General features: G+C 53.3%; 1 protein-coding gene across 1 annotated transcript; it reads left to right on the forward strand.

Moving 5' to 3' along the window:
* The first annotated feature begins 6,749 nt into the window (after positions 1–6,749).
* Positions 6,750–214,704, forward strand: CMIP (c-Maf inducing protein). Its single transcript, XM_036993750.2, has 21 exons — positions 6,750–7,446; positions 134,171–134,296; positions 145,733–145,783; positions 166,984–167,145; positions 171,638–171,679; positions 177,451–177,513; positions 179,875–179,955; positions 182,654–182,757; positions 184,309–184,413; positions 189,166–189,519; positions 197,520–197,585; positions 198,856–198,882; positions 199,187–199,235; positions 201,626–201,733; positions 204,116–204,232; positions 205,630–205,770; positions 206,508–206,555; positions 207,591–207,737; positions 208,823–208,928; positions 210,253–210,323; positions 212,766–214,704. The coding sequence occupies exons 1-21, from the start codon at positions 7,150–7,152 to the stop codon at positions 212,817–212,819; spliced, it is 2,319 nt and encodes a 772-aa protein (XP_036849645.1). The 5' UTR covers positions 6,750–7,149; the 3' UTR covers positions 212,820–214,704.
* The last annotated feature ends 6,941 nt before the right edge of the window (positions 214,705–221,645 follow it).

Below are 221,645 nucleotides of genomic sequence, written 5' to 3' on the forward strand. Positions count from 1 at the left end.
AGGGTCTTCAGTCCTCTGTGTAGGTTTGCCAGGCACCCATTTCCACAAGTCAGCAGCCGCCTGGCATTCGGGCTCTTTATAAAGTCCTGGTGATTTTTAAAAAAATGAACGGCATGTTATCATTTTAAAAACGAAAACAAATCAACACATGCCCATTGTAGAAAATTTGGTGGGGGCAGGAGAGGCTTAAAGAAGAGAACAAAATTTACCTGTAAGTGTTATATCCACGTGATAGATACATTAGCAGGAACAGACTGTGATACAGGCAGTGACATGGATGAATCTCAAAAACTGACACACTGAGTCACAAGAGGTCAGACCCAAAGGAGTAGGTATCTTGCGATTGATTGACATGAAGATCAAGAAGGGGTGAAACTATCTGTAGTGACAGAAGGCGGATCAGGGAGTGCCTGGGGCCAAAGTGGGTGGCAGGCATCATCTGCAAAGGAGCCCAGACGAACCTTTCTGGGGCCGTGCGAGGGTTCTGTCTTGATAGGTTGGTTGAGGTGGTGGTTACATGGGTGTTTACATTCCTCAGACACTTATCAACCTGTTCTTTTAAAATGGGTACATTGCATGTAAATTATACTTCAGTAACATTGATTTAAAGGAGTGGGGGAATGACCTGTAATACCACGCCACCAGGGACAGCTGCTTTTGAGGTTTTTGTGTGTGTGTGTGTGTGTGCTTGTCAATCAATCAATTGATTGTGTGTAAGAAATTATCAGTTCAGATAAATGCTCAATCTTCTGTAATACTTTCTAAAATTAACCTCAGACTTTGATCAAAGTGAGAAGGAAAGGGGGAGAGGATGGTGCTTCATGTCCCTTGGATGCCCAACTTTGTCCGCCAAAACCAGAGAAGTTGGGGGAGTGGCACAGTAATCATGCCGCTAAGCAGGAAACAAGCGCCCACCCTCTCAGCGCCTCCACCCCCGCTGATGAGCCTAGAAAATGGGCTGACTTCACATCAGCTCAGAAGAGGGAGGGAGATGTTTGCTGACTCCAGGACAAACCCCCAATTCCTCTCTGCATACCAGAACAAGCACGTTTTATTGTTTAACTGGTACATTAACTGCCATCAGTACGGAGGGTATGTTCTTTATGCTGGTGTCTCATGCCTGTTAAAAATGAGGTTCAGGCATGCTCTTCCTGGCTGATGTAATTTGGAGACAGTTTTTTTGATGGAGCTTCCGGAGAGTTCCCCAAAAGCAATGATGCTGTGGGTGGTGATGAAATTGGGATCGCTTAAGAACAAACATTGTGTTGGTGCTTTTGGTGCTTGACAGTGTATCACAGGTGTGACCTCATGCCATTCAATAGGCTCCAAAATCATGACTTAAGACAGGTTGCACCTTATTCCATCCTGTGGGTCCCTGTGCCCCTTGGGAGTATGATGAAGCCAGCTGCGTTTGCTCCAGCCCCCGGGGAAGCGGCATCTGAGCAGGAAAGTGCCATTGCATGAGTGTGGACAATACCATCTCCCCCAGACTGTGACCCACAGAATGGTTGGGGAGCAGCCTGTACTGCTGAGAGAGCAGGAAAACATCTTCCTTAAGCCAGGGCTTCTCAATCAGGGGTGATTTTTGCCTCCCAGGTGACATGTGGCAACGTCTAGAGACGTTGGTTGTCGTAGATTGGGGATGCCACTGGCACCTACGGGCAGAGGCCGGGGACACTGCTGAGCAACCTGCAGTGCCCAGTACAGCTGCCTGCCCCCAGGAATGGCCCCGCCCTGAATGTTAATAGCGCCACGTTTGGAAACCTGCAGGAGATGTTGCACGGAGAGTGTCTGTACTCTGGTTGTTGGGCAAATGGGGCAGTTTCGGAGGACTGGACAGATGGAGGGTCTGTGGTCAGGGCAGAGTAAACATGGGCTCTGAAGTGACAGTGGCAACGTGAAATAGCTGACGCTTATTCAAATGCATGCTCTGTGCCAGGCTGTGAGCTCCATGTCGATTATTTCATTCAATTTCTGAGACTCTGGAGAAAGGTATCATAACCACCTCATTTTACTGTAAATCAACCAAAGATACACACAGCTGGTAAAGGGAAGGACAAGGCGTTTTTCTTCTTGGCATACTTTTTTGTGGGGGGTGGGGATGGGGGCAGAGGGGTATCTGGTTTCCCTCCTACTTGAGTGTGTGGGCAGCATCTTGTGCGAGATGGATCTCTAGAACAGCAGTCCCCGCTGACCCGCTGTTTCACCTTCCGTATTTTCAGTTACCCACAGTTGATATTGGCATTGCAGTTTGATTTCCAGCCATTTAACCAATAACCATTGTCCACCTGCTCTGGGCCAGACCCTGGAGAAGCAGCAGCAGCCTGGGGAGCTCCCCTATAGTGGCTCACGAGAGCTGCTCGTCAGTTTCCCAGGAATTTTGCAAGGTGGTTGTCAAATAGCCACTCAACAAGATTAAATCATATGAAGTTACAATTAAATAAATTATATTTTTTAAAAGGCAATAAAACTCATCCCTTCCTAATCATTTTACTACATTCTACTAGTATCTCTGTTCTGGAGGTTATTTATGTCTATTGTGGGGATCACCAAACCAGACTTTGTCTGTAAAAATGCCATATAGTAAATATTTAAGGCTTTGCAAGCCAGGAGCTGAATTCGGCCCCTCTGCCATTGCTCACCACCCACTGGTATGCTGTGTCTGTAGGGTGGAAATACTCTATAAAGGGGCACATCTCTTCCCAGCTCCATGTTCGGTGATGGGTGTTGGTAGCAAAGGGCCGTGGTGGGGATATTTACACCAGGGCAATTGTCAAACCCTATAAATCAGGGCTTTTCTTTTCTCAGCAAGCTGGATTGCTAAACATTTACCAGCATACCACCCGACACGATGGTGGGCAAAACTGGAATGAACCCTGGCCTCTGCAGGGCACAGTGTGGTGGGGTGGGGCACGGAGGAGCTGTGCCGAGGCTGGTGAGGCTTTCCACGGAAGACCGCTTGGAGGAGGAGGACCCCCTCAAGGGTGTGTCTGCTGGAAGGGGCAGGGCTGCTGGGCAGGGGTGTGGAGAAGAGCTGTCCTGGACTGGCCATCAGCTCTGTCACTCTCCTTCCCCTGGGGAATTTACCACTTCATCAAATTATTTTGGGGGCAGCCAGGGCAACAGGTCTGTCTTTCCCATCTCAGCTCAAAGGGAGACTTCAGGGACCTGGGAGTTGAGATGTGACCTCATGGGGGCGGTTTGCTGCCTGGTCTCCACAAACCTTGCTCCTAGGGCTGTGCTTCATGCGCAGCAGTTTCTCCACCGATGTGGCGCAGGGGTGAGCCCCTAGTGGGTCGCAAACTGAAGTGGAAGAGGTACATCCAGTGAACAGGTGAGAGGGAAACGTTATCCTTTGGCTCTGGCTCGAACAAGGAGGGGCTGCCAGCAAAGAATGAAGAAAATGATAGGTTTGTCTGGTGGCTTTTGGTGAGTGAACTCCTCTGGGAGCCCAAGGTAAGTGAAGGGTTTGTGAACTTCCATGCCTTTCCTGCTGCTCCATAAACTCTCAAGTTTAGGGCCAGGAGAGTGAGCTCTAAGGGGCCATTAGACTGTTGTCTGGGGAGTCTGGGTTCCCGTGCATCAAGGATGACCGGGGTGCATGATCCAGCCACCGAAACTCCATAGACTGCTGTCTCCTGCAGAGGTTAGGGGCTGATGGAATCTGGCCGCTGCATTCATTCACTTCTAGGTCAGGAACCCGGGAGAGTGGGAGGCAAGGGGCTCTGCGTACTGAGGACTGAGTACCAATGCCGTCCATCTCACGGCTCACCTACTGGCCCAGTCCTACTGCTTGCATGTTCCTAAGCACCAGGGAGTAAGTGAGTCTGACCATTGATCATTGCATTTTTTGAGCCCCATGCAGGCACTGAGCCAGCTCTGCAGTCAGCCAGGAATTCTGGGTTCTGCCCTCAAGGAACTTTTCTTCTTGCAGCGTCCTGGGGACTCCATGCCATTGATTTCAAACTAAAATCAAGAAATACCATTATTTAAAGATGACACCGATTGAATTCAACAGTTTCTTCCTGAGTGCTGGCTCAGGAGAATATTACAATTTCACGTCAAACAGAATTTCGGGTTCAAATCTTGGCTGCGTTCTCACAGCTGTCTGCCTCTCTGAGCCTCAACTTCCTCACTTTTAAGATGAGAATGATAATAACGATTGATTTCTGGTCTGGTTGGGAGGAAGAAAGGGGAAAAAAATATATAAAATCCCTCGCATAGTACCTGAGGCTTGGGTGCTGGTCATTTTGATCATGATAATCCTGTTTATTATTTACAAATCAGTGGTCCTTATCAAGCAACAATCGGAAAGTCTGGGTGGTCCCAAGAACTCAGAGATCCTTTGCCTCCTGGTCAATCTTGTTCTGCTGGAATTTTGGCCCCTGAGGGTCTAGGGATGTCCCTGAAGGCTGCTCTGCCTGCCACTGAGCTGCCCCGTCGTGACTTCATGCTGAACCCCATCACGTCCCTGCTAGGTACCCTCAACAGCCTCGTCAGGCAGCCTACGGCCTACAGGCTGCTTCTCTACAAACCTCCTCCGTGTCATGCTGTGGCCAACGACCTTATAAAGGTGACGTCTACAAGCCACTCCGTGGCATGGCCCATGTGTTGGCTTCCCACTGTTCACAGTAGAAGGTCTGGTCCCTGGACCTGCACTTTAGGGCACTGCCTGCTCAGCTCTTTGGCCTCTGCCCTGCATGCCTGGGGCAACCTACATGCCTTGGCAATTGTGTGCAGTTTCCCCGACAGGCTGAGTGGCCTCTCACCTCTGTGTTAGCATGTGCCATTCCCTCTTCCAGGAGTACGTTTTCCCTTCTTTACCTGGTTCCTAAAGATCTCTTTGGAGTCAGGACATGTCCCCCAGCGCCATGGCCCCACTGGGCTAAGCATCCCCTCTCTGGTTCTGTAGCCCCAAGTACAGCATAGTCATTATATTTACGTTGTCCTAGACACTAATGCTCCATTCCAGGCCCAGTCCTGACAAGCTAAAGGACCTGGCAGCTTCCCTGAACCCTCATCTGCAAGGGGGTATGGTGAAGGCATCTCTGTCATAGGGTTGCTATGAGAAGGAAGAGCTGCCTGGTGCCCTACACTGGAATTCCTCTAGCAACTGCTCAATAAAGGTTTGAACAACTGGCCTAACCCCACCCCTTAACGCCTGGGGGTCTTGGCCACAACCCTCCCCACATCCACATCTATATCACCACTTGGGGGCTCAGGCTTGATCCTTTCTTGCTTGATGGTTTTTTTAAGGCTGTTGAAGTTCAGAACTTGAAGAACAGGATTTGCCAGCAAATTGTGGGGAGCTGACTGAATTCCCCATTTTCTGACCTGACTGTGCCTCCTCCAGGGACCAGGAGGAGAGAACAGCTCTGCCCATTTCCTCGGCAGGTTGGATGTGAGTCTTGTTTGGTGAGGGACACACGCTGGGCCCTGCCTTCCACCCCCTGCCCCAGCTCAGGTGAGAGATTTTTCCGGAGACCCTCCATCCTGTCTGTTCTTGAGAGGCAGTGGGGAGGGGATAATCCCCCTGCAGGGATGAGGGGGACAAAGTGCCCCATTTACAGTGCAGTTCCACACACATGCACACACTCATGTGTCCACCACAGAGGCACCTTCACTTGACAAAAAGGGAACACTCTGGGGTTTTTAATAGTATTACTTGCAGAAGTGCGTGGATGTGAGGATGCCTGGCTGAGGAGCTGAGCGTTTCCCGGGTGGCTTCAGGTGCCGTTCCTGATGGCAGAAAGGGAACATTTTTGTTTCAAAGCTGGTGTTCTGGAGTGATACTGTAGTTCATTCCGGAAAGGGGCTTCCAGTGTAGTTCTCTCTCAGCCTTGTGCTGGGCCTGGAGACACAGAGACGAATGCCCAGGTCCTGGTCTGACGGGAGAGGTAAAGTAGCTGAAGCTGCTGGGGTACAGGCAGAGGAGGGGATGGCCCAGTAACTTAGGGGTACTTTGTTGTCTAGGTTCCTAGAAGGGATCAGATGCCATAGGAAGGAGTTGGGCAGGGAAGCCTGTCTCCTCGCTGCAGACAGCTGGAGGATGCCAAGGGCCAAAGCTGGTGGACTTTTGTCAAAGGTCAGGGGGCCTACTGAGTTCAGACAGTGTGGGTTCATTATCCGGATAATGAGGGGGCATTTTCTATTCGAGGAAACACTCCTGTCTTATGGCCCCTTCTGGCCTGCCAGATGGGCAGCCTGAGCCATGAGGGGGTGTCAGAGGCCAGGTGGTCCTTCCCCTGCCCTCCAGCCAAGCCTGGCCCAGTCCTGGTCCGTCGGGTGCACCTGGCCGCACCTGGCCGTCGGCGATGACGTCTCGGGCGATGACGATTCTGATCTGGGTGCCGGTGTGGGGAGGGTGGGGTGCGGGACCCGCGAAGGGCCCCCAGGACGTCAGGTCCCGCGGCTCCGCGCAGGCCTGGGCACCCGGGGGGCGCGGCTGGCGTGACGTCACGCGCCCAGCCCCCGAGCCCCCCGCCCACTCCTCACATCCCGGAGGAGCGCGGGCCGAGGCCTGGAGGGGGCGCGCCCGCCGCAGCACGCCCCTCCCAAGGGCCGCCCCCTCCCGTCGGGCCGCGCCTCGGGCCCCAGCGTCCCCGCCCGGCGGCCGACTCAGCCTGCGAGAGGCCGAAGCCGCGGCGGCCGCCGCCGTTGCCGCCATTGACGTCAGAGGGCGGGCACATGACCCCGCGGGAACCAATCGCGCGGGCGCCGAGCGGCTTCTGCAATCTCTCAACTGAGCCGGCCCCCGCGGCCCCCGCCGCACACTCGCCCGCGGACGGCCGCACAGACACACGTACTGTACACACGAGCGGGCGGCGGGGCCGAGACACGCCCGCCCGCGCGGCCCCGCTCGCCGCCGGCCCCGTCCCCGCCGCTCCCGCGTCCCGCCCGCCGAGCCGCCCGGCGCCGCGAGCATGCACCCGACGAGCTAGGAGGACGCCGGAGCCCCGCGGGAGCCCCAAGCGCCGCCGCGCCAGCCGCCCGCCTGCCCGGGCCCCTCCCCTGCAGGCGCCCCCAGCCCCACACCCCCCCACCTTCCTGGGGGGTGGGGGGGGCGGGCCGCCGACCGGGGGCCCCGCCACCCGGCAGCCCCGGACAGCCCCCTTTCCCCGCCCCGGCCCCCTCCCGGCCCGGCCGGCCATGGATCTGACCAGCAGCTCGGGCGGCGGCGACCCCCGGCAGATCGAGGAGACCAAGCCGCTGCTGGGGGGCGACGTGCCGGGCCCCGAGGGCACGAAGATGGGCGCCGTGCCCTGCCGCCGGGCCCTTCTACTGTGCAACGGGATGAGGTACAAACTGCTGCAGGAGGGCGACATCCAGGTCTGTGTCATCCGGCACCCGCGGACCTTTCTCAGCAAGATCCTCACCTCGAAATTCCTGAGGCGCTGGGAGCCGCACCACCTAACGCTGGCCGACAACAGCCTGGCGTCCGCCACGGTGAGTCGCTCTGCGCCGCTGCCGCCCTCACCCCCGCGCCGCCCCTCCGGCCCGAGGCGCCCCCACCCGCCGCCCGCCGCCGCCGCACCTGGAGCCCAGGGCCTGCCGGCGCCGGGGGCCGGGGTCCCAGAGCCTGGGAGGCTTGGCGCCCAGTCTTGGCCTGGGCTCCGGGCGAGGTTGTGGGATCCAGAGCTCTGTGCGGACGCCGGGCTCGGGGAGACCCCTAGAATTCTGGAGGAGGTCTGGCCCACCCCAGGCTGAGCGTTTGGGGACATCCCGGGCACAGCGCTTGTGTTTTGTACCGATGGGGCCGTGGGATCGACCCGGGGCTGGGCCCTGATGGTGGGGGTTTCCTAGCTTAAGGCCTGCGGCCCATCTGGATCTGCGCTGCAGGGGAAAACAAAACAACCAGAAAAAAAAAAAAACAAGACAACAAAAAACGCCCCCAATAACCTCAAAACCCCCAAACCCAAAGAATTTCCAGAAGCCAATTCCTTTCTTTGCACTACCCATCTTTTTCCTGCCCGGCCTGACTGGCAAACTGGGTGCTTCTCCGTCTGAAAAAATCTCTTTCGCACATTGGGAGGTTGAAAGTGGAGGGAGAGGGGGCAGGGGTCCTGCACTATCTCCTCCCCACCTAGGGGCGGCCAAGTTCTAGTATGGAAGCTGGCTTGTAGGGCCCTGGTCTGGCATTGTCTGGAAGTGTGTATACGTATGTTTTGTTGCTGGAGGTTTAATTTTGTTAATTGTTATTGTTTTAAATATGTGGCTGGGACAGAGTCAGCTGGATGGGAGGGAGGAGAGTCATCGATCTGTTTCTAAAATCAGATCTGAAAGGTGGAGAAAGACAGCTGTGGCGGGGTCGCAGTGGGGCGTGGGGGTGGCGGGCAGGGGCCTGAACAGGATGCTTTGTGTTTTGAAACAAGGACAGTTAAAAGCACTGCTTGGGCCTGAGCCTTCCTGAGGGGAGCCCGTCCTCTATGGAGGGGTGGCAGGTCTTTCCCAGAATGTACACTACCCCCTGGGGCAACCATCCTCCTGTTTACTAAGCACATGATGGGGGTTGGGGGGCAGAATCCAAAGCCTGCCCACACCTGTGCCAAGAAAACCCGGTCAGGAAGCAGGGTGTCGCTTACATAGCATGTCACAAACGTGTAGCGTGTGTAGACATTTCCCCGGCATCCATGTTCCCTTGGCAGTGTGTCACAGGCTGTGACACATGCTCCAAGGAATGGGGAGGGGGAAAAGTTAGCAGGAGACCATACTCCTCGAAACAGCCCCCCTCCCCCAGGGCATTGAAGCACAGGAGGACTTTTATTCTGAATTTTGGGTCTGATGTGCTTAGAACACCTATTTTTTTTTCCTGTGGGCTCGTTGGTGCAGTATCTGCAAAGATTGCCTTCTCGGGGAGGAGCGCCGGTTGGCGTGAAGCAGCCCAATCCCAGTTTCAGGCTGGTGCATGTTCCTAAACCTGTCCTGAGCCACAGGCCTCAGCATTTATCTTGGCTTCTGGTTCGACGGAGGAAGAGCCTCCCAAGATTCGCCAGCGCACAGTGTGTCCGAGATCGGGAGGAACCAGCGTCCTCCGTAGTGCCCTGCCTGGAATCAGGAGCCCCACATCCAGCTTCACTGTTTTCCATGGGGGGCGGTTTTTTTTTTTCCTGCCAGCCTTCGAAGTGAAGGAGGATGGTGGAGAAAATGGTTGAAAGGCACAGTGACCCTCCGTGGGGAGGGGGCAGGCCAGGCCCAGCCTGGTGGAGAATGACAGCTGTGGTGGGGTCGCAGCGGGCCGTGGGGGCTCCCCTGGGAGAAGCCAGGAGCGTGTGGTCGCTGCTGCTGGCCGAGGTCTGGGGGAAGCCAGCTTTGGACGCTCAACCTTCCCACCCCCCCGCTTACCTCTGGTTGCTCAAGAGGTATCTATGACACATAGAGGGAAGGAAGGAAGACAGAAGCCGTACATTGGTTTCTTAAGCAGCCAGAGGCCGGGCACCACCTTCACCAGCTGAGGTGGGTGGCACCTTTGTAGGCTGGAGCTTCTCTGGAGAAGAGCTGTGATTTTCAGGACTGGGGACTGAGGGCCATCTGTGCAATAAGATTTGTCTCAGCAGAGCCTTGCTGCAGGGTTGGGAAACATGAGGACGAACTGGAGCAAGCGCCAAGTGCCCAGTGGGCTGGTATAATCCCCCTTCCTCTGCCTGTTTCCCCAAGCTCTTCATGCTGGAGTTGGGGGGTGTCCATCAACCTTGCCATGTAGGCTCCATGGGGGCATGGCTCTCTGTGCCAGGGTATGTGGGTGTGGAAGTGGGCTGCTGAGGGCAGACCCAGCCTGGCTGTGGCCTTCAAAGCAGAGGTGGGGTTGGGACGGCTACCTGGGACCTTGTCCATTCTGAGCTACCTAGTTGGTGGCCGTACCCTGGGGAAGCAGAGCATCGCCAGAGGGGTTTCCCTGAGGCTGGAGCATTATGTAATCTGTCTGCGTTTTATGGCTTGGCCCAAACTCTATTGAGAAATATCAGCTCAAATGAAACAAAGGTGAATTTGAGTGAGTTCACTACAGCGAAAGCTCTGTGCAGCCCTGTGGCTTTGCAGGGTCCCTGGCCTACCTTGAGCGGCTGATGTATGAAGTATGTATCCTATCGGGCTATATCCTTCCATGAAATGTGTATCATCCATATGTTAAACAATCTAAAGAGCCCAACTCAGAACCATCTGGTAATTATCTGGTTAATTGCGTGGGCTTCAGAAACAAGACAGAGTGATTGATCTGGATTCAAACCAATAAACAAACCAAACACACTCTTCTGCCCAAATCTGTCTTCAGAGTCTGTCTACACTGAGCCAATTAACTGGATCATTGTCAGAGGTAAAGACCAGGCTTCCAGGACCACAGCTACACTGGGCCAGGGTGGAAGCATAGAGGGGCTCTCCATTCCACATGTCGGGGGCTCCAGCTGGGCACAACCGTCAGGCAGACCTTTCTTGATTCCCTGCTTGGGAATTGGGCTCACCCTGGGCTGGCAGCCTCAGCCTGGCTGTAAGCTTTGCTGCCGTGGGGTCAGGTTGGAGCTTGCCCCGTGCCTGTCTCCTGAGCGGGTTACTGATTAAATCCTTGCAGAGCCAACAGTGTGCCTGGCATGGCCTGTGGCAGTGCCGCGTCTGATGCACTCCGTGCTGGACACTTCGGATCCGGAACACTCATAAACAGAGGCAGAAATGCAAAGGGACTGACCTGGTGGCTCAATTGAGGGGTGATGGGGAAGCGCCTGCCCCTCCCTGTGGTACACGGGACCACACCTTACCAGGGAGGGCCCATCTGCTCTGGCTGTGGCCTGGATGGGGTGCCTCATCCCCCTTTGCATCCACACTTCCCAGTCCCCACCTTCCCAGGGCTTTAATGGTGTTGGTGCGAGTGGTGGCCAGGAGTTCTGCAGAAGCAGCCGGGGCTGTGAGACCAGAATCCATTTTGCGGTTCTCATGTCTGAGTTGAATTTGATCACCTGCTAGACATGTTTGTCTGCTGGAAGAGGGCTTTGTTTGCATGCTTTGTTTCCTCTGCACTGAAGAAGTACAAATGTGCTGCTTACCTTCTGTTTGCCCCTATTTTTTTTACATGCAGCACATGGCATCTCAGAGTGGTGGTTCCAGTCCAAAAAGTCTTTAATTCATTGACTGAATAGGGGTTGGAGCCCAGGTGACAGTAGCCTTTTTTATACTCAAGGCTTAATTCAACAATGACTTATTTTTAAATTTGCACCACTTGGCTTCTCTGATTGAAATATTTCTGGACTTTTTGTCATGGAAAGGAAAAGAGAAGTAAGTCACTTTGTAATTCCCATCGCTTTGTTTAGTCTGGTGTTTTCTTGGACAGCAACCTTCTGAACTTGGACTTACACTTACTAAGCACCTACTGGGTGTCAAGTGCTGAGTGAAGAATTCATCCCAAGGGTGTGGTTCCCACTTGACAATTAAAATCCGTGTCCTCCAGGGCAGCCACAGGTCCATGGGAACAACTTGTCTGCCTGTGTGTGCACACACATTGGCATTTTTTTTACTTTTGTCGCTTGCCTGGCTCCTTTTTGTGTCCGCCTTCCCACCTTTGACTTCTTTGATTTTTTGATTTTTTTTTTGTGGCCATGAGTAAACACAAATAATTTTTTTTCTTTCAGTGCCGTTGGTCATAAGATCTTGGAGTCATAAGATCAGATTTGTTTCCCAGATAACTTGTCTGATTGGAGGTGGTGTAGGGGAGGGGCAGAGACAGAAGAGGAGAAAAATAGTCTTAAGTTCTCACTAAATAGCAAGCGCGGTCTGCCTTCCCCAGGCTGTAATAAATAAGTGCATTTTAAGGAGGGAGTAAGTTTTGATGCTGCCATTTGCCCAGTGCAATCTAAGATGCCCCTTTTGGTCACTGGCAAAACTATGCCAGTTCAGGTAGAAGGTGTCTCACTGTGCATGGCTGGGCTTTGCTGCCCAGCTGCAGATGGAGGTAGGCATGTGCCATGGCTTGAGCTCCGTGGCCCACAAGTGGCTTCGGCCTGCATTGTCTGCTCCTTAGTACTGGCCACACGCTTGTTAACTCACCTGGCAGTGGGAGAGGACATTTCTGAGGTCCTGTGTCCCATCAGACTCGGGGAGCCTGGCAGCCTCGTCCTCCTGAGAACTAAAGCTGCCAGCCTTGGGGCATTGGGTGGCCTCTTGGCCTTTTCTCCAGGCAGTCCAGGCTTAGCCCGTGTGGGTGGTACTTCCTCGGTGTTCTGGCAGAATGGACGTTTGAGATGGCTGAGTTCTGCCTTTGATTAAAGGGTTAAGTGAGGTAACGTGATGGTTTAGGCCGTCCTGCTGGCGGGGCAGAACGGTCTGGGGGTCTGCTGTCACAGTCTTGAGGTCTGGATTCTGAGGCGGCGACTGCCTGGCTGTGTGATCTTCTGCATGTTACTTTCCCTCGCTGGGCCTGTTTTTTTCTCCATCAGGAGGGTGGGATAATCCTACCTGGTTTATAGGGTTGCTCTAAGAATTGGAGATAATTCAGATTAGCACCCAGTAGGACAGCCGGCACAGAGTAGGGTGTGATAAGGGGCCAGTATTCCAATTCGTGTTTTCCTGATTACCCTGAGAGAACATCATGAAATTCTGTACACATGGAAGGGATTATTGCTGTTTAAACACGAGCAGTTCTCCAGAGAAGAGAAGTGTGAGGCGAGCAGTGCGTGTGGGAAAGTTCGGGGTGGTTAGCAGATCTGGTATGTACGAAGGCAATGGAATTGTTGAAAGCAGTTAAGAAAAATTCCTCAGGGAGCACAGTCTAGTTGCTTAAAAACAAAACTCAAGCTCATTTTTTTTTCTTTTAAATTAAAGCAGTAATTCACACATCAGATACATTCAGATAGTATAAGGCACGTAAGGAAAAAGGAGGCTCCTCTGTCATTCCAGGCCCCTGTAGGGCCTCGGTCTCCTCCTTGGCAGCAGGCCCTGTTACCCATTTCTCATGTATCCTTGATGACCAGTCTAGGCATTGACGCACAGGTCTGTGCTGTGGCTGCTGATGGACGGTGTATTTTGGAGATCATTCTAGAGCTGGGCAAAAATAGCTGGTTCGTTCTCTTTTGTTGCTGCGTAGTGCTCCACTGTAGATGCACACCGTAGTAATGCAGGTGGGCTATCCTGCATTGCTGGGTATTTAGGTTATGTCTTTTGCTATTTCCAACAAGACATTTTCCGTTTTTATATAGTGGAGTTGTTCCTGTTTTGATGATTTGAATGTTTTTTTGCTTACGTCTTTGGTGGATGTTAAGGTATTTTGTCCCAGACAGCTTTGCAAGGGACACCTGACCATCCCTCAGAAGGGAAGGGCAGTGTTGCCCGGGGTCTTTCCTGCCCAGAGTCATGCTTCCATCTGGTTGAATGCCACCAGCCAGGGTGCCCCTTGGAGGGGCTGGCCCCTGCCCCCCCAGGAGTTGAACACAGGTGAGCATGAGGCTTGGACCAGTCAACGCTGGCTTGTGCCCCAAGGACAAGGGTCTGTGTGGCCCAGGATGGTTATTTCCTGCTTCACCTGAGAGCGTCGGTCTTGCCCTTAGACTTCCTGCCTGCTCAGGATGGGAGCCAGGCCACCCAGCTCCGTGGTGGAGAGAGGGAGGAAGTGAGGATGTCTCTTCCTCACCCCTGGTTCTGGGGACAAGTCGCCCAGTGTGTTCCTTGGGGCTGAGGGAGCCTGTGCATTTGAAAGGAAGCTTTGCTGACATCAGCAGAGCCATAACCAAAGGGTGACGAGGCGTGCGCGTGCATGGGGAGGTGTCTGTGTGTACTGAGGCAGAGGGGTTTGCAGAAAAAACATTTCTGGTGCTGAAATTGGTCTCTGTGTTTAGAAGCCTGCTACATGCAAAGAGCTTTACACCTGCCACGTGCAAAGCATGTAGACCAGCTCTGGGGTGTTGCGACAAGGTGGGTGGAGGCAGCCAGACCCAGCAGAGTGGTCAGACAGGCGAGCTTGAATGATGCCCCTGCGACTTCCGAGCTGGTGGGTGACCTTGGGCAGGTCACCTAACCTCTGTCATTATCTGTACAATTTGAATTTTGGGGACTTCTTCAAGTCAGGGTTAAGTAAGGTGAAGCATGGCAGTACACTCATGCATTCATTCAACAGATAAATATCACTGTTCTGGGCACTTTGAAGAAAACAAGTGCCTGCCCTCCTGGTGGTGGGTTGGGTGAGACAAGAAGCCACTAAGCAAGGAAATATATAATCTGGTGGTTAGAGGGGCCCTGGAGAAAACAAAGCAAGCCGATGGGTGGGGTGTTTGGGGCTTGGAAACTGGGAGCCTTGTTGCTTTGCACATGGTGTTCAGGGAAAGGTGTGAGCTCTGTGAGGAGAGCATTCTAGGCAGAGAGAATGGCAAGTGCAAAGGCCCTGGGGCTGGATCACATTTTGAAATGGACTTGTAATGTGGCTTGCACTTAGTAAATGCTCTGCCATTGTTATTACCCCTGCCTTCCAGGAGCTCTTGTTGTCTATTAAAACATACTTATGAGCACCCAGAATGTGCTAGGTACTGGGCATACAGGCAGCTCCCTACCCCATGGAGCTTCCATTCTAGGGTTTCTGTTGTGTGTGTGTTTTATTTAACTTGCTCCCAGTAAGTAGTGAAGAATAGCTTTGGAATAGTGCTTTAAGAGATTCTTAAATTACAAAGCTCGGAAAAACTTTAAAAAACCATCAATGTTAAAGTGCCCTATTATCTACAACACACTAATCATCGAATTCGCCTCTATTGTTTTGTTGGTGGGAAAGTGAGGAGGGGAGCTATGCTGCCCAAAGACCCTTACAAATGACTCAGCAGCAGGGCTGGGATTCACACCTAGGACACCTGCCTCCCAGCACCTTCCAGTACCTTCTAGAGCCTTCTGGTGCCTTCCTTTGTCATTGGCTCTCCTGCTCTCAAGCTGCTGTCAGAAATGATATGATCAAGAAAGTATATAAACAGATCAGGCTGAGTAAACTCACTTTGGAGGGAAGCAGAAAGGCTGGATTCTCCAGTCCTGGGGTAGGTGGACGTGTGGGACTCAAGGGGCAACAGATGCTTCCCTAGGGATGGGCTGGCTGGGTCCAGCTCTGGTGGGGTTATTAGGTGAGGGAAGATAACACTGGAACTCGTGGTGGTTTCCTGGGTGTCTGGGGCCAGTCCTAAGCCTTTGGAGGCTCAGGAAAGCTGCAGATAGGAGCACAGTCTGGAGAACCCATGCCCAGCCTCCTTGCTGCCCATTTCGGCTCATTGTCCAGCCCAGGTGAATCGGATCACCAGCACGTGCTGGAGTGAGGCACACAGAGGCCATGGAGCCATCCACGTGGATGACGCCAGGCATTAGTCAGGGTAGGTTAAGTGCTCTAACAACCAGTCCCCAAATCTCATGGCTTCATGCAACACGGTTTACTTCTTGCTCACAGTACAGCAGGGATCTGCCCCACTGGACCGTGCAGGCACTCGGCTCCTTCCCCCTCCTTTCTCCAGGGCCTCATTGAGTGGGGGGAAGGGGGTGTGCAGGAAGCAGAGCCGGTGGTTGGCCTGGCCTTTGGCTCTGTCTGGCACAGCTCAGTTGTGTGTCTGCTACTCCCAGTTGCAGGGGAGGCTGGGGACAGGGCTTAGTTGTGTCCAGGAGAAAGGAGACTGTGAAATGGTGATGACTCGCACCCAGGATCCTCGAGACACCGTGGAAGTTGGGAGGTTTCCAGGGTACCAATGGCAGGACTGCTTCCCTGGAAAGGAAGTTCGGGCAGCATGGTCTCCTCTCACTTTGGGTTGCCAGCTTGGTGGTAGGTCAGGAAAGGGCAGATTTCTCTCTGGTGGGGAGTAAAATAGGATAAGTGAACTTACTGAAAGGGACAGAGCAATGCACGCATGACAGTGGTGATCTTTACTGTCTACCTACTGTGTGCAGCAGCGGGGTTGGGGGGCCAGAGGAAGGGCTGCCCCCACGCTTGAGTGTGTGTCTATGAATATATGTGCATCTGTGGATATACATAAAGTCATTTGAGCTTCTTGCAGTTGCAGAAACATCTTAGTTGGGAATCAGTGGGCTTATCAGTTTGGTGTTTGCCAGTGTTTGGCTGACATTTCTTTGTGAATGTCAAGTGAGTTCAGGGAACCTGCGTTAGAAAGTTAATGCTGAGTATTTGTTAAGGGCAAGCACCAGGTACTAAGTTTGTGAATTGAGTACCAGATACTATGTATGCAAAGGGAGTTTCCGAGGCACTGCGTTTGCGGAGGGAGTTTCCCAGGCACTGGACTGAGTGGGAACTCCCAGGCAGTGGACTTGGAGTGAGTGCCCCCAGGCACTGGGCGGAGGGAGTGCCCCTGGGTACTGGATTTGCAACTGCAGTGTGCCCAGATGCAGCGCGTAGAAAGGGGGTGCGCCCAGGTACCTCACTTGCCAAGTCAGGCACAATCTTCCCCTGCAAAGGCTCACAGTTAAATTGGGGTCCACTACCAATCATGATAGACTACAGAAAAAAGTATATATCCTCAGAGAAGTTTATGCTTTGTCCTCCACCCATGAGGCAGGGAGTTTCAGGAGAGTTTTGTAGGAGAGACCCCATCTGGACAGACAGAGCTAGGGTTGCGACTGGCAGAGATGGGGCAGGGGCCTGGGGGTGGGAGTGGGCAGAGGGAGCAGTGAGAAAAGGGAGAGAGGCCAGAGCGGCTGGGACACGTTCTGGGTGGTCTGCGGCCTTCTCCCCAAGTGCTGGGCTCCATTAGAGCGTGTAGGAGATAAAGATGGAGGCTGGGTCACTTCCCGCAGCAGCCCCGAGCCGGGTTGTGGTTAGTGCTGACTGACTAGGGCATGTTCTGGCTGGCAGGGCCCTGATCACCGCACAGACATGGGGGACTGGCCGCCAGCTGGGAGCCCGGGATGCCCCTGAATTGGAGCTTCAGAAGTGCAGGGATTGGAGTTACCAGGGCTGGGCATCAGTCACAGTGGTGACCACTGCAGCGGCCTTTGCCAGGAGCTGTGCTGGCCAGTCACACTGGAGATCCCCATAGCCACCCAGCGAGATGCTGCTGATCTCCCCATTTTACAAGGGGGGACACCGAGGCTCTGCCTTTCTGCAGACGTTCTTTGCCAGAACGAGTGGATGAATGAGAGGGGGAGTGAACGAATGGGGCTGCTATAGTCGGCTGTCGGGTGGTACCTCCTGTTGAAAGGAGAGGGAAGGCCACGTTTGGACTGCTGCCCTTCACTTCATGTGACCCCACATTGTCTGGCCTCCGCGTGACGGGCGTGTCAGCTGCCTCCCCTGCCGGGGCTGCTGAGGCTGATGGAGGGAGTGCCACAGACCTATGTGTTGCCCAGCACAGGGTTCCTGGCTCACCACTGTGCCCGTGAGGCTGCTGTGCCAGGCCTGCTGTCCCTGGAGTGCCCGCCAGGCTTCCACCATACTTCCTGAATCCTGGGCCTGAAACCTCTGCTGTGAGCTTTGGCTCACACGGCTTCCCTTCTGGAACCTTCCTTCCTGGAGACCTGGTGGGAAGGCTCAGCCTGGCTCTGGGGCCCTTGGGAAGGTGGCCCCATGGGCCGAAGCCCAAGATAGGAGTGGCGCTCTGCTTTGTGTCTGCGGTGGAGTCCCAGGCCAGGGGCTGTGGGGTAGGGGGGCAGGGCTGCTCCGGTGGAAAGGGGAACAGTGACTTGTTGATGTCCATCTGCTGCTCTGGTTGGTTCATGTTTCATGACCCTGTGGCTGAGGCTTGCACTGGGGGTGGGAAAATGAAAGAGCTGCAACTGTCCCAGCAGCCTGATGGCTCCCGGGCTTGGGGATCCAGGCAGGGTTGGGCTGCGGGGTCAGATGGATCAGGACAGGGTGGGGGCAACTGCAGGACAATAGTGAGAATGTCCTCTAACCGTGCTGTGGTCCCTGGACACATTTGTACGTTGAATCCTCAGAGCAGCCCCTGAGGCTGCAGGTTGCGTATGGGAGACCTGGAGCGCAGATGACCTGGCTGCAGGGCCAAAGGCCTTCTCCACCATGACCCTCATGCCATGATGCCTCCTTGCTGGGGTCTGAGGGCAGGAGCCGGGGCCGCAGGACTGATGACCAGCCACGCACCTGTAACAACAGCTGATGCCTGCACCACACTTCCCGTTCTGAGCCCATCGTGTGAGGGCCCTGTGAGGCGGTGCTGTCATCTCCATTCTACGGATGAGCAAACTGAGGTCCAGAGAGGAGAGGTCACTACCTGGCCAGTAATGGTGGAACTGGGGTCTGAACCTAGGCCATCTAGTTCCAGAATGTAACTTTAAGAACCGAGCAGAGTGTCCAGGGCTGGCTGCCTGCTGAGAAGGGGGCCTTGTGGAAGCTGTAGGGTGGACGGAGCAGTGTTTCACCCTGGGTGATTGGCCGGCTTCCGGCAGGCGTGTCTGGAAGGGCCGTGGTGGCAGCTTGCTTTTTGCCTGCGCCTTGTCTTGGGACAGTGAGCTCTTGGAGCCTCAGTTTCCTTGCCTGAGGTGGCCTGACCCTGGCTTGACCCCAAGGAACTGCTGTCAGAGCCGGCTGTGATGTCTTGACTTCCATGAGCCTGAAGTCCCGGGCCTCCGGGGAGCGGGTGCCTCACCCTGCCCTGCCCTGCCTGCCGTCTGGCTTGGCATCTTCAGCCCCGGAGCTTTGGCACAGCACCTCTGCCTTCTGCCTCTGTGAAGGCTACCGATCCCTGGAGTTCTCCCAGCCCCCGTTGGGGTGCGGGCTCCCTGGCCTGCAGCACTGCACACCCGGCCTGGTGGCAGTGCCTCTGCGTGCCTGTCTTCTCTACTAGCTGCTTGCCTCCGCACTTGTAAAATAAAACAAAAATAATCACACAGGGATGATGACCTTACAATAAAGAAGGGAAAAATTCTTCCATAATGCCACTACCCCAAAGTCACCCATGGGAGCATACTGGGGTCTAGCCATCTATACTTTGGGGATTGTTTGCCCGGCGAGTGGGGATTAGGTCTTATTCATAAGTGCTGAAGTATTTCTTACGTTATCTCATAGTGTTTCAAGTTTGTTCCTGTTGGTATTGGGGCCCAGATCACTCTCTGTGGTGGGGGTCAGCCTGGACATTGTAGGAGCCCTGGCCTTGGCCCCGTGGATGCGGGTACGCTGTTCCCCACAGTTTAACAGCAGAGATGCCCGCAGACATTGCCGCCTGTGCCCTGGGGGCAGCGTCGCAGGTTGAGACCCTGAGGCCACATGCTTACTAGTCCACCTGCCAAGAGGTCCCTTTGACTGAGGTGGCCCAGTTGGCCCAGGTGGCCCAGGTGGCAGCCAGCCTGTGGCAGAGCTGGAGCTCCTGCCCCTGCCTCTCCGGGAACCTGGCTCGGGGTGGTGACCAGGAACTCCATGGGGGCTGCAGGGGCCCCAGCTCCCTGTCTGGCACCATGTGTGGGGCTGAGAGCCAGCAGAGCCCCTGGAAGGAAATCCCGCTGGCCAGGGAGTTCGAAAGTGCCCCGCACCTTTGATCCCTCAGATAGGCCCCCTGCTGTCCCGGATGACTCAGGGCTTCACATCTGGGTTGTTGAAAGGGTAATTGCAACATGTCAATAAAAAAAGAGAGAAAAATCAGCATTAGCAAGTTTTGGTGTGAGGAAGGTGACTTTGAAGTCCACATCTCACATCCTGTCTGCATTAAAGCATTTTGAGGATCCCCCCCTCATTGTTCAAGGATCAGCTGTGTAGCTGCTTGAGGCCCCTGGCATCGCAGGCTCTGAAGGGGCACAAAAGCATCTCAAGTTTTCTTGGAAACCCTGACTGTCCTGCAGAACCTCAGGGTGTGCCCGTGACCCTGCGCCATGACCCTGCGCCATGACCTCAAGCACCAGGGCCTGGAATGGGCCGTCCACCCTGGCCCCAACCCCAGCTATTACGTCCCTGGCTTGGGCCAGATAGACGCCGGCAGGTGGTAGGATTAAGACATTACTGGTGGCTTTCACCTTAGCCTTCAGCAGTGGTGCTTGGGAAATAAGATTTTGATCTTGGAAAATGTGATTTAAACACAGAATTGAAAGTCACTTTTATTTCCTCAACGATATTGCCCCTGACACATGTGCAGGGCCTGAATTGTGGCATCCAGTGTGAGCAGGCCCGGGGAGAGCACCCTGGGCGTATTTCACGGCGCCTCCTGAGCGGGCTTCCGCTGTTGACCCCCCACTCAGGTGGCGGTGACCTCATGCCTGCCCTGTTTGGGAGCCCCTCTTCTTTTGGGGTGGCATACTGTGTTGTCTTGGCCCCACTCATCCCATGGGCGGTGACCCTGCCAGGGAAGGGATTTCACAGAGCCCAGCTGTGCCTACATTCGATGCTGATGATCAAACCCGTGGTGGGGCTTCAGGGGCCCTGAGTCTGGCTGTTCCGCCCCCTGTTCCCATCCCAAGGGGAGGAGGCCCTCTCCTCTCCAATACCCGGACTAGGACTGGAGGCCCTGAGCTCCCACCAGACCCCCCTGTGGAGCCTTGCCCAAGGTGGGCTCTGGCCCCCTGGTCATGCAGGATTAATGCTCCGTTCTCGTCCGCCCTTCTCTGTGCCTGGGCTGGGCATGTCGCCTTTGTCCGCTGGCACCTGTGCTCTCTGGCTCCCAGGGCTTTGGCCAGTGGGGACACTGGAGGAAGGTGGATACTCTAAGCTCTTCCTTAAGGATTCCCGCGGGCAGGCAGTGCCCCTTGGCCACAGCTCCTGTCTTGTGACCCCCAACCCACGCTTCTGAAACCGCTCCTTTTTCCCTTGTCCATTCAGGCCCTGGGATAGGAACACGTGGGGTAGAAATAGAGTGACCGACCATCCTGGTTTGCCTGGGACCGTCCTTGGTGTTTGCACGCAAGTCCTGTGGCCCCAGAAACCCCATGGTCCCAGGAGCCCCGGGACAGGGGTCACCTTGAGATAGAAAGCCACCTCACAGGCTTCCACACCAACAGGACATGTCGTTCTTTTGTTACACTTTCCTCAAAGTGCACCGTTTTGTGTCGCCATCTACTTCTTCCTGGGGTCCTGGCTGGCACACAAGGAGCTCGAGGAGGATGGAATTGGTTTTAGAGCCGCTTTCTTCCCTCTTGGAGTTAGTGACCAAAGGTGCCGTAAAGCTAAAAATGGGAGAAAGAAATTAAACTCTTGCACTTGCACTGTTTTCCTGAAAACATGCCCCCTTCAGAGACAAGTGGTCATGGCGATGGGGGTGACAGCAGTGGTGATGGCAGTGGGGCCCTTTATTTGCCCACTTACTGCATGCAAGCTTGTTGCTGTGTTAAGAACTCCAATGCCCCGGTTTGTCTGATCATATGACAGTCCTGTGAGGATTTCCCGGGATAAGGAAACTGAGACGCAGCGTGGGAAAGTAACTTGCCCAAAGCGCAGCATGGGCAGGAGGCCAGGCCAGGGTATGAGTGCTGATGGAGCTCCTGGAGAGGTTGCTGTGCTTACTGAGGAGGTGTTTTACAGCCCAGGCCGAGGCAGACAAAACCCACACTTCTGCTGCTTCTGGCTTGGATGCATGTCTGTTTGGGTGTGAGGCAGCAGATCTGATGTTCACCACTTCCTCCCATGCGGCAGGGCTGTGTGCACGAAGCATGCAGGGCTGGCTGGGCAGCCAGTTTTGGCCTTGCTGAATTCAGCTATGGCCAGTGTTGGAAAATGTTAGTCTCTTCTTTCCTTTTCCATCCCCTTTTTCCCCTTTGTAAATTTTTATAATTAGAATTGTAGGAAGCCAACGTTGGGAGAGAACCTGCAGGTCATCTGGTTCTGGGATGGCAAATAATGACACACTTGCAGCCACTCATTGCCTCACCCCTGGTAGACATTGCGAATCAACGCCGGCATTATCAATCCTTCCCAGTGAGCTGGGAGATAGCCACAACGAATCAATTGTTGTTGGCATGCCACGTGTCTCCCGCTGTATACATCGGGAATGTGAGGCCCAGAGAAGTTAAATGACCTTCACAGCGCTGTGGAGCCTGCTCCACACCAGGGGGCTCCCCGTTGAGGGATGACTTTGGGTTAAAAGTCTGACGTCTAAACAGAGTGCGGTGTAGGGATAAGGACCTGCATGTTGCGCAGTGGTAAACGGATCTGGGTTTCCATCCCATTTCTGCCTCTTACTGGTCGTGACTTCTTTGTGACTGGTTATGTCTGTGAAAGGGGACATTGTAATCTGTACATCCTAGAGTTGTGAGGAATAAATGACATGGCATGTCTGTGCAGCACCCAGCAGACGCCGATCCAGGGCCTGGTGTGTGCCGCACCCCACTTTAGGCCCCGCCGGGTGGTGAGCCTCTGGGTGGGCCCCCCACCAGGAAGCCCAGCTGCCCTCACGCAGACGAGGCCTGATCCGAGGATCTCTGGCTTTCTCCCTCTTTCCTTCTTGGAGGCCTGTGACACTGTATAGCTATTATTGGTTTTTTAATCACTCTTCTGTCTGATCCACGTAAATTTTGGCCCATTTATCTCTGCATGACTTGCTTTGGGAAGTGATTTATTTTTTTCTTTAATACCTGTTGCGTTTCTGTTCTTATCTTGGGGGCGAATGGTCTTTGAGACTGTCACACCACCAAAATGACAGAACCTTGCCTAGCAAACGGATGTGCCAGCTCACTGAGTCTTAGGTTTTTTTGAGTGACACACTCCTTTTGAAAATTTGGCGAAAGCTGTGGACCCTTCTGCTGGCAGAATGGTAAGATGACAAGCTCATAAAATTTAGCATTTATACTATAGGCATTCTTGGGGATTGATTCATAGACACTCCCCCACCCCAGATTATAAACCAGTCTAGGGGGCCTGTGACACTTCACTAGCAGGAAATGGAACTTTGCATGGAAAAAAAAACATGTAAATGATTTTAAAAAATGTTAATTAAGTAGGGAAGATCAAGGTTTTTATTCAGAGCTCTGCTCCTTCGGCTCGTCCGCATAGCATTTTCTGTGCTTGTTGATCTGTGTTTAGTCTTCTTGGTTACGGCGAAGTATTTTTTCTTTTATCCTAGTCTGGAGTTTCAAGGTTGGTGTTTCTTGCCCCTAAAAATGTTTACTTTAAGATTGAGAACAGTTCTTCACTTTCTGATAAAGCAGAGCCCATCACTGAAGCCACGCTGTGGCTGAGCACAGAGGGACTCCGCTGGTGCTGCGGGTGGTGGCTCAGCACTCAGCCCTGCCCGGCCCACAGAGTGGCCCTGGGCCACTTCACCTCTCCGACCTGTAAAGCTGGGGCACAGAATGGCCACAAACCGCCAGTGGCTAAGGATTACAGAGTAGTAAGCATGAAAAGAGGCCCGGAGAATGTCCAGGTAGGCCATGCTGGATTTAGTATTTGAGCTCCTCAAATTTGACTCTGAAGTGTGGATCCTTCGTGCTGTGAAGGTTGGCATTTTAATTGAGTCTGTATTATGGGGCTGCCTGGCAAAGCAGCTGAATGAACCGCGTTCCTCTGTGAACTGCAGGTCCCTACGATTCTAAGGCGGTTCTTGCTCCTGGAGACAGAAGACTTCAAGGGGGCGGACCAGCAGAGTTAAAGGAAACCAAGGGTCTCCTCCTTGTTTGGTGACACATAAAAGGACCCCAATAAAATGAGTTCCCTCGTTTCCTGTCTTTGACTCTTTGGACATTAGCCAGGTGCTCATCCTCAGCCATGCCTTGCAGGGAAACATGGTTCAGATGACTAGAGAGAAGGTTCCACGGGACCATTTCAAATTTGGACATGGCATTTTGCCAGGACGATTTCTTTATCCACTGAATTTTGCATTTGCATGTTCTTAAGCCAAAAAAAGGAGTTGAACTTACCTTTTGGTTTGCTTCGTTACTCCTACCACATTTGGCGGTTTGGCAGGATGCGTTAGTGTTTTTTTATGACTCTCTAGTCCGTTATCCATTTTATAAAGTGTGCTGTCTGTGCGGAGACCTCTCCTGTCCCTGAAGGTTTTGTGGGAGGTCTGAGCTAGCTTTCGGTCCAGCTGGTAGTGGTTGCCAACGGCTAGGCTGGGTGAAATAGTGGATTCTGCCATTTCTTGAGCACCTACTGTGTACCAGGTGCTTGTGCATCTCATCTCACCCTCACAGCAGTCCCCTGAGGTGTGTGCCTCTGTTACAGGATTGGGGACAGCCCGTCGCCGCCAGTGTCACACAGTTGTAGTTTGTGGCACTGTGATCACATCCAGGTCAGGCCGACTGGAGCCTATGGGCTCTTTGCTAAGCCCCATGCTTCCCCTGTGACCTCAAGGGACTCCCTGGGTGTTCTTTGTGTCTACACCCTTGTAAGGTTCCACTTAAGGAAAAGCAAGCAGGTGTTAGTTGGACAGGGAGAAGGCTGAGAGTTCTTGCTCCAGCTTGGCAGCCTCCTGCTGAGCTCAGATGCTGCCAGGACCGTCCCAGCTCTCAGTCCCAGCCTCACCCACATGACCTTCTGGGGCAGAGGGAGAGGATGTACAGAGGTCTCTTTCTCATCAGGCTCCCTGTTTACAGGTGAGAAACTGAGGCCCCAGAGGGAGGATGGTGTGGGCATAGCCACGCAGGTAGAGAGAGGGGTGGCTGGGTTGAGCCTGAGCTGCTCTAGTCAGTATTTACCGCCTGTTTGCCGGCTGAGGTGCGTCTTGGGGGCTGGCCTCATGACCTTGAGGCATACACCTGCCAGCATCTTCCAAGACTCAGCTCCATGTCAGAGATGGAGGAACAGGTGTGGACACTGAGTCCATGTTTGGTCTGGTGGGGCCCTTCAAGACCCTCTAGGTTGACTGATGCTTTGATTTTACAGCTGGGCAAATCGAGGAGAGAGACTACCCCCAGGCACCATCCCTCCCCTGTACCGCTTCTGGTTTCCTCACCATAACTAGCATATGGTACCATGGTCTTTCTGATTTATTTAGGCATTTGAGGTCTGGGTGTTAGTTTTTTTTTTTTTTTGATTGTTGTGATAAAGTATAACATTTATCATTTGTAAGTATATAATTCAATGATGTTAAACAGCATTGTGTTGCCACCACTAATACCTTACCCAAGACTTTTCATCATCCCAATATAAACTCTGTACCCATTAAGCAACAATTTCCCCTCCCTACTGCCCCCAGACCCTCGCAAGCTCTCCTCTCCTTTCTGCCTCTTCAGGTGTGTAAGTGGAAGCATACAATACTAGTCCTGTGTCTGGCTTATGTCACTTAGCATAATGTTTTTAAGGTCTATTCATGTTGTAGCATGTAGCAAAATTTCATTCCTCTTTATGGCTGAATAATATTCCACGGTATGGCCAGTCCACCATTTGCTTATCCACCCATCTGTTGATGGACACTTGGGGGCTGTTTCCATGGAACTTTTGGCTCTGTGATGAGTGCTGCTGTGAAAATAGGGGCAGATATCCGTTAAGGTTCTTGCTTTCCGTTCTTCTGCTTGTATACCTTAGAGTGGACATTTGTTATTTAAAGATCTTCTCTCTCACCTTAGTTACATAGGGAACTTGGGTTTATTGTAGAATAATTAGACAATACAAATAAACAAAAGAAGGAAAAAAAACTCAGCCCAGAATGCTAACTTGGGGATAGCATTTTTGTAGGGACACTGATTTGAGTGTGTTTTTTTCTCCGTCCTGATAGGATTCTGCTGTACACGCTCGGTCTTTGGTAGTGTGGGATGGATGGGTCACCATTTGGAAATATCAAAACCTTTGTGCAAGGAACTAGGATGGAGGGAGGAGGCGCTGCTTGGTCTGGCTTTGATGACCCGTGTGAATGTTTACCACTTCCAGGAAGCATCCCTCATGGGTGCGGGACATGTCCCCCTGCCTTTGACTCCTGGGTCCTGCTTTGCCAGTTCCCTCTCTTGTCATCTGCTCCCTAACTAGACCATCTGAGTCCTGGAAATGCTGCCCAGCACAGTAGCTGGTGGTCATTCCCATGCAGTAAATATCTATCTAATGAGTGAAGAGAAGAATGATTGAATGAAAGAGTAAGTGAGTGAGTGAAATTTACAAGTGAGCCAATTGTCGCTGGAGGTAGATGTAGCACGGAGTCCTTCCAGGCCTTCTTGGCCCCTGCCCCCTGCAGCCGGTGGCAGGCATGTTGGGCAGAGTAGAACTGAGCACGTAGGTTGTCCCTTTTCCAAGTCCTTGCCCCTGTCTGTGGGACAGGCAGAGGCTGGGCCCATGTGGCCAGGGTCACCCCCAGCAGTGAGGCTGTGCGGAGTCCTTCATAGAGGCTTCTGCGGAGGGTCTCCTGGGCGTTGGGCACTGGGCAAGGCTACGGGGTGGCCCAAACGGGGTCCTTACATTCCAAGGGGGAGATGCCCTTGCACAAAAGAACATGATAATTTCAGATATAATAAGTGTGATGAAGAAAAATACATCTTTTTCCCTCTTCTTCTGTCTTTATCTTTTTAAAACAATTTATCTAATTGGCTGTTTCTTGGTTGATTGGAGGCCAGGGATGTAGGTACAGTCACTGGGTTCGAACCCCACCTCTGCCGCTTGCTAGCAGTGATCTTGGTGATGACCTTAGGCATTGTGAGCCTCAGTGTCTTTGTATAACAGAAGAGAGTGGTGAGTCTGGTTCCCCAGGTTATGATGAGGCTCCATGGCAACACGCTCGTGGAGCACTGACTTAGCACGGTGCCTGGCAGGTCGTGAGTTCTCAACGCGGCAGCCACTGTTGCCACAGTGAGCAGGTGACCATTGACTAATGAGGCTGAGGCACCATGATTTTAAAAAGACTAATCTGAGCCCGTCCCGTTGATGGTTAGTGGGAGTGGGGCTGGAAGGGCGTTGAGCATGGTGGAGGCCACACAGCATCACTTCCCTGGATCTTTGGCTGAACTGGATTTGTTCAGCACCCCCTCCCTGCGTCAGACCGTCTCCTCCCCGGGAACGGGAACAAAAGGACTCAGCCCTGAAAGAGGGCCTTGTTCCTCCCCCAGGTTTGGGAAAGCCAAAGGCGAGTTTCTGCCGCCAGTTGCCGGAGCTCTGTGGCACGGCTTCGTCCCCGCTTCGTCTAGGTCCAGAGCCTAATGATTAGATCATCTGGATGCCCAGCACATGCAGGAAAATAAACAGAGACCCCTGAGCTGTCTTTGGAAGCGCACTTCTCACAGGGCATCTTCTTGGCTCCAGAGGGGTTTTTTAGTTGAACAGTTTCCAGTTTGTTAGGCAAAGGGCTTGATGAGGTAGCATGGTGCCACCCAGCCCTGTGTGGGTCCAGCCCGAGTGTGGGCTCTGCGTTTGCCATCTGTACCCTCGCTGTGTGGCCTGGGCGAGTCCCTCCATGTCGCCGAGTGCCCTGTCTGCACAGAGCGCCCAGCAACCCGGCTGCATCAGGGAGGTGGGGAGCCGAGCCCGTGCAAACAGGGCCAGGCTTACCACAGCTGCCAGGGCTGCCCTGCCCCACTGCCATGCTCTCTCCGCCTCTCAGCAAGGCTGCCCCTCCGCCGTCTCTGCTCCCCTCCACGAGAAGGCCAGAGGATTTGAACGGGGTCCCCTCAAAAGTGCCCACCCAAGTCTGAGCTTGGGAAGAACAGGAGCTCAGTGTTTACTCTCCCTGGGCCTCCCTCATTTGTTCCTGTGGCCTAGGTCCTTTGTTCACTCGGTGAGCAAGACTGAAGTGCGCGACTGGGGTACTCCGTGGCCCTCTGCGTCCAGACGACGCTGAGGAGAGAGCCTCAAGGCCCTGGCTGGTGGGGACTGGGATGGGAGGGAGCAGCTGCCATAGCTCCCGCTTTCCCTAGGCCAGCCCGGCTGTGGCCTCTGACATAAGCTAAGGTGGCCTCATTCCTCCCCCCCACCCCCGACTCGGGCCAGGTGTCTGTGTCCTAGAAGGAAAGAGTCCTGGATTCCAGGCCGAGCCCTGCTCCTGCCGTTCCCTACACGATGGGCCTTCTGCAGAAGGCTTGGGGGGAATGAGGTGAGAAAATGCACCCAGCACCCCTCACTCGGTGTTCAGGCATCTGTGCCTGAAGCGTGCACTTGTGGAGTGCCTGCTAGATACTGGGCATTGTGCCAAGGGTGGGAGTATAGGGATAGCTCGAGGAGAGAGAGCTGTGGGCAGTCGGATCTAAGGCCCTGTGTGACTCTGACCTAAACAAGGGTGATGGGGCTCATAGAAAGCAGCAGGGTTCCCCGGGAGAAGGCTGCTGACTGGAGAAGGGGTCGACCCAGGCCAAGTGGAAGGTGCAGGGAGGAGCTCGGGTAGAGCCTGGGGTGTGGCAGGGCTGGCACATCTCGGGGAGGAAGTGCTCCTTGGCCAGGAGTGTGTTGAGCCGGGTGGGTCTGGGTGAGCTGTCCTGTGTACTGGGCTCAGGACTTTGGACTTGAACATGGAAGCCGAGTTTCTGGAATGCTGGTGAACACCTTGTTCTTCCTGTTCAGCCAACGAAGGACAGCATTTTTTGTCCTGACTTGGTCATCCTTAGGCCTGAGAACCCAGGGGTGCGGGGGGTGGGGGGATGGTTGCGCTGGTGGTGAGGATGGGACTCACTTCATTGCCAATAAGGAAATGACCTCTCTCCCTCAATCTTTGGTGTTGGTGGAACGACTCAAATGCCAGACCTTGAGGTCATTCTGGACTGGAAGCCTCTAGACCCAAGATAATGGAGAGAACTGTCTGGTATTGGAGATGCTGGGGTCAGTCTTCCACAGCGAAAGGAACCCCTTGGCCAGGGATCAGAGCAGCAAGCCAGGAGTTCTACCCTAGGCTCTGCCACTTGCCAACTGTGTGACCCTGGGCAAGTGGCTTAACCTCTCTGAGCTTTTGTTTCTCACTGGTACAGTAGAGTGGATAGTGGTACCAATCCCCTGGGCTTCTGAGAGGATCGGTGAGATGATTAATGTATGTACAGTGTGAGCAGTGTGAAAGTGCAGAGATAGTGCATGAGAAGAAGAGAGAGCTCCTATTCTAGGGTTACCAAGATCACAGAGGAGGGGGCCTGATGAGCGGCCAGAGAGGGCTTCCTGGGACAGGTGACATGGAGCCTGCGAGTCAGACATTCCTAAGTTCAGGCTCGGCCTGTCTCTGACTGTGTGTGACATCGGGCGAGTTATTGAGATTAAATTGGGTATGTTATTTACATTCTGACAGTCTCAGGTGACCCTCCTGGAAAATGGGGTAATAACTTCCAACTCCCAGGTTGCTGTGGGGGTGTAAGAGCTCCCAGGTCAGGGCTTCTGTCTGAATCAAGCTTCCTGCAAGTCTCCAGGGTGGGAGGTGGGGGTGAGGGTGCTGTCTTTGGGCCCCCCTGCCCTGTGAGGCCCCCGCCAGTGGCTGTTGGGCAGGGAACTGGGGGAGCCCATCCTGTGACCTCCTTCAGAGCATTACCCCTCGCCTGACAGTCCACCCAGAGCTGTGCGTTATCTTTTGCAGAAGTCATGAGCAGGGGAAGGACAAACCACTTCCTCTACAGTTGTCAGATTTATCAGGCACAACTTTTTTGAGTTTCAGTTTGAAGAGAATTTAAAAAAAAGAAAGCTGTTGAAAGGTGTTAGATAAATGAAGTGGCCTCACACGTCTGCTCTCTGCTACGTCCACGGTTGGGACAGGGCTCCTACGGGTCACATGGGGGCCCCTGGGGCGCTAGGGGGGCCTGGCGGGTGCAGGGGCAGGTTTGAGAGGGTTTCTTTGCCCGGGCAGGCAGCTGGCTGAGCAGGTTCCAGGCCTCCCTCTGCCTGGTGTTTCCTGTCCTTGGGGGAGTGGCATGCAGGCCAGGCCAGAGAGACAGATGTCTCAGAAAGCTGGCCTCAAAGCAACTTTCTGTCCCCTCTGTGTCTAGAGAAAGTGCCCAAGAAAAGGCTGGGCTTGATCTGAAGTCACAGAGGCCACCCCAGATTCTGTCTGGGTGGCTCCCCTCACCCCTGCCTGCCTGTTGAGACTCCACACAGAGGGGGGACTTGGATTAGACTGAGGGCGAGCATGGGGAACTGTGACTGTGTAAGTCAAATGATTAAATATCAGTTTCCCTTAGTTCCACCTACCAGCTTATAAGTAAACACAGTCCCTGACTTCCTGGTATCATCTCTTTGCTTCCTCCCCAAGAGTCCTAAGAAACCCTTTCTTAACGTATGGTATACATGTACAGATATGCACACGGATGGTACACATATGCACACACATGTACATGCATGCAAGGTGCGTGACACTCATACATGTACAGGCACACACTGTTACATGTACACACAATGCACACATATGCACGCATGCATGTAACACTACGTACAGACATGGACATATACTCTGTACATTTACATACATCTTCAAAGATGGCATTTCACTTCCTGCATTCCAGTTTACTAGGTATATGTGTGACTCTGGGCAAGTTGTATACCCTCTGCCTCAGTTTCCTCATCTCTAAGGTAAGATCAGTAGAGTATTTATGACCTGGGATTGCGGTCAGGACGCAATGAAAGAATGCATGAAACATACCTAGGACGAGACCCTGGACCGCAAGCTGTTCTCATTTCCGGTGTTTTGTGTTGTGTCATCAGGTTGGCCCTCTGCTGTTCCTGTGGCACTTGCTTTGCTCATGGGTGGAGGATTTGGCCCGTCTGGCACATGGTTCTCCTGGTTATGAGTAGATAGTGAGCTCTGCCCCCCATTCCACGCTGCTGAATGTCAGCTCTGTGCAGCACACTGTTCTAGGGCATTCTGGCACCCCCTATGCTTGTCGAGTTCATGGGGGCTGGGAAGGGGATGGCAGCAAGCAGACAAGTCAGCAGTCACCAAGGCCCCTTCAGAGGTGGCCAGTGCAAGTGGGAATGGGTGGGGCACGGTGAAGCTGCAGAGAGACAGGGCGAGGGCATGCTTTTGATATTGCTTTAGTCAAGGAGGGCCTCTCAGAGGGGGTGGCAGTGATGGGGGAGTCAGTTTTGTGGGGAAGGGGAGAAGAACATTTCAGGAGTGGGCACAGCAAGTGCAAAGGCCCTCAGGTAGAAGGCTGGAGGGGCAGGCAGGGGCCCCGTCATGGCTGCTTCTGCGGCCTCAACAAGGGGCTTAGATTATATTCCAAGCGCCTTGGTAAACAAGGGCATGAAGAGATCTGATGACCTTTTAAAAAGGTTGGTGTGAGAGGGGTCAAGGGCAGACGCTGTGTGCTGTTTTTCTCTTGTCCCTTTGGGCCTGCCGTGGGCTCAGGCTGCCCAGCCAACTGCTCATCCCTAGAGGGGGACAGGACCGCTGTTCCCTTGCATGCAATGGGCCAGGCTTGCAGCCTGTCTCCTCGTGTGCCCTCAGCATCCTGCTCTGTACAACGGGCACGGGCATGGATTTTGGAGCCCTCATGGCCCACTGCCCGGCTTGGTGGCCCTGCCTCCCGCTTGTCCTTCCCGAGGTCAGTGCCTCTCAGCTCCGCGAGCACCAGCCGCTGACGTTCCCCTGTCTTGTTTGCCGTGGGGGAGGGGGCCTTTACTCGCACTCCTCCTGAGTGAGTGACACAGAGAGGGCAGGGGTATATGTCAGCCACGCTGCTCTGTAACTTCCGTGTCTGGGACAGGTTTCAGCACTGAGCTGTTTTCCTCTGAGTGGCTGCGGCTCTTGCCCAAGTCAGCAGTGGTGCGTGTTCGACTTGGCCTATGTTGGTTTTCTTTTTTCTTTCTCCTTCTCTTTTAATAGGTTTTTTTTTCTTCCTATGACATAAAACTGGCGACTTGGATGTGGTGGGTAAGAATTAGTAGTTCCTGTCCTTTTGGTGTGGGAGTTGGGTGGGGTTGATTTAAACATTTATTTCCCATTAAGAGATTCATGGGCTGGGAAGCTGGCGTTAGGAGTGGAGTGAGCTCCGGGCCCAGCTGGTGACTGGCCGTGCCTGCGGGGCTTGGGCCTGCCTGCGAGGGAGGCAGGGGACGTGCAGGCAGAGGCCACAAGCCGGTGAACCCCGGGCCAAGTCCAGTCTGCCGATCTATTTTCCTTGGCCCACGCCATGTTTTTGAAAAAAATTCTTCAGTAAGTTGTCCGCATTTAAAAATCAGGAGAGTTCCCCTAAAAAAAACTGGATTTCCATTTTCTAATAATAACAACAAAAGCAAACACTTCTGTGTCACTTATTACATGCCTGACCCTCTTCTAAATGGCGTATCTGTTCTCTCCTCTGACTCTCGGAGCAGAGGTGTGGTGCAAGTTATCTATTATTGTCCCCATTCTACAGATGGGGAAACTGAGGCAGACAGAGAACAAGTTTGCTCCTGGCTCTGCCCACGTTCCTGTGAGGAGGCCATGGGCTGGAGCCGGTGGTGGCCACGCACTCCAGGTTGGGCACGTGATCTCCATTCCACCCAGCCTTGTCTGGCCCACTGTGCTCAGGTTCAGTACCTGCCTGGGTCTGGGGAGGGGCATCAGACTTCATACCCTTTTGAGCTTGGAGAAGCCAGGATGTGGGGACAGGAACAAAGTTGCTGTTCTTTGGTTGAGTCACCCACCTCTGATATTCCCTCCGCACCTCCCAGGCACTGCCTTCACCCAGGGCCCCCCTGGGCTGGGCATGCCCCACACCCCTTCTGCTCTCTGTGAGCATTTGTACAGGCTCCTTGTTTCAGTCCAGACCTCCAGTGGGGTGAACTGAGTCAGGCTGCAGGAGGAGGGGCCCCAGCCTCCTCTCCTGTTTCAGCCACACTTCCATGGAAGGGGAGCAGTGTGGGGGTGGGGTTGGGGACCCTATGGCCTGGTCATGGAAGGAGCTGCATAGGGAGCTGTGCCTGAGCGCCCCCTCCTTGTGGTCCACCTGGTCCTTCCCTGGCCCCACTCCTCTGGCCCGTGCCTGCCTCTGGGCCTGGGAGCAGGTCCAGGTTAGTGTCCGTCCTGAGGCCCTGGCAGCCTGGCCGCCCTGTGTCCCACCATGGGGGGAGCCGTGAGGGGCGTATAGCCACTGCTTGTTTTCGTCAAAACTGCTAGTGGGCGGAATGTGGTTCTGGGGTGGTCAGGCTTGAAGGTGACTCATTTTGGAGGCTTTGAGACGTCATTTCACCTAAGGAGCTTCAGCAGCATGGAGATGAAGTAGCCCTTTTCACAGAGCGTGGCCGGCCCCATGGCAGAGAGCAGCAGGGCTGATGAGGAGCCACCTTAACCCTTCCCTCCTTCCACCCCACCTCCTCCCAACCCCCTGCCTTTCTCTCGTTTAGGGTGCATTAAAAAAAAACACCTCTTTATTGAGGTGTGACTGACATATAATAAGCTGTAGAGTCTCCCTTTCTTTTTTAAAAATGTGAACGATTTCAGCCATCCAAAAAAATATATAAAATAATATGCAAATATAACCACCCAGGGTAAGAGGTAAACCATTCCAGCTGCAATTCCTAATGTTCCCGTGCGCCCCTCTCTGAGTACAGCCTCTGCCTGCCTCTCGGCTCTGAATCCTTTACCAACATCTCCCTTTGCAGGAGTTCGAGAGTTTCTCCTGCATCTGCCTTTGTCTTCTCTACCCTCTTCTCATCCCCCTGCCCCCACACTGTTGTCCTCACTTCCCAGGGGCAGCCAAGTTCATCCCCATTGGGCCTTCTGAGAATCTTCAGAGGACAGTGAAGAATAATGGAAAGACCCCCAGGCTGGAGGTCTGAGTCCTGGCTTTTAGCCGCAGGGTGCTGGATGTCTTCGGACTTTTTCTGAATAGGGCTGTTAACATCTTGTGGGGCTAAGATGATTCATGCAGAATTGAGCTGAGCACCTGGGGCAAATATTAGGTGCTGTATAAATAGTGTCTTGTATCATCATCCACTGATTTTGTAGAAACACATCAACCTTGGAAATGTTGACCCTGAATTCTTAAAGAACAGGTATTAGGGCATGGTGTGGGCTGTATGTTGAAATCACCAGGGCCTAGCCACTGGGGTTTCCTCCTTTCCCATAGAAGATGGCAGGGTCCTCTTTTTTTTGTGAAAGCAGCCAGGCCCTCACATCTGCAGTCAGACTTGATTTAGCCTGCATTTAGGTTCAGAGCTCATATATTATTAAAAAACCCAGCAATTTAAACACAATAGAAGTTTGTTCTCTCATATAAAAGAAGTCTAGGGTATAGGCTATCACATTAGGACAGTATAGGTGTTGGTCCATGTTCTTCAAGGATCCAAGCTGCTTCTATCTTGCTGTTCCACTATTCTTAGCACCTTGCCTCATAGTCCAAGTAGCTGCTCAAGTTCCTGCCATTGCATCTATATTCCAATTAGTGGAAATGGGCCCTTGCAGTCACATTGACATTCCAGTTAGCAGGAAGTAGGAGTGGTGGGGGAGAGTGGAGAAGGACTGCTACCCTTTTAAAGGAGAACTTCTGCTTTCACCTTATTGGCCAGACTGAGTCACATGGCAACTCCTAGCTGCAAAGGAGTCTGAGAAATGTACTGAGGAGACACACTGTGAGCAAAGCACAGACTTACCCATTTGTCTTTCCAGCAGGGTGTCTTTTGGGAGCCTGCTCACATGTAGAATGGTGGAAGGAACTAAGACTTTTAATAGGAGTCAGGATAAGGAGTAAGTTTTCTTCAGCAAGAGTAGGAAGTAGAACAAAGAACTTATTCTTTGTGGAGCAGAGATTGGAACTGTGGTCTCTGGGAAAAGGTTGAGGGCAGAGATTTTGGCTTCCTGGAGGAATAGGCTGTTGGGGGAGTGGGAAGCTCCCTGAGGAAGGAAGTGTGTGAGCAGAGCTTGACGTGTGTCAGTCCGGAGGCCACTGAGTGCTCCAGATCTAGAAGGAAGGTGTGGGACATCATGAAGCAGTCACTCAAACAGAGCCCCTCCAGAGATGCCAAACACACGGCCTGCAGCTGCCACCTCCCTCCCACATCCCACTGACGGCAGGTAACGCTGTTCATCCTGGTGTCCCACTGAGCCCTCGTGCCACCCAAGAAATCTCCCCAGAGCCTCCCTGGTGAGAGAAGTTAGCTCACAAGATAAATCCATTTGCCTTTCCTGTACGAATCCACTTGTGTCTTTTCTAGCAGTGAGGATATTAAGGGCCAGACAGGGAAGTGATGTGCCCAGAGGTGCACAGTGCTGCCCAGCAGGGGACCCAGGGCTCCAAGGTTCAGGTCCCTGTCAGCCCTGCCGGGGCCTTTCCCGTGAGGAGAGGAGGAAGCCTGGAGCTGCAGGAACTGCCTGCTGCATCCAGCGTGTCCGTGTCCTGCTTACCAGGGTGCAGGGCAGACAAGCCCTCCTCGGAGCAGGCCGAGAGGGTGGCCTGTGCCACCCCGTGTTTGGGCTTTGCCGGACACCCTGCAGGAGCTGGCAGGAAGTGAAAGTGCGCCAGCCCTTTTAGTTCTGCTATTGACCCGGCAGAGCTTTTCCTGGGGGGAGGCAGAGGGATCCGCTTGTTTTCTTTACTTAATCTGGCCTTGCCCCATAGAGAAAACAAATGCACAGTCTCCATCCTGTTTGTAAAGAGGGCGTTCGGTTACTCGAAGTTGCTTGCCTGGAAAAACTGGGACGGTGTCCGCCTCTGACAGAAACGCGGTGTGTGTCAGGACAGCTCAGGTGGGAACCTGCAGCTCTGTCTATTGTGATGATGATGTCTTTGGACTCTAAGCATGGGACTTTTTTATTGTGGCAAAATACACATAATTTATCATTTTAGCCATTTTTAAGTACAGTTCTAAGTACATTCAGTTGTTGTGCAACCCTCACCACCGTCCCTCTCCAGAACTCTCTCATCTTCCCGCATTGAAATTCTGCACCCAATTAGACGTGAACTCCCCACACCCCACCCCTGGCAGCCACCATTCCGCTTTCTGTCTCTGAATTTGGCTGCTCTAGGGACCTCGTAAAAATGGAATCATACAGTATTTATTCTTTTGTGTCTGCATTATGATTTTTTAGGAGGTGAGATTAACATAAAATTGACCATTTTAAAGTGAATGGTGCAGCGGCATTTAGCACATTCACAGTGTTGTGCAGCCACCACCTCTCTGCAGCCAGCATATGGTTTTAAACCTGTGAATTTGCATATTCCAGGCCCTCTACAAATGTATGTTGAATGAATGAAAGAAAATCCTTGCCAGTTGATGAAGTAATGATGAAAGCTTTGATTTCCTGAGCACCTGCTATATGCCAGGTCTGTACAGGCGTCCATGTTTCTCCACTCTGGCTGTACTATGGAATCACCCTGGGTGGTCTTCGTAACTCTCGATGCCCAGACCCCAGCCTGGAGATGCTGAATGCATTGGTCTGGGGGAGACCTGAATACTCGTCTTCTTCTAACAGCTCCTAGAGTGATTGCGATGTGAGAATAACTGAAATGTATTATTTCGTCAGTTGTAGCAGTCCTCTGGGGCAGGTTTTTTATAGATAAGGAAACAGGTTCAGAGGTTTAGGTTTAGCAAGCTTGCACAGCTTCAAACCTTTGAGTCCAGAGCCCTAATCTGACCCTTTCTGCTGCTTAGTCTTCCTGCAATTAGTTCTATTGTATGAGATTTTGAAAAGGGGACCTTCAGCTACTCATGTGTGCTATGGGATCATTTAAAACTACCTCACTGGCATTTATTGCTATGTATGCCAGACACTATACACTTCATTCACCTTCTTGCATTTTACCTCTGCAGGAACTCTGGGCAGGGGGACTATCATAGTGACATGAAGGGGACAAGATTTGCTCAGACATTACTGGGGAAGGACTAGGGCTCCCTCAGGCATTATGCAGGCATCTCCCCATAGCCACTGTGGTGGGGAGGTCACCCAAAGCAGAAAGGGAGGGGGTTTGGTTGACATGGTGTCGGTCTGAGAGCCAGACTTGAAGCTGGCCTCGGTGTATTTATGGGAAGTCCTTGGCAGCCGTCCGTACTCCCTCTGCCCAGTTTGAACTATTTAGGGCCACTGGGGGCCACTGGGGTGTACCCAGGAGAAGCTATCTGTCAGGGCCTTGGCGTGCCTGTCAAGTCTTCCTTCGGGAACATTATGTCACGTGTTTTGTCCCTTCCGGTTTGCTTGAGATCCTTTGATCCTTTGAGATCCTTTGATGTCCATTCATTCATTTACTCATTCGTTCATGCAAGTATTACTCAGAGCTCACAGCCTGGCACTGTCTGTGGACGTGTTGGGGGAAGACAGGCACCGTCTCCATTTCTCCACAGTCCTGAGCCTTGTACAGAACACAGACTCTGGTGGCGAACCCTTGTTCGAGCTTGCCAGGCCCTGTCTCTGAGTGGGTTTTTTCATTCTAGCCTCATGGCAGTGGTAGGAAGTAGACCCTCTGGGTGGCCCTGTGTTAAGAGGTGAAGAAGAGGCAGCACAGAGAGGTCGGGAAACGTTTCCAAGGTTGCACAGCTTATAAGAGGTGTGGGCAGATGTTGAATGGGCTGTCTGGCTTCAGAGCGAGAACTGCTAAGCGCCGACAGATAATTATGAAAGAGGAAGTCCTGGGAGCATCTGTGTGGGGTCAGACCACGCTGGGGCCAGGGCAGGCCCCCTTGAGCTAAGGGCACAGGAGTGTGTTAGTTTTCTGTGGCTTTTACAGCAGATTACCACAAACTTGGTGGCTTAAAACAAAACGTATGCATCATTTCACACTGCTGGAGGGCAGAAATTATAAAACGGGTCTCATGGGGCTAAAATGAAGGTGTTGCATTCTTCTTGGAAACTCTGGGGAAGGCCTGTTTTCTGCCTTTCCCCGTGTCTGGAGACTCTGCTCTGATTCCCGGCTCGTGGCGGTATCACTCTGACCCCCGCCTCCCTGTGAGGACCCTTGTGAGCACGTGGGGCCCCCAGGTGACCCAGGACAGTCCCTGCATCTCAAGACCCTTGACCGCATCTGCAGAGTGTGTGTTATCAGGTAAGGTCACACATTCACAGGTTCCAGGGATCAGGACAGGGACACCTTTGGGGGCCATTATTGTGCCACCCAAAGCAGAGAGTGGGGCTGGCTGGGGCCTGGAGGCCAGAGAGCTTAGCTGTGCGAGGGGTTGCTGGCACCTGAGGGCCTGGTATAAGGACTGGGTGGGCTGGGCAGCGACTGGGAGAGGCCAGCGGGGTGTGTGGTGAGAGCTTCAGAGCCCGTACGGACTGGGTCTTTGGCACCTGTGGCTTCTGAAGAAAGCGCCTCTGCTCCCACCTGGTGGGGAGACCCCGTATCCCAGGAGGACACAGCCTGATGGAACCCCTGCCCCCGCACTCCCACAGGAAGGCAGAGCTGGGAGCACCAGTGTCCTTCAGATGCCCCCAATCTGAGATGGACGGTTGTTGGGCACCGTGGGATCAGGCAGTCCCCCACTGTTGTGGGAGGTGACACACTGGGACTTTGGAGTCACAGGAGCTGGCTGGATCCAGGCTCCACCACATTCTCAACCTAAACTGGGGGTGAGACGGTGTAAGAGTCACAGGGGCACCTGTGAGGAGGCACCGAGGGAGGCTGATCACGGGATGTGCCTGAGGCCTAGCGGGTTCACTCGCCTTCTCCTCCAGCAGGCGTGGTGGAGCATCTGCTATGTGCCAGGAGCTGTGCAGGCACAGAGCAGAGCAGATGAGGCCTTGGCCTGACCAGAGCCCCCATTCCACTGTGGGAAGAGCATGAACAAGGAATAGAGAATCTTGTCAGCTGCTGATAAATGCTCTGGAGAAAAATATAGCAGGGTAAGGAGGATAGGAGAATTGTTGGTATGAGTGGCGAGGGGTATGGTGTCACTTTAAATAAAGTGGTCAACGAAGATCTGGATGAGAAGGTGACATTAGAACAGAGATAGGGGAAGGACAAGGGGAACAAGCCAGGCACTTATCTCTGCCTGTGCAAAGGCCCTGGGGCAGGAGTTTGGTGTTTCCTAGGAATGCAAGAGATGAATGGTGTCAGAGCAGAGCAGTTGACTCTAGGAGGGTGGTAGGAGTTGAGGACAGTTAGTGAGGGAGCAAATGGCACAGGGCCTCACAGGGACTTTGGCTTTGACCGAGGGAGATGGGAGATGTGCAAGAGTGGACATTCAAAAAAATGGCAGATGCAGAAACCCTGACTGCCTCCCTCTCCGCTTCCTCCCTTCTCCCTCCCTTCCCTTTGCTGCCCACTCTGTCTTGTGGGAGTGGCTAGCCCAGCAAGGCCTTCTGCAGGAGCCTAGAGTCTAGCCTCAGGTGCAGTCCATCCAGGAACTTTACTCACCCGACACCCCCGCCCCCAGCAGCCATATTGCCAGTCAGATATGCTTTTACTGTTTATACAACACACTGGTTTACAAACTCTGCCTCTAGAATTTTGCAATCTCTCATGCCGCACATTATCTCCAGGCAAATAATGGTGATCTTTATCCAAATCAAAGGACAGAAATTAAGGCTGTAGATAGAATTGTCTGCATCTCATGTTTTCCACCCATTGCATTTTTCCTTAAACATTTGACTCCCACTGGAATCTTGTGTACGTTTGCATCCAGTTTAGCTCAATTCTGTATCTGATCACTTTAAGGTTACTGAATTAGTATTTGCTGAGCACCTACCGCATGCAGGTTTTCTGCTAGATGTGAGATGAGGTGGTGAACAAAACTGGTTCCTTTTCTGCCTCTTGTGTAGTTTTACAGAAAGCAAGAAAACAAGTCATACTGATTTCAGACTTGTTCCGACATTATCCTTTTCCACAAACCACCCCAGGTCACAGTGGGGGTTCCTCTGGTAGAAGCTGTCCTTCCCCCATGGACACTGCCCATTCCCTTCCTTCTGGCAAAGCCGGGTTTGGTGAAGAAGCCCTGGCAGCTGTGGAATTTCGCTTGCCAGCCTGAGGGAGCCCTTGGAGGGGCAAGAAGCAAAACCTGCCTGGGGGCCCTCAGCCGGCTCCTGCTGGGCTAAGGCTCTGGGGGTGTCTTGCCACAGCTACCTGCCTCTCTGAGGGGCCTGAATGGGGCGCAGGTCCATCTTGACGCTAATGGAGAAAGATTACCAGGTTATAAAGCCTCTCAGTAGAAAGCACCTCCCCTTCCCCTTGGCCCAGGCTGGGGGATCTAGGGGCAGCAGCTTGGCTGCAGGGCTTGTGCACAGACCACCAGCACAGACCATGAAGTGATGGGAATATTGGGCAGATCAACCCTCGGGGGCTCTGCGCAGGGCTGGAGGGTGCCAGGTGGCCTCTGGAACAAGTGTGCATGCGAATCTCCCTTCAGCTCTTCAGCCCACTGGGCTGCCCTGGGTCCACTCGGCTTCCTTATTGCTCTTTCCCCTCCTGGGAATGCGCTGTGCTCAGATTCACCTCTTCCCTTGAGGCAGCCCCTTTTTCCTCCCAAGGCCTGTTTGGTGGGTTTTCAGCAGCAGTTCTCATTCTGGGCTGCACATCAGAATCACCTGGGAGCTTAGAAGAACATCCTGATGCCCGGCTCCACCTGCAGAAATGGGCATTCATTCGCTGTGTGGTAGAGCCCAGGCACCTTTCTTTATTATGCCACCATCCATTGTAATAGTTGCAGAGTATTCTCTTCTATGTGTTTATCAGAATTGTTTCCTATGACAGACATCTAAGTTGTTTCCAAATTTTCCCACTGTAGTACATTGTACAGCTATCTTTTTGTGAGATCTTGTCATTCAAGAAATACTGTAAATGACTTTGAAATGGGTGGGAATAGATTCTTGGGTGTCTCGTCTAGCTCACCTATCTGAGCTATTTCTGTCTTTCATTGTCTTGAGCTGTTTTTTAAGTTTAATTGTAGGAGGCTGATAACGTAAATGATTCTTGCCCATAGAAATGCCAACTAGTTGTGCCAGTGGAATGCAAATGATTACTGCTGAACACCACAGTTTATAAACCCTCCCCAGGTGATTCTAATGTGCAGCCAGCTGGAGATCTTGGCTTAGAAGATTCAAAGTGATTTCTGACCATAGTCTTTTGTCATCCCTCTGAACTCAATGGGATGCTTATTTATTTAGCTGTATGTTTAGATAACCAGTGAAAATAATAATAATAAGAGCCAACATTTTGCCAAATACTTATAATACACCAGGTGATTTTTGAGGGTTTTCAGTATTGTCTAGTTGTATGGGTGCCACCTTCACAGATAAGATGCAACCCCATGAATAAGATACTCTGATTATTCCCTGAGCAGATGGAGAAGCTGAGGCAGGAGAAGTTGCCAGAGGTAATATTGCTAATGAATGACAGAGCTGGGCCAGGCCTGCCCGTGCCACTCCACAGAGGCGGGAGCCCTGCATTCTCGTGTGGATCTGCCACTTCCTTCCTGAGTCACTTAGCTTCTCTGGGCTTATGTTGAATGAATGACCCTGAGCCCCCTGGTGTGCTGCTGAGAGGTGAGGTGTTGGGCCTGGCAGGCTGAGAGGGGCTCAGCAGAGGCCGCATTCTGGGCCACCGCCCTGTGTCCTGTGCACGTCGGTGCGAGCGCTCACCACCGGCTTGGTCAGGTGAGCGTGTGCGTCAGACTTTGTGCTTAGCGGAGGGAAGCGAGGCAGTCTTACCTTAGTGGGGCTCTCTCAAGGATGTTCAGGTTGCCTAGGCCTGGCTGTGAGGTTTGTAATTGACAGACTTAAAAACTGAGGGACAAGTGTGTGCACACTCTGTGCCAGGACCTTCCGTCTGTCCTACCAGCTGGTCCTCAGATCAACCCTGGGAGGTAGATGCCCCCTTTGGCAGCTGAGGAAGCTGAGGCTCCTTCATTCTTTCTCAGGCCCCTTCACTCACTGACTTCATGTGGGCCGGGTACCCACCAGGCCTTGGGACCCAGGGGCCGGTCAGGGCACTGTATTTTGGGTCCTCGCTGGAGGTCACCCTCCTCCAGGAAAGGTGAAACGATTTGCCCAGCAGCCAAGAGGTGTTGGGTGAGGTGCCTAAGGCCGCCCAGCCAGAAAGTACCAGGGCTGGGCCTGCGTGCCCTCCCCTCCTTTTGCACTTGAGTTCACGAGGTGACTCTCCAGGTAGACCTAGAAGCCCCCCATCCATGGTCAGACGGTTCCCAGGTGTCCTTAGCCCACGGGGGCCCCTTGCCCAGTCCCCAGAGAGACCCTGGCTTCCCAGGAACTAATTTCTTAAGAGAACTTTATGGCTCTTAACTCCCTAAGCGGACCCAGATGTGCCTTGTGGCCGGCACTGCAGATGTCCAGGCCAAAGCCAGCTTGGTTTGGAAGCCCAGCCCCGGCAGCCGCCAAGTCTGGAAATGAAGTAAATGAGCGAGTTGTTCTTGGCATTTTCCCCTCATCTCAACCCAACTCAAATCAAACTTGGGCTCTGACCTCAGGCATGGCACATTCCAGTACTCCTCCGGCCTCCTGGGGCTCCGGGGCACGAGGCAGGAGATGGCCATACCGGGGGCATGGGACAGGACAAGGGGAGCTTCTGGAGGGAGTGTGGGGCGTTGGGGTGGGGGCCACTGAAGCAGTGCCTTCCTCCAGACACCAGTCCTTGGAGAAACAGAAGGGGACGCCTGCTGGGCCCGACTGGCCTCCAGCCCAAGGGGGTCTAGGGAGAGCATCCAGGCCCTGCTGGGACCGGAGAAGCAAGACTGGCTGAGCAGCTGGGGGCAAGGCCGACTTGGGGCACCCCTCTGTCCACCCAGCATCTCTGCTCTGCCCAGGAGCGCCAACCCGACTTCCTGCATGCGGGCGGCCTGCCGCCGGGGAGGGCTGCTCCTGCTGGGCGGTCGCCCAGAGCTGCACCTGGATTCCTGAGGTCCTGGGGAACCCGGTTCAAACCTGGGTGGTCATGGGCGAGCATGGTGCTGACTCCTCCACCCCCAGGCCAGACCAAACCACACAGCCCTCGAGGATGAATCACTTTGAAGTGATGGGGTTCCGAGGCTGTGGCAGGCTGAGGGAGCCGACTTGGCGGGAATGGGCAGGCCATGCAGGCTTGTCCCACTTGGCTTCCGGGCAGCTCCTCCCCTCCGAAGGTGAAGGAAGCCAGAGCCCCAGAGGGCAAGGGTATGGACTTGGAGGTCAGAGAGAGGCTGGGTTCAAATGTCCTTTTCTAGCTGTGTGACCTTGGTCAAGTCACTTCACCTCTCTGAGCCTCAGCCTGTTTTATCTGCAAACGTACTGCGCTCAAAGGGTCCGCGTGAGGATCAAAGGAGAAAATCCTCGTGAGATGATTAGCCTGCGGACTGGCTCCAGAGTTGTAGTACCAAATGGCAGCTTTGGGGGCCCGAGCCCCAGCATCATGGCAGAGCCTCCCGCATTGACAAGGGAAGTGAAAGCAGTGGGCTCCTTCTGCCAGCAGTCGTTAGACAGTCTGCCAGTCCCCCTTGTCATTGAACTGTTGGCCCAGCCCCCTCTGTACACATTCTGGAAGGGCCTTCCGATGCCCTGTTATTATTACTGCTGCCAACTACATGATCTTCGTGTATTGAAGCTGACTGTATTATTTTTATTCTTGGGTAAATGACCAAGGCACACTGAGACTGAGATACATTAACCATAGCGGTTGAGAGTTCAGATTCCAGAGCCGGTCCACATGGGTTTTAAATTCCTCTCCCTCCACTTACTAGCTATGTGACCTTGGGCCACCTACTGAGAGTCTGTGCCTCAGTTTCCCAACCTCTGAAATACTCTTCTAAGTCATGGGTTTGTCCTGAACATTAAACGAGGTGATAAGTGTGAAGTGCCTGTGACAGGGCCCGTGCACACGGGGTGGGGGTGGGCTGTGCCAGCTCTCAGCCCTGTGACCACTCCTTTATTCTTCGGCATGACTGGATGGCGTGTCTGGCTCTTCCCAGGAGAACAGTGGGGAAACGCCGGGCTCTCTGGACTGCTGTAAGCGCGACATGCGCAGTTCCTTCCCTTTCTGCTCTCGGTGGGCTCCTTCCCCTCAGCGGCCCCCCTGGGTGCCACCCACTCCCCCCACTTTGTGTGCGGCTCCCGGGGCCTCCAGACTCTGTGCCGAGAATTCTCACCCTGGCTCTGGACTCACTCTATTGCCTTACAACCCAGTGTGATCTCAGTGGCATGAGGGCTAAGGACTAATGACCGGTGTGGAGATGATGTCGGGACTCTGAAGTCAGGTGCGTGCTACTGCCCTTTGTCCTTCCACTTTGACCCCTGACTCTGAGCAGCCACTGGGGGAGAGACAGCCTCTCCGTCATTCCTGCGTGGTCCGTTCACGCTTCATCACTTTTATTTATTCTTGTTCCAAGAGCCCAGGGAGATCGGGTCTAGGTGGCCTGGTGTGGGGCTGGCGCTTCCCTCCCAGAGTGCCTGGCGGGAGGCCCATCTCTTCCACCACGGGGCTGAGTGGCCCTGAGGCGGTCACCCCTTCCTGATGCCTCATTTTCATCTTGATAGAAATGGGGTCAGTGAAACTCCTGCCCTGCCTCCCTCCTGGAGCTTCTGCAAGGATCAAGTAAGATCGCAGCCGAGAAAGCCCTTCGCCAGCTGCAAGCCCTCACCGTGGGAGTCCTGAGTTTTCCTTCTTTAATTGCATTAAAAGTATCAAAGCAACATTAAAGAGACTTTAAAAAGGAAAGGAAAGAAAAATCTTTCACTTCGAGTTTTCGCGCCTTAACCACGGATCTCTTGTCCTACCCAAACATGCACCAGCGAAATAGATTTGGCTGTGTTTTCAGACAAATTCTGCACTTTTTGAATTTGTGCTATTTGCTATCCCAAATCCCAGAGTCCCAGAAATTGAGATCATCTGTCACCCTTCACTGCCTGGACTCAGGAGCTGAAAGGATTTGGCCACCAGACTTACTTGTGCTGGTTTTGCATTTGCGCCTCTTGCTTTTTGTCCATATGTGCAGGTGTTTTTATGTCCTTTCCAGGGCGAGCATGTGGGTTATTTTCCACTTTTCGTCCACTACCGACAGCATAGATCATGTTTTGTGGTCTTCACGGTTTATTTTTGCTGGCTCTGCGGCAGTCGTTGTGCCCTGTCGTATGCGGCTGTCCCCCTTTGGTTAGATACTAAGGCCATTTCCAGAGGATGCCACAGTGAGCGTCTGTGCCGGTAGCTTTTCCCTGCTCTCCTTTTGGTGGTGAATAATTGTCTGGAAAAATTCCCAGGAGGGAGACGAGTTGGCCAAGGGGTTGACTGTCCTGAAGACTCTGGTGCTGGGGAGGCGGTGGTGCTCTCCAAGAGCCGATCCGTCTGCAGCGCCGCTGGCAGCGTGTGAACAGCCCCGGGTTAACATGGCCGAGTCAGCTTTGGGTGTCACTGCTTCTCTTCTCTTTTCTTAAATTAACTCTGTGGGTTGAAAATGGTGCCGTGTTGAGCGTTGTTCATCCCTGCTTTGCTTTGAGACGCCCACCCTGGTGTCTCCAGTGGAGCTGTGTCCTTCCTCCCGTCCCTTGTCACTCAGCTGTTAGCACCACTGTCAGCAGCAAAGATTTTACAGTGTCCCCTCCAACCAGGACACCCCTTCCTCTCTGACTGCAGAGCAAGGAGGGGCCCCAGCAGGGGTCCTGGCAGGGAGAGGGCCTGGGGAGGGAAGGAGGGCACGGGAGAGAAACGGGAGGACAGACAGAGACAAAGACGCAAAAACGGAGCCTGGAAGTGGCCATGAGGAAAGGAGGAAGGCAGGATGTGGGAGGTGTTGCAGGGGTGGGAGGAGAGACAGGGCATGGGGCACACAAGGGTTCCAGGGGAGGGCCCGGCCTGGGGGACATGAGAGACAGCCTGAGAGACAGGCCGACCTGGAAGGGAAGGTGAAGAAGAGAGAAAAAGGAACCAGGAGGAGAGGCTCAGAGCGAATGCAGTGGGCGGAGGCGCGCTGAGCGGAGCGATTAATAAATCCTTACTTTGTGTGAAGTCTTTACTCTGCGCCGGGAAGGCCGCTGAGCCTGGCGGGCCTGGGGTGAGCAGCGAGGGAAGGGGGTAAGTGAGCCTGCGTTGTTTGCTGGAAATCCAATGGGGAGTACAGCACCAGGCATTGTAGCTAGGGGTCCAGGTTTCCACCCAAGTGCCACCCCTCTAGCCATGTGACGCTGGTACTGCCTCTGGTGATGGCACTGTCCCCACAGAGTGACAGTGGTTGTAAGATGCCCTGCTGCACAGGGAGACACCTGTTTCACAGGAGAGAAGCCATCCCACCAGGCCCTGCCTGGAGGCCCCAGCCAGTACTTGGAACCAGTTGAATGGGGCTGAGGGTGCCTGGGCACAGCCGTCGGGTGGTGCCACAGCTGGCTGCCACCCGGGGGCTGGTAGGCCCTGGGAGTCCTCAGCCTCTCCTGTACCTGCTGCGTGGCAGCATTACAGTCGCCAATGTGCTGTGAGCCCCAACCGAGGGCCTTGTTCTTGTTCCCTGAGCAGTGTGGCTAATTAGGTCTGATTGTTCCCACTTCACACACAGGGAAACTGAGGTCCAGAGAGTTAGTGTAGTAATAAAATAGTACCAAACTGTCTCTGAGGGCCTCGTGTGCACTTACAAAAGGCATGTGCCCTTTGTAATCCTCCCCGCAGTAGCTGACAGTGAAGAAACTGAACTCGGGGCGAAGGGAGCTGCTGAGGCCCCGCAGCCACAAAGCGGCAGTACCGGGCTTCATGGAGACCCACCACGCCAGAGCCCAGACCTGGCCCACAGTGCGTTTAGAAGTCGGAAAGATTTACTTATTAACTGTTTTTTTAATCTCTTGATTTAAAAAAATACCTGTGCGAGTATCTGGAAATGTGACTCCGTATGTGAGCCAAGCTCCAAGTCAGAGTCCTGGCTCAAAGGTGGCAGCCGCAAGCGCCTGGGGGCGCATGTTCCCAGAGCTTGCCACCAGGCGCCCTCCTTGCCCACCCACCATTGCTGGGGAGACAGGCAGGGCTGGGTTGGCATCAGGCCGTGGAGCTGCCTCTCCCTGGGTCCTCGGCCTATGGCAGGCCCCCTGATTTCACACATGCCCTTGCTACAGGGCAGCCTTGTGCCAGCTGCGACCTCTGCCCTGCAGCTGTGCACACACCTGCCAGCTGATCACTGTGTCCTTCCTAGCTCTGTTCCACCAGGCCGTGGACACCCAGAGCAGGTCCCAGTCAGCCAAGAGTGTTTATAGACATGGCCGGGAGTGAAGCAGATGCTGGGATAGAAGGCTCCCCAGAATCTTCATAGACACCCAGGTGGAAAAAGAGCCGTAGGGCTGCAGTGGGAGAGGATGGCCTCCTTGCACCCTGGAACTGGGCTGGGCCGGGCCTTCTTCGGAACTTTCCAAGGGAAGGCCAAACAACCCTCCCTTCACCGCAGGAGGAAGTGGAGCGGACACGCTTCCCACAGGAAGCTGACATCAAAAGAGGGTTAGAGAGAAGCGCTGGCACGTTGCTTTCCCTGGACTGCTTCCGGGCAGCTCCTCGTGCCAAGCGCTGCATACGTTTCCCTGCATAGTTCCGGTCAGGGTGTGACCAGAGGGGCTGCCCTCCTTACCTTGCCAGCCACGCCTAAAGCCACACAGTCAGAAGTGTTGTGGCTGGATTCAGACTCAGCAGGCTGGCTCCATATCCTGGGTTCCTTTGACTCCATAATGCTGCCCAAGTGCCTCTCAGCATCTGGTATTCTTGTCCCCTAAAGCATAGAATTGCTTTTTTATTATGAGTATTTTTAACAAGAATAAGTGAAAATAAATGCCATTGGTTGAGAGCCTCTAGGTGCCAGGTACTCTTCCTGCATTATCTCGTTTAGCCTGCTAAAGCAGCCCATGATGTGGGCACCACTGTCCCCACTTTACAGATAAAGAAACTGAGGCACAGAGCAGCTATGTAACTAGCTGTAGATTGTAGAGCTGACATCAGAGGTGGGACTTCTACCTGGTTCTGGTGACTAAAGCTGTTATACCTGCGCATTCTGAGGCTTTGGGCAATTTAGGTGGCTTCTCTGAACCTCAGTTTCCTCTTCTATACATGGGCCTAATAATTCTGTGCCCTATGACAGAGGTTTGAGTTATGTGAATTAATAACTATAAAGTGCCTGCCACAATGTGAGCTGTCGTCACTGTCATCCTTATTATTACCGTAACACGGGATCACAAGGAACAGACACCCATGGTCAGAGTAGAACCTGGCCTAGGGGACATGGAGGAGGAACCCCCAGGGGCAGCACCCCAGGGGGTTTGGGAACCAGGCAGACCCAAAGAGCGAGGCTTCTCCTGGGCCCAGGCATAGGCTGGGACAGTAAAGGCACGGACCTGTGGGTGGCAGAGGGACCCGGAGGAGAACAGACCACCCAGCCTGGCTGCTGCTGCATTTGAGAGGAGGGAAGCTGCAGATTTCCACCCACCTCCAGGGGGGATGGGACCGCTGCTCGGGGTGTGGTCTGTATGAGGAGGACCCTGTTCTCCACTGCAGGAGTGACTGTGCCCTGCTCAGGGACTGCATCAGTCACGGACCCACTTAGGGGAGGGTGGGCAGCTGTGTCCCTTAATCTGAGATATCCTGCACCCTTCCCCCTTTGATTTTTCTGGGAGGAGTGGGTGGGACCCCAGTGCTTTTGGCCGCTGCTGTTTGGGCGCCTTGACACATGGAGCTACTCTGGTGGAGGAGACGCAGCCCCAACCTGGCATCTTTGAGAACTGTCATCTCTTCCTGGAAGCCCTCCTTGATGCTCAGTGGCAGGCAGCCATCTCTCCTAGGATGTCGGTTAGCCCCATTCAGCTACTTCACTGTTGGCTCCCTCCTAACCCCCACTTCATTCCCCCTCCTAGACAGAAGTTCTTAGTTCTCCATCTCATCTGTGAAAGGTGCGTGTTTGTGAAATAATGGCCCAGCTCTTCCAAGCTCTGAGAGTTGCAGGAGCAGAGACAGAGTGACCATATGGGGAGGAATGAAGGTGCGGGAAGCCGGAGAGCCAGGGAGCAAGGGCGGGCCTTGAAGACTGTCATTCTTTGGGGTTGGCTTTGCCTCAGTTTTCTCATCAGCAAAATGGGGATAGTAATAGGGCTCACGTCAGGGTTCATATGAGCAGAGGGTGAGTTAGCACATATGTCACATATGAGTGAAGCCTGGCCCGTAGCAATACTATAGTGATGGATGTTAACGACTGCATGTAGTTAATTAAAAAATAAATCTCAAATCAGTATTTGTTGTGCCCTCCTGTTGTGCTGAGGGTACAGCAGTGAGCAAAGCAAACCCCCGCCTTCGTGGGCCTTATTAGCTAACTTCACCAAAGAGGGAGGAGGTCAGAACACAGACAAGGAGGTAAAACCTGTGTGCAAAGATGGAGAGCCTCCGGAGGGGAATTAAACAGCACAGCAGGTCAGGGGGTCCCGGGAAAGGGTTTTGGGGTATCACATTGGGTGACTTTCTGGGCACACACTTTCATGGCTTTGGTACCACAGCTGTGCTCAGGTACCATCGTGAAGAGAAGGTTCGTGAAGGCGTGCTGTCTAGTTCGAGGTGGACCCATTCCCATGGGACCCCTGGGGCCCATTTGTGGGGCCTCGAGGAGCACAGTTTGAACATCGACTCTCTGTCTTAGGCCTCTTCCCAACTAAAATGATCTAGGTCTGAGAAGAACATTCTTCGAACAGAATGGAGGGAAAGGAGCAAAGGGCAGGTTAGAGGGAGAGCCTGGCGCCAACTGTAAGGCCAGGCTGGGGATGCCCACGTGTGCCCTGTAGCAGTAGGTGAGCTCAGCAGATGGGAGAGGCCAGGAAGGTGGATTGCAGAGGTATGCCAGGTGCTGGGCCTCTTAATGGGGGTTCTGGGGCCAGGTCTCAGTGTGGAGGGAGGGGAGGACACGACCTCATAGACACAGCCAAGGGTAGGCAGACAGACTGTTGGCCCATGCTGAGGCCCCTCCCAGCCCCATAGCAGCTGTGTGCAGCCATGGGGGTCCTGCAGTGTGGGGCTCCTGTCTGCCCAGCTAGCTCCAGGGCCCTGATAGCTGCCATTTATAAGAACAGCCATCATGTGGGGAATAATACCTACTACGTATCTCATGAGACATGTTTTCAGCCTTTTGCAGGTCCTTCCACCCATTATTACTCCTTGTAGGGGATCGCTCTCTGCCCTGGGGGAAGAGCTCAGGGCTTGGCCACCCGGAGCTGCTGAGGTGGGAGTTGGGCCTCATAAGTACAGCAAGCTGGGGACTCTGGGAACCATTTCCAAAGAGACCCTGGAGCCTGCTGGTGCTTCCAGAAGAGTGGGCGTTGGGGGAAGGGGATTTTTCTCTCACTGTCATTAGCCTGAGCCCTGCAGGGCCTTATGACACAGCCTACTTACCACACAGCCAGTGATAACTCATCCTGCTGGTGACGCCCGGCCTTAGCAGGCCAGCTCTCTGAGAGTCCGGGGGGTGGGTTGGGGGAATCTAGCTAGTATAAAATCCCGTGGGACGTGACTACAGCTCGGAATGCCAATTTTCAGAATGTACCCTGAAAGCCAGCCCCACTGTGAAGAGGCCACAGCCCGCACCCATGTGCCTCCTCTGCCTCGGCAGCCCCGGGCTGTGCAGAAGGCGCCTTCTGCCTGCGCAGTGTGTGTCCTGGCGCCTCCTCAGGCCCCCGTGATTGCTGCTCACACTTTGCGGAGTTGGCCCGGTCCCCCTCCTCGAGCTTCTCAAATGCAGCGTGCCCACACCACGCCAGCTCTTTCCTTGCTTGATTCCTTTTCTGGGAACCAAGTTTCTGTTTCCTTTTCATTGTTCTTCCGTTTGTTCGTTCACTCATGCATGCGTGCGTGCGTTCATTCACGCATTCATTCATTCATTCTCAGAAGAGCGCCGTCACTGAGAGGATGGTCATAAAGGCAGACGAGCTGTCTTGGAGTCCTCACCCCCAGTTTTGGGTCTTTGGGCAGATTATGTAACCTGTCAGTTTCCTTGTCTGAAAAAATGGGGCTGCTCTTAAGCCTGCTGAGCTGGTTAAATGAAATAATGCCTGTGTAGCCCCCAGCATAGGTGTGCCCAGAGGATGACTCTGGAATGTCCTGTGATGTCCCTCCCTCCCCACCTCACGTGCTCTCTCTCTCTCCGTCCTATAAAACTTGCTGAGGCACACGGTTGAGTCAGATGTGGCCTGTGTCCCTGGCCTTTCCGGCCTGGGATCACTCCCCCACCTTTCTCCACTTGAATCTGCCTGAAGCTCCTAGCTGCTCTGAGGGGTCCTGCTGGGCATTGGGCCACTGATTCCCCAAGCTGCCCAGCTGCCTGTCCCACTGGTTAGTTGGGCCCATGTTCACCACGATTTGCTTCCCAAGTCCCAGGAACTGGGTACATGGATGTTGCACTGGACTGGGGATGTGGCCACATCCCAGCAGAAGTGACTGGTCCAAAGGCTTCCCCTGAGTTGGTGGCAGGAAGCTCATGTTTCCTGTTTCTAGTCCTTCATTTCCTGGCAGTGCTCCCGGCCCCTGCCACTGCCCCCTGTTCCGCCCCTCGCCCCCCCAGGGCTTCAGGATCTGACCAGGGCCTACAGTTGCTGCTCTGACTTTCAGATTCGAGTCCGGGCTTGTCGGCCAGGGTGAGACGCTCTCCCATTTTGGCCTCATTGGAAGCATCCAGACTTCCGCACCATGTCCCCCAGTGACCTCAGCCCTCACCCTCTGGGCTCTCTAGTGTGTTCTGGCCCTTCCCTGCCTGCACGCCTCCTGGCTGCCCCTCTGGAGGCCCCTGCTCTCCCTCTCCTCAGCATGCCCAGCCTCCAGGGGGAAGTGTTCCTCCCTTTGCACCAGGCCATTCCCTGTCTCCACCCCTCCTGCCCCCTCTGTGTGTTCTGTCAGCTCTAGCCCCTGGCCTCCCTCAGAGCTGATGGTCAGGGCCCTCTGAGCACCTCTGGGTGGGAAGTCATGGGCTTTGATCCAGCTTTTGGGGATTTTGATCCGTCATCAAGACGCTTGCCTGCCCACCCTCCTCTGTCCCTTCCCTTCCTTTTCTCCTTTCTTTCTGCGGGCCAAGCCCTGGGTCAAGCCCTGGCCACCTGCTTCTTTGAAGCCCCACAAATTGAGCTACAGCAGAAGAAAACCCCAAGGAGGTGAGGAAGCACTTGATTGCACAGGTGCCCTCTGCCAATTGGTTAAAAAGGTTTTACGAGCAAATCTGGTGGTTATCCTTCGGAAAATAAGCAAAGGCCAACCACTTCCTGCCACTTCCAGGAACAGCTGAAGCGCCTGAGCTTTCTAAGACCTACCAAGAATCTGAAACTTTAGGCAAGCTTCCTCCGTTTTCCTGGAGAACACGGCAATTTGTGTTGGTGGAATTCCACTGGGCCCCGTGGGCTTGGAGATTGCATTTCAGTCTTGCAAAGGAATTTGTGAGCTCGAGTAATTTGGCGAAGGAGGTAAAGTGGAGCTGTGACTGGTGCCCTGCGGCAGTGCCCTTCCTCTGGGGCTGGAGCGTCTTGGCTTTGCAGAGGCCCTGCAGCGTCATGGCGCCTAGACCCCTCCTCTGGGTCAGCCAGCCCTCAGGGCCGTGCCCTGGGCCACTTCTTGCACTTCTTTCTTGTCCTGAATTCCTGAATGGGAGGAGATACTGTAGCTCTCACCCTTCTGAGCAGTCTGCATTCTGAGGGTGGGGGCAGGGACTGCAGGGAAGTTAAGACACAGGCCTAAGATTCAGTCTGAATCCAGTTCTGCCACTAACTAGCATGTTGCATAATCCCCCTGTGCCTTAGTTTCCTTATTTGTAAAACAATGATCATTCTGGTGCTCCCAGGGGGATGGCAAGAGGACTTTTTTATTCAATAAACACACAAATAATGTGTCTACCCCATGCTAGGCCCTGTAATAAGACTTTGCAAATGTTAACTAGTGTAACCTTTACAAAAGCCCTGTGAGACAGCTACTACCAAAGCCTCATTGTACAAATGGGGAAGCCAAGACCCAGAGAGGGTAAGTAACTTACCGAGCTGGCAGGTGGCAGGGCTGGGCTTTAACACTTAGGGCATCTGGCCCCAGAGCCCAGGCTTATCCCCACTGAGCCTGCCTGCCTAGAGAGGATGAGATGAGATGCTGTACCTCAGCAGGTCGCCTCTTGTCCCACTTGGCTTGGGACCATCCCACTGGGGGTCCCAATTACACTTCTAGTCCTGGTATAATTACCACTTGTGCCCCGTTGCATTCCATTCTCTAAAAGCCTCTGGTTTGGAGGATAGATGACACAGCTTATGTATGGTGCAGCTGGGACAGTCCCAGGAGCACTGTGGACCCTGGGTCCATGGGGACAGTCGGCAGGCCCACAGAGGATCCAGCGTGGGTATTCTCAGGTGCCGAAGTTACTGCCGAACAACAATGTCCTCCGGCATCAACCCATTCCCGGACAGTGCGCTGGGCATTCACACGCCGGGGGTTGGGTGTCACTTGGCAGGTTGGTGAGGAGGGAGATGCGAAGGAGGAAGCAGCCAGCAGCTCTGGGAAATGAGGTCACACCCAAGACCCGCCCTTCTAAGAAATGCAAAGTATTACCGTTAGGATCATATTCCCATTGCTTTGTTTGGCAAATTGTGGTAATATGTCTCTGACCCAGCGCATTCTTATTACCTATTCTTTGAATAAAAAAAAGAAGAAGAAGCGGCAGCAACAGTCAGGAAAAGGCTCAGGTTATGTGACTGGTGTTTAGAAGTTTCCATTCCTGAGCAGGCCTCAGGGCAGGTCCTGTCCTGTAGGCTGCGTGCTGCCGTCGCTGTCCCAAAGATGCCAGGTCATTGGTTTATCTTGAGTGCACATCCATTAAGCCCTGTGTGTCTGTTCTTGGATATGTCTACAGAATGTCAGGGGTTGTGGCCTTCCCAGGCATACTGCTAAGCAGCCACAGCTCTGCTCTGGCTTCCAGGTTGCTGTTTTATTGAAGACCTGCCCTAGTTCAGCGTGTACTAACATGGTGGCTAATACAGGCTCTGGAGTAGTATGACCAACTTGTCCCTGTTTAAACTGTCCCCATTTTAAAAGTCCCGGGTCCCAGGAAAATCAAACAGTGGTCACCCTACTCTGGACTGAAGCCAGCCCTGGGTCACCATACCCAGCTCTGCTGTGTGACACAGTCTAATTACTTAGCCACACTGAGCCTCCGCCTGCTCTCCTGCAAAATAGATTTAGGGGTGTCTTTCTCCCAGGGTCATGGTGAAGCGTAAATAATGTATGAGGAGAGTCCAACACAGAGGTGCCTTGCAGGTGGCAGGGAACATCAGTTTCAGAATGGTTATGAATTATCTCAAGATTTTCCTCATGGTACTAAGGCAGTAGATGTTATCCTCTGATCTCAGTGGACCACCAGGCAGCCTGCCAAGTCCTGCTTTCAGTGCCAGCCTGGTCACCTTATCTCAGGGTAGGTGTCTGGAAGTGAATTCCGAATCTCAACCCATTGCCTTGTTCTCTGAGCTTGCTTGAAGCCTGTGGCCCCAGTCCAGATCCCTGAGCTGTGACGTAGACATTGTCACCTGGGAACAGGATGGGATGTGGGCAAGTAGCCGACACCGAGTCCCTTCCTCATCCCTGGCATCATGGTCTATGTGCTTTGCATTTAAATCCTCCTGGGAAAATCCTCACTTTACAAATGGCAAGTTGAGGCTTGGAGAGGTCATATCATTCCACCAGTGTCAGGGAAGGTGGGGCTGGGCCTTGAGCCCCTTGTCGCCCTCCGCAGACTGTGTGCCTCTGCAGATGTGTTTGGGGATCTCCACCTGCCTGTACAGAGAGCGAGAATCAGACTATCGAAAGTTTCCTGGCTAATTTTAATGTTACAGTGATATTTTTAATGTATTTTCCAAAAGTCTACAATTGTCCTGTAATGGATTGAAAATTAAAAGTAGAAACTGGTCTCTCACCACAGAGAGGCTGAGAAGCGCTGGCACAGACTGTGCTCTTTAACTCCTCGAATCAGCCAGTCAGTCCAGGTTATGCTGCAGTGACAAATAGCCCCACCCACCAGTGGCTTTATAGAACTGAAGTTGGTTTCTCCTTCATGCGGAATGTCTGGGACACTTCAGCAGGGGCCTCGCTCAGCTCCAGAGCACTCAGGACCCAGGTGGATGGAGTCCCATCTAATGGGCTTCCACTGCCACGAGGGCAGGACCAGAAGTGTGGTTGGACACAGGCCTGCTGGTGACACTTACCACTTTTTTCACATTTCACTGGCTAAAGCAGGGCTCACAGCCCCACCTCTAACTGGAGGGGCTGTGTGGGGAGGGAGGAGAAGTGGAATCAGGCCCTGTGCCCGCCTGCTGAGGGGGGGAGACTGCGCCTGTGTGGGGGACGGCCCGCCCGTTCTTGCCCTAGGGCCTTAGGGCTGCCAACTTTGGTCCCTGTTGGAGGACAACATTAGTGCTTTCTTGGTTCAGGGACTGAAAGTCTTGTCTGCATACATCAGGCTGTGCAAAGAAAGAAATTATGAGCGAGCGGTGTCAGGAAACTGGGAACTTTGGCCAAAATAATGCCCCACCCCCACCCCCACCCTCAGGTCTCTCCTTTGTGAAATAGTGGCTGCTTCAACTGTGCTAAGTCAGGAATAATGTGAACTACTGTTCATTGGGCGCTTACTATGTGTTGGGTGCCCTGCTGTGCAGTTTACACACATTATCTCACTTCATCCTCCTACAACCCTAACAGGTGGGACTCTTTGGAGCCTCATTTCATGAATCAGGAAGCCAAGGCTCAGAGAGGTTAAGGAACTTCCTCCATGTCACACAGCTGGACACTGGCTGAACTGGGTTCAGTTCCAGGCCTGTGTGATTCTGAGCTTGCTCTCTGAACTGTTTTAATGAAGAAGGGTCCCTGGAGAAATTGTCAGCTCTTCGAAAAGCTCAGTGAAATCTTGACATTTATTCTTGAGACATGGATGTTGGCTAAGTTAAGTTCAGCCATGTTATTACACGGGGAAATCTGATCCTTCCGTTATTGCTATTTACTGTCTTTAAAAAACTGCCTTGCATTATGGAAATAACACTGGAAAGCAGAAATAAAAATTAGTAACAGCTCAAGAACACTATTTGGGGGGGAGGGAATGTTTTCCAAATATAAAGAAGAAAATCAAGTGGGTCCTCAAAGCTGAAATGGTTTAAAGCCAGTTGCCTAATTGTACCCCAAGGCCATTTGCCCAGCCCTAGCTCTCTGGGGGTCTTAGGCACCTGCCCCCTGCAGATACCTAGGATGGGCGTTAGACTGGCCCTCGCAGACAGGGTACATGCAGCCCATAGAGGAGTCAGGAGTTCCAGGAACCTGAGGCTAATGCAGCTTATCTTCTTGTCATGTGTCCACAGGACTTCTCGCTTCAGAGGGAAAGGTGTTAAGGCATTTAGCTCAGACATGATTTTTAAACATGGTTCATCCTATTGGACTGAGCATCTTGTTTGAGGGGCAGACAGGTTAAGTAAGTTGACTGGTGTGCAATTTATAACATGGTGTCCCTTTCTGGAAGCATCCATTTTAGAAGGTCTGGTGAGTGGGGAAGCTTTGAAAAGTCTAAGTAGGGAGCCATTTAAAATATTATTTTGCTATGGGAGCAGGTGCAGATGCGGAGGCAAATGAAAAATTCACAAGGCTGATTAAACACAAGAGTGAATTTCCTGATGGGTAGATGTGGGTACTGAGAGTTTTCCCTTCTTTTTATTTGGGGTTCTTCTAGGAGCAGGAGGTCTGGGTGCTTGGGAGAGTTTGAGGACAGTGCCATCTGTTCTGTGAGCACATGTCCCTTGCTGCCTGGACACAAGGTCCACCTTGTGCGTCTTTGAAGGACAAAGTTGTTTCATTTCCAGAGATAGTCTCGGTACAGGCAAGCAAATGCATGCACAGTTTTATTTCCATTTTTGTTTGTTTAAACAAATGAGAGACTCTGACACACACATTCCTGTCTTACTTTTCTCACTAGATAATAAGGGATTGTTCAAATCTGTATAGCTTCCTCATTCTCTCTTTGTGGCTGCAGTGTCTTCCACTGTGTGGATTATGTAAATATTCCCTTATATGCATTTCCAGCTTTTTGCTCTTTCAAGTAATCTGTGGCCATCAGCCATGTACATTGATCTATGAGACCTGCAGGGGTGTCTCAGGGATAAATTCCTCCAAGTGGACTGGCTGGGCCAGGGGTTTTGTGCCTTCAGAATATTGACAACTATTTCCAAACTGCATTACCCCTAGAGGGATCCTCCTGAGAAAGGTCTCGGGGCAGCTCTGGAGGCCTGGGGCAGCGCACAGAATGGGCAGACACAAGGGTGGGGTCACCACCATGTCCTGGGGCCTTCTGTGACATGTGCCATGTCAGCTACGCACCATAGGCTGGGAAATGCTTAGGAGAACAGCCATCACAGCCCAGAGTCAGCTTCCTCAGCCCTGCCGGCCAGTCGCTTGCACAATTAAGCACACGATGCATTCATTAGGAAGAACTGGAATTTGGTTGTTGAGGATGCCAAAGCCCCTTCTCGCTTAGTGTGAAGTCCTGGGCCCCTCTCCAGGAATTCGTTCCTCAATAAGGCTCAGGTTCCTTTTCACTTTGCCTCAAGAGTGGCAGCTTTCCTGATGTGGGAGGGTGTCATTCATTTCTTGTTTTTCAAATAAAGGTGGAAAATCCAGCAAGGCCTGATGAAGAGCAGGTTCATACAAGTCTGTGAAGGTGGTGTGCGCTGCCCGCGTGGCAGGCCCTCCTCCTGCTTCCCGGTCAGCATCGTCACTGCAGTGGCTCTCGTCAGCCCCATCCTGCAGGTGAGCTGGGGCGGCCCAGAGCGGAGCAGCCAGGCGCCCCGGCTGTGGGCCTCCCCTTTCGAGGTTACTGCCTTCCCCAGATGCCCAGCAGCATGCCACTGAGGGGGCGTGGCTCTGGGGACAGTCACTGGGCTTGAAATAGAGGCTCCTGTGCTTCCGCCTGGGTCTCCCCTGGCGCCTCTCTGAACTTGAATTTTTCAGAGCTGAGAATGGGAATGACCTTCATGATAGGGTGGCGTCCAGGTAGCCCTGTCTGTCTTTCCCTCCGGCCTTGATCATCCCTCTCCCTCTGGTCATCCTGAGTGGGTTGGGCTGCTGTGGCCTCAACACAGAGCTCCTCCCTTGTGTTGGGGTGCGCGCAGCTTTCAGGATGGCCCCAGAACACCACCTGGGCCACCCAGCTGCCTCCTGCGCCCACCTGGGCCTGCCCCGGCACCCAGAACCTCCGGACTGCTATTGTCTTGTCTCCCCTGACCAGCTGGTGGCAACAGCTGGCCCTCCGGTGGGCTGCAGCCTGGAGGTGTGATGGAAGGGATGGACTGGAATGGCCTCCCCCACCTCTCTGGGATGGGGGGCCCTGTGTCTGGAGGCCCAGGCGTCCGTCTTTCCACCGAAGTCCTGCCCCGGAGGAACTGTGCCTAAATCAGATCTGGCCGGCAAATGGAATCCCATTTTCTAATCAATTTACATTACGCTGCTACCTGCCGTGCTGGGCCTTCGGCTGAGTGTTTAGCTGGGGTTATTGATCCCTTACAACAGTTTTGTGAGGAAGCCATTGTGATTAGCTCCACTTAGCAGAGGAGAAAACTGAGGTTCAGCAGCTGGAGGGCCAGCTTGGCCATGTAACTAGTTGGCTGGCCACAGTGCTCAGATTTAAGTCCTGGGGGCACGACTGCAGAGCTAGCTCCCTTCAGACAGCACCCCACCTACCACCTCCCTGGTACTGCCTCAGGCCAGTCGGACACCATGTTTTTTTCTGTAGTTAAAAAGAATCGTACCTTTATTTTGGGAAATATGAAAACGTCCTAACAGAGAGAGTGAAATGCGCCCCTGCATCCTGGCCCCTTCGCCGGCAGCTCTGGGCTTTCTTCTCCAATGTAGCTCCCCACCCAGCACAGTTGTGCTTCTTCTTGGTGTTCAGATTGTCCCATCTCTGGCTGGCAGTAGCCTTTTACTTTGGTATGGATGCCTTGCCTAAACTCTGCCCGTCTCCCAAGTCTCCTCCTCTTTTTCACTGGCTGGAAGACTCACCTTCTGGAGGAGACTTCCCAGATAGGGGCTGCTGCTCACCAGGCCTGGGAGGTGGGGGCTTCCTGCCAATGGCCTGTTCATAGGTGCCACCTTCCTCTCTGACCTCATTGCCAAGGTCCCAGCTGGGAAGGAGCAGACGGGCCAGCAGGCTGGCTCGGGCCCCACGCGTAGTAGGTGTTCCGGAAGCGGCTGTCGGGTGAATGAAGGGACCGAAAGCTGATCTGTCACACCACCTGGCTGGATTGGGTTCCTCTCCACCCCGGGATTCTCCAGGGAGGCCAACTCATAAATAGAGCTGGCCTTTGATTCTCCGCAGTGTCAGGACACATTTCCAGGGCCGAGCATGCATGGGGCTGGATTAAAGCTCCAGGGTCACGCTTCCGGGTCTGGCTGCAGTGTGGCGCAGCAGCGGGGTGAGCGGGCATCTGGACCTTTCCCGCAGCAGAACCAAACTGTGCCGCCAGCAGGCATAGCTTAAGCCCAGCCCCTGACTCTTACCTGATGTGAGTTTTAAAAATTCCAGCTCTCGGAACCTCTGGGCTTGACTTTCAGTCCACTGACTTGCGGCCTTTGCACTGTTGTCTTGGCTCCAACGTTTGCTTTGCTCCCCTTAGTCCCGGCTGGACTTTCTTGTCCCCACAGCCCAGCATCATCATGGACTAAAGGAAGGCTTTGTGATTTGTCCCCAGAAATGGACCACAGGCCTCTGTTCTGGTTGCTGCTGCTAGTTAAAAAAAAAATCATGGCCAGCTTTGTTGATGTCCAGAGATCTTCATCCCCCCAAATAATGTGTTTGTTTATGGAGAATGATTTCAAATATTTACTATATAAGAGGCTAGAACCCAGTGACACTCCTGATTTTTTTGAGGGGTGGATTTGTGTCTGGATTTGTTTCGAGGAGGGAAGGTGCCCTGGCCATGCAGTTGGGGAGAAGAGTGACCGAGAAAGCTTCCCCTTTGGGAGCATTTGCCCACCCCCGGGGGATCAGGGTGGGAGGAGTTTCCAGAAATGGCTCGAGGAAGGGGAGCCCACCTTGACCTTAAGACCCTGGGGTGTGGTTCTGGAATGCGACCACCTAGGTTGTAACCCTAGTGGCCAGTTGTTAATCTGTGGCCTTGGGAAAGTGCTTGACCTCACTGAGCCTCCATTTCTTCATCCACAAGCTGGGGGATATTGTGCAGATTAAATGGGAAACTCAGTTCCCGGCACATAGTAGGCATGCCATCATAGATAGTGCTCCAGTGTGGGCAGTTGCCTGGGCTGTGGAGCCGGAGTGCTGGGGGGTGAGCTCTGGCTCCAGCCTCATAAACTAACTGTGTCTGGGGGTTATTTCCGAACTTCACTGTGTCTCAGTCTCCTCTGTAAAATGAGCATAATAATATTTCCTGCCTCCCAGGGTGGTGAGGATTAAGTGACTTAATGGATATGAGATCCTTAGGACGATGCCTGGCAGGTGTATGTGTATGTCAGTGGTAGGCATTATCCCTCTGGTTAATATTGATACGGTATCTGTCAGATAAGGCTGCGTGAACCCAGAATGGGGCCCTTTGCTACACGGACCCAGACAGAAGACGAATGAACAGACCAGGCAATATCTCAGTAAATCTCCCAACAGCCCTGGAGGGAGGTCATATCCTACATTTCCCAGAGCTGGAGCCTGAGGCCAGAGGCTGTTGATGCCATGTGGCCAGTTACCAGTTACGGGCGCAGAGCCAGACAGCCCCAAAGCCCTTAGCCGCCACGTCCCTCTGCTTTCTCCCAGCTGAAGAATGACTGTAGCAGAGAGAAACATGCTGGCAACCAGCCTTTATTCTGTGCCAGGACATGCCAAAGAGCCTGACTAGGATCTCAGGCCTGATCGGGCAGGTGAGGCTGAACACTGTCGCCTGTGTTTGGAGGCCTCAGAATGACTCATAGCTGAACAGAGCACCTGGCCTCCTGGCTCTTTGGAGGTCCTTCCCTCTTTAAAACGTGGAAATCAGTTCCCCTGGGTGGTGCTAATGTGTGTGGGGACGTGAGGGGCAGGGCATGTCCGGTCCTGGCTTTGAGGGCTGGGCAGACAGGCACCACTTGGCTGCTGTTTCAGACAGCTCGCTATCGATTTGCTATTGAGTGCTTGGGAGTGGAGGGCCAGGATCGGGGATAATGAGAGGCGTAGGTCTTCAGTCGGAGAGCAAGCAGCCTGACGAGCTATCAGGAAATCAAGTGGCGGCCTTGGGGCTGGGGGAGCCCTGAAGCCACCCCTGGCTTCTTTGATTCTTTCAGCAAATGTATCTCCTTGACACGTGCCCAGGTACCTGAAGTTCAGCTGTGCTGGTCTGGGCCTGCTTCCCCACCTGGTCCATTGCTTGCCCTTCCTCTGCTCTGAGGGGTGTGGGGTAAAGGAAGGTGACCCCTCAGCAGCCAGTTGCTGGGTTCGGCCAGTGGGAGGAGCCTGTGGGAAGCTGGAGGAACCCCCCACCCCCTCATCCCAGGAAGTCCTCGGCAACTCCCCCATGGCTCCAGCTCCCGCTGGGTGGCCCCCTGTTTCTGTCTCCAGCCTCTGGGATGCAGGACCACCGCCTTCTCCCTCTGTTCCTCCTGGCTAGGGGCGGTGGCAGCTTCCTGCGGGTGCTGACGTCTGGGTCAGCTCCTTGTCCCCTGTTTGGCTTCTCAGCTCTTTCGTCCCCATGCACCCATTTCTCTGTGTTATCGTCCCTCAGTCCAAACACCCTAGGGGCTTTTGCCTCTGGTCGGACCCCCCACTGCTCCAGCGGGTGGAGAGCCTGTGTCCTGGCTTCTGAGCAGGTTGCAGTTTGCATGCCCGAGTGTCCGGCTTCAGGCCTCAGCCGGGAACTCCCCTTCCCCTCGCAGCTCCCTGTGCGCGGTGGCCCCCCTCACGCTTCAGCCTGCTGGCAGCTCCCAGAGGCCTGGCTGTCACTCCTGGGTCCCCTGGGCACTTGCTGAAGTACAGGTGGAACTTGCTTCTCTGCCTTGAGCCGCTCCTTGCTCTGTGCCGCCCTCTCAGTACGATCCCCGCCATGCCTGACAGCTTTTTCCTCCAGAATGCCACTCTGGCTCACTCTTGCTGTTGGCAGGCGTGTACTCTTATGGGGCTTGGAATCTCTTCCCAGTGCCCCTCCCTGGACACCCTGACATCTCTCTCTCTCTTGGCCAGCTCCACCTCACGCCCAGCTCAGGTGTCCCCACTAGGGGAAGCCGGCCCTGCCTCCGCAGTCTGGGGGTTTCCCCCGACAGCCAAGCATCCTGTGCTCACTCTGGGTTCATGGCTCTGTGGGCTGGGACAGGGCCTGGCTGTGCAATGCTGAGTTCAGGGGCCTGGCGATAGATGCCAAAGCACCTAGGTGTGTGTTCTAAAGAAATGCTCCCTCGTGTGCCTAGAGACTTGCCCAAGGATGTGTAGGGAGCAGAGTGAAAAGCCAGAGATGGCACCCAAGTTCATCAGTGAAGGGTCAGGTCAATAATTTCAGTGCATTTATTCCATGAAATACGATGTAGCAATGAAGAAGAATGAGGTAAATCTAAAACACACTGCCATGAAAAGATGTCTGAGACATGTCATTGTTCAAGACCCATTGCTACACAAAAGCATAAACCAAAATTTTCTTACATGTACACAAATGCCTAGAAAAATGACTCCAGGCAAACACCTCAAATTGGCAAGAGGGATTATCTGTGCAGAAACGAGTAGAATTGAATCCAAGTGAAGGGACTTTGTTGCTTTTTGCTTTTCATGTTTCTGTATTGTTTGAATTTTTATGATAAGACCCTATTCGTGTGTTCGCTGTGTAATTGCAAAATAAATAACGGGCTATCAAGGGAAAGACCGCCTCCCACAGTTAAGCCACTGTGTCCTAGGAATCTCCCCTCAAAACACCAGGGAAGCTGGAAACGCTTTTTCCAGAAACATGGAGCAGCGGCAGCCCTCCTGGGAATATGTCGGAAATGATCCCATCCTTTGGGAATGCCATTTTTAGGAGTTAGATATTCTCTGGAGACCTGGAAGATAGAGCCATGGCACAAAGCTGGCAGTGGCTTAAAACATCTGTTTTCAGTGTTGACCTCCCTCCATACAATGGGAACCTTTTTATAATTCTTGGGTTTTCTAGGGAAATGGACACCAGTGGATTTGTGGAATTTCTTCACAGGCAAAGTAAATGAAAGGGGTCCTTTTGAGCATACCCCACCCCCACCCACCACTGCAGAGTGTGTGTCTACGTGCGCTTGTGTGTGCTTGTGGGCGTGGAGGAGAGAGTGGGTAATGCCCCTATTTGAGGCCCCCCTCCCCGCCTTCTTTGGAAGGCCTGAGGCAGTGGGATGCTATTTCCTGAGTCACCTTGGAACCCGCCCCCCCCCCCCACCCATGGCTAAAGCCTATGGATTATCTCATCCCTCCAATTCCTGTTTGGTTCTTCCTTCCGTCCAAAGACAGCTGAGCACAGAAAATCTGTCACGAACTTGAAAGTGTGACCTGTCATATGCCAAGGGTCAGCTCACCTGGCCCACTGGCTGTCCTCTGGGCTTGCTGTGATGTCCTGAGTTGGCAAGTGGAGATAGGTGTCAGGGTCATGACTGGAAACAATGGCCTTCTCGTGGTGGATGGAATACAGGAAACGCTCAGACCTGTGGGAAAGGGGAGGACACAGGCATGGGAGCGGCTTTCTGTTGAAGTTCCCAAAAGGACCAGCCTGGGCAGCAGCCTCCAGCTTGGCGAGAGGTCCAGAGACCAGCCATGGATGAGACAAGTAGCGTATTCTGCACACCACCTGTGCACCAGGCAGGTGCTGGCACCTTGGCTGTCACGACAGCCCTGGGCAGTAGATGTCAGCATCCTACGCTGCACACAAGCCAGCTGGGCCCAGACCCATTAGGGAACTGTCTACCTGCTTCCTGTGTTCTGTTGGTGTTGATTAAAAATTATAAAACATAACTGTTGTGAACCTGGTTTCACCATTGCCCCAGACCTACTCCTCTTGGAGAGCAGAGCGTGGGTCCCAGAGAAAGTCCTACCCGCCTGGCCCCCAACTCAGATTTTTTCCAGCCCAGGAAGTGGTTTCTTTGGTGTGTTTTCCCGCCCAGTCATACCGCCACTGGGCTTCCCAGCCCCCAAGACAGTGGGGGAAACAGCATCGCTTGGTGGAGGGGAAGGACTCTGCCTTTGAAGCCAGACAGGGCTGGCTGCAGTCCTGTGGCTCCAGCTTCCCGACCCAGTGACCTTCAGCAGCCATTTAACTTCTCTGCAGTTCAGTTTCCTCATCTGTAGAGTTGTCATGAGGCACAGACCTTAGAATAAAGCGTATGAAATTGCCAGCCTTTGACCACTTTTAGCCTACAAAATGGTCACTTCACATGGCCCTGTGAAATCTATATACCATGAAAATGCTTTTGTGAGGTGTGGGAACATGCTGGACTCTTGTCTCCTCCTCACAAGCCCTCCGTGTTGAGGGCTCTGTCTTCCTAGACTGAGGTAAATGGGAAATGTGTTCTGAAATCAGTGCCTTGGTATGAACAGGGAGCACGGAAATCATGGCTCCCTGGAAGGTCCCATGTGCACTGAAGGGACTGTTAACCAAAGCCGCCAGTATGCCGGATGTGTGGCAGGAGCTGTAGGCACACAGCTGTGGGTGCTGACGCAGACGCTCCTGTGTGGCTAAGCAGGGTGGTTTCAAACAGTGTCACGGGGTGACAGGCACAGCCCAGAGGGGTGGGAGGCCTTGAGAGGCTGTGCTGTGCAGCTGGGGCAGTAATTGAACTGCTCCAGGCTTGAGGGGAACATGACACTGTTTGTGTTTCCGCTGCCCGTGTGGTCGAGAAGCAGTGTAGCAGGTGGCTGAGCCCAAGCTCTGGAGTCCAGCTGGCCGAGTTTAAACCCTAGGTCTGCCTCTGGCCTGCTATGTGCCCTCAGTCAAGTCGCGTCACCTCCATGTGCTTTCGTTTCCTCATCTGTAGTAATTTGCTCCTCACAGGCTCTGGGGGACACAGATAAGTCCCATGTGAAGTGTCTAGTACAAAATAAGCAATCTGTGGAGTGGCTATGAATGTTTATTTAAAATAATGCTTATTAAAAATCAACATTGCCGTTATTGATAAGTAGACCTGATTTGCGGGACACTGCACTGGGGATGAAGGTGACCAGAATTTCTCAGGGCCTGTGAGTCAGAGATTCAGACAGCCCTGCCCAGTGTGCTGTGTGACCTTAGGCAGGTAACCTAATCTCTCTGAGCCCCGTTCCCCTGTGAAATATGTGTAGGAAGTGGGAAGTTAGATTTATGAGCAGGGTTGTGAGGACGAAATCGGGTGGTGCTGCTGGAAGGGCCTTACCTAGTGTCTGGCCAGCCACAGGGGCTGCTGTTGTGAGCCTGTGGCTTTTGTGAGAGCCTCTTGGCGTCCCACCCTGCCCTATCCTTTCAATCTATGCCTGTGTATTGAAGGAAGTACCAAAGAACTCTTATCTAATGTATTTTGTGCAAGAGATTTTTGCAGCCCAGGAGTAGGAACACACTTTACAAAGGGTTTAATTTTGGGGTAAAGTAATTCTTCAGGAGCAGAAGAAAGGCCTTTAAACCAAACAAACTAATTGCTTTGGAAAGCTTTTGTCTGTGACTTCTGAGTCCCCGTGGCTGCAGAACTCAGGACCCTGTGAACTCCAAGGCTGTGCAGAAAGCCTTCCTGAGTGGCCTCCACATCCCTGCTTACTGAGCGGATGGTACTGTGTGGTTGCCATGGTAGCACCAGGATGTGGTTCCTATGGTGATGGTCGGCAGCGGCAGGAAGACAGTAGAGCAGCAGAGGTCTGAGTTATCTGGTGGCTCCACATTCGCTGCCCGCCCCCAGTAGCACAACATGAGCTGCCCCTCTGCTGCTCTGGTGTGTAAAATGGTGAGTGCTGAGGTCACCACCTCCTGGAAATGCTCCTGTGCTTCTTGGAAGGATTGGTCTGTACGGGGGTGTTTTTGCTTCCCGAAGAGGAGGGCCCTGAGTGTCTGTAGGGGCACCGCAGCTGGTGAGGGGCCTCCAGGTGGGCGCTGCATCCAGCAGGCAGGGGATGTGTGGAAGCTTCTTCAAAAAGCCCCTCTTGCTGACTCCCTGGAGTGAAATTTTTTTCCCAACCAAAGCCATCTTTTTTTGTACATTGATGTGGGATGGTAGACCGACATGAGAAACCAAATGATTTTTAAAACTCCTGTCATACTTTGCACCCAGGTTTCAAAATGGCCACAGTTTGGGGGTTCACTTGGGTTTTCAAACGTGGGATATTTTTCCTCAGTTGGGAGTTGGCTGAGATCAGGGAAAGGAGAAAAGTATCCTAAATGTTTCTTTTCCTTTCTGGCATCTGCAATCTGGTAGACAGAACTTGTCCATAGAAAGAAAGGCAGGTGTATGACGCAGTGAAATGTAGCCTGCAGGATGTTGTTTCTCTTTTATCTAGAAAAGAGGGAGGGAAAGTGTGGAAGCAGGATTCGAGGGGCACTGTTACAATTCAAGAGTAACTCTGAAATTCGGGAGCTAAGTGTACATGTACATGGGGCTGTTGGCTGGTTCGGTGTTGGACAACTTTGTACATAAATTGTACATGTACACTTGGTGAGGCTTCCAGAGGAAGGAACAGGCAAGTTCCCAGCATGACAACATGATTTGCCCATGCTGGGCAGGCACTCCGGTTGGTGGTCGGTGACGTCACTGGGTTTCCTGGAGAGTGATTGGTCGATCGGGCCCTGCCGTCAGCCCCCTGCAGGTGGCTATCCCTGGATTGAAACGAAGGCCATGGAGTCAGCCCTTGGGATGCTTACTTAGTGTTAGTGCCTCCACTGCAGGACACCCAGACCTCCTCAAGTCCTGGGGATGCGGGTCAGTGGCAGGGCCAGGGCCAGGGCCAGGGCCAGACAGCCCTTTCTGTCACCTGAAATAGCCAGAGGTCAGAGGAGTGCCTTCTAGCAGTGCCGTGGTGGGACTCCGCATTCTTCTTGGAAGGAATGAAATTATTTAAGCACATAGAGTAAAGACTGCATACTTTGAGAGACTTTTCCTTTTTGAATATTGAGAATTTAAAACAAAACACAATTTAGGATACATTCACAAGCAGTAGGATTTGTTGTTTGACCGCATACAGATGTCAAGATGACTTTCAGGTTAGTCAGTTGACAAACAGCAACAAAGACTAGTATTTAAAAAAAAAAAAACATTCTCCCACCCAGACTGGACAATATATTGTTATTATTTTGTTTTCTTTGTTTGGCTTTTTTTAAGTAAAAGGAATGAAACATTACTGGGAAAGTTACCATTACCTTGACATTCACCTCTAGTTCTCCATGTGCCTCTAGGTACCCTTTATTATAAATTTGGTGTGGCTCTTTCTATTAGACTTTAAATACTTCCACACACACACATAACCATAATAGTATGTATGTTTTTAAAATGTGCCAACAGCTTGGCTTTTCCGCTCTGTGCTGTTTGCTTCTGTTCTTGAGATCTGCCTCTGCTGATTTGTACAGACCTCCTCACTTCTGCAGAGTAACTGTGTTTGCCCTCTTGTTCCCCCTGGGTTGTGGCTGGAGCCTCTGGTCACTCAGCTGCAGGGGGGGTGGGGCTCTGTAACCACCTCACCCTGTCCCCATTTTGGTGGGACCCCAAAGGCAGAATATCCCTCATGGTACCTCGAGCCTCCCTGGTCCCTGGCCAAGCAGCTGACTAATCCAGTCTGGTGAATTCAGGTTCCCGAGCCGGCCAGCCCAGCCCAGCCGTGTTTGCCTGATTTAGGTCACTGCCAACCACCCCTCCCTGCAAACAGCCCTAGAACGCTGGACTAGAACACTGTCTGAAAGGGGAACCTGATGACAGCACTTTTATTTGGAGAGCGCTGTGCCCATTTCCCTGACTGCCCCCAGCTTTGGTTGGAGCCCTGGGAGGGTGATCATGAAAGAAGTCTTGGGTGCCAGTGCCACCCAGCCGGGAGCACCCTGAGTTGTCCCCTGAGCTGAGTCACCAGCAGGTAACTCTGGACTGGTGCTCGGGTACAGCTTTCTCACCCAGGGAGCGTGGGTGTAAGGCTGACCTCATCCCTTGGCCCTCCCAGCATTAGGGCCTGTTGAACCAAAAGCGAACCCCTCACTCGCTGGCAGAAACTTGCAGCAGCTACTGGTTCCTGAGTCACTGACGTTTCTGCCAGCTTGTGTGCGTACGTGTGACAGCATGTGGGCGTCCACTGGGGTAGGTTTATCTTCCTGTGCTTCTGACTGTGTACCCCCGGCCCCGTGGAGAACACTGACCTGTGACATGTGGTCACAGCATCCACATGGGTACCTGAAAGACCAGACCCTGTAAATGCTACCATTCCTTGCTTATGGGGGCAACCAGTTTTGGGGTCAGACAGCTGGTTCTTTCAGTTGCTCAGCAAGGATTTGTTGAGCCTCCTTTGCATGGCGCTGGGGCTAGTGTGGCAGACGAAACAGACCGGGTTTGTGGTGTGGGAGCCTGCAGCTTAGCAGGAGAGACAGTGAACAGGTAGCAGCAGACACGCACAGAGCTGTAGTTGGAGCCCCTCTGCTGCCCGACCTGCCAGCCCAAGCCGGGTGACCTTGGGAGGCTAACTAAGTCATCTGTAAAGAGCGGTCACAGCACTGCTACCTCATGGGGTTGTTGGAAGGCTTGGCGACACAGCTGCCCATCTCCGCACTGGACATGGCGTCAGTGCCCTGAGCAGTGTGACCACAGCCCTGGGCTCCAAAGGGGGATGTTGAGGCCAGAACCATGGGGGCACAGCAGCTCACGAGCCCAGGTCTGTTAGTGGCCCAGCCGGGCTCACAGCCACCAGGAGACTGTCCTCAGCTTCTTCCATGTTCTTCAGGAAGTGGTTTTATCTATCTGTCTGTCTGTCTGTCTGTCTGTCTATCTATCTATCTATCTATCTATCTATCTATCTATGTCTGTCTGTCTGTCTGTCTGTCTGTCTGTCTGTCTATCTATCTATCTATCTATGTATCTATCTATCTATCTATCTATCTATCTATCTATCTATGTCTGTCTGTCTGTCTGTCTGTCTGTCTATCTATCTATCTATCTATCTATCTATGTCTGTCTGTCTGTCTGTCTGTCTGTCTGTCTGTCTGTCTATCTATCTATCTATCTATCTAAATATACATAACATAACGGTTACCGTTCTAGCCTTTTTTAAGTGTACAGGTCAGTGGCATTAAGTACTGTTGTGTAAACATTACCACTATTGTCTCCAGAACTTCGTCATCTTCCCAAATGGAAACTCTGTCCCCATTAAACACTAACTCCACCCCCCCACCCCTGGTCTCCACCCACTTTCTGTCTCTCGGAATCTGATGCTCTAGGTCCTCCTGTAAGTGGACTCGTGCACTAATTGTCTTTCTATGATTGGCTTATTTCACTTAGCATGAGGTCCTCTAGGTTCATCCATGTAGCATGTGTCAGATTTTCCTTCCTTTGTGGGATTGAATAATACTCCGTGCATGTGTGTGTATGTGTACATTTTGTCCATCCATTCACCCACTGATGGACGTTTGGGTTGATTGCACCTGTTAATGTCTAGGGCTGCTCTGCATATTGGTGTCCAATATCTCTTTGAATCCCTGCTTTCAACTTTCAGTTCATTTGGGTGTGTACCTAGGTGCAGGGAGCATTTTATCATTGGGAGTAAAATAAAGGGAACAGAAAGAAAGCTCCTGACTTCCAGGACATCTCATCCTCAGGTGTGCAGGTGGACCTCAGGGGATCAGTGAACTTACTTGAATGTAGCAAAACAGTGGCATCTTTATGGTCACCCACCTATGACTGCAGTGCAGCAGGCACTAAAGCACCTGTGGGCAGTGCCCACCAGTAGAAGTCACAGGTCTTCATATCTCATTCCCATTGTTGTGGGAACGTTCATCCCTGCTCCAAAGTTGTGGTAGCTCTCCGACCCATAGCTGGGTCTTGTCATTTAATGCAGGAAAGAAGCCATCTTCTTGCTTTATCGCAAATTTTAAGAAATACTTTAATATCTGTTCAGTATGATTGGTTTCCTTTGTAATTCTTAGAATTTATTTTATACAATTTAAAGATTTTTTCTAAGAAGGGATTCAGATTCTTCACCACTCAGCCAAGGGCTCCAAGGCATAAACAAGTCAGAACTTGCTCTCCTTCCCTGCTCCTTGAGTGCGCGCAGGTCCCCCTGTCTTCTCTAGGGGCCCGCCTTGCAGGAACCAGCCCCCCCGCCAGAGCAGGCTTGTGTTCTTCCTTCCAGGAGGCTCCACGGAGGATAATCCGTTTTTCCCGAGGTTTTTTCAGCCTTTCGCCACCCCCGCAAAGATGAGAAGAGATACTTCACTTCACAATTATTGGAAACTTCTCTGTTTCTGAAATGACTGGGGTTGGGTCTTGAGTATAGGCTCCCAGGTGTGAGCACAGGGCAGGAGCTTGCGGATCTGGGGCTGGACCCCTGGAGGATGCACCATGCAGCCTGGCCAGACAGGTCTGAACCCTGAGGGGCTGTGCTTCCTTGGTTTTCACCCATTTCAGTACATTTCCACTCTCCAGCTTATCCGCCCAAAGTGCGACAGGGAGGGGCACGTGCCGGGGGACAAGGTGACTGGGGAGAGGTGGGTTTGCTGGAGACCCTGGCTTGGTAAAGAGTCGTCATGGGGAGTTCAGGCTGAGTTATTTGAGAAACTTTAGCTTCCTGACCTGCATATCAAAGTATCATTTATCATCATCAGTAATGGTAATAATTTAGCCTGATGGATGGCTAAAGGGACAGATAGATACCTGAAAAAGCAAGAACAGTAAAATGTTCATTGTAGTCTAGTGATGAATGTATGGGTCCCACCGTAAGATCCTTTCAACTTTCTTCTTTCTCTTTTTTACGTATTACCTTGTAAATACGTACACAGGCAAGATGAACAGATTAGTGAATCATCACATCTCATGTATCTACGGCCCAGGCCATCAGTTAAAGCCCCAGAAGCCACCCTCGCGCCCCCACCCCCACCCCCAGAGCTGACTTTGCTGACCACTTGGTGTTGCCGTTGAGCATTTCTTAGGTCAGAGCTTTATGGAGAGCAAATTGCACAGTGTACTTTTCATTCATGTCTGGCTTCTTTGGCTCAATATTATGTTTATGAGATTCATCCATATTGTGTATAGCTGAAGATCATTCGTTTTTGAGGCTAGATAATATTTTATCCTAAGAATATACCATTCTCCTGATGGTGTGCATTCGGATTGTATGCAGTCCTTGGTGTCTGTGAACCACGCTGTGGGGAACAGCCCTGCATACAGCTTTTGGGGAATATGTGCGTGAATTCTGTTAGCTCAGAGGAGTAAGCTGGTAGTCACAGGCTGCATGCATAGAGTCAACTTTCATAGATGATGCCAGTTTTCCAAAGTGGTTGTACCAGCTTCCGCTCTCAGAAGCAGGATATGAAGTTTCTGTTTGCTTCACATCCATGCCAGTATTCGTTTTTCTCAGTCTTTTAAATTTTAGCTATTTTGGTGGGTGTATAAAAGTATTTGGTTTTTCTTCATGTTTGAAAATTCTCATTATAGTGGAAGAATATCATTCACACCCATGTAACAATTTCATAGAAAAATGGTATTTTTTAAGGAAAATGGTTGAGTCTGGCACTTGCCTGGCCTTGGGGCTGTCTAGGGCTTCCCTCTCTGTCAGACGGGGCCCACATTTTGAGCTTCTTCCTCAGGCTGATCATGACTTAGCCGAGTTCTCCAAACATGGACGGTGGCCCTGTTTCATGCTTTTTTCCTCCCTCTATCCTTTCCTGCCATCTCTCTGCCCATCCACCCCCCTACCCCACCACGCACGCACCCACCCTGCACTTGCTGGGTCCCCCGTAAGTCAGGCGTTGGGCTGGCCGCAGAGGAACACACTGTGGCCCTTGCCTTTGAGATGCCCCCCAGAGCCCCAGTTGGAGAGGACAAACGAGGAAATGGACATCTGCGGTACAGTGTGACGCTCATGGTGGGGAACGTAAGGGGAAAGGGAGGTGTCTAGGCCAGGTTTGGAAGGTCAGGAGAAGTCCTGGGGCCAGGACGTTGAGCGATGTCATAGAATGTCCCGGCCAGGCCCAGGGAGGGGGGGTGATGGGGGAGCTGGTGCGTGGCCCCCCTCATGCAGGGAAACCTGGCAGGTGAGCAGTGCTTGCGCTTGGGACACTAGTGGACCTCAAGTCACCAAGTGTGGGTGCTTGGAATGTGAGGGTTCCGGTGGGCACATGGCTCTGGAGAGGTTAGCAGGGCAGCCTAGGCAGGGCCCCTAGGCCTTCCAAGGTGGTTAGGCTGTGGGACACTGGGGTGGCTTCTATGCGGCGTGGTAGAAAGACTGACAGCCCCCAAGGATGCCCGTGTCCTAATCCCACAGCCTGTGGGTATGTGACCTGATGTGGCAGAAAGGAACCTGCAGGTGTGACCTTGAGGTGGGTGATGATCCTGGGTTATCCAGGGGGGTCCCATGTAGTCACAGGGGTCCTCAGACAAGAAAGAGGAAAGCAGGAGAGCTAGGAGGAGAGGGTGGGTGGGAGCAGGGCTGGACGGATGCTTTTGCCAGCTTGGATGGTGGAGGAGGGGCTGCAAGGCCCATGGGCGCTTTTAGAAGCTGAAAAAGGCATGGAAACATCCCCCCACAGCACCTCCAGAAGGAAGGCAGCCCTGCCGACACCTTGATTTGGGCCCAGCGAGACCCATTTTGGACTTGAGACCTCCAAGACTGTAGGAGAAGAAAGTCGAGTTATTTTAAGCCACTAAGTTACTGTCCTCTGTCACACTGTTGCATGTTCCATGGTTACAGCAGCCCGAGGAAGCTGGCGTGCTGGGTAAGTGTGGGGTCATCTGAAAACCTCTGTACCAGGGGTCTGGGTTAAGGGTCGGGGTGTGTGGGTGAGAGACTTTCTGGCCAGGATGGTGAGACTGTCACCATTACCTGAAAACCTTTGCGCTTACTTAGTCTTCCATTCAGGCAGCCATTTATGGTTTTCTTTGAAGATAAATTGTTGTTGTAGGTAAGGCCTGAGGAAAATTAACCTCATTTAGGGTCCAGGAGACTCACTGATTCTGACCCATTCTCACCTGGACCCCACACGTTATGACGTTTGAACCTTCTTATGAGGGGATTCTGAAAATACGTCATCCCAGGCAAATCCAATATGAAGAGGGCCCCGTGTTGTAGGGGGAGGAAAACCTCAGCAGAAGTGGCAGATCCCTCAGGGACCTTGATGGCTTCCTCATTACTCATTTCTCTTCCTTAGAGCAGGAAGGTGGGGTGTTTAGTGAGTATCACTGTAACCTGTACTTTTCTCAAGTCAAACAGATTTCTCTTGGTGGGAGGATTCATCTTTTGTGGGATGGGTGCAGCCCGTCTGACTCAGCGACTCACCCAGCACCCCATGCAGCTGACACCCCTGACAGTTCCCTTAAATCTCCTGCCACCCGCTCACAGAAGCCAGCTCCGTTATTCAGCTCCTCTCCCTCCCAGGGAAGCAGAGCGCAGCCTCTCCCGCCCCCCCTCCCACGTCTCCCTTTTAGCCGGCAGCCTGTGTGACTACAGCTCCAAGACTTCTGTGTCCGGGAGAATGGAAATACCACCGGGTGATGGGACTGGGAGCCTCCTCCAGACACGTCCGCAGTGGCATCACCACTTGGAGGCATTGTGGGCCAGCACTGGGCTCCCCTCCACATGTTATCTTATTTGATCATTACAACCCTTGCATTGAGTTTTGTTTTCTCCTAACAACCCAGGGTTAATAATTGGAAAAGCTGAAACTGGCACCCACTTATTTACCCACTCCCTTCCCTCGTACTCCTGGACTTGGGGCATTAGGCAGCATTTGCTTGTTCTAATACCAGCTGAAATGGTCACCATTATGGGTTGAATTGTGTCCCCCTCAAAAGACATGTTCAAGTCCCAACCTCCAGAACCTGCGACTGTGCAGGTTTATTTGGAAATAGGGTCTTTGCAGATATGTGATCAAGCCCAGATCTGTTGTCTGACCTTTGCTTAGAGAACTGAGTTCACTGGGTTTAAGAAGCATTCCCTTTCCTTCCAAGTTAACTGATTTTAAGAGGTCAATCATAAATCTGTGTTGTGTCCCAGACTGGCTCATTCAAACCACACCAGAGCCAGGAAAGGAAGAAAAAAAAGATTATTCACTAAGAAACATTCATTTCTGTTGCAAATTGCTAGTTGGGGCTAGTTGTTGATTATCTCACCTCCACTGCCATTTCTATTTAGAAATGGCTCATAAATTTGCTTACGTGGGTCTGGTTTGTCCTGTAAAGTGAAGCGATCGCACTGCAAATAGTTCTAAAACCACGTCTTAATTCGACAGCCTCCTGTTCAGGAAGCTTTGACCGTCTGTCTGTCAGGCACGAGCTGGGTGCTTTACTTACATTAGCTGTAGTTTTCACAGTAATAGGGTGAGCTCCATTTTACAGATGAGGAAACTGAGGCTGAGGACAGCTAAGGCAGCTAGGTGTCCATGGTCATACGGCTTAGGCAAGTGGGAGCTGTCTTTCAGATTGTGTTCTTTGGACTCACAATCCTGTTCTGCCCTGCTTGTCTCTGTGCAAACTGCATACAACTTCATAGTTAGATGGTAGAGAAAAACAAATACGGAGTGTTCACATGTAGATATGTGTTTGGTAGAAGTTTGTGTGTGGTGTGTGTGTGTGTGTTATGTGTGCAGGAGCCATGTACATATATATAACTGTCAAGAACGTTGACCATCACTTAATACTGAAAACTTTCCTGAACGACGACCTCCCCTGCCAGGCTAGTAAGTTGCGTCCGACAGATAAATCACTGGTCTTATTCACAGTCTCTTCCAAGTGCCTTTTAAATCCTGCAGGTAGCTCTGTGCTTCCCCAGGGCCTGGGGCTGGTTGTCCTCAGCTCCATGCTGCAGGCTCCAGGAGGCTCCCGCGGCTGAGGCAGGAGAAGCCTCCCCAGGGCTGGAGGAGGCCAGAAGTGATGCTCTGGGACACATGCGGCACTGCAGGTCAGCGCAGCCCAGGCCTCGTCTCCACCAACTGGCCTTGGAAGGAAGGCGAGACGAGGCCTCCACCTTGGGTCCTTCCCAGAGTGCCATCGATGCTGGCTGGTCCCTTAGATGATTAACCGTCTGACCTTGGGCGCACTGTGTCACCTCCCAGGTTGGCTCAGAGGCGGTGTGGCCTGGGCCTCCTGCTCAGACACACCAGAGATGTGCCCGGAGGCCTTTGCCCTGCCTGGTCCCTCCACCTGTCTTGGCACAAATAGCCACATGGCTTCCTTCTTTTTGACCTTCATTCAAAAGTTACCTGCATAGGTTTTCTTGGCTATCTCATCTAAAAGGCTGACACTCCACCCATATTTTATTTTATTTCTCTGCCTTACTTCTTCTCTTTAGCACCTACCATAATCTAAAGGATTGTTTTCCTTTTTTATGGTGTTTGCTGTGTCCTCCTGCTAGAAAAGGAGGAGTTTTGTTTGGTTTCTTTCCCCACATTGTGTCCCCCTCCAACATTTAGAACAGGGCCTGGTACCTGTCACGCTTCATGGATCCCTTTGGAGTGAGGGAATGAATGATACACAAATCGTTTTAGTTTGGCAGAGCCCTGCTTTGCTCACTGAAGTTAATGTGCCTTCTAAGTAGGAGCAGGCACTCACTATATGGCTTGTAGTCACTGAATGACTCTGTGATTATTTATGTTATTATCACATGCTTTATCTTTGAAATCAAGGGGCTGCATGAAGCTTCCCAGAGCGTTGAGCAGGGGCTGGGGCTGGGTCAGGGCAGGTCTGCAAGGAAGCCTAGTCTGGTCTCCCTGCCTGTTGCCCTGGAGCATCCTCTAGACAGCCTAGGAGGCCCCTCTGGGGCCAGAGGATTCTGGAGACTAGCATTTTCTTTTTCCTGCTGTTTTGATTCCGGTCAGGGCAGGAGAGGGGCCCCTTTGGGACCCTGCTCACAGCTCCGCTGCCATCCTGGTGAGCGGCTGTGTGTCTCCACCATGCTGGGCTGGAACGCTGGGCTCTGTTGGGGTTCCTGCACCCGGGCACGTCCCAGGCAGCCTGTGGTCAGACTGTGTCTCGTGGCCTGGACTTTCAGGAATGCAGCCTTTGACCACACAGGCAGGGCCACACATGCCCTAGCGTAGTGAACTCTGAACTCTACAGGAGCTCAGCCCTCCCACAGCACACTCAGTGAGGATTTGTCCCCTTAAATCTCACTTACTCCCCTCACTTTGTGGGCTCATTAGCTATTTCTGTTTCTTTTGCACATTGTTTAGATTCTTTGTATGTTTTCTAAATTGGGATATATGTGCCTTTTCAAAAAAGTTTGTGAGCATTTCCTTTTTAATGTAGAAAAATTGTTAATCCTTTCCCAAGTTGTGGTATGTAGTGATTGCTACCCTTTCCCACTTATTTTTTCACCAGCCTCTTCATTTGTGTGAAGTTTTTATATATATATAGAAGTTTTACTTTTTTCTGTAGTCAGGTCTGAGTATCTTAATTAGTGGCTTCTTAATGAATTGTCTTAGAAGTTTAAAAAGTTCTTCCAAATTTCAAGGTCAAGCAAACATTCCCCATTGTTTCTTTTCCTTTTTCTTTTTAAACTATAAATGTAAAAGTAACCTAAAACTAGATTTTTCTAATCTAGATTAATCTAGAATTAATTTTTGGTACAAGGGGTGAGGTGAGGTATAATGCTGTTGTTTCCCTCTGAAAAGTCAAGTAATTGTCTAGTATTATGTACTGAATAATGCTTTTTTCTACTGCTTTAAAATACCACTATTAGCATATATTAAAATTTTCAAATGTGTGTCAAAGTCTCTTTTAGGCTTTCTGTTAGTTACTGCTGATTTACCATCCTTGCTCCATCATCATGCTGTTTTAGTTGTTCATTCTAGATTTGTAGTATTTTTAAATTGAACCCCTTCACTTTAAAGATGAAGGAACTGTGGCACAGAGAAGTCAGGTAACTTGCCCAAACTCACACAGTGGGACAGGTTCTCCAAATCTCATATGCATAGAATCTGTGGCGTATTTGACCTTTTCATAGGTCACATCTCATCCCACCTCCCTGTGCTTCTTATATTATTATGACTTTTGCTCACAGCATGTCACTGGGATGCTTTTCTTAAACAGCCATAGTAAGTGCTGTCTCTAAGGGGAGCTAGTCATAAATATCTGTCACATAAACTTATCAGCAGGAATAAGGTCAGACAAGTGAATTTCGTAGTATGATGTCTGGGACTTAAATGCCCTTAATCTATTAATAATGATGTAACTATTATTATTTTTATTACTGTTCTTGACTTTCTGTTAAGGTATGTCCTCACTTCATGCCTTTCACCTTGGAGTAAAATCATAGTAACTACACTGTAGTCATATGTCCTTGAATTTTCAGGATATTTCCCGTGGCAGATACTCAGTTCTATTGTCCATCTCCCCATCTACCCAATAAATTATTGAAATAGCTCCAGACTCTAAAGGGGTTGACAAGCTATTACAGTAGTTAAGTCATACGCTGGAACATTCCCACGAGCTGCAAGGACTCTAGGTCAGTGTCAGGCCTTTGGAGAAACTTGTTCATTCTGACTTCAAGGCAAGAACATCTTGGATCTTCCCCCTGAGAGTCTTGTCACTCGAGGGCCCAGAGGACCTCTGTGGTGAGGGGCCCCACGTCTGCAGCGTCTTGTGATGTGCTCCACTGGGTCAGGGTGATCCCTGTCCGCAGGATAAGGCTGCAAGCAGGGACCCAAAGCACTCCCAAGCCTGGCAAGGTCTGACAAGTAGGCGTAACCAGCCAACGAAGAGACTTAAGTTCCCTGTAAGAACTTTGAAATCCTGTGAGTGTTAGTCACTTCAGCATGACACGAAGAGAGGCCTGGCTGCTGTGGAAGCTGACGGCTGGGTCCTCGGACCCACTGGGAGAGCGATGTCCAAGGCACTTGGGAGTGCTTCCTATCCTCGCCGCAGATATCGGAAATGGCGACCCTACCTCAGGCACTTGGGCAGAGGTGGGTCCCCCCTGCATGCCTGGGATCTTGAGTGTGGGGCGTGGGCCCAGGTTGTGCTCAAATTACCCATCAGGTTGAAACCGTCTTTCACCATCCTCCATAGGAACCTATGCCTGGTGATGGCTTGATATGGAAACAAGTGGTCTTGAAAGTCAGGAGCAAACTTTCAGCTGCAGGGAAAGGTGCTGTGTTATCTGAGAACGTGGTCAGTCACAGTGTGCCTGTCAGTGTCATCACTTCCGCTTAGAACTAAGAGGGCGAGAACATGGATAAATAGCAGCTCCACTGCCCCAGAATCCTACCTTTGGATTTGGGAATTAGGACGCACTCTGGGAAACAATCAAGAGAAAAAGAGAGGGAACAAGTGTAATTAGTCAGGGCTGATGTGTTTCACTGGGTGGTGCTGCCTGGAGCAATGTGTTGAGAAGGACTCTGAGGCTGAATTTGAGCTCAGCAGGGAAGAGGGTGACATCTGTTTTCAGGAGGAGAAGGGGGGCAGTGGTGTCTTTAAGAGATTCGAGAGTCCACAGAAACACGGAGTGAACCTGGGCTAAAAGGACACTTTACAAAGGGGAGGAGCCAGACCGTGAAGCAGGGGTAAAAGTTACTTATTTTCATTTAGTCTTATTAAAAGATAAGAATGTGTGAAATGGTCAACACTTTTATAAAGTGTACAAAAGTAGAACAAAGAAAGTCATCAGGAATTCTGCTATCAGAACAATAAACGCTGTTACTTGTTACCATTTTTCTTAATAGACTTTGTCTAAATCCCTGTGTGCCTTAATATATTTTTAAAAACACATGAGATTTTGTATCCCCTCTCTCTTTTAACAGCTATTTCTATTTATTCATCTTTCCATGCCTTAAAGCAAGATTTTTGAAAATATAAGCCCAAGGTACAACTTCTCATCTTTCTCACCAGTCATTAACTTTAGGGCAATTCATCTTTATGATTAGAAAATTCACTTATGGTTCTTTTTTCCCCCACACTGTCATAAAACAGACATAACAAAATGTACTATCTTAACCATGTCTAAGTGTATAGTTCAGTGGTGTCAAGTATATCCGCATTATTGTGCTGCCAGCCTCCCAAGCTTTATTGTTCATCTTGAGTGAAGTCCAGGAGCCAACCCCAGGACCTAGGTGATGACGTTTAGACGAGGGCAGGAGGCCGCGGCAGAGACCTTTGCAGTAGATGTGATTACCTCCCATTTTACAGATGATGTAAAATGTAAAACGACCACAGATGGTCGTTGCCCTTTTCTTTTTTTCTGTAAATGTTACTGAAACATAACAGACATCCAGAAATGTGCACAGATACTGTACAGCTCAGTGAACTTTTGCCAGCTAAACAAACATGTATAACCAGCACCCAAATCAAGAAACAATATGATGAAGAGCCGCCCCCAGCCCAGGGGCGACTGCTGTGCTGACTTGTTAGCGCCCACTGGGCCTGCCCATCTCTGAACCTCACCAGTGTGTAGTCTTCCAGGAAGGATGATTTTGTCTGGGGCCTGTTGCATATGTGGTGTTGGTGCGACTTAACACAAGTAATTTGCTGGAGTCCTCGCTGCCGGTTAAGGGTAGGCCTGCTCCGTCTGCCCACCATCCTGCCTTTTACGGGGCACATGGTAGTGCCAGCCAGCCAGGGCCATGGGGGAATCCAGGGAAATACAGTGGGATAGAAATGGCAGGATTGGGAACCTGCGGCGGAGGGGTTAGACACAGGTGTTCCAGGAGCCACTCCTCTTGTTGAGCATGGCAGTGGCCTGGGGTGTGCTCGGTGACAGTGAGGTGTTGGGGTGTGGAGAGACGCCTGGGAGGAATGCAGGGCAACGGTCAGCCAGAGGAGTGAGCTAGGATTTGCAGAGGGATTTGCAAAACCCTGGGTGCAGAGTCTCGGGCAAGTGGACGCATAGTGTGAGTGTGGGATCGGGTGAGCCAGGGAAGAGACCAGGTGTCTGGATAGAGCAGCACAGTAATAATAGACATCTGCCGGGGCTGTGCCAAGCCTCACAGCTCTCATTGCATCCCTGCCACAACTCTATGGGGTCAGTGCTACCACCGAACCCGTTTTTAGATGGGAGAACGGAGGCTTGGGCAGGTGGAATGCCTTGCCCTGGATTTGGTATCTAGCAAGGAGGAGGGGTGGGGTTGGGCAACCTCATTCTGGAACTTCACCCATGACCACCACAGTCTGTGGCGTAATGATAACAAGAAACAGGGAGCCAGCAATGAGGTCCCCTACCTCCAGGAGCCTTAGTAACATCAACACTGAGAAAAAGCTCCATGCCCAACTGCAAGGAGTTGTTGGAACAATGTGCAAACAGCAAGCCAGTTTCATCCTCATTAGTGAGTGTGCTGTGGGTTAGCGGGAGTTTTTTCAGTGGATTTGCCTGATTCCCACATGGATCTCTATATTCTTACTTCATAAGCTGAGTAAGTTGATATCTGCAATTTAACAAGAGCCTGATTTGGGTAGGAAGTTGATTCAATTACCGTTTTATAAGATTTTCTTGGTCTGGTCTTGATCCTGTGGATTTTTCTTGGTTTCAGTAATTTCTGGGTGGTGCTCTGTCTCCTGCCGTTTAAGCCAAGTCCCACCAATGTTCAGTACCTCCAGGAGAACGTGTTCGGATAGCCTCATTCCAAGAAAATAGTGAAAAGGCATCAAGGTGGAAATAGTACGCGACATCTCAAACTAAAACTGTGTTATGATCTTGGGGTAATGATATGATTATCTGATTTTCCTTCACAGGCAAGTTGGTTCCCTTCTAAGGTCATTCATTTTTATCTGTATCCCCTGGAAATTGTGCTCATTTTAAGTTAAAATAAAAGTAACAGTGTCCATTTGGTTTTGGAAAACCTAATCTATTAAAGCTGATATAATCAGTCTGTTTACAAGTTCATCATGGGTCAGAACAACAGTATTTATATTCATACATGCAGGAAATTCGATTAGATAACGCAGAGGCCAAACACACACTGAGGGAATGTGATTGCCCTGAATTCCGGCGGCCCAGATTCTCCAGTTTGTTTGAATGTCATATTAGCTGGGGAGATCCCTTTTGTGACGCACAATCTTGCAGCCAGACAGTTGGGTGTAGCTGCCTGGGAGGAAGAAATGCCTGCAGCAGGGATTTTCCAAGCAAGTGTCTCAATTGCACAGAAAAACATTTTGGGAATGTTTCCATAAGCCCAGCAGTCTGAGGGTTTGTGCAGCACCGTGAAAGGGTTCTAACCAGTGCATCCTTGGGGGCTGATAATGATGGGCAGGGACAGCTGCAAAGCGTCTGGCTGTTGTAGGGGGCCTCACACAAGTGTTTGCAGGGGGAAACGAGGGCTGTTTGGGAAGCACAGGCTGCAGAATCGGTATTTTCAGCTGGGCACGTGCATGATAAAATTTCACTCTGCTCAAGCATCCTGTAATGGTTCCCCATTGCTTTTAGGAAGCATTTGTGATTTTTGACCTGGGCCTCAGCATTGGGTCTGATTCCGCCTGGACCCCTCTCTCCGCCCCTTTATGCACCAGTGGATTCACTTCCCAGCTCCAACCGGGGGTCCATCTCCTTTGCTCAGCCAGGCCAACCTCTGCCCACCACAGAGTGCACGCTGCCCTCTTTGCACAGACCCGTCTTCTCTCCCACATCCACCCCTGCCCTTCTATATACCCTTCTGGTTTTTAGCTTCAGTGCTACCTCCACAGGGGTTTTTCCTGGCCCTCCCTGAGGCCTTCTCCCAACATGGGATGGAACAGGTAATTCTCTTTATGGGCTTTACAGCACCAACACAGTTCACATAAAATAAGGGCCAGTCCACTCGTGTTTTGTGTCCCTCTTTCTGGGGTGGGGGCCCGAGCTCCTAGTTCACAGCTCTCAGCACCATGCCAGCAGGTACTTGGGACCCTCTACGTCACTGGGGGATGAATGGTGGAAACAGATGCTGGCAGTGAAAGAGGCTGAAAATAATTGGTTTGCAGAATGATCTCAGCCACCTTGAGAGGTCCCTTTCTTTGAGTGCAACTTCTTGGTGAGTTTGTCACATGTACAGCATCTCCATTCTAAGCAGAGAAACAAATCAAGGGTCAAAAGCTATTGGTCACCGCGGCAGCTCAGTGCGCGCATTGACTTTAGTGCTGTGCACGTTGGCCTTGGTGTCTGAGCAGAACACGCTGGTTTGATGGATCCACTGTTTTTAGTCCTGCCTGTTGAAGATTTCCGGCCTGTGAATGCCCCGACCAAGCCCTTTGCTTGCTCACCCTGGCTGACAGGCAGACCCCAGTTTCTTTGAAGCCCGTTAAATGTGTCTTATTTTGAGTGTTATTTTGATTTTTTTTTAAAGCTGTATACTTATCAGGTTCTGGGCATATTCGTTTTAAGTAGTGAATGCTCTTATTAAATTTGTTGATTAAAAAAATAAAACTCAATTATATACTTAACATATGCATACATTCTTAATGAAAAACGATGCCTTAAAGAAAAGTGTAAAGTTCCTCTCCCTCCACCAACCAGTCTTATTCCTGCCCTACATCCATCCTTCCAGTCTTTTTTCTAGGTATTTACAGATGGGTCTATAGAAAGTATGTAGTATAATTTAATTAAGAGTTTCTTTATTTAAACATAAAAGGAATCATATCATGTATCTTTCTGCAATTTGCCTTTTCATGAAAGAAGACTTTTCGGAGGTATGTCCAAGCTGGTTCAGGAGAATGGTATAAATTGTGCCAGCTGGACTTTCCTCTAAATGGCAGAAGGCATACTGACCAGACTGGCAAGGATGATCGTGCCCCGCTGTGCCCTCCACGCCCTCTGCGCGTCCTGCTGGCTGGGGCGCAGGCTGACGGGGTGCTCCAGGACACCCGGGCTCCTCTCTCCCGGTGACGCGTCCTGTGTGTTACCAAGAGCCAGTTGTGTTTGTTCCAAGCCTGATTACGCTGGTTATAGGTGTTACTGTAATTACAACCATGTACTTTGAAGATTACATAAACTTAATGAAATATGAGCATGAAAAGAGAGTAGTCAGGAAAACTAAGCGGAATGCTGCAGTAAGTCTCAGAGGAGAGTGTCGCTAAAAAACACTGTTGTGGGAGAGAGTGGGGAAAAGCCATATCACCAGACGGCCTTTAAAGAAACAGGAATCACTGGTTGTCAGGTGCACATTGCAGCTTTTATGTGAGAAAGACAGTGGGGGCTTCAGACGTGGCATGGTGCTGACTCATTGAGCGCCCCGTGAGTCCATCACCCAGCCACTGGTTCTGATAGCTGTAAACCCCCTGTATTCACTTTAGCCGCTCTATTAAATTCCATAAAATGAAGACAGAATGGCCCTGAGATGGCACAACGTGGCACTCGTGGCCAAGCTTGGTGGCCGTCTTTGCCCTGGGCAACGTGATGCCCTCCCCACCCCTGTGCCATCGTAGCCACGGCCCACAGCAGCAGAGAGCCTTCTTTGTTAGCTCCATGAGAACACTTGGAAATAATCACACACCCCCCCATAGATGGCTGTTTATTGCTAAGACATTGTACTGGCCAGCCACCCCCACATTAAAGGTCAGAGCTGCGGGACTCTGCCCTTTCCTCCTGGGCCCTGCCAACTGTGCATATGGCCCTGCCTGCTCCCAGCAGAGCAGCTGGGCTGAATGTGCCGAGAGAGGTCAGGGTCGTGGGCAAGAGTCAGACCCTTGCAGCCAGATGGCCTGAGTTCAAATCCTAGCTTTTGCTCTGTGACCTTAGGCAAGTCACTTACCCCCTCTGTGCCTCAGTTCCCCCATCTAAAGTTATGGTGAGGAAAAAACAAGGTACTGTCTTAGAACAGTGTGTGGCTAGCTAGAGTTTAATTTTTCAGGACAAAGACAAATCCTTATGTAGCTCAGGCAGTCGCTCTATCCAAGAAAGTACCTAAATTTGAATTCATTGTTTAAAAATTGACTCCCTCCAATCCAGCTCTGATCCCTGAAGTCCCTTCCATTTTGACTTCTGCTTTCTCTCTAAAGAAAAGGGCTTACCGAGCTAATTGCTGGTGTGAACCATATTGCAGGGAAAAGGTTTATCATACTTGGGAGAATGCTACTATTTTAAGGAACTTTAGCACATTTTTATTTGCATCCACCTGCCGCGAGCTTCTTCATAGTGAATGAGCCTCTCTGGGGTAAGTGTCCTCAGAAAACAGACGTCAGCTCAGGAGAGGGGGGACAGGAGCACGCAGCGTGTGCGGGCGCTGACTCATTGAGCACCCCATGATTCCGTCCCTCGCGGGGTTCCCTGATCATGTCCACCTCCTGCACCACGGCACTGGCCTCTGGATCTGTGGAGGCAGACCATGCTTCCCTTTGAAATGTGGGTAAGGGAGGGGGAGGTTTCATTTTAACACACACCCAAGCTGGAAAGTTGTGCAAGTGGGAAATACTGCTTATTATGGTAATGTCTCTTTGGTGCTGCGTTAGGTGGACTTAACCCTCAAAGGCATGATTGTGAATTACCTACTGAGCCATCCTGTCCTCAGGAGACAAGGGCTGGTGTGTGTGCTTGTGTGTGCACACTCGGGAGACCCCGGTCATAAAAAGTCCTCCTCCAAGTGGCCTGACACTGGCCTCTGGGGCCTCTACCCGGCTCTCAGAACACATCCCCCTCATTGTATCTTGGAGTGTGGAATGAGCCAGGCCTGCGTGTGTTTGTGTGTGCAGGGGGTGTGTTCCCCATCCCCAGAGTTAAGTGACTTTATGAGTGGTGCTTAAGAACCTTCTGTCATCCATGGGACAAAGTTCAACCCCGTATTTCCTGGCAGAGAAGGCGAATTTGGCCCAAACCCCACCTTTCATTTTCATCCCCTGCCAGCTCCTTACCAGGTACCCTGTGCCCCAGCCACAAACAAGCTTTTTCTGTTGTCCAAAGAGCCCAGGCTGTTGTGTATGACTAGCCCTTAGGAGATGCCAGGGACATTCCTTCCTCTTTCCCAGCCCCTCACCGGGGTGAAACCTCCCAGGTCTGCCCAGATGGTGTCCTTCCAATGCTGGGCTCCTTGGCCTTCCACTTCCTGATGAGACAGCGCTTGCCATGGGCACAACTGTGTTTGAGTTAACGTGTCCATCATCCCAGCAAATGTCTTGCAACCTGAGAACAGGTGCAGAGTCGGGCCTATCACCAGCACCTAACAGTGCCTGGCAGGGGGTCCATGCTTGGTGCTTATCAGAAAGAATGAAGCAAAGCTTAGGCTCTGTCATGAGATGCTTATGAGATGTTGTGTGGCTAAAAGAGACTCTTGGAATGTGGGGCCCTGTGCTAAACACTTTGCCTTTATGAATGCCTTTAATCCACACCACTCTGTGAGGCAGGTGCTGGCACTGTCCCCCACTTACAGATGGAAAAATGAGGCTCGGAGAAGAAATGACTTGCTCCAGCTCAAGTTAGTGTGTAGTAGGCCCATGATGCTCACCATAAAGTGGGGCCAGTTCCTGCTTGCTTGATCTGCTTCTAGTCTGGAAACCAGACCCCCCTTGGCATGTGGCAATGGCTTTTGAGCTCTAGCCACCCAACTTCCTTGGGCAGAAGAACCACCCTGCCTGCCTGCCCTCCCACATGCCCCAGGCTCTTTGCACAGGATTTCCACATGTGGTTGCAAGTCTAGGTCTCAGATGAATGAGAGAGCACAGGGTCCCTACATGACCATAAGAGAATTTCTAAATTTGCTTCAAGCAGCACCCCCCTGCTCCCTGGAGGCATACTTAGTGAATGAAGGGAGAATCCTCCTTGGCCTACAGTAGAAGGAAGGGGGGCAGGGAGTGTTGGGGGAGAAACAGCACCAGTATCATGGATGAAAGGCATTTGATTTATAGTAGAATCTTGCATTCATCCTCATTCTTACCCTTTTTCCTGAAGCCTCCCCGGGGGGCTCTGCTGCTTGAGCAGGGAGGCCAGGAACAGCAGGCCCGGGGAAAGGAGCACACAGACCTGCCCTGCTTCCTCCATGCCAGCTTGAGAAGGGAGGCCTCACTCGCTGGCAGCAGAAGCTCACTGTTGACACGAGGCGAGACAGCCCAGGATGTAGGGGGCAGACAGTCACTTTAGTGAGAAAGAAATTGGGCTGGAGAGGCATCCAGAAGCCCGCCTGGTGACTGCTTTCCTTTTCATCACAGCTTTCCTTAGGCTTAGTGAGGGAGGGAAAGAGGATCCGAGTTACAGGCGATTCATCCGTGCATGCATGCATTTATTGGATTAATATTTATTGAGGTCCTGCATCCCAGGAGCCATACAAAACACTGCAAGTATAGTGGTAAGCAAAAACTAACTGTATCCTCGGGAAACAAAAACTTTCCTCGGGAAGCTCTCAGACGACTGGAGAAGGCTTCTCTCAGCGAATTAAAATGTGGGGTAATAAAATAAAGTAGGATGGTGGACATGATTCCAGTGGATACCTAACACTTACTATGTGCTACGCATTGCTCTAGACCTGTGTTGTCCAGTACAGCAGCCACTAGCCACATACGGCTCTTCAAGTTTAAGTAAACAAAATTAAAAGTTCAGTTCTTCAAATGTAACATTTCATATGCCCCAGAGCCACATGTGGGCAGCAGCTCCCATCTTGGACAGCACAGATACAGACCGTTCCGTCGTCGTGGCCGACGGCTGTGTCGGGCAGCGCTGCTCTAGACACCAGCTTGTAAAGGTAAGGTGCCCAGAAGGGCTCGCTGCCCTTTGAGTTCAAGGTCTTGCAGTGTTGGATAAAGACCAGCATGTATTCCATTACAACACAAGGTGATAGGTGCTGAGATGGGGGTGCTCAGGAGTGGGGCGGCCAAGCCAAGCCTGGCCTCCAGACACAGGGATGTTCCAGGGAAGTCAAAGTCATGTGAGGAGGGCATGGGGCAAAGGAGGAGGGGCTCTGTGTACTTGAAAGGGAGGAGCATGTGTCAAGGGCTGGTTTCTGGAAGGAGGCTGGAGCGAGAGAAGTTGTTCAGTGTGGCTGGTTGTAGGCCCTGTTTGTGTTGATGTGGCTCTGAGTGTGGTGTGTGTGCAATGAAGGATCAGCTGGAGATGGACAGAGACTAGGCCGTATAGGCTCTTGTAGGACCTCCTGCCACCTCTGGAGACCCACCCCTCCCTGGGCATGTGCACAGAAGGCCCCACAGCCAGAGACAGCCAGCTTGGAGGAGGGTCTGGTGTGCAGGGCCAGGGACGGACATCTTGCTTAGAGGAGCTAGCTGGGCCTTGGAGACAGTCTGGCCTCTTGGGCAAAAGCTGGGGGTGGCAGGTGGGGGATGGGGAGGGGCAGAACTAAGAGGAAGGAAGCGTCTGCTCTGAACTGTCTGCAGGATCCGGACATGGGTATCCGTCCATTCTGCACCCAAGAAAACAGTTCAGGAAACCTCCTCCCTTCCCCTTGTGGAACTGTAGGAGGGAGGGGAATGCAGAGGCCGACCTGTGATTCTGTAGCAGCGGGGGACAGGGGCAGGGTGTTTGACATCGCCTGGGGTGGTGGGGTCCTAGGCCTGGGACCAGCACGTGCCCCAGCCCCATGTGCCCCAGCGCCATGTGCCCTTGGGGAAAGGAATGCAGGTAGAATTGGGTGTCCATTTAACTCTGCTCTACCCTGTCACCCAAGCAAGCACAGCTCCCTTCTCTGTAGACGGGCTATGATAATGTCAGGCTGTCGGGTTGCTGGGACAATTCTGATAATAATAACAGCTAACATTTCTCGAGGGTTTACCTCAGGCTGGGCACTGTTTTACATTTTTTACATCAGGGTCTTACCTCTGCACTATTGATGCATGGGGCTGGATCACTCCCTGGCGGGGCTGTCCTGTGGGTGGTGGGTGTCAGCAGCATCCTTGGCCTACCAGTAGCACCTGCCCGTGTAACACGTCTCATTCATTCATTCAGCCCGGTTACAGATGAGGAGCCCCCTGGTGTCAGAGCTGAACTCTCAACAATGGGATTTGAACCCACGTCTGTCTACTTGGGCCAAGGCACTCGGCCAGTTACTGCTTTACGTGGCCTAGATGGAAAGGGCACAGCCCAAGGCTTGGCCCATGGCAGGGAGTCAAAGAAGAGGGCTTTTTCGGTGATTGACCATTGGCTTATTCAGTCTGCAAACCAGACCCTCCATGCTGGAAATACAGGACGGGCAGGGCAGGGTCTCTGACCCCCAGCTGGTCCTGACTTGCTGGACCTGCAGTAGCACCAGGGGCCCCAGCTTGAGGGTTGAGGGAGCCGTTTATACTTCTAGGCAATGATTAACCTGGCTGAGCTGGAAAATCATTTGATAGTCAGAACTTTACCCTGGAAAATGCCAGCCTTGCAAACGCAGGCCATTGGCTGCACATCTGCTCTTTCTTCATCAGACTTTTATTACCCACAAGGTCAGGAGTGGTGTAGAGGGACTTTTCCCATTGGGAAATCCTTCTCAAGTGGATTCCCCTCTTTTCCTTGGCTGTCTCGTGCCCCTAGGAAACTATCCTACCTGGGGGACTTTCAGAGCTGGGTTTTGTGGTGTGTGTATGTGTGGTGTTGAAGCAGTGGTCCTGGGAGGCAGGTCTGAGGTTTCTTTATCTATTTATTGTCTTTGGAAGTCACCGTCAGTGACGAAATCATCCCCAAAGGGCAGAGGTGGCCAGGCTGGCCTTTGCAAAACCCTGGCTGTCTGGGCCTCCAGAGCCCGAAGCAGGGCCTGTGCCCAGTAGGACAGGATGCCAGCTGGCTTCCTCATGGGTGCCTCGTGCACTCTTCCCCCTCTGTGGTGAGAAACCATGTGTGTGCATATGTGTGAGTGTGTGTGCACACACATCTATTAGTAGGAACACATGTGAACATACATGCATGAGCATTTACATGTATGCGTGTGTCCATATGACATGCTTGTTCTTAAATGTATACTGGAGTGTGTGCATATACACATGTCTGCATATTTACATGTGTACATGCATGTTGCACAATTGTGTGTGCTATGACCTCACACCAGGCACCTGGTGCAGCTGATGTTAGCCCTTCTTCCCGTTATCCTCACACAGTGAATACAGAGGCACCTGGATTTGACATCCAGCTTTGTCATCTCCCTGTTGCATGACCCGAATCTAGTCATGTATGATGTCTGAGTCTCAGCGTTCCTCTCTGTGAAATGGAGAATAAGACAGCAACTGTGAGAAGTCGCAGTGAGGATCACAGGTGGTCGGTGCATGCGTGCTGGAGCCCTGGTTGGGGGAGCGCATCGGTAAATGGCGTGTCCTCACAGCGGTGGGGAGGCCGGCACTTCATTTATCTCTCCTGCTCTCGGCTCTGAAACCTTGGCAGCTCTGGGTAGGCGTGTGGGTAGGTCTTTAACCCTGTGTTCTGAGCATGGCCCAGTCACATGACCTCAGGTGCCAGGAGAGAGAGGTCAGAACTCAGTGGGGCTGTTTGTGTTTCCATAGCTTGCCTGGTCAGTGTTAGAAATCACTGGAAGGCTGAGCTCTGGAGTCCCTGGCTTTGCCTGCTGGTGACAACACTGTCATGCTTATGTGCAGCTGCTGCTCCTTTCCCTGGTGACAGCCCCCAAGGTTCTCCTTGTGTGCTCAGGAGAGGCCAGAACAAACCCCACTCCATTTTGTCCCACTGTCCCTGCCCCCCAGCTCCATCAAATACCCTCGGAGGGTTCTCAATAACCCTTGACCGTCGAGAGCCAAGAAAATGGCTCTGCCTTACCACTGTTTGTTGATCAGTCACTCCCAGCGAATTAGCAAGTGACAAAGGGGACAGGACTGTAAAGCTCTGAAAGCACCCATCGACTTCCTAGAATCCCAGCCACAGACATGGCAGCAGGCCTGGCCGAGAAGCTATGAAATGAAGAGATGTGTTGTGGGTCCTAAGGAAGGAAGCACCGGGGACCAAGTACCGAGTGTGTTGGCAGGTGGCCGCGGGGATGCACCTCAGAGACACACGTGGGACATGTCGGGGAGGTGCAGGAGCTGCTCTGTCTTCCCCTTTCTCTCCACACCATCTGGAAGCAGTGAGTTCAGTTCATGGTCATTCAGTGACTAAGGCTGACTTGCCCCATCCAACGTGGAAATTGTCAAGGGCACTTGGGGGCAGGGCAGGGGTCTGTGCCAAGGGGGCATCTGCTTCCAGGGGCAGCTGAGACCCCCTGAGTAGACAGTTCAGCAAGGTGTGTGTGCCTGCTTCCTCACACGGTCCCCACGAGCCTTATCGGGATGGGGGTGGTCTTACTGCTATGGTAAGACCCCCAGTCCCAGAGCTGGAGGCATGGACTGTGTGCAGGGCCTGGGCTGGCGGAGGTTCTCCTGCCTGGTGACGCTGTCACCTCCACACGAAGCTGCAGGGTCTCTGGGGTGCACAGGGAGGACTGGGGCATTCAGTACTGGCGGTGTGGCCCCTTAGCCTCGGAAGTGACTCACGTCACTTCCCCCACAACCTGTCATATTGCTATGACTTGTCTTCATGGAGGCAGGAGTCTTCCACCTTCACATGCCAGAAGTAGGAGGAAACTAGGACTCGGGCCATTAGTAATGTCCGCATGTCACGAATGTGGGCTCTGCGGAGTCGATACTCACTGGCTGGGGGTCCCAAGAGCGTCCAGCATCGGCGTGTTAGTTGCCTGTGGATGCTCTGAGAAATTCCCACCTGCTTTGTAACTTAAAATCACACACATTTATCATCTTAACAGTTCTGGGGTCAAAAGTCCAAAATGGGTCCCCTAGACTAAACCAGGGAGGCAGCAGGACTGGATCCTTCCAGAGGCTCCAGGGAGAATCCATCCCCAGGCCTCTTCCAGCGTCTCCAGGGCACCTGCCCTCGTTGGCTCACGGTGGCATCGCTCCCGCCTCTGCTTCCGCCCTCGCGCCTCCATCTCTGCCTCTGACCTCCCGCCTCCCTCTTACAAGGATGCTGTGACGACCTGGGGCCCACCCGGATAGCCCAGGATCACCCCCCACCTCAAGGTCCTTCGCTGTATCCCACTGGCAGTCCCTTGCGCCGTGTGAGGGTGCCCAGTCCCAGGTCTGGGGACCCGGATGCGGGCAGCGTGGGGGCCGCCACTGCTGACCACGGCCAGCCAGCCCTGTGGGAGAAACCACGCTCTCTTGCTTGCTGCTTTGTTCCTTCTTTGCTCTTGTTTCTGCCTGACCTTGTGGAGGATGGGGCTGCGGACGGTGAAGCCCCTGCCCTCACAGGGCTGCCAGTCTCTTCCAGAGGGGAGACTGATGTCAACGGGCATGTCCGCTGGTGGCCTGGTCACCTCATCGGAGGACAGGAAGTGGCTTGTCCGTTGTGGTCTGAGCAACGAGGAGGGTGGGCAGTGAGCCGGGGAATAGTTGTCAAGGCAGGTCCTTGACCCGCCCAGGGCCCAGGGCCCAGGGCCGGATCGCCTGTTTCTGGAAGTTGCTTCTCATGTTCGTCCTCCCTGGTCATGCCCGCCCCTTCCCATCCCCTCTGCCTGCTGCTTTTCTGGAAGGCGGGAGGGGACAGCTTCCTCGTCCTGGTCCCTGGCCCTGGAGCGGGCCATGCCTCCTGGGGGTTGACTAGGCTTGGCTGCAGGGATGTGGGAAATAGGATGCAGGACGGGCCAGGCAGGCTGGGTTGAGCTGTTTGCACTGGGGGAAGCGCTGGCCTCAGAGGTGCCTGCCTTCTCCTCGGGCCAGAAAGGGAGATTGTCTAGGACGCCTCTGATGAAGAACATATATTCCAAACAAACCCTGCTGCTGGTCCTGCTGCCAACCTCAAACAGGAGAGGTGACTGTGACACGTTGCGGCCCCCCTCACGGCGGTGGGTGGGGCTGCTCAGGCCAAGGGGAGCGTGAGACCTCTAAGTACAGCTTAGAGATAAAAGCTGGGTGCGCTCCGCCACCTTCAACCACACCGGCCCTCTCGGCCCTGGAGATGCCACTGCGTCTTCACTTCCCGTGCCCTTGCCCCTCGGCAAAAGCTGTAGGCAGCATGGCCGAGATTCCTCTTTAGGGTAGAAAAGTCAGAGAACGAGGCATGGGCTTCTAATTAGCAAAGACAGACAAATTTCCAGCAGGGGGACCACCCTGGGCTTCATGTGCTGCAGCCTCCCAAGGCCCCCTTTCTGTTGCATGCCCATGTTCCAGCACCCTCTGGGTGCCAGAGCCAATGTGCAAGTGTTTCCAGTGGGCTTGGCACAGAAAGGTGATTTTCCATGTTAGAATCAACTGCTTGACAGGCAGACAGAGGATGCCCCACCAGTAGGCCTGACGGGCCCTGTACTTTCCACTTGAAGCCTTTAGAGCAACTGTACTAATAAATGTTAAGTTGGTTGTTTTTCCTTGCTAAGCTCAGTGAGGGCAGAGAACCCTACCTAGTACACAGTCAGTGCCTAGTAAGTATGTTGAATGGAAGCCACTTTTCATATAGGTCTTGAATTTTACCTCTGAATTAATAAATGCCAGGTGTGTAATTTAACATTCAGAGAAAATATCCTCCTTTTCAAGAGGTATTTCTGCGCACTATTCTGTATCTGAGCTCATTTAATGCAAGGGGAAGCTAAGGAGAGGAAGGTTCAGAGAAATGCCCTGCGTGCGGCAGGAGGATATACAGTAGATGAGTGATGATAAATGTGGTACCTATTCTACCACTTGCCACAATTTTGCCCAGGACAGACATCAATAATCAATCACCACTGTTCCCTGTTGAGCCCAGATGCAGCTGCAGAATCCTTCAGAACATACTTCCAGAAAGCCACTACCAGGCACTTGAGAGCTTGGCAAAATCCGAAATTGCCAAATATCTCCATATAATCTAATTCATCTTGTGCCTTAACATCCAAGCTTCCACTTTCTGACTCAAGGACAGTCACGGCACTTTCTCATTTTCTTTGGTCACCAGCTGTCTTTTGCAGCCACCCTACTTGCTGTGTGACCCTGGTTGAATGACTTTATTCTTCCTTGGGCCTCGGTTCGTTGTCTGTAGATGGAGGTAACTGTTAGGTCTGGTGAGACTCTGTGGGACCCAACCGAAGCAAAGACCACTTAGCACAGCGCCTGCTAGCACCTGGGGGACACTCGAAATGGTAGTGATTTTAAAATAACGTTTGTCTTTCCCCTAAATCCTCAGCAGATTGAAGACCGGCCGCAGGCAACTTTGCGCTGGAAGCTCCCAGACCTTCCCAGGGTCTGGCGTTGGGGGTGAGGGACTGGGAGGGCCTTGGATACCCCTCCAAGAGCTTGCTGTCCATTCTCTTGGGTATATACCTAGGAATGGAATTGCTGGGTCGTGTGGTAATTCTCTTTAATTTTTGAGGAATTGCCAAATTGTTTTCCACAGTGGCTGCGCCATTTTATGTTTGTACCAGCAGTGCACAGGGCTCCAGGTCCTCGTGTCCTCACATCCTCGCCAGCCATCGTTTTCTGTTGTTTTGATAATGGCCATCCTAGTGGATGTGAAGGGGCATCTCCTTGTGGTTTTGATTTGTATTCATAGAGACAGGAGGTGGAATAGTGGTAATCCCAGGGCCCGGCAGTGGTAAATGGGGAGTTCGTGTGTCATGGGGATGGATATTCAGTTTGGGAAGATGAAAAAGTTATAAAAATGGAGGTGGTGATGTTTGCACAACAGTATGGATGCATTTACTGCTACTGAGCTGGACACTTAAAAGTGGCTAAAATCTTAAATTTCATGTTAGATACATTTTACCATAATTTTTTAAAGAAAGAGTTGCCGCCTTGGAGAAACCCAAATTGAAGGATAGTCTTGTGAAACACCTGAGCAAGTACTCCTCAAACTGTCAAGATCTGCAAGGACGAGGAACGTATGAGAAACTGTCCTAGGCCAGAGTAGGCTAGGGTGATGCAACAGGGGGCCTGGCTGGGATCCCGGGACAGGAAAAGGACATTGTGGGGAAGCAGTGAAGTCCAAATGAAGGGTCAAGGGCAGCTTGCTGTCATGCATAAATGCTGGTTTCTTGTTTGTGACCAGTGTTGCATGGTTATGAAGATGTGAACATGAGGGGCACTTGGGAGAGAGGTATACCAGAATTCACTGGCATGCCCTGTGTTATCTTTGCAACTTCTGTAAGTCCAGAACAGTGTTAAAATAAGAAAGTTTTACAAAGGGGGGAAGCATCTGGTCTGTGTGGGGGTGGCCAGGGAAAGCTTCCAGGAGGAAATGATAGTTAATGTGAGGCTTGAAGGATGTCAGAGGCCTGTTGGGTAGAGCATGGAGGCAAGAGTGTGTGGGCAGACCGAGCGGCACCCGAGAGGACTCAAAGTCCGGGACAGCCTTCGTAAGTTCACGATCCTGAAAGCATGAAATCACTCTGCCTCCGTGGTTGCTCCACCTGAGAGAATACTCTTGGTGCCTGGAGCTGGTCTTTTCCAAGCGTCAACACCCTGTTAGTTCATTAGGTTTTTAACAGTATACCCTGAATATTGACTTTTTTCTTTGTGAGTAAAATGCTTTGTTTTCTAAAGATTTAACTTTTATAGCAAACAAACAAACAAACACACAAGATACCTGTTTATAGAAGAGAAAGCACAACAAAGTAAATAGGAATTACTTGGAATCCCACAACCCAGAGATAGTACTGATAATATTTTGGGGCAGATTCTTTCAGACTTTCTTCATCTTTAACCTTTCTTTTTATTCTCTGGAAAATCCTAGTTTTCTTCCTGAATAATTCTCATTGTGCTAAAATCCAGGGAGCTTTGTAGGGGGCTGTGGGTTCTGTGGACCCTGTGTTGCACCGTGGGGTGGAGAGGCCCCCAGGAAGTTACTTCTGAGTCGGGGTGTGATGGTGGGCTGAGGCCCACTTTGTACGGAGGGGAGTGGGCGAGCAAGGGCAGAGGCACCTGGCCCGGCCTCCTGGGGGGAGTGTTCCTCAGTAACCCCTAATCTACTTTCTGTCGCTATGAACTTGACTACTTTAGATACCTCATGTAAGTGGAATAATACAGTATTTGTATTTGTGTAACTGGCTGATTTCATTTAGCCTGATATACTCGAGGTTCATTCATGTTGCAGCCTGTGTCAGAATTTCCTTTCTTTTTAAGGCTGAATAATATTCCATTGGATATAGAGGCAACATATTTCCTTTTCATCTGTTGATGGACACTTGGGTTGCACCCACCTTTTAGTCTTTGGGAGTAAAGCTGCTGCTAACATAGGTCTGCAAATATCTTCTCAAGACCTCCCTTTCAGTTCTTTCAGATATATACCCAGGAGTGGAATTGCTAGGATCTTCTGGTAATTGCATTTTTAATTTTTTGAGGATCCCCCATATTGTTTTCCACAGTGGCCAGATCATTTTATATTCCCACCAGCCAGACACAAGGGCTTCATTTTCTCTACATCCATGTCAATGCTTGTATTTTCTTTTCTTCTGTAATGGCTATCCAAACTGGTGTGAGGGGGTATCACATTGTGGCTTTGATTTGCATTTCCCTGGTGGTTAGTGATGTTGAGTATCTTTGCATATGCTTGTTGGCCATTGGTAAGTCTTTGGAGAAATGTATATTCAGCTCCTTTGCCCTTTTTTTAATCAAGTTTTTTTATTTTTTTCTACTGAGTTGTAGTGTTCTTTATATATTTTGAATATTAACCCCTTATCAGATATATGGTTTACAAATAGTCTGTCTCATTCTGTAGGTTGCCTTTTTACTCCGTTGTTTCCTTTGCTGTATAGAAGTTTCTGAGTCTGCTGTAATCGTACTTGTCCATATTTACTTTTGTTGCCTGTGCTTTTGGTATCGTATCCAAGAAATCATTGCCCGACAGTGTCGTGTTGCTCCTTTATCTGTGTTTTCTTTTAGGAGTTTTATTGTTTCAGATCTTACATTTAGGTCTAGGTCTTTAATCCGTTTGGAGCTGATTTTTGTTATGTGGTATAAGATAAGGCTACAACTTCTTTCTTTTGAAGGTGGATATCCACTTTTCCCAGCACCATCTGTTGAAAAGACAGTCCTTTCCCTATTATGTAATTCTTGGCACCCTTGTTAAAGGTCAGTTGACTGGATATGCATGGGTTTATTACTTCTGGCTCTCTGTTCCTCGATAGGTATATATCTGCCTATGCTGGTTCCATACTGTTTTGATTACTGTGGTTTTGTAATATATTTTGAAATCAGGAAGCATGAGGCCTCCAGCTTTGCTCTTCTCTCTGGGGATTGCCTTAACTACTTGACGTCTTTTGAGATTCCATATGAATTTTAGAATTTTCTTTTTTACTTCTGCAAACAATGGCATTGGGATTTTGATAAGGATTGCATTCAATTTGTAGACTGCTTTGAGTAATATGGACATTTTAGCAATATTAAGTCTTCCAATTGAGGAACACAGATTTTCCTTTGTAACACTGAATAATATTCTATTGTGTGGGGGGTGGGGGTGGGGGGAGGTGCACAGACATATGCACACACCACAGTTTCTTCACCCACTAATCTGTCAGTGGACACATGAGTTGCTTCCACCTTTTGGTTATTGTGAATATATAAATGCTTATATAATGTAGATGTGCAGATACTTCTTTGAGATCTTGCTTTTAATTCTCTGGGGTATACACCAAGGACTGGAATTGCTAGGTCCTGTGGTAGTTCTATTCTTAATTTTTTGAGAACTCTCCATACTGTCTTCCACAGTGGCTGTACCATTTTACATTCCCACCGACAGCGGGTCAAGGCCAAGGGACACTGCTCAACACCATACAGTGTGCAGAACAGCCCCCACCACGGGGAGCGATCTGGCCCCAGATGTCAACAGTGTTGAGGTGGAGAAACCCTGGATTTGAATGAGTGAGATGCAGAAGAGAGACACGGAATGAGGTTGTAGTCGGGGAGTCAGGCCTGGCCAGGCAGGCTGCCCTGCAGATTGTGAGGTGCATAGTGAGAAGAAGAGAAGTAATAACCACAGCAGCAGTTAATATTTACCGAGTGCCTCCTGGCATAGCGGGTGCCCCCGGAGCACCCTTCTTACATTGTCTCATTTAAACCCACCCCACCACAAGGGTGTTGAAAGGGGGCTACTCAGAGTAGGTCCCCACGCTCTCCCTCCCCTCTGTAGACACCGGCCTGCAGGTCGTGACGCCGATCCCCTTCAGCATTTGCTCCCTCCTGTGCTCTGTCCTTTTGAAAGTGAAGCGCCAACACTGGTGGTCAGGCGAGCAGATAAGACAGCCGTGTACACACACAGCCCCTCCTGGAGGGACAAGTGCCGCCGTGTTTGTGAGGGGTGGGGCGGATTACCCGGCACCCGGGCCCGTGAATCCCGCCTGCTGCCCTGCCGCCGCCAGAACTTCTTTCCTGTGTGGGGCTTCCAGCTCCGTGGCACCCACAGGCAGGGCACCCTGGGCAGAGGGGAGAGTGGCCTTTCTTTGTTGTTTTCATTTAAAGAGGACCCAAGCGAAGTGACATCAGGCCCTGAACTTGGACTGGCTGGGTTTGAGGCAGTAATGATCAACATTTATTATCACAGTAGCAACAGCAATCACTTGTTGGACACCTGCTGTGTGCCAGGTGCCTTACTGATGCTTTTGATCATCTTTATTGAGGGCCTGCAGTGCACTTGGCCAGGACTGTTCCAGGCATAGGAGATAGAGCAGTAAGTGTGACAGGCAGAGTTGTGGTTCCCATGAGTCCTACATTCTGGTAAAGATAATAATAATTCCAGGTGGTCACAGGTGTTTTGAAGAAACAAGGCAGGGGTTTGTGAGGCACAGGGGACCCTGGGTGTAATTTCCTGGGGTTAGGGAGGACATGTGAACAGAGCCTGGAATTAAGGCAGCCAACTGTGAAGGTATTTGGGGGTTTTCTTCTGAGTGAGAAGGGGCTATTGGGGGGGTTTGGAGCAGCAGAGGGTCATAATCTGACTTGGGCTTTAAAAAGCTTCCCTGGGTTGCCAGATGGGGACTAGTCTAAGCCTCCCATCCGATGGTCGCTAGCCACCTGTGGCTGTTTAAATTTAATGGAAAAGAGAGAAAGTTGAAAATGCACTTCCTGGGTCACAACAGCCGCATCTCAGCACTGCCAGCCAGCGCAGGCGATATGTCAGACAGTGAGGTCTAAGGGGTCAGCTGCGCACTGGGCGCCTGATGATCCGGGTGAGAGGCGGGGCGGGTCCTTGGCCACTTGGTGGCACTGGTGGGGCCTGTGATAAGTAGTCGGGCTCAGAACCCACTTGAATGGAAAAAGGACACGACTTGCTCACAGGTGGGATGTAAATGTGTGAGGGAGGGAAGCTGAGGGCACCTCAGTGCTTGTGGGTGGGAGAGGCTGATTAGACGCTGAGGACACAGCGTGTGGCTATAGTAACGCACCCCAGTGAGCACATGATCTGTGCTGGCATGGACCAAGCTCCGTTCAGGGGTCTCCCAGGAGCCTCACCACAGCCATATTTTATGGAGCAGGTGAGGCTCCACGGAGGGTGTGGCCTGCCAGCCTCCTCCAGTCCACAGTCCAAAGCACCAGGATTCAAACCTGGTCTTCTCGGCTCTGACACTGTTCACAGGAAACACCTCACTGCAGTTCTTTCCTCCCAGAAACCACCTGCGAGGTGCCAGACCCTCCTGAACCCAGGCAAATTCATATGGGGCCAAGTTCGAGGGCTGGCCATGCTTGGGCAGATGCCCAGCCTCTGGCCTTTTGGGCCAGGGCAGTACTCACAGGGCTGTGGCTGGCAATGGTGGGGCATGAGGCAAGGCAAGGCTGTCGAGATGTCCTCCCCCCCTGCCCAGCCACGCCCTCCCCCGTCACGGGCAGACTGACCCACTGGGCTCCTGAGCACCCGGCCTGGCTCACTCCTCTATCCATTACTGACTCTGCTGGCATCAAAGGACTCCAGGTTCATATTTCACAACAGTTCTCCATTTTCCCAAATGTGAAAACTGAGGCTCAGAGAGATGCAGTCACTTGCTCAAAGTCACACAGTGGCTAAGTGGTGGATGCAGAATTTGAACTCAGGGCTGAGATCCAAAGCCTGTGCTCTTCACCACCAGGATCCACCACCTCAGGCTGATGCACTGTTGAGCAGAGCCTCTGGCGGAGCATTGTGCAACTTTAATTTTAGACCTCGTCACAGCCAAGGGTTGAATGGGCTGGAATGCCATGCGCCCTAGCAAGGCGCTGACCTAGCCGGAGAAAAGAGCATCTTGTTCTTTGCACAAAGGCTCCCCCAGCTCACCAGGCTATGACCTGTGTTGGCTAAGAGGGGGTTTCATTTACTAATTCCCACAGCCTCACTGGCTGTGCATTCAGGATGGCAGACACAGAGAAATAGTGAGGATGTAGCAAAGCCTGGAATGTGGCCAGGTGTCTCGGCGCCAGGACGCTCATGCCCTGGAGCCCACAGGCCTGAGTTCAGACCTCAGCACTGCCTGCCTCTTCTGCCCTGTGACTCCAAGCAGGTCATGAATTCTGTAAGCTGCTGTTTCCTTTTCGTTGTTAAAATGGAATTGATGATAATAATAACTCATTCTGTCTGGTAGGGTAGCCCCTTTCCATCCAAGGGGTGGTCCACGGACCAGCAGCATCAGCCTCACCTGGAAGATTGTTAGAAATGCAGCCTCAGACTCTACCTGAACCCCCTCCATTATAACCTGGATCTTCATAAAATACCCCAGGTGGTCCATGTGCACATTAAAAGTGATAAGCTCTGGTGTGGACCAAACGAGGTAATTCAGGTGCCACCCAGCACAGGCAGCATGCTGCTGCAGTAGGCATGTTCTCCTCGCTTATTGGCTGTGTAGTCTTTGGCCGCTGCTCTTTCACGGGGGTTCCTGGTACGAAGGTGAGATACCCTGGATCAGTACCTAGAAGAGCTTCTGCCTTTGGCCCTGCTCCTGCTGGAGGTCATTGCTCCCCAGCCATTCACCGCACCCGGAAGAGCCAGACTTCCATTGCAAGCCACGAGCTGGAGACCAGCTCCGCTGCCACGCCACTGGCTCCAGCTGGCCGTGTCTGGCACCAGGCTTCAGAGCAGGGCCTGGATGCGTGCGGCCGGGGGAGCTGCAGAGCCGGAGTCCACAGCTTGTAGGCCAGCCACTTAGCCATCCCTTCTCTCTTCTCCCTTGCCTCTTTAGGAGAGATCACTATGTGCGGTCTGAGAGGGTCCTGGATGGGCAAGAGAGAAGCAGGAGTCAATTACATCTTGGTGGAGACACGGTTTAATAAATCTCCCAGGGGAGAAAAGAGTGCAGCCCTCACAATGGCAGAGGAGTCGGACAGCCCAGACGGGCCGTGAATGGAGACTCGTTTGCACCAGGGCCTTCGTCAGCATCGCCCTCTGCACCCCCACCTGAGTTGCCTTTCTTGGGGGAGCTTCCCGAGGACATGTTTATGAAGACCTCCCGAGACTTGATTTAAAAGCATTTATATTTATCTTTGTGCATGTGTGTTACATATTTAATGCTCTTAGAGCAGAAATAGAACCCCAGAGCTGTCAGAGGGGCATCGAGTCTCCATGTAACATGGTTCTGAGCCCCTTCCTGGAATCCGCGTGGGTCAGTGCGGGGCTGTGAGTAAAGAGGATGAGGAGGAGCGGAGCTGGCCTTCATCAGCGCTCAGGCCCGCAGGTCTCAGACGCGAGTGTGGAGGGCAGCACAGAGCCCGGCGCAGGAGTGCAGTTCCTGGGTGATGGGAGCAGTGTGCCGGGCTGCTCTGCATTTTGAACAAGCAAGTCTGGATGATTCGGATGGTGGTCACTCTGCAGGTCGCACTTTTAGAAATGGGGGACTGGGGAGAGAATCAGAAGCGAGGCAATAACTGTTTGATGAGCGGAGGCATGTGTACAGGAATGAACAGAACTTGCACAAGCCAGTGGAAGACTGCGCAGAGAATGAGTTTGCAGGGAACGTGCCGAAGGAGAGCATCCGGGAAGCAGTGAATTCATGTGTGCCGGGGTTGGGGTCTGTGAGTTGGGTTTCCAGGACAGCAGGGCCTCCAAACTGGGCTCAATGAAGGGGGTGCTCCTGTGTGCCTACAGGAGGGAGCTCCAGGCATTCTGGCTGATGACAGGCTCAGTTGTGGGAGTGAGGCAGAGATGGGCAGTTACCATGAAATCTGCAGAAAGTCCCTGCTTGCACCACGGTTGGGGCAGTACTGCGCACTTGAGCCCTGAGTCTGCGCCCGAGCCGGGCATGGAGGGACACCTTCGGCTACATGGCCAACCTTCCAAAGGGAGGTTTTGCCTTCCCATGCCGGTGGACCTGCTCAGAGAAGAGCCTGTCCCCTAGTCTCTACTGTATAAACTGCTACACATACTCTGAGACCCCCGGGAACGTGAACCTCCCGGTTCCAGGTGCACGTCACAGCAGTCCAACCTGAGGGCGTGGGGAAGCAGTCGGGGCAGGGCCCGAAGCCCCTGGCGCCTTCTGCTCTCTTCTCCACCTGTCTGTGTCCTCCCTCTGCAGCTCCGCTTTGGAAAGGAGACTCTGCTCCTTCTCACTCCCAGGCTCCCGAGTTCCCAGCACCCCCTGCGACCAGGCTTAGAACGGAGACTGGCCTCTGGACCGATCACCATGGCTACCAGGCAGGGCCCACATGGCAGCCTCCAATGGTAACTGTGGCAACCCCACAGCCGGTGGGACATTCAGAGGGGAGATGTAGCATTTCCCAAAGTGGGGGAGTGACCCAGAGATGGTACTGGGCCTGGGGCACAGGAGGAGCTCAGTGCCTAAGCTCAGAAGCTAGTTTCTCGGACTCCTTGGCTCTTCCTCTCTGCGGGAAGCAGCGCTCAGCAGGCCTCTAGCTGTTGTTCCGTTTCTCTTCCTTGGAGACCTCGTCCGGGACAAGCCGGCCCCATCAGTCTGTTCCCGCCCCGTGTCAGGGCTGGCACACAGTGAGTGGGCACAAACGTCACCTTGCCCCCTCCTCCTGGTTTCAGGACTAGGGCCAGAATGTGTCCTCTCTGGGCACTCAGGCCAGGCGAGAGACTCAAGAAACCAGGGGAAATAGTTAGTCTTTTGAGGCTGAAATCGGGCAGTGGGGGGCTTGGGGTGACCATTGACTGTCATTTGTTTGGACAAGCGAGGCTTCTGCCACTCTGTCTTAGACACTCTCGGGGAGACAAAGGCGCTTCACATCGGAGGCTGCCCTCTCCTAAAGGAGGAGGGCGCGTCGGGGCGGCTGGATGCGTTTGCTTCCAGATGAAATTATGTGCTTGGGGTTTGGGTGGACTTAGGCCTCATTCATGCGTCTCTGTTTGCTCAGCTTGCCAGGCCCACGTACCTAGTCTCTGAGCCTCCTGGGGACAGATTGGGGCTTTGCTGTTCTTCCAAGGAGTTAAGGAGCATCCTCCTCCTCCATGCCTCTTTATCCGGCAGTAACCATTCAGGGCACATGCCCATGCAAGGCTGGGAGGGAAGGCAAGGAGCTGGAGCCATGCATTGCTGGGCTCGAGTCCCAGCTCAGCCCTCCATCTGTGTGACTCTGGGCATGCTACTTGACTTCTCTGTTTCCTCAGCTATCCAGTAAGGCTCATACTGCCTGCCTGCCGGGTCTTGCAAAGGTCTTAGGCATTTGTTCTTGCTTCACCTAGGACCCAGCAGTCCTACTCCCTGTTGTGCTCCCAATGGAATTCTGTCCTCTCTCCACCAAAAGATATGAACAAATATGTTCAGAGCAGCCATAGTAATAGCCTAAAACTGGGAACAACCCAAGTATCCATCGACAGTAGGATAGGCAAACAAAGTGTGGCATAATCACACGGTGGGTTACTGCACAGCAATGAAAATTAGCAAACACCACAGATGCATCTCATGGACATTATGGTGAGCAAAATAAGCCAGACACAGAGGAGAGCATACTGCATGGTTCCATTTATATGACGTTCAAGAGCAGACAAAACTAGCCTATAGCGATAAAGGTCACAAGAGTGGTGACTTCTGGGAGATGTTGACCGGGAAGGGGCATCAGGGAGTCTCTGGGTGTCAGGTGGTCGTCCCGTGTGTACATACATGAACACCCGTCATCTTGCACATATCATCAGTGCACGTGACCATATGTAAGTAACCCCTTGGGCCTCCCGCGAGGGAAGGCCCTGCTGCCATACCATTTGGTAGATGCTCACTCGGAGGAATCCAGAGTCAACAACTACATATTAAGCACCTACTATGTGCCAGGGGCTGGGGATACAGTAGTGAACAAAATAGACAGACATCCCTGCCTTAGGGAGCAGACGCAGAAGCAGTGAGTGAACAGACGGCGATGGCTCTGTGGAGAAAACAAAGCAGGGAAGGGAAGGCGTGTGGAGATGGAGAGAAGGATGGTCCTGGTGGCCAAGTGGCACTGGAGCAAGAACAGGGATTTCAGCTTTGCTCCAGGCAGGCACGGGGTCAGCCCTGCACACATGGTACCTCTTGGGCAATCTTCACACATCTCACCAGGGTCTCACAGAAGAGGACACTGAGGTCCAGAGAGGGGACATCCTGTGTCCAAAGTTGCATAGCAAGATGATTTCTGATGCAAGTCTCTGTCCCCAACCACAGGGCTAGGAATCCACGGTGAGTCAATGTTCTCGAGGCCATGCTGCTTTCCCAAGGCCCCAGTGCGTCTGCCGGGGATGCGATGCACAGGATGCAAAAAAAGGGGGGTCCTGCAACAGTGCCCCACGCTAGGCACTATGTGCTTTGAGGACGAGCAAGCACAGCACAGCCACCACAGGCCTTTGGGCAGGTGCTCCCACCAGGCAGCAAAGCCCCGGGACCGGGCCGCTGTTTGCTGAATGACTGACTTGTTCAGTATTAGATTTAATTTTTTTAAAGCTCAAACTATGTAGAGGAGAGGCCCTTTTTGCAGATCAGGAGACTGAGGCCCAGAAGGGCCAGGCCTCGCCTTCTAGGGCAGCTTTGATGAATAGGGAGGGAGAGGGAACCTCTGTGCTCGCCCCTTGGCGTTGACTCTGGGCCATGGCATGCTCAGTCATGTCTGCCTTTCCCTCTGACTTCTGGCTCCTTCTGCCCCAGTGCTCGGGCCACATGCCTGCCCTCAGCCGCTGGGGGTACGGGCATCAGAAGGGAGCTGTGCCTCCCATCCTCAGGGGAGGGGCTGCTTGGTGAAAACCCTGCAGCCTGTGGGCCACGTGTCTCCTGTCTCGGCATGGCTGGGGCCCTGGGCAAGAGTACCATGCCTGGAGAGTGAGTCTCTCTCTCTCTCTCCATGCCAGTCAGGAGCTTCAGGGTACAGGGGAGTAACCCCACAGGGTGAAGGCCCCGTGGGGAGGAGACCAGGCATGACCTTTGCCTTGAGGGGAGGAGGGAGGGAAGCAGAAGCATTTGGTTCTTGTTTTCAAGCCACTTAGTGGGGATCAGCCTCAGCACAGATCAGCAGTAGCCGTGGACCTTGGCTCTTTCTGTTCAAGAAACCACAAGGAAAGGAGAACTAGATTTGGCTGAGTAAAAAAGTGACCCTTGAGCGTGGAAAAACAGACAAGCAAATCAGCCTCACCATAATCCAATTTGGAAGGCAAATGATACACTGGGAAAGTGCGGTCGCAGCATATTTGACAAAGGGCTGCATAACCTTAACATGCAAAAAGTGCTCGTAAATCAATAAGAAACTGTGACCATGTCATGGGGAAAATGTGCAAAGAGCAAAAGGAGAAATGCAGTGGCCAATACCTATGAGAAAGCACCAAGCTCCCGATAATCAAAGATGAGAATCAGAAAGAAAATGTGATGCAGTGTTCACCTGGAAACTAGCAGGGAGTTAAATGTGAAAATGCACGTCCCAAGGAAGAGAGGTACCTGCGGCACTGCTGTGGACCCTGGGCCTCCTGGGCCTGTAATCCTCCTCGAAATCAATTACTCCTTGGGTGCCCTCAGCCCGTTCTCTCTCGCCCTTGCTCTGAATGCCCTGAGAACGTCAGTAGTACTGCTTACGCACACCTACTGTGCGACTGAGCCAAGGCAGCCATTTTCTCACCTCACTAGAAATCTCCATCTGTGTGGCTGCCTGACTGTGGCTGCCGAGGGTCCAGAGGGCCCATGCTCAGTGACAGGAGTGTGACCAGCTCCATACGTTCTGATGACTGAGCGTAGCGCCCCACATTGTCAGTTCAGAGGACGTGACCTGGCCCTGAAGTGGGACCATCATCCGGGCAGGTGTGGTGAGAGATCCCAGCCTTGAACCTGACTTGGCCGCTTCCTGGTAATGCCTTGTTCTAAGCCTCAGTTTCCTCATCTGTAAAATGTGCTGGCAGTGGCTTCCTCGGAGGTGGCGGCGGGGCATGGGGGAATGTTGGAGAGGCCAAGGCCGCAAGGTGCTTTCTGCGGCTCATTGCATTCTCGGTGAGTCAGCCAGACTGCTGCGTCAGGCCTGGGCTGGCTGGCCCTCGGCGGGGGACTCTGAGAGTCTCCAGGCTGACCCCCTTCTTCCTTCAAGCCCCAGCAGGGCCTGGAGGGAGCAGTGAAGAGGGATGGGGAAAAGGGCTTTCACTGGTGACACTGTCCTGTGGGGACCAGTCCTCTGAATGTGGTGCTGGAGGGCCACTCATCTCTTCCTCCAGTCCCCTTTCCACCCCACCTCCAGGCCTCCTGGTCATCAGCCCCCACCACAGCCACCAGTGGCACAGACCGTGCTTCTTGAGCCCTGCCGGGCGTCAGGTGCTCTGTGGGTGAGTCTTCTGGGTGGACTTGGATTGGAAGCCTGATTTGTCTTCCTCCAGATGCTGAGCTCCCCAACCCCAGCCTGTAACAGCCTCGGAGCCATTTGGCTGGGGAACGAGGTAGGTAGGCCTGGTGTTGGCCATGCCCTAAGAGGCGCTGACTGTGATTGCCTTCCAAGGAGCGCAGTGTGGGAAAGGGAAAGGAGTGCCTCACAGAGGAGGAATGCACCCCACGTTCCTCGGCCAGGTGATCCGGGTGCATAGCAGCAGTGAGAAGCCACGGTGATGCCTGCGCCCCTGCTGGGATGTGAGGACGGGGGCGCTGTGCTCTGGGTCTTCCTCCCAAAAACCCACAAGCCCAGTCTGCTCACGGGAAAAACGTGAGACGCTCCCAACTGAGGGATGGTCTACAGAACACCTGACTGCGCCCCTCATAGCTGCCCAGGGTCTCAAGGACAAGGGAGGTGTGGGAAGCGGTCACAGCCCAGAGGACCCAAGGAAATGGGACAACCAAATGTAACGTGGGATCCTGGATGGGATCCTGGGGCAGAAAAGGAACACCGGGTAAAAGCTAAGGAAACCAGGATAAAGTGTGAACTTTAGTTATTGTTATATGTCAGTACTTGTAACAAAGCACCACACCAGTGTGAATAGGAGAAACTGAGCGTGGGCATATGGGAACTCTGTGCTATATTCCCTGTTTTTCTGTAAATATGAAACTATTCTAAAAAAAATAAAATCCATTAAAGAAAAAAAAAGTCCTTCCAGAGAGTTGGGGCTCACAGGGCCCCCTCCCTGGTGAACCACAGTGAGAGTTTAGCAAGTGCAGTGTGGGCTGGTGTGCGCCCCATTCGTCATCCTGGCTGCTCACACCCTGCCCTATTGGGTGGCCATGCGTGGCGGCCCTGCCCGAGCCTTGCCCTTGATGCCCACCCTCTTGCACTGGCAGGTGGACTTGAGCTGAAATGACTGCTTTTCTGGTTCTCCCTTGTCCCTGCCCCCCGAAGCCTTCATCTTGAGGGAAGAAGGGTGCTGGGAAGAGAGTTCCACCATTAGACCCTTGGTGGCCTCATTCACCAGGAAGGCCTTGGCCCTGACCCTGGGCGCAAGCCCAGGACACTTGGATGCAGTGCTCTTGCTGGTCCTTGGGCCAGTGCCCGCCTTCTCTGCCCACGGCTCTGCACATGTTCTTCCCAAGGCTTTGAAGACCTTGAGCTCACCATCCGAAGCGGCCATTTCTTTCTTGGGTCTCCAGAGTGGTGATTTCTTGTGGCCACCTCAGACTCGACTTCCCGTGTCTGCCCATTACGTCAGCCTCCCTCTTGGTCATAGTGTGCACCCTGAGCCTGCTCCGAGCAGCATGTGGCCCCCGTCAACCCCTTAGTGGACAGCAGACCATGGGAGGAGCCCTCCCATTCACAGGTGGGACTTGGGGCCAGTCTTGGAAAGAGGCCTGGCTTCCCCCCCTTCCAAATTTCATGGGGTGGAGAAGGGTGTTGGAATGTTAATTAGAGGAGATGTTTTGAGTTCTTTGGTGCAATTATTCAGAAGAGTTCCTTGTTCCTCTTCGGGGCCTTAAGAATGGCAACAAAGAGGGGCCATGAGCCAGTGTTCTTTGAGCACCTACTATGTACAGGCACTTGTATGTCTTTCTTCTTCTCACAACAAGCCTGGGAGGGGTCTTAACTAAACTTACCTGCAGACCCGGGACTGAGGCTCCAAGAAGCACACGCTCAGCTCAGTGCCAGCTTGAAGAGCTGCACTGGGATCTCAAACACGATCCAGGCTGATTTTTAAGTCCAGGCTGCTTCCCGGCGGCCTTCACCGGCCTGGTGGCAGCAGCCCCCAAGTTGGAGGTGGCCGAGGGCCCCGGTGGTGGCTGTGAAGTCAACCCCACGCTTCTTGTGGAAGGCGGCATGCTGCTGGGAGTCCACCCCTCGCGACCTGGTCAGGGGCACTCATCCGCTTAGCCAGGGACACCCCTGTCCCAGTGCAGAGGTCCTCCTTCCTGGACCCCCCGGGACTGAGCCGACCAGCCCGGTTGGTCTCCCTACCCCACATCCCAGTTTCTTCAAGTATCAGCGAGGTTCAGGTTGAGAGAGAAATATAAACACAAAAGAGTGAAGTGACCTCTTGTGCCTTTATCAAAGCCACGACAGAGAAACAAAAACAAGTCTTCTCACCCCATAGGAGAGCCAGGGTTTAAGCCAAGCTATAGAGTGAGAACTTCCTTTTAAAAAGAAAGCTGTACCCCACCGTTTCACCCTCAAAGTTAGGGGAGAAGCAATGGGGACCTTGGCTGTTGACCTGGGGAGAGATCCATCACCCCAAGACTCAAATTTCATGATTGAAAACGTGGTCTTTGTTTTTTGTTTTTTTTAAGTAAGCACAATATATTTGTTAATTTTATTGACAATAGCTTTGTGGGTTGGGGGTCCCAGAGGTAGGAGGAGGGAGGTGAGGAGGTTCAGGCAGGGGCAGCCCCAGGAAGTCAGAGAAAAGCAGATACACATCCCACCCCCATGAGAGGCCTTCTCCCAAGCAGAAGCCAGGAGTTTGAGGGTGCGTGAAGGCTCAGAAAGTTACTTTCTTTAGCTAGAAGAAGGGAGTTGTTGATTGAATTATCATTTTCTTCATTGTTTTGTCAAAGCCTTCCATTTCTGGTGGCTGCTGGGCTGAGAGGAACTGTGGACACCCCGCAGGCCTTCACCACCAAGGCCCCCCACCAGTTGCTCTGCATGCCCATTTTCCAGATGCACAAACTGGCCAACAACCCTCCACACCCAGCTGCAGGATGCAGGCAGGCTGGCAGCCCCACCGTGCCGGTGAGGGGGCAGGGCATGGGGCAGAGAAGGGGGCGTGTAGGGTGGTGGTGGGGAGCTCTGGATTACTCAGGCCTGCGTTCAAAATCTGTGTCCCTGAAGCAACATAAAACTTCAGGCTTTCTGAACCTCAGGCTCCTCTCCTGCAAAATGGGCATCGTAATCATGCCCCCCTCCATGGGTGGGTGTGCCAGTTAAGTGAGTTAATGTCAGTAAGTGCTTAACGCAGTGCTTGGCCCAGGGCTTGGCTCTGTGAATGCGAGCTGTTTGTATTCTGAGCCCTCTTGTGCAGAGAGGAGACTGAGAGCAGGCAGCTGGCGTGCTTTGCTCCACCTGTCCTCCATTCTCTGCTGATTCCCCGGGGTGCACCTTAACTTCTGAACCCTAGGTCTGACCCCTGGAGTCTCCTCTGCCTGTGCTGTCCACTGCAGTAGCTACTAGACATATGTGACTGTCTTGCATTAAAATTAAGTAAACAAGAATTCAGTTCTATAGTCACATTAGCCACATCTCGTGCTCAGGAGCCACAGGTGGAAACTGTATTGGATGGCACAGGTGGAGAATGTTTCTATCATCACAGAAACTCAGACGGCCCTGGTCTAGAGGTTGGCGCTGCCAGGGCTGCCCAGCCAAGCCAGGAGCCCACCTGCCTGCCTTCCCCGTGCTCGGCGCCCTGCTCCTGCTGTCAGTCTCCCTTCATCTGCGGGTCTCCTGGTAACCCCACAGCCCCATTGTCCAGACTGCACCCCTTGCTGCCCCACCTCTTGGCCCGTCCTGGGGCTGCCTGTCATCTGTTCTTGACAGCCTTCCCAGCCCGAGGGGTGCCAGGCTTGGCATCTGGGGCTGTTGGCTTAGCTGGACTGTGGCTCATGGTGTCCTGTCCTAGCCTCATGCTGTCATGTAGTCCATCAGGAAAAGCTGGTTGTTTGGGGAAACCTGGAAGCTGCTGGAGGCCTTCATATTGGACAAACCAGGAAACTGCCAGTCACTAAAAAGCCGCGGAGGGAAAAACCGTGAGTGATTCTGTAAGAAAGAGGCTTTGATTTTGACCTGAAATCGTCCCTCACCTTTGCTCATTTTCTTCACCCATCTGCCAACTGGTGTGATGTGCCAGGCACTGTGCTTGGGGCTGGGAATACATGGGTGCCCTCTGGGGACAGGTTACCACCCTTGCTCTCAGGCTCTCAGACCTGGGGGAGCGACAGACACACGAATAAATAGTCACACTGCAGCTCGATTGGTGCTTTTACTGTTTGTTCTGAGAGTTAGAGTGGACCAAATGTAAGGCCCCTGGTGAAGGACTGTGTTGTCCCTGGGCATCCCCAGAGCCTGGCACACAGTACGTGCTCATTAAGTGGTTGCTGAAGGAACATTTGTATACGGCATTGTTACTGACTGAGATCTTCCACATTTTGTCCTCTGCGAGGAGATGTTCATTTCTCCCATTGTGTGGAGTTCAAAGAGGCATGCCCTGCTGCTTCCAGGATGGACTCAAGGGGAGTTGCCTTCCTATATGCCAGGCATATCCTAAACACATTACCCCCACTTATCTTCACAATAGATGTACACTTGGCCCTTGAACCATGCAGGGGTTAGGGACCTTGACCACACATAGTCAAAAATCCATGTAGAACTTTGATTCCCCCAAAACTAACCACTAACAGCCTACTATTGATGGGAAACCTTAACCAATAACACAGTCAATTAATGCTTCTGTATGTTATATGAATTATCTACTGTATTCTTAACAATAAAGTAAGCTAGAGAAAAAATGTTTTTCAAATTGTCATAAATCTCCAAAAATTTTCTGATATACTTGTTGAAAACATCCACATATAAGTGGACCCACAGTTCAAATCCGTGTTGTTTAAGGGATATTTTATCACCATCCTCATTTTCCAGAGGAGGAAACTGAGGCAGCTGAGCCCGAGTCATGCTGTGCGGTGGTGGGGCAGGGCCCCTGGAGCCTCCCCTCAGGCTTTGCCGGGCTCAGAGCACTCCTGAGAAGCCAGCTGGGACTGAGTTGCCCCTGGCCCTGACCCCCTTGACCTCACCTTCTATGCTACCAGCTGTAGCAGTTGCAGAGCTGTGGCTGGCCCGGCTTTTTGAGGAGCCTCACCGCAGGGACAGCGCAGGGCTGCAGGGAATGGAAACTTTTTCCCGAGACAAGTCCGTGGGTCTCCAGAGCGATGAGCTGGGCCCCAGGAAGGAAGGTCCCACGCGGGGGCTGACGTCACCCATCAGTGTGGAGTAAACACGACGAGGGACCCTGGAGGCTAGAGCCGGGGCCTGGGGGCATGCCGCCCTGCTCCCCTCCTTTACTTCCCTGGTTCCCCCAGGGATGCTTGAATTGCTGCCAGTGTGACAGCAGTAAGCCCCGGACCAGACTGCTTTGAGCTCTGTGTGGGCAGTTAGGAGTTAGGTGTTCGAGTCCTACCTCTGGCCCTTCCTGGCCCTGTGAGCCTGGGGTCTCACAGAGATGTGTGGGCAGGGGGTCTGTGATGGTCCCTCAGAGGAGGAGCATGTTTCTGGCACAGGGTCTGGCTCTGACCATTTTGATCCCTTAATTGAATAAATTTTGTAGGCTTGGCTAAACTTTAAAATATTTCAAAATTAGAGCACATGCTTATAAATGCTTATTTGTGCCTGGTTCTAAGCGCTCAGGATATATTATCTCACTTAGTCCCCAGAACAACCCTATGGGTAGGTACTGCCACCCCCATCCTGATGCCTACCTCCATCCCTCCCTCACCACACTTCCTCTTTCTTGTACCACTTTTGGGAAATATGTCCATTTTCCTACCTCTGAAAGCTTTCCCCTGCCAGGTGAGCCTGGGTGACTGTTACCAGGACTTTTCCTGGTGGGATGTCATGAGAGGCATGGTGGATTCTGAGCACAGATGCCAAGACAGCCGTCTGGTGAGAGGCGAGCAGCAGGAGGCGAGACGGGAGGGAGACCAGCACCTGGGTGCCCAGGGCCTTGAATGCCACCATCAGGGATCTGGACTTTCGCCAAGAGTGAGGGCAGCGCCATCAGAGCCCCTTAAGAAGGGCAGCGTTGTTTTCCTTGCAGTTGGGAAGGACTTCCCAACTAAAGAAACTGCTATCTTTGTCTCCAAACTTCCTGGGGTCCCAGGAATGTCTTAGCATAGCATTTCCTAAAATGAGTTTTGCCTTACAATGTTACAGATGTGCTAGTAGCAACAGACCTCACCACAGTAAAACAAACACACACCGAAGATTTGGTGGTGTAGACGTAGAAGCGGTGTAGGCAGGTTTCCCTTGGTGGCAGGACTTCTCAGTGCCTTTACTGTCATTGTGAATTGGAAACCTCAGTGAAGGGAATAACAGACAATTCTGCAAATGTATCTGTCTGTGGCCCCCTCCCTCCTTCCTTCCTCTTTCATCTGAAAACAAAACCCCATCTTGGAGTCCACAGTAGAGCCATCCCTATGAATTTCCCCATCCATTTCTCTGGTCCTATTAGCCCAGAAAGTATCAATCTTTGTGGATGGGTTGATGCGCAGGGTGTTTTTCCTGACTAGGTGGATAAGGACTCCTTGGGGTTTCCACATGGGAGACGTCACAGAAGGCAGTGTGCAGGCACTCTCTGTGGTCCTCCTGGGGACTATGACCTGGAAGCGGCACCACCTGCTCCCCACCCGTGCTGGCTGCAGGGAGGTGCCATGGCAGATAAGCCAGACTGCCTGCCACACGTCCTCAGGGAAGGAGTGGCAGCGGGGAAACATAGCCACCTGTGCCACTCTCAGCCTGGCCCATGAGGTCCGCTGCGTCACTCGGCGCCAGCTGGCCCCTCGAGCCGCGGCTTTCCTCTCTGTGCCGGCCGCTGGGGCGGGAGAAGGAGCCCTCGGCTGAGTCAGGACACAGTGTTCCATGGCCGGCTCAGCTCTGTAAGCCCACAAAAGCGACCTCCCTCTCCTGAGCCTCTGCGTTTCGGTTCAGATGTGACCTCTCTGTGCCTCTGTTTCCTCAGCCGGGAAATAGGGGCGGCACTGCCTGCCTTACAGGGCTGGTCCAGGGGTGATAAGGGGTCATCTCATAGCAACAAGGAGGAAATTGAGGATGAGGGTCTAGTGGTGGTCAGCTGAGATGGGCAGCGGCTGGGCCCCCTGGGGGCTCCTCGCTGTGGGGACAGCGTTTGGGGCCAGAGGCCTTCACACCCACTCCTGCCTTGCACACTTTGCCCCGCTGTCTGCCCTGGAGGCTCCCCTTCTCCTGGCCCCACGACTGCTCTGCAGACTTCGGAAGGCAGTTTATGGCCTGAAAGCGAGTCTGTCCTTTGGAGAAAACGGCTCACCATGAGCCTCCTCCTTGGAGGGTCAGCAGAAACCTGCCCGGCCAGTTCTTAGCCTTCTCACAGGATGATGGGAGGAGATGTGGGCTTGGAGAGGTCGTCCCTGAACAGGGCAGGTCGGGAGAGGCTTCCCTGAGCCCCGCTTCCCTGAGCGGCACCCACCTTTCATTTTACCTGTGCAGGACTCTGGGCAGGGACCTGAAGAAAGTGGTCTGCATGGTGCGGCGTGTGTCAGTACTGCGTTCCTTTTTGTGGCGGAATGCTAGACCATCTTTGCTGTAGCCATTCATCCACTGATGGACACTTGGGCGGTTCCCACCTTTTGGCTACTATGAATGGTGCTGCTGGGAGCATTCATGTAAAAGTATTTGAGTCCCGCTTTCAATTGTTTTGGCTGCATACCTAGGAGGAGAGTTGGCATTTTTAGAAACAGTGTCTTCTTTAATGCTCACAATAACACCCTGAAGTAGATGCAGATGGGGAAACTGAGGCACGGAGTGATGGAACCACTTGCGTCACATCAAACAGTTTCAAAGCTGGAATTTGAACTCAGGGAGTCTGATCCCTGGAGCCCAGGGCCATCAGCTCTTATTATCTGCCTCCTCTCTGTAGAGTCTGGAAACTGAGGGGCTGTTCCCCACATATAGGAATGCCCAAGGGCTCTGGGAATTCCTCCCTGAACTGTGTATTTGCTAATTGGCAAGTTCAGCCCCCATTTATCTGACTGAGCCTGATGGGGCCAAAGCAGTGCTTTTAAAAGTCACTCGTCAGAGGGGGCTTGAGAAGGGCAGGCGGGGCTGGAGGGGTGGGAAATGGGAAGAGTTCCTCTCAGAATCACAGGCCTGCCCTAAAGGGCACAAGTGGCTTTTAATTACTCCTTGGTATTCAGCAGAAGTGATTTTCAGTTGCTGGGAACTCTGCCCTTTTGAGTCAGTGTGGACCTTGGTGCCAATAAACAGAGAAACACCCCACTTATTTCAGGGCCACTTTCTAATAGACTCATTGATGCCGAACAGTCCAGAACCCCAGGAAGAAGCATCCTAAGAAGCAGTAGCTGCTGTGCACTGAGCTCACGGGTTTCATTCATTTGCACCCTGGACACAGCCAACAAGTGTATTGCTTGGGTTTCCAAGACCAAGGAAGTAGAAGCAGCTAATGAATTAGGAGGTGGGAGGGAGACTTTGATAGATAGACATTCTGTCCTCAGAGATCAGGGACACCTAACAGCCTGAAGTCTGGGGGGAAAGAGTGGGAAATGATAGAAAGAAGTTAAAGTGCACAGCAGTTGAGGACCATTAATGCAGCGGCCAGCAGCTCGCCACTGCTTCAAGACCTCCTGACGGTGGCAGTGTGCAGTAACAGATGCTCTGATGACGATTATGTCATCAAGAAAAGGGCAAAGGATATTCTGAATGGTCTGTTTAAAGCAATGAAAGAGGAGACATTTCTATCTAAAATTATTGAAATTTTTCTAAAGGGCCTTGGCACTCAGAAGGTAAGCTCTGGCTGGTGTTGCCTCTGACCTTGGCTGCCTGACCGGGTGGTGAAAGACCGAATTGTTCCTGGGGCTGCAAATGGGATCCTGCCAGCATCTGGGCTGCCTGGCCCCTTTGTCTCCCCATTGATGGCGGGCAGCGTTGGGAGAGCCCTGGGCCTCACGTCTGTGTGAACGTTCCCCCATGTCATGAGCACTGCCCCCGAGGTCGGGGCCGTGGGCCTCTCTTACAGCTGTGGTCCCAGACGGCAGCAAAGGAGGCTCTGTTCTGTGACCTGACTGTGATCGGCCACCAGTCTGTTCTTGCTATTTGTTGAGCAATTGTCCTGGGCTAAATCTGATTCTTCCTCATTCAGCACTCAGTTTTGCTTTTTAAAAATAAATCATTGGGAATATTTTTCCCTGGGCAGAGAGAGGGAAAGGCACTCAATGAAAGTTGTTTGTAGAGCTTCCTACAGTCAGGTCCAAGATATGGAGGGGAGCAGGCGTGCCCCCAGAGCGGCCCGTGGCCTCAGCATCCCTTCTTTTCGCTGTTCTTTTCAGTCGCGGCTTATCGGGGACACATTTTCTTTTCTCTGGATTCATGCTCCTCCCTCCTCCCTATCCTAGCACGGGCATCCCAGCGTACAGCCTCCTTACGGGGCTCTGGGGAAAAGCATCTAAAAGCCTCATGGAAGGCCCTAAATACAGGGCCAGAGGGGCTGGGTTTTTCTCTGAAGGCCAAGTGGGGCTCTCCAGAGTCGTGTGGCAGGGAAACTAGACAAGTGAGGTGTGTCTCAGGAAGAAACCTCTGGTGGCAGGGTTTTAGTTTGAGAGAGGAGAAGAGAATAAGGCCGGGAGCAGGCAATCCAGACAGGAAGCCTTTGCTTTATTCTAACAGAAAAATGAGAGGAGTCAGAAGTAGAACAGAGGGCTCAGAAAAGCGTGGGTGAAATGAAGGGGCAAGTAGCAGCTGGATCTGACCCTGGTGACTAAATTCAGAGGTGAAGGCTGTTGAATACGACTCAGCAGTTGGGTTGTCCATGGGGCCAACTAGTAGGTGTGGTGGCCTCACCAGGCTTGGGGAGACAGCAGGGAGATCCCGTAGAGTAGGTTCAGCTCAGGTGGGGGTCTGGAGGAGCCTGGAGGGCATCAGGGTGCTGGTGCCCAGCAGGCAATAACTAAAGTGTAAGCCCTCCACAAAGACAGGAATGTTGTTTTGTCTGATGACGTGTCGCCAACACCCAGAACATACTGGAAGCACTTTCGTGGCACACAGGAAGCACTCAATAAATATTTGATGAATGAATAAACCGTGAGTCTGAAGCTCAGGAAACAGACTCTTAATCTAGGTTTCAGATTATTTATTTCAAGTTGAAAGCTGAGTACAAGGCGCTCTGTGAGAGTGTGTGTTTGTGTAAAGTCATCTTTCTCTCTGCCAGAAGAATGACCTGTTTTCACCTACAGTGGTCATAGAGTTTCCCATGGAAATTGATGAGGCCATTGATGTCGTGTTAAGAATGTGTGGACATCAACTGATTGCAGTAACGCACAATGGCTTGGTTCGTCCTACAAGGAGGCTGATGTTCTTGGAAATAAACTCCATTCCATCCTGTACAGACCAGCCTGGCGTCATCCATCATCTGAATTATTAACACATGATTACATGCCAGGAGATGATTTTCTGCTCTTGAAATGGCCTCTGAAGGAGTCCCCTGAGATCCTGGTTCCCTGTCTCTATCCCGTGGAGGGATGTTACTGTTTGCTGGCTGTGGGTGGGGTCTTTGGGGCCTGGGCACCCTCACGTGAGTCTTTTGCTGGTCCAGGCCCCTGTTCAGGGAAGAACAGAAGCTTCAGGCCCACCACTCCTCCACCATCCTTGAGTCTGTAAAATTCGTAGAATTCATGACACCGATTTTGAAAAATGAGGTGAAATTCACTTAAAGTAAAATTAGCCATTCTCAAGTGTACGATTCAGTGGCTTTTTGTATCTTAGAAGGTCATACAACCACCACCTCTGTGCAGCTCCAGAATGCCCCCCTCACCTCCAGACGTGCCCCCGTGGCACTGCTCCCCCAGCCCTGACAACCAGTAATCTGCTTTCTGTCTCCACAGATTTATCTGTTCTGGATGTTTCATGTAAATGGAATCGTACGCTGTGAGTCCTTTTCTGTCTGGCTTCTTTGATTTAACATAATGTTGTCAAGGTTCATCCATGTTGTAGCACGTGTCAGTATGAATTCATTCCATTTTGCAGAGAAGTTTATGTCAAACCACAGAACCGGCGGACTGCCTATGACACAGCAGCTCTTGGCCCTCCTCCCTAGGACTTGGCAGTTCCTGTGCATGGCCCAGGCTGGAGAAGAGCTCCACACGTCCTACTGTGCCCATATCTCCAGCTTGCCCCTCGGCTTGGCTCAGCCCCAGGACAAGGCCCACACCTGTAGCCTGGCCTTCCCAGCCCTTCCCAGCCCGGTCCAGCTCTCTGACCTCATTGACCAACCCTCTCCCTGCAGCAGCCATGCCCTTTTCTCACCGTACCCCAAATATTTTTTCCTCTTGCCCTGGATGTCAGTCCATCTCCCTGGCCCAACAAACTCCTTACTCACTTCTCAAGTTTGAGCAGAATCAGTGGTTATCTTGTTCTTTATCCCCACGGGAGAGTCAGAAGCCCCTCTTGTAGGATTTTGTTTTGTCCCATGTTAACCACGTCCCCTGTTCTCCATGAGCTCCTGGAGGACAGCTCAGGGCTCTGCCAGGGAGTGTTTGTTGAGTGAATGAATGATCCAACAAGTAAACAAATGGCATTCTCACACTCAGACTGTTGTTTCCTCTTGCTAGCTTTTGTGATTTGTCATGTTGTCATTTATTCATGCTTCTTTCTTTTTCCAGAAAGGCTTGGGGTTTGTCTGGGTCTAAATAACTACTCGTAAATGGCATCACCCCATATCCAGCCTTCCACCTTCAGGATCTACCTCATCCAGGCTTGTTCAGGGAAGGGATTTAGAATCTACTGGGTAAATTGGGTGGTAAAATGGAGAAAGTAACTTTTATTCCACTGTTATGATAATATAAGTTTAGAAATGCTGCTTATGGACAAGGCAAAATCACACAGGCCTGTGACCTGAGAGGAAAGACTTAATAGAATGGTGGGACAGCCCTTCCTTTGTTCAAGTGATGGCTTGTGGTGACTGTTATGATAGCAACACTGATAACTGACAGATGGTTGTTCAAGGCTCAGCTCATTGCAGAGACATGTAGCAACAGTGATCGGTGGGGGCAGTCTGGTGAGTCACTCTTTACAAGGCCTGTGCACATGCATTAGCTTGCTTGACATCTGGGGAATTGAGTCCCTGCAGGCTCCCACCATCCTGTTACCAGTGGGAATCCGGGTGTCAGCCTGACATTTGAGCTCTCCGTGGTCTGGCTCTTTGCAGTTTTTCTGACTCATCTCCCTCAACTTCTATCTCTCTGCCTGATAAACTCCTATTCACCCTTCAAAACCCAACTCAAACATCACATGCTCTATGAAGGCATCTTCGAATGACCCCACAGTAGAGTTAGCCAGCTCCACCATAGTTCCTGGGCCTCTGTATCTGCAGGTATCTACTCAGGGAATCTGATAATCCATAGTCTTGTCTGACTCCCCTGCTCAACTGAAAGGTCCTTAAGGGAAGGGATTCTGAACTGTTTTTTTCTTGGAGCAAATGGTCGACAAGTGAATGAGTAGGTAGGTGTGTAAAGCTGGGTAAAGGAGGCAAGCAGGTAGAGAACTCTAAGAGATTTCTGGATTAAAATCTAGGGTTTTAAATGAATCTCTTGGGACCTCGGCTGTTTTCCTAAGTTTGAAAGTATAAAGAACAAGGCTGCATGACACAAGATCTGTGGGGTGGGTTGGTTTTGTTTTTCGATATGATGTAAACCAGTTAACATGGTTTGGTCCGGAATGCTGCTGGACAGGGATAGCGGTCTGCGTTCATGCAGTGGGGTCATGCGCAACTCATGACCGTGACCGGGGGGCCTGCAGAACATACCTGGATGGCTGGACCAGCTGTTCACAACTGGCATCCATTCTCATCTCTTTGTCGTACCAGATAGGAAGTGTTTTTACTTTCACCTCTGCTTATTATGTCATAAGTAGCTTTTGTTTGGTAGGCAGAATTTTAAAAGGTGGAATGCCTGTGGGTAGGATCGATGAAGGGTTAATCTGTGTCGCGAACGCACACATGGGGACCTGGACTTGCAGGCTCACTTCCCCTCTGCACACCCAGAGCCACCACTTAGAAAGTCCTTGGCCCCCCAGGTTTCCCCTCAGACGGTCACAGCCATCACAGTTATCATCTTATTGTACCAGTGGTAAAACCAAGGTGTGCAGAGGTGAGGTGGCTGCCCAAGGCTGCTTCAAGAGTGCGCTGAAGAGCAGGGACGGGGATCCAGGCAGTCCACATTCCAGAACTTTCCTCTACCCCACCTGGCTTCCTGAAGTGACCATGCCTATCTCCCTCCTCTCCTGCCTTGGGAGAGCAGATTTTCTGTAGACTTCCATTTTTAGAGAAGTTTTAGGTTCACAGCAAAACTGAATGGAAGGCACGGATTTCCATGTACCCTGTGCCCCACACATGCATAGCCTCCTCCATATCAACATCCCCACCAGAGGGATATGGGTGTTACAGTCGATGAACCTGCATTTGACACATCACTGTCACCCAAAGTCCATAGCGTACATTGGGGTTCACTCTTGGTAGTGTACATTCTCTGGGTTTGATAAATGTATAATGTCATGTGCCCACCACTTACATACAGTATATACAGACATGTTGGCTGCTTCCAGGCTTGGGCAGTTATAGATAAAGCTGGTATGAACTGCACACAGGTTTTTGTGTGGATGTAAGTTTTCAGGAGCAGATTTTTAGTGATGATTCTAGAGATCCCCACCTCTAGGTGTTGAGCCGGAGCTTACCCGGGTCGGCAGCCCAGCTTACTTGGAGAAAGATCAGCAGGTGTGTGCATCAGCAGCGGGCGTGGAAGAATTCCCTTGTCACACCTCCTGGAACCCTCAGAGGGAAGCCTCAGTCCTGCAGGCCCCCAGGCCAGATCTGAGCCGAGAACAATCAGATTTCCCACTCCTTATTTGAAAGGCCCGGGAGATGGCTTCTGGCACTTGCTCTCCCCAAGAACAATTGTGTTTATTTGTCTAAGATTATACCCAGCCTCCGAGAGGACTGTGGCTTCCCTGAGCTCAGACACCGTGCGAAATGAGGCGATTAGGATCTCCCAGAAGGAGCCCCTCCAGATCCCCAGAGACAGGCCGATTACCCCAGGCCCTGTTTGGCTGCTAGGAACTTGCTGTTCAGGCTGCCAAAGGGAAATGTCGTTTACAGTATTTTTGTTTTCTGGCCAGGAAGAGCCCACAGATCCACCTCTCAGGGTAGATTCTCCCCCCACCCCCCCCTCCGCCCTCCCGCCTTTCTTCTCCTTTTCCCCACTCACGGACTTAACTTCTTCAAGAGATTTTAGGTAGACCTGTCTGTCAATCACAGTTGCCCCCATGAAGGAGAAGGTTGTCCCTTTAAATTCTGGCTCTTGCTATGATGGGCTTGTTAGCTTGGTCCCCTTTTGTCACATTCTGGTGGCCTCATTTCAGGCCACGGGTGGTTTACCTTGGGAAATACCGAGCACTGTTTTCCCCCTACATCTCCCGTATCATCTCTGGGTGATGGTTAAATTACACTCCACTTTCCTGTGAACTTAAATGGCCATGTGAAAAACCAACATCCCTTTTGCTCTGTCTGCTTTATTTATTTGACTTCAGCTTGCCATTTGACATCCTATGGATTTTGTTTATTTATCTTGTTTTCTGTCTGTCTCGCCAACTACAAGAGAAATTCCATGAGCGTAGGGAAATTGTTTATTCACGACACACAGTAGGCCTTCAATGCTGCATGTACTGATATTTGTGTGCTAGACACTGGGCTGTGTGAGTGACATGCCTCCCCTCTTTCATACCTCATAATTACCCTTTCAGCTGGACTGTTACCATCCCCACTTTATAGAGGATGAAGCTGAGGTTAGAGGAGACTGACCTGTTCTCCAGTCTGGCACCCATGCCTCTGTGAAGTCAGGGTTTCTACTCCCGTGCCTGGGTTCTTCACCATTACAATTTCAGAAATAAATTTCTTTTCAACGAATTTATGTTCACAGCAACAGCATCTATGTGCATCTGAGATGCAGCGTACCAGTGCATGCAGACATACTGGTTTTTCAGTCTCCAAGCCGTGCTTGTGGGCAGGGACAGGCCTCACTCACCTTGGCCTCCCCACAGCCTGGCATGTGCCTGGCACACATGGGCTCTCCCTGCTGCATGATGCAGGCATGCCTGGTGAAAAAAAAACACACAGAGTAATTCTGTGAGCCTCCACCACAGTCTGTATCCATAGGTCAGCAAATATTGATCCAGAGGAATATAGTCTTTTCAAAGGACACTTTTTGTTGAATTGTATAAAACACCTGCAGAAAAGCATGCAAATCCTACGTGTGCGCATTGGTGAATTTGCACAATTTGAACGTGTCCTTGTAACCATGCCCAGATTAAGACACAGAGTATGACCACCTCTGTGACCTCCTCGGCCCCCTTCCAGCCACCACTCCCCCAAAAGTGACCACACCCTGACCTTTGAAGTGTCTGTACTTTATGTAAATGAACTCACGCACAGGTAGTGCTGTTCGTGAAACTCACCCTGCAGTGTAGACTTGGCGTTTGCTCTTTCCTCTGCTGCCTCGTTTTCCACTGGGTGGGTGTGCCATGATTTATTTATGCGTTTTATTATCTGTAAGGCATCTGTGAGGTGTTGCTGGGAGTCTCGGGATGTGGTGGCCACAGCACATTCCTGTGGGGGGCTGGCAGTGGTGATCCGGGGAGCAGGGGGGAAGGACAGAGTGAGCGTTAGCATGCTGTCCAGAGCTGCACCAAGCCCACCCCTCCGGCAGCCTACGAGCGTCAGGTCCCTCCACATCTCAGCTACCACTGGGTACTGACATCTTTCTGCCAAGTTTTTTTTTTACTGGGCAAAACACATGTAAAAGTTACCATTTCAACCATTTTTAAGTGTACAATTCAGTGGAATTAAGTACATTCACATCTTTGTGCAGCCATCACCACCGTCTGTCTCTGGCACTCTTCTCATCGCCTCAAACTGAGACCAACTCCCTGTCCCCTCTCCGAGCCCCCAGCCCCACCTTCTGCTTTCTGTCTCTAGGAATCCGATGCTCTAGGGCCTCCTGTAAGTGGACTCGCACAGTATTCATCTTTTTGTAACTGGCTTATTTCACTTAGCATGACATCCTCTAGGTTCATCCACGTTGTGGCATGCGTCAGAATTTCCTTTTTTCGGTTGAATAATATTCCATGGTCAGTATGGACCCTATTTTGCCTTCCGTTCATCCATCTTTGGACACTTGGGTTGCTTCCACCTTTTGGCTGCTGTGAGTAATGCCGCTATGAGCACAGATGTGCAGATACCCATTTGAGTCCCTACTTGCATTTCTTTTGGGTATGACCCTGAAGTGGAATTGCTGGGCAAAATAAGATATTTCTATCTCTACTTTTTTGAGGAAACTCCGTGCTGTTTTCCTTAGTGGCTGTAACATTTTGTGTTCCCGCTGGCAGTGCACAGGCGCTGCAGTTTCTCTGTATTCTCACCAACTGCTGTCATTTCTGGTTTTGTATTTAGTTTTGATAGTGGCCATTCTAGTGTGTGTAAGGTATTGATAGTATCTTTTTCTTTTTAAAGCTTTCTAGTAGGTATGTAGTGATTACATGCTGGTTTTAATTTGGATTAAATGAGAAGAATGAAGTTTTTGATGAGTTTGTGTAGATGTCTGCCTTAAATATTGCTCATTCTAGGTTGTTGTGGGAGAGGCTGGATCATGGCCTATGTGTCTCCTAGTAGTTGTGGTGCTGCTGGTACACAGTAGACACTCAATACATGCTTGTCGAGCTGGATTAAGTTGCTGGTGAACTGGGATTCTAGAGGCTGGAGAGCAAAGCCATCCTTGGACTGTGGAAATTTGGGGGCTGCATTGGCCCCAGCAGAGGCTGGTGTACTGCAGCCCCAGGCCTGCATGGTCTCCAGTATTTCTCTTTCATTGCAGGAAAATGACCTGTTAGCCTTCCCAGATTCCCATGCCAGCATATGCCTGCAACTTCCAGGTCTGTGTCTTACAGGGCAGACAAGATGGCAGTAGCCTGAAAAACACTGAGAGCAGAAACAGCTGCTTGCCATGACCTCCACGTCCCCCCGCCACCCTGCCCTGTACCCCAGCCCTGAAATGACATCATGCCTCCTAAGTGGCATATGAAAGACCAGGCTTGAAGCTCTGAACAAATACAGCCACACCGTTTTGGTGTAATTAGTGCAGGGCAGCACCTTCTGGAAATACTGAATCAGCGGGGCTGAGGGCTCAATGCCGTGGGACTTGCATGTGGTCTCAGCCAGGCCCGTGCCCAGAGGGCACATGCTACCCATGCAAGGCATGGTCTGCAGCCATTTTGGCCTTGCATTGCACTGTTGGCTGGCAGCCTGCCACACATTCTCACTGTGGACCATTTTGTTTTATCATTGGAGGTTTCTTGCCTTAGTCTAATTTGTTCATAGTGCTGACAGACCCAGACCTTGGGTGGCTTCAGCAGGTTCCCAAGTGGGCTCTGGACTGGTCTGTCCAGTGCGGGAGACTGGTTTCCAGACTGGCAAACCTCGTGACTCTGGTGCCCTGCACCCCTGGGGCCTCTTCCTTCCCTTCTTCCTTCCTCTTCTGCAGCTGAGTGGCCACTTACGCTGTTCACTGCTGCCAGCATTATTCTCATCGCCACAGGGCTTAACAGCAATTACAGGAGGGGCAAGTCTGCCTTAAGTCTCAGCGCCATTGCTGCTTTAGAAGTGGCTGCCTTTCGGTCCTTGTTGGCTCACCTGTGAAATGGGGAGAAGAGCGCTACAGACCTCAGAGCTATGGAGGGTGAGCTGGCGCTCGAAGAGCCCCTCACAGTGAGGCTCCGTGAGAAGAAGCCCCGCTGCCCCGCCACCCACTCTCAGCCTGGCATGGAGGGTGGGTGGCCTCCGGCGCTGTGCTCATCTGTTCAGGGAGAACTGCCAGTAAAACGCTGGTCCTGACCCATGATGGCGCTGGCCGGCCTCTGTGCAGGGTCTTCATGATCTCAGAGAAGTGGTGTCTGAGGCGTTTGGGGTGGGGGCAGGTGGGGGTCAGTGAAGGGGGACAGCAGTGACCCAAGGCTGGATGCCCGAGAACCCACTGCAGAGAGCAGCCTGGAGGTGCAGGACACGGCAAGCAGTCACCCCAGAACTCTCGTCCACTCACCACCAACCACACTCAGCCACCCTGAGGTCCAGCTCAGGGGCATCAAGAAGGACAATGGCGGGACTCATGACAGGCAGATGCTAACTCAGAGAGCCCAGGGGTCCCATCTGGGCTCTGCCGCTCTCAGCGGAGTGACCCTGGGGACCCACCGCACCTCTCTGGGCCTCTTTCCTTGTGTGCATCGGACCAGACATCATTCCTGTTTTTTCCCCTCGCTCTCCCATTCCTTCCTCTTGCCCTGTCTTCTCCCGGCATTTTCTAGAAGACTGTGTTGGTGGGAGGGACTGTCCCCTGCTTCCTGTACACTGTCGGAGGAGACTTCTCTTTCTCACTTGGGGAGGATCAGGACTGAGACGTGGGTCACCGCGCCAGGGCTCTGGAGCTAACTTCTGGTCCCTGGTGGTGGCAGTAGCTTTTGGGGAGATACCCCCCACGCCTCCTGGCCCCTGGGCCATTTGCTTTCATGGGCCCGAGGGGCTTTTCCCCAGACTGGTCCCCTGGGAAGTTTTTGCCTAACTTATCTGATACATCTGCAGAATCCAGGGTTAGGGCTAAGGCCAGTCCTTAGAGGGGACATCACCGGGGACGATCTCAGGATGTCTCTGCAGGACCCAGCCCTGGTGGATACAATTAATAGTAAATTCTTCTATTCATCTACCGACCCACTAAAGTCACCTTAGAAAGCAAGCAAGGGGAGAAGACATTCCGCTCACATTCTCCCATCCATCCATCCTTCCATCCATCCATCCATCCATCCATCCATCCATCCATCCATCCATCCATCCATCCATCCATCATGAATGTATATTCCTCTTGAATGATTTAAATCAGCAGTTGGCAAGCTGTGGCCTCCAGGCCAAACCCAGCCCTCCACCTGTGTGTAAATAAAGTTTTATTGGAACACAGCTGTGTTCGTTTGTGTTATGTCTGTGGCTGTCTGCACACTGGAGCACTGGTGAATGGCTGTGACAGACACCATGTGACTCACAAAGTGTGAAGAATTTCCTACCTGGCCCTTTGATGAAAATGTTTGCTGACCTCTGGTTTAGATCGAAAGGCTAGAGTTACAATTCCGGCTGCATTAATAACTGGGAGCATGCTTAGGGCAAATCCTCTTCTCTGGACCTCAGGCTTCTCTGCTGTGAAGTGGGGTCCTGGTAGCACCTACCTCATGCATCCTTCTAAGGAGTCAGTGGGAAGATGGATGTGAGCAGTTGACCCACACTGGAGACACATAGATGGTCCTTGGTCAAGACAGTTCCTCTGGACATGGGCCAGTCCCCAGATCTCATGGCACATCAGCAGCTGTGCCCAGGGAGGAACAGGGTGAGGCCTGCCCTGGTCTAGGAGAACCCCAAGGCTGGTGCCCTGTTCCCAGGCTGTCACAGGCCACAGTTTCTCCCAGGCTGAATCACACGACACAAACAACGTATGTTTTTGAAGATCTGAAAATTTCCCATCTGGTTTCCTTGCTGGTATCCTTATGGCCGGAACACCAAGTGGATACAGGCCTGCATGACATTGGCATGTGATCTTGGAATCAAATTAATACTAACAAAAGGATATGGTTGCTGTTCCCATCCAACTTGGGGCTCTAATTTTGGGTAAAAATGCCCTTTCCCTTGACAGAAGTGTTCCTGTAGAGTGTGGGGAGGAGCCTGAACATGCAGGGAAGCAGAAATGTCTCTTTCTGCCATGTTAGCACAAAAATAATTTCCATTGTGCCACTCCCTTCTCTGTGACCGTGAGTCCAGTTTTGAGAAGGGCACTGCCTCCCCCATGGGCCTCACACATCCCCTTTGCGAAGGGGTGCTCCACCTTTTGAGGACATTGAGCTCCATCGCTGACCTGATTCCACCCCCACAAGTCTGGAGTCCTTGTCCCCCACAAGGCCCAACCAAGTGCCTCTGAAAGAGCAGGTCCCACAAGGAGGTCGTTTTCATGTGAAACTTCCCCAGAATTGCCTGGAAATGTGTATCTGCTGGGCTTAAATATAAGCATTTTACCCTATGGCCTGGGAATCCTGCTCCTGAATATTTACTACAAGAGGGCTTTGGTCATCCTCCCCACCGAAAAGAAGTACAAAATGCATACAGCAGTTGTATCCACGAGAGCTCCAACGGGAAGCAACTGCAGATCCCTAAACAACGGTGGTCCGCAGGAAGGACCGGCGCTCTGCAGCCAGAAAGGAGGGTGAGGTGCAGGCATTATGCTGAGGAAAAGAAGCCAGACACAAAGCATGCCTACTGTGTGCTTCCATTTGTAAGGAGCTCAGGAACTGATCTGTGGCAGTGGATATCAGAAGAGCGGACACCTCCGGGCCGCGTGAAGGGCAAGGGGCACGAGGGAGCCCTCGGGGTGCCGGCGACGTCCGTGCCTTGACCCGGGTGGTGGTTGGTTACCCAGCGCTGTGCTCTGCAGGGGTAAATCCAGCTGAACACCCGAGACTTGTGCACTTCCGTACTTCAACTGTGTTATTTACTGTTCATGTATTTGTTATTTTCTGTTTATATGTTATTATTATATTCTGTCTACATATTATATAAAAGGTAATTTTATATGTTTACTGTTTATATATATTATTATTTACCATATATATATTTTTTAAAAAGAAAGGAAGGGAGAGAGAGAGAATCCACGAATCTGAGATGGGAGTCAAGGGCTGCATGCCAGCCAGGGCCTGTCTCGGGCCTGAAGGACCCTTGCTTCCCCACCTCCTTTGACAATTTCCTATTCCCAGACCAGAGTCCCGCACATGTGGGGCTCCTGGGACTTTCTGTTCCCTCTGCTGGGAGTGCCTGGCCCACCCCTACCTACCTGACCATCCAGCTCAAAGGTCACATCTGGGCCAACTTCCTCCATGTCCCGGAGTGTTCTGCCCGGCTCCCTGCCCTTTGTACCTTCCACCCCCCAGTTAGGGTGCTTATCACATGCGTTGTCCTTGCCTTTGTACACCTCTGCCCACCTCCGTCAGGAGGCCCGCTCTGGCACACCCTCGTCATCTCGGGGCTCCCAGGCCGGGGTCTGCAGAGTGGGCAGGGGCCGTGGCACAGTGGACAAGGACCTGGCCTTCGAGTCAACGATGCAGCCTCTCTGCTGACCAGCTGTGACCTGGTTTAACTGCTCCACGCCTCCATCTCCTCCTCCACAAGGTGGGGGTCCTAGCAGCACCTGTTCCCCAGGTCCTTGTGAAGACCCATGAGATGGTGCCCGTGGGCTTCCCTGAGGGCCTGGCACCTGGGATGCACTCATCCAGGTGGCCGCCATGGTCCTTAAACATATTTGCAACTTGGTGGCTGGAAACCTGCTGACTTTGTGTCCTGGTGCTCGGGAACCTTGAAACTGCTCTGGTGGCAAAGGTGCCTATGGCCCAGAGGCCGAGTGCCACATGCTGGGGACACAGAGTGCTGTCAGTCTCCCACGCCCGCCATGGTGACCGTGGTAGGAAGGGTCTGACATGGAAATGTCAGTCCTCCGCTCTGTTATTAAACCTCTTGAACCATCTGGCCTTAAAAGGGGACAGCTGCCATGGCTGGACTCGTGATTAATGAGCCAGGACATGCCTCCTGACCGTCTCTGTGGAGTGCGGTCCATAGAGAGCGGCCTCGGCCCCCGCCTCCAGCCCTGCCCTTCCGGCCCTGCCTCGGGCGCTGCTCTGCCAAGGTCTGGGCAACAGGGAGGATGGCCAGCAGCTTTTCTCGCTGTGCCCGAGAGCCCATGGCCCCCCGTGCACCCCTCCCAGGCCCTTAGGAGGCAGGTGTGGGGCTTGTTAGGATGGGGCAAGGGGAGGCGGGAGCCTGGGGGAGGCAGGGTCTGAGTGCTGGGTGGCCGGAGCTCCCGAGATGCGCTCTGGGGGCTGACCCCTGGCAGTCTGGAACAGAGCTGGTTGGTCACCCACTGTGCACAGGCCAACTCCAACCAGTGCGCTCCTCTCCACCCCGTTTTTTTGGAGGGATCTGGGGTGGTGGGGGGCTGGAGGAACTTAGTGTTGGAGCAAAGCCCCATCTTCCTTCTCCTTGAAAATAACCACCTGGGTATAATGTGCTCCCACTTAGCACCTGGTATGGTGCTGTGAATTTAACCCATAGAACTCAAATGAACACCACCTCATGGTGCCCCTGCCTGCAGCCCCCTCTGGCCTTCTCAGGCCACCCTGTGCGACTGTCTCAGGGCACCTGCATGGGAGTAGTTACCTGGCATGTTTAGCACACTGTGCACACTTAATTACTCTCCACAGACATCCTTAGGATAGGTATACTGTTACCTTTCTTTTTTGGGAAAGAACTCACATAGTTAAAGAACTGTTAACTTTCTCTTTTGGGATTAAACTCCCCGTAGGGGTAACACGGACACTCGGTTTCGCTCTTTGAAGAGCTGCCAGGCTGTTTTCCCAAGTGGCTGTTCCAGCTTACATTCCCACCAGCCGTGAATGAGTGCTAACTTCTCCTCATCTTCTCCTGTCTTCTTTTCTTAATAGCCATCCGAATATGTGGGAATACTATCGCACTTTCCTAAGGGAGAAAATGGAGGCTCAAAGAGAGGCCAAGTGACTTGCTTAAGGCCCCACAGCCTGCAATGGTAGAGCCTGGATTCGACTCCAAAACTTGTGATTTTTCAAAAAGTATTTTTAATGAAGCATTCCATACACACAGAAAAGTGTGGCCACTTCATGAATACAGGGTCTCCTTTTGGGGTGATGGAAATGTCTCAGAAGGAGATTGATGGGAGGTGGCACAACATCCTGAGTGTGTTAAGTGCCGCTGAGTTACACATTTAAAAATGGTCAGTGTTTAATTTCATGTCATGTAAATTTTACCTCAATTTATTTAAAAGCAGCAGGGATTGATGAGGGCTGATGCCTGCCACTCCCCCCCAGCCCCGATCCAAGCCACTTGGTGGTACCACCACCAAAATAGTGGCGTCATCATTATTATTATTGCTGTTGTTGGCGTTGTTAACTCTCCAGGGGGTGCTGCCCTTCAGTTTGACACCTCCCCTTTGAGACCAGAGTTTAGGGGGCGGGGACCAGGCTCGAATCCTTCCTCATGCCGATGGGGTGGTGTCATGTGGAATCAGGCTGTGCAGCGAGGGTCCCCCTGTGTAATGACTCGGGCCACTTCCACATGTGGGGAGGAGAGACATGTCTGCAGCGTGGCACACCTAGCAGGTTGCCAGGGCGGCCACCCTGCCGGGACAAACGGCCTGCTGTTCTCAGCCTGGGTCCCCAGCTGGGCAAGGTTTCCCAGCCTCCCACGGCCTCTGGCCCTGGGAGCGAGCTCACAGAGGGAGTTTCCAGACCAGCCTCTCCTTTTGGGGTCCAGGAGCCTCCTCCCCACTCCTCTCCCCGGGAACGGTGCCAGGCGCCTCCCCAACATGTGCCTTGAGTCAGCCTGGAGCCTCGTCTTGGGGGTCACAGACGTCATGATGCATATTCACTTTCAGAGGAGTCCCCATGGAAACCAGGCTGGTTTGGGTGGGAGGGAGCTGGTTCCCCAGAAAGCCAGGGGGAGGCGGAGACTGGGGACCTTGGTGGGGGGCCATCTCAGGGACCTTTGGTTTCCCCCTTCCCTGCCCGCTCTGACATGTGGGAAGTCTGGGAAGGTGCCCAATTCGGAATGTCAGCCCTGAAGGCCCTTGGGGTCAGTGGGGGCCATGATGTGCACACCCCAGCCAGGCCCTGCTTCCTTGCCCTGATCCAGGCATTGAGAGGACACCAGGGATGAAGCTCATCTCAGAAACAAGCAGAGGAAGGAGACCCTTTCTTGGTCTGGCAGACCCCAAGGCCCCCAAACCAGGCCTTCAGCAGCCCCTGAGAACAAAGGACATAGGCACCCGACCTGTCCCCGGCTCTCCCAGGAAGGTGGCATCTGCAGGAGCCAGGAGTCCAGCTTGCAGACCTCAGCGATTCCAGTACTCATACAGTGCGGGCACCTCGCATCCTCTCGGCTGCCAGGTGGCCACACTGAACTCACCCGGTCAGAGCGCAGCTGTCAGCAGGACCCAGCCGAGCTGGGGCCCAGGACAAAGGCCCCCAAATCCTAGCCACGGCTCCCTAGTTGCCTTTTAATATCTCTTTAATGAGAGCAATTTGGCACCGATGTAAAATATGCTCTTACCCTTTGTCCTAGTAATTCCATTTCTGGGAATCTGGCCTAAGGAAATAATCCTAAATATAGGGTAGAAAAACACGTTTCACAAGGATGTTCATTGGGGAGTTGTTTATACTACCATAAAATAAAACAGCTCTGCTGTGCATAGGGGAGGGAGGAGGGGTGGGGATGAAATAAATGGTGGCCGAATATTTTATAGCCACTAAAATGATAGTTCTGGCGATTATTGTTCCAAATATGGGATGTGCGTATGATGTAACATTGTGTGAAAAAAGGCAGGTTACAAAATTCTTTGCACTGTATGATATGGACTCTGTAAAAAATTACGTGTAAAAAATAATCAGGAAGGTAATATACCAAAGTGCTAATGAGGTGGTCTTGATAGGATTTGATCTGAAAGATTTCACACTATTCACCGTCTTCCAAATTACCTGGAATATTCATGCACTGCCTTCCTTAGTCAGGTTTAAGTTGCAGTTTACGTTCAATAGAATCCATCCTTCTAGTGTGCAGATCTGTGTGTTTTGACAAACATATACAGCAAGTAACCACCAACACAATTGAGATATGGAATATTTCCATCACCCCAAAACGTTTACCCACACCCCTTGGTCACCAGTTGCCTCGCCAGCCCCAGCCGCTAGTGACGCTGGTCTGATTTCAATCCTACAGTTTTGCTTATTGCAGGATGTCGTAAAAGCAGAGTCACAGAACATCTTGCACTGCTTTTCCATGTAGAATGACTCTTAATCTGTGTATTGTTCTCTTAAGTATACCTCTTAGAGCTGCATTTCCTAGCCTCCTTCAAGTGGAGGAGAATTTAATTTTTCTTTATTAATTTTTCTTTATTATCTAACAGCCTTTACCACATGCAGGAATCTCCTCCACACAGTTCTGATCATTGCGTTCAAGTTGCCAGGGAATTATCAGTTATTTGTAAAATTGTCACAGCGGTGTGAAAGTACCTGGGATGAAGGGGGTTTCACGAGTTTACACCTGACTCCAAAGAGCAGCGTCCAGGGGCTCTTGATCCCAGTCTGTCCCATTGCCCTTGCAAGCCTCCCGGGCTTCTGTCTCAGCTCTGTTGGTGACAGTGATAATAGTAATGCCAAGAGTGGTAGTGGCTGCAATTATTCTTAATGAACATTTTGTTTGAGAACAGTTTGAGGTGTATAGAAAATTTACAAAGATAGTACAGAGTTCCCATATGCCCCACACCTGCTTCCCCAACAGTCAGCATCTTTTAGTGGCATGATACATTTGTCACAACTAATGCACCCATATTGATAGGGTAAGTCCATACGTTACTCGATTTCCTTAGTTTTTACCTAATGTCCTTTTTTGGCCTGGGGTGACCCAGGATCCCCCAGAACTTGAAGTTGTCATGTCTCTGTAGACTTCTGGGGGCTGGGACAGTTGCTCAGATTTGCCTTGTTGTTGACAAGTACTGGTCAGGTGTTTTGAGGTGTGACCTTCAGTTGGGGTTTCTCTGATGTTTTTCTCACAAGGAATTATGGGTTTGGGGGAGGAGGACCCCAGAGAGAAAGTTTAGCCTTTCTCCCAATAGTTCATTTCATTGAGCTTTTCAGAATATTCCAAATGGTCTACTAATTCTAGGCAAGGTGGGTGTCATTCAAGTCTCCTAACGATTCTGCTATTAGAGGAACAGACTGAGAGAGGTGCAGTGACGCATACACACAGTAGGTGGCTCAAACAAAGGTCTTGTTGATTCTACAGATTCTGCGTTTAGCCGATATTGCTTCTAACAGGGGGAAAGCAGTACCTCTGCTATTAAAAAATAGTATGTATTTATTTATACCCAGACTTTCCTCCAAAAGCCTGTGTTGTAACTTCTAATGAAGGCCACACTGAGACAGCCAAGCAGGGTCATGAGAAAGAGGCAGGCACAGGAGTCCATGAGCCCTGTCCCACCTACAGGTCAGTAGTGACCATCCTGGTGTGGGCACTGGGCAGTGTAGAGCCTTGTCAAGGCCTAGGGCCTCTGAGGAGGCCATGGAGGGCAATAGAGGCCTCGAGGTCTCTGCTTATGTGCCCAGGCAGGATTCTAGGGAAACAGGACTGGCCGTCTGTTTGTTTTGGGTAACCAAGTCCAAGCCGGTGTGGTCACTCTGTTCTTCTGTTAGGATTTTTCAGAGTAGGTTTTTTTTTTTTTTACATTTCTGCATTGCTCAGTGTGGTCTGGTGATTTTCCAGACGCACTAGCGGCCACATCTTAGCCCATGTCCTCTGACCTCTCTGCTCATCGAGGGGTCAGCGGGCTGAGGCTTGGAGACTGACCAGACCTTGAAAAGAGAAAGAGATGGGTGAATGTGGGCCACAGAGGAAAGACCTTGGCACATCTGGGCACCCAGGTACTGTTCCTAAAGGAGATTTTTAAAAATTTTATTAATTTATTTTTAATTTCTTAATTTAATTTTTAAAATAATAACCAAAAAGATAATCTTCCAAAGAATATTATGCATAGTGAGTCTTAGTACTTTTTTATTTAGGAAAGTATTTCTTCAGTTATTAGGAAAATAACCATCACCTCCTGAATGCCAGGCACTGTCTGGGCACTTGGAACAGAACAGGTGAAAATTCCTGCTTTCGTGGTTCTGAGACACTAGCGGGAGACAGACAATCTGCAGTAAGCACAATAAATATTTGAACACAGGCTTGGAAAATAGGCATATAACCAATCCCCCAAGCCCATTTTCACTGACATTCTTAGGACAAGACGTGCTGTGAGGGCTGAGTCATTTATTGCAGAATATTGAGAACATAATAGTTACAAGGGATGTGAGACTAGAGCAGAGCACGGAGGGAGCCCCACGTTTGCCTTTGGGATAACGCTGGTGTAACCATCTTGGCCACACACAGTGGCTGCCTTGCTTGGTGCCCAGGGGTGGGCCGTGTGTCGGTGAACTGGGCTGCCTCACCCCCTCTCTGCTGGGCTCCCAACAGCCTCACTGCACACCTGAATCTGTGCGGGAGCCTCGGGTTGTTGCCCCCTCTGCGCACTCCTCCCAAGTCTGTTCTCTGTGCAGCTGGCCCAGTGGTGCTGTGACACTTGCCTGAAGTCCCTGGAGTGGTCCACCCTGCGGGAGGCCCCTCTGGGAGTGGCCTGCCCAACTCTCCAAGGCTCTGCTCACCTAGCCTCCAGCCTCTGCCCTCCGGCTCCTCCCTGAACTCTCCCTGGATTGTTCCCACCCCTGGGCCTTTGCACTGGCCAAGGGCTCTGGGACACTTTCCCTCTGTCTTTCCATGGCACTCAGCTCCCAGCCACCTATCCCCACACCCTGTTTTGGTTCTGGTGCAGCACTTGTTCCTCACCAATAATTTGTGTATTTGGGTATTTTGTTTGTTTGCTGTGTCTTTGCCCCACTGGGCTCCTGCCTTATTCTCTGTTGTATCCCCAGCACCCAGTATGGGGCCTGGCACCTAATAGGTACTCAGTAAACATCTATCAAGTGAATGAGTGAACAAATGAATGAACAAATCAAAATCAACTGTTACTTCCTGAGCGTGCCAACTGATCCTATCAGGGGGATTGGAGGCAGCTTAAACCCTCAGCCTTCTCTGCCTCCACCACTACCACCATATCTCATATCTCAACTTTGGCAGACAGCAGTTGAAATTAAAACACCTTACAGAGGGTGCAAGCCCTTAGGGTAAGACTGCCCTGGGCCATGGAGTTTGAATTGCATCTGCCTCTTGCTCACAGCGCAGTGCAGTGGTCAGGGTGCCGAGTCCCAAGTCGGACAGCCCTGGCACCTGCTCCATGGGACCATTGTGAGGATTAAAGGAGACAGTGCCTGCCTTCTGCCGGGGGCAGAGCTCAGCATACCTCAGGGCTGGGCAGGCACAGTTCTTCTCAGTGGTGCTGCACTTGTCTCAGAATCCGCCGGTGTCTGGCTTCCTGGGGCCAAAGTGACACGGACACTGCTGGCACCTGGTGGCCATTGCCCCCCGCCATTGCCTTTTCTCTGTGACAGCAGAACTCGCTCACAGCGCAGTGAGTGGCAGTGGGTTTCTCTTGCTCCCTGCCTCATACTTGCACTGACTGCTGATAGCTCATGTCCTTCTTTCCTTTGGCACGTGTTGTTGAGCCCATACCACATGTCAGGCACTAGGAGAGAGACAGACGTGGGCCTGACCTCATGCAGCTGTAGCCTGGCCAGGAAGCAGACATCAAAGAGATAGCACGAGTATATGCCCACAATAATTAAACCCCGGGTATGGTGAGCCCAGAGGGTACAGGGCTAGGGTGATCAGGTGGTTACGGGGTCTGGCGGGTCACAGGGCTCCCCAGAAGTCCTGTCAGGCTGACCTGGAAGTAGAACAGGAGATGCTGCTGTGGGGCCATGGCCTTTTGGGACAAGGAGCAGGCTGTTTGTGGCACTGTCAGTGGCCCATGTGGGGTAGAATGGAAAGAGGGAGCAGATGCGGGGTAGGGTGGAGGAGGAAGCCAGACCTGTCGGTGGTGGATGGGAGCATGGATTTCGTGGTTGCGCCCCTGGAGTCACTGAAGGATGCTGAGTGGGGGAGCAGGTGGTCGAGTTTGCGCACTTGGAACGTAGCCCTGGGTGTCGAGTGAGAACGCACATCTGGGGAGGCAGGCGGGAAGGCCAGCAGGGGCTGTGACTACTCTGTGGGCTGGAGAAGGTGCTGACTGGGACACGGTGGGGGACGGGGAGGGATCCAGGTTCCCCCTTTCCCTCAAAGTGCCCCCAGTCTAGTCCCGACTATGTACCTCCAGACACATGGCCCCTCTCCTCCTGCTGGGTGCTGCCAGCTCAGAAGGACAGAGTTCCTTTGGTCCCCAGAGTTGGCAGTTTTCTGTACCAGCTCAGTTGGCTTGTTGCAAGAGTTAGGATGTTTTCTGGAACGTTCTTCCAGTGGATGTTGTGCCTGATCTTCTAACCAATGCATGTCTTCTTTTTATTTTTTTTTCCACTGCAGCCGACTGGGTACATGGAAAACTCAGTCTCCTACAGCGCCATTGAAGACGTTCAGTTGCTGTCCTGGGAGAACGCCCCGAAGTACTGTTTACAGCTCACAATTCCTGGGGGGACTGTCCTGCTGCAGGTAAGATAAATAAACATGAGCAAGCAGTTTCTTCTCCCGTCCCCACTCACCCACTCACCCACCCTCCTCCTTTCCCTTGGTGGGAGAAGGCCAACTATCAGGAGGAAAAGATGTTTAACTTAGGGCATTTTTTCCTCCAAGTACAAGAAAAGTGTAAACTGGGGCTCATTGGCAGAAAGGAAGAGAGAATGCACATGAGTTGAGTTCCTACTGCATGCCTGCCACAGTCTGGGACTTTATATGTTGTGTTTTTATTTCTCTTAACAAACCTGAGGGATAGGTTTTCTGATCTTCGTTTTATAGATGAGAAAACTGAAGCACAAAGGCACATTGTTAGGCCTTAAAAGGCTGTAAAAAGCAAGTAAGCAACAGGGGGTCACCTTTTGTTCTACTTTGAGTGAGGAGGTTTCTTATTTCTCATTGATCCAAGTCTTCTGAGACTCTGATGGAAGTATGAGCTGTCTCCTTGGAAAAGTGCACATTTTTGTATCGGTCAGGACTATTGATTGGAAGTGATGCAAACATTATTTTAACTATATGGAGCAAAATTTCATGCTGTAACCATATTAAAGTAACCGGGATGTCTGAGAGGACTTCAGGCATTGCTGGATCCAGGAGTCAAATGCTATCATTAATATCTGGTCTCTTTCTTCCATTAATATCTGGTTTCTTTCTTCCATTAATATCTGGTCTCTTTCTTCCCCTGGCTTTGCTCCTATGTGTTGGCTTCATTGTCAGACACTGTCTCTCCATGTGGTGGGAAAGATGAACTTCTGGCCGCTTCAAGCTATATTCTTGGAGTTTATAATCCTGAAAAACATAAGAACCCACTGTCCTTCTAGTATAGTATCTTTCTATAAAATCTCATGGAAGATTCTTATTGGCTCTGCCGTAGTCCCATGCACCCAGAGAATGTTTGTCCCTGGGTTACATGCCCACACTTGACCATAGGTGGCCATGCATTGTGACGGCCCTACCAGGACCTCATCAGCAGGGAAAGGTGGGTTCACCAACAAAGGAATTGTGGCTGCTACAGTACCTACATGTGACATGGTCAATGTGTCATTTCAGGGAGAGCCACCCCAATTTCCAGCAGGGACCCCAGGTCAGAAATTCCTCATCTAGAGAGAATGTACGCTCTCATCATTTGGAGAATGGTCTGCCCTGCCTTTTCTTTTAGGAGCATTTTCCCTCTGAGTCCACCACTCCAGGGAGACCCGCCCTGAGCCCAAAGAGATGCTCTCTAAAACCTGTTCAAAAGTGGCCACTGTACAGTGTACAAGCATTGGACCAAGAGGCCGCTGAGGAAGGCTGAGCTCAGTAAGCTGCGGAACAGCTAAACATCCTTTAGAACAATCCTGTTCTTTACTGTTCACTCTTGGAGAATGTGCCTGCCCATCTATTTTCTCCCTGAATCCTTCACACTCTACTTGACAGCTTTCTGTTGCCCATGCTCGCCTCCAGCCAGCAAAGCTTTCCTCTCTGCCCCTGCTGCCCACCCAGTGGCCCAGCACAGAGTCCATGAAGGGGGTGATCAGTTCCTGCCCCTTAGGCTGGGGGAGGAGCAGTGGGGGGAGGTTGGGGACCATAACAGGATCCCATGGAAAGCTGAGACAACGGGTGCTGAGAAAATCCCATTTGAATCACAGAGCACTGAGCTGGCCTATCCCCTGAGCTGGGGGAGGGAGATGAATAAGCCCCTCAACCCCATCCTGGAAGAGCCCCTGGGCCTCTGGGGAGACAGAGCCATAAACAAATGACTACAGAGACAACAGCTAAAATAGAGGCATGTCCCGGAGGACTGGGAGCCTGGAGCCAGGAGTGACTCACGCAGCCGGGGGTGTCAGAGCAGGTTCCCCCAGGGATGGCGACAGCAGAGCTGGGCGTAGAGGGATGAGTAGGAGTGTGCCGGGATGGGGGCACACACTCTGGGCAGAGGGAACAAGGGCGCAAGGTGTGAGTGTGGGGGAGAGGCTATTTCCTGCCCTGAGGAGAGGGGGAGGTGGGCTCAGGGCCCTGAGAACTTGTCCAGAGCTCTTGAGTCACAGCCAGACCATACACGGCTTGTTTGCTGAGTGAAGAAGCTGCAGCTATATTCTGAGGGCAGTAGGGAGCCATAAGCTCTTCAGGGGTGGGTGACAATAGAGGCCCCAGACTGGTCGGAGGGCAGAGGGGGTGGGTATGTGAATGCCAGAGGAGGGAGGGAAGCCTCGAACTAGTCCATCCAGAGGAAGGAGGGTGCCGAGCTCCCATCCCCCTGGGTCCACCAGCAGGAGCAGCAGAGGGGCAACAGGTCCCTAAGGCAGGCCTGAGCATCACGCAGCCCAGGGACCCGGGCAGTGAGGCTCAGAGGGATGCAGGTCCCTGGGCAGCGTCAGGAGTGTCCCTTTAACCCAGGCCATGGCCCCGGGCCGGCTGTGATGACTCGCCTGGCCGGGGCTGCATCCGGTGGTGGCCCACGTCAGAGCTCCCCCTGCTGTGCCGACTGGCGGGCCTGCAGCCGCTCCAGCATCCCCCTAGCTCACAGCCCACACGGCCCAGGCGCCAGAGGCTGCAGCCCGACAGCCGGAGGAGGAGGAGGCCAGCAGCTCCCGGGATCCCCAGCAGGCTCAGAGCTAGGGCGGGAGGCAGGCAGCCCTCCGCCCCACACCCAGGGCAGCCCAGGTGGGTGCAGCCCTGTCCCTGCCCCCAGTCTCTCCCTGGCTCTCACTCCCATTGGCCCCTACCGTGCTTCCCTCCCGTCATCACGCTCCCTGCCCTTCCTCCCGTGATTCATGGGTGGTGTGTGGCCCTCGGTTATGTAAATGGGTCCGAGTCATTGTGGAGATGGGCGCCGGGAGGCGGGGAGGTCTTGCAGTGTGAGTGGCTGAGGAGCCCCTGTCGTGGTGCCCTGAGGTGCGGGGCAGGGTGCTCCTCACATGCTGCTGTGACAGTCAGTGGGGTCCTTGCTGTGGGCTCGTCCCAGTCCATGTGACCTGCTGCAGAGCCCTGGTGACAGAGCAGTCCCTCCCGCTCAGGGCGGGAGGAAGGACTGAGAAGCAGGCAGGTGTGCTCCGAGGGTCAGGACGGCTGTTGGTGGCTGGGAAGGGATGAAAATGCCTTGATGTGTGCTGTCCCTACAGCAGCCACTAGCCACACAGGGTTGTTTGTATTTAATTTATTAAAATATTTTGTAATTATTTAAAATACTAAAAATAATGCCGGTCCTCGGTCCCTGAGCCACATTTCGAGTGCTCAGTAGCCACGTTTATCTAGTGGCTACCGTACGGGATGGTGCAGGTGGAGAACACTGCCATCGTTGGGCAAAGTGGCCCTAGACGGGGCTGGACCCTGGAACTCTTCATTTTGAGCCCGCGTCCCATGTACCGCCTTCCCCCGGGAGAGAGCTCAGCCTGCAGGGGATCTGTGCACCGCGGCACCCCTCCCTGGGCAGGGTCCCGTCCTGCTGCCTGACGTGCAGCTCGTCTCTGCTCAGGGGTGGTGGGGGGTGCCGCAGGGCTCCCTACCGTGGCGCGCCAGCCTCTGCCTTTCCCCGTCTCTCGCTCTGCCTCTCTGCAGGGTCTCCATAGCCACGCGTGTCCGTTTCCCTCTGTCTCTGACACTCTGTCTCTGGCTGTATTTCACTCTCAGCTTTTCTTGCACTTTCGTTTCCTCTGGTGTCTTTCTCCAGGCCTCTCTCTCCACCCCGGCCTTTCTCTCTGTGCATCTCGGCTTGTTTCCCTTTGTCTCTGCTTCTCCCTCCATTCCTCCCTGTCCTCTGTCCCTCATCCTGGGACCTCCTTACAGAGCTGCTTTGTTGGAACTCGAATTGGTGCCTTGCTCAGACCTGTGGGGCTGCCCTGTCTGCATTCAGGGAAGGCAGAGAGACGCCCAAGGCGAACACGCTTTGCCCCAGCCTGGAGACGCCCAGCACCCTGCCGGCCTCCAGCCTGCATCCATCCTGCTGGTGTGCTTCAGGAGACATTGTGTTTTCCAGCGGGAGCTCCCTAATGCCATGTTATTAGCCTCCCTGGGTGCAGAAAGGATCCGTTTATCGTCTTTTCCCTTCCTGCCCTTTCTGCGGGTGTTGTATCGTGAGGAGGTGACCGCATAAGCACACAAGCGGTGCTCTGAAAGCATCCTGGGGCGCTCCTCGTCGCATGGGGTTGGGCAGCGGGTAGTGAAGAGCTGTGGCGACATCATCTAGGGACCCCGGCCTCGCAGCTGAGTTCCCTCCCACCCCTGAGAAGTGCGCAGAGCCCACTGCTCCCTAAACAGGGTTTTGGGTGGGACAAGAGCAAGGGGACAGTCCTTTCCCCGGTGTCTGCTGCTTTCTGGGACAGTTCCCGAGACCCGCTCTTCTCACTGACTTTCCCAAAAGTCCCTCAGGAGGCCGGGCAACTGTTTACCCCAAACACTGGCAGCAGGGGCAGGGGCAGGGGGCAGGGGCAGGGCGGGTTCCCTTCTTACTGGAAGCTGAAGAGAAAGACCTTTCCGGACTGAAAAGCACGTGCTGTTTTTTCCCTAAGAAGCTGGGCTGGAGAACTTGGGAACAGCCCCCCACAGTGCACCCTTGGCCGTTTTTCTCACCTCTCAAGACAATACAACAATGAGAGAGAACTTGGCAACTTTCAAAGAGGAAATTAGGCAGGATTTGCCTGGAACGAGGCCCTTTCTGTATTCGAAAGATTTATCGCCAGGAGAAGCCAGCGCCAGCCAAGCAAGCCTGCCTGCTCCAGGGGCACTTCCCCAGGCCCCAGTCGAGTCTCCTTGGGATGACCCTCAGGACTCCAGGCTGTGCTGCCCCGAGGGGCCAGGTCGTCCTAGCTCGGCCACCCCCACGGTAGCTTGGGGACTCTGTGCAGAAACAGTCCCCCGCACTGCAGCCCCGTCCACTCCCCCTCTCCTTGGAAGGCACTTCATGGATGCCCACACTGGGACCATGGGCATCTTCAGTGCCCTCTGTGCTTCCAAGCCAGGTGAGCTGAAGGAAGGAGCAGGTCGCTGCCCGCCTTTGTTGCCATCTCTCTGGCTCCATCAGCAAGAGGGGACTCCGCTGTGGGTGTGCCATGGTCATACCACAGCCCTCCTCTCCCGGAGGAAACTTCTGGCCCACGCTCTTGTCTGCAGGGCGGGCCTCCTGCTGATTGGAACAGGCGCCGACTCTTTTGTTCTCCCCTCATCCTTCATCAGCACAAGGCTTTCCAATTTTCCAGCCAGTTCCAGGGAGCCCAGGCATATGGCCTCATGTTCGGGTGGATGGTAGCAGGAGCAGGCTTTGGGCGCCCTGCTCTGCCTGGATAACCTGGGGCAGCCCAAGTAATCTTCAGGCCCTCTGGTTTGTCTGCAAACTGGACCATAAGACCTGTCTCCTTGGCTATTGTGAGGATCAGCAATGTTACGAGTTAAGTACTTAGCACTGTGCCTGATAGATAGCAGGTACTGAGAAAAAGACCGCCATGGTCACTTCTAGAGCGTCAGTCCAGTACAGCTTGGGGAAGAGAGTTGTTTTGAAGTTTTGCTATGCATGACATTTTCTTCAATAAGCAGAATGGACATCCTTGTATCCACCCTCCATGTATCCATCTGTCTGTGTATCCACCCATCCATCCATTTGTCCATTCGTCCATGTACCCATCCATCCATTTATCCATTCATTCATGTATCTGTCTAGTCATCCATTCATTCAACAAGTCAGCCAATTTTTCATTTAACAAACCTTTTTCCAGGTTTTGTGGAAACAGTGGCGAATGAGTCAGACATGATCCCTGACCCCACAGCCTGGAAAGGAAGAAGAGCAATGAGACAAGCGGTTACAGGACAGTGTGATCTTTTAGATGAGGCATCATCACTTGATGTGGTCAGGGGTGGAGAGGGGCATCCTAGAGAACTGGCACCTCAGGTGAGACCTGAAGTGTAGGTAGTTGAGCAGGCAGTGAGGGAGGGGGTGAAGGCAGAGCGTTCCTGGTGGGATGTGCACTCTGCCAAAGCCAGATGAAAAACGAGGTGAGCCAGCATATGCTCGATTCTGCTACAGTGACAAGTAGCCCCAAGGTCTAAGTGACTTGGAACAGCAAGGGCTTTCTCTTGCTCAGCACTGTGGATCCACTGCGGGTCAGCTGCAGGCGCATCCAGAACGCTTCTGCTTAACAGGGTGGCGTAACTGAACCTGCCAAGTAGCTCAGTGGCTCCTAAAGGCTTCCACCAGCAGGGACAGAGGCCACACCAACTCATTTCCATTGGCAAAATGCACACCTACCATGCTCAGGAAGGAGAGCTGGAAACCTCAGGGCAGGATGATGATGGGCTCCCAGCAAGTTGGGCCTGAGTCTCCTTGTCAGAAGCGCAGCAGAGAGAAAAGGCTGGGCTAGCACCAGGTCCTCGACCCTCTGGGGAAAGGAGTGTCCCCCCGCTCTTGTCCCACCCAGAACCTTGACGGTGCTCCTTGACTGCCTGCACTCTTGTGTCTGTGTGTGTGGTGTACAGATATGAGCTCGAAGGGTTCAGGTTCCCACGAATCCCCAGAGACTGAGAACACCTGGTCTGGGTGGTCGTTGAGCCCCTTCTAGTTACCATGGACAGCCACAGCCGAGGCCCTGCCTTCCCCCCGCATGCAGCCAGCCCAGAGGGGAGGCAGAGGGCTGCAGCTGTCTCTGCCTCCCAGGAAGGGGACATGGGAGCAGGACAGCGTGACCAGTTCTTGGCCAGCATCTCTGTGCTTTGCCTCATGTAATTAATTCATCCTGTGAACTTTTTGACACCAGCGTCACTGGAAAGGCAGCAGTGAATCCTACTGGATCCTGCGCCCTTTCCCAATCCTGTGAGCAAGGGAGAAGGCGGATCCTTCTCAGCACTCAGGATCCTCTGAGTGGCAGGAAGAAGTGCAGGGAAGTTGGAGGATGGTCCTAACACGTGCGTTGGAGAAGACGAGAGGTTTCCTACCAGAAAGGAGTGGGCATGTGCCAAGCCAGGAACTGTGGACAGTGAGGTTGATGGGGTGGTTGGGGCAGGGCTGACCCTGGGTGGGCAGTGGGACCTGCCCCCTGCTCTGAGCCTCAGTTTCCTCATCTGTGAGATGGGAGTATGTATGTCATCACCCAAAGTGATACGTGTAAAGCATTTTGCACGGTGCCTGCTAAGTGACCACAGGCTGTTGTTACAAACTTGCAGGATGTCAGTGAATCTGTGTGCCTCGGAGAGGCAGGTTCCCTGGGCCTGTGTTTCAGATGGGGAGGTTCAGAGTCACACAGCTGTTTTCAGCTGCGCTCCACAACTGCTCTGCTGGACCCAATCCTGCCTTCTCTCCAGAACGCTGTGCTATCCCCCCAGGGTTGAGGTGCCCACAGGGAGGACAGGAATGGCCGGGAACTTGGAGTGGCTGGGCAAGGGGTTCACACTCCCCGCGTGAGGAAAGGTTGGGAAAGTCAGGTTGTTCTGCCTGGAAGCTTAGGCTGAGAGGGGAGGTGCCGACGGGCAGGTGAGGTGGTGGCCGATGTCACTGAGGAACCTTTCCTCCCTTTCTCGACGGCTGAGCGGCTGCAAAAGGCAGGACCCAGAGGACCCAACCGAGGCCTGGGGATGAGGCCGGACCCTGCATGGGACGGGAGTGGGATCTGTGGAGCCGCCTCTGCTCGGCCGCAGGCCGGGCGAATTGACTGGGGTCTGGGCAGGGCCAAGCCACCTGGTGTGTGAGCGCTGGGCTAGGAGGCCAGAGGGCTGGGGGTCCACCTGGGAGAGGCTGCGGCTCCAGGAGCTGGCTGGCTCCTCCTGGAGAAACGGCCGCAGGGGAAAGACATCAGAACATCCCATCCCTCTGTGCGGAGGAGGAAGGGCCCGGTGGGGCTGTGCAGATCCACCAGGTCTCTTGGATGCAAGCAGCTGAGATGGCCCCAGGCTATCTCTGTCAGAAAAGGAATGTCCTAGAAGGAGTGATGGGAGTCTGGAGGGCAGGCTTGGGAATGGGTTGGATCTGAGGCATCTGGGGGCCCCCTCCCAGCCCAGTAACCGTCTTTACAGGAAGACGCAGCCCCCACCTCGTAATGAATCTCACCCCTCTCTTGATACCACTTAGCTCCAGATGCACATTCCTGGGAAGAGCTGCTGACTGATCCCGTGCACCTGCTCACACTTGACGGAGGAAGGGGCTGGGAGACCCCCTTACCTATCCCTCATGGGTGCTTACACGTGGGGAGGCCCCCAGAATGGAAGGCCTGGGCCTGCTGCTGGGGAAGGCAGGTCTGTGCTGGATTTGGTGGCTGGGCAGAGGAGGGGACTCACTGTCCGGCACTTAACCCACCCGCACTGCTTCCCCGTTTCTTGCTTTTTTTGTGTGTTCATTCCTTTTTGTGTAGCCAGCCGGGGAGCTGGGGAGACTCTGCCCTCGAGGAGCTCATGGTCCACTCATCAATCCATCCTTTCCTTCATCAGATGTTGCTCGGTCCCCTGCTGTCCCAGTGGGGACCACACACGGGCGCATGCTTCTGGAGAGCATAGCGGGGCCTGCGGCCGCAGGAGGAAGAGGGATTTGGGTCCCCTCCTCTCCTTCCCTCTCTCCTCACTGTCTGTTTGTCTTCTCTTGGTCATTCAGTCCAGCCAGCGAACCTCACAGGAACAGCCCAGGTCTGCTGCGGACCTTCAGAACCAGCAAACTGACCCACATCAGCACCAAGCCATCCGGCAGTACTTCCCATACCCATTTCCTGCCACTGTTCTGACAAATGGCTGCAACCCGAGTGGTTAAAACACATTTACTGTCTTACAGTTCTGGAGGCTGGAAGTCCAGCCCGGGTCCCTGGGCTAAAACCAAGGTGTCAGCAGGGCTGGTTCCTTCTGGAAGCTCTAGGGAAGAGTATATTTCCTTGCCGTTCCCAGCTTCTAGTGGCCACCTCCATCCTTTGGCTCATGTCCATACCAGCCAACCTCTGCTTCCATCTCTGACTGTCTTACCTCTGGCAGGATGCTTGTGATTACATTGGCCCACCCAGATAATCTGGAATAACCTTCCCATCTAAGAGCCTTCACCTAATCACACCTGCAAAGCCCCTTTGCCACCAAAGATAACATATTCACAGTGATTAGGAAGTAACAATCATTGGGGGTCCTTTATTTGGCCTGTACCCCTCCCCCTTTCTCTGGCCATCTTGGTGTTTAAAAAGCGTAGGAATGGTTGTGGACCAGGCGCACGCTGCAGCCGGCTCATACCACCTTGCATACCAGCTCCCAAGAGCCCGTCATACACATATGTACCCTACTGTGGTCCAAGGATGCCCCCCTGGTAGCACAGAATCAGCCAAGGGGGATCACTCTTGCACAGAGGTTGACACATGCCGTGATCAAGGCTTCTTCATGCCGGAGAGCCTGTTCTCGCACCTTTATTGGCACACCTTTGGCTGTGGTGGCCGTGGTCGCCGGTCCTTGCTGTTGTGAGTGTTAGCTCGTGCTAGGCCCTGTGCTAAGTAAGCATTTTACACGGATTATCTCATTGTTTGGGATCTCTGCACTGCTCTTCCTGAGCACGGGATGTATTTTGTCATCCTAACGAGCAAGAACTGTCACGAGACCACAGAGCTGGGTCAGCACTGACCAGAGATGACCCCACCACAGGCCCTCCCTCCACGGTGCTGCTGGTCCCTGTGGGAGACTGCCCTTCGGCCTCCACCTCCCAGCCCGGTGTCACAGGCTGTGTTCTATCAGGGGACTTGCTCTGGTCACACTGCTAGGCCCTGGCAGAGCCAGCACTTGAACCCAAGTCTTTTGGAGACTCAGCCACTGCAGAAGTCCCTGTATCACTCAGATGGTGTCCCTGAGCCCTGCTTCCCGCTCAGGTGGACACAGACGCACCTTGCTTCCCCGTACTTGTGTGCATCTGTTTAGGGTTTGGAATGAGTCTTTTATCAGCCCATGGGAGCCTGATCCCCCGCTGCGCTGGCCACTGAACTGGTTCATTTATTCAAGCCCAGAGACTTGCCCAAACTCTGCCCTGGGAGAGCAGCTGATGTCTTGTCAGTGATTTGGGTTGAGGAGACCTGGATCTCCCTGACTGAGGGGGACCTGAGGTTGGACGTGCTGTGCATGCTTGGGTGTGCGTGTGTGTCTGTGTGGGTTTGGGGCTGCGGGTGGACTTCCGTGCTTGGAGTGAGGCTCTGGTCTTTGCAGAGTGCCTCCACAATCAAAGTCTGAAGGAGAGGGTTGTGGAGTCCAGCAGCAACCAAGGCTGCATTTCTACCCTTGGGGGTGGTCATTGGAAAACTTGGAACACCGTAACATTGTTTATGGTTTGCAACATGAGTCAGCCTACCTGTGTTCAAGTCCTGGGCCCACACCTACTGCCTGTGAGCCTGTGGGAAAGGCCTTAACCTCTGTAAGCCTCAGTTCCCTCCTCTGCACCGTGAGGATGGCGATGCTAGCAGTACCAGCTTCCCACTATAGACGTGCTAGGACTAAATGAGCCAATCCACGCTTAGAGCTTAGCATTGCATCTGGCATGCATTAGACGTGCCATAAACACTGCTATTGCCATCAATAAATCTGCTAGAATCCCGGGGTGAGTAGCGGAGATGTGCATCAGAGTCAGAAGGGCCTGCCTCGGGCCACTTTCATTTGAGAGGAGTCAAGGATGATGGTGACGACGGTAACAGTGATGCTGCTTGCTCTTTGACCACCTACTATGTGTGAAGCTCGGTTCTTTGTGCTTTACAGGAATCATTCCCAATCCTCATGACATTCTTGCAAGATCAGGGATATTGTTCCAACAGAGGAGAAAACTGAGGCTGAGTTGCCCAAGGTCTCTGAATTAGGTTGTGATGCTCAGTGAAGGTCTTGCTCCCTGCACAGGTATTTTTACCATAGGTCGTCCTGAGTTCAAGGCTGGGTGCTTTCTACCATGACTGCAGTTGGCAGGAGGTGGAGTGGTGAATCCCACAGGCCAGGAAGCCAGGCTTCCTGGGTTCAAATGCCCTTAGTTAACTTGAGAGCTCAGGGTCTCGGTTTTTCCATCTGTGAAATGGGTATGTTACCCACCCCACAGGGCTGTTGTGAGGGCTGCTGACAGGTACCTAGAGCAGAGCTTGGTACAAAAGAGGCACCCAAACAGCTCCCCATGAGCACCCCACCCCCATGCCCCTTCCCCATTGATCCTGGCCCTTCTTATGAGCCTAAGCAAGTGGACATGTGTATGCAGATAAAGCTTTTCCAGCCAACAGAGCCTGCAGTCAATCATACCCAGCAAAATAAGCCCACAATAGCAGTAATGTCTTATTTCAGAAAAGTCCCCAGGTCACCATCTCTCTTTTGGTTTTGTATCCAGAGAGTTCAGCTTAGTGAATCCCTCAGGCTTGTTAGGGGCACAGGGCCAGACCCTGGACACAGTGGGCTGGGACCTGTGTGCTGGCCTGTAAAATGCTCTGAAATGCTGCAAGCTGGTGACCCGACCCTGCTGTCCTGTTCTTGTCGTTGCAGGCTGCCAACAGCTACCTGCGAGACCAGTGGTTCCATTCTCTGCAGTGGAAGGTAAGTCCTGACTCAGTTGCTCATTTGTGGGGGCCGCCTCTGTCTTGGGCAGCTGTGTGCTGGCTCGAAGCCGGTCTCTTCTCCAGAGGCATGGAGGCAGAGAGCTCTTGGTCCCCTAGATGGCTCGGTTGAGGAGCCTTGCTCAGTGTATGACAGCCTCTCCCCTCATAATCCCCCAAGTCTAATACCCTGATCCCTGCAGTGCCCAGTGGCATTCCTACCACCTAGGCCTATGCTCACGAGCCCATCACGTTTTGCCTGCTTCTGGAAGGTTCGTAGAACCGCTTACTCTCAGAACAGGGACTTACCTGAGGGGCTGGATGAGGTAGGACTTCAGAGGTTCAAGATGCTGAATGGAAAGTACCATCTGAAGGTGGCACCAGAGGTAATTTACCAGAGACTCAAAAACCCAGTTGTATTTCCATAATCTTCACTACCCTTCAGTTACCTAGTTCTTTGGCCTGATTTCCCAGTCCTAGCTTCATACGCAATGGTCCAGAGCCATCCAGCACATAAGGAAAATTAGTCCTCTGCTGGTTACTTTCAAGACCCAGGGGCCAGATCCGCCGAGAAGGGTCCTCCCAGCCCACGGGGAGTCCACGTTCTGCTCCGCAGCTCAGGACCGGTGTGGAATGTGCAGCCGCTTCCCCTTGCGTCCCGCCTCCCTGTCTGTCCTGCCTCCTGGTCTTTTAGTTTAGAACGAGCTGTGACAGGCCTGTGGCCTCACAGAGCCAGCAGGGCACAGTTGCAATGACCGGGGCACGTCCTGAGCTGTCGTCATCACTGTGAGCTGGAGTGTCGTGGAGGGTGAGCAGCTGGCCCTGGGTGGGGTCCGCGGCCGTGTGCCATGTTGGGGTGACTGAGGGAGCGCTCAGAATTCCTCTTGTGCATCTGGAGGGGCTCTCATCACAAGCAGGCGATGGACAGAAACACAACCCTGGAAAATTACATTCCTGCTCCCAGCCAGGGCCACTCCTCTTCTCCCCGAGGAGCTGTGGGACCTCTTGCTTTGTGCCTGTGCAGCAGTCTTAGAGGCTAAGCCTAAATCTCCACACTGGGGCAGCAAAGGGTAATAAGACTAGCATTTACTGAGCACCTACTGTGTGCAAAGAATATGAGTTGAGGCTCATCACGTCCATTTCACCCTTGCCATAGCCTTGTAAGGCTGATCGGGAAAGGCGAGGCTGGGCTGAAGCCCAGCCCCCATAGCTGGTCAGGGCTGGAGGCTGAAGGGAAGCCTAGGCCTCCCTTACCTGTCAGTTTCTGAATGTAGGTGGAAGGCGGCTAAGAAGGCAGAGTGGCACCTACCTGCTCACAGAGTGAGTCAGGAGGTGCTGCTGAGAGCTTGCTTTCCACAGGGAGGTGGGCCCTCGTCCCAAGGCCTGGCTCTCTGAGGCCAGGTGTGTCCCAGGATGCATGTCAGGACCCACTGGGGGCCATCTGGGAGTTAAGTACCAGAGCGCAGTGTAGAGGGAAGGTAACGGGGATGGTGGTGGTTGGGGGCTGCCTGAAGAAGTCATTTCAGTGCCCCTGACAGGGGCTGCTTAGCATCTGCCTCACTTCTGTTCTTCTGTGTGTTTTCCATGTGAGCCTCCGTAAGTATTGCCTGGATTTTTCTTAGCTTAGGATGGGGCAGGAAGTACTTGGGGATACACTGCCCACCCAGCAGGTTGGGAAAACACCTCTTGGAAAGGTGGCCAAGAGTGACGTCAGGGGAACCATAGGGCTCTGCTTTCTGCCTTGCCCTGGTTGATATTTTCTTCAACCATGTCTGTGACCTCTGGGAACACCTGAAAGGCAGTGTTGGGAAGTTGGTAAAATATCATGCAGCTACAGAGATGGCAAAAATGGTGGGCATAGAAAGGTGCGTTTCGCTGGAAAGATGATTCGAAAGTGGCAAGCTTGAAACATACAAATTCAGATGTCAAGGATTGCATGTGGAGTTCAGACAATTGATTGAGCAGGTACAGACCTGGGGTTCTCAGAGCTTCTAGCAGTTTTCATGAAGACCTGGATGTCTGCGCTCAGTTTTGGTAGTGTTTGGTTTGTTTATTAACCAGTTAATTTTTTTTAAAAAAGAAAGCATTCAAGAAACAGTCTTGATGTCAAGGTGTCATCAAGAACAGGCAAGGAACAGGCAAATGCCTGGCAATGTGTGGCCCTTTTGCCAGATGGTGGATGGTGACCTTTGTTCTTACTGTATACGCATGCGCTTGTGCCTTAAGCATGTGTAAGCCACCGGCAGTTTTCCCTTTGACGATTGCCACCCTCCCCGATAATTTAGGTATGTTACCACCAGGTGGCAGTGGTAGCTCAATGTTGGCAACTTGGTATGTTCCCATGGCTCTTGGCCACCCAGTTTTGATGAGATTGGAAGAGGCATCCTCTCCTTCCTTTTAAAATGGCAAAGGAGTTTACGGTGTTTTGGAGGCACTGCTGGCTAGTGAAATGAGCTGGGAGGGCTGGGTTCGAATCCCATGTCTGTAGCTTACTCATCTTGTGGTCTGCATAGCTTCAGGCAAGTGCTCATTAATTCAGATGTAGTTGCTGAGTCCCTACAATGTGTCAGATGTACCAGGCGTGGCAAGGTGCTTTCCTGTTTGCTGTCATTCAGCAAATGAGGGCACAGAGGCTCAGAGAGGTCTAGTGACGTGTCCATAGTCATACAGCAGATTTCAACACAGACCTGTTGGGCTGTCCTGCCTCCTGCTTGATGCAGCTGTGCCTGGTTCTGAGCTTTGTACTTTCCAACCCTCTCAGGACGCGACCTTGTGCTTCTCCTATACAGCCGCTCTCTTCTCTGTTTACACCAACCTTTGTAGGGTTTCCTTTTCTTTCCTTTTTTCTATCTTTAAAAAATGAATAGAACATCAAAATTAAGAACTTTAGAAATCCTGTAACCTTGGCTTCAGTGTTTTAATTTTCTAAATATCGTTTGTGTTATGTTTTTCCCTTCGCCATTATATTTTTGCATGTTGTGGCTACAGTGCACATAGAGAGCATGTTACTCCATTTGCATTCACCTCTTAAAATACCCTCTTCCCGGTGATGTACTGGTATCTCTTAGGGCATTCTCAGCAGGGGCACTATCACCCCCAGGAGGGCCAAAGTAGGTTCTTCAGGGCTTAAAAAAATCTTAAGTTATTGCAATAGTATGTGGCCCTCCAAAATTCAACCCTACTGAACAAAATCTTATGTTTTAGTATTTAATTTCAAAGCAAGAAGGACATATGGGGAGATATATCTAAGAAAAGCTCCTTGGGAGGAGCGATAATGAAAAAAAGTTGATAAGCTCAGCCATAGAGTCTACCTCAGATCGTGCTGTGGACAAGGCAGAGTGCGTATGTGACATCTATGCCACCGTGCCAGTTGCCACCCCACCCTGGCAATGCCATTGTTTAAATGGCCACCACTCTAAATTTCAGCACATTCACCTGTCTTCACAGCCCATTTGGGGCATCCCCTCAGTGCTGGGCACTGTTTTGGGCATCATTTCATCTCACCGAATAGTCTGCTGTTATCAACATATGCACTTGACAAAATGTGAGTGACTTGCGCAGGGTCCCAAGGCCACCCAGAGGGGACGTGGGGTCTGCCCCACAGCATCCCCGGCCTGCCTCTCTCTCCCTGGGCAGCCCTGCTCTTCCTCTTGGCCTCCCACCCTTGACCAGCACTGGCCAGGAAGCCCCAGAGGAGGCCTGCAGCCCATCCCGGGTACAGGGTGGGATGGGTTACTCTGGTGGTGGGCTGGCAGCTCCGCCCCCACAGTCGGCTGGAGCAGAACGGGCTGTCCTGAGGGCTCCCTGGGGAGACAGTCCTGTTTGGTTTGGGTGGTTCAGCCCCTGAGGCCAATTCCTAGGGGCACGTAAGCATAAACAGTTGTGCTGAGTTAATGAGGCCTCTTTCTCACTCAGAGATGCACCTTGGAGGCCAGGTCCTGTGGAGACAGGCCCCTATGCCTGTGCAAAGCCATGAGGGGACAGGCCTGTCCCTGTGTGCAAGGCCGTGAGGGGGGTGGCCTGGTTTGTGTGACAAGGCCAAGAGTGTGTTTACAAAGCAGTGAGAAGACTGGCCTGTTCCTATGTCCAGAGCTGGAGGCGAGAGGCCCAGGCGTGCATAGCTGCAAGAGACAGGCCTGTCTGGCGCCCAGGCCCTGTGCTCTGGTGGGAGCAGGTGCACACCAGGCCCACAAAGGAGCTCCAGGAAGCAAGTGCACGTGCTCTGCATAGCTGCTGCCTCTGGCGCCTCCAGCTCCGAAACACAGCCCTTCCAGTTGCTGAGAGGGGTCACGCTGCAGGCTGGTCTGCGGAAGTCTTGAAACCCGGGATGATTTTATCCCTGGGTGAAGCTGCTCTGTGAAATGGGTGTGACATCAGCACCTTGCTCATTGGGTCGCCGTGAGGATGGGATGCTCTGCTGTTTGTGTTGCCCAGCAGGAGTGGGCGCAGTAAGGGTGTGCGTGCATCCTTGTCAGCGCCGCTCATCCCCCTCCCAGCCCCTTTGCTGCCCCCACGTAGCATGTCTGAGGCATCCTCAGGAGGGCCCTGCCCGGTGCACGCCGTGGGCCGCTTCTCCCAGGTCGTTTGCTCCTTGTCCTCATCCGATTATGCAGGGTCTTCACCAGCCTGCCTCCTGTGAGGGGACTGAAGCCTGAGGGGATGAAGGACATTGCTGAGGACAGTGGGCTCCTACTGATGCCGCAGCATGGCTTCTGCAGCAGGCCACGGGCTGAGCCTACACCGCAGAGCCCATCCTGTGCTCACCCGCTGCTGAGGCACTGCTGCCATCAGGGTCACCAGGGGGCAAGTTAAGAACTGGAGGCACCGAGGCGAAGACCATGGGCGTTGGAAGCCCAGGCGCCTCTCCCATCAGCTGCCCCCTCGAGAAGGCTGGACCCTTCACTGCCCTTCCCACACACAGAGAGAGGCCCCAGGTGCTGCCAGGATTCGCAGGGAACTGGGTCGGCAGGACAAAAAGCCCTTGAGCTGATGCCCCTCCGCAGTGGGGGAGCTCCTGCAGGAAGGGGACCCTCCCAGTGGGCGCCATCTCCCCCAGGCCTGACCTTCCTCCTGGATGCGCCCTCACGCCTCTTGGGCATGGGAGCCTGAGGCCTTTTCTCCTGGGGAGGGGCAAGAGTCACTCTAGTCCCACAGCGGCGGCCCCTTCTCCCCTGTCTCTGTCCAGCTCCCCGGGGAAGGAGCCAGCACACGTGCCCCCGGCCTTACCCGGGCCCCTCTCAGCACAGAGCAGTGCCAGCGCCCTGCTCCAGCACCCCGCTGAGTCCTCCAACCCTCAAGCGGACCTAATCTGTCTCACATTTCACAGATGGGGAACACTGAGGCTGAGAGGGTGAACCATGCACTCCGGACCAGATGAATATTAAGTGGCAGAGCTGGGGTTTGAACAGAAGGGCCTTGGTATTTTTGTTTTGTGAGGAATTTCACAAGAGCATTACGTTTTTCTCTAAGGCTCACAGACGTCACCGTGAGGACTGTGAGCATCAACCTCTCACCTGGCGATCCCCTTTCCCATGGGTGAGGGCTGACTGTCCTACCCTGACCTGTGTGCTGTGCTCCCCACCATCAAACCACCTGTCCCTGGGCCTGGAAGGTCAACCTCAGGAACAACACACCGCGTCACGTGTGTCCCCAGATTTTAACAGCAAGGCTCTGTGTGCCCAGACCTGGCCTTGCTCTTGACTCCCCTTTGCTTGGGGCTGCTTGCCCACCCGTGGCTCCTGGTTGGGCCTTCCCTTTGTGTGGAGGAGAGACGATGACAGGCCCCCCTGTGGTGTCCTCAACCCTCTGGCCTCACCGCCTGCCTCTCTGCCTCTCTCCACCTCTCTTTCTCTGCCTTTTTACAACCATTGTGCAAACACCTTTACAACCACATCAGGGGCCACAGGCACTGCTTCTGCCCGTCCCCCGCCCCCAGTGGCTGATTCCACTGCAGCTTGAACATGTCAACATGTGTCCAGGCCCACATGAAAGAGGGTTTCTAGTGGCCACATACCGTCTTTGAAGAGGTTGTGGCCAAATTTACCAAAGGACTCGCTGGGATCGGGTGTTTGGGATGTTCCCGTTTTCCTCACCTACGGATAATGCACTCGTGACTGTCCCTGTAGCTAAGCTTCTGCTTCTTTGGAGCTGCTTTTGAGGATAGATTTCTACAGCAGTGGTAACTGGGCAGAAGGGGGGTATTTCTTCATGTGTGGCTCTTATCATATAGTGCCGTTTCGCTCCTAAAAGACTAATTTCTGCAATGCCTTAGAGTGAGGGCTCTGGGCCAGACAGCATGGGTTCAGGTCCTGGCTGCACCACCCACTGGCTCTGTGACCCTAGACTAGTTACTTTCCTCTCTGGGCCTCCTTCTCCTCCATAATAAGGCCAAGCTCATTAGGTTCCTGGGAGGATAAATGGGTTAATAGTGGTGAAGAATTTAGAACGGCCCTGCCCCATAAATGAGTGCTGGGTCAGTGTTAATGTTACTCTCTTTAATGACCAAGGATCCCATTGCCCTCTGTGCAGAAGGGTCCTAGAAGAAGAAAGGCACGTGCTTAGCATGCATGCCAGCACCCTTGGTGAGCCCGGGACACGCATCACTGATCAGCCACCACACTTGATCCCCCCAAAGCGGAACTTTCCCGGCACGGCCCCTGCCGGTCCACCTGAGCTGTCAGAGGGAGTGGGGGTCCCACCACCCTGCGTGAGTGACCTCAGGCGCTGAGAATCCACCTCCAGTCCCCGTGGCTCCGTTCTGTGCCTCTTTGGGGCATATTCCTGGGACACGGGAAGCTGTGTCGAGAGTCCACACAGACACTCGGGGTCCAGTTCTCCGCCTGGGTGTCCATGAGTATCAGCTGTTGCCCTCTAGAAGGAAAGTAAACCAGGGAAGCCCAGGGAGGGTGGGCGTCGGCCGCTGTGCTCCCGGGAGCCCAGCCCCAGGTCTGCTGCACGCAGGTCAGAGGGGCAGAGATTCTATCTGGATTAGTTTCTGGCCCTTGGCCAAAGAGGGCTTTGTGACTTCCTGAGAGAGGATCAAAGGGATTCCACGGAGAACTGTAAGGGGGCGATTTCCCCGCGAGGCAGGGGGCCCCCCCGCACAGTCCAGGACTTCAGGAGGGGCAGTGTTGGCCCCAGAGAGCGGAGGCCCTTACAGGGAGAGGCCGGCCAGGCTGCTGCCGCACTACCCATGCTTGATGGAACCGAGGGGGGCCCCTCCGGGGCAGGGTCGGCTCCCCAAGAGGGCCACAGCTCAGGCCCAGACGACCCTGTGACTACTAACAAGGGTGGCCTGGGGGATCGAGACTAACAAGTGGCAGAGGGCCGGGCTGCCCCGGGGAGGAGCTCTCCGGTCCTCAGGGGCTTCTTCCCCGGAGACGGAGAGAACAGTCTTGAAGTACCTGCTGAGGTCAGGAACTGTGCTCCCAAGATCACCTCGGTGTTTGGTTAGCCCTGTGTGGAAGGAGGAGCTGAAGGCAAGGGCCTGGCCACGACTGCGCAGCCAGAGCCCGGCAGAGCGGCAATTTGAGCCCTCGTGCTGGGCGTCCGAGCCCAGCCTCCTCCTTCCAGCCGTGGCCCTGCCATGGGCGTGAGCGTGGCTGGGCCGCCCCGTCTCTGTGCCCGGCGAGGCAGGGGCCCTGGCAGCTGCTGCTGAGCCCTGGCTCTGCACCTCCGTTTCCTCCAGCCACCACTCACTTTAACACAGAACAGGACATTTTGGTCTGTTTTTAAAGTTAATCTTTCATTGAGAGAGGATGTATGTGTAGAAAAGTGCACAGATCAAGACAGTGCTGGATGAATTCTCACAGAACTGACTGTGTAACCAGCACCCAGATAAAGAGACAAAGGGCAAGGGAGTCCCCTCAGCGCCCCCTACCGCCCGGTCCCTATGTCCCCCAAGGCGCTCCATCCCTGAAACCACTCTCCTACCTTCTAGCCGCGTAGATGAGTTTGCGTACATCTGAACTTCGTACAAATGGAGTGATACGTGTGGATTCTTTTGTGACTGCTTCCTTTGGCTCAAAATTATCTGTGAAAGATTTCTCTCTGTGTTGTGTGTGGGGGTCATTCATTCATTCACTGTGCTAGATGCTGTTCAGTTGAATGAATAGACTGTTAGTTTGTTTGCTCTGTTATGGGCAGATGTTTCCAGTTTGGGGCTACTGCAAATGGAGCGAGTATAAACATGCCCCCCTGCCTGTTGAGCACAGGCCATGGGCGGGGCGGACACAGGGTCTCCTGTCATCGGTGCTGCCAAGTGGTTTTCCAAATGGTCATCCCAGTTTATATACCCACCAGCAGGGTATGACAGTCCTAAGGCACGGGACACTTAAAAACCGCATTTCTTAAGGCTTTTTCTTAATACAAAAAGGATAAAAAAGAACTAAAAAAAATTCCCACTGTCCATAAACCTGTTAACGCTTTCTAAGTTTAAAAAAAATCAAGCCATAATGCACATGTAACAAAACGCACACATCTGGACTGCTGGGTGTGGTGAGTTTTGACTGTTGTATTCCCCTGAAGAGCACCACGGAAATTCCTACCACCCCGGGTGACTCCCTCCTGCCCCCTCTCCTGTCAACCCCCCAGATAGCCTCTTAACATTTAAGAAAAAATGGAAGGCTTGCATGTCTCTGGCAATCCTAAGAAGAGTGGAAGGCGCGTGAACAGTCGCCTGCCCAGGCCTTCTCCCGGTAGGCAGGTCTTTCAGAAGGTCTTTCTGACTATTCCTCTCTCCACACCACAGATTTTATTGCCCACACTGTTTCATTCCTTGCTCCTTTACCCTTTAATTACGTATCATGGCAACCTCTCCATAGAGCACGTACACATACACCTCACTGCTCTTGACATTTTTGTGTTATCCCATTCAGACGAGGGTCCAGCTCGATGGGACTTCAGATGGTCCCATGAACACAAGGGGAAGCTGAGTTCCCAGGAGAAAGGACTGGGTTGTGCAGGTACTTGGTAAGCACCTACCATCCACAGGCCAGAGGCGACAGGGGGGGCTCTGCTGCCCCATCCCCCTGCGTTCAGGCCCCTCTGACCATCCCTGCTCGATGGGTCAGGAGCCCGGGGGCTGTGGAGTGGAAAATGGAGGACCTCTGGGTTTGCACCGCATCTCTGGGACCCCTCGTCTTTCCCTGCACCCTCCTGCCCCAACTCAGGGCTTCCCCAGCCCCCAGGGGGTCAGCTGTGGACTTGGGGACATCCCAGGTGCCCCTACCCCTCCCTGCGAAGGTCTTCCCTGAGCCTCAAGGATGGTGCATGACAACCCACTCCAAAAGACCAAGAGAGAAGCATGTTTGTGGGTCGTTTTTTCTCCCAGACAAGGAAGGGTGACTGGAGCGTTCGTGTGTCATCCCACGCATGCTTTATGGGCACCGGTGAGTCACTGAACCATACAAGGAGGTTTCTTCACGTAAATGGTTTGCGGGTGGAGTAGCTTTCTGCCCTTTAAGGCAGAATTTTTTTTCTCTTTCTCTTGCTTTAAATAAGAATTGTTAAAATATAAGTGTGAGGCAGTATCTTGGCTAGCAAGACTGTTTGTTCTGCAGGAGTCTGCAGTGGGTCCCTTTCGCAGCTGGGCAGTGGGTGAGCAGCGTCCCCTGAGGTGGGGATGTGCATCAGCTCGCAGGTGGGTCCTGTGGTCCGACCTCAGGGGAAGGTGGCCTTGAGGCTCCTACCCGCCTGTTGACTCAGAGACAGAGGCCAAACAGACTCGAAAAAGAGCAGTGCCTGTCCCTAAAGAGGAGTCAGGGCTTCGCTTCACCTGGGGATCCGGAAATACCCACTGGGGCAGCCAGCTCAACTCGCTGGATGGAAAGGTGTTTGGGAGAGAGTCTAATTGACCGGGATGGGAGGGCAGAGCGCCTCTGCAGCCCTGGTAGCCGTTGCCTACCCTGTGCCCCATAGGACCCTGGTGCCCTCTTAGAGCCAGTAGACAGTTTTACAGGAAGCACTGAAGTGGACTGACAGCCGCCCCTTGCGAGGGACTTGAAGTCACCTGACAGCACCTGTGTCATGACCTTGGCTGGGGGCCAGGGTGGTTTGCTGCTGGGTGAGGGCTAGAGAAACAACAGCGGCCAGGCAGATGCTTGGCAGAGTGGGCCAAATCTGACGTCCAGGCTGGAATAGATGTCTGGCGGGTGTGGACTCCCAAAACCATCCACGAGATCAGGGGCCAGCTCAGCACTGGCCAGTTAGCCCATTGCTGTGTTGGCACTTGAAGCCTCTGCTAACGTCCTTATCCTCCCCCAAGGCCTCCCGGGGCCACAGTAGACCCAGGGTTCTGGAGCCAGCAGCCCAGTGGTTCCCAAACCAGCAACATCTGCTTCATCTGCAAGTCTGCCTGTGCCCTAGAATGTCCACCAGGTGATCTGATACCCACCAGAGTGTGAGAAGTGCTGCAGTAGCTTGAAGAAAAGGGAACAAGCAACCAACATTGATTGAGTGCCTTCTCTCTTCCATCCCCTTCGTCTGTGTTATATCCTGTTTAAGCCATATAGTGTCCCTGGGAGGTGGGGAGTAAATCCCCATTTCACAGACAAGAAAACTGACTCTTAGATTAAATAGTATTTGCCCATGTGTCCGAGTCAGAATTCAGACTTAGGTCTGAGCTTCCTTCTTGTCCCGTAAGCAGCCCCGGTTCTGGGTCCCTCGTGGCCTGAGAGCCTGCGTAAGTAGCTGACGGTATCCATAGCTTCTGGATTACTCTGCCAGTGCCTCCTCGTTTGTGCTGGTGATTAGGATTCACCACAGTGAACACCCTCCAGGTCCTGCTCCTGGGCTCACCTGGGACTTTGCCTGGGCAGGTAGAGTTCTCAGCACGCCTGTCTGCGGGGCCTTCCTCTGCAAGGAAGGAACAGCCCCCAGGGAAACACTGCCTCTCCTAAGGCAGGAAGGAGTATGCCTTACCTTGGATTCAAGTGTGCCATCATCACCTGCCCGGACATGCAGTTAGGGATCAACCAGAAGTAAGGAGCTGGATCCTCTTCCAGAATGCTTATGAATTCGGGCCCTGTGTGGAAGGAGCGTGGCTCCAGCCCAGGGGAGGCAGCCTGACAAGGAACGGAGGTTTTCCGAACGAAGGGATGACTGGATCAGGCGCCTTTGAAGTACTGCAAGCTCTAGATAAAGTTCTTAGCCAAATAAACAACGGAGGCCCCCACTGAGATGCTACTGTCTTGAGGACAAGCAGGGAAACTCCTTATTTGGGACAGAGCTGTCCCTTTATCAGGCCCAGAGGAAACAGGGCCCTGTGCTGTCCACTGTGTTCCAGGGGAGCAAGACTCAGTAGGGGCACAGCAGAGGAAGAGCGGCCTCGGGTACAGTATTTATATTTGTAAATTTATTTGGTGGGTTGCTATTAATTAGGGCTGTTTCATCAGAAAATGACTGTTTCTGTTTATGATTAACAAAAGGTTACCACTGAAGTCTTCACTATTATTATGCTCAGGTGCTATGCAGGACCAGTAACCCCATTGGAAAAGTCACTGCAAAACAATAGGATCTTCTTAAGCAGAATGTTTTAAAGGTGGCAGTCTCACCCTTGCCTTGGGTGGGAGGAGACTGTCGCGTCTATGACTAAGGACCAGATATCGGAAGCCCTGAGGAAGGTGGGTGGGCTATGTCGGTGGGGACAGGGGAGGGACGTGTGCGGTGAGGTGGCTGCTTAGGCAGGCGGCCACCCCTGAGGAGGAGCTCTTTATCACTGAGTGGCCTTGGAAGGGACTGGCCACCTGGCGGGGGGAGTGCCAGTCACTGAGGTGTGGCAAGCACAGTGGCTGGGGCTGCTTCCAGAAAGACCACCAGGATTTGCACAAAGGCCTGAGGTCAGGTGAGAGGACTTTTGTTTGCTTCTTTTTAACTTTCTAAATGTATAGGCTTCCTTTGCCTGGTGGTATTTGAGGTGGCTTACAGAAACACACAGCATGGGAAAATCCATGTGGATTGATTTGGAGTGACTCACACAGGCGTTAGGAGAGAAAAGGCCGGCTGCCGAGACCTGTGTATAATATGATGCCCTTTGTGTAAAATGAAACAGAGAACAAAACACCAGAAACCGAGGACCAAACAGATCTCTGCATTTGTGCCTGATTCTGTGCGGCTGTGCTGAGAGGCCAGAGCTGAAGCATGCCAGGGTGCCACAGACTGGGTGTGAGACCCCGTGGTCGCTGTGACAGAGGGCCACAGACTGGGTGTGAGTCCTCGTGGCCACTATGACAGAGGGCCACAAACTGGGTTGAGTCCCCATGGCTGCTACAACAGAGGGCCACAGACTGGGTGTGAGACCCTGTGGTCGCTGTGACAGAGGGCCACAGACTGGGTGTGAGTCCCTGTGGCCACTGTGACAGAGGGCCACAGACTGGGTGTGAGACCCCGTGGTCGCTGTGACAGGGCCACAGACTGGGTGTGAGACCCCGTGGTCGCTCTGACAGAGGGCCACAGACTGGGTGTGAGACCCTGTGGTCGCTGTGACAGAGGGCCACAGACTGGGTGTGAGTCCCCATGGCTGCTACGACAGAGGGCCACAGACTGGATGTGAGACCCTGTGGTCGCTGTGACAGAGGGCCACAGACTGGGTGTGAGTCCCCATGGCTGCTACGACAGAGGGCCACAGACTGGATGTAAGACCCTGTGGTCGCTGTGACAGAGGGCCACAGACTGGGTGTGAGTCCCTGTGGCCACTGTGACAGAGGGCCACAGACTGGGGTCCCTGTGGCCGCTGTGACAGGGCCACAGACTGGGTGTGAGTCCCCGTGGCAGGTACGACAGAGGGCCACAGACTGGGTATGAGTCCCCGTGGCCACTGTGACAGAGGGCCACAGACTAGGTGTGAGTCCCCATGGCTGTGGTGGTAGGTGCCACAGACTGGGTGTGAGTCCCCGTGGCTGCTGTGACAAAGGGCCACAGACTAGGTGTGAGTCCAGTTGCCACTGTGATAGAGGGACACAGACTGGAGGGCTTAAAACATCAGACATTTTCCTCCCACAGTTCTGGGGTCAGAAGTCCAAATGAAGGTGTCGGCCGGGCCGTGCTCCCCCCGGAGCCTCAAGGAAAGCCCTTCCTTGCCTCTTTGGTGTTCCTTGGCTTGTAGACACATCAGTCCAGTCCCAGCCTCCATCTCACATGGCCCTCTCTCCCCGTGTGTGTCCATGTGACCTTTTTACAAGGACACTTGTCGAACTCAGGGCCACCCTAATGCTGTGTGACCCATCTTCACTTGGTGGCACCTGCATAGGCCCATTTCCACACAGCCACATTCACAGGGACCAGGTCTTAGGGCTTGGGGTATCATCTGGGGGACTTGACTCAACCACAACAGCAGCTGTGCCCCCAGGCAATGTGCTCCCTCGGCGCCCCCTCCTTCCGTGTGTGATGGGGACGGACTAATCACGTCCGCTTCGTGAGGAGTGCCGAGTGAGGCATCCGGCCTAGGGTTTGGGAGCGTCAGGGTTACTGGAAAGCCGCCCAGATGTGCAGACTCCCAGGCCCCTCCCGGCTCCGCTGAGCAGGCATCTGCCTTCTAACAAGTCCCGGGTGCCTGTGCGTATCCACTCCCCCTGGGTGGGTTTTCAAGGACTAGACTCAGTGCCCCGCTTATTGGAGACCTTCATACGTGTCAGCCAGTATTTCTGGGTTTTGTTTAACTGCCTTTTACAAAACACTGAGAGTGCCTTCCATGTGCCCCAAGCAGTTCCAGTCACCCCACGAAACACTGAAGAAACGCGAGGCATACTCCTAGCCCCCAAGTAGCTCAGAGCTCAGTGAAGAAAAAAGCCACATGGCAGTTCTATAAATGTGGTCAAACAGATCTGTGTGATGATTGGGTTTTGCCAACGGTGCAGCAGACTCTGAAGTGCCAGGTAGGATGTGGTACCCAGCTAGGAGTCTGGCACCAAGGCCAGTTCACTCCTAGCCAGCCAGATGCATAGTTGCCCAGGCAACCAGCTGATGCCTCAGAGATGCCTAGTGGGACACTGCACTTGAGTTCCTGCTGTTTCCTTGGAAGCAGTAATGACAGCGGGGAGACCACCTCCAGTGGGCATGCAGGGGGCTGAGTGTCCAGGCGCTTTCCCCTCTTTCCAACGAATTGCCTATCTCCCCAGGACCTGGCTTTCCAGGCAGATGCCAGCTGGATGCCCAGCTACAGTCAGTCTGGAACTGTCCTGGCAGCCCAGGAGGCGAGGCCCCACTCCCCAGGGGAAAGGCTTCTCCTGTGTTTCCGCAGGAGGCGCAGCATCGCGCCAGGCGAAGAAAGCACTAAGGAGCCACAGCTAGACCTGGATCCCCGCTCCAGCTCTGGCTCGTACTTGCTACAAGATTTAACTGCTCTAGCCTCAGTTTCCTCATCTGTAAAATGGGGCTAATTATACCACTCACCACCTTGTTGAGTGGTTGTAAGGATTAAAAGTTATTTATGTACAGTGCTTAGCACAGGGCCTGGCCATGGAGAGCCCTCCAGAAGGGGTGACGGTTATGTTCTCGTGTTGCTTGTCACAGCCCATTATGCAGGGCGGTTGTTCCTGGAATGTGGTCGCACTGGGTGGGTGATAGCCGGCATTACTATAATGAGCTTTGTTGGGGTGATTTGAGCCATGCCTGAGCCTCCAGCTGCCAGCGAAGTCCTGGGGCTGGACTTGTGTCTCATCTAGTGTCATTCCCTGCACTCCCTGCCACTCTGTAGAACCAGAGTAGATGACCCTCGCTCGTCTGGAAGACCTGAGGCCCTGGAGGGTAATCACTGATGAACCCATCAGGCAGTTAGTTGGACCAGCAGGTAACCCCTCGGTGATTGCATTGGCTAGTTAGGGTCTCTGCAGAGTCCACAGTGGGGTGAGAGACTGCAACACACAGGGGCCTGTCCCCAGGCCTGGGTTGTGTCAAAGGCAAATGATAGTCTTTGGTGCTGAAAGGATTTAAGGGAAGCTGTTCTGGAGGACTAAAGAGAAGGCCCAAATTGCCCCCTGCCCAAGTGTCAGGGCCCCCAGGAGCACCCAGGCATGGCAGGATGGTGAGTTACCCGGCACAGTGCAGCCCCCACACTCCCAGGGAGTCTTAGAGGAATGAGAAGGTCAGAGGCCCCTGTTAGAAATCAGGGAAGCCAGAGGAGTCACCCAGCCAGTCATTCTTCCTGGGTGTGTAACAGACATCTGGGGACACCACTGTGTAGAACTTGGAGGGGGGGTTGGAGGAGGTGGGCAGCGTGCCACTCACATACTGGCTCCTGCAAATAAGCATTGCTGAGTGATGGGGAGAGGCAGTGAGCACCCTGCTGGTCCTCTGGGAGTGTGGCGACAGAGGGGACCACAAGACCTTTGGACAGAACTGCATAGAACTTTCTGCAGTGATGAACTGTTCTCTCTCTGCGCCACCCAGGATGGTGGCCACTAGCCATGTGTGGCTATCGAGCAGCGGAAATGTGGCTAATGGGACCAAAGCACTGAATTTTTAGTTGTATTTCGTTTTAACTAAGTTAAGCCTAAGTAGCTCCACGGGGCTGATGGTGTTTGGACGGGGAGCCCAGCTCTGGGACCTTCCCTGGAGGAAGCTCTGAAAACCAGCTCGGTTCCTCCCAGCTTGTTTGGGTCCACGACTCCGAGAGCACCTGTGCCGCTTTCCTCTAACGATAGGTGGTGGGGAGCATGCGTGCCTGTGTGAGCCTGAGCCTTGGAGGCTGCGGCAAGCAGCAGAGCAGCAGCCCCCGCGGAGGGAGGTGTGTTTCCAGCACATTCGGAGTCACGCCTCTCCTGGCGAGGGGCACATTCCCCGCGACAGCTCGTCTTCAGTGGAGAAGCCAACAGGCTTCTCTTTCCCAGGCCATAGAACTCGGGCATCTGTGCTTGCCTCTGTCGTGGGAGCAGTTGCCGGAGCGATGGCGGATGTTGCCCAGGTAACGCCCCCTCCCTGACAAGCAGAGGACGAGGACTGCAATGGAGTGACTGGCTCTCCTGCAGGAGGCTCTTGCTGCTGGCTCTGTTGTTTCAGGAGCTGGTGGGGTTTACTCACGCATGCCGGGAGCCCTCCTAAGTCCTGCCTGCTTTGGACTGCTCACTCCCAGGACTTGGTAGGTGATAAGAATGAGAGCTGCTAGTTAGCCAGGAAGAGGGCTAGGTGTTTTGTGTATTGTTTCATGGAATAGCCACAGCAAGCCTTTGACAATAACTCTCATCCCACATTGCAGATGAGAAACTAGGGTGCAAATAATGGGCTGTAAATTCCATGAGCACCGTGCCTGTCTGTTCTGCTCACCATGGGGATCCTGAATACTTAACACAGTGCTTGGCACGTCATAGGAGTTGGTTCTCAGTAATTTTTGTTGGATGGATAGACGGATAAATGGATGATGAATGGGTGGGTGGATGGATGGATGGATGGTGGATGGATGGATGGTGGATGGATGGATGGATGGATGGTGGATGGATGGATGGTGGATGGATGGATGGTGGATGGATGGATTGTAGATTGTGGATGGATGGATGGATGGGTAAAGCAGAGCTAAGATTGGAACTGAGGTCTGCTGATTGCAAAACCTGCACTCTTAACCACTAAGCCAAACACATCACTGGCCAAAAACAACTGCCTCTGGCTCTGTCTGACACCCTCCTATGCCTGCCTAGGTTGGAATTTTTTTTTAAAACACATTAATTGAGGTATAATTTACATAAAATTCATGTGTTGGAAGTGTATGATTTTCGTAAATTTAAAGCATTGTGCACCCATCACCATCCAGTTTTAGAGTGTTTCCTGCATCCCAAAAGCTGCCCTCAGGTCTGCTTATACTGTCACCCCTGTTGCCACCCCTCAGCCCAGGCCATGACTGTGGACTGTACCATTTTCTGTCTCTATAAATTTGCCACGTCAAAACATTTCGTATAAAAGGAATCACACATGTCTTTTGCATCTGGCTTCTTTGACTTAGCATAACGTTTGTGAGGTTCGTCCATGCCAGAGCATGTATGAGTAGTTCCATCCTTTTCCCTGCCAAATACGATTCCTTTGTCTGGATACACCACGTCTTGCTTATCTCTTCATCAGGTGATGGACATTTGGGTTGTTTCCAGTTTGAGGTTATATGAATAATGCTGCCATGGATACCCGTGGACGTGTTTTCACGTTGCGACTGTTTTTATTTCTCCTGGGTAGACTGCTAGGAACAGAATTGCTGGGTCATATGATAAATCTATGTTTAATGTTGTGAGAAACTGTCACACTGTTTTCTAGCGGTGCTGTGCTCATTTACATTCCTGCCAGCAATGCACGGGATCTTCGTTGCTCTATGTCCTCGCCAGCACTTGCTATCGTTTGTCTTTTTGGTGACAGCCAGTAGTGGGTGTGAGATGGCATCTCCTTACAGTTTGAACCTACATTCCCTGATGGCTCATGATGTTGAGCAGCTCTCTGGGCCGTAGCTCCCAGGCTGGAGTTGACCTTTTCAGCCAGGGGTTGGAAAAAATTTTCCCTCCAGGGTCAGATAGCAAATATTTGCGGCTTTGTGGGCCACATTTGATTTCTGTTGTATATTCTTGTGTCATTTTTTTTCCTCACAGCCCTTAAAAATGTAAGCCTGTTCGTGGCTTCCTTACACAAAAGAAGCAGAGGGCGGGATTTGGCTGTAGTTTGCTGATTCCTGCTTTAAGCCCCTCACAGAGAGTTCCAAGGTCCCGAGCAAAGGGATCCAGACGCCTGTGGAGTCTGTGCTGGGCATGGCGAGAGGCCCCCCAGCCCTCCGCGTGAAGTGGGCTCAGTGGGAGGACCGAACCGCAGATCCGACAGCCAGGCTCTGGAGCCCGGAAGTCAGGCTTCCCGAGTTGTCCCCATCCCAGCACCACCGTGATTCATCACCAGATGAGACCTGCTGACTTGTCACCCAAGGTGGAGTGGCTGGGCCCCTGTGGGTCCTGGACAGGCCTTCCTCTGCCCTGAGCCTGCCCACCCCTGTGACTGGAGTGTCACAGCCCCATCGGCCCTCTGCTGCTCCCAGCGCCCCTCCCACGGCTCCTTCGCCCCCTGGTCAGCTGGCCTCTGGCTCTCTCGCCCTGATGGACCTGCTGTGGCTCTCACCTGCTGCCACCAAACATTCTTAACCCCCTCCTCCAGTGCCTCTTGACGCATCTGTTCCCTTCTCTCCACCATCTGCACTATCCCTGACGATGTGATATAAGGAGGGAGAGCTTTGGAGTCAGCCAGAGTTGCTTTCAGCATCTCACATGTCCCTTTCCAGCGGCATGACCCTGGGCCAGCCATGACCCCTCTCTGGCTGTGATATCCTACATGTAAAACAGGATGTAGTCCTGTAGCAGAAGTTGCAGGCGCCCCGACCCCCAGCCGCTGTTGGGCTCTGAGGACTGCCCACTGAGATTCTGTGTGACTACCTGGAGCACAGTTTTCCTAGCTCTGGGAGTATTTTGGCCTGGGCTCAGGGCAGCCAGAAGCACAGAGTCTGGGAGTGGGTAGATAAATGCCGGTGCAGCTTCTCACTGCTGGGATGGGTCAGCTCTGCGGTGCCCCACAGGATTCAGCACCTGTTCCCACAGTGGCCCAATCATAATGCTTGGTGATGCCCCATTAATTGACTGCCTTCTCTTCCCTGTCTCTCCTCCCCAGCCCACATGGATGTGTCCTGCATCACCATGCAAATAAATAAGCTCTGCCCTCAGGCCCTCGTCTTGGGGTCTGCTCCCGGGGTTGCTTAGCCTGCAGCAGGTCCCCAGCTCCCAGGGTTACCAGGAGGATGGAATGAGGTGATGCCCGGAAGTGCTCCACAGCAGTGCCTGGTACATGCTCATTAAACAATTAAACATTAGCCCTCATACCCCTGGGGTGTCTGGCTTTGAATGCAGCCTCTGTGACCACTGTCCTGGGGACACTCCATAAGCAAGGGCTCAGGCACTTGCAAGAGGGCTCTTGTCCCTGTCCCCCAAGCTGGGGGCTGTGCGGGTGAGGCTGGGTGCGCCACAGAGGGGCTCATCAGAAGCTGCAGGGCTGGCATCGCCAGGGGGCCCGTCCGCCTGGCCCGTGCTGCATTGGCGTCTCTGTGATGTCTGAGTGTGGACAGCTGGGGACAGTTCTCACGGCCACCCACCCCCATGGCTGGCTGGATTTGGCGAAGTTCAAGTGCGGGTTGGGTGGAACAGTGTTCACCAGGGATTAATGACGGCTATTTGTAGGCTGTGCGATTTTTTTTTAGGCCTTTGTGTGTTTATCCTCTTTGTGTTTTCAGCATGGTTTCAGTTTCTTACAGTGAGCAGGGCATCATTTTCACAAAAAAATGAAGTCATTATTCCTTCAAAAATAAGTAACTTGCAGCTGATCAGAAGATAAGGCCGCTTAAAACTCAGCCGTATTCAAATCCAGCATGTGCTGTGGGAAGACCCGGGCATGCATTCTTGTGGTTTTCTTTGCGGCTTAATACACGGCGAGTTTCTGTGACTGTGTCATGGTCATTTAAAAATTAAGGAATCCTCTGGGTATGGAGCAAAACCACAGTGCTCAGGACTCAAAGGAGCATCGTCCTCAGAGACAGACCGGGTTCTGGCCTGGGAAGTGTCTCCACTGCAGTGGGCTTGGGGCACTTTGTGTTTGCATAGGCTTGGCAGTGCCACAATGATCATGCTCCTGGGTCCTGGTTTGGCGACGGGCAGGGAGGCCCTGGCAGATGGTCACTGACGGTCACTAGGATCCATGCTGGTTACAGCTGCAGGGAAGCCTCAGGGAACTGGGTGTGTCTTGTCATTAAAGTCCTGGGGGTCCGCACGTAATTCATTGTGACCGTCATCCCCTTCAACAGCATATTTACCACCTGTTAGGCCCCCTGACAGAACTCACGTGCCTCTCTTGCAGGCCTTAGGGCATCTGAGTGACCAAGAGTGAGGCTGGTACTTCCTCTCCCCCTCCTGATGAAAACCGACAGGGCATAGCTGTTTTGAGAAAGAAAATAGAATACTATTTGTATTGCTGTGGGTTGTACATTTCATCCTTTTAAAGTTTTTTAAGAGACAGGTATCCCTTCCCCTTTCTGTTTCTGGTGGCCGTTCTATCTGGACTCTGCTTTTGGGAGTAAGTCCTTAGGAGAGTGGGTCCCGGATGTATTAACAAGCGGCCCCAAGGTACCTTCATCCCTGATTTAAAGGGGAAACAGGCTCAATAGGTGAAACACTTTATGGGAAGAATGAGGTCTGTCAGTACCAAAGTTATTTCACCACATGCCTAACTCAGCACAATTAACCCCTGGGCTTGCTGTGGAGTCTGCCCCCCAGATACTGCCTCTAAGGCACTGGGGTCCCAGACCACTTCGTTAATCTTAACTCAGAAACTCAGTGGTCAGTGAGACCCTGGCAGCCTCAGGGGCCAGTGCAGGACCTTAACCGCCTCTTTCCTTCTTCCCTCATTCAGACTTCACCTTAGACAGTGACATGTCACCCCAGCTGGCTGCTGGCACAGTGACACTAAACTGAGGTTTTCCCCAAGGAGCAGAGCACTTAATGAAGGAGTCCATCCCGTTAGAGGCTCCCAAGCAGGCCGGGGCAGCATGGGGCAGGCAGCTGCAGAGCCTGGAGGGAGCAGTTGGCTGGGACCTCCGCCTTCCGGGGGCTGCTGTTTCCGTGATGTCAGGGAGGCGGGACCCACTCGGCCTCCGGCCGCAGAGGCATCAGCCTTGCCCCAGCTGCTCTCGAGCTTCGGAGGGTGCCTGAGCAAAAGTGAGAATGTTCCTGTCTCACTCCCCGGCTGGGGGCTGAGGGCCATCTTACATATCCCCGGGCCACTGCGGGCTCGCTCCCCACCTGGCTGGAATTTGATTCCTGGCCCCAACCCATCTGCCGTATTTCTTAGGTGAACCCCACTCAGGGGGACCTCTTAGGATCAGGATTAAAGAAAGTCCCTTTGTGGACCTGTGGATGCTTCCACTGTTTGCATTTGATTAGTTGGGGAATATGTTGAACAGAAGATATGATCTAAAAGAGAAATTTCCACTCTTTTTCTAAGTCACTGGAAACAGTGTGGGAATTGTTCCGCCAGTGTTCAGGAGGCCTGGCTGTCTGCAAACGCAGTGACTCCGAGCAGGTCTTTGGGGGAGGGGACCACACTCCCCCTCCCAGCCTTTTATGTCCAGCGCAGCTCATTCTTTGATCACCTTCTACCTTCTGCCAGTGCAATGATGATACACATTTGTGTCTCTTTCTTTCTCTCAACCAGAAAAAGATTTACAAATATAAGAAAGTTCTGAGCAACCCCAGCCGTTGGGAAGTCGTCTTGAAGGAGATCCGAACCCTGGTGGACATGGCCCTGACGTCCCCTCTGCAGGACGACTCCATCGGCCAGGCCCCTCTGGAGATCGTCTCGAAGCTGCTCTCGGAGGTAGGACGCTGGCCCCTGCGGGCCTTGGCACTGCCCCCTCCCCTTACTGCTCTCCTGCTCCACTGAGCACTGGCCCAGGGCCATGCAGCAGACCTGGGTCAAGCTTGTGTCCGCTCCCTGTTGCCTCAGGAGCAGCCCCCTAGCAGTTTGAGGGTGTTGAGAAGGAGGTTTGCCCCTGGTGGGCAGGGAGGAAGGGAGTGTTGTTTGGGGTCGTGGTCTTGGGCCAGAGGCTGGGCTGCTGGGGGTGGTGATGGCAGCTGATGGCAGCACTCTCTAGTTCATTCCCGAGGGGGAGCACATCACAGGGGTGGAGCCCCAGACTCCCTTTCCTCTTGCCCCGTGCTGCCTGGGCAGGTAGGCATCTCCACCTTCCCCTGCACCAGGTCTAGAGGCCCAGGCAGATATATAGCTTTCTGCCCTGGTCACCCCTGCAGCCTGCAGCTGTACTGCACTCGCACAGAATTTTAAAAATTGGGTGATTTCACAACAAAATAGGATTTTCCAGGTTCTCTTTCAAAGCGGTTGGAAAATCCGGCAGCAGTTTGCAGCTGGCACTGTTCCATGCCGCCATCTGAGCCATCTGCTCTGCCAGGCAGCCCCACAGTTTAAGTTTGCTATGTGCCAGGCACTGTTCTGGGCATTTGAATGAAGGCAAGCCCCTGTCGTCTTGGATGTTACATTCTGGCAGGGGGACAGAAGGAGCCTTAATCAGTAAGTCAGTTGTGCTGTGCTTAGGTAGAAGGCAAGTGGCCCTCGGAAACGTACCTCTGTTTACTGTGTTCAGGCTCTATTCTCCGCACCTTACAAATATCAGTACTTCTCTAGTTTATGTTCCTGCCTGGCCACACTGACTTGATGACTCCTGATTTGAACTCTGCTTGGCCACCAGAGTGATGCTTCTGTCCCCTCCCCTGGTTCCCTGGGTGGCTTCTACTTACCCCTTCTGGCGCTGCAGAAATTCCTTGCTGCCTGGAACCACCCCTCCCTCTGCAGATCCAGGCTGCTTGCTGCCCACCAATCTAGGGAACTGGCCCAGGCCTTCTGGGCCTCCTACACAGCGGGTCCCTTGCCCTGGGAGGCGGTGGGAGGAGAGGTAGAAGGCAGGCGGCAGAGATGGTCATGGCAGAGGAGCAGAGGCTGTGTCTTCAGTTGGAGACCAGCCTTGTTTCAGAGAAGAGCCAAGACTCAAGCTCCGAAACCAGTCACGGTCCACATCTAGAATGTGAGGCTGGGTATGGCATGCCCAACCTGAAATCTAGTCTTCCCTCCCTGAGCAGGGGAAGGCGCCCAGTAGGCAGGCCAGGGGCTGGCCACTCACCTCCAGTTGAGCCCCTGCCATGGACCCTACACACAGCATGTCATTTAATATATTCTCCCTGCAAGATGGGCCTTGCCGTCTTCATTTCATAAGGAAGAAACCACGGCTGCCAGGCTGCCAGGTTACCTGCCAAGCAAGCAGTGGGGCTGGGCATTCCTTCTGAGGGCGGCCGAACTCTCACTGCAAGCCCACATTGCCCCACCTTAGCCACTGTCACACTGTTGGTAAATCAGGCTAGTTGTTGGGACGATGGCAGAAGAGGCAGATGGGCACTGCTGCCAACCTCTGGTAGGATTTCTTTCCCATTACAGGTATGTTTGATGCGACCCCATGCCTGTGGGGCTTTTCATCACTTCTTGGGCTTTCAATCAAGGATCCCAGAGTCAGCTGACCCCCAAGCGCTAGGGCGGAAGAGATAAAAGCATGTAAAGAAGAAAAATGGAAGAAGCTTGCATTTGCTGTGCACCTACTATGTGTTGGGCAAGGGGTTGGTCTGACTGATCAGAGCTCCCATTTGGTTAGGGACAGAGCTGGGATGCAGCCAGGCAGGCCCTCGATCAACGCCTCTCTGAATAACACTAACGTTTTTTAAGCACACACTCTGTGATGATCACTTTGGCCAGCATGTAGCGCTCATCTTGTACATTTCTCCAGGGACCCTGCAAGGCAAGTATTAAAATGTACAGAAGAGCAAACAGGCTCTGAGAGGTTAAGTTGCCTACCTAGGGTCACTTGGCTAAGTGGCGGGCTAGGATCCACGCTCAGGGCTGCCCAGTAATGAAGCTTATGTCTTGTGTGTAGATGTGACATACACCTGAATCGGCAGGCTTTTTAGTGAGTGGGGAGACCCAGCTGTGTAGAACAGTGGTTAGGGGAAGGTCTTGTGGAGTCAGAAAGACCTGGTTCTTCCCTCCAGGGCTAACTAGCTTCAGACAAGTGACTGGACCTCTCTGTGCCCAGCTGACATCTGTGCACTGGAGCCAAGATTAGCACCCATTTCATAGAATTGAGGACTGGATGCTCTAATACATATTCAGTGCCTAGCTCTGTGCTTGATACATGGGAGCATTTGATATAATGGTCACGTTTTTATTGCCGCAGGTGACAGATGTGATCTTGACCTTCAGCACCCTCAACTAGATATCTAAAGGGAATGGGTGGGAACACACAAGTCTGTCCTCCTCCTTGACATGCTGTGTTGGAAATATATGGGCTAGATTTTATGTCCTCTTTATTCAGGTTATTCCCAAAGCCTCCTCCTAAGAGGCTTCACATGTCACCAAACCCCCCAGACGGTGGACAGGATCCTGAGGGGGGAAGGGAGTGGGGAGAGGAGGCTGCTAGGTGGCAAAACAGTTCTGAGAAGAGCCATGTGTCTGCTGGCCGAAGCCGGCTTCCCCGGCCCCCCGGGCCTTTGTTACGTGTTGAGTTGAATGTGTGGAGTGGCCACTCAGCTCGGGGCTTAAGTGTCCCCTCTAAATGCAGGGGCTCCTAGTGGGCGCTCTCCACCCCCGGGGGTCACACCTGGATGGGTGGAGAGAGGTCTCCCTGCAGAGCGGCGTGGCCTGCCACCAGCATCTGGGGCAGTGGAAGCAGCATCTGGGCTCAGCAAAGCCTCTGCCTGGAAATGCGCACAGGTGTGTGCGGACCGGCTGGAGCACAGAAGCCTGAAAGACGGGTCTGCCCCTTGCCTAGGTGAGCACCGAAGCTCACTGGTGAGAGGCATCTGCTTCGGAACTAGGTTAAATCCTACTCTGCCACCTTTATCACCTATGCTCCCGGGAGAGTGCGCCTCAGAGTCTCATGTAACTCCTCTGTCCAAGGGAAAGTAGGGGAACCGTCATGAGAAAGAGAAATGGGTGGATGAGCATTACTGAGCTCTGACACATGCCTGAGGCATGGTGAGCTCATTTCCGTGATAAGGGGGGACCAAAGGCAGGTTTTCATCTACCCTGGGCTGAAAAATGACTGATGTTCAGTAATCGGCCATAAATGGGCTGTTCCAACTCCACCGACATTTGCATAAAGAAAAAGGTGTTGGAATTAAAATAACCTTCCACGTGTTTCTGGATTCTAAGCTCATGGGTCGGGCTGTCTCCACGGGGACCTAGAGACTCTGGAGCCCAGAGGCCAGCCCTGGTTTGCGGGCACTGTCACCCCTCACACAGTTGATTAAAATCAAATCCACCGCTCACCAGCTAGTCTGCGCTCTAGCTCCTGCGATGCATCAGATGCCCTCATACTCCTTAAGCCTGCCCTCGGTGGTGGGCACCGTGAGTTTCTTCCTAGGCCTCGGGGACGGTCATGGCCAGAGAAGAGGTGTGCTATGAGCCGCAGACACTGCTCTGCTAGGAAATATCAATCGACACCGATGTGCTGTGTCCACGAAGACAGACAGACCAAACAAAACACACCACAAAACTAGCAAAAAAGACCATAGTGGCCGTTCTGACTTTTCCCATGATTTTATCCCTTTCCTTATTCACGTTCTCAGAGGATGGCAGTAATGGGTACCCACTGTGTAAGAAAATTGCGGTTTGGGGGTTAGGGAGTATATCTAAAAATTAAAGAAGTTTGATCCATTCAACTTATTTTTGCAAGTTAATTGCTTGGATTTGAATTTAGCTAAAACATCTTGAGCCAACTCATGGACATCAGTGTTCCCTAGGAACCTACTTTGAGAACCACTGAAATAATGTATGTGCTGCTCCTAAAAGACTATCTGGCACAGAGTCAAGACTCAGAAGGCTGTTTCCTTGCCTGTCTGTGGTGAAGCTACCTTCTGGCCGCCAAGCGACATCACTGTGACCCAGGCTAAGCGTGGGTCTCAGCCATGCCCACATTTCTTATCACCAAAGCCTAAGAGGATCCCCACTTACGGAAGAAGAAACCGAGTCCACCAAGGAGAAGTGCCTCGCCCAGCGTGCTGTAGCCCACACGTGGTGAAACAGCATGGGACTCAGTTCCCTGCCCCGAGCCGTCCCTTAGTTCCTTCCCGACCAAGCCTCTGAGGGTCTTCTGATCTGTTTAATTAAGGAAAAGTGACAGCTGTGCTCTGCCTGAGAGGCTGAAAGCTTTTGAAACTCTTTGGACTTTTGAGATACAAATGCTTCCATTAATTAATACTGGATTTTTGTTTTACTTTCCCCCTGCTCTCTGCGCTCCAATCTTCAGAACACAAACTTGACTACCCAGGAGCATGAAAACATCATTGTGGTAAGTGTCTCACTGATCCCCCTCCCGGTGCCCGCCTCCCAGTGCCCGCTTCCTGGTGCCCACAATCCTTCCCCTGGTTTGAGTTACTTCTGGAAGCGCCAGTGTAATCCATTAGCATGGCAGCCTTGCTCAGCTTTGTCTTTTCTGTCAAGCCAGACAGACTCCCTCCTGCCTTTGCACATTTCAGGGCTCCAGCTGATGGGGGTTGGCGGCGGCAGTAATTATCAGTCTTTGAGGTTTGTAGTAAGTCCGCCTTTATCACCTCCTCCTTCCTGAGTGTGCCACAGGGAGTTGAAGGCAAGAGATGGCAGAGACCCCTATAGTTCATTCAGAGGCATAACCCTCTTAGCTGAAAGATAAACATTCTCTTTCTTGCCCCAGGACCTATCCTAATTAACCCACAAATAAAACTTTAATTCCCTCTGATATGCAAAGTGAGATGTTACTTTCTAGGACTTGTCTATAATGTAAGCATCTTCTGGATAAAATGTCTTCCAGGGTGATTTTAAGCTACAAAACTAGAGAGAAGAAAAAAATGAAGTTGCACGCACTGGGTACCAAGCACTGTGCTATATGTATTTGAATCCATAGATAATTAAGACAGCCCCTGCTCCCAAGGGGTGCAACATTATTATAGGAAGACAAATGAGATCACTGCGAAAATGCAGTCTTGTCGTGTAGAGAGTGGAGTGATCAACTTACTTGGGAGAGAAGCTAGAGAGTCTCCTGGAGGCAGTGACGTCTGAGCTAGGTTTTGAAGTATCAGTAGGAGTCTGCCAGACGGCAAAAGAATAAAAGGCGTTTCAGAGAGGAAATCAAACATGCACAGCATGTTGTATTCTGAAAGCTTCAATGTTTCTGGAACATGAAGCTTAAGAAAATGGGAAGCAGCGAGGCAGAATCTGGCATCGCATTAAGTTGAGGCAGAGCCTGTAGGCCCAAGAAAGGACCTGGACCACTCACCTTTGAAACAAGGGCAGTATCCCAGCCACTGTGCCCTCTGAGTGAACCCACCCACTGGGCCCTGGCAAGCCCAGCCTGGAGAGCCACCCACAGCTCCAGCTGGGTCCTGTGGGTGCCAGAGGAGGTGAGCCTTCGACCTTTCATCATGGAGAGTAGATGCAGCAGCTCACGTGGAGCCCCACCCCCAGGGTCTGGCCCACAGAAAGTGCTCCACGGGCGTCTGCTAAAAATCCAGGGCTTTTAGCCCTGCTCTGCCCTTCTCTTGCCAGAACTGGGGAAACCTCAGCCTGGGCATCCCCCAGTCACCCACCACCACTTCTGTCTGGTGTACTATTAATTAATAAATTAATTGAACACACATTTGTTGACGGGTGAATACAAGTGTGTGCCAGACACTAATGTCTGCTCCACGGACAGGGAGCTGCCATTGAGCGGTTTCCCGTGTGCTGGGGAGCCTAACAGGTCACCAGACAACCGAGAAATAACACGGTCAGGGACTGAGATCTGTTTGGGGCAGACACACAACCTCCTCCATCAGGGAGGGTGCTGTGCTGGGAGGAAGGTGACAGAGGGCTTCCAGGACACGGTGAGCAAATTGCATCTTCAAGGTGGGATAGGGGTGCTTTAGGGAAGGAGGTCCAGGCAGGGGGCCCAGCAAGGGCAGAGCGCTGAGACTGGGGCTGGTGGAGAAGCAGGAGGGAAGGTGGGTGCCAGGGAAGGGTTTGGCTTCTTCCTCTCCCAGATGGCGACACCTTTGGGTCCAACCGTGCACTTCGGCTTTGGAAGAGGGTGAGGGCTTTGGACTTGGGATGAGCCCAGGAAAGGAATTTTGATCTGAGAATTCAGGCTGCGTGTATCCAGCTAATTGGGCTGGGCTGACCCCTTAGATGGGCTGGGCTGAGCCCCGCTGCTCAGCGGGGATGCCTGAGAACAGGGGGAGAATTTAATCTGAGGGCCCACCCTCCATGTCTCTCATTCCTGTGAAGCCCTCTGTAGTCCCCTTTCTTTCCAACAATTACTTTACCTGATTTGACCTGTTGGCAATTAGTCTTCTCCCCACAGGACCTAGTATTTTTTTATGTACTTACTTTTCAAAAAAACTTTCACAAATAACTTGAGTTGTTTTTATTTGGTCCATGTGGGGTCAGGCAGCCGTACAATATGTAACTGTTGACTGGTAACAGCTGGCAGGTCACTGCATGAGCTTTTGGACCTGGAGTCCAGCATGCTGGGTGGGGGATGTAGGCTTGAAGCCAAAAGTGGGTTCAAGTTCAGAGCCTGACGTGGAGCCTGGGCCCCCATACTAGCTGCAGCCTTGGGTGAGTAATGGAAGAACTTACAGTTTTATTTAAAATAGCTCTAGGAAATTCTTTAAAATAGTTTTTGAGGATGTCACGCATATATTTCCATTGTAAAAAGGAAAAAGATTCACCCCATGCCAGTGCCCTCTTCCGAGACAGCCCCTGGGGACTTTGAGATGTTGGCAGGGCGGTGACAAGCTCACACGAGCAGATGCGGCTGCCATTTTTCTTTTTTGTTCCTACCGTTACAATGTCACGCTACAAGCGTTGTTCCGTGTTGTTTTCTCACGTAACAACATGTCTCGGAGGTTCTTTCGAATCTTCTCGTGCATGTCTACCCCAGGCTTCTCACCTCAGCACAGTGACCCTGGGGATGGACTGTTCTTTGTGTGGTGGTCATCCTGGACATTCCTGCCCCACCCGCTGGATGCCAGTAGCCCTCCCCATCGTGGCCAGGAAATGTCTCCAGACGGGTGCCAGAGCAGCCCTGGCTGAGAACCTCTGGTCTGCTCCACTCTTTCGGTTGGTTCTAGGATGTTTTTATTTAACCAGATGACCATTCAGATCATTTCCACCTACCTTGTTGCTCTCAGCCTCAGTTTCCTAATCTATGAAATGGGTATGGCAGTGCCTTTCTTACAGGGCTGCCGGGAGGGTTAAATGAGACAGTGCATCCCACATGCTTAGCAGATGGCCAGGCTCATAGGTCCACAAAAACATAAACCATTTTTAATAATTATACATTTTTAAATCATTGCACTTTGTGACTGAGGCAGTCCATGTAACCTTCCTGACCCTCTGTCTCTTCATACGCACAAATGGAAAGAACTACCACTTGACCTCACAGAGTTGTCACAAGGATCAAATGAGATAATAGCTGTGGAAGCCCGGAGCCTATGCCTGACACCCATTGTGGGTGCCTAAGTTGTTCCTTTATTCCTTGACTCGTCCCGGAGCAAGAGGGGGCCCGGCATGCCGGAGGGCTCGCCCTGGGGGATACACCCTGTGTGTGGTCCCCTCTCCCACAGCTGGTCCCAGAGTGAGGTCTGGGGAGCAGAACACCGCAGGCCGGCCAGCGCCTCAAAGGCTGGGGGCAGCGGGGAGGGTTGTCCCGCCGCCCTGCATGGCCAGACCTCTTCCTGTGTTCGCAGAGGGCTCGGCGCTGGGCAGCAGAGAATCCCCACGTGGCAGGCCAGGCGCTGACCCCAGGGCCAGGCTCACTTTCGGGCGTTTGTTGCTCTTCATCTCCCTGTTTCTCTGTCAACCTTGTCACCAGAGGGGCTGTTTGTTTCCAGCTGTGTGGAGAGCCAGGGCTGAGAAGTAGCCTGGTGAATGACTCAGGCTCCTGGCCACAGACGTGGGTTCAAATCCTGCCTCCACCATGCTCTGACTGTGCCTCCTTGGGCAGCAGACTTGTCTCTCTGAGGAAAGGGGGCAGGACTCCCACTCACCTCCCAGCACACATGAAGGTTCAGTGACGGGACCGCTCGGAGCCCGACACAGAGCACCCAGTGCAGCACCTGCTGTTTGGACCATTACCAGGACTGCTCCATGTGGCGTGGCGTCCGGCGGGGTGGTGGCTTAGCCTTGCGGTCAGCGAGGAGCCCACCAGCCTCCGACCCACGCCGTCTGGGAGAAGGCCCCATGCTGATGGGCGTGTTCTCTGTCTGTGCTGCTCGGTGTTGTGGTCCCCGGCTTCCCTGGGCTGCTGAGCTCTTGAAATGTGGTTAGTACCACAGAGGAACTGCATTTTTAGTGTATTTCATTTTAAATAATTTCTCTCAAATTAGTTAAAATTTGAAAAGTCACATGTGGCTAGGGGTTACCGAATTGGACAGCGCAGCCCTAGACAGGTAAAATCCTGGGCCTCTTCTCCAGCTGTTGGTCAAGCCTGGCTGTTGGCGCTCAGAAGCAAAATCTGAATTTCAATGACCATTTCTCATGCATGTGCTCAAATAACTGGTCAACTAACCATCACCGCTTACCAGCAGCCAGTTCTTCTGTCCTCGCTCTGGACCCAAGACAAGCAGGAGGAGGTCTGAGCCGTGGGGTTGGTGATGGGGAGACAGTCTCGCCACAGAGCCTGCCTGGGGGCCCGGGTGGAATCGTCACCCCCTGCTGCCCTATCCAGTACAGTCCAAGACAGCCCCCCAGTGATGGTGTCAGCAACACGCTGTGCTCAAGGCAGTGGGCCTATCCCGAGCCTGGACCCCAAAGCTTCTAGAGTTTTCTTTCATCACACCCCCTTCAAAACCCCTGTGATCAGTAACTCTTGTTTTCCCCATTTCCTGGACTGGAAGACTAATGCCTAGAGAGGTTGAGTTGCTCACTCAATGTCACACTGCCTGCAATCTCAGTGCTGGGCCCCAGGTCTCCTATTTCCTAAATTTGTGCCTAAGTTTGTGACAAATAGGAAAATGAATGGATTTCACATAGGTATTAGCCATTCAGCAACTCACATTTATTGGGAGCTGGCCTTATTTCAGGATCTGTGAGAGACAGTTTACAACAGAGGTTCTCAATTGGGGTCACTTTTGTATCCTATGGGGCATTTTCCTGGATACATTTTTTTTTCAATTGCTCTAACTTTTTATTTGAATTTGAGATTTAGCAAAGTCATTAAAGCAAAAATCATGCAAGAGGCAGGAAAATTAAACACCATTCAGGCCCTGGGGACCTTGCCCAAGAATGGCAGTGGGAATTATTGCACAGCTAGCCTAAGAAGGCTGTGCGGAAAATGGATTCAAGGGGCATGGACAGTCTGACCTTCCTTGATGCACAGGAGTGTGTCTGGAGACGTCTGTGACGGTCAGAGCTGCGTTGGGCGCTGCTGGCATCGAGTGGGCGAGAACAGGGATGCTGCCGAACATCTTACGGTGTGGGGGACCTTCCCCACCACAAGGGGTGACTGGCCCCAAACGGTCCGTGCGTGGCCGAGACGCCCTCGGCCATGTGTTACCTCCTCTAACTCTGCTGTGCCTCTCTCTGCTCCGCTTCCCACGGCAGGAACCTGGGCTTAACAGAGATGCCCTAAGTCACTCAGTGCGGTGAGCACCCGAGCCAGGACTCTGGCCCAAAGCTGGGGCTTACCATCACCATGCTCTCCTGCCCTGCAGCCAGAGACTGTTGGTCTGAGGGGGCGTGGATGGGTATTGGCGGGTCCTGCAACCCCCAAGGTTACATGCATCACTGTAGGTGTACATTTTTTCTGGAGGGCAGCCCAGACCTTTTATTGGCTTCTCTGTGGAGCCATGTGTGCCCCCCACCCCACCCCCATCCCCCCAAATACTGGAGCTCTGACCTGCAGGTCAGAGAACTGGTCTTTCTGCCCAGACGGTGACAGGGAGGCAGTGTCCCCATTGTGAGCCAGCCCTCTGGTGCAGACGTGCCTCCCCCTATAGCCAGCCCTCTGTAGACATGCCCCCTGTAGCTGGCCCTCCAGGTGGACATGTCCTCACCCGAGTTCTCCCTAGAGGTTCTGACTGACACTGCTTTGTTGTCTTTTAGGCAATTGCTCCTTTGCTGGAAAACAACCACCCACCACCAGATCTCTGTGAATTCTTTTGCAAGGTATGGCATTGCTAAGCTGGGGCTGCGTGCCATGTGTGTGCGTGCCAGGCGTTGGCTTTGCACAATTTGCCAATAACCCGGGACCTCCACCTCACAACTCTGGGTCAGAGCCCAGGACACTGCCGGGCAAGTGCTAACTGAGGCCTGAGGCCCAAACCAGTGGGTCGGGGAAGAGAGTCTGGCTTTTTCTTGGAGTATCTTCGTGACTGTCTTGGGAGAAGCTTGCAGCAGATTTTCTGGGCTTCTGACGTCAGAGCTGGGTTATTTTTAGCCAAGGCTCTTCTGAGTACAGCTGGCCTACAGCGGGGGCACGGCCATAGGGCTTTTCCTGAACAGGAAAAGCAGGCAGGGGATGCCAGGTTAGCACGGAGGAGCCACGGAGCAGGACATCTGTTCCCAGGAGCCAGCAGCGGCCTTTCAGTGGGATGTACCCGGAACATGCCCAGGGACCAGGCACCCCTCATTCCGAGAGCACACTCAGCAGGCGGGGGGCTGAACCCGCATGCAGTCCTGTTTTGTTCTTTGTTGTGGGGTTTTTTGTGCAACGGCTTGATGTCCTTGGAAGGATGCAGGGCCACAGGGCCCAGGTCTGGTGTGCCTTCCCAATACCCGCTCCCTGCCCCATCCGGTCTTACTTGAGCTGGTTCACTCCTTCGTGCTCTTCCCTCCCCGGCTCCGTCCTCAGCCACAGACTGTCCTTAGTCGGGGTGTGGGCTGTGTCCACCAGAGGGACAGGTGCAGCACCTGGGATGCTTGGTGGTCTCTGGAGGAAAGGGGACCTTGATGCATAGTTGCCCCCACGCTGTCCCTGCCCCCACTCCACCTGGGAGGATGTCCTGTCTGTCACACAGGCTTTGGGAGATGATTGTGTCATCCTCTCTGGCCCTATCTCTGCACTGGGAGATCTCTTCCAGCACCCCACAGAGCAGAGGGTGGGCCCAGGGCACATTCTTCATGTGTGTGTGGCACGTGCCAGTGTGTACCTTCTGCGAGGGGCAGTGAGGGGGTCCGCATGGGCACGCACCCGAGTATAGTCATGCCTACCTGTGTGTGCGTGTCTGAGCTGGCCTCTGCGCAGGTGTCGGGGTCCTGTGCTGTGTCAAGGCCCCCTGGGCCCACAAGGTGAAGGAACAACAGCCTGGTGAAGCCGAGGACTTCGGGGGAGGGCCTTCTCTGTGCCCTTTGCTCGAGGGTTCGGGCCCCCGGGCAGGGTGGGGTCAGATAACCCAGGGTCTGAGATAATGGCCAGCTGCTCTCTTACCTGTCATGGAAAGTCATCTCCTCACTCAATATTTTGTCCAGGTTAATCCAGATCTGCCCCTTGTTCTTCTCCCGAGCTGTGTGGTCTCTCCCAGATCTCACAGTTCTCAAACTTTTGTTCTGAAACAATAGACCTCTGTTCAAATTGTCATACCTGAGGGTTCTTGGTAGCACAGTTTGAAAACCAGTGTTGTAGAAGAAGTCCTGATCAACTCCCCACTAACACAGTGGCTGCCCTGCCGTTTGGAGGCAAGAGTCCCAGCCCCAGCTGGTGCCTCGCCTGCCAGGGCAGCCTGCCCGGGGAGGAGAGCTTAAGGGGCACCAAGCCGCCCCCCCCCCTCCCCAGGTCCACTCCGGGCCAGCTCTGGACACCCCTGGGCAGCCTCTCCTGCCAGACTTTGAAGCTGGGGAAGGTTCCTAGGATCTGAGGGAAGTTTATTTATCTTGGATTTCCAAGGAAAGCCCCGATTTCTAATATCCCAGGCCGGTGTCCTCATCCAGGGTTTACAGACTCAGCACCCCCAGGTCCGGGCAGGTTATGAACATGTTGCAGTTGGCGGCGCCCTGGCTGCTCCACCCGAAGGCCTCCGATTTCAGTTGGAAAACCATGCTGGAGAGAGAGCGTGTATCTGAGAGCTGCTTCAGCCTGTAGACTGTAGCTAGTTACTCAAAGCCAGCAATCAAAAAATCCCACAATTATCAGGATTCTGGTGTTCAAACTGTAAATAAACCCCTGGTATGCTTGCACCTGATTTTCAAGAGACTCCTTTCTTCAGCCAGGCACTCCGAACCTCAGGGCTGCCAAAGTCCCACGACCGTATCAGAACAGACTCCTCTCTACCACTTGAACAGTCTCAGACTTTGAGATCAAAACAAAAAAAAAGACAAGATCCCATCCCTGCCTGCTTTTCTTCCTCCAAAAATATGAACAAAAAGCCTTGCAACAATATTCAACAAGGGAACCCCCCGTCATCAGGGCTGGACTTACCACCCCTGAGCCCTGCCCGGAGCTGTAGACCTCGGGCAGGACTTTCACAGGCTCGCGTGGCCCTCGCCTGACCCTGCCAGGCTCGGGCCTGACCACGTCCTCTCTCTCCCCAGCACTGCAGAGAGCGGCCCCGCTCCATGGTGGTCATCGAAGTGTTTACCCCCGTGGTCCAGAGAATCCTCAAGCATAACATGGTGAGTCCCCCCAACACCCAGACTGCAAGGTCCGAGGAGGCAGGCCTAGGGCTTCCACTTTTACAAAGATTTGGCCAGCCTGACAGCCAGGGACTAGGGGTGGGGTTCTGTTAAGTTGAGGTATTCATGTAGCCTGAACCCTGGGCTCTGTTTCTTTCTATTAAGACAACAGGAAGATTCTTTTCCAATACAAATAACAAAATTTATGTGGCCAGGAGAGAGAGAGAGAGAAGTCTCCCGCACGTAGAGTCACAAGTGATGTCTGGAGATACTCAAGGAGGAGGTGTGGAGCTCTTCACTCCTAAGTGGGGACTGTCCGTAGTGACATCCTTCCAGAGGGCACCACATTGGAACGGGGAAGAGAGTGACCGGCCAGCAGAGGAACCTGACAGTTAGGACCTCGGCCAGGTGATCCGGGTGCACAGCAGCAGTGAGAAGCCACGGTGGTGGCCTGCGCCCCTGCTGGGACGTGAGGACGGGGGCGCTGTGCTCTGGGTCTTCCTCCCAAAAACCCGCAAGCCCAGTGTGCTCACGGGAAAAACGTGAGACGCTCCCAACTGAGGGACAGTCTACAGAACACCTGACTGCACTCCTCAAAGCTGCCCGGGGCCTCAAGGACAAGGGAGGTCTGGGAAGTGGTCACGGTTAAGAGGACCTAAGCATATGTGGTGATGAAATGTCATGGGGTGTCCTGGATGGGATCCTGGAACAGCAAAAGGACATTAGGGGAAACTGAGGAAATCTCAATAATGTATGGACTTCAGTTATTTTTTTTACAAAACACAGTGGCTGTATTTAGTTACACGTGCACAGAGGATCAGGCACTGCAATCTGTGTGACCCCTTTGCATTCTCTCATCAATTCCGTGAGAGCAGCAAATACTGTTTTCTCCATGCCCCATGTGGGGAAACTAAGGCTTAGCAACCTCTGCTACGTGGCCCCAGGGCTACAGCTAGGAATAACTAACATCTGCTCATGGATATTTATTGAGCACCTTCATAGAGCCAGACACAGTGTGACACTCAAGCATGTTATGTCATTCGAGTGACCTCCTTCTATAGATGAGGAGAATGAGAGCCAGAAGGTTCCGCACGCAGGTTACCCAGAGAACCCGTCAGCAGCTGGGTGTGCCCTGCGGAGTGCTAAGGACACGGTTGGAAGTGAGGGCCAGTGTTCTGACCTGCTCTGCTGAGCCAGCCCCCAGCCTGGACTGGAGTCACCTCGGTGACCTGGAGGCGTCTGTCTGACTGCAGTGTGGGTTCAGCTTCCGACTCAGGTGTGGGGTGCCTATGACTGCTGCTTCTACCCTCTCAAGACTCAGCAGGTGAAAACCACTCTAAAAAGGGGTGACCTGCAGATAGATTAGTTTGTGAAGTAGCTTTCCTGTCTCCACACTGTGCCCCCCAAGAATATCACATAACCTACCCACCCTTCCCCGATCAGGAATGAAAATGTATGACACACGTGATCTGTAAAGAAAGTCTCCACTTTTCTGTTTTGTTTTTTAGATCAGAGTCCTGATTCAGGTTGGTTTTTATTAAATGGGCTCCACTGAGCGGGGGCAGAAGAGACAGATGAGTTTGGGGACCACCAGGCTGCCCTCCGAAGCCTAGCTGGTCAACCTCATCATGACCCTGGCACTCGCAGGTCCCTGACTGTGGACGTGGGAATGGCTGCAGGGTCCTCTTTGGCCAGTGTCTGTGTCTCTATGCTGACAAGCCTCTGAGTCAGCAGCCCCCATGGAGATTGGCCTTTCCACGCCTAGCTGAGCTCTGTCACCCCCTGTTGTCTTGCTGCCCTGGGAAGCCCAGGAAACGTCAGTCTCAGTGTGGCGCGTTGGGCCAGGCGGGAGTCCTCTGTCCTTGGTTAGGCTTTAGCCTTTTCAGGGTGCTTTTTCTATATTGTTCCAAGTGGATGAGGTCATCAAACATCTTTTAGTTTAGTTCTGGAGCCCAGTGGGTGCAAAAGGGTGCCCCCTGGGACCCTGCGCCTGGGGACCATCCCCAGCCCAGGGCCACATCCATGTCTCGGCCGCCTTCCTGCCCTCCTGCTCAGGAGCAGGAACAGGTGTCTCTTCACTGAGGGTGTTTGGGAACAAGAGGAGTCACGTTCGTCCAGCACTGCCTTTGTGTCCCGTGTCCCCAGGAGTCCCAGAGTTCCTCCACCCCTGCCCAAATTGGGGGCCCCAGATTGGGGCATCTCCTGACTTGGCTGTGCTGAGTGGCCTCAGATAATGGTTCACAGGGGGCTGGGGGCCCAGAAGCTCTCAGGCGGCTGCAGAAGAGTTGGCAGCTTCCCCGAGGGTTGTTGGGGATCTGGCTGGACATCTGCAGGACCCCTTGTGGCCATGCAGAAGGGAAGCCCCAGGTTGGCCACTTGCTTTTTTTGAGGACATTTGTGTGGCACGCTGATGCCTGCCACATGGGTGGGTTGGCACCATGCCAGAGGGCTGACTGGCTACAAGTGCCAAAAAGCCCTCCCATGTCAGGATATTCCCTAATCTCCACAGACGGCCATCAAAGCAAGAGGGTGGCTGGACCAGTTCTTTGAAGTGAAAAATATAGAAAGAGGAGATAGCTGGTGTCTTCCCGTTGCCTTTTGCACGAGCAGCTCCAGGCCGAGCAGGCCCGACAGCCTCCCAGGCCCCTGGCCACCTCTGCCACGTGTCCTGGCTGCTACGTCTGCCCTCTCTCTGCAGGACTTCGGGAAGTGCCCGCGACTGAGGCTGTTTACTCAGGAGTACATCCTTGCCTTGAATGAGCTCAATGCGGGGATGGAGGTGGTGAAGAAGTTCATTCAGAGGTGGGTCTCCCGGCCGCACCCCCTCCCTCCCTTGGCCTGTGACCCAGTTTATCTCCTCACTGCAGAACCACTGGCTCCATCGATGCCCAGAGCAGAGCCACTAGTGTCCAAAGGCCCCAAGCGTCTCAACCGTGAGGGTCTCCTGGGTCCCCATGACAACGTGTGGTCTGAGGTGCTTGCTTTGTGACATTCAGCCAGTTGCTGTACCTCTCTGGTCCTGTTTCCTCCACTGTCTTGGGTTGGGGGTGGTGATTATGCAGCCAAATAAGATGATAGATAAGGAAGCCCCTCACAGAGTGCCTGATGCTCAGTAGGAACTCCGGAAATGGTAATGATCCTAAATAATACGAGTATTTGCACAGGTCCCACACCCTTGGGCTGCAGGTGCTGGGTGTGTAGGAAACGGTCCCCTGGTGGCTGTGGAGAGTCATCACTGGGGACTGGGACAGCCACCTCCCCAACAGCAAGCGGCATCTGTTTCTTATTCCCTTCTGGCACTTGGGGAGGGAGCTGTTGCTTTTGCTTTGATTTTTTCTTTTTCTGTCTGTGCCTCAGTCTCCTCATCTGTGAGGTGAGCACCGTGATACCCACTGCGTGCAGTTAACGTGAGGATTCGGTGTGCTCACACGCGTAAAGCGCTAGGAGCGCGTAGGTGTGATGAGAGCACTCAGTGGTCATTGTCACGGCTCTTCTGATTTTGTAAGAAAACCAAATCAACCTGTTAACAATTCCAAAGCTGTGTATCTCCTAAATGTACTCGACCTGAAACTCACAGAGCATTTCCAGACCCAAATGGTGTGTCCTTCTGCTGGAGCCCAGGCAACATCAGGATCCTTTTAAAGCACCCAACTGTTGTTTGCAAACTTTTTTCAGGTTTGGCCTCTTAGTCCCAATGGCCACAACAAATTTCCAGGAATGTAACGCATATTATCTCCAGGTCCCAAACAGCTCTGGGAGTAGGGGGTTAGCCCCATTTTACAGGCGAGAAAACTGAGGCACAGAAATAGCCATGATATAAGTAACAGGAGCTGGCACCTTATGGCAGATGTAGCAACGGTGTCCCAGACATATGCCAGAGAGACCATAATGATTCTTCTTTCAAAGCAGGCCACTTTTGAGAGTAAAATGAGGCATTATGAATAATTATGAATAATGCAACTGTCCCGGGATATATGGCCACTGTATGCTCAGTCTTCCCATGAATTAGAAAACTTGGTCCTTATTGTAAGCCATTGAGGAGTGGCCCGTTGTCCCCATTTTATAGCTAAGGAAACCAAGAGTGGAGAGTTTAAGTAGTTTGCCAAGGCTGCTCGGCTAGACTTGAGTCTGGGCCTGCTGCAGCTGGAGCCCATGGCCTGGAACTGGCTTACTGCTGCTGCACATGGCAGACCCAATCCCCATGTTGCCAGCTCCCCAGCCGAGGGCCTAGGGTGCCCCACATAGCACACAGCAGCACCCCAAGTCATGGCTGACCAGCACCCTGCCCCCCACCTCCCTGCTGTGGGCGCCCCACTGCAGCCCCGCCTCAACCTGCTCTCTGCTCTTTTCCAGCATGCACGGCCCCACGGGGCACTGCCCCCACCCCCGGGTCCTGCCCAACTTGGTGGCCGTGTGCCTGGCTGCCATCTACTCCTGCTATGAAGAGTTCATTAACAGGTCAGTCACCACCCACACTGGGACAGTCTGGGTGGAGACAGGGAGGGGCTGAGTCCCCAGGGATGGTGGCTTGTACACACCTGACCAGGCCAGGGAGGCGGAATGGCTTTCACTGGGCCTGCCTCAAGTGTGTTTGCCAGATCCCACAAGCTCCTTGAGTCTAGGACCCAGAACCCAGTAATGTGACTGGAAAAGCAAATGCCATAAATCAGTACTGGCAGCTGCAGGGCCGTTGTGTTGGCTTGGCTTTGGGAACAAGTGTTTTATTCTGAAGGTTTCTCACCACCTGGCACACGTGCCACATGGGGGGCTTATATGTGCATTTGTGTGCCTGTGAATGGTGAGGTTTACTCTCTGTTTACCTTGTCTTTGTAAATCTGGAGTTGTTATTTATTTATTTTTATTGAAGTATCATTGATGTACCATGTTATATGGTTCCAAGTATATACACAGTGGTTCAACAGTTACCCAAACTCGAATTTTGTCTTGCCCATGGTTTGCATGTCTTCCTGAGAACCTGCTGTGCACTGGCACACATTTAAGTGCCCAGGATAAAGGAGAGCACGGAGTCCCTCTGGGTGCTTTTGCCCTACTGGGGCAGAAAATATATAAGTGCAGGTGCAGGGTTGTCAGGTGGTGCGACACGCCGTGGAATCAGTAGAGCAGAGCAGTGTGGGGGGCAGTGTGGCGGGCCGGAAGAGGCCGTGCAGGGCCACTACCTCAGGTGCCCCCGGATTTGGGTGCAGCAGCTTATTAGAGAAGTTACCCAGGAAGCCCTGGGAGGGGCCTGGCAGAGGAGGACAGCCAGCGAGTCCGTGTTCATGAGCAGGTGGGCACGTGAGCAGGTGAGCGCGCCCCACTGAGACCTCCCAAGAGACTGGGTGCAGCACGTGTCACAGTCATTCCTCTGAGGGATGGTGACGCTGGGGTAGCTACTTCCCGGCTCCCTTTCTCCCCTGGATGAGAATCGCTCCTGGGATGAGACTGACGCAGATGCCATTAGTTTGAATAGAACTTTCCGCAGTGACCTCTAAGGTCATTGGGGGGCTCTGGTGAGCAGGCCACACAGCTGGCACCTGCTGAGCCACCCTGTCCGAGATGCTCAGGGGGTGCACTGCACAACCGTAAGGGGGCCAGATGTGTCTAGGCAGCACAGAGCAGGGGGCACAGCAGGGGTATGTTTCAGTCCTTAAAGAAAAGACAGCAGAGCATTTTGAATCACAAACCCTGTACAAACAGGGCTTCTAAAACCAACACTGTACTTTGAGTTCTTGGGGAAGGGGCTGCAAAAGAACCTTAACAAGGAGATATTTCCTTATGACAGGGCTTGAGAAGGGAGCATTACTATTTTTAATATCCTCTGCCCAGGTCTTGATATTCAACAGGGACCATGTCCAATCTTGAATTGTTTGCCTGTTCAGAAAGAGGTGATAGTATCCCTGGGGCCAGGACAGGAAGATGTCACGCTGGCCATTCCCAAGTACCTGTTGTATGGCCATCAGCATGTTACATTAAAGCCAAAGGAGAAGAAGACAAAGGTCAGAGGGTATTGCATGGCCTGCACAGCCATCCCAGCATCCCGGGGCGCACAGGGGATCATGGGCCTCGCACACTCGCTCTGGAGCTGATCTGCGTGCGCTGCCGACTCAGGCCGCCCCAGGAAGCAGGAGGAGCCTCAGGAGTGGCCCACACCCTCGGGCTCCTCTCCTCTGCAAGCCTCTGCCCATCTCGGCCTCCCTAGGCCTGCCCCACAGATGCCTGAGCTGCACCTCCGGAGAGGGCAAGGGCAGGAACTGGAAACGGCTTTTGCAGAGTTTTCCCTCTGCCTCTCCAGTGCCCTGCCCAGGTGCCCTGCAGCAGGGTTTCCCTGGCTCGGGGGAAGGAAGCAGAGAGACACTGGAGTTCTCTCCCGGCTCGCTCCACAGGAGAAGGGCAGAGATGGAAAGAATCAGAATTAGGAGCCACACACACTGTTGCCCAGATAGGGGACCAGGAGCAGCAGGAGCCAGGCCTCTTCCTTCTCGCGTCCTCCCAGCACTGGTTCAGTGAGGGCCCCCGTGTGCCAGGTGCTGATGGTGCAGAAGTGGACCAGCTGGGTGGGGCCACTGCCCTCCCAGAGTGGACAGTGTAGCCGTGGGTGGCGGGCCTGGGCAGTGAGTGAGCAAGTAGCCAATGGTATGCTTTGATCAGGGCTCTGGTGGGAGAAGCTAGAGGTGTAATTATCACGGTCTGTACCAGGGAGTCTCAATACTGGCTGCATATCAGTCACCAGGGAGGCTTTACAAAATCAGAAAGCTCAACATAAATATGCCCTATGACCCAATCCTTATAGCTTTTAGCATGTTCATCAGCCAGCCACTAAGCCAGGATCCCTCCACCTCCAGCGGGTCATGCTAAAGTGCAGATTCAGATCCAGGGGCTCTGGGCATGGGCCTGAGACACTGCTCGCCTAACAGACTCCCTGTGATGCCAGTGCTGTCGGTGAGGACCGTGCTCCCAGTGGCAGACCAGTGCCCGTTACGACTGTGGAGCTTTTTTTCTGAGTGCGGTGCGGTCAGTCGCCAGTGTGTTCTGAGCAGAGAAGGCCCTTGATGAGACGTCACTTTCCACAGTCCCCTCTGGCTGCTGCTGCTTGGAGGATGGGCTGGGTGGGCACGTGACTTCAGGGCACCAGTAGGTGGTGGTTGCACCCAGGTGCCCAGGGTGGGGGAAGCATAGAGAGGGCCTCCTGCTCAGGCTGGCCCCAGTTCCTGGCTCAAAGCAGCCCAGCCCCCTCAGAGCCCACAGGAGTTTGGGTTCCCAGAGATGCTGTGAGTTCCTCCAGGAAATCACCCTGAGGGCTGCAGTGCTGTGAGACCCCTCCTGGGCACAGGGCCATGCCACTCTGGTGGTCAGGGCCCTGGGGGGTAGAAGCCCCATGATGTCGCCTGCGCCTGTCGGTGTTGCTCAGTGGGCACATGATGTTCTCACACACCAGAGAACAGACAACTTGACCCAGGTTAGTGTAGCTTACTGGAAAATCACCCGATCTGAACCAAACAGCCTTGAAAATCCACTTCTAAATCCCAGCAAAGGCAAACAAAGGGAAATGGAGTGTTGAGCGTTTGGATAGCAAATTAACTCTGAACCCATGGAGACAGTCACACCACCCTCCCCCACAGACCACACACAGTTTTCTATCGACCATAGAATTCTCAGACTCTTAACTGATGGGTTTGTTTTTCCCAGCAAAGTCTGAAGTGTATTTATTAAACACCCTTGGCGGCCTCAGCACAGACCTGGCCCGCGTCACATGCCGGACGAATTCAGGCCCTCTGCTCATGTGTTTGGTCCAAGTCCTTCACTCAGCCCAGTCCTTGTACAGAAGATGGGCATGCATCTCTTTGGAAGTACAGGGCACACGTGTGGCACACTTAGGGAGGGACTGGATGAAAGCTGTTTATGATCACGCTGTGATGCTCTGAGTCTCTTGAAACAGTGGGGCCTCAACCTTGCCTACACACAGGGAGCCAGCCTAAAAGTTACTGGTGTCTGGGCCCCACCCCAGAGATTCCTTTCTAATTGGGCTTCAGGAGGTTTAAAAGTGCTTCAAGGACGCTGGTGCGCAGCCAGTAAGGGAAAGCTCTGGTTCAGGGGCAGGAAGGGTGAGGGCAGCCGACAGAAGAAATCAGGGAAGACTTCCTGGAGGGGAGGACCTGCATGGAAACATACAAGACCTTAGGAGGCAATGTGGTGGTGAGGAGCTGGGCTTTCCAGTCAAAAACCTGGTTTTAAATCTTAGCCCCCTCCACTTAACAAGCTGTGTGATCAAGGGTGGGTCATTGGAACTCTGGGCCTCTCTTTCCTAACCTGTAACCTGGCTGGTGCTGGTGATCCTTGCCATCAGAGGCAGCTGAGAGTGTCTGTGTGGGCTGTGAGACAGTGCTGAGTGTTGTGCTGGCCCGAGGGCACCAGCAAAGGAACCCGTTGCTGACATCACCTTCTTCCCAGTCATGTTTGCCAGCACCCCGTGAGGAGGGGCTTTAACCAGTCTCAAGACTCTGACAAGTCCTGCAGGAAAGAGTTCTGATTTCATCATCTGGCCCAGCATTTCCCTGACAATGTGCCATCGGCGATGCTGTAGAGCTCTTTTCTCAGCACCTGTTTGTGCCCTGCAGGAGCATCATTCCTTCAGTCTGCAGGAGATGGGAATCTGGGGTCTGGCATCCTTGTGAAGTGGGTTCACAAGCAGAGAGCAGATGAGGAGCTTTCTCCCCGCAGGGCAGGGCAGGGTGCGCCATGGGGAGAGGAGGCAGTTAGCCCACCAGGGGTGACCCCAGTGACGATGCTCAGGAGGTCTCACGGGTGTGTCAGGGAGGTGGCAGGGAAGGCGTCTTGGTGGAAGTAAATGCCGAGGACCTCAAGGGTATTTAGTAGAGATTGACATTCACTCATTCGCTCAGCAAATACTTGTTGACTGCCTGTGTGCTGGGACACAGCGTGTGCTAGTGACACCCAGCCTGGGTTTGGACACCCTCTCCACCTGTCCTTGTCCTGAGACCTTGAGCAAGCTGCCTTCCGAGCCTGAGCCTGTTTCCTCACCGGGGGAGCGGGATGCCATAGCACACACTCGGGAGTATTTGCTGGGTGGCCAGAGGGCATTAAGGCAGGTTGCCAGATGCATCCGAAGCCCTCCCAGCCGCTTGGCTACTTCTAAGGGTGGTGCCGGCTGCCTGTACTCATATGTTTCCCCCCCCCCTGCCTCTTCCCCAGCCGCGACAATTCCCCAAGCCTGAAGGAGATCCGTAACGGCTGCCAGCAGCCCTGCGACCGGAAGCCCACCTTACCTCTGCGCCTTCTGCACCCCAGCCCGGACCTGGTGTCTCAGGAAGCCACACTGTCCGAGGCGCGGCTCAAGTCGGTGGTCGTGGCCTCCAGCGAGATCCACGTGGAGGTGGAGCACACCAGCACTGCCAAGCCAGCACTGACGGCCAGTGTGGGCAACGACAGCGAGCCCAACCTCATCGACTGCCTCATGGTCAGCCCCGCCTGCAGCACCCTGAGCATCGAGCTGGGCCCCCAGGCCGACCGCACGCTCGGCTGCTACGTGGAAATCCTCAAGCTGCTGTGAGTGTCCCTGGGTTCCTGTCACCCGCAGGATGGGGGAGGGAGGCTTGGCTTTGGAGCTGGGTGCCCCCGTGCTTGGGTTCAAGACATGCAAGGGTGGGCGTGCTGAACCTGTGTGTGCACACATGTAAGAGTGTGTACACAAGTTGGGGCGAATAAGTGTAAGTATGGCTGTACAGGACACAGATACAGGGTGTGAGGGCACAGCTTTAGGGCAGGTATATGTCTGAACATACACTGTGTTCATGAGAGTGTGTGTGCACAGGGCTAGGGGAGTACAGGTGTGCTTATCTGGGTGCAACATAATGTATGCGCATGTCCATGAGTCTGGGAATGTGTATGTGAGTGCATACATCTACCAGGTACCCACGTCCCTGTGAGTGTGTGTGTGTCACTACACGTTGAATAGGATGTGGGTTCATTCCAGGTTTGTGAGTGTCCTTCCTTGTATGTGAGGTGGCTTTGGGTGTGTGCAGGCATGAAAGCCCAACGTGTGTCTGGGTCTGCATATAGGAGTTGGATGTGGGGTGTGTGTGCATTCTCTGTAGGGGCCTATGTATGTGTCTTCTGTGCCTGAGGGGCTGTGAGTGCACACATGTGGGTATGAGCCTCTGTGCACAAGAGATAGAGTGTGTGTGTGTTTCTCTGTGTGAGCAGATATGCCCAAGAGCCATCATGTGAGTATGTTTCTGGGTTTGTGGTCCCTGCATACTTTGTGTGTTTGGTGTGTATTTAATGTCAAGTTCCAGTGTGCCTCCCACACCTCTGACCCCCAGCCTCATTCGTGGGGCCAGGAAGTGAGTGTGGCATGTAGATCAGACCTGGCTGGTGGGAAAAGAAGGGCCAGGAGACCTAGGTCTGCTCTGGGTGGTGCCACTTCTGAGCCAGGTGCTTTGGGCCTGTCCCAGCCTCTCCCTGAGGGCAGTGGGGGGTGTGGGGGAGGGGGGCAGTTTACTCTTTGACCCCAAGGGTCTTTCCAGTTCTGCCATCACATCTGTACCATCCAGACCTATCTCAAACTCATGTGTGCTTGGTTCTTGGAGCCCCAGGTGGAGGGAGGTCACTGGCCACTCCCTTCTGCCTGTGCCGAGCTCCGTGGTTCCATGGGCCACTTGGTCTGGAGAAGCCAGATGCCTCCCCACCCGGCCCACAAGCCCTGTCCTTGGGGACAGAGTTCTGCTCCCCTCCCAGGACTGAGTCCAGAAGTTGGCATTCCCAGGTGTGGTCCGTGGCCCGTGGTGGGGTGGGTTTTGCAGGAGGATTGGAGATACGACCGTGTGGTCACACTGGATCAACACACAGAGCCTCTCTGAAGGCCAGGCACCAGGGCCCTTTGATTTAGGGGAAGGCCTGGCTCTGGGCCATCAGTGTTGCTGGGGTTTCACCGAGTCCCTGTGTCACTGTGATGGCTGTGCAGCTTCTGTTCTGCCTCTCATGAGCGTGTTGCTGCCCCCAGTGAGCTCATGGTCTGCAGGCGTGGAGGTGCCTGGTGACTGGTGAGTCAGGCTGGGAGGTGCTTATGGGTGCCCACTGTGCTCTGAAAGCAAGGCCCGAGGCACCTGTGATGGCCACATCTCAGTCTCAGTTCTCTAAGGCAGCAGGGAATCCCCACTTTTTTCCAGGAGCGGCAGTCAGCCTTCCAAGGGGCAGGTCGGCAGTGGCCTGCATCTCCTCCTCGCCCTGGATGAGGTGGGGCCCACCAGGCCAGGGACAGCCCTGCTCCTCCTGACCCCCGAACTCTGGCTGTCCTCCACAAACACCTGAAGCACCCAGCTAGGCCCTCTGCCGGCTTGGACCTGACTCGTGTTCCATTAAGCACTCAGCATTTGAGTTTCATCACGCAGTTGACACACCCTTTTTTCTTCTTCATAAACATGGTCGTGAGTGAGGATTCTCTTCTCCCCGATCTGCTTCCAGACCTCCTGCCTGCCCGCGTCACCCAGCTGCCAGGGCGTGGGTGGGGACCGGGCTGCTGGGCGCTGCCCACTGCGAGGCGGCCGGTGTTCCTGATCTCTGCTTGGGGCAGCGTCTCGCACCCTACCCAGAGGTCTTTCCAGTGTAGGGCTTATACTTCTGGGAGCCTGTTTCAAGGGAGCTCAGAACCCAATTTAGACTGGATAACTTCCTTTCCTTAGTGACTTTTCTTCTCTAACTCTGCTGCCTGCTCGAGTTCCCGGGCCACTGGAAGGTCTCAGACATGTTGAATCCACAACATGCGCGCAGCTCAGAGAGCTCTGAAGTGTGATACATTAGGAAAAGCACAGATTCCAGACATCCTGCTGAGTTCAAGGGCCACGGATCCTGTATCAGTTTGTGACCTTGGGCAAGTTGCTCCTCCTGAGTCACAGCTGCCCCCCAGGGAGTTGAAGGGGTGAGATAGAGGGCCTGGTTCTAGGCACCACACAGCGCAGACACCTTGCAGGTGCAAACCCTGGGCACATGGGAGTTACTATACTTTCTGGTTACAAGTGTGTTTCTGAGATACTGTTGGGAGGAAAATGCATCATTGATTTAGTAACAGCACTCTGAACAGGAAAAATCCTAATACAGCATTTAGTGCACACTGGGATTGCAAGAGGATTGACTGAGGAAATGTGGCTATAACCTCTGTGCCACTGCAGACAGCAGTGTTGGCTTCTCTGGGCCTGTTTTCTAGTCTGGGAAATGGGTGTCTTCCCCAGAGGGGCTGTTAGGAGAATTTAGGTGACATAGGACCTTCCCAGAGCTGGCCCAGCACTGGGCTGCCGTTGTCAATAGGAGTGCTCTGAATGGAAGTTCTGTGTACAGAATGAAAGATCAGAGGCTCTCAAGTGGAATTGAGGGGTCCTAGCAGGGCATAGTGGGGGGCCAGGGAAGTCACACTTAGAGCCTTGGCCCAGCTTGGCCAACCTGGCCCACCAGAGTGGGCACTGCTCCTTCAGGGAGGGGCATGTAGGCAGTGTGACCCACCCACAGCCGGGTGCCGCAGCAAGCATGGCCCCTCTGAGTCCTGTTCCCATAGGAAGGCCTGCACAGCCTTAGAATTTTGACACCTAATGTAAGCCACAGAAAGTTCTCTGGAGACCCTTAGAAAGAAACTATGCCCAGCAGGGCGTCAAGGTTGACACTGAAATCGGCCTGTGAGGCCCAGGCTGGGTGGTACAATGGGAAGAATGTGGACCTGGGACCCAACAGAGCAGGTTCAGGTCTGTAGTAGCTTGAAGTCCAGCTTTTAACCTGCCGAGCCCCTGAGTGCAGCTCAGACATTTCCGAATTCCTTTGTATATGTTCTTCCACCAGACACTTACTGCAGACTGAGACTGGGCCCGCTGTATGTGCGTGTCAGGGTTCCGACCGGCCTCTTGCTCTCAGTTCCTCTGTATCTGAGAGGCGCCAACTACCAGACACAGTGACCTTACCCTCCGGTGGGACAGAGTGTGGGAAGTGGCTGGCATTCGTGAGGCCACAGGCAGGGGGGACGCTCTTCATCCAGGAAGAGCACAGTGCAGCCGTCAGTGGGGACAGGTGGGCAGGCCACCTCTTTCTTGATCAGCTCAAATCTGGCTTGTTGTTATCTTGCAAACACCGGATTTTAAAGAGGCTGATGGGCCCGTGGTGAGCTGGAAGTCCCCTCAACCCTAGGGGGCTCTTTAGGAGGATGCAGACAGACTTGGGGTTGTCCTAATGACTAGGATGTGTGACTAGAATGTAGAAGGCAGGTGCCAGGGAGGAGGGGACATGGGAAACACCGTACATCCCAGGACAGTCCTGCCCAGGGAAGATGCCGCAGCTCCACTGGCCCAAACACCCGGAGTTTGGTGAAGGGAAGGGGGATTGTTTGTGAGCGTGAAAACCCTGTCAGACAAGGAGTGGCTGAAGGAGTGTCCAGCTGCCTGAGCCGGAGTGGGGCTGGAGGGGCCGTGATCCAGCGCAAAGTATGTGCACGCTGCTGGGAGCTGACGAGACTCTGGGGAAGGACAGCTGAGACCCAGCCAACGGTCCCTGTTCCTCGCCTACATCCTCTGGCGCTGGGCACCGCACTGCCAGCCGCTCCTCAGGTCCGCAGGCCCTACCTTCCCAGTGGCACTCGGGGTCACAGCTGTGTGCCTGGAAAGGAGTGGGTGGCGGGACTGCCTCCTTCGTTGAACACATTGGAGTCAGCCAGACTCGGGTCCAAACTCCATCCCTGGCATTTAGCTTATTGTAGTTTTGGACAATGACCACCTCTCTGAGCCTCAGTTTCCCAGCTGTGAAATGGATGGAGATCCCTGTCCATGCGTTCTGGTTCTCAGGGCTGCCTCGAGAATTAGATGAATTCATGTGTGCCAGCATCGTCCCAGCTGCTGGTAGTCAGTGGCCAGGGTGGGCCAGGAGCTTTCCTCCCTGTCGGTCATGGGAGGCCTTCTGGCAGAGGTTTTGGGCGAAGCAAATCGTAGATGATCTGTTTGGAAGTTTTCAAATGTGAATTCTTTGGAATTCAGAGGCCACTCCGTAGAAACTGGATGCCCCCTGGAGTATTTGAGCCCGCGGAGCTGCTCCCCAGCCCTGGAAGGTCCCCGATGGATGGCAGGGCAGGTGGAGAGGGAGGATTGGCCCAGGTCCCCAGCCTCGGTGATAATGGACACTCATGTCTTGATTTTAGACCCTGGGCCACCTATTTGCCTTTTGAGGGAGTGGATATTTGCAAATGTGTCTGCATGGCAGGAGCAAAGTGGAATGAAAGGTGTCCCCAACTCACCCTCCTGCCCACACCCTGGGCCTTTTGAGCATCAAGGGCTACATAGGTACCTCCTTCATGGTCTTCTGGAAAGGTTGGTGGATGTCCTGCTGCTCCCCCTGGTCCCTTGGGAGTCCCTTTAAGGACCCCTGACCACTCGAGGAGCCACCACATTGGGTTCTCCGGCCTGTGGGCCCAAAAGCCTTGGGCTTCCGTTCTGGCTTCATGTGTGCAGCCACTGGGGCAAGGCCTGCCTGGCCTGGGCCGTGTGCTGGGGCCTCTGGCTTCTTGGGGGCTCGCACGGCCCACCCGCCCTCGGGCTGTACAGCAGCTGCTGTTCTGCAGGGCAGGGCAGCTTCCCCCCATGCCATGCGGAAGCTCTGTGAATCGGGAAGACGGTGTGCTGGGAGGAAGCACCTCGTCCGCGGGACAGCTCAGCGTTCTGGTTTAGGCAGCACCTGTCAAGTTGGGTTACAGTTCTGCTGAGCATGTGCTGTGTCTCTGCCAGGTCAGGGTGCTGCCTCAGGTCCTCAGAACTGTCCCTCCACTTCTGTGTCCACCCCGTCACCTGGCTGGCTTGTCCCTGGTGTCACCCACCCCCACCCCAGCAAGAGAAAGGCAGTCCTCAACCATCTGGGCTCTAATCCACTCTCCTGGGCCTCATGCTCACAGAGCCTCATGAAGTCCAGCTTCTGCCTTAGTAGCTCTGTGACCTTTGGCAGGTGGCTTGGCCTCTCTGGGCCTCCATTTCTCCTTGTAAATGGGAGTTCTAGAGCCAGCCTGGCCCTGTTAATGTGAGGATTATTTGGTGCTTGACACCCAAGGCTTGTCAGAGACCCTCAGGACAGCGGAGGTGCCTCACCTCCTCTCCCTGAGCCCAGGGAGGGCCTGGCTGTCTTCTCCCTCCTGGGGGTGGGCAGCCAGACATCTCACAGCCTCAGGGCAGGCCCTCTGCTGACCACAGGGATCTCACACTCCATCCCTTGGGCCCGGCCAACCCCTAGACACCTCTTGTCCCAGCCTCTGCCCAGCACACCTCCCGTGCACCCCTAACTGGTTGGACCAGGCTCTTGGAGCAGGGCCAGGGGCCAGCCGTAGACTTGGAGCTGGGCCGGGAAGGCCAGGAAGTACGTCTGCCCGCCCTCCTGCTCTTTCTCGCCCCCCACGTCCCATCCCCAGCCTGCGCGAGCTGCTGCAGTGGGGCTGACTAAAGGCCGAGCTCCAGGCTGGGGCAGAGGGAGGAAGAGCCTCCATCCAGACCCCCTGCACTGGCCTCAGCTCCTCACGGAGCCCAGCACCGCGGAGCACGGGCAACACGCACTGTTCCATGGAACAGATACTTGGCCATGTCTCCTCCCACTCAGGGTGAGCCCCGGACCCCAGCTGTATCGCTGGCCAAGCCCGGTGTGCGCTGGGTCCCCAGCTCAACCCTCTCCTGGGCGTCAGCCACCTGCCAGGCCTGGCGCCCCCCACGCCAGATGTGGAGATCAGACGCAGCCCCTCCCCGGGTGTGTGGGCACCAGAGCTCCCAGAGTCCGTGGCTTGGGTGGGGCCTGCTCCAGCGCCTTGCTCCTGGGGCAGGGGTTGAAGCTTTGGGACCTCCCAGAGATGCCCAGCTTGGCTTAGGCTGGTGCGTGAGCGCTGGCTGCCTGTGGGTTTTCAGCAAAGACTCCAAAGCCAGAGAGATGGGGGGGCCCAGGTTGGGGCCTGGCTGTAGGGCAGACAGTAGAGGCACTGGGTGGGGGGTCAGGGGCCATGGCCTCAGAGCCTGAGGTCAAATCCAAACCACCAGGGGGTGATTTGTGTGAATATAGAACATCTCTGAGCCTTTGTTTTGCTCACCTGCAAGTAGTGTGGTCATACGTACGGCAGCGTCTGTGAGCGTTAATGGGGAGATCGTGCACTCGGGTGCCCGCTGGAGGCCCGTCCTGCCTCTGCTGGGGCACTGCCATGCTCACACATTCTTTGCCTGCCCCTGACCCTCCTGGCTTCTTAGGGTGGAGTTTGCCGAAAAAGGCTGCTTCTTTCAGAAGCTGTGCTTAGGGGTGGGGGGCTGGGTGGGGGGAAGCAGGCAGTGGCCCCAAAGCTGTTGCTTCCCTTCCGGTGACCATGCTCAGTGGCACAGCTCTGCGGCCACCTCGCCCATTGCCTGTGTTACAGGTTCGTGTCCTGGTTGGCCAATTCCACGACTTCAGCAGGCCCAACGCACAGTGGGTCCCAGCCTGGTGCAGAGGTCACTACCATTCATCCAGTGTTCCTTGTCTGACCCTCGGTTTCCTCGTCTGTTATGTGAGGCTGATTATATTTACTCCATTACGAAGAGGAAATGAACAGAAGTACATCTGTTGGCATAATGCAGTGCATGTTCAATACATTGACAAAATGGTAGCTGCTATTCATCACCATTATATCTGTTACTATTGTTATTCCACTGTTAGTACTGTCTTATCAGTGGTGATTTAAAAAAAGCTGTTTTTCAGGACACGAGAATAGAAGTACCCTGTAAATCAGAAGGATAAACCCACACAACAAATAAACAGCATGTAATTTTTATTTTTTATGAATCAGTCTATAAATTTACCACTCAGGTTGGGAATGCAAAGTCAGCCTCATCTTTGAGCAAAACTGAGTTCTCTGTATTAGTCAGCCCAGGCTTCCAGTAAAATCGCAGAGTGGGTGACTTGCCACAGAAATTGTATTTTCTCCAAGATGCGGGTGGCTGTGGTCCCTCTGAGGCCCCTCTCCCTGGCATGTAGGCAGCTGTCTCCTCCGTGCTCTCTGTCCTCACACAGCTGTCCCTCTGTGTGTGTCTGTGTCCCAATCTCTTCTTTGAAGGGCACCAGTCAGATTGGATCAGGGTTCACCCATCTAACCTCATTTTAACCTCTTCAAAGACCCCATCTCCAAATACAGTTGCATTCTGAGGTGCTGGGGGGTAGGACTTCAGCATATGAGTTTGCGAGGAAACATTTCAGCCCCAAACACCCCAACAGTTCAGAAGGTGGAAGGAACAGCAGTACGATAGCTTGGATTCAGAGGCAGAGATGAACGCCAGGCGAGCTGGATGGCTAGCCCTTCAGTTGCCATGGAAGTCTCTGGACAGGTTCTGCCTGTTGGGCCTGTTGGCCATCCTGTGGACAGCAGGCACAGGGCCTCCTGGCTCCCTGGAAGTTGAGGGGGCTAGAGCAGAGTTGGTGCCGCGTGAGTCTGTACCGGACTCTCCCCATCTCTGGCATCCGTGACAGCACACCCTAATCCTCTCCCTGTCCAGATCAAACCTGACTGTCGCCCCTGCTCCTTCTAGGTCGGACTACGATGACTGGAGACCATCTCTGGCCAGCTTGCTTCAACCCATTCCATTCCCCAAAGAGTAAGTCCCATGTACATTTCTGGAACCCTCCCACCTGTGAGGAAAACCTCTGTCCACCAGAGACATAGCAGGGGGTGGTCACATCATGGGCTGCACCATGTCACACTGGAAACACCGTGAACGGGAGATGATGTTGGGCCTCAGCTGTGGGACCCCCAGGAGGGACATCCCCTCTCTGGAAAATGGGAAAATCACTTCACTGCATTGTTAGGATTCTGTGCTAAGAATGCAGACAAGCCCTCCCCACCGTGCCTTCTGCAGAGAAGTCAGCAACTCTTACTATGCATCATCAGATGGGGTTAGAAATGCCTGTCTATCCTCTCCAAGGCCATAGCAAAAACCAGCAGACGATGCATGTGGAGCTGCTTTCTGTGCCGTATGGCAATGCGCTGCTTACGCCCATTACGATTGCTAGCTCATGCTCCACAGAGTTGGACCAGAAATGAGCCCTGCATCTCTCTCTTGCCAGCCCTTACCCTGATGCTGGATTTCTCACAGGAAAATCGGGAGAAAACTGTCTGGATAATGGCCTGAGGAGAGGGCTCTGTCTAAATAACCAGGCCCAGAATGCCTCCAGGCCTGTGTTTTGACAGATGTGAAGAAGCCAGGCCTCAGGAGGCAGCTCGGGGCTCCCTCGGGAGCCAGGTAACGAGCCTGTGTTTATGAAATGCTGCTCTCTGAGGGGGACATTACATTCAGTAATTGCCCCATTTGCTGGCCTGGCTGTTCCCTGGAGCGCCCGAGACCCGAGACCGGAGAAATCTGACTCCTGAGAGCCCCCCGCTGTCTCCAAAGAGCAGTGGCGTCATTGGCCATAGCCGCTGTCCCCAGCCCCGGGGACACACTCGACAGTGCGCCCATGATGCAATTCACCTGGAGAATGGTCCCTGATTGCCGCCTCAACGTGCGGTGGTAATTAGTGCAGCCGCACCTGAATTTTAGAGCAATTAACAAGCACACCTGGGTCCCTGGTGCCCACATACAGACACACGTGCTCACACACACCCGCTTAGTTCCACTGCTGTTTGCAGGCGTGGGACCTGAGGGCCATGGGGGGCTCAACCTGTTCACGTTACTACAGTCTGTTGTCTCATCAAAGGAGGCCTTTGTTCTGCAATTTCAGGTAGAGACAAAATGTCAGTATTTCATTCTCAATTCCTCTAATTCTTCAAGTCAGACACGCAGCCTGGATGTCCCCAGAGAGGGTTTGAATCACCGCACTGTTTCAGAAGAGCCCTACTCACTGCATTCTCCCTTGCTTTTGTTACAGAGCTCTCGCACACGAGAGATTCACCAAGTGAGTACTGGGGCAGTGCCCTCGTTGCCTTCCTCTGGTAGGAATGTCCTCTGTCCCAGGGTTGTCCCCGGGCAGCTGCCTCCTTCCAGCCCCTCCAGCCCCTTCTCTTGTTGCGTGCATTCCGGGAGGCCACGGAGGCCCCTCGGAAGCTCTCCTGGGACATGTCCAGGCCCGTCTAGACGTGTCGCGGTCCTGCCAGCTCAGCCAGGCTCCCCCGCCCTACCTGGCCTCCTCCTGAACCTACAGCCTGGTCACCTGCGGCCAGGACTCTGCAAGTGACTCTGCCCCCTGCTGTCTCTTTCAGGGAGCTCAAGTACGTGATTCAGAGGTTCGCGGAGGACCCGCGGCAAGAGGTGAGGCCTCCCTCCCGACCCCCTCCTGCCTCAGCACTGACGGGTGGGCCCCTGGAGCCTTTGCAGCTCTGACGGGTCCCCCTTGTCACCCACAGCGTTCAGAATAGCTCACCAAGGCTCCTTGCCTGGGCCGCAAACACCCCCCGCCCAGCTGTCATGGCTGCCCGTGGTGTCAGTGTTTTACTGCAAACTCGGACTAACCAGAGGTGGTTTCCCACCAGCTGGGGGTCTCTCCTCAGAATTTGGGGGCAGGCAGGCACCAGGGCCCCCAGCCAGCTCCAAGAGAGCCCTGGATCCTTGGTTCTGAGAATCGGCAGCCAGGGACGTTATCAGGGCGGCGATCAGAGTCAGCATCCGTTTCCTGGGCATGGCGGCCAGGGGCTTCCAAAGGGGCCCCCTGTCCCTCCAACAGCCGGGCCTCAGGCAGGGGCAGCCTTCCCGCCCAGCACGGCTGGGCCTCCTCCCATCCCACCAATGTCCTGAGAGCCGCCGGCCATGATGGGTGCTCACCCCGCACCCGGCACTGTGTCTTCTCGTTTAATCCTCTCGCCAGCCCTAGGGCTGCTCATCAGGATTACCCGCCTGCTAGGTTTGAGTTACATCCCCAAGTCTCGTACGTGGTACATACAACTGGCACCTGGCTGTGGCGGGGCAGCAGAGCTGAGCAGAACACTGCCTGGCCCCGGGAGCTCACGGCCTCCAGGGACCTGGGTTCTGGGGTGCGATGGGATCTGGCTTCAGGCAGGGACAGACCTGGGCCCAGTCACCCCCAGCAGAGCAGGAGGATAAGGCTGGGAAAGGAGGGAGGGAGTTATTCTTGATGGAACTGAAATATTTCTCTTCAAGTCACACTGCAAAACCTAGTTCTAGAAGGATCTAGAAGGGTCCTGCTCTAAAACACCATGATTCTAAACCCTGATTACAAAAGAGATGCTCAGGGACCACGGGAAAAAGCAGAAATGGTGGACAGGGAGCCTTTAAACAGCCAGGGACCAGTGATAAGTCTCCATTTTTCTTAAACTAAGACGTTCCTCACCACATGTGAGGACAGAGTCTCCGAATTCCCCTGGAAAGTGAGCCTTTATTTCAGACACAAACTTTGAAGTCGGATAAAAGTGGTGCCAGGTGCTTCCCAGAGGGGAGCGGCAGAGCCGCGTGCCAGGAGGGGGTTCCCGAGCTGGCCTCGCCCCCAGCCCCTCCCCTCCCCGCGCTGCTTTTCTCTCCGGGCTCCCCGCACCTCTGGCCTGCCTTCTTCACTCTTCTCTCTCCCCTCCTTTCTTCCTCCTAAATGAAGCCAGAGTTGTTTTCTTATAAATTTTTTGCTGTAGTCCGTGAATCGCACTTTAGACTCATCATTCTTTATTTTTCTGACAAGTTGACATTTGCTGTTCTTCCAACTCAGAGGGAAAAATCAAAGCCCCACCGCCTGTTTTCTGTTTGCTTTGTGTGGGTTGTGATCAGTTGAATATCTGTGAGTAAGTGACTCTTGGCAGCAAACTGTCCTTCATCCCTGAAGGAAGCGAAGGGGCACTTGGCTCGGCTTTCTTCTGAGGACGGGGAGGAGGGTCAGGAACAAAAGCCTTTGTCTCTCTCCCTTCCTCTGCAGTTACAGCTGGGGCCTGGGTGGATGTGGAATCCCTCCCGGACACGCACGTGCACACATGTTTGCACACACGCACACGTGCGCACTGGCACAGAGCTCTGGGAAGGAGGTTGAGAGTCCTGGGCCATGCGTGGGGCACTGACGTCGCCCCCGCCCGGGGCAGAGACCCAGATGGAGATGCAGATGAGGCCTCGTGAGGGAGGGTGCAGAGGCCCAGAGAGATATCAGTGAGACAGAGACCCACCAAGGGGCTGGGGCCCATGAGGGGGAAACTGGGAAGCAGGAGGGAGGGAGGCAGATGCCCGAGAGGAGGGGCAGTAATGGGAGAGCAGAACCCGGAGAGTGAGTGGAGCCAGAGGCTGAGAGAGACGAGGGCAGAAAGCAAGAGACACAGAAGGAGTTAGAGACACAGAACGAGGGAGAAAGAAATGCCCTCCGCCCCCCAAAAAGCCCCAGGGCGAAGGAGGGGTGGGGCTGAGTCAGCGCTTACTTTGAGCCTGCCTCCCCAGATTTGACCACAGACTTGCTTTTATTCAGGGCATCTGTCCAAACCGGGCCTGTGCTCCATCCTGTGGGGCTGGTGGCTAGTGGCTGGAGCTCCCCAGTTTGTGGGTACCACAGCTTTTCCCAAAACGCCTTCCGTGGAACTGAGTAGAAGGCTGGGAGTCACTGGACTAAACAAAGTTCAGCAGGTCCCCACTGTGGGACTCGCCCGGGCCTTTCCCGTTTGCATGTGTGGGTTACGGGTCTGCGAGGAGCTGACCCATGTGCCCTCTCCTCCGTGCAGGTCCACTCGTGCCTGCTGAGCGTGCGGGCCGGCAAAGACGGCTGGTTTCAGCTCTACAGCCCCGGAGGGGTGGCCTGCGACGACGATGGGGAGCTTTTCGCCAGCATGGTAGGTGGGCGAGGCCCCCTGCGGGCCTGCGGATACCCCCGGCTGGCTCTCCCGGCTAGTGGAAGAGCTACCCGTGCCGACTGCAGCCAGCCTGGAGGTGTCCAGGCTAAAACGAGGCTAATGATGAAGATGGTGACGATGACCACCACCGGTGTCACTTTCTCACCTCTTACCTGAGCAAGCATGAGCTGGGGGCCTGAGATTCCTGCCCCGACTCAGCTCTGGGAGGAGATGACACTCAACTATTACCCCATTTTACAGATGAGGCAGCTGAAGGCCTAGGCTAACTGCCGGAGCTCACAATTAATTGTAGTGTCCACATTACATCCTGAGCCCTTAACATGCACAGGGGTGTGAGGGTGTGGCAGAGCCACCAGCACATCAGATCCTTGCTGTGAGATCCTTGGTGGAGATGAGAGGGCTGAGGCCATGAAAGCAGTGCCTGCACCTGTGGAGACTCCCCGGCCTTCTCTCTGCCAGGCCCTGTGTCAGACACACGTTTGCACTCTCTTGATCCTTGCAGAGCTCTATCCCTGATCTACACCTCCACTGAGGCAGGCCCAGAGAGGTGCCATGGCTTGCCTGAGGGCACACAGCCTTCAGCCCTGAGTCCCTCCACTGGCCCCAGACCTCGCTGTCTAGACCCAGGCCCCTCTTCTGCAGTGCCTGCCTCCAGAAAGGAGGCCTGGACTGCCCTCCTCAAGGGCAGATGCTCCTCCAGCCAACTGGCGACCTTGACTTCACTGCTTGCTCACGACACAAACTCAGTTCTGTGATCACGCACACTCCCAAACAGGAGGAAGCACGAGCATCAGCCAGACCTGGTCAGACTCCAGCTCTGCTCTGCACCAGCTCGATGGCCCTGGGCTTCTTACTAGCCTCTCTGGGCTTCAGTTTCCTAGTCAGTAAAATACGGGGTGTTTTAGTTTCCTGGGACTACCGTGGTGATTGCTCCTGGTAACGGCTGCAAGGCGCCCAGCCACACTGGCCCCATGCTTGGAGGTGACGGCTGTGGTGGTTCTTGTTTCTGCAGGGCGGCCAGTTCAGCAGGGTGAGCCGCTCACAGAGCTGTCCACGGTGAACTCAGCAGCGATGCTCGTGCAGGGACCACGGCTCCAGGCACTGCCTCCGGGACTTTTCTTGAACTGGGCTTATTTTTAGGTCCTTTTCCTTATGCACGTGCTCTGTACTCTACCCGCCACCCAACGGGTCCCTTTCAATTGCCCTGTGCCTTCTGCCTGCACGCATCACCTCTTTCTCACCTCTAATGGGGGTTTTTCTGATGTCACGGCTTCCCCATGGCAATGCCGGATGGCCCCCCCACGCGTCGATGCAGGGACGCAGTGTGAGAGAACTCAGGAGCTGGCATCGCCCCAGCCTGAGCGGTTGCATTTGTGTGCCCGAGTTGTTAATGATGGGATGGAAAAAAACACATGGGGAAGGAAGCAGGCAGCAGTGTGTCATATCCTTGGAGACACATGGCCTGGAAGAGGTCCCCTTGATTCAGCTCCACTTCCAGCCACAGAAGGGCATTCGGTATTGCATGAAGTTGGGGGAGAGCCCCAGCTCCAGATGCAGCTGAGAAAAACATGCATTTCTTAATGGCTGTCCCACATGTGACCCAAGATGGGGTAGAAGTTGCCAGTTCTTGTATCTCAGGGGCAGGTATCACTCAGAATACCTTTGGAGCTCACAGAGGGCTTGGGGAGGCGAGGGCGGTCTCCGTGCCCTTCCCCGCTCAACTGTGAGGCTGGGGAACCTCTGGGAAGGGCTGCCCAGAAGTTTCCACCAGGTTCAACGGTGCTGAGACCCCAGAGGGCCAAATATTAGCAGTGTCCTGAGAGGAGGGGCGCTTTGGGGTGTGTGTGTTCAGGAGAGGGAGGGTGAAATGTATATAACATAAATTTTATCATCTTGACCATTTTTAAGGGTGTAGTTCAGCATCATTAAGTATATTCACACTGTTCAACAAACATAACCACCATCTGTCTGCAGAACTTTTCAGCTTCCCAGACGGAAACTGTCCCCACTCGCTGCCCACCCCGCCTCCAGCCCTGGGGCCACCATTCTACTCTCTGTCCCTGTGAGCCTGGCTGCTCAAGGGACCTCATGAGAGTAGAATCCCACAGAATCGGACGTTTTGTGCCTGGCCTAGTGCACTCACCAGAGTTCCGGAGGCTCACCCATGTCAGATGCATCAGGGAGGGGTCTTTCGAATCCCCCGGGAGGGGCTGGTGGTCGTTTCAGATCTAGTGTCCTGATGGGGAGGTGGGGTGGGTATTCTGGTTTCCGAATCCTGGCGTGCAAGCGGCAGGCTTCGCAGGCCCTGCAGGCCTTGGCCCCATAGCGGCCACTTCCTTCACCCGCTGTCTCCCCTCACAGGTGCACATCCTCATGGGCTCCTGTTACAAGACCAAAAAATTCCTGCTGTCCCTGGCAGAAAACAAGCTGGGACCCTGCATGCTCCTGGCGCTGAGGGGGAACCAGACCATGGTCGAGGTGAGGAGCTGGACTGGGTGCCCGGTGAGGCCGTTCCCCACTTGGTCCTTTGTCCCAGTTGATGGAGCCCAGGCTGCTGAGGAGCTGGGGGCCCGCAGGTGCCGTCCCGGCCTCCCAAGTCCTGTGGGAGCGCCCGCGCTCCCCAAACAGTCTATCAGTGTCACTTGTGATCTCTGTTGACCCCAGAGGTCAGGAAAGATTTTTGTTCCATTTGTCTATTGCTACATAAGATCGCCTGCAAATGGGTACTTTGCGCACAGATCTGGGGTGACTGGGCTCAGCTGACCAGCTGTCACTTGGGGTCCTGTGGGGAGGCTGGAGTGGCCTTGGTGTTGTAGCATCCCACACACCAAGGAGCCCCTCCCATCACCTCTCACCTGCTCGTCTCCATCTCCCCCAAAGTCCCCAGACACCTGAGGCTCCCAGAGCCGCCGTCCAAAAGGAGACGCGGCAGAAGCTAACACCACTTCCTCCCGATCGTACCTGCTAGAAGGAGGTCACCGCGGCCGGCCTGTAGTCGAGGGGAGAGCAGTTAGACTCTGCCTCTCAGCAGGAGGGATGTCGGAATTTGGCCACCAGAGCTTCCCATGCCAGTGTGGTAGTGAGGGTGGGAGCCCAGGACCGAGGAGGCGTCAGCAGGAAGGCGGGCGCAAGGCACACCAGGACCTGTAGCTGCGGGGGGCCAGGGTGGCTAGAACACGGCGAGACAAGGGGGCGGGAGGCTCGGGACATGGGGGGCCATGCAGGAGGAGCCTAGCAGGTCCCCGAAGACCCTGGTGAGGAGCTGGGGGTCCGTCCAAATGCCTGTCCTCACTGCGTCATGAGGGGGCTTTTGGGAGAGGGATGCCCACAGGACAGGAGGCAGGCAGGCTCGACGTGAGGCTGCATGTGCTGTCCCTGGTCAGGGGAACGTCATCAGGAAGGGGAGCTTGGGGCAGGGCTACCAGCGTGTTGGTCCCATGCAGCAGGGACTGGAAGGACAGGGCACCTAGGGAGCTGCCCGAAGCCCCCACAAGGAGGCATGTGTGCCCTGGGGCTTCAGTTCAGTTTAGCAAGCATGTCCTGAACACCTCCGGTGTGCCCGGCACCAGGGAAGGACTAGGGTACAAAGAGGTGTCCTGTCTCTGGGAGTCTGCCAACCCTCTGAGGCTGGGTGTGTATCATTCCTACGTGTATTTACCAAGAGCCTGCCCCATGGTCTGCTGGGCGCACACTAACGTCCCCACTGGCAGAGGGGAGGCTGGGGCGGGCCACTTGCCCAGTATCCCGCAGCCAGGAATGTGGAGGGCAGAGCAGGGTTGCCCGTGTTCAGATGTTCTCATGCGGGTGGCATGGAGCCTGTCTGTAGATGCCCTTTTGGGGGCCAGTGGTAACATGCGCTCCCGGCTGCTGGGCAGATCCTGTGCTTAATGCTGGAATACAACATCATCGACAACAACGACACACAGCTGCAGATCATCTCGACTCTGGAGAGCACCGGCGTGGGCAAGCGCATGTACGAGCAGCTCTGCGACCGGCAGCGGGAGCTGAAGGAGCTGGTGAGTCCTGCTGGCTCCGGCCAGGCCGGCCGAGGGCAGCGGGGCACAGTGGACAGAGCCCAGGGTCATCGCGCCTGTGTGGGCCCCTGCCACCCAGAGGTCAGGGTTATACCTGCCACTTCCCAGGTGACCCAGTCAGTGACCCAGAGCCACACAGCTCACGCAGGGCTGGGCCAGGCCTGCATGCTGTCACCCCAGAGCCATGCACGGCATCACTATCGGTGTCCTTGTTTCAGTGCTCGGGGGGTGACTTCCAAATGCCAGCACCCGCACCTCGGGGCTAAAGGGCTTTCTCTGTCCGCATGCACAGCAGAACGGAAATGGTCGAAAATTCACGCTCCCCAGTTTCCTGGGGCGGCTCTCAGACAGGGACTAATGGGAGAGGGTGTGTAAATACTCCAGCCCCCTTGCCCCTCAGGTGGGGCATCTCTGCAGCATGCCTTCCCCACCACTCCCCAGGGCCCCCGTGGCGGTGGGGTTGACAGCCCCTCTTCCCGTAGGAGCACTCACAGTCTCACTTCCCCTTTCCCCCGCTGGCGTCTCTTGGTATCACCTCCCCAGTAAGCCACCCGCACTCAAACCTTGTCTCAGGGTCTGCGCCTAAGCCCAAGACCACCATGTTGCCTTTTACCACCAAGAAGTAAAAATTGTGCCAAGGGTGGTATGAATAGAAGTGGGGTGCAGGGTGGAAGCCCCGGGACATGAACGGGTTATAATCAGTCTGGCTTCTGTTGCAGCAAAGGAAAGGCGGACCCACCAGGCTAACACTGCCCTCCAAGTCCACAGTGAGTCGCTCCCATTCCCCTTCTGGGCAGGGTGGAGAGAGGGGGCTGTAGTCTGCCTGATGGGGCAGGGCAGGCAGCGTCTGTTGGAGGTGATGGGGGCAGTGGTGTACAAGGACCCCTAATACCTGACAGGCCAGCTTTTTCAGGAGGGAACCAGGTTGCAGGAAACCAAACATGATCGAGATTGTTGATGTTGCTGTGTCACCAGTTAATGATGATAATGACAGTAACAGCTACTCTACACTAAGCACTTGTGGACCAGATACTGTGCTATTACTTCCTTTTATCCCCACAGCACTGTGAGCTTGGCGCCTCTTTCCATCCTCATTTTACAAAGTCTTCAGGGATCTTCGCTTTTATCTTGCTACCCAACTGTTCTTGGCATGTGGCTCGACCTCATGGTCCACAAAGGCTGCTCAAGCTCTAGCCAACGTGCCTCTTCCCTTTGAGGACCTTCCTAGAAGGTCACTGGAGACATCTACCTATGTACCACTGTCCAGACTTAGCACATGGCCACAGCTGGCAAATCAGCCTTAATTCAGGGCAGCCAGGTGGCAGCTAAAACTCAAAGGATTCTATGACTGGGATGGAAGGGAAAGTGGGTACTACCCTCCATGGCTTCACAGTCTAGAGCTCATGCTTTAGTTGGTCTCCATAGGCCTTAGAGCAAGGGAGTGGGCACAAGCTGCTGGCTGGGAGAGTGAGGTGGCTGGGCACGCACGCACACACACACACGTCTGGGAGAGGGATGCGGCCCCGGAACACCCCAGCTGATGACTCGGGTGAGTCACAGCACTGCGAAGGCTTTCTCCTCCGCCCAGCGGCTGCCACCCATGGGGACGTGGAGGCAGCCCCTCCATCCTGACACCTCCATGGTGCACCAAGCCAGGCCATCACCCCAGCTCCTGGGGACTCACCCAGCTACAGGTCTCTGGGGGTGAAGAGGAGGAGGTGGGGAGAGTGGAGGCTCAGGGTCTCGGGAACCCCGGGCAGCCCCAGGCCTCCTCCTAGACCCACCTGCCCGTCTGTTTGCAGGACGCCGACCTGGCCCGCCTGCTGAGCTCCGGCTCCTTCGGAAACCTGGAGAACCTCAGCTTGGCCTTCACCAATGTAACCAGTGCCTGCGCTGAGCACCTCATCAAACTGCCTTCTCTCAAGCAGCTGAACCTGTGGTCCACTCAGGTATGGCCTGCCTGCCCTGCTCCCAGCCCCCTTCCGGCCTCCCTCTCCGTCCCCCTGCGCCCTCCTCTCTGCCGCTCTGCCCCCTGCCCCACTCCCTATCCCCTGCACCTTTCTCTGCTCCTCTGTACTCTCCTCCCTGCTTCCTGCACCCTGCTTAACTGCCCCCCATCCCTGCCCAATCTTTCCTGCCCCTTGCCCTCTGTCTTGCCCCCCAAGCCCTGCCCACTCCTCCATGGCCAACCTTTCTGCCCAGAGCTGCAGGTCCATTCACTCCATCACCATACCCACTGTAGCTTGGTGCCCACTTCCTCCAGGCCAGAGAAGGTTTAGGACCTCATGAAGCCCAAGGCCTGCTTCACAGTTGGAGCTGCTGAGGCCCAGGGCAGGGACATGCCTGGCACTGAAAGGCAGGGCAGAGGTGTGGAGCTGGGTGTCCTGCGCCTGCCCAGGGAGCGCAGGCAGCCTGTGGGCCTGTTCTGTGACGTCCACAGTGCACCGGGGCTTGCTGCCATGCTCAGTGCCGACAGAGCTGTGGGACACATCGCATCGATCAGTGCGTGTGGGCTCCGTGCCCGTATGATGTGTGCTCCTCCATCGCCCTGTCTCAGAGAGAGGCCAGGGTGTTCCCAGGAGTCTGTGTTCTGGGCCCAGCCCTCCCTATCCCACTGAGCTCATCCCAGGGTGGCCATCCCACTGCACCTATCCTGTGGTGCCCATCCCAATGTGCTCATCCCACTGCACCCGCCCCAGACGCTGCCTGGGCTCCCACTCATAGCCAGAGCCCCTGACTTCAGAGCCGTCTTTGACAGATGACAAAACTGACTCCCGGGGAGGTGCCCTGGCCTTTGCCTGGCCCATCTCCCGCCAGCAGAAGCTGGATTTGAACCCGGGTCAGGAGAGGCATTTGAGTCTTTGGAAAGAAGTGAGAGCAGCTCAGACCCTGAGGCTTAAAGGGCTGTGGGCCTCGGGGCCAGGCTTTGTCTGCTCCCCTCTCTGTAGCGGTGCCCAGCCTCAGGGTTGTTCCCCTGGGGTGCCTTGGAGAGGCCAGAGTCAGTCTCTGGGCTGAAGGCTCCTGTGCCCCACAGTTTGGAGATGCTGGCCTGCGGCTGCTGTCAGAACACCTCACCATGCTCCAGGTGCTGAACCTGTGCGAGACGCCCGTCACCGACGCTGGCCTGCTGGCCCTCAGCTGTGAGTGCCGCGGGGGCTGCCGGGGCGGTGGGGCCCCCTCATGCACCCGTCCGCCACTCAGCAGGTGGCACAGGGCACTGTGCTGTGTGCTGACCTCTGTTCATTGAGCACGTACTGTGTGCCAGGGACAAAATGGGGACATGTTCTTGCCCTCAGGGAGCTTATATTCTTAAGGAAAGAGAAAAATGTGAATAAGGCCCAGCCCCCAGGCTGCAGGTACTTGTCTGAGGGACCCAGCTGCAGGCAAGTGCTCTAGGACACTCCTGCTGCGCTGGCCCACCGGCAGCCACCTCCACCTGGGAGCTGTCTCGGAGCTGCTCACCCAGAACCACGTTTTACCAATACGCGTGTTAAAATTGGCAAAGTGCTGCCCTAATAGAAGGAGACACAGCGTACTCAGGAAACCTGGGAATGCTGGTCCTGTACGCCAGCCCTGACCTACTAAATAAAATATTGGGTGATGCTCGGCCTGGGAATCTGCATTTCCCATTTTCAGATCCGTTGGTTTAAACAAGAGGCTGCGTGTCTCAGCTGGGCGGAATCAAGGAAGGCTTCCCTGGGAGGTGACCAGATCTGAGTGTGACACATACATAGGAACTGGCCAACGGGGAGGCATGCTGGCAGGGGCCATGACTGCCGCGAGCTTGTTGGCGAATTCTGGATGGCTTGGGAGGGGTGGGGTCAGGTGACAGGGCTAACAGAGGGCAGAGGGAATAAGGTGTGGAGCCGCTTCTCCGCAAAGGTGCTCCCTGGGTGCACAGTCACGCAGTGGGGCAGGGGCCGTGGGTGACAGTGCAGGCTCCGGGGCCCTGCCCCAGCCCCTTGCTCAGTGCCTCCAGAGTGGGACAGGGCATCGCATCTCTCACAGACTTCCTGTGTGGCTCTTGATGCAAACCAGACTGAGGCCTGCTTTGGAGAAGCTGGGGCCTGAGTCAGCTCTTACTGGGAGAGCTTCCGGGGTTCCCTTGCAGGGAGGGCTAGGCCTTGTCCATCAGGGCTGGTCTGGGTTGTGGCAGGCAAGCTTTGGGGACATTTTGGGGTACAGGCAGTGCAGGGACACAGCACACGGCCCAGAACAGAGGGAGGCTGAGAGGGCAAGGAAAGAACATGGGCCCAATTCAGACTAGCCTGAAATAGACTTTCTGTCCAACAGCCCTGTGGTATGCCTCTGAAACTCCACCTCCTCTACTCTGTTTCCTAAACAACCAACAGCCTTGGCCAGTAATCAGTCCCCCCACCCCCCCAGCTTGATCATCCCATTCCTGCAGCTGCCCCTTGTGGGGTCTCACTGACCTAATGGCTGTGTCTGTGTGTCCTTGTACAGCCATGAAGAGTCTCTGCAGTTTAAACATGAACAGCACCAAGCTCTCAGCTGACACCTACGAAGATCTGAAGGTAACTCCTCCCTTCTCCCCTCCTCCAGCCAACAAGCAGAAATGGTGCTTTGCCCCCATGCAGCTTATTCTCCAGCAGAAAGGCTGTTACAACAGCAGATAAGCCCACAAATAAAATAATGGCAGGTCGAGAGAAGTGATGAAGAGGAGGCCAGCAGGGATTGGTAGATTGGAGGACCTGTGTGCCAGGGTATGATCAGGGGCAGTCCCTTTGAAGTAGAGGCCGCATGAGCTGAGACCCAAAAGATAAGAAGCCGAGGATGCAGAAGGCGAGAGCAAGAACAAGTTTCAAGGTCCCGCGGCGGAGGGGCTGTCACACACTGACTTCGTAGTGAACGGGACCAGAAGAGAACAGGCTGCACCAGACTGAATAAGCCCTCGTCGGTCGTGAAAGGGCTGTGGATTCCATCCAAGTTCAGCAGAAAGTGTTCAGAGGCTCTGAGCAGGGTAATGAGTTATGCTCTCAGAAGCTTGTGTGGCTGTTACATGGAAGATGGATTTTCTGAGAGGGAATGTGAGCTATGGTAGAAGCAGGGGAAACATTTACGGGCTGATGCGGTACAGCAGGTTAAGAGCCTGGACTGGCAGCCTCCGCTAGGTCGGCAAGATAAAATGAGGAAAGAGAGTGAGTGGGGAAGGGGCACATTTTGTTTGTGGAAAAGCACATCTTGGAGGTTTGGAGGGGCTGGCCTGGGCCCTCAGCAGCCTCTGCCACCTCGTCGCCCTAGGCCCTGTTACCCCGGAAGGAGTGGGTAAGGCACAGAGAGCCAGTGCCGTATGATGAGAGGGCAAGGCCAGGCAGCCGGATGGCACCCTGAGCTCACTGGCACCCTTGCACTTGGAAGCTACTTGGAGGGAATCCCCCTCCAGCAGGGATACCCCTCTCAGCTGCCACCTCCAGCTTGGCCAGAAGCTCACTGGCTAAGGCTCCAGGTGCCTTCAGAGCACCTACTGTGTGCCAGGCGGTGCTGGGGACTGGGGTGCCAGGATGTGGCTGGCTCACCACTGCCTGGAGGCAGCTAAGTCCTGGCAGGCAGACAAGTGCAGCTAGCCAAGGTGGGACAGGACGGGCCAGCAGGGAGGGGACCACTAGCCCTACTCATTCACAAAAGGAGGTCTTGAGAAGTGAGTCTGCAGGGAAGCCAGAAGGGAGAGGCAAGGAGCATGCGGAGAGGGAGGCAGGGCATGGGTGCAGGGGACACAGGAGGGGCCAGGGCAGAGTGCCACCCAGCGGGTTCAAACCTCAGCACCATCAGCCTCACCCGGGCTCACTGGAAATGCAGACTCCAGGGCCCCCTCCAGACCGACCGAGTCTGAATGGGCATTTTAGCTCCACCCCTGAGGGTCCCTGTGCCACAGAAGTTGAAGAAGCAGAGATCTCAGTGCCCCCAGACCATGCAGAGAAGAGGGCATGGTAAGAAAAGTCACTTTCTATTGCTGTGTTGTTTCTACACTTTGGAAGACACGGTGCCCATTCGATGGTACTGGCCAGTAACACCAGCCTCTGTGCTGTGGGGACTTGGAGCAGTCTGGGGGCTGCCTGCCCTGGGGATGAGGCCACATAGTTCACTGCCCAGTCCAGCCAGATCTTCCCGCTTTTCCATAGAACCTGGGAACCTAGATTGTCCTGGTGTGGCCTCCTCATTTTGAAATGTTGGCTTCAGTTTTTTTTTACCACACTGCAGTGGTGAGAGCAGGCCCATTTGTAAGCTCTGCCTGGGCAGCAGGGAGTCACTAAGCACTGTTATGCAAGGAGAGCAGTGAGGAATTGTGTGTGTGCATGTGCAGGCGTGCATATGTGTGTGTGCGGTAAAAGATGACAAAGCCTGTGTACATAGGAAAGCTGGGGAGGGAGGCAGCGAAGGCAGGACACCAGGTAGCAGCCTCTCCCTACCGAGAAGGCAGGTAAGAAAAGGCCAACTGCCCAGGAACGGAGGAGAGGAAGCGCCCTGGGTAGCGGGGTGAGAGCGGGAAGGAGCTCTGAGGAACAGCGGGGGGAGTCCTGTAGTCTAGTGAAGCCCTGACGGGGACCTGCCCCCCAGGCGCCTGCAGCTGGCGCTGACCCGCTGCATTCACCCTGCCTGACTGCTGCAGATGCTCTCAGCAGTGGCAGAAGCCAGAGTAGCTGCCAGCCGCAGAGCCCACACGCGGTGCTGGACAGGGCGCCCGGACTTGCCGCGGTTTGCTACTTAATCCCTGGCACCGTCCTGTGAGCCAGTGACCGGACGCAGATTCGCTCCACAGATGAGGAGATGGGCTCCGGGTCCGCCTCAGGGCCCGTGGCCGGGAGGAGGCAGAGCTGGGCTGTGGCCCGCTTTCCCTGGGGAGGGCAGAGCTGCCCGCTGTGTTGTCCCTGGGGTCCCCCTGCGCGAAGCCCGGGAGCCCCAGCCGCCGTGCGGGCCCAGCCAGGCTCTGGAAGGGACTGACCCTTCTTCCCCCGCAGGCGAAGCTGCCCAACCTGAAGGAGGTGGACGTCCGCTACACTGAAGCCTGGTGAAGCCGCAACACACAATCCTTGACTAATAGCTGTAGAGCAGCCAGCCGGTCCTGGGGTCCCGCCACCTTGTCCTGGCTGGGAGAGAGACGGGGGAGTCTTTCTGGGGGTAGAGCGGGGAGGGGCTCGGGGGGGGGTCCGCCAGCACGCCCAGCCCCCGCCTGATTCTTTTAGCTTCGTAATTGGAAACCTTGACCTGATCTAAAATGGACTTTGTAGCAACCAGAGGAGCGCCAGCAGGTCGGGAGGGGTGGGCGGGGGGCTTGGGGAGGGGGTCCCTTGTGGATTGTCTTTGCCTTTGTGTTTAATGCCGTGTGGGAAAAGTCAACTGGATGCCACCATCACACAGTCCTGCTGGGCCTCCGGCCGAGGAAGGGTGCCCCCTCCTCAGAGGCCCGCCTGAGAGCTCGCCCCACGCGGGGCAGGAAGCCCCAGTCATGCCGTCACGCCGTCCTGTGTCCTCGCCATTGCTATGCAAAGTGATTCTCGTTGTACATAAGATTTAAATAACGCGCCTATTTAAGAAATGTTGACAAATTGCGGGTCTGGGACCTGCCTCTTATTTATGAAGTCTCTGACCACCCCCCACCCCCGCCCCGCCTGCCCTGGCGTGTCATACTGTATAAACCAGTCAGCTGTCGGGGGAGTGGTAGTATTATTGTTATTTTTTTAAAGGAAACAAACAGACAAAAACAAAAACAAAAAAAAAAAAAAACCACCTCCTTGGAAAATTAATTGCTTTGTCGTCATGGGGTCTGTATGCTCACACTCTCCCGCCAGCTGTCCGTCTGCCCCCTGCCCGTCCGTCTGCCCCCCTGCCTGCCCGCCTGCCGGTGTGTCTTTCTGATTCCCAGGTGTCTCCAGCATCCTCGCAGGGTGGGGGTCAGGCTGGGGGAGGAGAAGTGGGGTCCCCACATTGTAGTCTCGCTCCTCTAAGGCCCCAGCTTTCTCTCGGCCCCCTTTACACGTTTGGAGGGGTGGGTGCTAACCTGTCCTCCCCAGCCCGGCCCCTCCCCGGAGGGCTCCCATCTCCGGAGGCCTCTGTCCCTGACCCGACTCCCACCTGTGGCCCCTCGCCATCCTTGCCTCTCGTGGTCGCCTCTGCATGCCCGCCTCTTTGCATGGTCTCTTGGGAGAAGAGAGAGATGTCGTCTCCTCCAGCCTGACTGCCCAGCCCGACTGCCCAGCCCTCCGCCCCATGAATGTGACCACTGCAGCGCAGATGCCCCTTCTGTCCCCACACCTGCCCCAAGACAAACCAACCTCCATGTCTTTCGTAATTGTAGGCTTTTTCTTAACAAGCCCTCACTGTACAGAACAGCCCCTCTATGGTTTACTTGGGTCCCCTCCCTGCCAACCCCCCTTTTCTGTTGGTTTAGCACAAATACCGCCCCCTCCGGCACCTCCAGACCTAACCCCCCGTCAATGTAATTGTTTTATATATATATTTAATCTTATTCAATGGAAACCATGCTTTTGTCGTTTTATACTTTGCTAGGTAGACTTTATTACCCCCCGACTATGCCCTCATTTTTTTAAAAAAGGAGAAAAAAAAAGAAATTGGGTTTGTCTTAATTCCTCTTACATGCCAGGTTTTCTTTCGTGTGTGCGTGCGAGTGTGCCTCGTTTTGTGTTCTGTTTTTGTTGTTGTTTTCTGTTGTTCGGTTTCACCCTCCCCACTCTGGTCCGTCTTTACAGCACTCTGGTGCAGGAAGAAGCAGAAACAAAAAAAAAAATTGAAAACGAAAAAAAAAAAAGAAGAGCCGAGACATGCCAGCCCTTCCCTTCGCACTGTTGCTTTTCCTGATGGTTAGTACTACTGTCACGTAGCTGTGTTCAGAGATGTGAAATACTTTCAGGCGAAAATAAACTGTAAGTGACTCATTGACACCAGCCTTTCTGTGTGACTGTGAGGGGGCCTTTCGAGGGAGGGGACGGGCAGGGAGCAAGACCCAGGCCAGGAGTCGGGGGCCTGGGGCAGAGCCTGAACACCCTGTCCCGAGTGTCCAGGGCTTCTTGCCCTCCGGGTGGTTCACACGGGGAACCAGGCCTTCCTTTGTCATGGGGCGTCCTGTGGCCTCAACCCACCAGATGCTGGTAGCAGTCTCCCCTGTCCAGTTGTAACAACCAGAAGAGTCCCAGACACTGCCCGGTGCCCCAGGGCACAGAGTCACCCCCAGGGACAGCCTGTCCCAGTGGTCTCGCCTGAGGTGTGCTGCAGGGCCTCATGGAAGCTCTGGGCCAGCGCCTCTCAGTCAAATGCGCCTTCTCACCTGGGGGGTCTCGGGAACATGCAGATGCCGCTTGCCAAGGTCTGGGTGAGGCCCGAGACTGCGTCCCCGGGAGCTCTGGGACCTGCTCACCCTGCTGGCTCACGGAGGGCTGTCTGAGTTCAACAGTCTATAGCTGTCCGTCCAGCCGCCCCTTCCCCAGGTGTCCTCTAGAGGCCGACTGGGTGTGTCCCAGTAGAAAGTTTCTTCTCGCCCTTCTCCCAACCCCGTTGACTTCCAGGGTGTCCCCACCCCGTAAGGGCATCACCCCTGCCCAGTGGCCCCTCCCTCGCCCCGCCCCACGTCCAACCCACCGCCACCCTGCCGAGGCCACTCTGGAATGCTCCTGAGCCACCTCCTTGTCCATCCGCACCTCCGTCTCCCCCACCCTAGGACCAGCTGCAGGTAGAGACGTGTGTGTGTACATGCCGTGTGCGAATCACCGCACCTGCCCCCTCTCTGACCTGTCTGCTCATAACTACCAGACGGGAGGTGGGGCCCTCCGAGCTGGCCTGGCCTCGGCGCCCCCCACGCTGTCCTGCATCGTTGGGGCTCTCCTGCGGGCCGGCTTCCCACTGGGCCTGGAGAACGCAGGCTACCTGGCAGGGGTGGGAGGCAGGAAGAGAAAGGTTTCTACCCTCATGCTTCCCAGCTTCGGTGCCCGTTCTGAGCAGCAGTGGCCTCCCTCTGTGAGCTTGGCTTCTCCAGGCAGCTGCCTCCGTGATTCCAGCTCGCAGAGTAGTAGACTCCCAGCCCAGCCCTAGCCTGGTGGGCCCCACGCCTCTGCCAGCTCCGGCGCCTCTCCTGCCCAGCTCGCCCACCCCTCTGGAAGGCCAGCCACTCCAGCTGTGCTGTGAGTCGGTGGTCAGTCCAGCAGAGACTCCTGGCCAGCTGGATCGCACGATCAGTTCTCCTCGCCCTTCAGACCTATGCATGGTAACAGCTCCCTCTGCGTTAGCTCCTGGGAACCTCAGTTTCCCCTGTGGAATCCCTAACTGCAGCCCTGCCTTCCCCTCCATGGCTAGCCCTTCCTTCATTCCCACTGGAATCCCACCTGAGTGGGCCTCCTATTTCATGCCAAAACCCTGTCTATTCCTGCCCCCAGCCATATGCAACCATAACTGATATGCTGGCCCCAGAGGGACCCAGTGTGAGCCCAGTGGAGCTCTAGGCCCTTGAGTTGGGAGGGATAGTCATCAAGAAATTTCAAGGCAAATCCTGCAACTGGGGGCAGGAAGAAGCACTCCCAAGGGAGTGGCTGCTGGAGTCTTAGAAACTGAGCGGTGCAAAGTACAGGCCAGCGTGATGCACATCTCAGTGCCTGCTTTAGAGTGAACTGTCCTGCGGTCACTTGGACTATGGTGTGAATGGTACTCCTTAGAGTTGTGCCATGTGGGAACCTGGTTAGGCAAGGTGTCATTTGGGTCTGACAGACTGCTCTAAAGCTTGCTAGGCTTTGCTAAAATTTTCCCTAAAGGCCAGCAGGGAAAGAGCTCAGAGAGCCTTGAAAAAGGGCCTGGCCTCCTCCATTCATGCTTTCATGCATGCATTTAACAATTCTTCATTGAGCGCCTGCTCCCAGCAGGACCCATGGAGGGTGCCAGAAAACATGCAAGATGTAAGAGATGTGGCCCTCAGTCTTCAGGGATCCATTGCCCAGGTGCACACTGGCAAAGCTGCAGCCCAGTACTGTGCAGCCAGTGCTGTGGCGGGCACAGAGGGTGGCCGCTAACCAGGCTTCGGGGGTCAAGGCAACTACCTGGAGGTGATGGCATTGTGAGAAAGAAGAATGAGGGCATTTGCCAATGTCATCCAAAAAGGGAAGGCGAGTGTGCAAAGATGTGGCCACAGACCTCATCTATGCTGGAACTGCAGATAGGGAGTGTGATGGGCATGGGAGGTGTTACTGCTGGGGTTGAACTGTGTCCCTTAAAAAGAGATGTGTTGAAGCCCTAACCTGAGAATGTGGCCTTATTTGGAAATAGGGCCTTTCCGGAGTAATCAAGTGAAAATGAGGTCATTAGGGTGGGCCCTAATCCATGGGATGGGTGTCCTAATACAAAGGGGAAAGTTGGGCCCAGAAGCAGACATGCACAGAGGGAATCAACAGGAGGAGACTGCACACTGGGAGAAGGCCACCTAAGGACAAAGGCTGGAGATTGGAGCGGATCGTCCGCACGTCAGAGACAGCCCGTGAGCCCCCAGCAGGGACAGGCACGGACAGAGGCCCCCACCGGCCCTCCGAGCAGCGCCTTACCTGGCATTTCTGGCCTCTGGCACTGAGAGAGAGGGCATTCTGTTGTGGTAAGCCCCCAGCCTGCAGCATTGGGTACGGCGCGTATCCGTTCTCTGGGGCAGCCTCACAGCACCACACACCTGGTGGCTTAACACGACAGAAATGATTCCCTCCTAGTTCTGGAGACCAGAAGTCCACAGTCGAGGGGTTGGCCGGGCCGTGTCTCCCTGATGACTCTAGAGGGGAAGCCTTTCCTTCTCTCGCAGCTTCTGGGGGCTCCAGGCGTCCCTAGCTCACAGCTGCACCCCTCCCAGCTCCGCCTCCGAATCACATGGCTTCCTCCTCTCCGTCACAAATACCCCTCTGCCTGTCTCTCGCAGGGACATCCGCCTTTGCATTAGGGCCTGCCTGACAGTCCAGGCCGATCTCATGGGCACATCCTTGACGCTATCCCATCTGCACAAGCCCTTCCCGGTAAGGCCGCAGTCGTAGGCTCCAGGTCAGTGCATCTCCTGGGGGCATGATTCAGCCCACTACGGGGTAGGCACCATGGGGAACGAGCCAGTGGCTAGTTAATCATATTTAGAAGTTAGGATTTATCCTGAGGGCTATGAATGATTGTAAGGAGGGTGCCATTCTCTTACTCGTTTTCTAACAACACAGTCATGCAGCACTTCACTGAGTGCTGGGCATAGTAACAAGGGTTTTAGGTCTGAACTCATTTCCTCCTCCTGGCCAGCCTGGGAATCAGGTGCTGATGTGATCTCTCTTGACAGATGGGGGAGTGGAGGCCAGGAGAGGCTGGGTCTCTTGATCGAGGTCACACAGGGAGCAGAGGATGGAGGCAGGCTTACTACCTGAGCATTATGGGAAGATCCCTCCACAGCAGGATGGTGACTGGGTGGGGCTGGGACCAGAGCAGGGGCCAGGACAGGGACCATGCCGAGGAAAGAGTCCAGAGAAACCTGGGAGTAGAATGACAGAAACTGAAGATTGGTATGGAGGGGGGCCCAGCAAGGAGTCACTGAGTGTCTCGGCTTATGCTGTGGAGCGAGCTTCCAGGGCCTAGAACGAGCACCTCTGCCCGGCAGCAGCCCCCAATAACATGCGGGGCTGGTGTGTAAATGCCGTGGCACCCCGGCTCCTGGAGGGGAGGGTGCTCTGAGCCCTGCAGCCCTCTCTGGGATTAAGCACCAGCTGCCGCCAGGCTCACTTGTTAGGATTTCCCCCCTTCTCCCCTCACTTTCCCCTGGACCTGCTCCTGGTTCCTGGCACCGCTTCCCAAATAAGCTCTCTGAGCTGAAATCTTTATCTCAGAGCCTGCTTTTGGGGAAGCCCACACAAAGACAGTGACTAGCCATGCTAGGGGACAGAGGGGCAGGCTGGAGGGAAGCCCCTCCCATGACTGGGAAAACTCCAGGCATTCCTGCCCAGACCTTAGTGACAGGGCCCCTCCCAGCCGAGGCAGGACCCTGCAAGTGGGGCTCCAAATCTGCTTGGCACCCGCCTCAAGAGGAGGGGTTGGTGGCTGACAGAAGCTCTCATACAGGGCTGGTGGGAGTGGAAATCGGTCCACTTCTTTGGAAAGTGTGTCTACGTAAGCTGAACATCCGCCCACCCTCTGACCCTGTACCTCCTCTCCTGAGTATACACCCGGGAGAACTGGACTCACACGGCCAGCAGAAAACACAAACAAGTATGTTTATGGCAGCGTTATTCACCATGGCCAAAAAGTGGAAACAACCCACGTGTCCACTCACAGAATAAACAATCTGTGGGATGGTCGTATGGTGGAACAGTGCAAATGTCTGCATTAACAGGAGAGTGAATAAATACATAGTGACATATTCAGATGGTAGAACTGTGCAGAAAAAGAGAAAAAGAACCAGAGAGTTATACACACAATGACATGACTTAATCAGATAGACATCACGTTGTGTGAACGGAGCCAGACGCAAGTGAGCGTTTGCCGACTGACTCCATTTCTGTCACGTTCATGAGCAGGCACGAGGCTTCCATGATGCTAGAGGTCATCTCTGCAAAGTGGGGGGGATTGTTACTGACCAGAAGGGTAGGCGGGAACCTCCTGGGGCGTTGAAAACTCTCTACACCTTCATCTGTGGTGATGGGGATGTTCAAACACGGAGTTGCACACTTAAAAATTTATGTGATTTACTATAGACGTTACATACCAACTTTTTAAAAGCCGCATCAGGTAGGAACAACCTAATTATCCATCGATGGATGAACAGATAAGTAAATGTAGATACACAGACCCTGGACTTATTACCCATCCGTGAACAGGAAGACAGGAGCGAAGCAGTGATCAAGCTCCACATGGACGGATCCTGAAAACATTATGTTAAGTGAAGTAAGCCAGACAAAAAGGACCCCATAGTGTATGAGTTCATTTAGATGAAACATCGGAAGAGGCAAATCTGTACAGAGAGAAAGCAGGAGGGAACCAGGGGCCGGGGAGTGACTGCCTAATGGTGTGGGTTTTTTTTTTTTTTTTCTTTTTTTTTTTTTTGAGAGGGCATCTCTCATATTTATTGATCAAATGGTTGTTAACAACAATAAAATTCAGTATAGGGGGGTCAATGCTCAATGTACAATCATTAATCCATCTCAAGCCTAATTCTCGTCAGTCTCCAATCTTCTGAAGCATAACGAACAAGTTCTTACATGGTGAACGAATTCTTACAGAGTGAATAAATTCTTACATGGTGAACAGTACAAGGGCATTCATCACAGAAACTTTCGGTTTTGATCATGCAATATGACCTATAAACCATCAGGTCAAATATGAATATTCATTTGATTTTTGTACTTGATTTACATGTTGATCCCACATTTCTCCTATTATTATTATTATTTTTATTTTTAATAAAATGCTGAAGTGGTAGGTAGATGCAAGATAAAGGTAGAAAACATAGTTTAGTGCTGTAAGAAGGCAAATATAGATGATCAGATGATCAGGTGTGTGCCTATGGACTAAGTATTAATCCAGGCTAGACAAGGGCAGCAAGACATCCACGGATGCAGAAGATTTCTCTCAAAGCAGGGGGGGTGAGGTTCTGAGCCTCACCTCTGTTGATCCCCAAATTCTCACCTGATGGCCCCCCTGCGACTGTGCCTGTCTTAGGTTGTTCCTCCCTTGAGGAATCTTACCCGTCTCTGGCTAACCAGTCATCTTCCGGGGCCATACAGGGAAATGTAAAGTTGGTAAGTGAGAGAGAAGCCATATTGTTTGCAAAGGTTAGCTTTTTACTTCTTTGCAGATTTATGCCCTGTGGCTTCTATGCCCAGCACTTGTCTCGAGGTATCTTTACCACCTGGAGGAATTATGATACTCGGTAAATTCGATATGAGGCACGAATTCTATTTAAGGTTTGTAATTAGGAAGGAAGAAGAAAAGCTATAGATGTAGCATATGAAGGAAACTTGGGAGGATTGATTATTTCTTTGACATATCTTCTTGTATAGTACCTTAAGTATGTATAGGTTTTAAACTACTAACTAATTTGCACACACATATTAACATAATAGGAATACGGTGACATAAACAAAGCAAATCTATAATTACCAGCCATCTCCAGTGAAGCCAAGAAAACCATTTAGGCACCCTAGGCATTTGTGAAAATTTATCTATGATATGATGGATATTGTCCAACTGTACTTGAACCATCAGACAAATTAAAGCAGCCCATTTCTGGGATCTGTTCACATCCCATATGTTCTTTTAACCATAGATAGTCTATAGTCATGAGATTTTGGGGTGCTACAACTTGCAATGGGTTTTTATTTTGAAGTGATTAAAAAATGTGGGGATTAAATAGAGGTAGTGGTTCTGCAACATTGTGGTGTCCAAAAGTCACTGTGAAATGATTTCTTTTGTGTTACATGCATTTTGCCTCAATTTTTAAAACGTGGCATCAGGAAGATATTTTTTACTAAAAAGGTGGCTACTGCTGCTCTCTGCTGCATCTGGGCCTGGGAGGGTGAGTGGTGCCAGTGGTACCATGGCTTCTCTTCAGAGCCACACTTGTTCATCCTTATGAAGCCTCTTGGTAAGTGTTCCCTCCTTTAAACACTCCACTGCCATCTGCTGGAAAATTGTCATAATAAATACACAGATTCCCTTTAACATGGCACCTTTGTGCAATGTACAGCCTGCTCCCCTGTACATGGGGGGATATGGGCTCTGCTTTATTTTCAGTGTACCTGATCCCGATTTGGATGCGGCCCCGAAAACCTCAATGTTCCCACCCTCGAGCGGAATAAGGCTCGCCTGGGCTAGCCTGTCCCAGATTCGTTAGGGAG

The sequence above is a fragment of the Manis javanica genome, chromosome 17 (genome assembly GCF_040802235.1).
Source record: "Manis javanica isolate MJ-LG chromosome 17, MJ_LKY, whole genome shotgun sequence".
NCBI lineage: Eukaryota > Metazoa > Chordata > Mammalia > Pholidota > Manidae > Manis > Manis javanica.

Bases quoted from the DNA above. Each gene is read 5' to 3' on its own strand.
- CMIP (XM_036993750.2), top strand. From the start codon at position 7,150: ATGGATCTGACCAGCAGCTCGGGCGGCGGCGACCCCCGGCAGATCGAG. The intron at 198,883-199,186 runs GTGAGTACTGGG...TGTCTCTTTCAG, and splicing joins GCACACGAGAGATTCACCAA to GGAGCTCAAGTACGTGATTC. The intron at 207,738-208,822 runs GTATGGCCTGCC...TGTGCCCCACAG, and splicing joins TGAACCTGTGGTCCACTCAG to TTTGGAGATGCTGGCCTGCG.